At 41.8% G+C, this 288,358-nt stretch overlaps 2 protein-coding genes, 1 long non-coding RNA gene and 1 pseudogene across 14 annotated transcripts; 2 read left to right on the forward strand and 2 right to left on the reverse strand.

Annotated features, from left to right (window-relative positions):
- Nucleotides 1-92,908: 92,908 nt before the first annotated feature.
- On the reverse strand, nucleotides 92,909-97,186 carry LOC143840685 (uncharacterized). Its single transcript, XR_013232315.1, has 3 exons — nucleotides 97,039-97,186; nucleotides 96,365-96,421; nucleotides 92,909-93,465 (listed from the first exon to the last, which is right to left on the reverse strand). It is a non-coding gene; the product is annotated as an uncharacterized LOC143840685 (long non-coding RNA).
- A 5,830-nt stretch (nucleotides 97,187-103,016) lies between these two features.
- CHODL (chondrolectin) lies at nucleotides 103,017-139,179 on the forward strand. Of its 8 annotated transcripts, XM_077342431.1 has the most exons (8): nucleotides 103,020-103,568; nucleotides 127,702-128,014; nucleotides 129,438-129,595; nucleotides 131,260-131,307; nucleotides 131,697-131,780; nucleotides 135,031-135,133; nucleotides 137,343-137,421; nucleotides 138,614-139,179. In XM_077342431.1, the coding sequence occupies exons 1-8, from the start codon at nucleotides 103,469-103,471 to the stop codon at nucleotides 138,614-138,616; spliced, it is 888 nt and encodes a 295-aa protein (XP_077198546.1). In that variant the 5' UTR covers nucleotides 103,020-103,468; the 3' UTR covers nucleotides 138,617-139,179. The 8 variants fall into 8 exon arrangements, with proteins under 8 accessions (XP_077198552.1, XP_077198547.1, XP_077198550.1 ...); XM_077342437.1 differs by lacking the exon at nucleotides 135,031-135,133 and having other exon boundaries at nucleotides 103,017-103,568; nucleotides 131,700-131,780; XM_077342432.1 differs by lacking the exon at nucleotides 137,343-137,421 and having other exon boundaries at nucleotides 103,018-103,568; nucleotides 131,700-131,780.
- Nucleotides 108,242-124,267, forward strand: LOC143839841 (myosin light polypeptide 6 pseudogene; annotated as a pseudogene).
- TMPRSS15 (transmembrane serine protease 15) lies at nucleotides 132,777-225,904 on the reverse strand. Of its 5 annotated transcripts, XM_077342425.1 has the most exons (26): nucleotides 225,665-225,904; nucleotides 220,337-220,458; nucleotides 217,608-217,675; nucleotides 210,111-210,262; nucleotides 209,237-209,278; nucleotides 203,445-203,564; nucleotides 198,788-198,896; nucleotides 194,954-195,063; nucleotides 193,679-193,816; nucleotides 190,188-190,337; nucleotides 188,555-188,660; nucleotides 186,473-186,623; nucleotides 184,330-184,471; nucleotides 180,419-180,508; nucleotides 178,883-179,008; nucleotides 177,476-177,616; nucleotides 177,247-177,357; nucleotides 174,362-174,494; nucleotides 163,086-163,181; nucleotides 160,213-160,262; nucleotides 158,021-158,195; nucleotides 150,190-150,371; nucleotides 149,880-149,975; nucleotides 144,154-144,293; nucleotides 142,279-142,378; nucleotides 132,777-133,137 (listed from the first exon to the last, which is right to left on the reverse strand). In XM_077342425.1, the coding sequence occupies exons 1-26, from the start codon at nucleotides 225,801-225,803 to the stop codon at nucleotides 133,115-133,117; spliced, it is 3,012 nt and encodes a 1,003-aa protein (XP_077198540.1). In that variant the 5' UTR covers nucleotides 225,804-225,904; the 3' UTR covers nucleotides 132,777-133,114. The 5 variants fall into 5 exon arrangements, with proteins under 5 accessions (XP_077198540.1, XP_077198539.1, XP_077198541.1 ...); XM_077342424.1 differs by lacking the exon at nucleotides 132,777-133,137 and having other exon boundaries at nucleotides 141,124-142,378; nucleotides 225,665-225,903; XM_077342426.1 differs by lacking the exons at nucleotides 132,777-133,137; nucleotides 217,608-217,675; nucleotides 220,337-220,458; nucleotides 225,665-225,904 and adding an exon at nucleotides 211,056-211,141 and having other exon boundaries at nucleotides 141,124-142,378.
- Between the last annotated feature and the right edge of the window lie 62,454 nt (nucleotides 225,905-288,358).

Genomic DNA, 288,358 nt, shown 5'->3' on the forward strand with positions numbered 1-288,358 from the left:
CTTGATAATGTGGTTCCATCTTAATAATGTGGCACCAGCTTCTATTTGCTAGTCACATGAGGTCGTCAAATGACATAATTTCCAGTAATCAGTAACCCAGAAAACTGAGAGGGAGGGGAAAAAAGATAAAGAGGCCCACTAATATAAGCATACTTGTTGGGAAAGGCTAGACCCAAGGAGAAATTCCATTATCTTACATTATCAGGTAATCAGATTATTCATCAAGGCCTGTCAAATGACCCATCAGGAATTACTGATGGTCTGCTAAGACTGAAAACATTGAGACTGATTTTGACAAGATGGAGGTACTGCTGTCTGGGAAGGCAGAAATCTTGAAGGGCGTTATGCGTTTCACCTTTGATGGAGTATAATTGATCTTTCTTGCCTCAGTTAAGAGCCTATAGGTTTTATTGGATCTAAATTACTGCTGTAGAAGTAAGCTAACACAGTTGTAAACACCACTTTTCTCCAACTTATTTTAGCCTGGAAGATAGATCCCAATCTTAACTTAGCCCACCATTCCAAGTAGATACACATCATGAAAACATCAAGACTACACTACTTTAATATATTCATGTCATTGGCTGCCAATCAATTAACCAGTTCAATTAAAGGTATTAGCAATTACATACAGAGTCTTTGGATCCTCTCCTCTATGCTCTGCTGTACTTGATTTATTCATCTGAGCATAGCCTTCTGCAGGTGTCACCCTACAAATAGTCAAGGTCAATACCTACCTGTATAGCAGTTGATCTGTTGTGAGTCATACTTTATGGAATAGCTTACCTCATGGGGTCAGGAGGGCTTTCATGGCATTCTGAAAATTGTGCAAAACTGAATTGTCGAGGAGGGCTTTCCTAAAAGGTGATAAAAAGGTAAAGGTAAAGGTATCCCCTGTGCAAGCACCGAGTCATGTCTGACCCTTGGGGTGACGCCCTCTAGCGTTTTCATGGCAGACTCAGTACGGGGTGGTTTGCCAGTGCCTTCCCCAGTCATTACTGTTTACCCCCCAACAGCAAGCTGGGTACTCATTTTACCGACCTCGGAAGGATGGAAGGCTGAGTCAACCTTGAGCTGGCTGCTGGGATTGAACTCCCAGCCTCATGGGCAAAGCTTTCAGACAGCTGCCTTACCACTCTGTGCCACAAGAGGCTCATATAAGGTGATAGGGCTATATTATAACAGACCGATCAGTCCGCTTTAAGAAGGGAAAGCGACTGTGGTCTATACCGGTGCTCCCCAACCACCGGTCTGCGGCCTGGTACCAGGCCATGGAAGCCTCGGTACTGGGTTGTGGCAGGGGGGAGGGATGCACGGGTGCCGGCGCACCAGCAGGTGCACCTTCCTACCCCCCCATAGCATGCGTTCGTTGCACCGGGAGCAATCGGCTGACTACCGGTGCAGTGAGTGCTGCACTGTGGGGGAGGTGCAGGTGCGGGTGGGTTGGTGGGTGTTCGTGCCTCCCCCCCGCAGTGTGCTCCTTGTGCAGTGAGCACTGCACCACGGGGGGGGGGGAGGCACGCCTGCTGGTCAACCTGTTATTGTGGATGCTGGCATGCTGGTGCCCGTGCCTCCCTCTTCCCCCCTGGTCCCTGGGACTCCCTCTCCCCCCTGGTCCCCAGCCTGAAAAGGTTGGGGTCCACTGATCTATACTATACTATTGTGTATAGCACATATTATCTGTTGTTGTATATATTATCCTATTATGCAGAAAAATACATATTGTTATCTGAAATGCTCTTAAAGTTGAGGAATGGCTATGCCAGCCTTTCTTAAGATTTTTACCATTGAAAACTCCCTGAAACATTCTTCATGCTTCATGAAAACCCAGAAGTGATACAATCAGGCAGAATACGTTTGGGAAGCATAGCTGTGTACATTCCCACCCATTGCAAGGCTGTTGTGTGGATGGCACCCACCCAGCCAAACTGCTTGCCCTGCTGCAACCCCTGTGAAAGGTTCGTCCTACCCCCAAAGGGGTCCTGACCCCCAGGTTGAAGACCACTGCTATAAATAATGTAAATAAAACAGGTAAATGCAAGACAATGCATTGACTTAGTAGTCAGCCAGGGAAAGGATTATGTTCACATTGGCTTTTTCCACTGAAAGCTTGGTGGGAGTAGTGATGTTTGAATTTCCACCTGAACTTTGGCTCAAGGAAGGATAACTCAAGATGTACCGCTCCTACTCCTAGATATCTCCCCTGTTTTGTTTTGTTTTTTGAACTGTTTCTAGGAATGTGAACCTCTTTCATTCATACCTTAGCCAGTCTGGCAGCTCACCTGGTAGCTCATCTTTCTCCACTTTTCCAAGTTTTTGAAAAAAGCATCTCTGGTCCTATACCTATATCTTTCTAAAATCATATTGGTGACCTTATTTTGTTTTATTACTGTTTCTTTTGATACAAGTCTCTCCTTCTTGAGTGGAACACAGTGTATGCATGCACACACAGCATATGATACTTTACATGGATATGCCGGTGCTGGATATTTTGCTGCTTGATGGATATTATTTCGATTCACGCAGTAATGGGTTTAAACTTCAAGTACAACGATATATACAACGATATAGGCTAGATATCAGGAAAAAGTTTTTCTCAGTCAGAGTCGTTCAGCAGTGGAATAGGCTGCCTAAGGAGGTGGTGAGCGCCCCCTCACTGGAAGTCTTCAAGCAAAGGTTGGATACACACTTTTCTTGGATGCTTTAGGATGCTTAGGGCTAATCCTGCGTTGAGCAGGGGGTTGGACTAGATGGCCTGTATGGCCCCTTCCAACTCTATGATTCTATGATTCTATGATTCTATGATTCTATGATTCTATGATAGCCTGAGTATGCTATTTCTTCAGGAGAGCTCCTTGCAATGGAATTTCCCACAGTTAACTCTGTTTCTAATTTCTCTCTATCTGAATTTTTAGTATTCCTTTCAGTAAGAAAGGCATGATGTCACTTTGTCAACAGATCCTTTAGGGTTGTTTGTGTGTATCCATACAGGGACATTTTGTTAAGCTTGATGTAGAAGCTAAGCCTACAGTTCATTTAATACAGGAATGAAAGACAGTGGAAGGAAAGTTGCTTTCTTATGGCCAGACTATCCTTGTCTGAATTCTGGCTCAAATAAAAAAGTAGGCCACATTCACACTGACATGTATTCCCCAAATTATATATAACAAATAGTCAACCTATTTTTAGCAAAAATGACCATCAAGTGACAATACAAAACTATAAAAAATACAAAATATCTCAAGGCAAGGCAACATCGGAGTAGAAAGAGTTATGTAGTCAAGATCTTTTGCATAGAGTTATTTACTATCACTAGACTAGAAGGAATTATTGAATCCACATTAATCTATATTAACCTCAACCATAAATCTTGATTGTATTTCTGGAGAAGGATTCTGAATTGAATGCAATCCCTGTGATGCATTCCAAATCACATCAATGTATTTGATACTGGCAATCCATTAAAATGTCATCCTATAGCCTATACTGCAAAGTAAGAAATAAGACTGGGTAGCTACCTCTGAATGTAGCAGAATCGGGTAAACTAATAGCACAGAAATAAGCGGAGTTACTTCTATGTCCATTGTAGCCAATGTGTGTGCTTGGGACTCCATTGTAATTTTCACTAAACAAGTAATTAGTACTTGAGAAGATTCGATACAGTTGCAATAAGAAAAAAAAACAAATACTGTGCGCAGCAATGGAATACTCAACTCAATAAGATGCCCAAATGCTCATGTTGTGAGTTATATTAACAGGAAAGGTTAATACTCTAAAAATAATTGGAGAAAATTATTGGTACATGTTAGGAGGAAAGAACTCTCTCCTCCAAAATGTTGTCAAATGTTATGTCGTATTCTAGGGTTGAGTGTTTTCTTGGAGCTGTCCTACTTTTCAGGTTAACGCAACAACCCAAGGGGAACTAGCTGGCTACTGCCTCTATTGTGGTGAGGGAGCCACCAACAGGAGAAGGAAGAATTGTGCACTATTGAAAAGATTCAAGCACAGTAAACACAGAGGCCTTTTTTCAAATTGCCTTTGTATACTGTTTTAGTAACTGGTTGCTAATGAATTTTTTCTGCCTTTTCAGAATTTTTTTTTTACTGCCATTTTAGTAACTGGATGCTAATGGAATTTATTTATCTGTTCATAAAATCCAGTTTGTGTTGGGTTAGCAAAGCATGGTTGAGTCATTTTGGAGGGAAACTGCTTTATTCTGTTTTCTACCCCTTTGTTCAAGAGCCTCTTGTGGCGCAGAGTGGTAAGGCAGCGACATGCTGTCTGAAGCTGTCTGCCCATGAGGTTGGGAGTTCGATCCCAGCAGCCGGCTCAAGGTCGACTCAGCCTTGCATCCTTCCGAGGTCGGTAAAATGAGTACCCAGCTTGCTGCTGGGGGGTAAACGGTAATGACTGGGGAAGGCACTGGCAAACCACCCTGTATTGTCTGCCATGAAAACGCTGGAGGGCGTCACCCCAAGGGTCAGACATGACCCGGTGCTTGCACCGGGGATACCTTTACCTTTACCCCTTTGTTCTGCTTTTGAATCATAGTGGGGTGGTACTTAAAATGTCTGCAGTACCTTTTCCTTGTGAACCTTCTGCAGATTTTTTTAAATTGTTCTAAATTGAGTGCTATAATGCTAAGCCAAGATAGCACTTCAGTGCTATAGCAGCATCACTGAGATGCCTTGACTCCACTGAGTCAATGGAGTCAAGGCATTTTAATGGTGCCATTATAGTACTGAAATGCTATGTTGATTTAGTACTATAGCACTCAACTTAAAAAAAAAACGTAGAGGAAGACTGGGTGGCAAGAAAAGGTGGGAGGAAAGGTTAGCAGTGTTTGAAATGACCACAGTGCTTCAAAGGGTTCATTAATGGAATGAAATTTGCTGTATGAAACCCCTGTATATGTTTAATTTCATTCAAAATTCTTCCAACAGCGAATAACATCAGGTTTAGAATGGTAATGTAAAAATCTTTTAAAGACAAATCCATGTTTAAAGCAGTTTATTGAGCAGCATCAGGATACTCAGAGCACTGAACAAACCTCCCACCTTTGCAATCAACAAGAGACCAACTCCTTTCCCAAAGGCTAAGTTCCTTCCGCTCTTTGACGCAGGAAAATATCTGTCACAGAGAAAACACAGAAACAGACAGAGCTAAGTATACTTATCCTTATGGAGCACTCCTTGGTGCCCTGATTTCCCTGATGCTGGCAGTAGTTCTCCCTCAAGGTCAATGAAAGAATAACAGCAACCCTATGCTGCTCTAAAGCCCTGACTTTTATAAGGTGTCCAGACCAACCTACTCATGCCTAGGCTATAGCACTCTAGGCAGGCTGAGCATGTGCATACCTGCCTTTCTGCTGCATGTTTATTACATGTTGTGGGTGTTTTTGGAGGACAGAACAGACCTTCTGGGACTGCCCTGAGCCAGATTTGGGAGGGTGGTATATATAATTATTATGACTTTTGGCACTGCTTGCTCTTCCAGGGCAGGTTTCCAGAGGCTTCTATTCCATTGTAATGGATGACCTTCAGATCAATAAGCTAGTCTCCTAGCTATCTCTTGCTTGACATAAACAAATCTTTCCTGAGGGTCAGGCTTGTTGGATTGAATGACTCAGCATACCTGGACATTGGGTTGGGGGCACTGCATCACTCTAAGAATGTATAGATGTTATCTCCTTGAATGAGGTGCCTCTCTGTCTTAACTTGGGAGCTGCCCTCTGACTCCTCCTTTGTCCTCTCACGCCATGTGGCCTTTCATAGAAATTCTTGTCTCTGCAGGCTCTCTTGCTGTGGATACAGAGCCCTCTTATTTCCATACACTTGATGCCAGGCAAACTGGGCATTTGTGACAAGGAAAGTAGCCGTTAGGTTAGGCTTCTCTTTCTCCTTTCAACTGCAACCTAAATGTGACCTGGATCTACATGAATAAATGTAAGTTTGTCTTTTTTGCAATATACTTCCTGGGATATTTATTTACTGTGCTCAGTGTCATGCTTCTAGGACTGGGCAAAACTGCTGTATTAACCAACTATCCCAGTAGCTGACATTGTACTGACTTTGTGTTGGTTTTATACTTTAGGAAACTCTCCTACTCTTGCAGGTCCTCCTTTGCAAGGAAGGTCAGAGCAGATTGAGGGTTACATGGCACTGACCAGGAGGCCATGCAACTTCCTGACTGGTGTGAATGTAGGAATTTGAAAATGTAACTCTATAATGAAAAAGCTGCATGGTATATGTATTTTCCCCCTTGAAATGTACTGGTGGAAGGAAATACGGAGACTTGCTTCATGATATGTATTGGGTTCAAAATGCATATGAAAAAGGTGTTCTTAACTCAGCACTATATGTAATTTTTGTGCACTAATCTGTTCATGTCAGAGACCATAATGTAATTAATAACATTAATTCCTTTGTTGTGAAGACAGGCGTTCTGTAGTGAGAGGTTAGGTTTGCCTGAACATTATGCCTCTTCAATCCTTATACTGAATTTCCAGATTTCAAGGAAGTAAAAGATGGTTAATAAAAGACATCCCACACCTGCTCATATACTCAGGCTGGTAACTGTGTTGGTCTCAAACAACAGAACAAAGTTTGAGTCCAGTGGCATTTTTAAGACTAACAGAGTTGGAAATCTGGGTTAAAGCTTTCATGTGTATCTGAAGCGAGCTTACACACAAAAACATATGCCCAGAATTAAACTTCATTGGTCTTAAAAGTGCCTCTGGACTAAACTTTGTTCATGCTCAAGTACATTATTTTACAAGAAGTTACCAAATGATGGTGTGTAATTTGTGATTAAAATCAGGCTGAGCAAAACTGGGCATTTATTTTTCTGTTTCTGCCCCCTAGTCATTTGTCCTGACCTACTCCTGAGGGAAACCTCCACTGCAAATCGAGGAGGCAAACCCAAAATAATATAAATCATAATCCGATTTTCTCCCAATGGTCTCATTTGTACTTTCAATCACTGAAGTGTGGAGAAACAAACAGAAAAAGAAAATACAAAGCACCAAGGGAAGGTTATGGAACAGAGCAGATGGGAATGAATTTGGTTAGAAAGGCAATTAACTTTGGTAGTTGAAGGCATCTTGCAACTTTTCCTTCTCTATTACTTTTTAGGCAATCTGTACAAAAAAACTTGCATATTTTTCCACAACAAAAAGTGCTAGATACTTACATATTTGAAATGAATGTGGGAAGTTCAGGGAGGGGGCATGACATTTTTGAGAGCTCATTGTATCCATATGCCACTTGTCACTATGGTCCCGATTCCTTCAGAACCCAAGTCCAAAGAACTCAAAATTTTCCTTACATAGTACTCAATTAAACTTAAATCCACTACCTTTGTTTTATTCTTGCTCAGTTCTATTCAGGATGGTGTTGAGTCTGGCAGGCTACTGCTATCTTTTTTTCTGCCCTGGCCCCATCAGTTGATAGACTTATTCATAGAAAGGTTGGTTCTAATGTGATAGCCAGTGAACACTAACATGAGTTGATGCCTGGATCTCCTCACATCACTACCGTGTGACTCAATCAAATGGTGATCAGCTTCATGGCTGTAGCTGGGGTGATGAGTTTGATTTCCTTCTGCCTTGCAGCCATTTCTCACCTGCCAAGAACATGAAACTAATTAATCCCAGGGCCATGAGTTGTTGAATCAGGTAATTATCAATATTGTGTGTCTATATGGGGGGGAAGGGGGAGTAAGGGTCCCATCAGCTTGTGTGAGAAAGGACATGTGGAAATTCTTGCTGACTGCACTGCACTATTTGAGTATACAGACAGCAACCTAACAAACAGGCTTAAGCTGCTCATGAACAGCCAAACTACTAGATAAATAAAAGTTTTGACACCCTGCCTCTCACAGGTATGTGCCCTGCCCTGCAGTAGATGCATGGGTTGCGGGACAGACCCAGCTGGCATCAGGGGTGGTTTCCTCACTCCACAGTGGTCTCCCAGTGGCCTAAGCCAGCTTCAGGGATGGTGCCTCACCCTGCAACGGTTGTGTGGTGGCCACAGCTGGCTTCAGTGGTGGTGCCTTGCCACAGAGTAGTCCCACTTGTTGTGGGGTGGCCCCTGGCGCCTTCAGGGCCCTACCTCTGCCGGCTTCATGACTGGTGCCTCATCCACAGCCTCGGCCTCCTCTGCTGGTGGCCTCCCCACATCTTCTGGCATGCTCCCTGGTGCGGTACTACAGACATCATGTCCATGCCCATTTCCATCCCAGGAAGCATGCCAGTAGATGTGTTCCACATCAAAAACCCAGCTCACTGTTCACAACTTGTGAATAAAATGTGAGCCAAACTGGTGGGAATTAGAGCATCCCTACTCAAATCTGCCAGATTGCACATGGTGACTTCTTAAAATAAAGGTCCTCTCTCTTAAAATTGATGAAATTTCCATCCCTTCATAGCTATGTACTCCTCCACCCTTATATGACAAACCATTTTTATGCATGAGGTTTCGGTCCCTAATGGAGAAGCAATAATGCTCTTAGGTAGTATTTAGTTACATAATCACAGTATCTCTATATATTATCCTTCCGTGTGTTTGGAGCAGATGTACCTGCCATCTGACCTGAAACATAAAAACCATGTGTGGCTAAAAGTGCACTCCATGGTAACAGTTTGTGAGGGTAGCTTAACATTCACAGTCAAGTTACTATAATTGAGTGGCAAAGGAAGAAGTCTGAGCAACAGGAGCCACCATAATATGGAGTCAAAATATAATGTCATCAGGCCATGACAACTATTTTATTTATTTATTTGTTTGTTTTAGCTTTTATTAACCCCCAATCCCAGACCAAGCTGGTTCTTGGCAGTTTACATTCAGTCATAAAAACCCAACAAAATACAATAGAAATACAAATACTGGCAGCAAGATCCCATTTACATCCCCCCTCCCTCCATAATTAGTAAAGTATTCTGCACAAACATGATGTCTGCACTGGGATTTCTCCTACCCTTGTGATCTAAGCCATAGCTACCTGATAATGCATGGCAAGGAATAACCCGCACCACCTTTTGATGCAGCAGAGGGACGTCTGGAGGCGGGTGCAGGCTGGAGGCAGACGCAGCACACACAGCATATAGAATCATAGAATCATAGAGTTGGAAAGGACCTCCTGGGTCATCTAGTCCAAGGAGGCTGACGGGACCCACAACACCTATAAAGGCGTCACGTAAGTGGGTCCCAGCCTCTTTGCCCGGCACACCGTGGAGCAGCTTCCCTCCCACCCTATGTGTTATGTAAACAGCTTCTAGACTGCGTCTGTGGTAGATGTTCCATGGTTAATATTTTGTTACAGCTGCGGGTTTTGCATGGGATGGAGCCTGTTGGCAGGGAGTCTGGTGGGTGATTGGACTCCCTGGGGTTCAAGGCCTTTGTATAAGTGGCATGTAAATAAGTGTGGTTTACCCCGCTGGGAAGCCAGGGACTCATTGTCAGGCAGCCTGGGTGTAGCCAGAGCAGGTGGATGCCTCGTGGATCCCCCCACATAGGTCACCTCCTGTAGGGCAGACTTCAGTAGGCAAGGGGTTCTGCTCTCCCGGCTGGGAATAGTGCAGATGCCCAGGGCGCTTCTGGAAGCTGCGGGTTTTGGTGCAGCCTACTGACTGCTAGGTCAGGCTCCCTCTCCCATGGTGCACCAACCCTCCCATGGGGAGGTAATAAAGCTGTGGCCATGTTTATACCCAATAACTATGTGTCACATCTTATTCCAGCCCAAAATGCCCTCCTGCAAGTCAATGATGTCTACCTTATCATTAAGCTTTCTACAAATCTTTGCTGAGCAACTAGTATTCTAGGCACCTGTTATACAGGCTAAAATCCTGTGCCTTGCATGAGAGGGACTGGCTGAAATCCCTTTGTACTCATTTTTACTGCTTAACCCCCTGCCAAACCTTTATTCTAAGTCTCCAAAATCCTTTTTAGAGTTCAGTGCCATTAACAATGCTATTATGCCTTTTGGTCCCTTGCCTTATTTTTGCTGCAGTAACGCTGTGCTTCCAAAGATAGAACTTGTTAGTTTATAGAGTTTACAGCTTCTTGGCTTGGCCTATGAAGAACAGGAGACAGAAGGAAAAAGAGCACCCCCCTCCCCCATCAGTATATTCATTAATGAGGTTGTAAATGTATGGCTAATCTGGATTAATGGATATAGAGGTGTGTCTACTGAACTCTTTCCAAATATCGCTTTTAGATTTGTCCATAAAAACTCAATAAGCTGTATAGTGTGTGGGAGGGGAGACTGGTCCACGATGCCAGTTCTGAGCCACTGGCAGCAGTACCCCTCCCCCAGAGTACAATACTCTACCTACTGCATCTCATGGCTTTTCACTAAGAAGGCTGCACTGCAGAAGAACTAGAATGCTAAGTATCAGACAAGGGATTTTTTATTAGACAATGATGATATAGATTGTTGGAATGAAAAGGGGCTTGACCATCACATTTATTAAAAGGAAGTGGTCAGATCTGAGGAGAGGTTTGACAGTTCTCTCAACAACAGGACCCTCCTGCTTTTTTAAGAAAGTAAAAAACAACATTACTATTATTTCCATTAGGTAAAGTGCATATTTAATGTATGTGGCAAAATCCTTGATCCTCTAATTATGGTTTTTTCGATCCCTTTGCTTCCTCGGACGTTAGATTTTCTTGACTTGGCCTTGGTTACCAGTTAGCTTTTGGGCTCAGTTTAAGATGATACTTTAAGTCTTCATGGCTTGGGATACAAATGCATGAAGCACATTTATGCAGACATACACTTCTGTCACAAGATAGGGAGCCATGCTCTGACTGCTGTGTTATCACTGTGCCAGGCTATGACACGTGTGGCCAGAGAATACAGTGGCTGCCACACTGTGGAGCTTCCATTCCAAGAACAAAAGGAACTTCTTAGTTTCTGAAAAAGAAAGCATTACTTGTTTTAAAAAGGTGTTCATGTGATTGGGTTTCACACCGTGATACTGAAACAGTATTCATGAAAAGGCAGCCCTCCAGATTTTCAGAAAACACTATGAGGTGGAGTATTTGGGGAAGAGCATTTGGGGAAATATTCTGCACCATGGGATAAGTGTTCTGGTTGGCTGACATTCCCTCTTTGCTGTTTGTCACCTTAGCATATCACCTTTATGCTTTTGCCACATAGTCAGGATTTAAATTTTTGTAAGCTACTTAAAGTCTTTTGTAACAGGCGAAAAGCAGAATAAAAGAAATGGACACTTATACTAATGACTTTACTTTCTGCTGATGATATAAAACTGCTATATGTGTGGGTGGAATCAATACTGTGAGCTTCTCATGATCCACTGAGTGGTGAGGCAGAAGGAGAGTTGCAAGTTGAATCAGTAGGTAATAGCTTCTCCAGAGAAAGATATAAATCCTACAATGGTAGCAAGGCACCCATGTAGAAGACATTTAGAACAGTGGTCCCCAACCTTTTTATCACCGGGGACCACTCAACGCCAGGGACCACTCACTGGGGACCACTCACTGGGGACCACTCAATGCCTTTTACTGAGGCCCGGTGAGGGGGGTAGTTTACTCCTCTACTCTCAACCACTGCCCTCTCTGATCGCTATGGTAATGTTTAAACATCCCTTCAAAATAAGATACAGATACACCACAACAATGAACATAAGGAACATTTTATTTTCATGGAAATTTTAACTCATGACAATGACAAATCAATGGGAACCCTGAGCTTGTTTCTCTGCAATGAGATAGTCCCATCTGGGAGTGATGGGAGACAATGACACCCGAAGTGTGTTGTAAAGGGCCGGGGGGGATGAAGTAAAGGGCCAGGGGGGGGGAGAAGGCGTCCTTCGGGGCCCACCTCCAATTAGTTGAAGGACCACATGTGGTCCGCAGCCCACAGGTTGGGGATCGCTAATTTAGAAGACATGATTGCCCAATGGAACAGCTTGTGATCAGAATGTGATAGCTGGAATCATTGGGTTTTGCCTGTACAATCTTATGCAGAGTTACTCCAGTTTAAGCCCCATTGAAGCCAATGCCCTTTTAAACTGGACTAACTCTGGATAGGACTGCAGTGCAAGTTGATCCTAATGAACACTTATGTTCACAAACAAGTAGGATAATAAATGCATGTCAGAACTGTACAGATTCAGATGGTAATTGATGTATTACATAATTTTCCACAATGGGATAACAGAAACCTATATACCCAGGAAAGGGCAAAATAGCACCTTTTCACCAATCATTATACTTTGTATGCATAGGTTTGTTCGTTTGTTTTAAACTTTAGTTTTTGGTTCTCTATAAGCTTAGCTTGCTGAGGCCCATTCTGCCCAAGTTGGAGAATGCACTTTCAATGTACTTTTGCAGTTGGATTTTGTGAAGCGGGAAAATCTACTTCTAAAATGCAGTGGCAGTGTGTATCCAATGTGTGTGGAAGGGTTAAATTGATGAAATTCACAACATGAAGATTCAGAGAGAATGAAAAAATACATTATAGTGGCAAGAGAATAAACATGTATATGTCTTTACCATCTTTCCAGGGTAATACTTTAAGCTTCCTTCTTACATTCCTATATAAAATAATTCCCAGTACACATATTTAGGTAAAGAATTATTAGTTGAAATCCACCAGTTTCCTATGAAATAGATAGTCCCACTGATATAACTTCACTTTATTTACAGAATCACATTGATTTTTGCCAGTTCCTAAAAGGCCTCTGGAAGGCTCCGTAATGGAAAGGGTAGTTACTTTTCTTTGTAGATCAATCAGTGTGAATTTCATGGGTGGTATAAAGTGGACAACATTTACAGAGCTCAGCAGATTGTTCTGGCTGCATTTTCAGCAGCAGCCAGACACGTAGTACTAGTTACCTACTTTCTGGGAAAAGCTAGTCAGAGGTGAACAATCAAGCACAATTTTTGGCAGCCAGATATACAGTTTTTCAGTGGCTTTAATTTCTGCTGATTATGCAGTATGCTGCACTTTTCCAATGAAATATTCTTGGCTAGAACTGCCAAAAGAAACATTCCTTTCACCTTTAAACAGATGCACAGTCATCCTGGTAACTATGGCTTTGGATTTGCGGACATGGAAAATTGACTTATTTTCTTGTTCAATTTTGGTACATTTAGAAATGCCACTACCTTTTGTAAATCTCTTTTCTAGGTGTCTTTGAATAAATGTTCATTGCATGACTACTTGAGTATACTGAAGAGAGTAAGTACAGTAAGTACAGTTCAGGCAATAAGGTTTTGGAAGTCAGATTTCCCTTACTGAAGTCTGTCATAAAAAGAGATATATGCTCCATTACTCTGGGGAAGGCAAATTCCACTTCCATCCCCCTTTCCCAAAGACTGAACAAGACTGTGAATTAGGCTAAATTGAAATATAGTCCTTGAGTCTAAAGTAATCTTGTAAATTAATAGAAGGGGGATAAAACTCAGGTTTCTATAGCCAAAGGTCTGGGCACTATATCACACTTGCCTTCTAACTCACAAGCATGAAGTATTTGCACTTTACAAGTTAGCCTCATAACATCCAGAATCTTATAATCATATATTTAAAAATCAACATTTAGTTGTATAATTAATAAGATTAAACTAGTGAATTACTAGGAATCACAAGGTGCTCCTTACTCTTTAAGAATATTTCAACAAATCAAGCATTCAACAAATCAGGGCCATTCCACACCTGGAAAATAAAGTGACAGGCTTACCTTTTGCTGACCCCATATTTTTGGCATTTTACACGATGTTGTCAGCATCCAGTGTCCCAGCAGCAAACCAGCAGCTATATCCTCCATTTTAAAGCACCATGATTAGACGTGTAGACGTGGAAGTTTTACTTAAAGAAAACTAATTTGCATTGCGGTCCAGTTAAAACAGGGAGAAAGGTGATTGGCTGCCTGGCTTGATTGACAGCTGGAGGAGAGTCACGTGTGTAAAGTGAGTTCCTCTCCTCTGCCATTTCAAGCAGGTCTGCGGAGTGGCAAGAAGTGTGAGAAGGCAGCAGAGGAGAGCGAGAGAGCCAGGAGGTGAGGAATGACCAGAGGCGTGTTATTTTTTAGTGTTATACCATGGCGCTGGCATAGCACAATTTTTTTCGATGTGCAGAATGGTCTTCACTCTCTTTCAATGTTCAGAGTGCATTACATGCATTATTTTATGGTACCTGTGCCTATTGATCAAATTATTAGCAATCCCTCCATCATTTAATTACCTAGCCCAGCCATCTATGACTCTGACACAGAACTGATTTCACCTATTGTGCAGATGCAAGAGCCCCACAAGGAGAGGAAATGAAATTCCTCCACCACCATTACTACACATCTGCAGAAATATTCAACAGCTGCTCAAGGTGGACCACAGGCAGGGAAAACAGATCTGAGATTCAGCTTAGTAGCGATCGTGGCTGTTGAACACAGCATGTGGAACTATCAAACATGTTCCCCATAACGTTTGCTGCATCCCTCACTTGAAATGTGCTTGTAGCATGTTACTGAACTGATCAGTGGCCCTGCATGAAGGTTTCATTTCAACTGAGCTTTACATTACACTTGTTATTTGATTCTCATAGTAGATTTTTTTTGGGGGGGGGACTCAATGAAATTTTTTCTTCTACAAAGAAGAAGCCACAGGGGAGGGCAGTATTTAAATTAAATAAATAACAACAACAATAATGATATCTATATTTCATAAATTCCTGCCCTTGTTTCATAAGAAAAGCTACTGGATTAATTCTACAGTGTCATTTCAATTCAGATCCAGGGCTTTTGGAGGAAAAACAAGTATGATAGATGAAAGGGTGAAACCCTGCCCCCCACCCCTCTACTTCTTAACATGAAGAGAAGAAAAATATCTTTCATTAGGCTTTTAAGAACTTTCTTTTAAAAAAACGAACAAGTTTGTAAATTATGAAACAATTAGCTGTGAGCATGCCCTATTAGCATCAGAAAAAGCTATTTGTGGGAAGACAACATCTTAAAGTTTATTGGAAGTGGAGACATCTGAAACAATCCAATTGGTAACGGAATGTAGAAATATGTGACTCTTCTCCTTAATGGTGAAATCATGTTCTCGCCACTCACAAGTCATCACCTGGAGGAATAAACTAGCAAGAAATTGCAGAAGGGATGCATAGTACTCATTCAGGGGTTCCAGAAGTGGCACTTTAAGCAATGCATGCTTGAATATGTATGCATTTAAGTGGATTGATGAATATGCAAATATTCCTGTCTTTGCACCTGGGGGTTCTTTATTTTCTCTCATTTCATATGATGGGTGAAAGAGTTTTTGTTTAAAAGGAATAGGCTTTTCAAGAAATGGAAGGCAATAATTATTTTCCTGCTGAGATCAGACTGTAACCAATGATGTTGTTTAAGATGGCAGCATCTGCTTTTTTCAAAAAGACCCCACTTCCCCCTTAATTTTGTAGGTAGCTATTGTACATAGTGCTGAAAATGCCAGTTAGCAAAAGATCTTACTTTGAAAGAGTTTGAGGAGTTATTAATCACTATGGTTACTATTTCATGGAAATACTTTCTCTAAATGTTATCATGATCATTGAATAGAACTCTGTCCCTTTCTGTACTCAGGCTCTGCGAGGCTGGGGTATCAAATAAGATGATCTGTCACTGAAACTTGATAGATTTTCAGGGGGTATCAGGAGGTTTTCCCACTAATATGCAATGCATTCCTGACAATGTCCTAGTTAACCTTGGAAGGGGAAATGATTTATACAGCTGGCATTGCACCTTGGTGCCCTCTCTTGAGTCCAACAGCCCAGGAAGCCACTTGTTTTGCTGAGGAGACAACTAGAGTAATAGTGAAGAAATTCAGGATGAATTCAAGAAGGCATGGGCTTGAGCTCCTTTTAAAGTCTTCTCCATGGTGGTGGTGGAGGCAAAGAAACCATATTTCTCTATGACTATTGCATCTGCACAATACGGACCTGCAGAATTCTTCCAGATGGTCAGGGACTTACTGGGATCCAGCTGGCATGAGGAGATGGACTGCTCTACAGCCCCCTGCAGCCATTTTGTTACACGTTTTGCAAATTAAGGCCCGTTACATACATGTCATACTGTAGATTTTCAGAGCAGTAAGCCTTTAATCTTGACTTCAGTATCTGTGCTCGACTTATGCACCATTCTTTTTCCTCTGGGATATTTATTCTGCAACTACAATAATAATAAAAAACCCAGGGGCTTTCCGCACCGGGATCCTTGTAGCAAATTGTTTGCTGAACGAAAAATCGCCATTTAAAATAGTGCAATCCGTCATTATGCACACATGACTTTGTAGTGGAATCCAGTTGCGTTTCTATCGTTTCCCACAAGCTTCCGGTCTCAGCAAAAATCGCTAGAAAGGAAGCGCTATTGCCGAGCTCGTCCTGCCCCTGGCCGTCAAGCAGCCAATGGGCAGCCGTTAGCATGCTCCCAAACAGCCCCTTTCCCTTTAAGAAAGGTTTTTTTTTTTTTAAAAACACACCCATTGCAACGAATATGTGTTGATTCATTGCAACGGAGAGACCCATCCAGTTGGCAGGTGTGTTTGAGCTGTCGTTTCATCGTTGCCACGCTCCCCCCAAGTGAAAAAAAAAAATCCCCCCCCCCTCACGGGCCCGATTTTCGGCCGAAAACAGTGTAAAAAATAAAGGGAAAATAAATCAGCAAACGGGATTCTCTGTTGTTTGTGCTTAGTGACTAAACAGCTCTGGGGAGGGACTGAAGCCGGGGAAGCCTCTAAACAGGCTTGCTGGTGGGTTGAACTTCGCTCGCTCGGAGAAAAAAAAATGGCGATCGCTTCGCCGGAAGATCAGAGGAGAGAGCCAGGGGGAGGGACTTTGTAGAAACCACAACAATGGTAACGCACAGAACTTTCCCGCTAGTGTTGCAGATTGGTTGCAGGAGTGTAGCGCTTTCCGGAGGGTGAATCCACTTTTGGGGATTTCCCTGAAAGCGCTACAAGGAAGCACTTTTTGCGGATCGGTTTCAGGTGTGTGGCAGATTGTCAACGACGTTGTGCATAATGGCAAATCAGTAGCGTTTTCAATTGGCAACCATTGTGCGATTTTGAAGGCGTGCGAAAAGCCCCCCACTTTTGTAAAGCAGAGTGAAACACTTCTTATGACGTGTGTGGGGGTATCCTTTAAAAAAATACATTGTGGCTCTATTGGAGCTGTGCAGTAGCATCCAGCAAGCTGCTACCATTTAAATCCTTTAGGGTTGTGCACATGCATTCTAGCACTAATTTCTTGAAAGGAAAGGAACAGGAATGCAGGCAAAGGGGGGAAACCTGATGTTGAAATTGACCAGATGTATTTTGAAGCTAACAAACAGCTGCAGAGCCCCATCCTTAACCCTATTTTGCTCCCTTATATAGTTGGAAAACAGCCTCCTGGGAGGAGACTGACTAGGGCCCTGTCCATCCAGGTCCATCTTGATTGGCCCTCCCCCTCCAGCTACCACCCTCCCCCCTTGCCTCCCAGAATCCTTGTGGCTGCGGCTTCCATTGTCGCCCATAAGGACAGATGCAGCAACAGGTCTTTGCGGCCCGCAGGTACATTCCTGCTGGAAGGGAGCTGGGGAGGGGTGTTTTCAGCCTCCCTTATGAGCTTCAGAGCCCTGTCACTGCCAGTGGGGGGGGGCTTTCCACTCCCTTTAGTCTAGGAAGCACTCTCGCTGTGGCAAGAGCACTTGCTGGGACAAAGGGAGCCTCCTGTGGCAGTGCCACTGCTGGCAGGGGGGCCTTTGCACTCCCTTAAGCCCACTTAAACCTCCACAGCTCCTTTTAAACTCCCTATTTTTAAAAATTCAGCGATCTGAGACTAGCAATAGATTCCTATAACTAGACATAACATTTGGGAAAAAATTACATTAGGGGAAAATTGAGTTTGTACACCAATGAAGGGGGGGAGGATGGTGGAAGGTGCAGCATGGATGGAACATTTCTTTTGGCAAGGAGTGACCTTCAAGAAGTCACAAAAGGGTGAAGGGGAAATCTGAGGACATTTGTATGCTTTTGAATTACTTTTTGTTTGCATGCAAAACAAAGGGAAAATAAGCACAACCTGGGAAAGCATCAACCAGAAAGCAAACTGAGAGCGGAAGGGAGGAAAATCAATGCAGAATGGAAAAAAACAAACAAACCCTGATGGGCATGTATAGTAGGCCAAAATTTCTTGCCATCAATCATGCTATCCTACTGGAGTGCCTTAAAGTATTGTAATTGAGAGACACTGTTCTGCAGTGATTCTTGTATTACCATGAGGGTGAGTTCCAAAACGTAGTTCTAGGGGATTGCAGCTGTGTATTTAGCTTATGGCCTACATAATTTCCCAAGGTTTTATCTTGCCCGCCATGCTTTTCAACATCTGTTTATGCACTGGGAACTTCACTGCCCCAGCTCCCGTGCAGGAGCAAAAATCGGGGGTGGATGAGGCACACCGGGCCAAATGCTCCCCCGTGTGGGTGCAAGAAGAGGTGGAGCAACCTGCCATGACTAAAACTCCAGCCTGCAGCCCGGCATGAAACTTCCAGTGTGTAAACGGTCTAAGAGAGGTCATTCAGATATTTGGGTTCAGTTGCCACCAATATTCACATGACATTCAGCTTTATCTTGTGCTACCAGCAGATCCAAGGGAGGCTATGGAAACATATATCCAGAGGTAGTTTTAGAATGGATAAGGGCTAACATGTTGGGACTTATTCAGGACAAAATAATGGTGCTACTGGTAGGGGGAAGGTCTGACCTGGGAAATGGATTATCCCCTATTCTGAATAAGGTTTTACTCCCTTTACAGGAACATGTTTATATCTTGGGGTGCTCTTGTACCCGGGCTTTATGCTGTATAAGTAGGTGGCAGCAGTAGCCATGACTGCCTTTCTGCAGCTTTGGCTGCTAAACCAGGTACAGCCCTTTCTGGGCAGAAAGGTTTTTCCATTGTGGTGCTCTGATAACATCTAGATTAGATTATCATAGTACACTCTATATGGGGCTGCCTTGAAGATTGTCAAGAAGCTGTAGTTGGTAGAGACTGGAATGGTATTCAGAAACTCATTCCCATCTTGCTCCATTTACACAGGCTTCCAGTTTGCTTCCAGGCTCAATTCAAGGTGCTGGTATTGATATTCAAAGCCCTGTACCACCTGGGATCAATGTGCCTTAAGGATCACCTTCTCCCATATGAACCTATCCACTCATTCTGGTCATCTTTGGGGGCCCTCCTTCTGCTGCCCCCATGATCTTAGGCTAGATAGGTGGTGACCTAAGAACGGGCTTTCTCAGTCATGGCACAAAAACCTTGGAACTCCCTCCCCAGGAAAATTAATTGGTTTCCTGCTATCAAGTAAAGATTTTTGTGTGTGTTTCGTATGGCCTGCCCCCAATAACACTTTTTGGCCCTTATCCTGGATTCTGGTGTGCTTTTTTATGAATTATTTTATCCTTACAATGTTTTAATTGTTCTAATGTTTTGTGTGCACAACTTTGTGGATCCTGATCAGGTGGGCACTAAGCCTAAAAATGTTATCAATAAATCAATATGCAGTGAATAGGGTACAGAGGAATTTTTCATAATCATGATGAATATACTGTCTTCCATATGCCTTCACAGTCATGCTGAACATTTAGCAACAGTAACTGAGGCTCCCTGGGGCCTTCAGCAGCACACATGTGCATTTGCTTATTAAGTTAGGGGAGGAAATTAAATGAATACACATTATTCATTTTTGTCATCAGAATAGTAAAACATTAACAAAGAAACTAATATCTATTGTTTTCAAAATTCTGTCATAGTCAATTCAAATAGTGTTCAGATTCAGAGAGTGTGAAGATAATGAGACAACAAAACTAAAAGAGAACCTTGCTAGCCAATAAAATAAACCAATAGCCAGTATAATAAAACTGATCTTTCAATGGAAGAAAGTCCTATTCTTTCATTATGTTTCTCCACACACGAGCCAAACATATTATGTACCAGGGTCCTCAGTGTCGCATAATGCCAGCACCCACCTTCCAAAGCAGCCCTTTTCTCCAGTTGAACTGATCTTGGTCACTAGGAGATCACTTGTAATAGAGGGAGAGGTTGGCAACCTTAGCCATGCAAATCAGTTATAGTTCTTGGAGATCTCCAGTCTCTGCCTGGAAGTTGACAACTCACAAAATGCAGTTAGAATAATAGAATCATAGAATAATAGAGTTGGAAGGACCTCGTGGGCCATCTAGTTCAACCCCTTGCACTATGCAGGACACTCACATCCCAAACACTCATCTAATGTAACCTGCCACCCCTTTGTCTTCACAGAATCAGCCTCTCCGTCAGATGGTTATCTAGCCTCTGTTTAAACATTTCCAAAGATAGAGAACCCACCACCTCCCGAGGAAGCCTGTTCCACTGAGAAACCACTCTAACTGTCAGGAACTTCTTCCAGATGTTTAGATGGGATTTATTTTGAATTAATTTCATCCTATTCGTTCTGGTCTGTCCCTCTGGGGCAAGATAGAACAATTCTGTTCCATCCTCCATATGGCAGCCTTTTAAATATTTGAAAATGGTTATCAGATCCCCTCTCAGTCATCTCTTTGCTAGGTTAAACAGACCAAGCTCTCCCAACCTTTCTTCATATGTCTTGGTCTCCAAACCCCTCACCATCTTTGTTGCCCTCCTCTGGACACGTTCCAGTTTGTCAACATCCCTCTTCAAATGGGGTGCCCAAAACTGAACATAGTACTCCAAGTGAGGCTGTACCAGAGCAGAGTAAAGCGGTACCATCACCTTTCGTGATCTGGATACGATACTCCATTTGATACAGCCCCAAATCCCATTTGCCTCTTTAGCCACTGAGTCACATTGCTGACTCATGTTCAATGTATGGTCTACTAAGACTCCTAGATCCTTTTCGCACATGCTACTGCCAAGACAAGTCTCCCCCATCCTGTAGTGGTGTATTTGGTTTTTCCTACCTAAATGCCGAACTTTACATTTGTCCCTATTGAACTTCATTTTATTCAGTTTAGCCCACTTCTCGAGCCTATCAGGATCATGCTGTATTCTGTTGCTGTCTTCAGTTGTGTTTGCTACCCCTCCCAGTTTAGTATCATCTGCAAATTTAATAAATATCCCCTCTAATCCCTCATTCAAATCATTTATAAATATGTTGAACAGGCCCCAGGACAGATCCTTGGGTTACTCCACTTGTCACTCTTTTCCAAGAAGACGCTGAACCATTAACAAGTACCCTCTGGGTACAATTTGTCAACCAGTTATTGATCCACCTGACAGAATTAGGATCTATACCGCATTTTACCAACTTGTGAACAAGAATATCATGTGGAACCTTATCAAAAGCTTTATTGAAATCCAGATAAACTATGTCCATGGCATTCCCCTGATCCAGCAAGGTAGTCACTTTTTCAAAAAAAGAGATAAGGTTGGTCTGACACGATTTGTTCTTGTGAAACCCATACTGAGTCTTAGAAATCACAGCTCTCAGTTCCAGCTGCTCAAGGACCGAGTGGTTGTTTATTTGTTCCAAAATTTTGCCAGCTACAGATGTCAAGCTGATGGGTCGATAATTACCCGGATCCTCCTTTTTCCTTTTCTTGAAGATGGGGACAACATTTGCCCGCCTCCAATCACCTGGCACCTCACCTGTTCTCCAAGGAGTGTCAAAAATAATGGACAGAGGTTCAGAGATGACATCTGCAAGTTCTTTTAGTACTCTTGGATGCAGCTCATCTGGCCCAGAAGACTTTCATTTAAAGAAAGTAGGTGTTTGTGGATTGCTCCAACAGTGATCCTAGGCCACCATTCCATCCCCTATGTTGTGTTACGTTTTTGCCACATTGATCACTATTTCCCTCACAAGAGAAGACTGAGGAGAAATAGGAGTTAGGCATTAAGTTATTACATTAATACATGACAGATAGGTGGGGTTAGTCAATTCTAGTGAGACATGAGGAGAGATGAAGGCCGAGTGACATCACTTCCTATAAATTGGTTTTTAATAGTTAATAGTTTTTAATGTTATAGTAATTATGAAACCCAGCTTGCTGGGGGGTAAATGGTAATGACTGGGGAAGGCACTGGCAAACCACCCCGTATTGAGTCTGCCAAGAAAACGCTAGAGGGCGTCACCCCAAGGGTCAGACATGACTCGGTGCTTGCACAGGGGATACCTTTACCTTTAATTATGAAACATTGTTTTTATTATGCAATTATTGTTTTTATTGACTTATTGTACAGTGCCCCAGGCTGGCTATGCTGGGAGGAACAGTGATTGAATGAAGGAAGAAGGATAGAAGGAAAGAAGATGTGGATGTAGGTGTGGCCTGGACACTTCCAGTGAGAGTGTCTGGTTTACATCACTTAGGAATGCATGGCAGTGAGGCATAGCTATCTGGAAGCACTTCCAGGGTTTCTCGAAAGCTGAAAAATATTTCAGGCATTCCTCCATGGTCAAAAGGTTGGAAAAGACTGGTGTAATGGCTCTTCGAATGTGAATGCACCTGACACTGAAAAATCTTATCTATGCCTGGGATTTTTTATATCAACTGATAGTAGGCCTCATGTAGGGTTTGAACGGAGTACTTCATCCATGCTAGGTCTGTAACGTTCAACAGTGCTGCAATGTTATTGTCCTCATCTATATTGTTTGTTTTGACACCAATGCCAATGGAGAATTCCCAGTGCACCATGATGCATTTTTCCTCTGTGCCTGGCTGGAGTATAGTAGTGCTCTGTGGTGTGTGAAGCCTCCTCCTGTTTTGCTGCTGATTAGCTTGCAAGTGTGCCAAAGAAGTAAAGCTTGTAATTTTTTGCCAGCTGCACCCGTGATGGAATTCAGCCCCCCCACTCCCGTTTCCCGTGTGAGTGCTGTTCTACAGCAAGCTCTTGGGAAGCTGGCAGGAATGTCATCTTTGAGTATGCTATTGTTGTTTCTGTCTGTGATGGGTGTGGCAATGGACTCTAGTGCAGCTGCTAATATGTCATCAGCTCCCTTAGAATTCCTTTGTCTGCTGAGATAATGTAGAAGCGGACTGACTAGCTATGCTGGGAATGCCCCAGAACCTGGGGTTCAGAACTGCATGCCACTTTCTTGCATCTTGATGTGATTGTTTTCAGGAGGTTCAGAGTGCTCTATCCCTGTGTATTTTTTCAGAGTTCTGAAATTAATGGAGGAAACTGAAATAATTCATTGGCCGTCCGTGCTGAACCCGCAGAAGACAATCCTATTGATCTGAGGATGGCCAAGTCAGCATTTTTCTTCCCAGGCTAAGATGAAATAGACATGTCTTCATATCAAAGCACTTCCAGTGATTCATCTCTTTGGTTCCTGGCTTTAAAAAAAGTCATGTGATGGTATGCAAGTGTATTAACCTTTTGAAACCTCATTGTTCACCCCCCCCCCCCATCCCCATCATATACTCGGTAGTGGCCTGTAACAAAGCAATAGCTAAAAGCCTGCCAAAGAAGTGGTTGTTTTCGATGTATACCTGTAAGGGGGGGGGGGGGGAGAATTAAAGTTTAATTACTAAATGCATTAAAACTGGGATATTAATTAAGTGGTTGCTACTCGTAGCAATTGAGGCATCAGCACTTTTCCTGCTCTTGCGTTTTGCTGACTACAGACAGTAAAATGCTTTCAGGCTCAGCACCAGCACTGTGAACATTCCAAGCAGTAGGAAAGCCAGGAAAAGAAGCCAACAACTTTTGTCAATGTTAAAGACTAGGGCTCTGAACCAATTATGTTAAAAGTCAAGCCTGCAATTGCTTCTTGACTGTCCAGAAAGCTAAGTAAAGTGGTTTCTGTGGTAGAGTTTTAATTAAGCCTTTGGAGCATCATACATGAGACCTCAAAAGGTCTACAACTGTTTAGAGACTTCTTTTTCCCAGAGATAGCATGGGCAAAAGGCCCAGTGCCATCCTAAGGGGCATTTGGGCAAACGTCAATTGGTTGGTTGTTAGGTATTGTCAGATAACTTTGAGGCTGGTCAGGGAAGAAGACGTGAAAGGTGAGTTTTGCTGCCTGGCTGGTTTGGCTAGGGGGAGTTCTTTGCTAGGATTTTTTTCCCTCTTGAGAGACAATGGCCACATTAAGATGACAAGCCCTTGAATAGCTAAAGCAAGTTCAAGTGAAGAGCAGGAGGCTGTTTTGTATCCCCCAGAAAGGAATAGAGACCCTTCCACCAGAAGCCAGAATACGAGAAGTCTGATGAGAAGCTATTTGAGTTGACTATTCTACTTTTTACTAAATTCTGTTAAGGGAAGAAGAATTGGCACATAACCAGCCTGTCCTAGAAGTAGCAGTGCCTTGTCATTGCAAAACAACAGGAGGTCCCTTGCATTGTCCTAGCAGCATATGTTCAGATTAGTTCATCAGTTCAGTATTTGCATTCATTGATCAAGCATATTTCTGTCTATATCTGGCTATATTTCCCTCCTGAAACTAGACTATTCCATGGGACTGTATTCCTCATCAAAGAAATCATTTCTTACTTTCAGATTTAAGGCAGACAGGAGAAATGATCACCAACCTAGAAAGAATGGAGTAGATCCAACTACCCTCTAAGTAGCCATCCACTATCTTACATGGCTCTTGCTGCAACAGAAGAGTCATTTAAATTGGAGAAATACTCCTTACACAAGAGCAGTAGAAAAGAGCAAGAGTTCAGTGGTACCTTAAAAACTAACAAAATTTGCAGCATCGTATGAGCTTTTGTGAGTCACTGCTCACTTCTTCAGGTACTTAGCTTGGAGGAACCAGCTTGATGTAGTGGTTAAAAGCCATGGTTTCTAATCCAACAAGCTGGGTTTGATTTCCTGCTCCTCCACATGCAGCCAGGTGGGTGTGCAGCCCTGCTGGGCCACACACTGGTTGTTGGTTAATTACAACCTTGGCCAGGAAGCCGATACCAAATCGAAAGGCAAGTTCACAGTCAAAGTCCAGTCCAAAGAGTCTAAAGATGAGGAAGACAGTTCAGCAAGCAAGGCGGGGGGGGGGGCAGGGAGGGAAGCATTAGCCAGAGGGAGTGATGAAGCCATACCATGATCAAGTAACTGGGAGCAGAGTCAATAGCTAGACCAGAATCAAGAGTCAGGAGTGGAGTCAAGGAGCAAGCTGAGGTCAGAAGCCAGGGACAAAGTCAAGCCAAGCCAAAGTCAGGAACCAAATCAGAACTCAAAGCCAAAGTCAGGAACCAGGAACAGGCTGAAGTCAGGAACCAGGCAGGCAGAACTGTGCTGTAGCAAACCAGAACACTGAGCATTTAGGTAGATGGACAGGGAATTTATGCATTACACCCACAAAGAACCTCATCTCAAGCTTCTTCTTAAGTACACCGAGGTTGGGTGGAGTGGTCTTCAACCAAAGGATTTGCACTTGGGCCTAATCTTTATCTGGAAGGAGCTGCAACTGGCTCCCAGCTATACAGACAGCATGCTGACATTTGTGCTAATCTTCAGACTGCTGTCAAATTTGCATGCCACTGCCTTTGCTACCACTGCAGTGAGTCCCCTGAGCTCTATGAGATCTTGTTCTGTGGTTTCACATATGCTGGCACATATAGCTGGGTAGCAGCCTGCCTGAAACAAGGCTGCTCATCATCTGGAGGATTGGCCAGATTGCTGGGCAGAGCTCCATCATCTGGAGGGTCCTTGGCCCAGGCAATGCATCTGGATTGCTGTGACCTCTGGAGGGCCCTCTGGGGGCTCAGCTGGAGATGTAGTGTGGGCATGACATTGATGACCTTCGGTTCATCACAGTGCTGATACTGCTGTTCTCATAGAGCAGTACTGTCAGGGCTATCTCAGATCCACCTGTTGTAGGGAGAGGAAGGGAAGGCAATTGTAAGCCATTTTGAGACTCCTTCAAGTAGTGAAAAGCAAGGTATACAAACTAACTCTTCTTCCTCTTCAAACTGGAGCCAAAAGGTAAGGTGGGATGTTTATGTTTAAATGAAGAAATTAATGCATAATTTTTGTAGAGTGGAGTGGTAGGATAAGGCTGAGACCCACCTCACATCGGTCAAGGAGATCATACTGAAGTGGTCCAAAGTAGGAACGAGATGGTCAAGAAGCCTCTGGTTTACTAGCTGCACCCTGGGTGAGAAAGTACTGGCAGAGTGACAAGATTTTGCCCTCAGAGAAGCTTACAAATGCCCCACAGTTGATAGCCAATTGTGGAATTTTTGATTTCCCACTCACTAGTAATGTCAGGGACTGAATTGTTTTGAGTAATTGTGCAGGGTGAGTTAGCAGAAGTAATAGAAGCCACAAAGTACTCATTCTAAATGGCCATCACCACTATCTCAAGCATTCATAAGTGTCTTATAAGATGTTTATGCAGCAAAAGACATTTTCTGCCAGACTCACTCTAGCTGTCATCTCCCATTTCTATTTGCACAGCTCCTGGGTATACCAAAGAGCCAGTTTGAGTTGGGAGTGGAGAGGGCATCAGGGGGCAATTTCATCTTTGGCTTCATATAGCTGGCTTGTTGACTGAGTTGTTTTTTTGGGGGGGGGCATCAAATACTGTAGAGCATTCTGGAATTCTCTTGTATCCCGTAATCTCCTTGGGTCTGCAGTCCACCTAAACATGCAGTCCACCTAAACATGATAGAACCGGGGTGCTGATTTGAACCTTCAGGGCAAAGTGGTCTGACCACAGGACTCTTGCATGCTGCACAGGACCGATAGGTATCCCCGCTCCAAAGATTAAATCCAGGCTGTGGCCTGCTTGATGTGTGAGACCAGTTACAAACTGAGAGAGTTTTAGTGTCGCTATGGCTTACCCCAAGTCCAAGTTTTGTAAGGAGTTGGATTTCTCTGCATGGACATTGAAGTAACCCAGTATCATTAGCCGTGGGAACTGCAATGTCCAATAGAAGAAGAAGAGTTAGTTCTTATATGCTGCTTTTCTCTCCTTGAAGGATTCTCAAAGCGGCTTATAGTCCCCTTCCCTTTCCTCTCCCCACAACAGACACCCTGTGAGGTAGGTGAGGCTGAGAGAACCCTGATATTACTGCTCGGTCTGAACAGCTTTATCAGTGCTGTGGTGAGCCAAAGGTCACCCAGCTGGCTGCATGTGGGAGAGCTTGGAATCAAACCTGGATCACCAGATTAGAAGTCTGCACTCCTAACCACTACACCAAGCTGGCTCGGCATCTGTTGATGCATTAGCTTTGGTACACCAAAGAGATGGCCAAACTCTCTACTGCATCCCACATCAGGCCTACACATTCAATGCCTGGAATCGTTGGGATGAGGAGTGTCCTGAAGGAGAAAGCCTTTGGAAATCTCATTGCCATGCCCTCCCACAACCTTTTGCCTGGAATTGTTGGAGGACCGAGAAAGGTCCGTTATGGAGGACTGTTATGTTATGTTATGGTTTTTAGGGGATGGGGTTGTGTAAGCCGCCTCAAGCCTTCGGGGGGAGGTGGGGTATAAATACAACAACAACAACAACAACAACAACAACAACAACAACAACAATAATAATGTGCTCTGTTAGGTATAAGCTTGAAAGATGAGTCCTTATCTGGTGAGACCCAGCCACATGAAAGGTGTTCAATCAGAGCTCCAGGGCTGACCTGGAGACCTTGGAGGAGGATCAAGAGGATCCAGAGATGACTCTGAAGGAGTGGCACAATTGCATTGGTCCAGGTTTCTGAGTCAGCATTATGAGGTAGACATAATATAAAATTCTATGCAACCCTCTGTTCTTGGTACAGGTTTTTGTGATGAGTTCCCCATGACTACAGTTATATGCAAGCTTGTGCTTGGAAAATGAGGAGGGGAAACTAATTTCAGAGGGAGAAGGAATCCTGCTTGCTGCAGGAAAAGTAAGAGTTGTGTGGCTCTTTGAAGTATAAATATTTAGATTAGAGCCCACTTCTTCAGAGGCAATAAATAGTCCCCCATAATGCTGGGGGAGGGGTGGGGAAAACAGCAAGCTGAAATGCATTAAGGAGGGCAATATATAAATTGATAATATTCAAATCTAAGGGAAGATGCAGAGATAGAATAAGGGGAAGGAGCATTTAAAAATATATATTTTGGCCATACATAGATATGAGAAGGTTTGAAAGTTTACTCTGAAACTTAAGGGACTATTTTTTTGTGTTTTTTAGTCAGAGTAGTTCAGCAGTGAAGTGGAATAGGCTGCCTAAGGAGGTTGGATACACACTTTTCTTGGATGCTTTAGGATGCTTTGGGCTGATCCTGCGTAGAGCAGGGGGTTGGACTAGATGGCCTGTATGGCCCCTTCCAACTCTATGAATCTATCTATCTAAACCAGGCAGAGCAAGTTCTTTCTAGGCAGTTGTCTTCATGTGTCTTCATGTACCCAGGTCTTGGTCATGTATGCCAAGTCCACTTTTTGCTCTAAGAAAGATTTCTGCAGAGTAGATGTTTTATTATTTATGGACCTGGCAGTTCGCTGCAATAATGCCAGAGAAAGGTTAGTTTTCCTAACATCTGAGCTTACCGACCTTCATAACATGGAAAAGGGTGCAAGCATTTCTGTATCTCTCACCCCTTATAATATCTTCTCCTATCATCATATCTCCCTTGCCCCTCAGTTGCTGAGATCCCCAGCCCCTACCTGTCCTCCCTACCTGCAATTTCCCACATAGCACCATCCTATTGTCCAACTCCCCCTCCCTAGCAGCCTTCAAACCCACCAATTGATTGCTCTGTTCCAAAAAGTGGACAATCAATTGGTCAACATCTTGGTAATAGCTAAACAGTGAGAACATTTCTCTGCACCCTCTATGTTTGCAGCATTCCTCTCAGCTGTTTTGTTTCTCTCTCCTAGCCCTTTGTTTTCTTACTTGCACTTTCTTATTCCGTACCAGCCTGAGGCTGCTTTATTAATAGTTGATGGTGAATTATTTATTTTCAATCCATCTTTTTTGGTCCAACTTTCTGGGACAACAAAAAACAACTTTGCTTCATGACAGCTCTTTAAATTTTTGAACATCGCTATCATATCACCTCTCTGTCATATAAACTAAATTTTGTGGGGCAATGTTCAACATAGTGGAATATCTTCTATACCCCCACATTTCCCTTGATAAAACGTTGAGAAGGGGAGTTATATTTTGGAGTTATAATGTGTGTCCAAGGTCTCTGAATGCAATACAAGAAAGAAAGATACAGTTCTTTTGTGAATTAACCTTTGTTCAAGATCATAGTTTTTGATTTGAAACATAACTAAAATTGTGTTGAGATAAATAATAATTGTGTGCATTAATTGTTATCTGGCCTTGAAGAACAACAGTCTTTTATGTGTATTACCTTTGGTTTTTGTCTGTTGTTTTCACAAACTTTGTAATGTTTGCTTAAGGACCTGTTGGAAGGCAGTTATGTGACAGTTACAAAAAAAGTAGGTCCAGGCTTCATGTAGCACATCTAGGCATTAAATGTATGCATTTATTTATTAATTAGAATAATAGAAAAGCAGTAGTGTCCTTTTCCCTTTTCCTGCTGTACAAAAAGTGGGAAGGAGATTAGCCTGGAACATATGGATGAGAGAAATTAAAGTCTGTGGTTCCCTTGCTTTCATCTGTTACTTTCAGTCATTTTCTTCCAGTTTACTGTCCTGTGATATTACAGCAAGGCTGAGAGATAAATGTGAGTGTATCACAGTGCAGCAAAGTTAAGTGGTGTAGGAAAAGGTGTCATTCCCCTCTTCCACATGCTTTATTCAAATAAAGGGGGAAAATGCACTTTGCTCCACTGCTTGAGCATCTGGGAAAGGAAGAAAAGGGTACTAACTCATGTGCCAGTGTTGTCCACCTTCCAGAGCCTACACTGCAAGGGAGAATGCAAATTGTCTCTTACTTAAGGGTGCTTTCTTCTGTCTTCTGATAATACAACAGAAAGGATTCTTTGGGTTGCAGATAGAAACCCTGCAAATTCCATCCCAGTTTGAGGGTGGGAACAGCTATTCCCAGAAATTTCTTTCCCAGTGAATTCAATTGAAACAACAGATGGCTAACAATGAATGTCTAATGCTATTATTAAAGAGACCAACTCAAGTGCTCAAATTACAAAAGAACTGATTTGGAATCAGAATTCTTTTTTATGGCCCTGCATATGAAATAGAGAGATAAAACTGCAAAAATGAGAGCAGTCAACAGACTTTTACTCTTGGATTTGTCTCTGCTGGAGGCATATTTCCATGCTATGAATTTCTCTGTTTTGCTTTATCTAGCCAAGTCATTTCCCCCATCCCCTTACATTTGCTGCAAGGCAATTAAGTAGAAGTGTCTACTGATGGGTAAAACTGACAGAAACAGATTATTTCTGTTGGAAGATGCATTTGCAAAAATCAATATGAATCTATCGAGAAAAGGGAACAATTTAGAGAAACATCCACTCCCTCATTTTGTCTCCATCCATTTATTGAGATGACCATGCAACATAATAATGGAAAACAAAAAGTTCATCTAGAACTTCTGCCCTGAATAGCTTGTCAGACAAAAAAAATGAGTGTGTGTTTCTAACAAAACATTTTTTTGTATTTACATGCAATAATTTTGTCTGTTTATATCAAACTGATTAATGAAGTTTTTAAAAATGAAACCATCTTAAATAAAACCCTGTTTTGGTGATAGTACAGGTTAATGTTTACTCTTTAGCTTCAGTTTGAGAGCCAGTTTGGTGTAGTGGTTAGGAGTGCGGACTTCTAATCTGGCATGCCGGGTTCGATTCTGCGCTCCCCCACATGCAATCAGCTGGGTGACCTTGGGCTCGCCACGGCACTGATAAAACTGTTCTGACCGGGCAGTGATATCAGCGCTCTCTCAGCCTCACCCACCCCACGGGGTGTCTGTTGTGGGGAGAGGAATGGGAAGGCGACTGTAAGCCGCTTTGAGCCTCCTTCAGGAAGAGAAAAACTGCATATAAGAATCAACTCTTCTTCAGAAATCTTAAAGCGGCATATAAGAACCAACTCTTCTTCTTCAGTGAAATGCCTTCCACTTTTTGTGCTGTGCTAGAAACAGTCTGGCTTTTGGGATTTAACAGAACAGTAATTTAAGCAGATTGGCTACATCCTTTATATACTGCAATAAAGCTTATAAATAAATAAATAAATAAATAAATAAATAAATGTACCCTTGAGGCTTTTAGAACTGCAAGTTTAATACAAGCTTTTTATCAAATCTTTATAGTAGAGTCCCACTTTGAAGCTGAGCATGTAAACTAATTTCTAGAACTCAGATTCATCAATAAGTTAAAAGTTGTAACAACTCCCATGTCAATTGTCTCCCTAACCTTCAGTTTTCCAAGACCTTCCAGCCAAACCAGACTTACTTCCACACTGAATAAAACTAATTAGATGTCCACCTACCAGTATGATCAACAGTTGTTTTAAAAAGTGCTGAGGGAGCTGTCCAAGTTCCACAGTGCTGTAAAACAGAGCTCTTCTGCCAGATCTTGCGTTGAGGCTGGGGTTAGGAACAACTGGGGCCTCTCCTCCGGCCCATGCGGTACCATAAAGCAATCCTCCCATCCTATGACAATTGGCTGACAATAGGGGTGAAAAGGGGATTATGCTGTCGTCTTGTGGTTTATGTTTTTAAGGGGATTGGTTTTATTGGGGTTTTATCTCTTTTATGTAACCCACTATGAGTCTGTGGAGAGTGGTGGGAAAGAAATCAAATAAATGAATTAATGAATGAATGCATAAATAAATTCCTAGCTTAATCTGCAGTATGGCGACAAGAGTTTTCTGTGTCTGACACAAAGTCAGCCAATTTTGCATTAAGAAATGATTACCTCACAGCCCATGCAGATGCTATTGCTTCCCAGGGGAGTCTACTTTAAAATAGCTATGGTACTGTAGTATGTCACATGGGTCAGGTGACTTCTTTAAAAAATCTGTACATTATTGAATGAGTATATCTTAAAGGCACCACAATATGATGTACAAACCAATATAGCAACAAAGAAGTGACCTACACAAGCTGTTTCTTACCACAGCCCAGTGATGATCAATCTAAGGCAGGTCCTCTTCAGCTACAATGGGAAAAGAGCCAATACTGTTGTTTTGTGCTGTTTGGTTGTAACTTAAACCTTGCAAATAAAGAGCTGAAAAGAAAAACGGCCTTCATACTCCCTGAATTGTGACCAATGAAATGGAATCATGTTTCCTTTTTATTTTAAACACACTTTATGCTCAGAATTTTAAACACAGAATTATGCAAGCTGTACAAGTAAGCAAGCAAAAAGTTACAGTAAATAAATTATATAGTATACTGCAGTTTCATTTATAGCAGCATACTCATTAAAACATTTCAAAGGAATGGATCAGATTCAGCCAGTGTTTTTATATTCCTTCGATATTCAGATAATCCTTTGCAATACTCTTTATAGCACCTCTGTTTTCATAAATCAATATGTGCATGTTTATCTCTGCTTAAAGGATCCAGGAAATTTTCCTTTAGGCTGTCTAGAAATCAAGTCCAATAAAAATATGAAAGATATACCATGTCAATGTGTGGAAATAGGTAGTTTTCTTTAGAAGAAAATAATGTTGGGATTTCATTAAATCTGTAATAAAAAAGCTACATATCTATGTTGAACAATTCCCCCCTGTATTTTACTGGAGTGCCAAAAGTAGATATAAGATGTTGGATGGGATATGCAATTTGTACTTTGTCCCAATAAAAAATTGAGCCAGATTATAGTTGATTAGTGAATGTCATGAGACCAAAAATGTGTTTCTCCAGGGCAATTGGCTGCCTTTAGCATATGATTACCAGCAACTGGCTTTCCATCCAAATGACTATAGCCACTATGCTCTGTATTTTAAGAACTGACAATGTGTGCAGAAATGATTTTCCATTTCCACCATCTGGTCAGAAAAGCAAAACAGTGGAAAAGGTACAGAGATTATCCTGCATCCAAGATAACTTGATTGCGGGAGTGGGGGTTGCAATTCCCAGGGACATTTTATATATAAACTTGTTGTAACAGCTATGTTGATGGGTAGGAGTAGAAGGAAATGTGGAGGAGACCAAAGCAAGATGATCTTGTTAGTTGCAATGTGACACAATTCCATTGGAATCCAGATGTTTGTCAGAGAAAAGGATGAAGTTAAAATTAGAGTGCACTCCATATACCCTCTCACTGACCCTGAAAAAAATGGTCAGTTGGGATCTCCCCAATAAGTGGCAGCTGAAAACACTTGCCCACTCCAGTTGCCATAATTCTTATATTTAAAAGCCTCTACTATGAGATTCTTAGGTGGAAGACCAGAATGATGAAGTCTGCTTCCTTTCCTTCTATTTATTAAAGGAGATCATATGGAGCAGAGGTTCATCATTGGCTATTAGATACAATTTATAGATGTCATAGAGCGTTCACTGGCAGGGGCACATGGGGATTGTAGTCCATGGACATCTGGAGGGCCGCAGTTTGACTACCCCTGTTATAGAGTATGAGAAGGAGAGAAACATACTTATCTACCTTCCTAACATAGGCCTGGTTCTGTAAATCTCTATCATGTTATTCCTCCGTCATCATTACTACAAGCTAATAAAAATAGTGACAGCCAGAATTTCACAGGTATACATAACACATACCTGCTCTAGGGCAACTTGGTCCCTCCTCTCCTCCTCCCCCCTCTCTTTCTCACACATACTCAAAAATGCAGACTTCTTCCCCTCTCCCATTTACCTCTCACTCCATCGCTCTTCCTTCCCTGACCTTGTCCCTGATCCTCTCTCAGACACACACACATAAACACACACTGACTCCTTCTCCCTCACCCTCCCTCCTTACCCCTTGTGGCAGGAGGACTCTGGCCTCCTCTGGCCTCACAGGTACCACCTCAACAGGCAACAGCTTCACAGGTGGCAGCCCAATCCCTGGAGGGCTCATGGGCATTATGTCAGCCTGTGCCAGCTTCATGGGTGACAGCATGGCCCCCAGAGGCCTCATGGGTAGTGGCCCAGCCCCACTGCAGCCCTAGAGGCCTTGTGGGCAGTGGCATCATATGTCCCTGGAGGCATTGTAGAACCACTGTCAGAGCTAGGAGCCACTTCTGCCTCTGTCAGAACTGCCCCACCACCACCACTGATAAAGCAAGAAGGAGACGGGTGGAGCAACAAGCTTCAGGGGCATGATTGAAGCTCCAAACAAGAGGAGCAACTGAGTCCCAGCCATGTTGACATTCTGCCTTCTTCACTGGCCGTACCCTGAACTGCACCAGCAACCCAGCAACCTAACCCATCCTGGACAGCTCACCAGAGCAATATAGGCGATGATGGCAAGCAGACTGTAAATAACGCAGCAGGAACACCTGGCTCATGGCACACTGTTAAAGCCAATGGGGCTCGGGTGAGTGTACTTTGACAGACAACACCTGACACCCCAGGTGGGGTCAGTCAACACATTAAAGCAAGGCTGCAATGGCAATTCCTTGTGGGTGCAACCTGTGCATTGAACCGACCTGTCTGCCCGCCTGCTGATCCGCTCACTCCTTTAGAAAGAGCAGCTTTGTGCTCAAGTGCATGTGATTGGGGAAGCTCAGAACGGGGAGGGAAGGCAAGCACAGCAGGAGGCTCCTTCCTTCTTTCCTTGAATGGGGGGGGGGAGGATTGGAGACAGCAGAGGAGGGAAATAAATCTAAGAGGAAAATCTCTGCTGAAAGAACATCTACAGGGGTCAACAACATCTACAGGGGTCCCCACTGTCCCCACCATCCCATCCAGCCCCACATCTTCCAAAGGACAGGCCAGGAAGGCCACATGGAGGGTGGACTGCCACCTTCCTGCTGACTCCACATTTTTCAAAGGCTGGGCCTCCTCCATAACCACCCCCATCTCCCAAAGGGCAGTTGTGGCAGGGAAGGCTGTGTGGATGCTGGGTTGCTTCATTTCCACCCACATCACTTCTCCCAAAGGCTAGGCCAGGTGGGGAAGGCTGTGGGAGAGTTAACTCCTTCCTGCCTCCTCCTCCACATCTTCCAAAGGTCAAGCTGGGTGATGAAGGCCATGGGACAGTTGGGCTGACTCTTTCCCACAACTCCTAAAGGAGTCTGCTTGGGGAAGACCATGGGGAATGGGCTGCCTCCTTCCCACCCATCCCCATCTCCCAAAGGGTAGATCAGAAAGGGAAGGCCATGAAGAATGAGTTACCTCCTTCCCTCTATATCTCCCAAAGGCCAGGCCAGGCACAGAGGGTTCCTAACCCCCATCTTTCAAAGGACAGGTTGGACAAGCAAGTCTGTGGGGGAGGAGATGCCTCCTACTCATCCCACCACATCTTCCAAGGGCCAGTTGGTTTAGACAGGCTGCTAGACCCACCCACATCTCTGAGGCCAGGGAGGGTGGGGAAAAGTAAAGAGCACACTGATGGCCAGCTGCAAGTCCATGGGAGGTATTGTGAGCCTAGGTACTGTTAGGGAGAACTCCTCAGAGGAAAAGCTTTTTAAGGATCTCCCAGCTTCACCCAAGCCTCAGCTGGATGAGAGCTTAGCCATGCCATATGTTCAACAGGCCAAGACCTCTGATCAGCAGGACAGACTGGAGCTGCAAGAGCTCCTCATTCCTCTGCCCACCTTCCAGCTGCAGCTCCCTGCCTTGACAGCTCACCTGAGCCAGTTAAGCAATACCAGTTAAGTGTTGGAAAAGAGCTCCAGTCTAAAACACACTACACCAGGTTTGCAAGACCGTCGCTTAATGCAGAACACTGTGCACAGAGTGAGAACTGAGAGGCCGCCGACAGCCTTTATTAACTTGACCTTGGAAGGCCTAAAGACTGGCTCCTCCTGTTGTGGACTGGCTCCTCCTGTTGATGCCTTTGGACTGCCTGAATTAACCCTTGACTCACTGAAATGAGTTATTGCATTCTGTCTGTCCCTTGGCATTCTGTTTTTGAAATACTGATTCTATCTGCCTTTCTGTCAGCTTGTCTATTCTTCCTTCCATCACAGAGCTGAAACCTGAAACCAACAATGGAAACAAAGGCTTTCCTCTCTTGATTGGGGGAGATGGAGGTTGGGAAGATGCTGAGAATGGGGGAACTTATGAGCAGCAGGGCCTTTCAGAAAGGCCAACATCTCTTCCACTGGGCAAGCAGCAGAAAGAATGACAGATAAATCTCATGATTGACCCTCATGGGGAGAGCACTGTCTCCCTATTTGTGGCATACCCCAGGAAGGGCCAATCAAGTAGGGGCTGTCTGCACAAAACTTGAACTTTATTATGTTTAGTGATTAGTGGCTAGAAGTATTCTGATTTCCCCTATTTATTCTATCCCTTGGGAAAGGGCAATAGATTTGGATTTGTGTCTAGGGCCATAAAGGGGTCTTTCAAGATAAATGAGAAAGTCTTTTCAAGTGTCAGGCCCAATAATGGGGACCAATTTGGGCAACAGAGATTGCTAAGGGGTACTGTAACTCTGTTATCAGATCTGGGGTGACTAGCAGTCCAAAGCAGCCTGGGAAGTGCCTATTAATACAATTTCACTGCACTGTCTTAAGTTCACACCCTAAACAGCATTCAAAGAAATAACCAGCTTTTTTCTGTTTACTTTAGCCTCCACAATTTTATCCAGAGAAGTAGCAATACGCATCTACCATTCAGAGAGAACAATGCTGCTTTAGATATAACAAATAAAAGATTCAGAAGGATGTTAAGTCTCTCCCAGAATAATCCACTATTTTGTTGTGGTGTGGGTAAAATTTAATTGCATCAGTGAATCTTATAGCATAAAAGATGCTGGCAGTTCTGTTTTAAGTTTTTGTTTGTTTGTTTTATGTCAGTCATCCTGACTGCTATTAGTTAGCTTCTGTATAATTGAAAGAATACAAATGCCAATATAGTTTGCAAGTGATTTAAACATAGTTTATTGATCTCATATAATAGGTAGCAGTAGAGATTGAGGAGATCAGGAGATTGGTAAGGATAGAGAAATTATATTTCTGTATCTGTTGAAGTGGATGGTTAATTGAGCTATGCATGGTCATTTAAATAATCCTCATCAAATTATGGATGTGTGAAACTCCTGTAAAGTTATAGACCTTCCCCTCCCATCTTTTCAGGATCACTTAGTGGTAAATCTGCCCTGATATGAATGAAATAACTGGTATTATGAGAGATTAGTCAATCCAAACTTCCATTAAAATAGCACATTAATGATTTAATAATATTAGTTAGTGGCTTACAAGCACTGCAAAGTATTATCTTGGTGCAAGATCAATTAAAATCATTGTGGGAAATGTCAGACAGATCATGCCTTAATAATGCTGGAATTGTAAAAACTTAATTATCCATTATTCCATTAGAGGAGGGCGAGAATCCATTGTCCATAAAGGAAAAAAAATCTTCTGCATGAAATCTCAACTGTGGTCCTTGCTAGAAAATCTGAATTTCAATGCATCGGAAGCTGAGATATAAGTATTTTTGAAATGCCCTATTTTGTATTGATTAAGTTGAAAAAATAATGCTGCTGATTTAAAATATAGAAACTGAAATGGATGATGATTATATAAAGTTATACCATAGCTTACCATTGTTGAAGGAGAAAGCAAACCAGTTTTAGCATAATAGTGTAATCCTGTCTTTGAATTATACCAGGTGGATAAGAATAAGATCATTACTAAAAACTCCAAACAGAACATTAAGCTCATAAAATGGCCTTCTGTTGACATGGCCATGATGTTATCCTAGTGGCATACTATACTGGCCTAATTTCTACACTGATGGAACATGACCAGACCAGGAAAAAGAATGGATAAAGCTGGAGGAGCATGGTAGAGCACTTACTCAGTGGGGGGCAGTTTCTTGTTGTTGTTGTTATGTGCGAAGTCGTGTCCGACCCATCGCGACCCCATGGACAATGATCCTCCAGGCCTTCCTGTCCTCTACCATTCCCCGGAGTCCATTTAAGTTTGCACCTACTGCTTCAGTGACTCCATCCAGCCACCTCATTCTCTGTCGTCCCCTACTTCTTTTGCCCTCGATCGCTCCCAGCATTAGGCTCTTCTCCAGGGAGTCCTTCCTTCTCATGAGGTGGCCAAAATATTTGAGTTTCATCTTCAAGATCTGGTCTTCTAAGGAGCAGTCAGGGCTGATCTCCTCTAGGACTGACCGGTTTGTTCGCCTTGCAGTCCAAGGGCAGTTTCTAGGCTAAAAAAATGACAAGATTTTGGTGCATTCCAGTTATGCATTCTGAAATGGGAACATGGCCACTTTTACTGGTGAACAACAAACACTCTGTTGCCTTGACTACTAGTGTTAAGCGAAATGCTCTGTTATCCCAGAAGCTCTGATCAAAAATTGGGGGAATCAGCTATGCAAAAAAAGGAATAACTAGCAATATCTGTTTTGCACAGTTTACAAGGTGAGGAATCCAAGGCAGACAACAAATACTGTTTAAAATAATATTGTAGCTTTATTTACAGAATCAGACTAAGCAATTGCCCACAGCAGAAAGAAATAAGATAGGAAATGGCAAAGTTTGGGGAAGAGGGCAGCAAGGTTCATATGATTACTTATCTTGCTCAGATGGAGAAGTTGGGAGCATTGAGGGAGGGGTTCAGCAACACGAGTTTTGGCATCGCCAGAGGGGAGCGAGCACCCTGGGGGCTCCAAGGAAGGGTTTTTATACCCTTTCCTTAGCCAGATATGTGGCAAAAGTCACATAGGCAAAGAGTGGGCTTTGGACAAAAGGGTGCAGATGCCCCTTTTGATATGGGCCCAAAAGGTTGATTTATTCAGGATGTCCAGGATCAAAAGTGATCAAAGAAAATGATCTGGGGAACTTGGGACCTGGTTTGATCTGGGTGACTATAGAGCAATAAGTCTCTTGGAAAACTGGCGTTAGGTTGGGTGGATAGGAAGCGGATGGGAGACAGGGAGATATAAAAGGAGAGGCTTGGGGTCGGTGAGAAAGGGGAGAGGAAAGTGGATGACCAAGGGGATGGTAGAGAGAGAAGATGGAGTAAAGAATGGAGGAAGGGATACAGAGGGAGAAATCATACAAATCATACAGAGGGAGAAATGGAGGATGGAAGGAGAGAGCATACAGAGGGAAGAACGGACAAAGGAAGAAGGAAGCGGAGGGGAGAGCATAGTGGCACGGCTGGGAGGAGGTGGAGAAGGAAGACTCTGATGGGGATAATCCCCCCACCCATTGGGCACCTTCCACAAGGGGGAGTCAGCCCACAATTGCTGGGACAGGGACTAGGGGTAGCCCCAGTCACCAGGCCAGGGCAGGGTTCCTCAGTCTCCTAATGCGGAGACAATCATAGAGGGCACCTATCAGGATCATTTACATACAGTCTGTAGGTCCTGGCTTGAATGCTATTGTTTGCCCCTCCCTCTCTTCTCCCCCATAGCATTATTTTGCTTTCATCCATCTCCTTTTTCCCTATTGTTTCAAATCCTGCTTTGTTATATTTGGATGAATATGCAGCAAAACATATGCAGCTGCATGTGGATGAGAAATTCCAAATTCTAAACTTTTAATTTGTTTTTGAACCAACAAATAAATAGCTATATTCATACACACGTTTTCCCTTACAGACTTATTTTTATTCAACAAGAAAGAAAAAGAAAGAGTTGGTTCTTATATGCTGCTTTTCTCTACCCAAAGGAGTCTCAAAGAGGCTTACACCCGTCTTCCCCTTTCCTCTGCCCACAACAGACACCCTGTGAGGTAGATGAGGCTAAGAGAGCCCTGATATTACTGCTCGGTCAGAACAGCCCGATCAGTGCTGTGGTGAGTCCAAGGCCACCCAGCTGGCTGCATGTCAGGGAGCAGGGAATTAAACCTGGCTTATCAGATTAGAAGTCGGCACTCCTAATTGCTACACCAAGTGGGCTCTGAAGAAAGAAAGAAAGAAAGAAAGAAAGAAAGAAAGAAAGAAAGAAAGAAAGAAAGAAAGAAAGAAAGAAAGAAAGAAAGAAAGAAAGAAAGAAAGAAAGAAAGAAAGAAAGAAAGAAAGAAATGTCTGAGAACTTGATAGACACACTGTAAAAAGTGGTATGGGAGGCAATGGCCACTGCTGGGTAATGGACAGAGGGGGAAAAAATCAAGGAAACCTACAGTATGGAAGTCCTATTGTTATTGTATTTATGTTGGCAACAGTAGCAGCAATGGGAAAACCGCAGAAGCCTGTCCCCAGCTGCCTTTTTAAAAAAGGGGGTGATCGTATTACAACACTTTCTAAGTTTTTAAAAATGCAGTCTTGCAGTCTTGCACAGCAGCATTATAATGTTACTAGTAATTAAGCCCGCTGCAGGCTGAATGCAGCGGGCCCTAGAGGGGCGAGGGAGTTGCAGGGGTCGTGTCGGGACAGGGCCGGGAGGCGAGGTGCGGCTCGTCCAGTGGTCCCCCCCGCGGTGTGGTGTACCATGGCGTTGGCGGAGGAGATGGAGCAGGCTGTTGAGGCGTTGGGGCTGTCGGCAATGCGGCAAGGCTCCGTGGAGGTGATAGGCTGAAGGCGGGCGAGCGGAGTGGCTGTGGGGGTGGCTGCGTGGGCGCAGGCTGCAGGAGCATGTAGAGCGACAGGGGGTGGGGGGCGGGCCGGGCCCAGGCGTGTGGGCGAGGCATTCATCATGTGGGCGGCTAGAGGCGGTGCGAGGAGGACGACAGGCGGCCATCCCTGGCCACGTGTGAATGTGGAGGCAGCTGTAGGGCCGGGCGAGGACGACGGCGGGTGGCCCTGAGTGGGCAGGCGGGTACAGCTCGACCTTGTGGCTGGAAGGGCAAGCTGTTAATGGCAGTGGCGGGGTACAATCCGGCTAGGAGGAAGGGGGGCAGATTAGTCAGTCCTGTGCCAAGGGGCCAATTGCGAACTGCGCTTTGTGCGGTTCGCAATTGGTCCCTTGGCGCAGGACTGACAATCGGAGGGCCGATTGGGCCCTCCGATTGTCAGTCCGGAGGAAGGGGCCTATGGGCACCCTTCCTCATCACGGACAGGGCCCGCCTTGGGTGCCCTTACCTTACCGGAGCGGAGCGGGTTGGGTGCTCTTACCTTCCCGGAGTGGAGCGGGTTAGGAGAGGTCCCCGACATTTATTTATTTTCAGGCTTTTTGCTTGCCCTGAAAAATTAACAGTATAATCCAAACATTTAAAAACTCAACTTTAATTATAAAATCAAATAGTAAAACATATTATAAAATCCAATTAAGCAACTGATTATAATGAAAATAAATGATTTTGTCTCTTATTGTTCTAACTTATACACTGTTTTTCTAGCCCATGCCCACTGAATGGACTAAGTTTGTACAAGATAGCCATGCAGCTCTACTAATATCAGCAGAAATCCTCTTTGAGGAAATCTTTGTTTTCTTAGAGCAATTCTACCCTTAAGGAAAGGCAGATAGTTGGAATGGCTAAATTTCAGGCATGTGCCAGAGAATGGAGATAGCTGATATAAGATTTTACTTCGGAGAAATGGCCTTTGTTAATTATTAGATTAGAATAGGAAATGTACAACAAATGTGGGGAACACCTTCTCACTGTTATAAATTTTCCTTAATGATCTTCCGTCCGTGGTTTAGAACTATTTGGTATTCAGAAGCACAAATGTCTTGTTATGATGAGCCTGTTTCTGGGAAATACTTTATTTTTAATTGTATTTATTTTAGAGGTTGCATTTTTCATTTTTTTAAGTGGTGTATGACATATAAAGCCTTTTATACATCTACCACTGTAAGAATATCTTAGCTCTGCAAGTTTAATATGTTATTATAATTATCACTTTTAACTCAAAAACATCACTAGTGCTGCTCATATTGCTAGTAAGAATGACTATATATTTTAAAAAATGTAAAACTATATTGATGTACTACTAGTAATATAGTACTAAGTATATCCTAGTAACAGCACATTTACAATGAAATCTTAATTCCAATATAAAAGTGCCTAGGAAATAAATGTTATGCGTATCACAGAGTTATGTTGGTCTAGGCTGAAGAACACTAGTGTATCCACAGCTATGCTTGGAGAAACATTGGCATAGATACCAGAATTTCATTGAAAATATAAAATTCAAATGGGTGTAGCCGTGTTGGTATGAAGTAGCACAATAAAATCAGAGTCCATTAGCACCTTTAAGACCAATGAAAATTTATTCAAGGTGTGAGCTTTCAAGCGCAAGCTCTCTTCCCTCTCTCAGGGTAATAGTCTGAGCAAGAGTGCTTGCACGCAAAAGCTCGCATCTTGAATAAATCTTTGTTGGTCTTAAAGGTGCTACTGGACTCTGATTTTATTGAAAATGTAAGTTATCATTGAGGAACACTTGTAATAATTTCATTCATAAAATGGTGAGATTTTATAAAATAAAACTAAAGTAGACAGAAAGAAACAAAAGAGATTTCATATAATTTCCCTGTATTTAATTTCATACTAGCAAGTTGGTCAAATTCTGATGGTAAATCATTTTAAAGTAACACAAAATCTGTCCAAATAATTAACTTCCTTCAAATCAATTTTTGGAGAAACCTTCATATCAAGCATTCTTTCTCATAATATATCACATAAATTAAAAGTAAGTGATCTGTATGTGAAGAAGAATAGAAAGCATGTGACCACCACAGTCAAATCTTAATTGAATGTCCTCTGCTTCCTAGTAATTTGATAATAAATCTCTTGGCTTTTAGTGGTACAAGCTAATATCAATGGAAAAATCATTACGTTTTCAATCAAGAGAAGTTAGCTCTACTTATTCTCTAGGTAATATCCTGACCAATGCAAAACATCTAGTAAATATTCTTCCTTTGTCTACATAATCCTAGGTGACCATGATTCATTGGCAAATGCCAATGTATAAACTTGGAAAAAATAAATCAATCTTGAGAAACCATTAGGCATTAGTAATTCATTACAAGCCAACTTTTAACATTAGAGAATGACTGATGAGATAATCAAATGCTTAAAAAGTTGCCATATTATATTTTATATAATAAATACAAAATAATTGGCATCAAGATATCAGATGTGAGAGGAAATGTATATATTTTCACATACAGTGAAGAGTTCTTGATCATTGCAAAGAACTACTAATATCTTCATGGGGCCAGCCAAGTATCCAGGATTCAACAGGAGTGCACTGATCAATCCCATTCTTGAACCTACTGAATTCCTCACACCTTCATGACCATAAAACTGTGTCCCAAAGTTGCCATATAAATAATCAAACTAATGAAATGTCCTCTACCAGAGTAATTCCTGGATAATATAATGATCAACCCAGGAAGTACTATTTGGTCAACTCTCAGATATTACAGGCATTTCCATAACAACCTTAACCATAAGGGAATAGAAGGGTATATATGGAAAATGAACCTAGAATGGGTATTCTGAGTTTATTTATATACCCTACTGCTCCTTTCCTTAAAAGTGACTTACATTATCCTAGAAATGCCTGAATCCCAAAGTTGCACCAAATTTGAACACAGTCCAAGTCACCAATGAAATGTAGGTTCCAAATACTGTTCCAATAGTAGATAGGATCCCAATTGTATGCTAGATTAGGCCAACAGCAACTTTTATGCACAGGCATCAAATTAAATTCAGGTCTACAAGAAGCGCTCACTGAACCATCCATTCTTTGAAGATGACCTCCATCCTAAAACATCTTCCAATCACCACAAATATGACAACACTTGTCCCTTCTTCAAGACTATGATTTCTTTTCTCCCTTCTGTTTTATTTCCCAAGCCTAACCTTTTATAGCCCTTTCCCTGGTCTTCCTCTCCAAGGTCTTATATTTCCCATTACATACCAGCTTGTTCTACTACTTTTGGCTCTTTTCAATATCATCCTGGTTAACTATTCTTCCTACCCCAAGTTCCATTCAATTTTTTTCCACCACACCATTTGGTCCAGATTGGAGCAGCCCTTCTCCTGTCTGTTGTTTCAGTTTCAGTTTGGTCTGCACTTCTGGACTAACCCATAAGAAGAATATGATTTAGATGAAAAGTAACTTTAAAATTAATGTAACTAATGGGGCAAAGTGACTAGATTTGGTTTCTTGTAATAACAGTTGTTTACTATCACAATTTCCCATAATGATTTTTCATTTCTGGTCTGTATCTTATTAAGGAAACAAAGTTAGTTGCTGGTTAAGTGCTTTGCCTCCTTTCCATATTTTGTTTATATGAAGTTCATTATGCCCATTGTGTATATACCATACTAGCCAATTTCAGTTTTATCCTGGTCCTTAGTCTTGGCTGCCTCAAATGGTAATTCCCAACACAGAGACTCATTTAGAAATTTCAAAAAGTTTTTAAAAGCTTCTAGATAGTAATGAGGAACCCCCAGGAACTGGTCCATGGCTTAAGATATTTGGCACCCATATTTTCATGAAACAACACATGGCATACAATGTGTTTTTAATTTTTTTAAAGAAAGGTAAGTTTGAAGGAGATATATGAAAGTAACAAGGAATAGGTTGTTTAATCATTTCCCAACCCTTGTCTGCCATTTTATACAAAGGTTCTGAAGATACATTGTGATTAAGATGAAGCTTAAGAGAATGTGAGAATACAGAAATTCAGGTTGTTCTGACATATGGAGTATCAGCCCTGTAATCTTTTTGTATGGATCTTATCTGATTTCAAAGCACTGGAGCAGCTTACTGCCTAATACTTGTAGTTGCAGTGGAATGAAAGCTTGAAATCGTTAGATAATTACAGTAATGTAGGAATGACCAAGTCATGACTCATAAGAACTATTTTTCTCAAAATGGAAGAAGCACACTATTAATCAAGAATGTGTTTGGGTGAGCTTAAACATTACAAAACCATCAGCTAGAAAATTACTGCAAATATGTAGAACATCAGGATTAATGAATTAGTATATTTTCTTCAAATACACTGACAGTATTTCTTGCTAGAGTTTCAAGGAAGCAAAACCATTAGTCTCCCATATGCTGAATTATATGTCTGGCTTACTTATTACAGTGGTTCCCAAATGTTTCAAGTTTGTAACATACTTTTAGCTCCTGAATTATTGCATGGAATGTTCATGAGCCACTTGGTTCCTAAGCAATTATTCTTGATGTCTGCTCAGAGCCTTGCAGCCATGGTTGGAATAGGAAATATTCTTTTTGAGATAAAGGATGCAGATCTCTTTCCTCTCATCTCTCTTTTGATTGAGATGGAGGAAACAAGGGAAGAAGTATTTGTTTTGAAGGGAAAAAAGATATACTTACAGAGACATCCAGCTTCTGGTTTTGATTTAACACCAGAGGATCACTGGCATATGTATGTTTTGTATGCACAAGGTCATTGATTCAAATCACTGATGTGTCCTGTTGAAAGATCTTAAGTAACAGATGTTGGGGAAATTTTTTATGTCCCTGACATCTGGGGCAAGTGCTGCATGTCAGGATAAGCAATTCTAAACTCAGTAAACCAATGATGTGATTTTGTGTGGACACCTTTAAAAATTCAGGATCACAACATGTACAATACTGCCTACTGCCAGTCATATTTCTTTGCATGCTCATTTTTAGCCATTCTTCCAAACTCAGACTATGAATTCCAGACACTTTGCAGAATACATGTGTAAGAGTTGAACATACAATACTTGAGAACCACAATCACTCATGAAAGGAGCCTCTGATCAATTTGCAGCTGTGCAGTAGCCAGGAAGATGTTCTGTATCCTTGTGGTGATGGAACATTTCCTCACCTGGTGGGGGTTTTTGTATCCACATAGTGATGGTGGAAATTGCCATCAAGGCACAGGTAACATATGGCAATCCCATAGATTTTCAAGGGAAAATATAAACACAGATTGTTTGCCATTACCTGCTTCTAGGTAGCAACACTACACTTTCTTGGTGGTCTACCATCCAAGTATCAACCAGGTCTGACCCTGCTAAGTTCCCAAGAGCTGGTAAAGTTGGACTAGACTCAACCATACAAATAATGGCAATGAATGCAGTGTATGAAATCAATTTTACCCTAGGTTTATTGTTGGCCAAGTTAAGTAAATGATTCAGGAAGAGAACTATGCATCACATAAAGCAGCAAAAATGTGCACACATGAAATAACCCTGATAGTACAGATGTGAATACCAAATGATATGACTGGTTGATTTGCTATTTATTTATACAATCGGCTGCTGAATAATATGCAGCAACAACAGGTCTGTGGTAGAGGAGGGGAAAAAGACTCCTACTGGGTTGTACGCACTTCTGCTTGAAACACCACTGATTATCCTGTACTGTGTGGTATTATTTGAACAGTGAAAAGAATAACCCAGTGAATAGGCTTGAATGGTTCATAGTGAACTGATCAAGCAGAGAACAAAATCAATCACAACTGAATAGTCTTATCCACACAGAAAAATACAGTTTCAAGTCACTGCATAATAGGGCAAAGTAGCTTTATCTGTCAATTTTCTGTTCTTTCTTGTCCACTGCTGGTAGCATTTGCTGTTAACATCACCAATTAACATTTTATGAAAAAAATATGTTATCAGTTTCCTTCCAAACAGGCAGAAGATTAAAAACATCACAAACTATAGTCCTCTGTATCCATGCATCAAATGGACATGTATATGGATGACATGGCAGATAATATCATGACCACTGCCCATAGCTTGGTCTCTGTGCACAGTCAGCATAATGTCTGCACAGAATTTTACAAATGTAAATTTTGCCAATATAACTGGGAACTTGACAACTTCCTGAAATAACATGGTTTTCAGTTCATCCATACCATTTCAATATTCACAGTGTCATAGATATGGCAAGTAAAGTAAGTGAAACAATGGCTAGTCTTGACTAGAAAGCTCATGGAGGATGCTGGTGCAGGCTAGAAATAGGATGGCTGGATCTCTCAGCTAAACGTGTCAAATAGGATGTTCAGAAGTGTAGAATACAACAGCCACAGAGAGGGATATGGAGCAAAAAAGAAACAGATAAATTTGGCTTCTAGTAGATTAGAAACAGACTAGCCCATGTCAGTTGATAACATGTGCTTTGTTTCAGGTGTGAGAAGTATCTGAGAATGGCAATAACATCAAGCTAAATAAATACACATCAATATAGTCCGCAGTTTGTGTTTTTTAATTAGAGTTCAGTACACATATATTTTATAGTCTTTGATATGATAAAAAGTAGAGAGAATGAATTAACAGAACTTTTATACATTTGAAAACAGTATTTGAGTACAGATGGTTTTGTTTGGTGTTTGAAGTTGAAATATAATGAAATGACCCACAAAGATTTGTAGAAGTACATCTCATTTTCCCCTTCCCACTATGGTTTCTTTCCCTTCCAAGAAAGCCCTCGTTGCAACCAGTAAGTAAGCCTTTGGATCAGTGCACGTATATAAATTAGGAAACCTTCCACCTTGTTGTTATCAGTGCTGCTTTCTTTCCCTCCAGTGAACCTAACTGGACCTCACTCACCAGAACAGACACATATGTCTTACTTCCTACTTCTTTCCCACTATATCTCTTTTTCAGTTAGTAAAATCTGATTAAGTTTGGATTTATTTGAAATTTGGATTTATAGAACTTTTATGAGTATAAAAAAATGTTGTTCAAGTGTACCTCGTGCCTGGAGATTGATAATCTGATACAGGAAAGCCAACCTGATGTCTAGGACTTCTTTAGGGTATACCTATGTCTTAATTAGGTCTGACCAGAGTAATTTGAAACAGCAGGTATGTGGCAAGCACATATAAGAGTGGGCTACTGAGTGTTATCCTCATAACCCTGTGATGGTGATGATGTTAGCTATTCAGTTGAATCCAACTCATGGCAATCCTCTGGCTCAACTGTCGTCATGATTTTCAGTCTTGCACCACTCCTTTTAGTTGTGTAAGGTTCTGGTTGGTACCATTTTGATTATATCTAACCACCCACGTTCTTTATTGGCCTAGTTTCCTTTTTCTACCAATCCTAGCATAATTGCTTTCTCCATTGAGTTGGATCACATGATATGGCCAAAGTAACTGAGCTGGAGTTTCGTGATTTTGCCTACCAGTGATATATCAGGCTTTATGCCCTGTAGTATTTCTTTGCTTGTGAATTTTGCTGTCCATGGAACCTGTGGAAGCCTTCTCCAACAACAAGGTTCAAACAAATTGATTCTCCTCTTGTCCAAGTTTTTCATCATCCAACGTTCAAGTGGCTATTGGAAATATGATAGATCACACTGATCTACATTTGGAATTTAGGCATATGTCTTTGCTTTTCCACATAAACCCATACCTATTTTCAATTCAATGTACAGGAACTGGCAGTAAATAAAAGATTCTTTATGATTGTGTTATATATTTTTGGCATCGAGTAACTTAATATAAGATAATAACTTATCTTATATTAATGTAACATTCATATTTTCATCCTGAAGACAAAAGTTATAGAAATTGCTATCCAAATAAAAGTCTAAAGAAATAACAGATAGAAATCATGACTATAGATTATAATAACGATGGTTATGTAGATCTGTTCCCAAGATGACTTGTGATGTGCAGTTGTCAAAATAAAATGCTGAACAAACACCTGTGTCTAGCATAGTTATATTTATTGTTGAAAATGGATGGTCGATATTAGCCTGCACATTAACTAATAGCACTGGCTATGTCACTGTCCATACAATATTATACTTAATAGCAATCATAGTGCCTTGCTACCACAATAATTGGCTTCCACAAAAATCAATAGACTCCGTTTCAGACACAGTTGAAAATACAGCATGCAAGTAGAAAGGGTTGTTTATTCATACAACATGGAATTTTTTGGCATGGGGGAGACAGATTTTAAGGGCAGATTTAATGTGTGTGTAGAGAAATCACCACACTAGTGATATATAACAACCCTGTGCAATTTGTTGGATAATCTGCTTGAACTGAAATAATTCTATAGTCATGAAAGTCTTAGGCAGATAGATGGGATGAGAGAGTGAATAAAGAACTATGGATACTGTGACAGAATAGGCCCATTTTTGCTTTGCAAGTCCTGTCCCCACCCCCTTTTCTGGCTAGATCATGCCTCCTGGATGGGATATATAGGCAAAAGTGTTTCTCTAGGTAACTCACTACCACTGCTGGTTGTTAGATGGGATTTCTTCACTGAGAGGACCAGATTCCAGGTTCCCAGATTCCCTTCCCTTACCAAGGCCCAGTTTCTAGACACCCACTGCCCACTAGACAACCCTGGCTGCAACGGCATCAGTTAACTGCAAGGTACAATCCCAGGGGAATAGCTGTTTGCCAAGCAGAAGGACATGATAGGACCATTGTGGAGACAAGAAAGTGAAATTGTAGCAGTTGATGAAGACAGGGCTGAACTGCTCAATTCCTACTTCTCCTCTATCTTTTGCAAGAGAAATTGTTCTCATTGTGGCAAAATCATTATGAGGGGTGGGAATTGCAGTTTAGGATCACTTTAGGGCTAGTCTTTAAATGAAACTAATTCCTCTGGGCCAGATGAATTATATTTGAGAGTACTAAAAGAATTTGCAGATGTAATTTCTGATACTCTGTCCATTATTTGTGACAATTCTTAGAGAAGTGCCAGAAGACTGCAGGTGGGAAAATGTTGTCCCCATCTTCAAAACAGGGATAACCCATCAGCTTGACATCTATAGCTAGCAAAATTTTAGAACAAATAATCAAAGTCGGTCCCTGAGCAGCTAGGGCAGATGGCTGTGATTACTAAGAGTCAGCATGACTTTTTAAAGAACAAGTAATCTCTTTTTTTGACAAAGCTATTACCTTATTGGATCAGGGGAATGCTGTGGATATTGTTTATCTCAATCTCAGTAAAGATTTTGATAAGGTCCCACATGATATTCTTGTTAACAAGTTGGTAAAATGTGGTATGTATCCTATTACTGTTAGGTGGATAAATAACTGGTTGACAGATCGTAACCAAGGGGTACTTGTTATTGGTTCATCATTCCCTTGGAGAGGACTGACAAGCGGAGTGCCTCAGGGATCTGTCCTGGACCCTGTGTTGTTCAACATATTTATTAATGGTTTCAATGAAATAATAGAGGGAGTGCTTATTAAATTTGTAGATTACACTAAATTGGGAGGGATAGCAAACACAGCAGAAGACAGAATCAGGACACATGATGATCTTGACAGGCTGGAAAACTGAGCTAAAATAAATACAATGAATTTCGATGGTGAAAAATGTAAAGTTCTGCATTTAGGTAGGAAAAAATCAAATGCATCATTATAGGATGGGGAAGACCTGTCTTGGCAGTAGTATGTGAAAAAATGTATGTAGGGCTCTTAGTAAATCATACACTGAACATGAGTCAGCAGTGTGACTCAGGGGCTAAAAAAGCAAATGGGATTTTTGGCTATATCAAAAGAAGTATAGGGTTCAGATCATGCAGGATGAACATATTGCTTTGCTCTGCTCTGATTAGACCTCACTTAGAATATTGTGTTCAGCTTTGGGCACCACAATTGAAGAAGGATGTAGACAAACTGGAGTGAGTCCAGAAGAGGGTAATGAAAATGGTGAGGGGTTTGAAGACCAAGACATATGAGGAAATGTTGAGGGAGCTTAGTCTGTTTAGCCTAAAGGTAAAGGTATCCCCTGTGCAAGCACCGAGTCATGTCTGACCCTTGGGGTGATGCTCTCTAGCGTTTTCTTGGCAGACTCAATACAGGGTGGTTTGCCAGTGCCTTCCCCAGTCATTACCATTTTACCCCTCAGTAAACTGGGTACTCATTTTACCAACCTCGGAAGGATGGAAGGCTGAGTCAACCTTGAGCCAGCTGCTGGGATCGAACTCCCAGCCACATGGTCAGAGCTTCAGACAGCATGTTGTCTGCCTTACCACCCTGCACCACATGAGGCTCTCTGTTTAGTTTAGAGAGGACTAAGAGGTGATATGATATCCATCTTCAAGTATTTGAAGGGCTGTCACATAGGAGATGCAGCAGAGTTGTTTCCTGTTGCCTCAGAGGGAAGGACCAGGTCCAATGGGATGAAATTAATCCAAAAGAATTTTCAGTTTAACATCCGGAAGAAGTTCTGACCATTACAGCTTTTTCTCACTAGAACAGGCTTCCTTGGGAGTTGGTGGGTACTCCTTCTTTTGATTTTTTTTAAAGCAGAGGCTAGATAGCCACCTGACAGAAATGCTGATTCTGTAAACTTAGGCCCATTTTAAGTGGGTGGGCAGAAGGCATTGTGTCTGAACTTGGGTCTTGTGGCCCTTTCTTTCATGCCCAGGGAAATGCTGATTGCCACTTTGGGGTCAGAAGGCAAATTTCCTCCAGACCAGACTGACCAGGGATTATGTTTTTTTGGGGGCGGCATCATCTGGACATGGAAATGGGGTCATGGTGAGTGGACAGGTAGTTGTAAATTTCCTGCATTCTGTGGAGTATTGGACTAGATGACCCCAGAGGTCCTTTCCAACCGTATTTCGATAAGTGTAAGCTACCTACATTGCTCTGGACTAGCATTTCCAAAATGGGGGAACATGAGTGGATCAGTGAACCACTGCCAGCTTCAAATTTATAATTGATTTATGAAAATAACAAGGTTTATAAGCATATCTTTATCACAGCACAGAGGTAAGCAAAATAGTCAAAAGAATTTGGGTGCAATGTAGTCCTCCTGTCTCTCTGCTAAACATACCTTATTTGATGTTAAATATAGAGTAGGCAACTTTCTGAAGAGGCCACAAGTTCCTATTGCATATTCCGTGTCCATCTGGCAGCCAGGTGGACCAAGATGGCTGCTCTCTCTCCTCTCACTTCCCTAAAGATGAACCAGCATGACCTATGATTACAACAGTGTATCCATATATCAATATTTTACTGTCTTTTTAAAATGGAGAGTACTGAATGCCACTAATGATAACTGTCTCATTTCATGCAACATATACATCCTTGTTCTTTGTCCATGGTAAGTAGAGGATGTTGGGAGATTTTAGACCAGACTTTTTCAACAGGGGTTTTGCAAAACCCTGTGATTTCTTGAGGGCCCTGGAAGGTTTACGCTGATTGGATGGGAATTAATTATTTTTAAATATATTTTTAATTTAAAAATATATTGGTTGATATCACCGTATATGGTTATAGCAACCCAATCCTCCCCCTTCCCAATGGCCAATGATGGATTTGTAGGGAGTGGAAAGGGGAGAGGGTCATAAGAATCCTTGCTGGCCAAGGCTTGACACACACATTAGTGACTGGAGTCCAGAGAGGTAAGTACTCTCATTTTAATTTATCTGCATGGGTTGGGGGCAGCAAGGGGTGACAGAACAGTGGATACCTGCCCAGCCCTGTTCCTGGTCCAATGGTGGGCCTTTTCTGGTGTTGGAGGTGTGGGCTATATAGCATGATTTCACATGTGGTAGAAGTGATGTCACTTTTGGTGACATTTGACTTCTGCGGGTGTGGCAGGGAGGGGTGGCCTGCTGACATCACTTCCAGGGTTTCTCAAAGCCTGAAGAATGTTTCAGGGGGTTCCCAATGATAAAAAAGATTGAGAGAGGCTGATCTAGTCTATGATATGGGAAAGGGTGTTAGGAAAAGCTAACAATCCTAAGCAGAATTAAATTTTCTAAAAACACTGATGTCAGTGTAACTAGAATAATGTAGCATGGTTTAGAATCACAATGTGAGTCTGTCAGAATTGGCAACAGCATGGATGAAGGAATTATCAGGTTATATTTCTTATAGTATTTAGAACATTCACTCTCATTGTACATGAGTGCAAGAGCCATGAAAAGAACACAGACTAACATCTCTAAATGGCTTGTACACCCCAAATTAAACTAAAATGCTTGAAAGTATTTTAAGGATTTTAGGACTGTGATACAACAGTATCATTTCTTTTCAAACCATAATGGACAATATCCCACATTACAGCTCAGAAAGAGAAGAAACATTTTTGCTACTATATCTCAGCATCTTTTAACAAACATTTGTTAAAATAAATTATAATTTAATTATGCACATTTTAAAGTCCCCATCCTTTTAAAATCTGTGTTTCTGCAGTATTTATTGAAATGGTAATGAATTAAATGCCAAGTGGTAAAGAAAATTAACATTGATTTTTAAGCTGAAATAATGAAATAGAGAAAATCTTATTTATGAAAAAACCCACAGATGGACCTACTTTTAATCACTTTCTGGCATCAATGCATTTAAATGTTGCTAACCAAAACTAGCTTAATAGTATTGAGAAAATATGTCTTCCTGCTCAACTCATACTATGTAAATGAAACTCTTCTAGTTGAATGGATGGCCTATAAAAAGTAATAGTTCTTGCTCATAGCATTTTATGCAAAATTACTACTCAGCTTCTTATCATTGATGTGCAATCCTCCAAATATGTATCACCGACAGCAGACCCCTCTTAGGAGGATGTACTCAAGCAGATGTTAGTTTGATCTCATCCCACCCATGTCTGCCCTAAAGGAGTTATTACAGCATCAATGTAGACTCAAAGGAGATTACAGGCGTCTTCAGGAGTTCCATTTGTTTCTCTATATACACTGGAAAATCAAGGGTTTACACATCAAGGGTGATGCTGAGTAATATTGGGGACACCATTAGTGTTTCAGTGCTGAACAGAATCCCTATCTGAGCTGACTACGGTGTTTTGTACCTGGTATGGAGGATGTTATTGTTAGGTTCTATCTAGTCATTTCCTGATTCATGGTGACTTTGAATTCCCACTCTTGTCATGGAAGCTTGCTGGGTGACATTGGGTCAGTCACATTACTCTGAGTCTATCTCTGACCTGGATAATCCCAGGATAGTATGGATGACCCTAAGACAGCTAAGCAAGGCCTAAGTGGAGGTTGGCAATGTCAAACAACCTCTGAGTGTCTTTTGTCTTCAAAGCCCAATAAGGTCAACATAAGTCAGCTGTGACGTGATGGCAAAAAAAAAAAATCCATCACACCACTAAACAGTTTCTTGAGATGGCTTCTGTTCTCCATATTGAAACCTAACTAGCTCAAAAATATGAGAGACAGTATTGAGAGTCAGGAGTCTGCCTTTGTACTGACTTTTACTAACTAGCCAAAGCATCAAAACATAGTGATTGTAAGCTTCACCAGACTGGATGTTAAAGACAACAACCACACTACAACCCAGAGATGGCGCTCCTATCCTCCATTGTTTCCAAATGACTAAATTCAAACCAGAGAAACTCTGAAGTAGAAACTGGAGGGAAGGGCTTTTTCTTTTTTGCCAAAGACGATATTAGCAAATCGGATGAAAGGTCTTGGAGCCCAAAAGTTAAAATAAAGGGGGGAGGGGGAAATCGATGAAGGGAGACAGAAATGATTGAGAAAAGTGTGCAAAAGAGGGAGAGAAATTAGGAGAGGGAAATGTTTTTTTAAATCTTGCAGTAGCACCCTAATGACTGCTTTGCAAGATCTACTTGAGGAAGTTTGCTTGAATCTTGGGGGAAAGGGAAGCTTAGCCAGCCTTAGAGCTTTCTGCTACGCTCAGATTTCCCTGTACCCCTAGTGGCTGCTGCCATTTATTTTAAGGAAATAAAAGGACAGACATTCAGTTGGAGGCATCAAGACAATGCTGGCATCATTCTGGACTGCTTGTCACCAATGCAAGTGCCCCAGTGAAGAACTGGCATTAGCAGGAGGGGAGTAAGGTAGGAGCAAACATTGAAGCCTGAGGCTTCTTAGGTGCCTACCTACTGTGGGCTCTCTTATAAAATACAAATCCAGTGACACTTTAAAAACAAACAACTGCTGTTTGCCATTGCAATCTACAGTAAAGAGCAGTGATTCAAGCTTTAGATTGCTTCAGACCAGGGGCCCTGAAAGAAAGAGGTAATAAAGCAACCAGCATCGCAACAATACACATCAAGGCTTGACTCCCCTCTCCCTTCCTCGTAGGACTCCCCTGTATGATTTTCGTTCATGCAATAAACTAATATACCACAGAGTCGAAAGACACTGCTGCTGTTCCATAGCTCAGAGTATAAAAGGTTTAAGGTGTAGAATGTTCATAGAAGGTTGAGTAGAATGATAGAAGTGGTTATAATGAATCTATTGGGGGAAATACCAGGGTGATTTGAAGGCAACTGAAGTCAGTATACTACAGATACCCTCTCTAGTTTTCCCTTATATCTAATTAATATTTGAAGTGCTGAACAGGTTCTGGGATCACTAGTAGACTTGATGGTAACAAATAAACTCAAATGCAATGCAAACAATGCTGGAAGAAATTCAGTAATACTGATAAGTGGTATTTAATATAGACTAGATTTGGATGTCATTCCCTTCAATAGGTCAAGTTCACAATTTCAGAGCACTTTTACATTTAACCCTACCTTTTGATACTCAAGGAAGATCCATATAATTAAGTATTTCCGGGACAGAGATAGCCATGTTATCCATGTCAAAATCTATATTACTGGGCTACTATATATGAGACTGCCTTTAAAAATTGTGTAGGGACATCAGGTGGCTCTGAATGGGATAAATAGAACAGCAGTTCACCAACTTTACTTAACCCAAGAACCTCCATTTTGATGTTAACTTTTTCTTAGACCTTCAAACCACTCCAGGCCCATTGGTGATGTTTACTTTTGGAGAATTAAAAAGGTGGGTGTACATGTTAAATGGAGTGCTATAGGCAGAAAACAAAGAAGGGTATACTTTTGCCCTGTTCCCCCTTTACTTCAACATCCCATAATGTTCATCCACACAAGTCCTATGGCCCTAGAATGATCTTTGCAAATGTCAAATGGAACTCTCAAAAATGCTATTTCTCCAATAAACATTAGTGTCCCAGTGTGGATTGGTTGGTTACAAGCTGTAGTAATTAACTCTAACATTTTCTTTTCTACGGTATCTTTGAACACAAGCATCTTTTACCCTACAAAATTGGGTCAATATCCACTCGCAAAATGTCATGCTGGTCTCTGATTGCATTATTTATTTATTCATTTCATAATAAAATTGCATTATTTATTTATTCATTTCATAATAAAATGTTAAGGACTGTAGCTGTATGTGTTAGGTCTGAACATACTCAAAACCAATTGCTGTAATTTTGCTTTGTGTTCAATTTTGCTTTGTCTCTGTGTTCAAGGTGTTTGTTTGTTTGTTTGTTTGTTTGTTTGGTATGGTATGGTATGGGACAGAGCTGAACTGTAAAACATAACAGATCTACTGACAAAGGAGGGCAAGAATGCAATTACATTCTTTCAGGAAGAAATGGTATAGATTTTGTTTCCCATTCTTTAGTCCTCTGAAAATACTTTTGAAGACCTCTAGACAGCTGTGGATGAGGTCATACTAGGGAAATTAAGATGCAATCTTTGCATGTCCATTGTTGGTATCTCCCTAATACAAGAAAATCACAATTGGTTGCTGTGATTTTGTGTATACAGGTCAAGGTGCTGGTTTTGACATTAAATAGTTTAGATTCAGGGTATTTGAACAACTGCCCCTTTCCATGTGATCTACCTGGTTCTTGACACTAAAACACTAAATATATTTTTCTGGATTTGCTTACACTATTGCAAGAGGGAGAGATTTCAGCTGTCCTGAAGGAGATGGCTATGCATTAGAAGGCCTTTCTGAGACCCAGAGATTACAGAAACATAGAATCAGAGCTGGTACATCAAGGGTCATCTAGTCCACCCCCTGCAGAATACAGGATATTCACAACCTCCTGCCCACTACAGTGACCCTAGTTCCATGCCCTGATGTTCCCCGTCCCCCATGCATTCATGGCCAGTCTGGCCTGGAGAATATTTGCCCTCCGATCCCCAAGTGGTGATCAGCATTTCCCTGGGCATGCAAGAAAGGGCCACAACAGCCAAGCATGGACACAATCCCTTTTGCCCACTCACTTACAATAAATTGTATTCATTTTAGCCCATTTTTCCAGCTTGCCAAGCTCATCCTGTATTTTGATTCTGTCTTCTGTTATGTTGGCTACCTTTCCCAATTTAGTATCATCAGCACATTTAATAAGCACCCCCTTTATACCTTCATCCAAATCATTTATGAATATGTTGAACAACACAGGCCCCAGGACAGATCCCTGAGGCACTCCACTTGTCACTCATCTCCAAGAGGATAACAAACCATTAACAAGCACCCTTTAGCTGTGATCTGTCGAACAGTTATTGATCCACCTAACAGTAATAGGATTTATACTGCATTTTAACAACTTTTCAACAAGAATATCATGTGAGACCTTATCAAAAGCTTTGCTGAAATCAAGATATTAGAGATCAGACAGTCAGTGGAAAGAAGAAGGCTTTTCAACATTCCAACAGTCTGTAGATATTTTATTAGGCAAAAAAGATAACTGTAAGATCAAATATATGAGGTAACCATGTGAGTTTGCTCTACACAATGGTGAAGATCTATTCTGATTGGTTGACTTCATGTGTTCATGAACCTGTGGCATATAAAGCAAATTATACAAGAAAGGAAAGGATATGTTGTAGGCATGAATCTAAATGTGACATTTGATTTAAATTACAATGAAAAGCATTAAGAGGATCCAAAAAGGAGTTGGATGTGTGAAACTGAATAGTGATCACGGTAAATATACATGTCAATAATCTTCATCAAATCATAGCATTCCTGGTGTGTGTTTACTTGGCAATACACCTAAATTTATTTCTGATCAAACATGCATGGGACCAGAATAAACTTTTAGTCAGCTGGCAATCAAGGCATCTTTTAAATTCTCCGTGTAGCAAGTCTATTCAGATTGCTACACCAAGGGAGTCACGTTGAGCGAGATGGAAGGAAAGAAATCATTCAAGCAGCAAATGTGCATTATGTTTGCTGTCATAGAAAACATATTTTGGTTGCAAGAAGATTGCCTCCAGCTAAAGAACTTGGCTCACTGCTGTTACAACTGAAGCAAAATATGGCAAAATAAACACTGGAACAAGGAAGAGAAGACACAATTTATCCTGAAAGATCCCTGTAATCATGAACATGAGAAGTGCTTCTCAAGCCTTCTTCTCTTTATGGTAATTATTTTCTCAACAAATGAAAAAGGGTGAAGTGCAAAAAGGCAATAAAAGGCAATAAATATATATCTTTCATGCTGGGGGTAATAAGCTATTCATATTTAGATGCCCTTCTTTCATTAATCCACAGGTGCTTCAACCTTTGTTATGGCAGACATATAAGGAACTTGTCTTTGAGATCCTCCTCCTTAGCAAAGAAAAGTTAACCAGATTCGATTGCTTAATCATAATCTGACTCTTTGGACCAAAAGGGAGAGAGTGACTGGAGAAATGTGAGTTTTTGTGAAAAGCATGGAGGGAAGTAGATCTGACATTCTAAACCATGATATACTGGAACTCTAGGCAGGTTTGCTTTTGCAGCAGTGTTCACTTAAGACTGTATTCAGCAGAAATTCAGTGTCTGTGGCAGCTGGCCAGTTTCTGCTGGCTTCTAGTGTCTGGCACTTATGCAGCTTCATCTTGGTTCCATAAACATAATTTTCTGTCTTCTCCATTGATGATTTATTCTTGTCTGTGGATAAGGAAAAGCACACTATCCTTCCAGATGCCTGATTCAGGGAACTGGGTCGCATGGAAACTGGACCTGTAAAGGCCTGCATAGGGGTAGAGAACAGGAAACCAGGTCTCACCATTGAGGGGCATATGTGCATATTATTAATAAAAACCATGTAAAGAGAGGGATGAATCATCAAAGAATGGAAGGAAGACTCTGCTGATATCTCAGAGCTGACTGTCAAGAGTTCTGTCCATCAGCACCATTATTTGTCCACAAAATAAAATCAACAATCAAGACAGTGTTTTCTGTTTTTTTTTCAAGTGTTAAAGCCCAAAGTGCACATGATGCTGGATATATGTTTAACTCCTCAGCCATGTAAATGATTAGTATAAATTATTTTGAATAGTTCAGGACCACAGTGCTGGGGAATGGGAATTACTTTTCCTCTCCTTGTGACTACTCCAATTGAAAATGTCTCCTGTAGGTGGCTTCAACCCTTGGACTGAGAATGAGAGAGGTGTCCTCATAGTGCTTGATGTTCTTCTCTTTAAAGGCATATCTGATTAAGAAAATGATAGGAGTTGATACTGTCTTCCATAACATATCAGCCCTAGTCCACACCATCTTGCCTTGGCTATTTTTGAAGATCGTTTCACAAGTGGAGATCCATACATAGATGTCCAATGAAGACTTCAGCAACTCATTTTAATAAAGTCTTCTACTTTTTTGATTCTGTTGTCCTTTCCTCTCATTAGAATCATAGAATCATAGAGTTGGAAGGGGCCATACAGGCCATCTAGTCCAACCCCCTGCTCAACGCAGGATCAGCCCATACATACAGACAAGGGAATGATTATTTCTTCTGTTAAAATAAAACAGGCTGTGACAGGCTGTATAAATTTCAAAACATTTTAAAATATTATTCATAAAACATTTAAAACATTATTTATTTTTCTTCTTAATCCAATTTGATTATTTATTCATTTTGTGTTGTACCATATTTTCTTGGTTGTGATTTGATATACTGGATGGGTTGGGGCTAGGAATTTAGTGGAGAACTGCTTTTCAAATATATATTCCATACCTTTATTTTTATTTTTTTATTTCTTTATTATTCAGTATGTTGCCCGCTGCTCCCCAAAGGGTCATGGTGGGTTACAATTGTCTGAATAAAACACCCAATAAAATCCCCTTAAAACAGACATAAAATCAGATTACTTACATAAAAAACCCATAAGACACTGCAGCAAACTCGCCCCAAGTCTAACAATACCCCAGTATCATCTTAGAGGGGGAGGGAGGAAGCGGGCACATAAGTTACAAGCAGCTAGCAAATATAATTTAGAATACATAACAAAATAGCATAAGTAAACAAGTTTGAGTCCAGTAAACCTTTAAGACCAACAAAGATTAATTTAGGTTAAACTTTGTTGGTCTTAAAGATGCTACTAGACTCAAACTTTGATTGCTTCAGACCAACATGGTTACCAACCTGAATCTATGAAACAAGTGGGAAATCCATGGCACTTCATTATCCCCTTCCCCCATTCCATGCCCTCTTTTTCTCATCCTGGCAGCCCCAACACCCTTTCCCTCTTCCCTGCTTCCTACTTACTAACCCAACTTGATTTTATCTGCTAAAATTGACTATATATTTACTTCATTTATGCTTCACCTTTTTCCCCAATGGGTACCCAAAGCAGTTCTTCCATTTTACTGTAAAAAGAACCCCATGAGGTAGATTAGACTGAGAAAATGTCTAGCACAAAGTCATCCAGTGATCTTCCATGACAGAGTAGGGAGATCTCAGAAGGCATGTTTTTCTAATTATAATCCCCCCAATGTAATTAAAAAAAAATATTTCATTTTTATGCAAACCTGGGGCTTTTCTCAGGTTTGCAGAAAGTTTGTCTAATCTGCTCATAGTACCAGTATCTGAATTATGTATCCACAGATGAGGCTCTGTTCAGAATTAGTTATAATGGTAACACAACAACAGCAAAAAACAAAAAATTCACATTTAAAAAATCCCTTGAAAGAAAAATATTTTGTGAATGAGAATGCTGTGAATTTTCAGAAGTATTATTCCATAAGAGAGGCTTATGGAGAGGCTTATTCCATAAGAGAAACTGGAAAAAAACTATGCTTTTGATGTCAAAGTATGGAGCAGTCTGTGTGAAGGAATACACAATGATAAAAAATGGACTACAAGTTTGTTGTTTGTTTCTAAATTTTGCTGGGTTCCCCCTCCTGGCCTTCGTCTTCTCCATCATAGACAGCCAGTTAGTAGGGTTATATTTGAGAAGGGGTTGAATTTGTGCAGACAGCAAGGCCAGCCTTCTTGCTAGACAATCAATAATGATTTTGCGTTGTTGTAATTTGAGTGGAAACATCATGATACGAGTATATCTGCTACTGCAGCAGCCCATGGAGCCACCTAATCAATGAAATAGATTTGTTAGATATGAAATTTCCCCTGGGGATTGGATTTCACTTCACCACAAAACTTGGGACTTGGTGAATATATTTTCTTCTGTCAAACAAAGCTCAAGTGATCTGGACAGAAATTAATTGATGCCTGTCAGCATAATGCTATGGAATCATTTAGCCATATCTCTGCAACTAATACATTCCTGAACATGAATATGGGCTCCTCTGCCTAGGAAGCAGAATAGAACTTGCTGTATCTGTCCAGTGCTAACAGGATCTCCAGATGCATGATTACTGTCAGCAAAAGGAGGTGCAGACTTCCGTCCCTATCCAATTATTCTAGTGCTCTTGCACACAATAGCTACTCCAGAGCCATAGTCAGGTCTGACTCATATAGTAGACTAGAGGCAAAGTCCATTGTACCCAGGAATACAATGGGCACTAGGATCAAACCTGCATGTGGCCTTCCTGGGAGGCTGGCTACATGGCAAAGCTCCTGCCCACGCTTGGACTCCTGAAGCTCCACCTCCAAACCTCAAGAAACATTCCTGACACAGGGGTAACCAACCTGTGGCCTGGAAATATCCTGTAATGGGACTATACAGAACAACTCCCCAGGGGAAAATGGCTGTTTCAGAGGGGGGACTCTACAATGACAACTCATCTCCAGGCTCCTGGAGAGGAAAGGCCTTGCTGAGGAGGGGGGTACTCTGTGGCAGAGAGGTTACAGGATGAGAGAGATTGGGACCTGAGGATTTGCTGGGATTTCAGATCATTTCCAGACAACAGAGATCAGTCCCCCTGGAGAAAAGCCCAGGCTTTGTATCTCATGAAGGTGCAGGGATGCCAGGCTCCAGGTGAGAAAGAAAGAGGAAATACCTGAGGTTCTCCCTCCTTTGATTACTCTGAGAAGCCATTGGCCAGAAGGTACAAATTTAAAGAAAAAGAATCCCATAATGAGCAAGTCAAAAAAGTCTTGCACAATTCTCCTGCAACAACTTCTTCTGCCTGTGCTCTAGCTACATCGCTTTAAGGCAATACCAATTTGAACAGCTTAGTGTAGTGGTTAAGAGCAGTGTCTTCTAATGCAGTGAGCTGGATTTGATTGCCTGCTGCTCCATGCACTTGGTGACCATGGGCTAGTCACAGTCCTGTTAGAAACTGTTCTCACAGAGCAGTTTCTCTCAGAACTCTAATACTGGGAAGATATTACTGGGAAACTGTGTCTCCCCCTTCCATGTGTCCCCATGGGCTTATGATCCTTCTGTGCCCCCTCTACAGTTTCCCAATTTTCTATGTCAATGGTTTCAAATTTCCTTTGTTGGGATAGTCTTGGAAAGATTGAAGCAAGACCAAGGTGGTATCCATATGGAAAGAGGATGTCTACAACTTCCCATTCCCATCCACATCAGTGTTATTTTCCCTGCTGCAATTTCCTGTGATGGCTTTCTCCCTTTCTCAGATTGCAAATTGCAAATCTCACATGGCTTACTCATGAGTAAATATTCCTAGGGTAGAGGCTTTTTCTGGGTACCCTGGATCCCAGGGGGCCAATAGAGAGATTGTTTCTGGACCTCCTACAGTCCCCCACATCCAGAAGGAGTGCAGAAGCTGCCCCAGCTCCCCCCAATGTCCTCCAAGTTCCAAGAGGCCATGAGGCTAGATTAACTGACTGGCAGCAGGGCATGCTCTAAGACTGGCTCCTTTTTCACCCAGCACATTTCTGAAACTGGCAGGAAGTTGAAGGTGGAGAGTTGATCCCTTATTAAGTCCTTCCTGGCTAAACTACCTGGGCAGACCATTCCTGAATGAGGGCCAATCAGGTAGTGGGTGGGTTTTATAAGGTTTACTGACTGACTGACGATACTGACCTTGAGAGACCAATGGACTGACTCGGTATCCTTGTACACGTGAACCAATCACACATTTGATCAACATACGTGGAAGGGTAGAATGGGTGTGAATGTGTTGGTCCTGATTCTTGCCTTCACCTGGCCATGAGTGCAGTGCTTACACATGGAATAAGCCTCCCTCCCCATGATCAGGAACATTAAAAAGCAGTGTTCCTAATCATAGCAATGGCACATACCAATAAAGACTCTAAACATAGATACCATGCTAACAATTGGGGAACAGAACCAGCACATTTGTACTTACTTTCCTGCTATGCACGCAATCAGACATGAGTACAGTGCTAACATTAGTCAAACTTCATGCATTTATGTGGCTGTGCAATAAGGTTAATTTACTAGGCAAAGTGTCAATATTCAGTCTCCCTCAAGAGACTAACTCTAAAATAGTCACATTTAAACCAGCCATAGAGCAACATTTTAACTTTTAATGTTTCCCTGTGATGAGAGGACTCAATTAGACATTTAGTTTAGGCATGTAGCAAGAGTTATGGGAAATTGGAAACATTTCTTTGCAAGTGGTTTATTAGATCCAAATGCAGGAGAGGCCAGTTACCTAACAGTAAAGCTTTAAGCAACTTTCATTCATTTTACTGGCACTGAAGCAAACTGGGCTGTCAGTTTCAGACTCTCAGCTGTTGACATATTCTTCAACTATAAAAACAGTTGCAGCTACTTCAAAGCTAGAATTGTGCAAGCTAACTTTTCTTTGCTTGTAAGTGCTTGATGCTTTGTCAAGTGCCTTATAAGCTTTCATTTCCTCATTGACAACCTGGCATAGCAAAATTGGCTGCTGCTAAAATGTTGTAGCATGACAATGAAATGGGAATACATATACTGTATTGATTCTGCTGAAATGGGCGTGGTGCAGCCTTAATAACCCATCATTAGATGTTGACATTCAGATAATGACTGTTGTTATCAGGGTTCTGTCATCTCACATGCAACAAAAAGGTTTCACTGATGGCTCATATCCATCACCTGAAGACATTAAACATTCCAAGTGCAAAAACTGACATGGTAACTATTATGATTTTCCTAGAAAAGATAAAGTCTTTTTGTCAGCCTTTCCCTTCCTGGCATGCAGAACTGAATGTGTATGTGGTGATAAAAGTGAGGTAGATTATTGACTTCTAGCACAGGGCTGAGAGGCTTGGGCCTTAATTACAGTAAGAAGAAGTGATAATAGTGAGATCTGCTAGGGATGTCGGCATCTATGGGGTTTATTTTCAGTAATGTGCATGTGTTATCTATGGATTTCTTTGATACTTTCTTTTGGAAATCTGGGGGGAAAATAGTGTGATATTCACCTTAATATCAAGTAGAATAAATACTTTGGCATTAATATATACCGGACCATTACAACCTGAAATGAACAGACTTTAGTAAATATAGCTTTAGTATATATAGCTGTGGCTAGACTTTTTTTATTTTGGGGAAAACAAGGAGATAATCAACAGAAAATACAGAATAATACACATATTTTAATTATATATACACATGCACGTATGTATTTGTGTGTGTGTGTGATTATATATAACAAAACGCATGAAATAGAAAATATTTGTCCCTGACACCCCCATCATTACATTGAAAGGTTTGGGGGACACTGCTTATAAAATATAATAAGACATACTTCTGCTGGAATTCATTTATAGACAACATTTTACATTTTGAAGTTTGTAATGAATCTGTTTTTCAGCTGCATTATTTTCATAATTGCTGCATACTCAATACAATATACTTTTGCTATTTCTGCATATTTGCTATTATTTTGGCAAATAAATAATGTAACAAAAATACAGAAGGGAGATTATTACGCATGTTATTACATCTTTATCATTGTTCCCTCTGATATTTTGGAAAAGCCCCTGTGGGCGGAGCACTGTCCAGGACATGTCCGGTGTCTGGCCAGTGCTTCTGCTTGCATGCACCAATCCAAAATTGGGCATGGCTGGATTGGGCTGGCCCCTGGAGCATCCGCCTCCAGAAGCCAGCTGCAAGGTGCACAGCCAACCTCATGGCCAGATGCTGTTTGGACACCAAGGATGGCACTTCACCATTGTCCTGCCTTGGCTGCCAGCCTGCCGCGCCTGCCAGTGGCCACGGCAGCCCAGCTGCCTCCAGAGACATCACTCCAGTTTCCACCAGGGTGACAGGCTTGCCCACCATGCACCACAATGCCTGGCTGCCTTGCCCTTGCCCCAGCCAGCAGCACGACACACATCTCCAGTGCCATGCACCAGCCTACCCACCTCCGGATTCCTCGACCCAGACACAAGCTGCCACACACTTCCCACCAGTTGCTGATGCCTGCCCAGCTCTGATGCTGAGCTGCCACTAGCAGCCGTGGCAGTGGGGAGGCAGCAGATGAGATGGTGGAGAGGCAGCACCAGTGGCGCCAAGGAAGTGGCGGGGAGGTAGGAGGCGCCGCACCAATGGCCAGGAGGCTGTGGAGAGGCAGCAGATGCAGCGGCAAGGAAGCAACACCAGCAGCGGTAAGGGGTCAGGAAGGGGAGGCTGTTCCACACCTCATGGAGGCAGACTCCCTGAACACCCACCACATCCCCTCCCAAACACCTCTCCACTAGTGCACACTGCATTTACATCTGCAGCGGCCTTTTTACCTAGTATGTTATAAAATAGAAAATGTTTCTCTCAAAATCTTCCTTAAACACATTTATATTTAACATGTTACATTTAGCACTGATTCTTGTTCTGCTTCTTTTTTGGAATACATTTATATGCCGTTTTTGGACTTCTTATTCTAAATTTGGCTCCTATTTGCATAATATACACTCCCTCTCTCAGATTTCATAACTGATTCTCAAGGAAGTTGTTCATTTTACTACCACTGCATATTCTTAAACAAAATTTATAACTGATTAAAGATTTATTCTTAATATTTATTTGATGTATAGACCACCTTCTCCATCTGTAATTTATTTGTAATTGAATTTTTCAAACTCTGATGTTACCTGCCCTGAGCTGGCTAGGGAAGGTTAGGTTATACAAAATTTATTATTATTCAGCAGGTTTATTTTCTCATTCTTCTAAATGAGGACAAACATCTGCTTTCCATTTTGCAGCACAGATAATTCTAACTGCTGTCACTGTGTAGTTGAATATCTCTTCCAAACGTTTCTGCAAATTGTTAGGCAATATACCTAGTACTAGCAAGAAAGCCCATTGCAACCAGGAATGCAATGGGCGCTAGGACCCAGGGGACACCAGGAGGTGCTTTTTTTTTCCTGCTGCGTGGAGCTGTGAAAGGCTCCTACAGGGTTTTTTTTTTCTGCTGCTTGGAGCTGGGAAAGGCTCCTACAGGGTTTTTTTTTCTGCTGCTTGGATCTGCGAAAGGCTCCTACAGGGTTTTTTTTTCTGCTGCTTGGAGCTGTGAAAGGCTCCTACAGGGTTTTTTTTTCCTGCTGCTTGGAGCTGTGAAAGGCTCCTGCAGGGTTTTTTTTTTCTGCTAGCTCTCGTGGGCGTGCCAGCTTGGAGCTCCTACAGGGGTTTTTTTTCCTGCTGCTTGGAGCTGGGAAAGGCTCCTTCAGGGTTTTGTTTTCTGCTGCTTGGATCTGCGAAAGGCTCCTGCAGGGTTTTTTTTTTCTGCTGCTTGGATCTGCAAAAGGCTCCTACAGGGTTTTTTTTCCTGCTGCTTGCAGCTGTGAAAGGCTCCTACAGGGTTTTTTTTTCTGCTGCTTGGAGCTGTGAAAGGCTCCTGCAGGGTTTTTTTTTTCTGCTAGCTCTCGTGGGCTTGGAGCTCCTACAGGGTTTTTTTTTTCTGCTGCTTGGAGCTGCGAAAGGCTCCTACAGGGTTAATTTTTTTCTGCTGCCTCTCGTCGGCGCGCCGGCTTGGAGCTCCTACAGGGGTTTTTTTTTCTGCTGCCTCTTGTCGCGCTAGCGGCGAAAGGCTCCTCCGGGGGTGTTTCTTTTTTTTCTGCAGCTTCTCGGCGGCTGGAGTCTTGTGTTGTGTTTGCGGCGGGGGCTTCCTTGGGGCCGGCCTGACGCGGTGAGAGACGCTTCGCGCCTCTCACCGCGTCAGGCCGGGAGCAACTGCGAGCCGCGCTGAGCGCGGCTCGCAGTTGCTGGGGCTGGGAATCGGAGGGACCAATCGGCAGGCGCTTCGCGCCTGCCGTTTGGTCCCTCCGGTTGTCTGTCATGAGGAAGGGTCCAATCCGGACCCTTCCTCATCCCGGACACATCCCGCCCCAGAACCCCTTACTGTTTTATTTAGTCCGTGGCGCCCGCGGCGCCACGGGCGGTGTACAGATATTTATGGCTTCCATGAAGAATTTTAATTTTAATATATTCTGCATTTCTCCATGTATTTTCTTCCAATTTCTTTTTGCTTTTTTACAAGTCAGTTACATATAGAAGAAAGTTATGTCTGTTTTATTTATTGGATTTATCCATCGCCACTCCCGAAGACAGTCCGGCTCGTGGCGGTTTACAATAACAGAATAAAACCCCATAAGACAGAAACAACAAAAGTGCTCGATGGTGGGTAAAATCATCTATAACCCACCCCCTTTCCCAACCACTAACACCAGGGCACACCAGTCCCCAATATCCACCATCATCCTCGGGAGAGGCACCTCTACCCAACTGACCAAAGGCTGTGCCTCTAAAGGGCTCTGCAGGGGCCTATATAGGGAGGAACCCAATCTTCCTGGCCCAGCCTCAAACAAATGCTGGAGGAAAAGCTCCGTCAGGGCCATCAGCTCAATCATCAGAAAGGCCAAAGCTGAGAGTGAGCTAAGATTGGCCAGGGAAGCCCATTGTAACAAGAAAAGATTTTTCAGTTATGTGAGGAGCAAACGTAAAGTAAAGGAGGCAATAGGCCCACTGTTGGGTACGGATGGACAAACTCTAACGGAAGATGCAGAGAAAGCAGAAAGGCTTAGTGCCTATTTTACATCTGTTTTTTCCCACAGGTCAAAGGGTTTAGGCACATCTAGAGATGGTAGTAGCCAAAGGATAGTTTCTGGGTGGCAGGTTAACATGGATAGAGAGGTTGTCGAGAGGCATTTAGCTGCACTGGATGAGTTCAAATCCCCTGGGCTGGATGAAATGCACCCGAGAGTACTCAAAGAACTTTCCAGAGAACTTGCACAGCCCTTGTCCATCATCTTCGGGAGCTCTTTAAGGAAGAGAGCAAATGTTATTCCGATCTTCAAAAAAGGGAGGAAGGATGACCCGGGAAACTACAGACCAGTGAGTCTGACCTCTGTTGTGGGGAAGATAATGGAGCAGATATTAAAGGGAGCGATCTGCAAACATCTGGAGGACAATTTGGTGATCCAAGGAAGTCAGCATGGATTTGTCTCCAACAGGTCCTGCCAGACCAACCTGGTTTCCTTTTTTGACCAAGTATCAGGTTTGCTGGAACGTGGAAATTCGGTTGATGTCATTTACTTGGATTTTAGTAAAGCTTTTGACAGGGTTCCCCATGATGTTCTGATGGATAAGTTGAAGGACTGCAATCTGGATTTTCAGATAGTTACGTGGATAGGGAATTGGTTAGAGAACCGTAGTCAAAGAGTTGTTGTCAATGGTGTTTCATCAGACTGGAGAGAGGTGAGTAGCGGGGTACCTCAGGGCTCGGTGCTCGGCCTGGTACTTTTTAACATATTTATTAATGATCTAGATGAGGGGGTGGAGGGACTACTCATCAAGTTTGCAGATGACACCAAATTGGGAGGACTGACAAATACTCTGGAAGATAGAGACAGAGTTCAACGAGATCTGAACACAAGACCAGCTGTGCCAGAGCTGTGTTGACATTTCCAACATTTGGAGTTTTAATTTGCTTTCTCAATATCATTTGGAGTTACATACAATCTAAAAACTTGTTGTACCATTTTTCTTAATGTCTGTAAACTTGATATCTTTTCCCCATAGCTGTTGCCATTGATGCATAAATGTCTGTCCTTTAAGGTTTTGCATCCATTTAACCATATTTTTTTCACTTTTTTCTTTTTCTGTTTCCAGCCGTAGTAACATATATGTCCATCATATAGTAAAAATAAATTGGTTTTCTAAACAGCTGTGCAAACTCAAGGTTCCAGTTTCAATGTTAATGATCTTTAGTCTTGAAGTTATTTGATGGCACAACAATTGAATGTTTATTCCTTTATCTGCAACAGCTTGCCATGACTTGATTTTCATCTGAGGATTTATCTTAATACTATGTTAGAAAATCATTTTTATTTTGTGATTTCTTATCATAGTAGGCCACTAATGCAGACATGAATGGAGAATTTAGAGGACTCATGCACACAAAAGCTCATACATTGAATAAAACTTTGTTTATCTTAAATATGCCACTGGACTCAAACTTTGCTCATATTCTGAACAGTCTATCTCTGATTATATGAATTCTATCTTATGTTATGATTATTTGGTTGATTTCTTGATCCATAGATAATTATGTAAGCCTTGGAATTATTATTTCATATTTGGAGTTGCTAATCCTTCCCTCTTTTTCTCATCTTGTGGTACTTTTAAACTTATTCTTTGTTTCTTTCCATTCCAAGACAATTTGTTTCTGTGTTATTCTTTCAGGGTTCTTCTTTTATATGTATGGGTAACATCTGAAACAGAAAATTTTGTTCTAGCAGGATAAGCATTTTAACTGCAGAGTTTCTTCTCAGCCAAATTTGATCTCCTTTTTTACATCTCATTACTCTTTTTTATTTCTTCTTTCTGAAACAATATGTCAAGCGTCTGCTAAGTTTATTTTCATGCTTTAGTTATAAAATAAAATAAAATAAAATAAATTTTACCTTTCTGCCAGTCTGTGTATTGGTTCCTTTTTACAGCATCATGCCAGATCCAAAGCCCTAAGCCTTTTAAGTAAGTAGTTTCCATCAAACTGAAAAATTAAAAAGTAGCTGATTGTATAGTCCACAGTTGCATAAAATGAAATTAATCAAAAAGGAAATAGGACAATTTGATTTGGCTTGGCTTAATTCAGTTAGTTATAATTTGTACTTCCTCTCTGCTTTTAAATTGAAGCTTCTTTAAAAGGAACAATTAGATGCAGTTCAGTAATTTACCTTTGCATTGTTCACATAAACCTCTTGGTAACTGTAAATTAGGGACCATAAATTTTCAGGATATCTCCTCTTACTGAGAGCAGACGGTGAGGTCCAACGTTGCTATGGCCTTCCAGTCTTCCAGAGTTTGCTGTAATAGTAATTCTACTGAGTTCTTTTCTGTTTCTGCTGGGATTCAGTGCCCCTATTAAAGATGAAAACATGATGGCATTGAGGTTACCAGGTCAGCAAGAAGTTCAGTGAGCTGCAAAGCATCAAAAACTGAATTATTCAAGAAAGCTTTTCTAGGCAGGCAATAAAGTAGCACTGTACAAAATGATTCACAAAGTTACTTGGACAAAGTACTAGGGACAGTGGTGCATACTGCTGTGTATAGTTTGATGTAGATTGGATTTCATTATATAACTTGGCATTATTTTATCTGTCATGTTAACACATGCTTTGTTTCATTTCTGTTTTTTAGACATCTGGTTGGTTCTACAGCCCAGATCTTTTTTCATTGTTTATTGAAACTCCCATCCTGTTGATTGTATTGACTCACTCTGTACAATCCCATTTTGAGTCCAAGTGAGAAAGCCAGACTATAAATGATGTAAATAAAGAAATAAAAATAAAATTCTATTTGATTATTGTCTGTTTGCCTGCCTGGCCAGTACATGCTGACTGCCAGTCATAATAATTAGATGACCTAAATCCATTATAATTAATGGTCCTAAGTGTGCTTATGGTGGACACAATAGTCCATAAATGTCTTCTTCAGGATTATGTTAGTGCTTCTATAAGTCATGAGCAGCAGTGAATGACCACTTTAATATCAGCATTAGCTAAAGTTGTACTTATTACCAATCATTATAATCAGAGCCATGCCCAGTCACTCCACTGGTTATATTTATGGTAATTGAAATACTGAACAAGCAGTTCTGCTTCCTGACAAAAGAGCTGCACCAATACTGAAGGATCAAGGACACAAAATAATAGGATTATACAATCCAGAAATAAACAGAATACTGTGAAATGTTAACAATAAATGGAGACTCTTGTATATAACATATTTAATATAGGACACACTGAGCGCACAGGTAAATCACAATAACAATTGTAGAAATAACCCAAAATCTATTGATTCCCACATAGGTCTACTCACTGCAGCAAAAGCCTTCACTAGATTCACTCAAACTTTCCACCTGGTGGAAAGCTTCCATGCAGTCATAATGCCAATTATGCTGAAATAAACATGTCACAAGATAAGAGTATTAATATAGACTAAATAAAAGACCAACAAAAGGCCCAGGTATCTTTTTCTGTTATGTATTTCTTCACCCAGGTTTCATTAGAACTCTCAAAAAATGTCTTTTCATCTGCATGTTACCGATAAACAATAACAACCTCATAAAAGATTGTTACAGAAAGACACTGTGGGAATATAGGGAATATAGTACTCACATTTGGTGGACCATGGCTGGGCAAAATAATATTTTAAAGTAAGCTGTTCAGTCTCAGCATTCATCCACCAGAGTGTTGTGCAAATACTTTGGCTAATCTAATTGTTAGCAACTGTCAGAATTCTCTTAGTCAAAAGCAAAGTACTTAAAGAGACACAACATGACAAGAGTTCCATTAACCAGTATTCTAAGCGGTGCATCATTATATATAAAAATAACCACTTCACAACATACCTCCCATCAATTGTCTCACATATAGATACTAAATATTCCTGCATTTAAAAATCATTTTTACACTTACATTTAAGCCATCTCTACTAATATAAAAACATAACTAAATTAATTCTATCTAATTACAAGTAACACAGAGTATTATAGCAGCTTTTAAATTGATTTATTTATCTATTTATTACATTTGTATACCACCCTCCCCTGAGGCTCAGGGCGGTTCACATGAAATGTAAAGGAACAAAACATCAAACTCAGATTTTTTGTATCAAATATTGGAATCTCTAGCATCTACATGCACCTAGTTTTATTGTCAGAGGAGTTATTCCTGCCACAGGGCAGACAGACTAATGGATTGATGGACTCCTCCTATTACTATATTGTTCTTATTGTTATCATCATTTATAGTCCCCTTTTCTCACTGACGATCATGACAGACTTTTAACTTTAGACACCAAAGACAATAAACTATGCAGTAGGACTAGTCTTTACATAACTGGAAAAAATACACACAAAAAGCAGTCTAAGACATGACAAACCGTAATTCCAGTTCCACCATAACTGACTAATACAATGAACACATTGGTTTAAATGATAGGAAGTTGTTGGGCCCTTATGCCATTTCCAAGATCATATTGGGTTGAATTCAAAGCACTACAAATCAAGTTTAGATGATCCAATGGATTTTCTCCAATTTACCTTCTTCCCCATGGCACTGTGCCTCCCAACCAGTTTCTATGGGTCAAGCGATGCTTGAAATATGATATGAGGATCTTTAGCAGAATGCAGGAATCAGGACATTAGACCCCTCTTGTAAAAGAAGTGCCCTTGTGTCCACAGAAAAGAGGCTGGATACCATAATCCAAAACTCACAGTCATCTGTTTTAAGCCCTCCTGTTTTTGATTTCTTTCCCTTGCACCTATTATTGTCATTCTACTACACAGAATTTTGTGAGGATGAAATGGGTAGAGGAGAACTCTGTAAGCTAAGCTATACTTTTTGGAGTAAGGAATAAATAGCAATACACATAGAGAAATCAACTGATTGGAAATATTTTCATTTTGAGATAAAAAGATAAATTGGTTTTCTGAAAGATCAAAGCACTGCACAAAGTTGGGCTAAACTAAAAACGAAATTAAATAGTTTTACTATTGCTTGAACTCTGGTTCAAGCTTTGTCACATGTAAAGGTCTTATAGTTTTGGAGAAGGAAGTTTTCAGGAGAGCATTGAGAACCTTGGGCAGAAAAGAAATTGTCTCACTGCTACTGGCTTTCTTGGGTGGGATGGCAATTTTTGCCACCAGTTTTGTCATAATTTGCCACAGTTTTGTCATAATTTTAACAGGGATATTACAGTGTGTTCCTATGTGGGAGTTTTTACTGTGTAACCTGCCGCGAGACGGCTTGCCGAGAGCAGCAGGGAATAAGTCCAATAATAATAATAATAAACTGATAATAATTTAAACTTCAGAAAGTAGAAATTTTGCTACTTAGCCTCATCCATTAAGTATCAGAGGAGATATTATAGGTATCCTTTGCTTCCAGCTTGTATTCACAATTTCATGAAGGAAAATTTGATGTCTGAGGCTTAATACAGAGAAGAAAGTTCTAAGATAAAGTCCTGGTCATTCTTTATTTTAGTTCTGTCTTATATTTCCACCTTGAAATTAGATACATTTTATTTAGTCATCTCACATTCTTATTGCTTTTCAAAAGACAGATATTGCCCTATTTAGTAGTGCCCTTCTTCTTTCTCTGGAATAAATCCATTACCGAAGAACATAAACAAATAGGACAGATGTTCATTTGTATATATTTTCTTCCAAGCCAGTTCAGATCATCACCATAAGAGGACAGGACATACTGCTGGAAATCCACTATCACAACTGAGATGAATTTATACTGATGGAGGAATAAATGCACCCCACAATGAAAATATGCAGTGAAATGCCTTCCAGTGTAGTCCACTAAAAGGACTTTGTCTTGAAGTATATGCATTTTAGATTCATTGTAATAGCATAAAATCATTCAATGAGTAATTAAATTGTAGAACTTTCTACCAGTGGATATAACCAATGGTTGGCTCCCAGCATAGTTGACTTTAAAATTGAATTAGATGGATTTATGGATAGGGATGCACATGAACTGAGAAAATGTGGTTCAGTTTATGGCTCCGTGGCATGCTCAGGTCATTGATCAGAAACTGTCACAAACTTTTAGCCACCAGATAAACAGGTCCAGTTAAATAGATTCATGATGTGGTAGAATGTTCCTTGGCATGCTAGAGACACCAAACATGCAGGGGTCTCTGGCTGACTCTCCTCTACCTGCCCTCTATGTCTTATTTGTTATCCCTTCAGGGTTACTGGTTGTATGAAAAAGGGTGCTGGACTAGATAGACCATTGGGACTGATTCACAAGGACATTTTTAATGTTATTTTGTATTGTTGTCATGAGTGGCTTATCACTTGCTAGGGGATCTGTTGCTTAGATTGAGAGAGGGGGGGGGTCAGCGATAAGCATTGCTATATAAAATACACGATTTAATCTTTTGCTGTGAGACTGAAATGGAGTTTGGCAAGAAGTCAATCATATTCTCAACCGAGATTCAATTTTTTCCTCAGTTTCCAGTGTTCTTAGATTCCCTGGCATTTTTCCAAATAGTTCAAAGCCAAGGAAATGCAGGTTAATCACAGCTGGAGGATGCTTTATGCAAACAATAAATATACTTCCAAGGCATCTTAAAACAATCATTAAAAAAATAAAAAAACTAATAAGCTATAGGTGAAAACCTGCAGCAAAACCCCAACATAAATAACAACAAACTACAAATAAATTTAACATATTTGTAAGCAAAGAATAATCTAAATTACTAAACATGTAAAAAAAGATAAAACTTTTGTGTTTCTTTTTTTTAAATCCATACAAGATGGAGACAATGTTCTAAGAATGTTGTTTTAGAAGAGATTGTACTACCTGTTCTGGAGAGTGTTACGTTTCTGACAGCTGATGTAAAGAGACCAGGGTTTATCTTGGGTGATGGAAAAAACAGGCTGGCATCAGCTACTTTCTTTTCGTTATCTCTTTAAAATTATCTACCACTTCAGACACAGTTGATCTGGGCATGCAAATTTAATCTCAAAGCTGTATTACAGTAACATGTTTTATGTGAGACTGCTCTCTGCCTCTTCCTCTCCTGCTGGGACAAGGTTATTAATAGGCAATGAAGGCAGAACTATTTTAGCTGTTTAAGATTGTAATTATTTGATTATCTACTATCTGTACACCGACTAAATAAAACAGTAAGGCGTTCTGGGGTGGGATGTGTCCGGGATGAGGAAGGGTCCGGATTGGACCCTTCCTCATGACAGACAATTGGAGGGACCAATCGGCAGGCGCAAAGCGCCTGCCGATTGGTCCCTCTGATTCCCAGCCCCAGCAACTGCGAGCCGCGCAGTTGCTCCCGGCCTGACGCCGGGTTGCTCCTGGCCTGACACGGCCGCCGCCCGAGGGAGCCACTGGCAGTCACATGGAGTGCGGCTGCCGGGGGCTCCCTGCCCGGCGAGCTGATGCAGCGAGAGGCGCAAAGCGCCTCTCGCCGCGTCAGCCTGCCGCCGCCGCAAGACCAGGACTCGAACAAGGACTGCAGCCGCTCGCCAGCCTCCCACCGCCTCCTGCAACATCAACGCACAGCCCTGCAGCCCGCCGCGGAGCCGCTGGCCGCACTCGCCTCCCGCCGCCTTCTCCAACATCACCGCGGAGCCCCGCAGCCCGCCGCCGAAATTTGGGATTTAGAGCTGGGTCCTCTTTGTGCTCCCTCTTCCGGGAGTGAGAGTGCACACATGCGCACAAGCAAACCACCATCCAACATGGCCGCGCCCAACAACAACGCCCCAATGAGCTGCCGCCCACTCGCAGTTCGCCGCCGACATCACGAGCGCCGTTGACCAGCCGCGCCAACTTCGTCGCCGGAATACTTAGGCCCAACGACCAGCTGCCACGGGAGCCCACATCCTGCTCGCCAACGCGAACAGGATGGCGCCGCGGAGCCGCACACCGGCCTCAAAAATGGCCCCTCTGCACGGTAAGCTCCGTTGCCTCTTCCTTTCTGCCTAATTGTGCCCCACGCCACTAACTCGACCTGCATGTCCGCTTCCACGGGCCCCTGCCCGCAACCCCCGACAACCACGAGACCCTGCTAGCGCCCATTGTATTTATTCTACAATGGGCTTTGTTCCTAGTTGTTGTTGTTGTTGTTATGTGCGAAGTCGTGTCCGACCCATTGCGACCCCATGGACAATGATCCTCCAGGCCTTCCTGTCCTCTACCATTCCCTGGAGTCCATTTAAGTTTGCACCTACTGCTTCAGTGACTCCATCCAGCCACCTCATTCTCTGTCGTCCCCTTCTTCTTTTGCCCTCGATCGCTCCCAGCATTAGGCTCTTCTCCAGGGAGTCCTTCCTTCTCATGAGGTGGCCAAAGTATTTGAGTTTCATCTTCAGGATCTGGCCTTCTAAAGAGCAGTCAGGGTTGATCTCCTCTAAGACTGACCGGTTTGTTCGCCTTGCAGTCCAAGGGACTCGCTTGGAGTCTTCTCCAGCACCAGAGTTCAAAAGCCTCAATTCTTTGACACTCTGCCTTCCTTATGGTCCAACTCTCGCAGCCATACATTGCAACTGGGAATACCATAGCCTTGACTAAATGCACTTTTGTTGGCAGGGTGATGTCTCTGCTTTTTAGGATGCTGTCTAGATTTGCCATAGCTTTCCTCCTCAGGAGCAAGCGTCTTTTAATTTCTTTGCTGCAGTCCCCATCTGCAGTGATCTTGGAGCCCAGGAAAAAAAAATCTGTCACTATCTCCATTTCTTCCCCATCTATTTGCAAGGAATTGAGAGGGCCGGATGCCATGATCTTTGTTTTCTTGATGTTGAGTTTCAAGCCAACTTTTGCACTCTCCTCCTTCACCCGCATCAACAGACTCTTTAGTTCCTCTTCACTTTCTGCCATTAGAGTGGTATCATCTGCATATCTGAGGTTGTTGATATTTCTCCCTGCAATCTTAATCCCAATTTGTGACTCCTCTAATCCCACATTTCTCATGATGTGCTCTGCATACAAGTTAAATAGGCAAGGCGACAGTATACAGCCTTGCCGAACTCCTTTCTCAATTTTGAACCAGTCAGTGATTCCATGTTCAGTTCTCACTGTTGCTTCTTGACCTGCATATAAATTTCTCAAGAGACAAATAAGATGCTCTGGTATTCCCATCTCTTTAAGAACTTGCCACAATTTGTTGTGCTCCACACAATCAAAGGCTTTAGCATAGTCAATGAAGCAGAAGTAGACGTTCTTCTGGTACTCCCTAGCTTTCTCCATGATCCAGCGTATGTTGGCAATTTGATCGCTAGTTCCTCTGTCTCTTCGAAATCCTGCCTGTACTTCTGGAAGTTCTCGGTCCACATATTGCTGGAGCCTAGCTTGTAGGATTTTGAGCATAACTTTGCTAGCATGAGAAATTAGTGCAATGGTGAACAGTTTGAACATTCTTTGGCATTGCCCTTCTTTGGGATTGGAATGTAAACTGACCTTTTCCAATCCTGTGGCCATTGTTGAGATTTCCAAATTTGCTGGCATATTGAGTGTAGCAGATTATATTTTATATATCTAGTAGATTATATTTTATATATTTTACCATATCTTAGCTGTTATTTGACATACTTTGCCCTGCTTCTGTGGGAAAAGGTAACAAATACAATAAATAATAATAACAAAATAAAGAAAACTTGTAAATTTCAGTCAATATAAAATACAACAGTTTATCTATTTATTAGAGTACTAGATTCAAAGCCCATCCCTAAAGATGGGCTTTGAAGGGCTGTCCCCTGGGCGCAGCGAGCACAACCAGTGTCCCAGAGTGGGCATGGGTGTGCTGGGGGGAATGGGAAAGTGTTCCCTGGCCCCCCGGCCCCCCCGCGGCCCCCTCTTGACAGCCTGTGGGCAGCGGCTGTGCTCCACAGGGGAGCGTTCCCCAGGGCTTCCCCCATGGGTTCCCCCCTTCCCCAGGCCCCATGGAGCGCACCTGCCATGTGCTTGAGGTGGCGGGTGCGCTCCGGGGGTCCTGGGTAGCATTCTGCAGCACCTCCCCCTGCGGAGTTCCCCTGATCCCTAGGCCCCATGGAGCACACTCGCCACCTTCTTGAGGTGGCATGCACACTCCATGGGACATGGGGAGTGTTCCATGGGTCCCCCCCACGTGGAGCCCCCCTGGTTCCCAGGCCCCACCAAATCCTCAAGGCGGCGTGCACACTCTGCGGGGCATGGGGAATATTACCTGGTGCTTCTTCCCCATGCAGGCCCCCCCATCCCCAGGCCCCATGGAGCACACCCACCACATCCTGGACGCGGTGGTCCATGGGGACTGGGGAGCATCCCCCAGCACCCTCCCCACCCCATCCCCTCGTATTTAGGCAGCTGTGGCAGTGAGGGAAGGCTGACCTGTGTTAGTGGCCGCAGTCTGCACTGCTCGAGCCAGCGAAGTGAGCGGCCATCGGCAGATGTGCTGGCTGAGTGTCTGGTTATTGGGGGGGGGGGGTCAGGAGGCACGAAGCCAGTCAAGTGAGGGGTCAATTGGCAGGTGCTGTGCAATTGGCCCCTCACTTGACTGGCTGAAATTGCTGTCAGTCTGGGTGAGGGGCCAATCGGTGTTGGCCCCGATCCCGGACAGGTTCAGCCTACAGTGGGCTTAGCAAATTATTTAAAAGGAACAGATGTCATCTTGGACAAATGTTTAGAGAGATGTCGTTAGTCCTGTCTATTCCCAGCCTCAGTCTTTAATTCTTACCTTCACAATCTAGGACTATGCATCTGATGAACCATTTTCCTTATACATACTGATGCACCATGCTCTGACAGTTCCTGTTAACAAATTTAAATTGTTTAATAAAATTAGTTAAAAGGACATGTTGATGGTGGCTGTGTTTATCTTTCTGGCAGGCTTGCATCATGTGAGTGCAGAATTTCGCTATCTGGAATGAAACTTGAAACTTTTCATCCTTGAGTAATTCTTAGGCACAATCTGGTTCTGTTTAGTATGGCTTCCTGTCCAGAAGTGGCTGGATAAGCTTGCTGTGGGCTGTGAAATGCGAAGGGCAGTGGAAGAAGATATGTTCCATTGTTTCCACCTCCCTCTCTGTGATTGGAGTTCTTTTATATCTGCCCTCCAAAAATGCTGTAGGCATGGCCAAGCAGCTTGCTAGTGTAAAGGCTCTTCCATATCTCTCTCCATGATGAGAGATAGGCAGCTGGTTTTAATATATATATCATAGCTAGCAATGAGAGAAAAGCTGGAGCATTTGCTATATCCATTTGCCATTCAGTGTCTTCTATTGTTTTTGCCTCAGGACTTGCTTAGCCTGATTTTCACCAAGTCTAAAAAAGTCTAAAAAAACAAATAGAAGAAAACAATAGAATGGGGAGGACCAGAGATCTTTTCAAGAAAATTGGAGATATGAAGAGAACGTTTCATGCAAAGATGGGTATGATAAGGGACCAAAATGGTAGGGACCTCACAGAAGCAGAAGAGATCAAACAAAGGTGGCAAAATTATACAGAAGAACTATACAAGAGCGAGCTTAACATCCCTGATGACCACAATGGGGTAGTTACTGACCTGGAGCCAGACATCCTGGAATGTGAAGTCAAATGGGCCTTAGGAAGTCTGAGCAACAATAAAGCTAGTGGTAGTGACAGCATTCCAGTTGAACTATTCAAAATCTTAAAGGACGATGCAGTAAAAGTGCTACACTCAATATGCCAGCAAATTTGGAAAACTCAACAATGGCCACAGGATTGGAAAAGGTCAGTTTACATTCCAATCCCAAAGAAGGGCAATGCCAAAGAATGTTCAAACTACCGCACCATCACACTAATTTCTCATGCTAGCAAAGTTATGCTCAAAATCCTACAAGCTAGGCTCCAGCAATATGTGGACCGAGAACTTCCAGAAGTACAGGCAGGATTTCGAAGAGGCAGAGGAACTAGAGATCAAATTGCCAACATACGCTGGATCATGGAGAAAGCTAGGGAGTACCAGAAGAACGTCTACTTCTGCTTCATTGACTATGCTAAAGCCTTTGATTGTGTGGAGCACAACAAATTGTGGCAAGTTCTTAAAGAGATGGGAATACCAGAGCAGCTTATTTGTCTCTTGAGAAATTTATATGCAGGTCAAGAAGCAACAGTGAGAACTGAACATGGAATCACTGACTGGTTCAAAATTGAGAAAGGAGTTCGGCAAGGCTGTATACTGTCGCCTTGCCTATTTAACTTGTATGCAGAGCACATCATGAGAAATGCGGGATTAGAGGAGTCACAAATTGGGATCAAGATTGCAGGGAGAAATATCAACAACCTCAGATATGCAGATGATACCACTCTAATGGCAGAAAGTGAAGAGGAACTAAAGAGCCTGTTGATGCGGGTGAAGGAGGAGAGTGCCAAAGTTGGCTTGAAACTCAACATCAAGAAAACAAAGATCATGGCATCCAGCCCTCTCAATTCCTGGCAAATAGAAGGGGAAGAAATGGAGATAGTGACAGATTTTATTTTCCTGGGCTCCAAGATCACTGCAGATGGGGACTGCAGCAAAGAAATTAAAAGACGCTTGCTCCTGGGGAGGAAAGCTATGGCAAATCTAGACAGCATCCTAAAAAGCAGAGACATCACCCTGCCAACAAAAGTGCGTTTAGTCAAGGCTATGGTCTTCCCAGTTGCAATGTATGGCTGCGAAAGTTGGACCATAAGGAAGGCCGAGCGTCAAAGAATTGAGGCTTTTGAACTCTGGTGCTGGAGAAGACTCTTGCGAGTCCCTTGGACTGCAAGGCGAACAAACCAGTCAGTCCTAGAGGAGATCAGCCCTGACTGCTCCTTAGAAGGCCAGATCCTGAAGATGAAACTCAAATATTTTGGCCACCTCATGAGAAGGAAGGACTCCCTGGAGAAGAGCCTAATGCTGGGAGAGATCGAGGGCAAAAGAAGAAGGGGACGACAGAGAATGAGGTGGATGGATGGAGTCACTGAAGCAGTAGGTGCAAACTTAAATGGACTCCAGGGAATGGTAGAGGACAGGAAGGCCTGGAGGATCATTGTCCATGGGGTCGCGATGGGTCGGACACGACTTCGCACCTAACAACAACAACAACTAAAAAAGTAACTTGGGGCGTAGCCCAGAATTGCGAGTTTAGTCTCGGTAGCATTAAGCCAACTAGATTTAAAAGGGTCTTGAAAAATCAAAGGAAGAATCCCTTGCACTCTGAGGTTTATTTTGAGCCAAAAACATAGGGATCTAAGACAGACCCTTGCCTCAACTCTTAACTTTTCAGTTTTGAGTTGTTTTATGTCATTTGAGACACATTTTGGTGTTTGAAGAATAGCTATCAGGTACTTTAACTGGACTCACACCAAAGGTATCAGGCAGCTTTTGGGAGATCCAAGATCGGTCTCATATCACAATTGTGCTAGGGATTAGCCTGGAGTAATTAAAGTGCTGTAGGGACAGAGTGGCTTCCTCTGCAGCCATTATGCCGTTTTCATTGTTGTCAGTTCACCAACCCTTTTAAACTGTCCTTTAAAAATGTTTTCAAAACATTCCCATTTATGCATTTCCATGGTTATGCATTTGAAAAAGTTCTGATGGTAATTCTGGGAGGAGAAACTTCCTCTGCTGTGCTGCAGTCTCACCTGACCGCCACTCTGGCCCATGCTACCAGCAGGGATCCATAAGAACTGTAGTTTGTGGGCATGAACCATCATAACATCCCCCTCTCAGTGAAGTTTTTAAAAAATCACTGGTTAGCCCAAAAGGGGAGCCTTTGCCCATAGCCTGAAGCAGCTCTATTTCCTCATTCTCCTGTAAAATGAAACTGGCATTTCAGAAAGCTGCTGAGCCAATGCAAAGCGGCACAGGGAAGACCCATCAGCTTTGCCAGCCTGATAAACTGCTAAACAACTGCCACCCCCTGCCATGGTCACTGATGAGAGGTAGACTGCTGCTGTAAGCAATTACTTGTGTGATATAGTTCTTCAAAGAAGCTAGTTTTGTAGTCCCAGGAGTATTTAATGAAGGCTATTGTAGCAGGAAGTGCCAAGCATATCAGCAGAGGTACTCCTTGGGCTATTATGCAATACAACAATAAAGTTCTCTGAGTTGCCAGGGAGATTGATTGCTGACACTGAGGAAGAAGAAAATCAGCAGCAGGAGTATTGCGCTCCCATTGGTGGATGAAGGACTGTTAACAGAAAAGAGGAGACCCAAACACGCTAACGTTTATGCATCAAAAAAGAGTATCCTCAGTACTATCATATGAAAAAAATCATTGCAAAGCTAGTTTTAGATACTGTGCTGAAAAAACATAATCAACAGTATGAGGAGGGGCTGCCATGAATAGTAAAAAATAACACGATGGGTTTCACATAGTGAAAATGACCCATGTGCAGAAATAAAAACAGCAATGTCTTTTTGGGTAGACTTTTTGCAAGGTTTCCTGACATACACAATACATCCTGGTGTGGAGGAACTTTATTATGTTGAAGGCTGACTGTCCTCCTTGCAGCATAGGCACAGTGGGACATCCTGGTGCCTGAGGATTGGAAGATTAGCCCTAGGTACTTGAACTTTGGAACCTGTTCAAGTCTCTGGCCATTAAACTTCCAGATCCTGAGTTTTGGATGTTTTCCAAAGGCTATTATTTTGGTCTGTTGATGGTTTATTATTTGTTGCTCTTTATCACAGTACTACGCTAAACATTTTGGGACTCTTCTCATTCCGTTGCCATTCTAGATAGAATTAACATACCCAATAGAATAGCTTGTCAGATCATGCTATGAAAACATATTTCCTATTGTGTCTTTGAATGTTCTGTGAGGTATTTCTGTTCCAACAAGCTTTCATTTGAGATTATGGGTCAGGTTAATTTGCTGGTTTGCTTTCAAGATGGTCTGTTTGTTTTATTGTTGATTATATAAAAGGGGTTGTGTAAGCAGCTTTCCTGCCATAAGACATAGTGATGACCTCTGGGTTGCATGGATTTTAATTAGAGTAGATTGGACAGATTTATGGAGGATAACTCTATAGGTGGCTAAATGTGGCCTCTGAATTCAGAAACAGAACAACTGTAACTATCAAATGCCTGTGAATAGATGAGGACTGTTTTTGTGGGTCTTTCTTGTTTTATGGGTCTTTCTTCTTAACAGTGGTCATTGTTGAAAATTTCTTGGGACACATGATGACAATATGAACTAATGATCTCTGAAATACCCTATATTTGACAGCCTTGCTCAGATCTTGCAAACTGAGACTGTCATTTCCTTTACAGAGTCAATCCATCTCATGTTGGGTCTTCTTCTTTTCCTGCTGCTTTAAATTTTTCCTGGCATTACTGTCTGTTCCAATAAATCTTGTCTTCTCATAATGTCACCAAAATATGATAGCCTCAGTTTACTCATTTTAGCTTTTAAGGAGAATTCTGACGATTTGATCTAAAATCCACCTTTTTGGCAGTCCAAGTTACCTGTAAAATTCTCCCACACCAGATTTCAAATGAACCAACTTTCTTCTTGTCAGCTTTCTTCATTGCAACTTTCACAAGCATACATAATAATGGGGAATACTATGGTGTGAATGGCCTTGGTCGCCAGTGACATATCCTCACATTTAGGAATCTTTTCTAGCTCCTTTGTGGCTGCCCTTCCCAGTCTCAATCCTTCTGATTACTTATTGTATGCAGGGTTAAAATAATTAAAGGACCCATACCATCGTGTTGTCATAAGGAAACTGACTAATTCATTCAGAAGCCACCTGAATGTCAGAAGGCCTACCACTTTTCTTTTCAGAGGAGACTGGCATCCTCCTGGGTACTGTCACACCAGCACCTCTAAAGCTTAGGCACCATTCATGCAGATAACTTGTACACTTGGACTTGTATGTTCTGCTACTTCTAAAAGTTTAGTTAATTATATGTAGTGTCAGCTACCCTTGGCATATTGATGCCAGTCTACGGCAAAACCTAAGATGTTCTTATTCAATGGTCTAGGAGTATGGTGACTCAGCTAATCATTATCACTGTGACATCACTTCTTGGTGCAGTAAACCACCAGAAATGGCAACTCTAATACATAGCTGATCTTTAGTTTTTGGGTTACAGTGTTATTAATATGCTGGGGGCAGGTGACTCTGTATTTCATTCATTATCCATTGGGTTTATGAATTATCACTGTTTTAAAAAGCTTAGATGCAATATACAATATAACATAGGCTACTCCACACATGGCTAGGATTTCTAAATGGGAGGAGTTAATAACCTAGAAATCAACTGTGCTTTTATATCCAATTTAAAAAGGACTCAGATAATTTTTTTTACATGAAGTAATGGGGAATACTTTGAGAAAATGAAAAAATGAGAAGCATGCATTCTGGATGGATGATACACTTTTGGGTATCAGTGTGTGTGAATGTGATCTTGGGGTACTCATGGACTGTAAATTAAATACAAGCAGACAGTGTGATGTGGTGGTAAAGAAGTCTTGGGCTGTATCAACAGAGGCATCACATCAAAATCATAAGATATCATAGTCCCAATGTATACCACATTGGTTAGATATCACCTGGAATACTGCATGCAGTTCTGGAGGCCTCATTCAAAAAAGGATGTGTACAAAATTGAGAGGGTTCAGAGGAAAGCACTAAGAATGATCTGGGGCCTGGGAACCAAGCTCTATGAGACAGAGGCTGGACAGATACTTATTCTGGATGCTGATCCTGCATTGAGCAAGGGGTTGGACTAGATGGCCTGTATGGACCTTTCAAACTCTGTGTTTCTATAAGTTTAGCATTTGACTTTGACTAGTTTCAAGCATTCTTTTGGAGTCTTATGAAACACAGAAGATTAGACAAGCATATATCAGAAAGTTCTCTGATGAAATCTTTTTAATGAGCAGTCATTCAAAATTCAGTAGATTTAATATCTTAAGGATATGTTGAATCCAATTTCATTGGTCATCTCTATTCCTTGGGTTCCTAATATGACAAGCTACATTTTTACCTCTCCTAAATCTGGGACACATTCAAAATCTTTATTGCTCTGAATACTTCAGGATCCTTTCTGTGATGGAAGAAATCGTAGCAAGCTGTTCTTTTTCATTAGATCATTTGCATCTAACTATCAAGGGAGGGAACAGCTTGACCATATTAGCCTTTTCTGTGCCTCTTTCCAGTCCTACAATATCCTCTTTGATATGGAGCACACTGTGTTGCATTTTCCACAGTACATTGAGCACTACAAACAGTACCCCAGTTGCCTATGTTTTAGATTGGTATGATGGCATTAGGGTGACTTGATATTTTAATTTGTCTCATTATGATCATGAAGAGTAATTCATTGATATCACTTTCCTGGGGAAAAACAGCTTACTCAGGCTTCTTCAGCAATTATGCTAAGGCAGTGTCTTTATATTTTCCACTCTGCAAAATTTCATAATTTATATTTGGTCTTATCATTCATTTGCTCATTCACCCAATTTTCATGAGTCCCATTGAGGTCAAAGGGGGATTATACTGCACAATGCCATACTGAAACTAAATCTGAATAACCATATCTGAAATTAAGATATTCTTTACCTCCATTCCTAATTCTTCCACCTTTTATCATTTCTCTTACACCACGTTTTAAATTTTAACCTTTTCAGGACAAGGACCAGTAATCTTGTAGTAGGTAAATGGCTAAGAACACCGATGGCAAAATAAATACTGTTTACTGGGAAGCTATGTCTTGAAATACCTCTCTGCCCAAGCATACATGAAGCTCTAATGAACTTCTTAGAATTATATATCTGCAGGATTAGTCTGATACTGAAAATTTAATTCTGGGCTGCCTGTAAGAGCAGTTAGTAAGGAAGGCTTTGAAAAAGGAATCAATTAATATTATGAGACAGAAAGAGTTGTGCTATGCATGCTATTACCCGAATGAAATGGTTAGCACAGACTGTAAAATACTAATAATTCTCACACTATCTGCAAAGTAAGGAAAAGTGCTTTCCATTTTCTATGGTTATGAAAGCTTTCCTTCTATTAAAGATGCTTTTATAGAACTTTGGATTAAAATATCTCTATTTTCTTGACATTTTTCTAGGAAGTCATTCATACAGCCTGCCAGAATTGAAAGGTTTAAGACTGGCAAGTGTTCTGTGGTAAAGCTCTAGCTGTGGTCTCTCTATAGCACATTTTTATCCCACCATTCCGCCAAGGAACTCATGGTTCTGCGTTTCTCATTTTATTCTCACAACAACCCTGTAAGGTGGATTATGATAAGAAGGGTAGCTGGCCAAATTTATCCAGTGAAATTCATAGCAAAATGTGGGACTTCAGATTCTATTCCAGTGTAACTCTTGGGTGTTCTCATTGGCATCTTTTGTTTTAGGAAAATTATTTCCATTATATTTTAAATATTCTTATGCAGTTAGAGCATTCTTGTAGAACAGCCATATGTATCTAATAACTTTATAATCATTTAACTCAAGAAATGTATCAGTGGCAGTAAAATGTTTAATCATAGCATTCAACTTCCATCTATCACTATCAGTTACAAACAGGAAAGGTAAGTTAGCTGTAGCTGAAGTGGTAAACTAGTTAATTTGACTGAAGTGGTAAACTAGTTAGCTATTGACTAGCAGGTGGCGACTATCCCAGAAACGACGCAGACCCGAACTTGGCAACAAAATTGGCCGCAGCCGTTTATTAACCAGAACCCCTCCCAGCCAGAGGGTTGGCCCGTATGCCAGGTAAGGGAGCCCACCTTGTCAACCGGCCGGCTGACCACCATGCCCGCGGCGTTCCAGCTCCTCGCCTCACTCCCAGCCGGGAGGATGGGATGCCTTCCGCCGCGGGATCCCTGGGAAGCGACCACAGGGGGCCCCACGGGCGTCCGCCTCCAAGGGGCCCCCTCCCCTCGCTTGGCCCCGGGCCCCTGGCCTCCCAGCCGGGTAGGCCGCGCCCGGTTGTGGCCGGTCTCCTTAAGAAGACCCCCTACTCCAGGGAGTCCCGTACGCAGACGGGCTCCCTGCCAACGGGCTCCCTGCCTTGCATAACCCGCCACTGGACAGGTACCTTAGGTCCCTGTTCCCGCCAACCCTCCACCAAAACTGTGCGCAAAACGTCCCGTACGTCGGAAAGCCAGAGGTCGCACCCTCGCTCAGAAAGGTGAACCCCGTCCGACCGAAACAGCATCGGGGAACGAAACGTTATGCCGGGGTGTGGAATCACCGCACCCCCCAAGGAAAGTACGGTCTTCGACGCGGCCTTATCTGCCTTCTGCTTGGCCAAGTTCACCCGGTCGGACCGCCTGGCGTCCCGCCAGACCAACCGATCCAGCATCGCTGACCATACCAACATGGTACGCGGCAGGCGTTGTCGCAGGATCGCCAAGTCCTCCGTCATGGCTGCGCTCAATTGACGGCCGGTCAAGGAAGGCAGGTCGTTCTCCCCCAAGTGTATCACCAACACGTCGGGAACTCCCCATCGATGTACGTCGTCGGCCACGACCCGCAGCAAGGACGACCATCGTAGTCCCCTCCGTCCGGACCAAGCAATCCTGCAGACATCCTCCATGCCAAGCTCAGTTCCCCATCCGGAAGAAGCTGCGTGCCTGCCGGCCCAGTACGGAATACTGTGCCCCACCACCAAGACCACCGCTGTGGCTGAAGGGACACCTGGGAAAAAACCAAAATCAGACAGCATGTTGAGGGCGAATGTATGACTTATATGCCTGCGAACGCCATCGCCCTTTCCGTTTGATAGCCCCGGTCGGCTCGCCAGCCAAGTATGCCTCAGTGGCGGCTCCGATGCGAAAAGAATGGGCCCCATACAAGGCTGGTTGAAGCCCAGCCCCCTGCAGGCACGACCGAAGGACAGCAACAAACTGATACCGGGACAGGCATGCCCCGTTCTGGTGCACGAACAGGGCCCCCGGCACTGGCGGCCTGATTTCAAGATAAGCAGCCATGGCGCGTCGCGGGCAGTCGACCTCCCCCCGGGAAGCCGGAAGGTACACGTGAGTCCCCTTGCCCCTTTGATCGCACTTGGATTGGCGCACCAAGCACTGAACTCCGGAGTCAACCAGCTCCACGTCTGATAACATCAGGCCCCCGGGAAACCGTGCAGCACGGGACTGGGCCACCAACTCGCCGCCCCGCAATGCTCCGTGAAAAGCCGCCGTGAAGGCCGCCTGGAACAGGACCCGCTCGAACTGAGAACGGGCCACGGCTGGCAAGTGCCCCAGCAGCTGACGCAGCACGGCTCTGGTGATGGGGCGTCGAGGATCCGGCCCACGTGCACACTGCCGTCCCCAGCCCTTCACGGCCTGCCGGGCAAGGAACGACGTCCCGGGATCCCAAGATCCCACGGCCTTGGAGCAGAATGAAAGGCCAGCCAGTATGACCCGTAAAGTCCGGTAGGCAAGTCCCCGCTCCCTGAGGTGAGCCAGGAAGCGGAGCAGAAGACCCTCCCTCATGGGCCAGACAGAAGAATGCCCAGCCAGCCGAGCGAAGTCCACGAACTGGCTGGCCGCCTGCCGATACGCCCTCCGCGTGGATTCAGCCAAGGACGACAGGACCCCGTCCATAATCAGCCGACGCCAAGCTGCCACAGGTCTGCCGGGCACGCTGCTGGGTCCGCTGCCGCTGCAGGGGCGAGGCGGCGAAACCTCTCGACCTGAAACCGAGAGAGAGCGTCGGCCAATTCATTGTTCACCCCCGGGACGTGCCGTGCTCGGAAGGAGACGTTGTGCGACAGACAGGCCAGCACGAAAACCCGGACCAGGCGCATCACCCTGGGGGATCTGGACGACTGTTTGTTCACAATCTGAACCACGGCCTGATTGTCGCACATAAACTCAACCTGGCGATTCGCGAAACGGGGACCCCAAATGCGAACGGCCACCACGATGGGGAAAAATTCCAGAAAGGTCAAGTCGCGGTGAACCTCCGCCGTCCAGGCGTCTGGCCACCGCGCAGCGCACCAGTCCCCGTTGAAATACACCCCGAACCCGCATCCCCCCGCGGCATCGGAATGGACCTGTAGTAGATCCCTGGGGGCATAAGGCGTCTGCCAAATGGCCACGCCATTGAACCCCTCCAGGAACCGCTCCCACACGCGGAGGTCCGCCTTCATATCCTCGGTGACTCGAAGGTGGTGAAAAGGCCGGGACAAACCTCGAGTGGCGAAGGACAACCGGAAGCAAAACGCCCTGCCTGGGGTGACCACCCTGCAGGCGAAGTTCAAGTGACCCAGCAGCACCTGAACGTCCCGCAGAGTGCACTTCCGCTTCCCCAGAATCTCCTGGATGAGCCCCCGAAGGGAGGTCACCTTGCTGACCGGCAACCGTGACGTGCCCGCCACGGTGTCGAGTTCGACCCCCAAGAAAGTAAGCCTGGTCGCGGGACCTTCCGTCTTGTCGGCGGCCAGGGGGACGCCGAGTGCGGCCATCACCCCTTGGAACGCCTTCAGACTGACCGAACAGACTTCCGTGCCCGCCGGGCCTGCCATCAAAAAATCGTCCAGGTAGTGCGCCAGCTCCCTGACCCCCCCCTGGACCCTGGCGGCCCACTCGAGGAAGGTGCTGAACGCTTCGAAGGCCGCACATGCAATGGAGCAACCCATTGGCATGGCCTTGTCTACGTACCATCCGTCGAGGAACCGGAAGCCCAGGAGGCAGAAATCGTCCGGGTGGACTGGCAGAAGCCGGAAGGCGGATTGCACGTCGCACTTCGCGAGCAGTGCCCCGGGGCCGCACCGGCGAACCATGCTGACCGCCTCGTCGAACGGGGTATACCGTACGGCGCACAGCTCCGGAGGGATGAAGTCGTTAACTGACCCGCCCCTCGGGTACGACAGATGGTGGATGAGGCGAAATTCCCCGGGCGCCTTCTTCGGCACGACGCCGAGCGGGGAAACCCTCAAGTTGGGAAGAGGCGGCCTACTGAACGGTCCGGCGATGCGGCCCGCGGCCCGTTCCTTCAACAGCTTAGCGGCCACCACGTCCGGTAGCTCGCGGGCGGACCGCAGGTTCCCGCTCGTGGATTCCACCCGCTCGCCGGTGAACGGGATCCAGAAACCCTCTGAAAAACCAGTCGCCAAGTAACTGGCCGCCGGCCTGTCCGGGTATTGACCCAACCACGCCAGCAGCACAGGCAGCTTGACCGGCGTGGGAGCGATCGATCGGAGCGGCCCCGCGGCCTTAGCCGGACTTTGGGGCTGTGGAAGGAGCTGCGGACCCCGATCCCCCGTCCTTTCTTCCGGAGGATCGGGTGCCTCGAAAGGGCTGCGAAGAGGAAGGCTGCGTGCAGGCCGCCATGGCATGGCTGCCCCCGCAAGTCTCGCATCGATGCTCGAAGCGACACCTGCGGCGCTTGCAACCGCCCCGATTATAGTCCCAGCATACAAGGCCCTGCAGCTTCCGAACCGGGCCCGAAGAACCGCTCTTCCCCCGGTGTTTCTTCTGGCGGGCGCTAGGCCCCACCTGCATGAACCAAGCGTCATGCAGCCGGAGATCCCAACGCGTTGAAGCGTTGTGGGAGGCAAGTTCCCTGAACTCGCAATCGTAATCGAAGGCGGCCTCCTCGCCGCCCACTTCCCAGGCCTCGAGCACCGTGTAAAGATAGCGGGCGAGGTGCCACCCCCTCTCCGGGTACCCCCCGCAAATCAGCGCCTGGAACTCGGCGAAACCCTTGAGCCAATTGAGCATTGTCCGCTCGCATGGCTGGGACTGAGCCTTGTCCTTGTCAGCCTTTTTTCCCGTATCGGCGCCCTTGCGGCGCCACTTCACCAACTCGAAGAAGTCGATGAAGTACCCGTCGAGGGCCCTCTCTCGTAATTTTACGGGGAGGTACACCCCGGGGGGCGCCTCGCCGTCCCTGAATCGGCCGGGGGGCTCCCTCTGCCGTAAACTGATACCGGCCTCATCCAGCATGCGAACCATATTCCGCCGCCTACTCTTCAACCAGGCCGGGATCCCCGGGACGTATGCCCCTTCGATCCAGTACCATCCATCATGGATGGTGCTGTCCCCCTCCTCCCAAGAGGAACTCTCACCTGAGGGCAAGCTGTGCCGTGACGTGCGCCTCCGCTTATGGGCCTTCCTCTGCGACTTCCGTCTCCGCTTCTCGCCATGCCTTGGGGAAGGAGTCCTGGATTCGGTGCTCCCCAACGTACTGCCAGAAAACGAAGGGTCGGCCCCGCCCCGGCTGCGCCGGTGTGACCGCCGGGCCCCGTAGAGCGCCTTAGCCTCAGCAAACCCCGCCCGGTATTCAGAGGACCGGCGCGGAATGGAGGGGCCGGAAGAGGTGGAGCGGGATGACCGGCGACTCCGCCCACTGCGGCGACTAGAACGCTGCCGCCTCCGTCGAGTGCCCCCCACACGCCCCCCGGAGGACCCCCGGGAAGGGCGCGGGGAGGACCCGCTGGACCCATCCGCGCCCCGCCGGAGGAGCCGACGCGGACGGCGCAAGGGGGACGGGGACCTGTAGCCGTCCTTGGCCCGGTCCCTGGGGCCCCCCAAGCGGCGTCGGGCGCCCCCGCTGGATGCGGACCCCGACGAGCCAGAGGCCCGCCTGGCCCCCGCCGACCCTGACCTGGAAGGCGGCGTACTCCCCGCCGTACGGGCCTCCCCTCGGGGGCTCCCCCCGGCCCCGCCCCTTGATGGACGGGCGCCGGACCCCCCGTGGCCCCGCACCGCGGAGTTCCTGGCGTCCCCGGCCTCGGAGCCCCGTCCGCGGGACCCCGGGATGGCCGAGGCCCAAGCCCGGCTGGCCCGCAACGCGCAGGCCCGTTTTCGGGCCCCGCCCCCGGACCTGGAAGCCCCAGGCAACGGGGACCGCGAACGCCGCGGGTTGCGCGGGGACCGGCCCCTAGACCCGGACCGCCCCCGCGCTGGCCCGCTCCTCCCGGCTCCCGGCCTGCGGCGCCGCTCGGACCCGGCTCCGGAGGCCCCAGACCCCGCCCCGCTGGCGCCAGGCGAGGCCCGGGCCGCGCGCGCCTCACCCCCGCCTCTCCGGGGCTCACCGCCCCCGCCGGGGGAAGAAGGCGTCCGGGCCGGGCTGCGGCAGCTCCTCCGTGGCCGCGCCGCCGCCGAAGACCGAGCAGGCCCTCCCCCCGCCTCCCGTCCCTCGGGGGCGGCAGGGCCAGGCCCGCCTACCAGCCCGTCCCCCGCGGCCGGAGCTCCGGATCCAGCTCCTCCGTCCGCGTGGCCGGACCCCCCCGCCGCCGCAGCGGCCGACTTCGGGCGGCGAGGCATCGCGCCGCCCCTCTTTTTCCCCGACCCGAAAGCCTCCCTCGCCGGGACGCAGCTGGTCTTTTTTTTTTTTTTTGCTGTAGTGCCGGCGAGTGAGGCCCCTGTCTACCCAGGCCCAGCTAAAGGCAAGCGCCCGAAGCGCCGTATGCCGCTGGGCCTCCCTACCTGAGCTCGCCCCGGACGGCAAGCTGTCCGTGCGCGAGGTAGTCGGGGAAGAGGGCGGGCTGCGTGCGCGAGGCCTTTTAAGGCCAGCAGCCCCGCCTCTCTCCAGGCGCGCCACGGCGCGGCTGCTGACGCAGCCGGGTCCGCGCCGATCCGGGGCGCCCACCGCCGCGTCAACGGCGGCCGCGCTAATTCGCGGCCGCTATTTATCAAAGGGGAAAGTTACATGCCTACTACTAGAGTCAGTGTGTATACATTTGTATTTGATATTTTGAAAATTAGAATGAGAAATGAAAGAATTCATTTTGATCAGTAATATTGTTTGGAAGTCCTTTCCATGGATTTCAATCGGAAACACATTCTAGATGCAACTCCACCAAAACTGGGAAGAAATTCTCAGAGACTGCATTGCTAATACTTCAAACTCCATGTAAAAAATTTCATAATGTTCCATGTAAACCGTCCAGAGCTGTAAAGAATGGGCAGTATAGAAAAATAAATAAATAAACAAACAAACAAATAAATTGAACACCACAGTTGAGGGAGAGCCTCTGACACTATTACTTCTCCCTTCCAGCTCTAGAGAAACAGTAAGCAAAGATTTTACTCCTGTTCAGCAGAAAGCAGGTAAAGTCCCAGGAAAATAACTAACTCATAGACGTATAGGACAAGACCATTCAATTATTGGCAATGTGTGGAAATACTCTACACATAAATGCCAATCCTGTTTGGTAGGAAGTCAAGATTGCTTTCAGGAAGTTGACTTTTTTTCTCCACCAAGAAAATGAACATGAGATACCAGAATTGTTATATCTGACAATTTCTTATTTCAACTATTGGCTATGTTTGCACACACACTATTTTTATAAGCTGCAATTACTTGGATCACATCTACAGTAATAAATTTCTTACCATATATCATTTTATTAATAGCATTCTTAACAAGTTTTAGCATTACAGTATTTTGCTGTTCAGAGGTTTTATAAATATATATAATTGACACATTTATGAAGACATTGCCTCTTTTCTAAATACTGTTACTTTATATCCCAGTTAGCCAGTTCTCTAGAAAGAACGGTGGTTTTTGTTGTTAGGTTAGCCAGTAAGGAACGGCGATATTCTAAACCTGCAACACTGTCCTTCATTTCTAGGATGCCAGAAACATCCATGTTGTAGCCGTAAGGAGAGCTGGGATAGATAGACACTGGAACACATGATGGTGCTGGTGGGATAGGAGCTAAAGGGACAAGCACATCTGTTAGTAACAGGATAAGTCACTCCTTAACTTCAATTTCTAAAGGAGGAGTGGTATCCTGACCAGCTAGTGAGCTATTGTCAAGTCTTTGCAATTCTTCTAGGTTTCCTCCGTTCAAAGGCTGGCCACCAAAATCATACTCCAGTGTATCATCCAGATTATCTTCCCCAAGACGAGAGTGCCTTTCTTTGTTTGTAGAAATCTGGAAACAAAAACAGAAAGTGAGAAGTTATATTTTCGCAGAATTCATGACCCTTGTTCACATGCACACCTGGGTTGGTGTTACACTTCACATGTTGGAAGAACAGTACAGACTGTTATCCTGCACCTGACAGAATTTATCAACAAAACTCTTTAAAAGATTTCTGATTGCACAGAGGCCTAACCTTGGTGCTCCATTCTACTAAAAAAAAGGGTGTGTGTGATTACAACACAAATGGGTCCATCACACAATCAGGTGTCCATGTATGAACCCATTCCCTAAGGATATGGGCTGCTAGTGGAATGATGGTCATGCTTCAGTCACATGAAGGCTAAATCAGGTATGCTGAAGTTTGTGCCAACTCAACCTGTAGTCAGATCAGAGGACCTTTATTGGCATACAAAGAAAAGAAACCGGAACAAGTAAACCATAAACTGTTAACTAATCTTCATTTAGGAGACTTCCTAACCAGCTGCAGAAACTTAGCAACCAAATAAATTACTAGAGAGTATGTTTGTTAGTAAAAAAAAATGATCTTGGCCTAATATCGCCCATGCCATTTAGAAAGGAGTAGGTTGATGAGCTGCCCATGAGGAATAGAGTGGACAGTAGAAAAACAGGGGATTCTATTGTTGTTGGTTTTATATTGTTACCCTCCATGAGCCAGGTCACTGGGAGTGGCAGGATATACATTTAATAAATAATAAATAATAATAAAAATGGCTTCAGCACAGCCTGAATTATAGGAGCATATTCTCAAATGGCAACATCATGCTAGTCAGATGAAAAATCCCTCCATGTACATTTAACTTAACAATGTCAGTTAGCTTTGATCTGGGGGAGGGATCAAGATAAAGAAATCATACAGTATTGTTTTCAGGTGAGTTGTAGCATTTATCTCAGAACTGACTGTACCATCCAACTTCCATATGACAGGTTGTTTCCACCCAACAAACAAACGTTACTGTTTTAACAGGAGGCATGATGCAACTGAGTCTACTGTCAATCATGATGCCTTCTACAGTTCCACATGAAATATTTCTAGACACAAGTGGAATACTCTCTTCATACTGTGGGATCAGGTCAGAAACAATGCTAAAATTATCAGTCAACCTATAAGCTTGGACAAAGGTTTCTCATGAATCGAATTGCCCAGTCCAAGGTTTCCTGCACCTTTAAGATTTGCACAAATTGAATATTTTGCCAGATGCAGTTTTTCAAGCCAGGGGCACAGGAAAACCTGCATCTGGTAAGTTTTCCCCTTGTGTACAATACTTGAAGGTAGAAGAGCATAAGGAGTCAGATGAGGACTGGACTCAGTCCTTGTCATACACAATCACTCCCTCAGATGCAGTCCAATGCATTTTGAAGCTGTTACTTTCCTCAAGGGGAAGGTCTGCTCTGTTATTGCTTTCCATCTCCCCAGGTAGCTCCAGCAGTTCTTATTTGAAAATAGTAAATGCAATTATATTTTGCAGCTTCTTTTTAAAGCTTAGAAAGCTTAGATTAAGCTTAGAAAATTAACCAAGAAAAAGGGAACCTTGGGTACTTCCTCTTTAACCCAAGGCAAAGCCCTGTTCCTTTGTCTTTGGAAAGATATGGAGTGGGTAAGGTTTTTCTGACCATAATTTCCAGACAGGGAAAATATTCACCTACTTCATGTCTTCTAATTGTAATATTACTGAAGATACAAAGTTGTACTGCTAATTGGCATTTCCAGGAAGCATGGTGTTACCTGCTCTTTAAGATGGCCAACCTATCCAGACTCAGACTTAGCCCAGAATCAGGGAGTGGATTGAGAGAGTGGGTTAGAATGATGCTGTCATGTACACTCCCCTATCATCCTTACCCCCTCCAAACAAAGGGAAAGTACAAGTTGCCAGCACCCTGAGCTAGTTGGCATATGAACAAAGAAGCAACAATATGGCAAAAAGTCCCTAGTGGTCGTTTCCTTCTCATATCTCACTCCCTGACAGGGTTGTGTGGTTTCTCCTGGCCATCAGTGGTGGTTAGGCAGATAGGGTTTCTAGATTCAGACTGGCTGGGAAATCCCTGAAAATTTGGAGTTGGAGCCAGGGAGGACAGGGTCTTCAGTGGGACACAATGTCATAACGTCCACCATCCAAAGCATCCATTTTCTCCAGGGGAGTTGTTCAGTGTAGTCTGGAGATATTCTGAGCTGTAATTCCAGGGGATCTCCAGGCCCCACCTAGAGGCTGACAACTCAACTTCCTAACAAGTAGCAAGCAGGCAAAATAGGAAGAACCAAGTGTAACCATCATTAGCTATGCTGTGTACACTTGAATATGAAGAGGGACCACCTCACCCACCACTGAAAAAGACAATGGGCATTCCTGTTCCTGCTATTAAGACTGATTATTTTTTTAAAATCCTTTATATTTAGGCAGTGGCATAGCAAATCTATACCTCACAAAAAAAATAGCAGACTCAAATATTTCTTATTAGTGCTTGGATAACTTGGAGTTGATGGTTATAAATCCTTTAAGAAACTTTATTGTTATGTATTTGAATATTACCATTGGAACCTGAAGAAAAATGTTGTAATTCAAAACATGGGCTACAATCCAGATAACTTGTCAGAATTTGAAGAATTGAAAATAAATGAGAACTGAACCTACTTTAGCCTTTGAGCTTTCACCAAAAGCAGGAGTTCTATTATACTGCCTAAATACAGAGTGGTTGTTTACTCTTTAGTTGGTGAGACTGTAACTCAAATATTTACCACCACCATGTTTACACATTTTACCTGCTGAGTTTTTGCTTTTGACTGACACTGAACTTGATATCTGTTATAAACCTGACTTTCCATTCCTATCAACTAAACTTTTCTTCTATCCTCAAAGACCTCAAGAGATCCATCAGGGCAAATTGCTCTTACCTCTTCATCTGAAATATACTCAGAAGCCATAATTTCAGTCCTGAAGTAAGACAAATTCTGGATGAGAGAATAACAAAAACTAGTTAGTGGAACTGAAAAGGAAGTTGTCAAGAAAATAGTTTATTACATTTAAAAAGTCTACTTTTTGCCAAAGCACTGATAGTGATTCACAGTTTATAACCATTATCATTCTTTGGACCCAGCTTTGGCAGCACAATGCCAACTGTGTCTATTCAGAAGCTGCAGACCCAGGCCCAATTTCGGAACTAGTTGGCCCTCCAGATAAATCCTCATCTGCCTCAAAAGATACATCCAGAGCATTTTGATGGATCCATTACTCATGTAGATACATATCTACTTCCACATCCTTCCACATACAGATTACCTTCAAGGGAATTGAGTAAATGAGAACACTAGAATAACAATTTGGTAAAGATAAATAGGACTGCATCCAAAATACAGATGTGTCCTTAATTTTTTTAATTTCATGATTCTCCAAATGTATTTTAATCTTTTAAAATACATATCTGTCACTAACATTCAGGGGGAAAAACTAGCAACATGGGCTACAATCTTAATAGCACTATCTTGGAAGTAAGTCCCACTGCATAAAATGGGACTTATTCTGAGTTAAACCTGATACAGGCTTGTTTACATTAATGAGCCATACAGACCTGGGTTAAATCTGAACAGAGGGGCAGTACATAGCAGAGCTAGTTCCCTCCTGAATAGTACCACACCCTTCCTTTTTCAGTCCTGTAACCACACATGTCCTTTCAACCCATTTGAGGGTGTGGACTTGAAACAGCACCTGTGAAAGCAGGAATCAGCCCCAGGTGAAACAAGGGAAACATTTACAAGGTTGGGATCTTTCTGACACTTAGCTCAGGCCAAGTTTTGAAACTTAGCTTTGCCACTATAAAATAACATTGAAATTCTATTCTTGTATGGCTGCACTAAGGTGTTAATTTGGGGTACAATGAGAATAAAGGAGATATTCTAGGCTGGCCAGACTACTTCAATTCTCTTCCAATGACTTGGCTGTAATCTTGAATGCCAGGACTTGTAAAAATTGGTATCCCTCCCAACCTGCAAATAAGACATAACAATTCAAAGTCTGAGAAACAGATAAATAAAATCATGTTAAAGAAGAGGAAGAACTGGGTGGTGGTGGTTGTACCCCACTTTTTACTACCCAACAAACTTCTCAATCACCTATGCTTCTTCTACCCACACCAGACACCCTCTGAGGTAGGTGAGGCTGAGAGAGCTCTGAGAGAACTGTATCTGGCCCAACATCTACTTCTGCTTCATTGAATATGCTAAAGCCTTTGATTGTGTGGAACACAACAAATTGTGGCAAGTTCTTAAAGAGATGGGAATACCAGAGCATCTTATTTGAATCTTGAGAAACCTGTATGCAGGTCAAGAAGCAACAGTGAGAACTGGGCATGGAATCACTGATTGGTTCAAAATTGAGAAAGGAGTTTGGCAAGGCTGTATACTGTCGCCTTGCCTATTTAACTTGTATGCAGAGTACATCATGAGAAAGGCAGGGTTAGAGGAGTCACAAATGGGGATCAAGATTGCAGGGAGAGATATCAACAACCTCAGATATGCAGATGATACCACTCTAATAGAGCCTCTTGTGGCGCAGAGTGGTAAGGCAGCCGCCTGACAGTTTTGCCCATGAGGTTGGGAGTTCGATCCCAGCAGCCGGCTCAAGGTTGACTCAGCCTTCCATCCTTCCGAGGTCGGTAAAACGAGTACCCAGCTTGATGGGGGGTAAGAGGTCGGTAAAACGAGTACCCAGCTTGATGGGGGGTAAACGGTAATGACTGGGGAAGGCACTGGCAAACCACCCTGTATTGAGTCTGCCATGAAAACGCTAGAGGGCGTCACCCCAAGGGTCAGACATGACTCGGTGCTTGCACAGGGGATACCTTTACCTTTACCTTTACCTTACCACTCTAATGGCAGAAAGTGAAGAGGAGGAGAGTGCAAAATTTGGCTTGAAACTCAACATCAAGAAAATGAAGATCATGGCATCCAGCCCTCTCAATTCCTGGCAAATAGATGGGGAAGAAATGGAGATAGTGACAGATTTTATTTTCCTGGGCTCCAAGATCACTGCAGATGGGGACTGCAGCAAAGAAATTAAAAGACGCTTGCTCCTGGGGAGGAGAGCTATGGCAAATCTAGAGGCATCACCCTTCCAACAAAAGTGCGTTTAGTCAAGGCTATGGTATTCCCAGTTGTAATGTATGGCTGTGAAAGTTGGACCATAAGGAAGGCCGAGCGTCAAAGAATTAAGGCTTTTGAATTCTGGTGCTGGAGAAGACTCTTGCGAGTCCCTTGGACTGCAACGTGAACAAACTGGTCAGTCCTAGAGGAGATCAGCCCTGACTGCACTTTACAAGGCCAGATCCTTTGGCCACCTCATGAGAAGGAAGGACTCCCTGGAGAAGAGCCTAATGCTGGGAGCGATTGAGGGCAAAAGAAGAAGGGGACGACAGAGAATGAGGTGGCTGGATGGATCACTGAAGCAGTAGGTGCAAACTTAAATGGACTCCAGGGAAAGGTAGAGGACAGGAAGGCCTGGAGGATCATTGTCCATGGGGTCGCGATGGGTCAAACACGACTTTGCACCTAACAACAACAACATATATATATGGACAAGAATGTTGGACTGGTATCTTGGCAACTCAAGTTCAAATCCACACTATTAGTGTGGAATCAAGCTGGGTGACCCTGGGCCCATCACAAACAAGATGTGGTTAAGTACATATGTACTAAAGCTGCTCCCCCCCCCCCAATTCTCTGACAATACAGTGGCTTTAAGACCCACCTTTCCTCTATGGAAATATACATAAAAACCAGTCCAGACACTTCATGGTTTTGGACCTTAGATCCCAAGCCCAAAATGTATGTTTGTGAGAGAGGAATCAAAGATTTTAGCAAATATTTTGACTTTTGGAATATGATTTCTAATTTGGGAATGATCTTTAGTTCAGAGATGTACTTTTTGAATGTTCAGGGTGAGCAAAGATTAATTGTGGTAATATTTAATTTTCAACACATGTATGTGAAAGACTGACATTTTGAGACTGCAGCAGGATATGGATTTTTGTCAAAGTGTACCAAGTGTTGGTTTCGATGCCTTGTAGGCAGACTATATAAAAATCACCCAGTCATGTTAATAGTCACAGAGGATGAGTAACATTTAGCAGTTTATTACTTGGAGCATAGCCTTCCATATATCTGCCCTACAGAGTCATTGCTGGAGGGCTACCACTACATATACTGGGGACTCTGAGCGGCATAAGCAACATTTGACGGATGCAATCCTATACACACTCACCTAGTAGTCACTTAGCCACACTGAACAGAATTACTTTTGTATAAGCATGCATAGCACTGAGCTGCCTATGCTGCTTTCCCCATGTGTATATTTGCCACAAGGAGAGACTTTTCTGCAGCCTGTAGATGGGCTAAGTAATGTCTATTACTAGTGCTTTCTTTCTGGATCATTAATCATACAAAGAGTGCCAGCCTGGGAACCCTAGCACTTTCTTTTTAATTACTTGGTTGTCTTCTTAGTTTATCTTGAAAGTACCATATTGTTTATCAGTGAGGAATTCAGACTTGGTGATGAGGTTCATAAAGTTTTCAGTCCCCAAACCTTTTGATTAGTTTTGTTGCTTTCCCTGTAGCTTTTCGTAAAAGGCAGCTGTTCTTATTGTCTCAGTTAACCCCTGGAAGTATAAAAAGCACACCAGCATTTAAACACTTCTTTCAGAATCTCCCAATAGGCAGACATGCTCTATACCATTGAGAAAGACAATGCATCCTCAATTAAAATGAGACGATGCTTCAGAATTCCTGCTTATTAGAAAATTCTGGTAACATTTTTTTCGGTTTTAATATAAATAAACCAGGACTTTACATTCTAGAACAGTTATTTAATAGTCAAGCCATATAGAACTATGAATTTCAAGAAAGAACCAACAGAAGGAACCATAATTAGGAATGAGCATGGTTTGCTTTGGATTGATTAAGGTGATCCCTGGACTGAGCCCCAAACTGAACTGGCTTCACGCAGACTGAACCAGTTCAGAACATTTGGGGTGTGGATGAATGCTAGCCCTCAAGGTGCGGGGGGGGGGGGGGTAGAGTCTACAAACTCACAGGGTATGTCCAACTGACTTTTCTCTATTTGCCCACTTCATTTGTAAAGATTGGATTTAGAGGGTCTGACACAGCCTCCCCCCAAAGAAGTTGGCTCCTGAAAATTGCCTTTTGGGGAGTCACCAGGCATGGGTTCTGGATAGTGTAGAACTGTGACCTCCTAGTGCCTGGCCTGACAGATTGGAGGTCTGCTGGTTGCTACCATTGAACAGTGAGGTGTGCCACCAGCTACTCCAGAGGTCTGCTAGTCAGGGGTCAGCTTGTCCAGCCCCATGCTATGGAGAGCTTGGCCTTGAACTGCACTTGGCAGACAAGACACATCAGCTCATGTCCCTCTTCAAGTAGACAGGGTACCAGTGGTGGATCAGCCAGAACAAGGCCACATTCTTCACAAAGGATAAGGATTAGCCATCCACGGCAATCATCTCACTGATGAGATGAGTATTTCCTCAGTCCTCTGCCTTGCGTTTTTTGCATAGCAGTACTGGCATCCTAAGGGGCAAGCTCACATTTTTTTTGCAAAACTGGGGTCCTTCTCAGGTAGAAAGATCTGTCTTGCCTGTCCACAGCTCTTGTTGCCTGATTTAAGTATCCAAAGATTTGGATTATTTGGCTGTCCAGATATAGACATGTGAGAACTTGCAAGGACTTGCAGGAGGAAGCTCACTCTCCCCTCTCCCGCTTTCTCCTCTTTCCATTTCTTGAAAGTCCCACAGCTTCTCACTTTTTCCTGCTTCCTTCTCTCCTAGGGTTGCCAACACCTGGGTGGGAGCTGTAGATCTCCAGGATTCACAACAGATCTCCCAGCTACAGAGATCAGTTTCCCTTAGGGTTGCCAGAGTGTGGTTGGGAAATCCCTGGAGACTTGGGGGTGCAGCTTTGGGAGGGTGAGTTTTGGGGAGAGCAACAAGCTCAGTAAGGTATCTTATATTCTCACAGTGAAGTCAGTAAATCTTTGGATTCTTAAATCTGGTGACTGAAATTGTACATGGGCAAGACAGAGCTGTCTACAAACCTGAAAAGGGCCCAAGGTTTGCAGAAAATGTGAAATAAAATATACACCAGGGCTGCCCGCTCCAGGTTGGAAAATTCCTGGAGATTTTGGGATAGAGGCCAAAGAGGGCAAGGTTTGGGGAGGGGAGAAGCCCCAGTTGAATACAGTGCTCATGAAAAGTTTGTATTTTCCCCATGGGGATAGCTCTCTGCTGTCTCTAGAGTTCTGTTTTTCAGATCCCAGTTGGAGGCTGGCAACCCTAGGTCTGACAGCAACTTCTGGGTGACTTGATACCACCCAGCTTGCACAACTGAACTAGGCCTAGCTGCTGTCTACTGTTTGACAACAGACACACTAGGAAAGCCATTTCCTCCAGTGGAACTAGGGTTGCCAACCTAGGAGGGAGATGGAGATCACTCTGAATTCTAACTGCTCTCCAGATGACAGAGATCTGTCCCCCTGGAGAAAATGCCTATTTTGGAAGGTAGATTTTCTGACATTATATTCATCTGAGGTCTCTGCCCTCCCTGAACCCAAAATCTCCAGGATTTTTCCAACCTGGATCTGGCAACCCTAGCCAGTCCTGGCCCCAAAGAGTTCTTCAATGGCCAAAATAGAGCTGGAAAGGGCCTTGTTGGTCTGAAACAGCAGATCAAAGTTAAGAATCCAGTGGCACCTTTAAGACCAACAGTTTTATCCAAGGCATAAGCTTCTGTGTGCATGCTCAGTGTTGTCCTACCATGGCAAGTACTTTGTGATTGGCCCCATACATCACAATAGCCACTTTGATGTGGCACCCACTATCTTTTCACAACATTCCCAGAGTGCTGCAGGTTCAGCAAGGTTGGCGACTCCTGCCTTACATGTTGCTTTCGAATGAATGATTGCCCGACAACAGTCTGTTACATATAACATTTTAGGATGTGGCCTATCAATTGAGAACTGATCACAGCTTCAAGGTACCTGGAGCTCCTCATTACTGAAACAAAAATGGCCAGGATTTAAAGACATCCAGGAGCTTCCTGGTGCTGTATGTGGTGGGTCCACTGAACGTCAGGAGAGAAAGGCATGATGGATATGCTGAGTGATTCTCCTCATAATCATGTCAAATGTTCCCAGCTCAAGCCAGATTTTTCAAAAGGGACCCTAGAGAAGTGGGCTTCAAGTTCAAGAGAGGAGAGTAAAATGAGTGAGCAGAAGAAAGTCATAAACCAGCCCTCCCACTTGACGGGAAAGTGAAGGGACTCAAAGGCGCAATATTAATCTGCACAGAGGGAGAAAGTGATGGAGGCCGGTTTCTGCCAGATGTGTTTTGGCAACCTCGCTCCCTGTTAACAGCCTCTGCAGCTCTGGAAGCCCCCTTGTGCTCGCCCCTCGATGAGGAGGGGGCTGCTGATTCGGCTGCTTTCGCCCTCCCCTCCCCTCTCTCCCGCCCCATCCCCTCCAAAGCCGCAGCGCTGCATTTCACACTAGAAATCAATAGCACGGGGCTGGCTCTTCCCGAGACCGGACTCCACGCTGGCCGCGGGCTATATAACCAAGAGCAACCCGCCTGATCGCTCTCTCTTTAGCAGCAGCAGCAGCAGCAGCAGGCGAGGCGAAGTGAAGTGAAGTGAGGCGAGGGGGGACCGGACCGTGCAGCAGCAGCAGCAGCAGCAGCATCAGGCGCGGGGCGGCGGCGGCGCCTCCTCCTCCTGCTCACTTCCCCGGAGCCCCCCACACAAGAGGCGGCCGTTCAACCGGAGCGTGGCGCAGGGCGATGCGTGCGGCACTCAAGGCGGAGGCCGGGCTCGGGGAACCCCAGGGCCGCTGCTCGCGGGTCTGAGCGCGCTCCCAGCCTATCCTCCGCCGCGGCTGCCTCGCGTCTCCTCGGGCCAAGGCTGGCCACGGGTGTGGGAGCCGCTTTCGCGACGGTCGCTGCGATGCTGCCTTTGCCTGGCGGCAGGTCCCCGCTGCTGCTGCTGCTGCTGAGCGCCTGGATGCTGTGGGCGCAAAGTGGCCTCTCTCTGCGGATCTTCAGCGGTGAGTAGAGGAAAGCGGAGGACGCCGGGGGGGGGGGGGAGAATAAGATGCTGCCCTTTGCTCCAAATCTCCGATGAGGTCTGGATCTTGCGGGGCTCCGCGACTGGCATCTCCCTCTCCCCCTCTCTCTTGGCACTGGAAGTTGCTTGCCGCGACTATCCTAATCTATCCAGATCTGCAGCTGCAACTATCCCGCGCCCTAGGATACTGAGTGGCCAGTAATTTCTAAGGAAACAAGTGTCGCCGCTCCAAAGGTTTTCAAAATCCCAAAGGGTCGCCTCAGTGACGACCCTATTCTGCCTCCAGGCAAAGAGATACCCTCTTGCTCGAGACTGGTGCGGGGGATCTGCTGGGGCATTTTCGGAGCCAGCCCAAACCGTCTGAGCTGAATAGCTCTGGGTTCCCAGGAAAGTACTACGGGACATTTAATCATCTTGAAATTCTGAACATGATGTTTTGCTCATCCCTCCCTTAATAATAGTTGTATTTAATTTGGGTCCCCCCCCCTTCTCCAGTAGATCTTTGATGTTTGTTGTTCCTCACGTAGAGAGCTGTTTTAGAGTTACCTAGGTCTAGAAGTGAGCATCTTGGCTTTTTTATTTGTAAACTATATTAATGTAATAAGGTTCACTGAATCTCATCAATCATGTGCACAGTTTTCATACTTCAAGGACCATGGATGAAGAGCTCAGCCTGCCTACTTTTTTCAGTGCATGCTTAAGTGTGATAAGTGTGTCACAGGAATATTGCAGCACAGAACCCCCCCCCCCCCCGCGCCACATCCCAGAAGGAGGTAGGGGAAAAGAAAAGAAACCCAAAGAACAGCTGTGCTGCCAACATCACACCAGATGCAGAATTTGCCCCCAGCCTTGCTCAATGCTGATGGTATGTGTGTCTCTGTATGGGGGGGGGGGGTTGATAATGCTAATAACAGGAGATGCTATTTTCACCCATTGAGAAGCTGATGGATTCTGCAAAGAATGTCCATCCCTTCCCCTTTCCCTGTTACCTGAGTGTAGGCTGGAAGGAGGAGTGCTCCTTTCTGTAAGGCAACAGGTGCCAGTGTGTGAATCTTCCTCTTCCAGCCTGCAAGCAAAGCCATAGCAGAGCAGCACAGTCTTATACCAGATCAATGAGGAAAGGCTTTCTTTTCTGGGATTTTTTTAATTGGGGGGGGGTGTAGTTGTGGTGTTGTGTATGTGTGTTTGGGGGCAGACTGCAACCAGCAAGGGGTAGACAAAATCCATAGTTATGGTCCAGTAGACAGGGTGGGGCAGTGATGGTGGAAGTAGTAGGGAATTTACCTTCATGTTTTTACTTAGCTTGACCATCCACCAAACTTCAAGCTTAATAAGCATGCAAATCATGATTTGTTTCTTACAATCAAGTTCCATAACAAAACAGCAAGTTTGTTTGTTTGCTCATTAATTCATTAATTTATTCTCTCTCTCTCTCACACACACACACGCACACACACACACACACACACACACACACACACAGAGGGAGAGAGAGAGAGAGTTATGTAAATAATAAGTTTTAGCTTTGAGGCAAAATGAAGCCCTTGCATGTGTGAAGGTCCAAATACGAGAAGCCAGAATAAACACAAATGACCATATTTGGATCACAAATGATTTATTTTGCTTCTAAGCTACTGCTCTTATTATGTACACCGAGGTGAGATAAAGAACAGGAAAGTGCTATTTGTCTCTTTCTTCGAAAGATTTTTATACAAAGACCCCATCTACCAAATCAGGTTTTCTAATGACTGTAGGATGAAGAAAGGGCTGGAATGTTGAAGCCCAGGATTTATACGTTGGAATAGAATAAACGGCGTAGTTGTCCAGCTTTGTAGACCAGCACTTCTTCTGCTATGATTGTGCAACTGTGAAATGTAATTAAAAAACTACAAAGAATTCTCTAGGGCCCTTCATTATATGCCATATGAGCCTGATCTCTATGTTACATAATGATTTCAGTGAAATGTGTCCTTAACTTCATGTTGATATTTATTGGACTGTGCCATCATGGAATCATGGAGTGGAAAGAATCCAGTGGACTTTCAAAATGTCCTATAGCTATAAGCTTTTTCCAGCTGATCCTGAATTTAGTCATGAACAAAGCACATCAAAGTAAAAAGATGTCAGTCCTTCAAAGACCATTTACGCACTGGAGGTTTCATGCCGGGCTGCAGGCTGGAGTTTTAGTCATGGCAGATTGCCCCACCTCTTCCTGCACCCACATGGGGGAGCATTTGGCCTGGTGCACCTTATCTGTCCCTGATTTGTGCTCCTGCACAGGAGCTGGGGCAGTGAAGTTCCCAGTGCATAAATGGTCTAACTGAAGCTTGTTTCACAACTTCCTTGCTATTTCCATTCATCTTTAACCTCAGTTGACCTAGTTGTAGGTCAATCCATTGTTCAAACATGTATATTCCAGTGCTCTAGCAATAACTTCTGAGTCAACAGATGGACTAACAACCATTCATGAAAAACAGCCATGAAACAGACAATGATAACAGCAAAGACAAATCAATTAATAAAATCAACAACTAGCAGAGTAACTGCATTATAAAACATTTTCAGTAAAAGAAGAACCACCCAAACAATATGACACAGACAAATCAAACCAATCAAAAGCCTAAATGAACTGAGGCGTTTTAGCCTAAAGATCAACTAGATACTCCCCATGCGAGCAGCTGTGTGGAAATAGTCCCACACTGAGGTGCCACCATAGAAACTTCCCCATAGCTCACCTTTAAAGGTGGATGCACAGAGAATGGAGTCTTGATAGAAGAAGTTTTGTAAGAGAGCTATTGTTTATGATGACATTTCATTTATTTCCCTAATTTCTCACTGAGACTTAATGTGCAATAAAGTTACAAGGTAACAGTTCAATGACACAACAAAGATTTTTACTAAATAAAACAACACAATGAGGTTAGGACTGAAAAACAGGCAACTGACCTAAGCAAACAGAAAACCATGTCTCAGCCAACCAAACAGAAGCTTTGACATACCCAAGACATGGTTTAAAAGTTAGAAGACATTGAAGTACAGACATTGAATTGAAGTAGAATACTCGTACAATAACCATTGCAATAAACCACAAAACTATCCCGTATAGAAACAACCTTTTGAGAAGTTTTGCTTTAGTTTTGAACCCTGTATAAGAATGCCCTCCTGAGCTGAGCCAGAGGGGTAGAGTGGTTAAGAGTGTAAGATTAATGTCTGAGAAATCCAGCTTTGAATCCTTACTCATCTCACTGAGGCTCGCTGAGTGACTTTGAGCTAGTCACACTCTTTTGGCCTAACCTACCTAACAGGGTTGTTGTGAGGATAAAATGGAGGAGAAAGAAATGGTTTAAGCCACCTAGATCCCCACTGGGGAGAAGGGCACAGTACAGGTGAAGTAAATAAATATGTTGTTATGGGCAATTGAGTGACTGGTGCACATATTAACTATTCATGTCATGTTACAATGTACAATCATAACAATAAGAAGCTGTACCTGAACTTTCATATGCATACACTAAGAATAAACATGCACTCCCATAGGATGTTTATAGGATTGTAGTTTTGTTAGTTATGTCAATAGCATATATCAATTTATCTACATCAAAAATCTATTTCTCTACACCAGTCATTCCCAAACAGGGATACTAGTAATCCCAGGGTTACTCTAGTTGGGGAGGAGGATTTTATATACATTTCTCTTTAAACATTATCTTTAACCATAATAAAATACATGTTGCATGACAGACAACTCACACCCTACCTGATTGGCCCTCAGGAGTGTCCACTCTTTCATGGAGGAACATGGAGGGTCTTCCCTGACCTCCTCCTCCTTCATCTTCCTACTGGAAGAAGAGTCAATTCCCTCTGCTGGCCTTCTTAAGGCAAGCTGGGCCAGAGAGTGAGATGGCTGGGAGGGACAAAGAGCCTTGGTCTCTGTTGTGTTATTAGCCACAGTGAAAAACATAAAAGAATCACAACCCACCCTCCTCTTTCATTCCTAGTCTTTCCTTCCATCTCATCTCCCTTTTAGAACTTGTGAAAACATTTCTTCAAGAGTTGCCAGAGAAACATGCTTTCCTCTTGTCATTTCTACCACCCTTCAAAGATCTGAGACTAGTGATAGTCCCATATCATCACTAGACTCATGCAGCTGGGGAAAATAATATAAAATAACTAGGGGAAAAGTACTGAATGAAGTTTGCACATTGATGAATGGCAGAAAAAATGAGAGTGGGAGAATGGTGGGAAAAATCTGAGTGAATCTGTATACTTTTGAATTACCTTTGGCTTGGAGGTGAAACAAAAAAAAAAAGGGCACAAAACCAGTCTCAGAAAACCTAGGGAAACAGTGACTACAAAGTGGAAGTGCTGAAGGGAAGAAAATCAATACAGAATGAAAAAGGAGGGACATACACGGTGAATGTGAGGGATAATACCCATGCATGATTGGCCTTGGTAATAGAGATCCTTTGTAGAGTAGTGTTGAATTAGGACTAGGAATAAATAGCTTCAAATTCTCACTTGCCCTGAAACTTACTTGGTGGTGTTGGGGCACTTAATCTGTCTCAGCCTAATCTACTATTCAGGGTTGTTACAAGGATAAATGGTGGAAAAAGAAATATGCTCTCAGCTCCTCAGAAGTGTTGATGAGAATGCAATAAATAAATGTTCACCTGTGCTTTGGGCTCTGGCATCACATCCTGAGACAGACAGCAGCAGTAATAGGCAGAAAGATATGGAAAATATCAGCACTGTTCACTTCTGAGAATTAACCATCATTAAGGATGCCAACCTCCAGGTGGTACCTAGAGATCTCCTATAATTACAACTGATTTCTAGATGACAGAGATCAGTTCCGCTGGAGGAAATGACTCTTTGAGAAGGTGGATTCTATGAATTATATCCCACTGAGGTCTCTCTTCTCACTAAACCTCACTCAATCTAGGATCCATCTCCAAATGGCCAGGAATTCCTCTACCCAGAGCTGGCAACGTTAGCAGACTTTTAAAGCTGCACAATTCGGCAAGATGATTACCAGGCCATTCATTTTAGTAGGCATGCCTGACTCTACTAGAAGTTACCTGATGTTTGCCCCCATTTCAACTAACTTGTTGTTAGTTGCAAAATTGTGTCTGACCTATCGCGACCCCATGGACAATGATCCTCCAGGCCTTCCTGTCCTCTACCATTCCCTGGAGTCCATTTAAGTTCTCACCGAATGTTTCAGTGATTCCATCCAGCCACCTCATTCTCTGTTGTCCCCTTCTTCTTTTGCCTGCAATCACTCCCAGAATTAGGCTCTTCTCCAGGGAGTCTTTCCTTATCATGAGATGGCCTAAGTATTTGAGTTTCATCTACAGGATCTGGCCTTATAAAGAGCAGTCAGGGCTGATCTCCTCTAGAACTGACCGGTTTGTCAGCCTTGCAGTCCAAGGGACTGGCAAGAGTCTTCTCCAGCACTAGAGTTCAAAAGCCTCAATTCTTTGACGCTCGGCCTTCCTTATGGTCCAACTTTCACATTGCAACTGGGAAGACCATAGCCTTGACTAGATGCACATTCGTTGGCAGGGTGATATCTCTGCTTTTTAGGATGCTATCTAGATTTGCCATAGTTTTCCTCTCCAGGAGCAAGCATCTTTTAATTTCTTTGCTGCAGTCCCCATCAGCAGTGATCTTGGAGCCCAGGAAAATAAAATCTGGGCTCCATTTCTTCCCCATCTAGTTGCCAAGAATTGAGAGGGCTGAATGCCATGATCTTAGTTTTCTTGATGTTGAGTTTCAAGCCAACTTTTGCACTCTCCTCCTTCACCTGCATCAAGAGGCTCTTTTGTTCTTCTTCGCTTTCTGCCACTAGAGTGGTATCATCTGCATATCTGAAGTTGTTGATATTTCTCTCTGCAATTTTAATCCCAATTTGTGACTCATCTAATCCCGCCTTTCTCACGATGTGTTCGGCATACAAGTTAAATAGGCAAGGCAACAATTTTGAACCAATCAGTGATTCTATGCCCAGTTCTCACTGTCACTTCTTGACCTATATATAGGCTTCTCAAGAGACAGATAAGATGCTCTGGTATGCCCATCTCTTTAAGAATTTGCCACAATTTGTTGTGCTCCACACAATCAAAGGCTTTAGCATAGTCAATGAAGCAGAAGTAAATGTTCTTCTGGAACTCCCTAGCTTTCTCCATGATCCAGTGTATGTTGGCAATCTGATCTCTAGTTCCTCTGCCTCTTCGAAACCTTTCCTGTACTTCTGGACTAAATTTCTCATTAAAGTCAAAGAAAAAGGAAATTGGACAAATTTCAGTTTAATTATTTTTGTTTCTGTAGCCATGTTGGATTTTCCAATCTAAATGAAAACTGTGGCTGAATCTAATGTGCTGCTGACTGACCTATGTTAGCCCAGTAACTCAAATTCAAAAAATTCAAATTTATTTTATACAGCACTAAGATAAAGGTAAAGGTATCCCCTGTGCAAGTACCAGGTCATGTCTGACCCTCCAGAGTTTTCATGGCAGACTCAATACAGGGTGGCCTTGCCAGTGCCTTCCCCAGTCATTACTGTTTTACCCCCCAGCAGCAAGCTGGGTACTCATTTTACCGACCTTGGAAGGATGGAAGGTTGAGTCAACCTTGAGCCAGCTGCTGGGGTCGAACTCCCAACCTCATGGACATAGCTTCAGATAGCATGTCTGCTGCTTACCACACTGCGCCACAATACAGCACTACAGCCAGATAAAACAGATAACAAAGAACACTTCACAGCAGAAATTACATAATCTGGAAACCGATACAAAATTTAAAAATATTAAAATTGCATGATTAATAGGTACATTAAAATTGCATAATAAAATTTCTCTAAAACACTTTTAATTGACCTTGTCTTTCCTGCATGCTAAGCATATGAGCACAAAATCTGGTAACCTGCTTAATAATATGGAATTTACTATTCCACAAGAAGAATTTAACTTTTCCTTTGTTTGAGCCATTGGAGGAATCCCTGAGTAACTGGAAGATGAATTTATTTTTCACAAAGTTGAAGGTAGGGCACTTTAAAAGGACATGCTCAATTGACTCTATCTGCCCGGAATTACAGGGGCAGAGTCTTTCAGCTACTGGGGTTTTGTTGAAGTGGCCCACCAGCATGGCTGAAGGTAACACAGAGCATCTTGCTAGTGTGAATGCTCTCCTATAGTATTTTGTTTCCAGAGACAGTCTGCAGAGGCTTGAATATATCTGGAACACAGTGGTGCGCCATACCTAGGGTAGTGAGAAAGATCAGTTTGGCGCTCTGTCGTCAATCCTTTGTTTTACTGCAATTTTTGCCTGATCATAACCTATCGCAATTTACGAAAGTAAGGAAAAGCCTAATTTTGTAATTTCCCTCTTAGTGTCCAAAAGCCACCGGGATTTAAAATCGTCATAGACGATTGAAGCAAGTAAGTCAGCTGTGGCCCAGTGCACCTTTAACCAGAGAGAAATAGATGAAGTAAATGCTTTAGCTTTGAATTTTGGTAGCTCTGTCTCTAAACATATCCATGAATTCGAAACACAGTATGGAGCCTGAAGTAACGCTCTGAGAAATTTTGTTTGCACCCAGTCAACTGGGTCAAAGCAAGAGGTTGGTGGGCCTAAAAAGGTCCCGTAAACCATTTGAGCAATTGTCTTAGATTGAAAGAGTTTGAGTGCTGCTGGAACAAAATAGGCTCCCTGGGAGCGATGGAATTTAAGTATATTGAGGGCACTTCTATCCCCTATGTTCGCAAGCTGTCTACAGTGTTCATGCCTTAATTCTGAAGCCTGAAAAGTAACTCCCAGGTGTTTGAAGGACTTCACCTGTTCTAACCTCTTTCCAGCTAAACATTAGTTCCTAACTCTGGGACGACTGCCGAAGGCCATTACCTTTTAAAGTCATTTATTACCAGGGCTTCTTTCTCACTGTATTTCTCTAGGCCTGCTAGGGCTCTGTTTAGACCAACAGGGGTTCTGGACAATAAGACCACATCATCGGCATAAAGGAGAGCAGGAATGTGCTGCCCTGCTAGTTTAGGCGGGTGACAATCTATAGTCTCAAGGTAGCTCTCTAGGTCATTGATGTAAAAAATGAAAAGTAAAGGGGCCAATAACATTTTTTACTTTTTCCACTTCGAAAAGTAGAAAAAGTGACCTTCCCCATACCATAAACTTAACTCAAATTTCATTTTATTTCCAGTTCAGGTGCTGCTCTTAAATGGTCTGAAGTCCCCTTGGGATCAGGGCACTAGCTTTACTGTTCCTTGTATCCTATCCTATAATTAATTGTTATAATGCCATAGTGAGCTTCACAATATTCACGATGGGCATAAATGAATATCCACCAACGTCACTACATGGACTTCTATTGAACTCAGGAAATGTTAGCAGCGGTAATAAGTGTCATTATGAGAATTGCATTCAAATGGCATCTGCACAAGGTTGACCACAATCATACATACATGCAGAAAAGACATAATGAAGCCAGTTATTCTGACAAGCATTAGCTAATAAATCTATCTCTCAATGGATTTTAAATATGTAATAGTGTGCTATTTTCTTCTCAAGTTAAATTTCCTGCTCTCCTTTATTTGATGGGACTGAACAGAATTTTGCTACTTGTTCAGAAATAAGGAATACACTGGGACTTTTTCTAATCATTCATTAAAAAAACCCAACTATCTCCATTACAATAAGGGCTAAAAACTCTAAAAGCATAGATTCAAATAGGTAGCTGTGTTGGTCTGAAGTAGCATAATAAAATCAGAGTCCAGTAGCACCTTTAAGACCAACAAAAATTTATTCAGGGTGAGTGCTTGCACTCGAAAGCTCACAACTGAATAAATCTTTGTTGGTCTTAAAGGTGCTACTGGACTCTGATTTTATTCTAAAAACATAGATAGCTTGTGTTTTCAGAATTCTGATAACCATTTTTTTTAGATCAGTACAGTCACAATTACAGTCACAATGGGGAAGGCACTGGCAAACCACCCCATATTGAGTCTGCCATGAAAACGCTAGAGGGCGTCACCCCAAGGGTCAGACATGACTCGGTGCTTGCACAGGGGATACCTTTACCTTTACCTTTACAGTCACAATGTAGCAAACCTATAGAGTACATAAATATCAAATACTTAATTCCTTAATAGGGAATTCTATTCTATTCTATTCTATTCTATTCTATTCTATTCTATTCTATTCTATTCTATTCTATTCTATTCTATTATCATCAAGGAAGTGTGTATTCTAACTTTCTTCAGATAAAGGGAGGTAACTGCTTTCAGTGCCTTTTAATATGTGGTGGTTAGGAGTGCAATGAAATGGAAATAGCTATTGTGGGGCAGAGTAGACTTAATTTTAGTTGATCATCTTGAATTATTTTCTGCAGTTGGTGTATATACTGCAGTTAGTCATAATGCCTGGTGTTGGCAGAAAACTGGGCTTTTAAACCACCGAGAAAGTTGGGCCAGGAAAAACTGCTGAGTGTTACATAACCCGCATTGCTGTCCCCATGACATCATAAAACACATAAAGTGATGATAATGCAGTTTGCAAAAATGCAATTACTTTAAGTACCTATTGGGCAGGAAAAAAGCGAGCTAATCTTATTACTAGCCACTTAACAATCCAAGTATTAATCAAAGCCATTATGCCTTAATGACTGCTGTTTGCTGTCAGTTTATTTTTTGCCTTTTTAAAACTAGTGACATTTTTCTTTGTTGTACGAATACACATCCCAATATTTACCCTGAGATCATATCAATATAACACTAAGTAAGAGTTGTCAAGGCAGAAAATAGTTTGCTGCATCTATACACCCTTTTCTAAAATGCAAATAACTGAGTAACTCTATAAGAGCAGGATGCCAAGTCAAGAACAGATGATATAACTAATCACGCTTAGGTAATAACTGTACAAAGACTCAACCAGTTGTATGGGTATACATATGGGCCAGTCTATAGAACAAGGGGCAGATGAAATAGCCCAGCCTCAGTCTTATTGTGCAGTGCTGATGGGGACTGCATACACACTGGATAATGGGGCATTCTATTACAACCCTTTATGTGAGGGAGTGGCTTTTATGTAAATTGCTGCTAGGTAACTGAACAAATATTAAGTAAGCCAACCAGCACCAATGCTTATATCAACCAATGCCAGTTTTGTGCACAGGCTAATGGTCTTATGGTTTACTGATTTTAATTGTTTTATAATTTTATCATGCTTCAGTTCGTAAGTCTCTTCACACAGATTGACTGGAGAGGTAGCATATAATCCTCATAAATAAAATATATAAATAACTCACGTTGTGGAGGTGTCCTGGCAGAATTAGCATATTGCAATTCCCCCGCACCATGGACAGGATCTGCACAACTGATTTACATAGCTAGGTCATTTAAATATTGTGATAATTACGTGGGAGCCTGCCAGGCAGCCATGTTAACATTTGAAGAGTCAGAATGCATCTGCACATGCTCCAACACCCCCGTGCATTATTCTGTCATCCACCATGAGATAGCTTGCCAGGAGCAGCGGAAAATAAATCAAATTAATAAATAATAAATAATAATAAATTAATGTTATCTCACATTAACAGGCACTGAACTCTGGATCAGATCAAACAGTGGCTGAAGGCTTTTCAACACTGGCACAAGAGAATATGGCTTGGATGCAGCACTGCATGAACAGAAATGGAAATGTACTTAGTGCAGTTTTGCTTGCACAAGCGATAGCGCAGGGAATGCAGCCACACGTAGCACTTCAATATCATTTTTAATGACATCACTATATGCAGTGAGCTCAATGTAAAGTACAAGAGATGGTTTGTGTGATTTAATGGAATGGGTTTGAAGCTGCTTGAGGAGAAATACCTGCACTATGTCTTGTGCATACAGGAAAGATAGTAAGGATAAAAATTGTTTTGAATGAGTAAAAGCAGACAATAAGGAGTTGTAAAGTTACACTGCTCTCCTACTGGGAAAATGACAGTGGATATATTTACCAAACCATTGCCAAGAGACAAAAGTCAAGGCAACCTGAGCATTGTGTGCTTTGATGGCATAGACCGTTTATGCACTGGGAACACTGCCCCGGCTCCCATGCAGGAACACAAATCAGGGGCAGATGAGGTGCACTGGGCCAAATGTTCCCCTGTGTGGGTGCAGGAAGAGGTGGGGCAACCTGCCACAAATAAAACTCCAGCCTGCAGCCCAGCATGAAACCTCCAGTGCATAAACGGTCATACAGAGTCCAGAGGGAGTCTCAGAGTGAGGGACTTGGTATGTCTGGACATCAGGGAATGCCACTATATCACTCTAATGCTATATAGGTTTTATCCTTGAATGGGTTGCCTCACTTTGTCTTAACCTAGGAGTTACCCTCTGAGGCCTCCTCTCTCACACACTTTGTTGTAGGTCAGCTGGGCATCACTCATACACTTTTGCCCAGTCATAGAAGTATGATACTGAGTGCAGTAAATAAATCTCCCAAGACGGAATGCCGTGGACATAGTTTATCTGGATTTCAGTAAAGCTTTTGATAAGGTTCCACATGTTGGTTCACAAATTGGTAAAATGTGGTATGGATCCTAATTCTATCAGGTGGATCAATAACTGGTTGACAAATTGTACCCAGAGGGTACTTGTTAATGGTTCAGCATCTTCTTGGAATAGAGAGACCCCAAGGATCTGTCCTGGGGCCTGCGTTGTTAAACATATTCATAAATGATTTGGATGAGGGATTAGAGGGGATACTTATTAAATTTGCAGATGATACTAAACTGGGAGGGGTAGCAAACACAACTGAAGACAGCAACAGAATACAGGATGATCTTGATAGACTTGAAAAGTGGGCTAAACTGAATAAAATGAAGTTCAATAGGGACAAATGTAAAGTTCTGCATTTTGATAGGAAAAACCAAATATACCAATATAAGATGGGGGAGACTTGTCTTGGAAGTAGCATGTGCAAAAAGGATCTAGGAGTCTTATTAGACCATACATTGAACATGAGTCAGCAGTGTGACTTAGTGGCTAAAAACGCAAATGGGATTTTGGGCTGTATCACACAGAGTCTCGTGTCCAGATCACGGGAGGTGATGGTACCACTTTACTCTGCTTTGGTTCGGCCTCATTTGGAGTACTGTGTTCAGTTTTGGGCACCCCAATTGAAGAGGGATGTTGACAAACTGGAACGTGTCCAGAGGAGGGCAACAAAGATGGTGAGGGGTTTGGAAACCAAGACATATGAAGAAAGGTTGGGGGAGCTTGGTCTGTTTAGCCTAGAGAGGAGACGACTGAGAGGGGATCTGATAACCATCTTCAAGTATTTAAAAGGGTGCCATATGGAGGATGGAGCAGAATTGTTCTGTCTTGCCCCAGAGGGACAGACCAGAATGAATGGGATGAAATTAATTCAAAAGAAATTCCATCTAAACATCTAGAAGAAGTTCCTGACGGTTAGAGCGGTTTCTCAGTGGAACAGGCTTCCTTGGGATTTGGTGGGTTCTCCATCTTTGGAAATTTTTAAACAGAGGCTACATAGCCATCTGACGGAGAGGCTGATTCTGTGAAGGCAAAGGGGTGGCAGGTTATAGTAGAGGAGCGATTGGGATGTGAGTGTCCTGCATAGTGCCGGGGGTTGGACTAGATGACCCATGAGGTCCCTTCCAAATCTATGATTCCATGAAGCTGTGAGAGATACTTATTTTGACTTTGAGAGTGGGCTTTCTGTAGTCAATTGGCTTAGTACCTGCCCCATTGGCCTGGCCTCTTGGACCATGTAACTTGAGTCATTCTTGCTTTTGTGCTGCTCATGATAGCCATTTAGTTTACACTATTCAGTTCTTATCAGCCACAGAACATATTTCATCTTAAAATCTTTTCCATTAAATGTTGACATGAATGCAGAATAAGATCCAAGTAGGGAACTTAGAAATAGTCTAACTTATAAATCCTCATATAGCACCTTACTGGCAATTGCAAACTTTTCAATTAAATTTAATAACATTTGTATATGGGTCTCTGCATTCACTTTCTTGTAGCTTAAGAAAAGTTCTCTTAACAACAAAACTTGCTAGCCTGATCTTGCTGTCCATAAATCTTTGATAAGACATCAACATTTCTTTGCAGTTTCTTGTCATTTTATATACATCAACTAGGGGCAAAGCCCATTGTATCCAAGAAAACAAGGGGTGCTAGAGCTTGGCAGTGGGAAGTGGAAGGTGAGGAGTTGTCCAGTCTGTAAGGGCATGGGGTTGAATGTGTTTGTTGTGTGGGAGGTTGTGGAGGCATGGTGGCAAATGTGGGCATGGGTGAGGAGATATGGGTGTCAATAACATGTGGTTTGGAATGCTTGTTGAGTGTGGGAGAGGACTGACCTTTGGGAATTGTAGCATAGTGGTTACCGATGAGCTTTCCAGAGCCATGTCTTCAGATATGTAAAGGGAAAATCAGACTGGAGACTCTTCTTAGGGGGACATTACATGGCAACCAATTCCTCCCAGTTCTGCATCATTTCCCTTCTTGTGTTAATTAGGCCACAGACAGCAAAATGTCCTCTTGCCCTAATATACATGGGGTAGTCACAGTACACAGGTGTCCACCCTGTTCCTTCTGTCTCCATTTTTTCATTGTTGATAAAATGTTATGTGCCCACATGCTTCTTTCATATTGCTCCTTAGAAGAACTGGATTTTTGTACCCTGTTGTTTACTACCCAAAGGAGTCTCAAAGCAGTTTACAAACACCTTTTCCATTTGTCTCCCCACAATAGACAACCTGTGAGGGATGTGAGGCTGTGAGAGGTCTGAGAGAACGAAATGGTCCGCAGTGACCCAGCAGACTTCAGATGTCTCAAAGCATTTTCCAATCCTTCCTCTCCCCATAACAGAATCGACACAAGGGAGGTCGGTTAGAGAGACTCACATGGAAGCTGGCAACCCTAAGAGGAAGTATCTCTGTGCAGAGCAGTCTTGACCTTAGTAAGGTTTTTTTATACTGGTTTTTTATTTGCCAGGCAGAGGTTAGAAAAAGTCACTGCGGTTTCCATGTTTCTCCAGCCATTTACTTGTTCACTATTTGGTCTGCAAATATTTATTTAGATCTTCCTGGACTTTGCAGACTCACAGGACTGATTCTGGTTTGTCTGCACCCCATAATACAAACAGTTGCTCGTAAGAGCTGGCCATAGCCTATAGCCCAGGAGGGACATACCTGCACCACTCCCTCCCAACTGCAGGCAAAAATGGCTCCTTTGAAGGCTGGACTCTGAGGCATTGTATGATTTTCAAGTCCCACCTCCAAACCTCCAGGAATATTTCCAACCCAGAGGTAGCCAACCTCCAGGTGGGGCCTGGAGAGCTCCTGGAATTACAACTCATCTGCAGCATATAAAGATCAGCTCCCCAAGCAGAAAGGGCTACTTTGGACAGGATTGTGGTAGAGAACAAACATTGAAGGCCTCACACACAGGTAGTTGTTGAATTGGAAGACTTGAGGCCTACAGTAGAGGGTTGTTGTCCAGATGAAACAGGATACAAAAGAACCTCCGCCATAGCATCCAGTTTTGTCTGCAAAATAATGCTGTGCAGTGGCCTCAAATCTGCAGAGAGTTGCAAAGAAGAAATACACATGACTTGGCTGTGTCCAATCCCTGGCCAGAGTATTTTAAGTGAGAAGCAGCTTTTCTGTGGCCTCCCCGTCAGCCAAATGTTCCTCAAAAGGAAGGCCCACAGCCATGCCCTCAGACTCCCCAGATTGGCAGTGATGTCTCCAGATTACCCCCGGGTGGGCGGGCCCTGTCAGAACTTTGACCATGTCAGAACTTTGGCTTCGCACCTTCCAACTCTAGTCTCTCCTGGTGAGGGCCCGTGGGCCTTCACTTGACTGGCTAGAACTCTTGTCTGTCCTGGTGAGGACCCAATCAGAAGGTGCTTTGCGCCTTCCGATCAGGCCCTCACCCGGCCCGGGACCGCCCAATCTCTGCCCACTTAGGCCTTAGCCTTTTATGTTTATACAGCAACAGCTATATAAAGATTGGGAATTATCCAGTGTACTAATAATTGCTTTGTTGATATTTTAATTGGTGGCTTAATTTGGCATTCCTTTTTCTCAACTATTGTGCAAATAGATAAGCTCTATGACTAAACAGGGACCTGAACCAAAGTTTATTGCTCCATATTCAATCTCTGCTATATCAACCTCCTGTGATGGTATCCCTGTCCTGTAAAAGTACTGTAAACTATTGCAGATTAAATGTGATCTATGCTAAGACAGACTCATGTGGAACTACAACAGGCGATTTCATAGTGGAAGAAAAAATATACGTCTGAATCTTCTCCCAGTTATTGTTGTTTCTGTGAAAATACTTTTAGAGATTGCTGGTTAAGCAATTTGATTTAATGGTTCTTTCAAGATCTGTGCAGTGTAGCACAGAGCATTATACAACTAATTCCAACCCAGTGGACAAGTGGGATATTTGTGGTGACTGATCTGATGAGAATGCTGAACAGTCATAGGTATCCTGTCACTATATAAAGGGAAGTGGGAGTGCAGGGTGAGGGCAGAAGGGGGAATGGTTGACTCACAGCAAAGGGGAATGTGTGGAGCAGCAGCAAGGATGTGCTAGTTCATGGAAGAATATACCTCTGAGTTCAAGGAAACTTACCAACTCTTTGACAGAACAGAAGCAAGATCCTATACAGCCAGTGTGGGGATGTGATGAGGGCCTTGGGCTAGAATCTTACCAATGCAGAGGTCATGAAAGTTCTGGGGAACCCCGAGAGTAATGAAATGAATATGAAAACTCTAAGCTTCGAACAGTTCCTGCCCATGATGTAAACCATTGTGAAGAACAAAGATCAAGGCTACTTTGAAGATTATGGGATGAGGGTCTTTGACAAAAGGGAAATGGCACAGTCATAGGAGTGGATATACGCCATGTTATTGTTAGTCTGGGGGAGGAGATGAATGAGGAAGATGCTGGTAGCTGGCAATGAAGACAGCAATGGGTGCATTAAATATGAAGAATTGGTGTGGATGGTTTTGAGGGGCTGAAGACCACCACTGGCGTCATCAATGGAAATCCTCCTCCAATTTATCCTTAACATTTTTTATGCCTTTTAAAGCTGTGTATTGAAAATACTTTTTGGATCTTTCTTCAACCTTGTGGTTTTGTACTTTTTTTTTTGGGGGGGGGGAGGCAGAAACATTATCTGAGAAAGGATGCTCCTCAATTTTTGTAGAAGTGCAGAGAAGTGATCCATCAGCCACCTAGCTTGCCTGGATTCTCTCTCTCCCATCTTGTGGCTCACAGATTCTCATGATGAGCCAATTAGCCCATTCTTTCCTTTGACCATGAAGATTTCTATACAAGTAAACTGTGTGTGCATAATAGGTCATGAAGGCCACTGTGTCATCAGGAAGGCTGCACTCCAAATGTTGCTGAGGTAGCATATGTATGGGTACTGCCTCTGTACATGAGTACTGTACTAAAAAGTTCACAGTGAAGTTGGAGCAGAGCCATCACGTCCACACTTTATGTCAATCTCTGCTAATTCAGTCAATGTGTGGAGGGGTTATCTGTAGCTATCTATTGATTTTTATTGCACTCTAATGAGCTAATTAGAGGAAAGTTTGTATTGATTTGCTTCCAGCAGCTACCAGCTTTTGAATAAGGTGGGAATACAGTGAAAGGGGGATTAATTGGGGGGATACATAGGACAATATTCACCATGCAGCATCTGTGGGCATTCACTATTGTCTCTGATGCCTCATCAAAGCTTCCTTCCACCCTCCAGGAATGGCACTGGATGTCTGTCCTCATTTAGGGTAGTCAGAGGTGGTAACTAGTAGTGTTGTACTGAACTACCTAAATTACTGAATTATCAACCCTAGGACTTTCTAAGGTTGAAAGTCTTTCAAAAGGCCAACTTCTATGTTTTCTGTAAAAATGGGGAATCTCCTTACTGCTATTCATGCATCTAGAGTGGTGCCATTAGTGCCTGAGACAATGGGGCTCCTCAAGAAGACAAAACTATGATACCATAAGTCCTCTTGCTCCAGAGATACCAGTCACTCTACAGAGATTTGAGCACCTTCTTAGATGAAGTTGTGGCTGTCTGCCAAGCAAAACTGATCCCTTAATATATGGCTGCAAAGTCAATGTGATCAAAAGATCAAGAGAGGGGAAAAGAAGGCATTTATTACAGAATCAACAAAACGGGTCACAACCTTTCATCTTATGGCATTGTAAATATATGGAATAGAAATATTGCCAAAAAAATTAAACCTTTTCCACTTTGAAGGAAAGTAATGCTGTCAGGTTTTAATAGTTTGGCAAAAATGCCATCAGGAAATGCTGTAATATATGGATTTATTCCTCCTCCCCCGAGAAAGACACACCACTTAATCCAACAAGTAAAACAGCATTTAATTTGTTCTTTCAACATGATATCCACTTTCTAGTTGAAAGCCATTTTACCTTGTGTTGATTCAGTAATTTGGCTTGTGCATTTCTTCTGAAAGCAAAAATGCTGATGAGTTTCATTTAATGCAGATGCACAAATGAGTCTCCCCCACCTCCATGTACATTTAGAGCTCCTTTCTGTGAGGAGTTTCTCTCTGTTTTGATTTATTTGGGTAATGGCAGGAAAATTAAACACCTCTTGCCCTGTACCATTTAGTAATTTTCATAAGGAGTTTTCACAATACACATGTGCACCAGCATTTGCCTTCGGTAAACTAAAAGGGAGCAAGAATCATAGTGCTAGCCTTCAGGAACAGTCAGTGAAATTGACAGGCAGTAGATTTAGGATGAACAAAATCAAATACTTCTTCACATCATTTATAAGTCATTTGGGGAACTCACAGCCATGGGTTTTGGTGACTGCCTCTTTTGTACATAGTTTTTGGATACTGCTATTAGTACCTATCATCCTAAACTGGAGCATCATGAACACCTGTACATTCAAGTTACTGGACACAGGAATGGAAGAAAGTTTGGGCATCTGTACCCTTACCATGGCCTTTCAGAGGCACCTGGTTGGCCACTAAGTGAAATATGAGTTGTCTAAACTAGATTGTTCATTGGTCATTTCTAGCTCTTTAAACCCGCTTTGGCTTTTGAAGGCAAATTGATTGATTTTTTTTTTTACACTTTCATGCACGTTAATGATAAAATGCTGCCTTGCTCCATGCTGTGCCAAGGCTTTTTCAGCTGTCGCCACTAAAGTTGTGGTCAGTTTTAATCCAACAAAACTTTTCTGTCTTATTTGCACTTGGATGGGTTCTGCCTCGCCTCTTCCTTTTGGGCCATGGAATACAATCAGTTTGTCTTCAAGACAGTCTAAATAAAAAGATGACCAACAAAGAATATCTACGGACACAGAATAGCCAAAGACAGTCAAAGCTCAAAGAAAACAGTCAGAGAAAGAACTTGCCAGACTCATTGAAAAATATCAGTGCAGGGATTGAAACAATTACTAAAGCAAATGTAACTGAAACCAACCATTTTTTGTGTAGTGCATTAGCTAAAGTAACAAGAGAACTGGGAACGGACATTAAGAAAAAGGCAGTTAAGGATTTTAAGGCAAAACCAAACTAGCAGATGAGATTAGGGGGAAGTCACCTAATGCCATTCAGGTTTAAGTACCTTAAAAGAATGAAAATAAAGGAAATTAAAAAATGTAAGTAAAATAAAACCTTAGGAAGAAATATGTTAGATATAAAAACAATAGTCCAAACTACAGAAGAAACCAGAGAAAGAATTATTGCAATATCCAAAAAGATCAAGAGGTATAACAGTAGGATCCAGCAATACAGATACAACTTCCAATTCCAGACTAACCAAAGACAGTCCTACAAATCATTAAAGGGAGATGAAAAAGTAGAAGCAAAACCAGACAAAGATGACAACCTTCTAAAAAGGATTCTGGAATTTTACAAAGAATGCAATAAAAAGTGATCTAGATCACAAATGTGTAAAACAAATTGAAAGGAAAACAAATGGAGGATCTTATAATAACCCTGGAGAGCCTGCAAAACAATTGAAGAAAGCAAATAACTGGACAGCACCTTGAAAAGATGGAATCTATGGCTGTTGGCTTAAAAAGTTGACAAGTCTCCATCCACAACTTGTGAAACAACTAAATGATGTGATCCATTCCAAAGCAGTAGAAGATTATATAGAAGATAATGGCATTTCTCATTCTGAACAACAAAGAGGAAGGAACAGGACTACACTTGCCTCCCAACCACTTTTAAACTACTGACAGGAACTATAGCCTATTCATTCACAAATACTTACAGCTCAATTCAATTCAAATGTGAAAGAGCTCTCACAAAATTGTATAAGACATTTTATTCACTTCCTCATACATGGATCCTAAAAACACTAGAAGTGGTAGGCACAAGCAAAACTATAATATATATTAAAAATATCATGAGTAAATGGAACACAAGTCTGATAGTAAATGGAGAAAAACTGGAAGAGGTAATTTCAAACAAGGAATTTTCTGGTTTAAAAGATATTCCAAACAAAACCAAATTGAGGCAACATGGTAAAAGAAATTAACAGGTGGACAATTTCAGTTCTAAGATATACAGCTGGCATAACTGGCTGGGAACAAACAGAGTTAAAAGAGATAGATTGCAAAACTCTCAAGATAATGATGCTACACCCTAGAAATGATGTTGATCGTCAAAAAATGAGCACTGAACAACTATATCAAGAAAAGCACAGAGAAGCTTTTAGCTGAAATGTACAATGTTGCATAGACCAAAGAAGATTACTAAAAGATTGCAATCAAAACTCACTTTGACAACTGAAAAGAAAAATACTTGCATGGGTAATATTTGAAAGGCATAGATAAAAAATTGGATAGTGAAAACACTTGGAAGTGGCTCCAGATTTGACACTTAAAGAAAGAAAAAAAACAGAAAAACTCATTCTAGATGGACTAGAGCAGACACTCAAATTAATAGTATGAAAGCCAAGATTCAGAAAAGCAGTGATGAAAGCAAAAGTTGACTTTTCAAGACAAGGGAATAAACAGTTGAGCTCATGGTCAGTGGCTGCAGTAAAATTGCTCAGACATACTAGGTATACATACATGGCATTAAGAACGCTGTTTCTCTCATCCTTCTAGGTGACTGAAATTAAAATTACAGTTTGTCTCTCAAACATGATAAAACAAAATACATTGGATTGATATAATTTAGTTGTTTCTTTATAACCAGGTACTCCATTTTGTTAAAGATTTTGATCATTTTTTGACGCAGGATCCTCTGAGCCTCAACAATGATTTACAGCTGTTGAACAGGGGAATTGAAATAGTAACGTTTTTAGTATTAGAACATATTTATGCTAATGTACTGGCTTTGAACCTGGTTCGTTTGTAGCCTTTAAGTATCAAACATACTTACCCTAGTTTTATTCTGCTATGGTCCAGCCTCACTTGTAGTAGTGTATTTCGTTTTGGGCAAGACAGTTGAAGAGGGATGTAGACAGACTGGAATGTGTCCAGAGGAGGGCAACAAAGATGGTGAGGGGTTTGGAGACCAAAACATATGAGGAAAGGTTGGAGGAGCTTGGTCTGTTTAGTCTGGAGAGGAGATAACTGAGAAGGGATTTGATAACCATCTTCAAGTATTTAAAAGGGTGCCATATAGAGCAGGGGTAGTCAAACTGCAGCCCTCCAGATGTCCATGGACTACAATTCCCAGAACCCCCTGCCAGCAGATGCTGGCAGGGGCTTCTGGGAATTGTAGTCCATGGACATCTGGAGGGCCGCAGTTTGACTACCCCTGATATAGAGGATGGAGCAGAGTTTTTCTATCTTGCTCCAGAGGGACAGACCAGAACCAATGGGATGAAATTAAAGCAAAAGAAATTCCATCTGAACATCCAGAAGAAGTTCCTGACAGTAAAGGCAGTTTCTTAGTGGAACAGGCTTCCACTGGTGGGTTCTCCATCTTTGGAGATTTTTTAACAGAGGCTGGATAGCCATCTGACGGAGAGGCTGATTCTGTGAAGATTCAAGGGGTTGGCAGGTTACAGTGGATGAGCATTAGGGTTATGATAGTCCTGCAGTTCGGGAGATTGGACTAGATGACCCAGGAGGTCTCTTCCAACTCTGTTATTCTATGTTTCTATCAGCAAATTCAAAATAATTCCTAAATAAACCCAAAAGACCCTTAGAGGATATCACTATGCAATGGACTTAAACTGATGTAAACAGATACCCAGCCAAGGACAGAACACCAGCCATCAGGGGCTTGACAACTTTCCTGTTTTAGTTGCCTGGATCCTCATTCACAGCGGTGTTCAGGTTCCCTGGGTCCACAGTTCTAAGACTAGTGATTTGATTTCAGCTTCTTGAGTCATGAACTGTACAAACTTGATGTAAGGTAGACAAACAATTATATTGAAAGACCAGTCTCAATGCCAGAGGAAATTGTTTTGGTGAAAAAGAGGCTAAATTTATTTCTTACTAATAATGATAGAATACAATTCTGAAATCATGCAGCAGTGGTTGGTTTTGAAAAGACAAAATGTAATGTGAACTATCCTAAAATAAAAATGAAATCATATTGATGTGACGGAAGAGGGCTATGCAACAGCAAGGTATCATAAGATTAGCTTTTGAAAGTTCAGGCAACCATTAATTTTTTCTTTGGTGGATCAAAATATGACTACAGCCTAAGGCTCTCTAATATCTTATAATGAATGCACAAAGGCTAGACACTCTCACAGAGAAGGTGGAGTCTCTTGGTGGAACCCCTAAGTAATCCTATAGTGTTTGAAATTAACCAGCAGCAAGGGGAACCAGGGCTCATGAGAAAACCATACTTATAAGAACTGATATTTTTCAAGAATACAGAATATGAATGGTCAGTTAAAATAGAAAAAATGAGGTTAAATTATCCTATTCAGATTAGTAGATTAAATGAGATTAAAATTAGCAACTCTGAGCTTTTGGGACATTTGGGGGCTTGGAGGGGCTGTTGTTTAGATGGGGTTTTTGAATTCCTTTATAAATCATGTAATTTTAAACTCTGTGATTTTACTATACTAAATAGTGTTTTAAATTGCTATATTTTAACATTATAATGTAAATGTTTGATTGTTGTATCATTATGGTTTGCTGGTCTTTGTATAATAAATTCTTTTCTGAATTGCTTTACTCAGAATTTATTATACGGTCAAAGATCAGCAAATTCTTCTGAACCATTTACTAAACCTTTTTCCTAAGGCAAGTTTGATGCAAATAGTCAACTGTTTCCTTCATTGACTTGCTGTAGCACAAGATCTAGTTAATTTTCCATTGTCTCTAGCACCACAAAGGAGGCGCAGAAGAATGTCCTTCACCCGTACTAAGGAGAGCTTACAAAGCAGGGAGGTATATGGTTGATTAGTCGAGCTCCCTTGGATTCAGCATGGGATCTAGGAGCATTTGTTGTATTTCTCTTGCTTCAGGAGAAGTTTGGATGAATTGCCTGTACCTATTTTCAGACTGATGGCACTTGCAAAGCAGAGCATCAGCTCCATGCTTGACAAGCTTCCCTGGGCTCCACACAAGGTCTGGGGGATATTGGTGTGCTTTCCCCAAAATGGCCTGTCGAAGACTGCGAAACCTCCTTCTAGAGTATATGGAATGTTCAAATCTTTTATTACCTTTGAAATTCTGATACAAGATTCTGGGCACAAATGCCAAAATGGTTGCCACAGGAAGCAGGGCCAACTAAAAAATTGCTGTTGGAGGAGGTAGAGCCAACTGCATAATAGGGAGTGTGGTTATGCATAACTTTAATAGTAACTCTTGAACATTTCCATCAAAAGCTCTGCTTTACAGGATTAGCATATTACCATAAATTAGCATATTGCCATATATTTGCATATTGCTGTAAACTATATACACACAGCTTTCCTTTAGATTCCAAGGCTGAACCTCAGCAATCAGCACCTTAGAGCCCTTGCACTATAGCACAAGCCTACTGGGATTCAGGATTAGGTTAGTAGAAACATATTTATCTAATGTAAGAAAATACCTGCCTTATACTAATAGACTACAGAAGAAGAGAAAAACTCCTAATTTGTAGATTGGTTTACTACGTTTTTAGTTTCTTGTTCCTTTTCAAACTTCATTTGCTATTTCTAATGTTATTCACAGACTTTTGAAATGTTGATCTAATTCCCAGATCTCACAATTCCATTTGGACAGAGGTCACAGGATTTTTCTTTTTTTTTTTGGGGGTAGTTATCTTCCAGAACCATGTTTTGGTAATAGGTACTAAATCACACCTGCTTCTGTAATGCTTCCATAACTAACCCCGAAGATGAAGAAAAAGATGGGACAAGGCAAAAAAATTGTGGTTTGCAACAGTCCTTTGAAGAGTTTTACTACTTGTTCATTAACTTAATATGGTGGCAGGACATTCCCCCCCCCCCCTCATTTCAGACTTGGAACAAAGCTTTGTCTTGTTAATAACCATGCCTACGTTCCAACTATTATTTCATGCCCCCGATATGGTACTTTCTGACATTTCACACACAATGAGGAGGATCTAAACCTCTCTGATCTAGCATATTTTCATGGGAAACAAGAAAAACAAATTCATGGGAAACAAGAAAAAATAAAGAATAATCTTGTTATTAAAAGAGTGGCTTGGGATTAACATTTGAATTAGCCACACATTTCTTGTTTTCCTTGAACAACTTGAGTGTTCTTGGATTTAGTCATATATTATATATTACATTTAAATAATATATACTCTTTAAGGCAGAGGCATTTATTTGTTGGTTGCCCCGTAGAATCACTGCTAAGAACACAAGGTTTTCATCATAGCATCATAGAGTTGGAAGGGACTTCCAGGGTCATCTAGTTCAACCCCACAATACAGGAAACTCACAAGTACCTGCCCACTCAGAATAACACCAATTTAATTCCCAGATGATTGCAGCAGTGGAAATAAAGTTGAAGGTCAGCCTGATACCATGTACATCTTGTTACCATGGATGTAAGTTTCTGAAGCAAACTATGTATCCAATATAAAACAGATACATATGTGATTATCTAATCTAACTATGAAATATGTTTGTTTGTAGGCCAGAAGGTGTGCTACGGCGATTCAACACATCCCTGTTACAAGATAGCCTATTTCCATGATGTGTCCAGACGTGTGGGTTTCCAAGAGGCCCGCCATGCCTGTGAAATTGATGGTGGTGTACTCCTAAGTCTACAAAGTGAAACAGAACAGACACTAATAGAAAATATGTTGCAGAACCTAACGAAGTCAGGCCACGGGATTTCTGATGGTGATTTCTGGATTGGCTTGTGGAGAAGTGGAGAAGGCCAAGCTACATCAAATGCCTGCCCTGATCTTTACAAATGGGCAGATGGAAGCACTTCACTCTTCAGGTATAATGTTTATGTGACTTTATTTAAAGAATTTGGATAAAATATAGGTAAAGAGCACTGGATTACAATAGTTAGATAAGGTAGCCTGACTGCAAGATGGTCCCTGTGTCTCACCATATGATGTATGTATATATACATCACCACATGGTGTGTGTATGTATGTACACACATACATTTAGCCAAAGGTTTAGTTGAATTAGTATTATCCTTCCATATGTTACTGTCCTGTTGGTTTTCCTTCATGTTTCCTTCCTTGGGCATGGTTTCCTCCTACTCACTGACCCTTGGGATCTTTTCATCCCTCCAAATCTTTCTTGTATCCTTAAGGTTCCTGCCTCTTTTCCCTTCATTCATATTCAACTTTAATCCAACTATAATGCAGTGATATTGAGATCAGGACTGCCTATTCAGGGGAATAAAGGTCATGTCATTGTGTGCATTACTGTGTCACTTCCAGGGAAGACATGAAAGTGATGATGGGCAATTTTAAGAAACAACAGACATTTTACAGTAATTCCTAGAGCTACCCTGTATCTCTTCTGGTTTAGTAGGCCTGCCAGATGTAATTGAGATTGACACAAAAATTATGGGAATATTTGGAGCATACTTCAAGAGTTTACATTTGTTAGATCCAAACCTTGGAAGAGTGTTCCATCACTTTGTCATTTTTCTAGACAGGAACTCTGGATAATAACTGTGAAGGCTGCAACACAGATTGCCCAGGCTAGAATGACCTCATCATATTTCAGAAAGTTAGAAGGACTCAGACTTTACTAATATTCAGATGGGAGACCTCTAAGAAATACCAGGGTTATGCAAAACCTTCACATTTATAAATAATAGAAATAAATGTGAAGGCAGTCTCTTTCATATATCCTTGAGCTTTTACTTTCCAGGTCCATTAAGCAAGGCATTCCTTGACAGGTCCCTTGTGGACAATTCTTATATGACTTTTTGGGTCTGTATGTGAATACAGGAATTGTGCAACAAGCAAGCACACAGCAAACAGTAACAAAAAATGATCAACCTTGAAATTCGCTTTCCAATAATAACTATGCTCAGAGTATCGAAAAGAGAATATGGAAGGGTAAGATTAGTATAGTTCTGGTTGAAAGCTAAAAGTGTTTCCATTTTTCTATAAGCTTTATTTGCCGTTCTTCTCTGATATGGCAGATGGAGCTGTTTACCCTTAGGAAGGTAACATTGTTCTTATTTGGGGAGAATTATATTGAAGTTCAGAGGGAAGAAGTAATCTATGACCAAATGTAACCCCAAACATTTATGCCACTTTATAGCTTATTATTATTAAGTATACAATTATTCTGGGTGCAGTAGTGCCTGAGTTCAAGAGAAGAGGAAAGATTGCTAGGAAACAACCCAGCTTCCCAGAGTAATTTTTGCTGTTTTTTGTGCATTATGCCAGAAATTGGTATACAGATGAACCTTCCTGTGGGAGTGAAGCATGTGTTGTGATGTATCATCAGCCAACTGCTAATCCTGGCTTGGGAGGGCCCTATCTATACCAATGGAATGATGACAGATGCAACATGAAGCACAATTTTATCTGCAAGTATGCTCCAGGTAAGCAGTGCCAAAGCCAGTCTGCCCATATCATTTTCACTTAACTTTCCAAGATAACGTTTGGTTGTAAATTGAAGCTTAAATTTAAACATTAAAAACAAAGAAGATTCAGGCAAATATGCATCAATATGTACGTATTTACTGTTACAATAGGATTCATTAGTTATATTATAGTTCTGCTTGAGCAAGTCCTAGTACAGCCGTTCTCAACATTTTTACCATGGAGAACCTCCTGAAATATTCTTTAGGCTTCCAGAAATCACTGAAATTATGTTAGCAGACCACACCTCCCTGACAGGTCCCTAGAAGTGACATATCAGCAAAAGTGACACCTCCCAGACAATCTCAGTGGATGTGACATCATGCTCCATTGTTCCCCACCCCCCAAATGCCAGAAACAACCCATTAGTCTATCCCACTGGACTGGGGCAGGCATATGCTGCTCTGTCACCCATCCCCCCCAATGCTGTTAAGTTAAAATGAGAGTACTTACTTATCTGGACTCCAGTTATTACAGCCAATCACTATCAGCCCAACATTGGCCATTTTGGGGGGCAGGTCACCAGCCATATATGGTCATATGACATACATACATACAAACATACACACACACACGCACGCACGCACGCACACACACATACACAATTAATTAACTCCCACCCAATCAGAGAAACCTTTCTGGGACTATCAAGAAATCCTAGGGTTCTACAAAACCCCGGCTGAGAAAGCCTGAATGGATCTTAAACTACAAGTACAACGATATAGGCTAGATATCAGGAAAAATATTTTCACAGTCAGAGTAGTTCAGCAGTGGAATAGGCTGCCTAAGGAGGTGGTGAACTCCCCCTCACTGGCAGTCTTCAAGCAAAGGTTGGATGCACACTTTTCTTGGATGCTTTAGAATGCTTAGGGCTGATCCTGCGTTGAGCATGGGGTTGGACTAGATGGCCTGTATGGCCCCTTCCAACTCTATGATTCTATGATTCTATGAATCTTAACATCTAAGACTTTTGTTCCTGTATATTATAGTTCCTGTATAGAGAGCCAGCTTGGTGTAGTGGTTAGGAGTGCAGACTTCTAATCTGGTGAGCCAGGTTTGATTCCGCACTCCTCCACACTGGTGGGTGACCTTGGGCTCACCATGGCTCTGATAAAGCTGTTCTGACTGAGCAGTGATGTCAGGGCTCTCTCAGCCTCACCCACCCCACAGGGTGTCTGTTGTGGGGAGAGGAATGGGAAGGCGACTGTAAGCTGCTTTGAGCCTACTTTGGATAGAGAAAAGCAGCATATAAGACTCAACTTCTCCTCCCCTGCCCCTCCCCCTCCCCCTCCCCCTCCCCCTCCTCCGCCTCCTCCTCCTCCTCCTCCTCTTCTTCTTATTCTTCATTATAGTTCCCAGAAACTGGTTGCACAAAATCTAGTGCAATAGTACAAGGTAACTAGCTTCATATGTCCCCCCCCCCCCCCCAAAGCACAACACAGTATCTCCGGGGCAGGACAGTTCACTTCCTTTTGGTCTGTTGAAAGAGGAGGTTTAGATTAAAATATATGTAACAGGGTTTTTAAAAAATGAACAGTGTGTATTGTTCAATGTATGGTAACATGTGTCAAACAATGTAAACAATCTGTTTTTGTTTTTCATTGTTGACCCACTGATTCAACAGATGACATCCTTGAAAAAGAATTAGGAGATAGAGCAGATCCAGATTACGGTAAGAAACATTTGGATTGAATTGCAGTGGTGAAGTAATATAATCTCATTTGTCGTTTACAAAATCTAAACTATCTTGTAAATTAAAAAAACAGAATGGCAGTCGAACAGAGGAACAATGAACCATATAGAGAGTAATATTTGCAACATATGTTTTATAAGCAGATAGATATCATTTGAAATATTGTTGGTTGTAACTCCTATTCCAGATGTGATCCCAATGGTATGATATAGCCCTGTAGACAACCGTATCACCCACCCTTGATTGGATTTTTGAAGCTGATGAGTTGTGATGTCGGCAGTGTCTTTTCAAAGTGCAATAATGTGACCAGATGCTGCAACACAAATACATTTCATTGCCATCGTTGTAATATTTAATTTCTTTTTCAGAAGCCCAGACAACAGTGCCAGCAGGGAAGTCTCATGATTCAAGCAACCCAGAAGATAATTTTCCTGTGGTTGTTACTGAAACTGGTAATTGATGCACATATGATTCTAATATTAGAGTAATGTTTTTGCATAAGACAGACCGTGCAGATGTGCAATTGCCATTCATTAAAGGTAGAGTAAACTGGCTATGCTCCCAGAGCTAAAAATGAAACTAAGCTCCAGGACAAAATATCAAGATGTTTCTGCAAATAGCTTTGGAAGGGAAGGAAAATAGATTTGTAAAGGGACATGTTAGAGGCACATATTTCTATCCATTCTGTAAAGCACGTATTTCTATCTATTACATCAGACTCCTCTCCCAAGTAAATATTTTCTCTTCCTCTATTATTCCCAGAAGCAAAGAATCTACAGTTAGATTTACATGTCCAGTCTTGATTCTCTACACCATCTTTTAAGTGAATGGATCTTGTCATAGTTAATGGACATGATGTTACTGAATGTTTTATTCAGAAAGAAATTTTAGAATCAATATTTTTCCAATCAAAGATTTTGGCAGGTAGTTCGTGGGCTGAAGAACAGTTTGCTGAAGTACTTTGGAGAAGCCCCAAATATTTGCCCCAAAGAATTGAGATGTACCAAAGATTTGTTAGTCTTCAGTTGGGATCATTCTCAATCCAGGAGGAAAAATTTCTTCCACAAAAATGAAACTATACTCTGCCCAAGATTCACAACTGAACACGCAGTTTTCATCATGCCACATTTTTAACACTCATATAATAATCTGTAGTATTTCTATGGTGCTTTTGATGTTAAAAGTATATTGTGATAGTAATCCTTACACAATTTCCACATTGCAAATGAAGGTATGAGGCTGAGAACAAGACACTGACTCACCACCCACAACACCTCCAGGGGATTTTTAGCTGAGCTGAAATTCGTACCAGTAGTCTGTCAGATCATGCCTCATTCTCTGGGGCATAATAAACAGGTGAAAATAGTAGCATGAGAAGGGAGAGCCACAGGGGAGGGTGGTATATAAACAAACAAACAACTAAACAAGAGTTTCATTTCACTTGAGTCCAGATTCAAATTTATTATCTGCTGTATAAAACTCTTTAATCAAATATTCACAGTTTGAACTCATCACAGTCAGTTCTCATCTATTGCCAACACAAAATACTATACATAAAGTCAAAAACATTAATAAGCATGATCTAGTATTGGGCATGACAGACTTTCAAATAAGTTTCCAATTAATTTTGTTGTATAAAGATGTGCAATCCCTGTAGAGCCTATTTCCATCACTCAGTTCTTTGTGGGACCACTGGAAAGGTCAGGCACCCGGGAATCACTTTAGTGGGGACTCAGTTTTTGGAAGAAGAAAAAGCTGTGCAGTTCCTGTGGTCCTGGATCCAGCTCTAGATAGAGTGATGTGTGATGTCTGTCAAAAAAGGACCAGGTGGTTTTAGTTCTGCCTAGAAAAGTGGCATGGCATCCTATCTGTTCCATTTTGAGGCCATAACGTAAGTATGGCCTCAATCCTAAGTACACTGTCCTGAAAGTAAACTCAAGTGAATAAAATCAGACTTTTGAATAGACTTGATGAAATTCCACTGAAACATGTAGTACTTAACCACAGAACATTCATGACAGAATAGTTAAAAACATGTTTCTCAGACTTTCAGAGAAGACTTTACAAATTAATATAGTTGCTGAAGATGTCCTTGACATCTGCCTTGATTATGGTTGCCAACTGGAGTATGGAAATAGATTTTATCTAATGATAATGATACCTTTATAAGACAAATGAGAGACAGATACACCCAACCAAAGTGAATAAAATTGATTTAAAATAGCTTGGAATATATTTTATCTCTTTAATAAAGGTTTAATAAGTAGAAATGAGTGGTTAAGACTTTTCATGGCATGGAGATAAATAACATCACCTAGGACATAACCTCCCTTTAAATATCTGTTAAAGGGACAGGGCAGTCTTTTCTCCAGGCCACATGAATTAGATGCAGGCAAGTTTTAAATTTAAGGTTTTTGTCTGCTGTTCTAAGAATATTTATGGATGCTTTAGGCTGATACTGCATTAAGCAAAGTGTTGGACTAGATGGCCTGTATGACCTCTTCCAATTCTATGATTATTTGAAAATTTTAAACACTACTAGTCAAAAAGCCCGCTGCAGCTGTCAATACATCGGGAGCTAGCGTGATAGTGGGTGGTTTGGGGGGGAGGCGGTGTGCGGGTGGAGAGGCCGGCTCCATGAGGTGCAGACCACCCCAGTGCACAGAAATCCTCTCAAGCCTCTCAAACTCTGGCTTCAGAAGGCGTTGTGGAAGGCAAGCCTCTCTAGCATGGCAGGCAGACACCTCACCTCCCCCACACCACTGAGCACAGAAGGCCAGGTGCAGCTTGGTGTAGTGTCTAGGAGCATGGACTTCTAATCTGGTAAACCAGGTTTGATTCCATGCTCCCCCACATGCAACCTTGAGCATGCCACAGCACCGATAAAGCTGTTCAGATTGAGCAGTAATATCAGGGTTCTCTCAGCCTCCACTCTCTCAAAGGGTGTCTGTTGTGGGGAGAGGAAAGGGAAGGCAACTGTAAGCCACTTTGAGACTCCAGGTAGTGAAAAGGGCCATTTAAGAACAAACTCTTCTTCCTTAGTAATATCAGGGCTCTCTCAGCCTCCCCTCCCTCACAGGGTGCCTGTTGTGGGGAGAGGAAAGCGAAGGTGATTGTAAGCTGCTTTAGGACTCCTTCAGGTACAGAAAACTCGCATATAAGAACCAACTTCTTCTTCTTCTTCTTCTTCTTCTTCTTCTTCTTCTTCTTCTTCTTCTTCTTCTTCTTCTTCTTCTAAGGCTGACCAGGTGGTGGCAGGCAGGCCCCTCAGCCACCCTCCCCTGAACCGGGGCCCCTGACAGTGACCTCCATCCCCGGCGATGTCCAGTAGCCAAATGGTGGCCATGGGCTTTGCTGGGTTTGTGGAGGGTGGGCCTGAGGGTGGCTGGTCAGAAGGTGCACAGGATGGACAGGGCCCTGGACAGTCTCCACCCAGGAGGCTGTTTCCAAAATATTAAATAGAACAAAAAGTGTTAAAGATAATATCCTCTGGCATCCTAAAGCCTAGCAAGCATGACACAAACATTCCTGGACTGGCGCACATAATTCGGAGTGTGAACTGGCTCTAGAGCTCTTTCTCTGACTGTGCTTGGTTGTAAATATCAAGTGCAACAAAATAGACATTCCATATAGTTTAGTCAGATAGAAATGCAATGCTATAACCTCAAATAAAAGGCATTAATAAGATTCTTTTTCTTGTAGGTTTAATTCCAAATCTAATTTATGTTGTTATACCAACTATACCACTGCTCTTGTTGATATTAGTGGCTTTTGGGACATGCTGTTTCCAGATGCTGCATAAAAGGTAAATATTATATATGGCCAAGGGTGGATCTTGGGCTCATGCACTGTGAAATTCATACTTCCATTTGCAAGCTATTTCATGTTCAAGGCCATTCTATATACAATACAAAGCCATTCACATTTTCATTGCAAAATTAACTTTGTCCCAGTGTTATATATTAGAAAAATGAAAGGCGCCTTTAATGATGCACCCCAGTAGTTAGAATGGATCTACATATCTCAGTATTTAATGATGTATGTATCCAACAAAAATCTTTCTCCTCCTGGAGATTTACTGCAAAAACAGCATCCTGATAGAATGGATTAAAAAATGTTACCTTCCCATACATACTGTCACATACATGTCCCATACAAATGTTACATTCCCATACTGCTGAGCAGTGATATCAGGGCTCTCTCAGCCTCACCCACCTCACAGGGTGTCTGTTGTGCGGAGAGGAAAGGGAAGGCGACTGTAAGCTGCTTTGAGACACCTTCGGGTAGGGAAAAGCGGCGTATAAGAACCAACTCTTCTTCTTCATGTGGAAAAAGCACTGTGCTAAATGTATGTCGGTTTAGTGGCTCCCAAATTTAAAGGTGAATTTATCATCTTTTCTATTCTACTTCCACACCTTTCCTTTGAAAAAAAGTACTGACTATGGAGCCATGATCTATGACTGTTTTCCAAGGTTGCATTAACACAATCTACTCCTCCATGTTATGCTCACTTGTCAGAATATTGTGGTTGTTGTATGAAGCATTTAGTCTCAGTCATGTACAAGTAGGAGCAGTCAAGATGGAGCAAGGTGTTTAGGGATGGGCACAAACTGAGAAAATGCAGATTGTTTTGATTTGCCATTCATGGTTTACCTTGTTTGTGAGCCTTGAATCACTATAAACATTTAGGTGCCAAATGAATCAGTTCAGTTTGTAAGATTTGTGATGCAGTAGAATCCCCCCAGCATGCTAGAGTCACTAAATCTTTGGCTTGTTTTCCCCTACCTGCTCCCCAAGTTTGATGGGGATTCGTATGGAGTCTGAGTTATGGATTCCAAAGATGGTGCCCACAGGAATGTCCTTTCTGGGGAAATGACAGGTGCAGGTTCAGGATTGTATGCAAATTAGAGACATCAAACTCCCCATGATGCTCCTATACAGTCCCTCCAGGATATGTGCAGGGCATATTTAGAGTGTCCAAGTTATGATTCCCCAATGAAGATGCTCCCAGGAAGGAGAGTTTTTTTGGGGAAAGTCAAGTGCAGGTTCAAAAGTGTATAAAATGGACCCCCTGCAAACTACACACACCAAGCATACTGGGAATCTGACCTTCTGTGCCTCTACAGTCTCTCCCCTTTTGCTTCAAAGTTTGGTAAACATTTTGATTGAACAAAGACTGTCTGGAAATGTATCCATTCATAAACAACCAAAATCCCCTTGAAAGTTGATGGAAAGTTCATACTAGTTGAATTGTGACAAACTTCAGTTCATGAGATAGTTTGTTCCCATCCCTATAAAGTCGGTGCAACTCACAACATAAAGCTCCTTCTAAAACTGGCAGCACTATACTTGACCAGACTAATTTATTTCCTCCTGCATCCTTGCCTCTGTCAATTGCACCCAATGATGTGGAGGTTGGATGTGGAGACAACATACTATCTGAGGAAATGAGCATGCACATGAAAGCTCACACCTTGAATAATCCTTTGTTGGTCTTAAAGGTGCCATTGGACTCAAATTTTGTTGCACTACTTCAGACCAACACATCCACTTGAAATTGGCTGTTGTCACAGGAAAGTCTGAATAAAACTGTGTGAAAGATAATGTTGACACAGTATCCTGGGATGGTTCCAAGGGATTTGTTCTCTTAATGGTAGTACACTGCTCTAGCATAAAGTGTCTTCCCCTGACACAGTTTAAATTCTTGTGTCAGAAGAAGACACCTTGTGCCAGAAGAAGGTGCTACTTAGCATTACAGATCTGTATCATCCAACCCTCTGTGTCAAGCAATGCATCCATCTTGAGGGAAGGGTTCACAGCCATGCTATTCTTGCTCCTATAGATACAATAACTTATGTTGATACCCTGTGTAATATTAAAAGTCAAAGTAAGACATGGAAAATTCTGTGTTGTCCTCCCATAAAGGTAGCAATAATGCCCAGCATTTTTCCCTGTGCTTCATGGCAACCAACACCTCATTCATGCTTAGCTACTTTCCCTTTCCTTTCTTCCAGGAAAGCAAGGAGAAACTGCCTCAATGACACATCTCCATTATCATCTGAATGCCTTGCAGAAAGTTTAGATTCTAACTTGGTATATTTCTCAGTTTGTATAATTGTATTTCAAAGTTGGAACTACAATTCCCTCAAACAATTCAATGCTTTCCCCAGAGAAGTTGCACAAACTCCTAATCTGATATTAGTCTCATTCAGCTTATAAAATATGATTAGCTATATTACATATGGATGCTCTTTATAGTATAGATTCCCACAGCATATACATTGTTACAGCCATGGTACAGTAGCCCCCACTCCTTGGCTTCATCCCACAGTGCTAACATAATGTTTAAAAAGCTGACACCAATCGGGTGGTATAACTTGTGTGGGTCCTTACACCCAATTGTCTTGTCTGATCTAGGATGGGTAACAATTGAATGAGAGGTCTTCCATGACTGGTGCAGCAGTGTCCTGGAGTGAAGTAATGGAAAAGCAGTTGCCATGGCAGTGCTGGAAAAGAATAAAGGAAACCTATGGTAACAGAGATTATGTGCAAAGTTGGTTTCCAAGCACTGCATATTAACAATGGACTGAGGGATCAACACCACTTTATTAATTATAATGTGCAGTGACTTTAAGTCTGATGCAAATGCAGTAGTAATTAGTAGATAATGGGGGGGGGGAATTGAAGCATTTACCATCAGCTTTGTATTAGGATATTAATGGGGAAAAAACCTCTTGCAATTTGACAGGTAAGTCTAAAATACTCTTGGTGTCAAAAAGTCAACGTGTGAAACATGGTTTTTGCATCAAAAAAAAGTGAGTGGCACTTTTGCGGAATGAATCTTTCTCTCTGTTCCTTCTTCCTCTGTCTCCTTTCAGTCAGTGGGGAGAAAGCTAATGTGAGTGTCAGAAAACTCCCAGAAATGATGGATGTACCTTGACATTCCATGATGGGAAAAGGGGAGGGTGTTTGGCAGAAAGCATTTTCCTCCCTTGTACCAACATAAATGCTCTCATACTCATGGAAAGAGAGTGTATCTAGCAAGTCCAGGAATGGGCATCTACCATCAGAAATCCATAGATAGACTCAGTTTGCAGCTGCATGCATAATGTTTTTTACAGGTGGCCAAGTAAGGCATATCCAGTAATAGAAGAAATTCTGCATCTGTTTAGAATGACTCATTCTACTATGTCATCGATCTTCTATTGAATCCTTAGCTAAATGGTAGAGAGGACTATACATCCTGTAGATCTATAAACATGCACATGTGTTTTTAATTTTTCAGTAAAGGAAGAACAAAAACTAGCCCGGACCAGTCTACACTGTGGATATCAAAGAACCCCAGGAAAGATAGTAGCATGGAGGTATAGAGATATGACTCAAAAATGAGGCGGAATAACATTTTTTTAACATGCAGGATCTCTTATATTGTCATGTCAGATATTAGCTTGGAATGGCTTGAAATTGCAAAGGATCAGCAACATGAACTGGAAGCTCCCTCTTGAGGCAACTGTTCAAATCTTTTTTTTATATATATATATGCAATGTTTTATTTTTAATTCAGCAGCAAGATGTGCCACTTTAAAAGGAAAAAAAATAATGCATTTATTTTGCTAAGGAAAATGACTCTGCTACAGATAGCAAGGAGACGGACTGAGCATTTGGAATATATATGGGGAAATGTCTACTGTATATGTCAGTTCTAAAACAAGTGTCTCTAGTTTAAATTTAACTTTTTCCCCTTGTTGGTTTCTCATACATTGTACTTTAATTGATGTACTGTAAATTCAGTTAGTATAAATTTACAGTGTAAGAAAGTAATTTATCTTTGCATAAAAGTTTGATAAAATATTGATTGTATGGTTATTTATATGGCGTCAAATCATCTCAGTGTTATAGCTTTCATCCACATCAGTAATGGTGCTTGAAAGTCATCTGCAGTTAAGGGTGTACAAACCTGTAAATGTTTCATTCTTTAGTCTTTGTTAAAGTTTGAAAAGCCTCCTCCTCCATTAGTCCCAAGTTCTCTTTCCCCCCAAAATCTAAAGCCAGGCAATTCTTTTTATGTCACTATGATGTTTATGGTTCTTATTGTCTATTAGGGCTAGTAATTGATTTCTAACACATTAAAATATGGTTCTTTAGTGAAAAAAACCACTCCCATTTACCAGAGTTGTAAATGGGCTGCCATTATGACCAAATAATTATGATAAAATAATAAGAAACATTAATATTCCCTATGTGTACTGCTGCAATAAAAAGGATTTAAAAATACTTCTTACAATACTTACAAGTGCAAGCAGATGTAATTGTAATCAGAATTGTTCCTCTACACCCTGAATTAACATTTAGGTTGAATTATTCAGCTTTTGTTTTTCAAGAAATCAGCTTTTTTGGGCACCTTAGTTTTTAATTATTTCACATTTAAATTGATTTAATTTGTTTTAATTAGCAGATGTTCCCTTTTCTTTGCACACATTGCCAAACACCTTAATCTTCTATTCAGCTGGATAGGGCCCTATGGATGCTTAGCCCCCTGATCATTCTGCTATCTCTAATAGTTGTTAACCAACCATACTGAGCCCTTAATCTAAAAAGGCATGGGGAACTCAGATACACTTTTCTGGATCTCTGAAGACACCAGACACCAGGTATGAGTCCCTGATGGAAAACTCTTCATAAGGGACCATGATAAAAATCCCAGTCAGGAAACGAAGAAACAAAGACAGTGAGGGAACACTAAGTATATAAACAAAATGAAAAAATATTTTTTTTAAAGAATGGAATAATATAAAATTAATAAAAATATACTTCAACTCAGATTTTAACAAGCAATAAAACAAGTTGTGCTTAGTGCTTAGTTGTGCTTTCTCTGTACCATGCTCCATATGTAAGTGTGTTTGTGTGTGGAGGAATCCAAGAATACACACACATACTACTATGGAGCCACCATTTCATTGGACAAAATACTCCTTGGGCAGTCTGACATATTAGCCCCTGAAAAATGACAATGTGTTTTCTGATAAATTTCCTTGAGGGGAACTATAAGTGTAAGTAGTGTTTCATGGCCTTGTAAGTACTGGATGGGAAACAATAACAGATTTGGTGACTAGCATTAAGTACTGCTTAATTAGGGTAAATTGGTGAGGGGAAGTAAGGCTTGAGTGTTCATGAAATTAATTCATGGAGAGACAAATGATTTTTGGAATGCCCATTCTTCTAAATTATTCATCTTCCTAGGGTGGGGAACAGATCATTAGCAGGTCAGCCACTCTTTCCCACATGTCTAAACTACATCTACAGCTTTATCTCTTGCTGACATCCATTTTAGTGTTATTTTTCAGCAGACAGTATGTTGCTTGTGATATTTGAAATGATATTAGAGGAAGGTTGTTTATGTTTTTTCTATCTTTAAACTTCCCCTCAATGAGAGGAGGGATCTGACTGATAACACAGGATGATCTATATGGTAATATACCTACTGAAGTCTCTCCTCCACCCCCACATCACCTGGATATATTCCAAAACTATCTACTTTTGAGAGGCGATGGATAGAGTGCAAAATAAATTATTATTGTTCGTGATAAATGATTACTGAATTTTTGAGAAGCTGGGTATTCCAGTGTGCAGTGCAGAAAATAACTATTTTAATGATTATTCTAATGATAATCTATAACTATTCTATTTCATGTTCCAGTGCTTGAACATGGACTTACAGCTATGCATTACCCATTACCAATCAATCAATCAATCTTTATTTTACGGTTATTCAAACCAGAATTCAAATACCCTTAATTAAAAACTGAAGCAACTCAAAAAGAGAGAAAACAATAATAATATATAAAAGATTAAAAAGTCTGACATCACAGGAACTTTAAGGTGTTAAAATCAATATTTAAAATATACTTTAAAATACCAATAACAATTGGCTCTTTATACTTTTTGACTTTAGATCAAACAGAAACATTCTGATCCACATACATAGTACACAATTTCATGGCAGCATTGCAAAATTTAGCTGTGCAAAGTTATTTGCCTGTTTTCCTTTTGAAGCAGCATCTTCAAAATTGGCTGGATAAAGTTGCATCTGATGACATCATAAATGGGGCAGAACAAAAGCATATGTTCATCTGTCTCTATCCATCTGCTGGCACAAGGACAACATCTCTGAGCAAGTAACACCTCTCCAGCACAGCTGTGGGTGGAGCTGAACATCTCTCTTGGGCAAAGTCCCTTCTATGGGTGTTAAGTTCTAAGTCTGACAGATATGGGGCTGGAGCAAGCTTATCTAGACACAGAAACTCTGGTGTATTGGCTAGATCCCTTTGTCGACTAATGTTCTTGGCCCTCTGTTTGATTATGGATTTAGCTTGATCTTGATGGAAGTTGGCTAACTGTTCTTCCATAAAGCCAAGCTGTGATAGCTTCACAGTTTTTAACCAAATTGACTGAAAGTTGTCTCTTAAGATCAAAGCAGACTAGTATATTTAATGACATGTAATGTAATCCAGAATTAAAACCAGTTTAAACATTTACAATAGTGTATAAAATACAATCCCTTACAATAGTTAATTTAAAATATTTTCTTAAAAATTCACCAAGCATAACCCCCCCCCCCCCGAAAAAAAGACCTCCTCAAAGTTGCATGAACAAAATAGTTTTTATCTGGCATCTCAAATGAAGAAGACCAGGTGCCAGTCAAACAGCTGCTAGAGATCTTAATTGGAAAACAACTATGTATGGGAGGAAACGGAGGTCCTTTGGACAAGTCAGAGGTGGCACTCCGATCAACAGGATTACCAACTAAGAAAACAGCTGACATATTGCTTGCCACGTCCTGTTTAAATGTGATAGCTTCATGTCTTGCTTTGATGTGATTTTACCATTGAAAATGCTAATGAATGATCTTTTTCATCCAGTCGACAAATTGTGAAACTTTCACATACACACCAGGGCGATGAGGCAGAGCACACTGGTAGCCAAAGGAAGTCACACCAGCCAGCAACCATTTTTCATTCTCTGGACACATCAAGGGCCCACCAGAATCTCCCTGGAAATAAAAACAGAAATAAAACCCATAAACCTTCTTCTATGCCATCTTTCTTTCTTGAATATGAAATATATTTGATGAGCTAAAATGAGATTTGTCAGTAGTCTTAAGCATCCACTGAGAGGCCTGTCAGCTATGTGCAATATTAATGCAACCCTCTGCATGAGTTCTTATTTTAGGCTAATTCTTTTGAGCTTGCATGAAGGTTGTGTCACAAGGGCTTTGTAAATGTCACTGGAAAACATAATGCTTTTCTTAGCCTGCAAAAACAGCATTAAAGGCACATTGGTTATGACAGAAGCCCATGCCCTGTAAACAGTATCTGTAGTAGCTTCCTATTTCCTCAGGGTGTAGGATCTAGATGTTTCCTAGAATATCTAAAAATCTCTACAACTAAAAAAAACAAGGATGTTAAGCTAATGAAGGACAACAGCAACAAATGGTAAAATGATGACACCACTGCCGGAAAAGATTATTTTAGGGTATAAAATTAGATTCAAGTGGGTAGCCGTACTGGTCTGAAGCAGCACAACAAAACAAAATCAGAGTCCAGTGGCACCTTTAAGAACAACCTTTAAGAACAAACTCTGAGGAAGAGTGCTTGCACTCTAAAGCTCACACCTTGAATAAATCTTTGTTGGTCTTATAGGTGCCACTGGACTCTGATAGAGTATAAAATATTTATGCCACAGTTAAAGATCAGAAAATATCACAATGTGCCATACTATCATTAACTATACTACAGAAAAGACATATAGTGCTTAGAATAATAGAATAATAGAGTTGGAAGAGACCTCCTGGGTCATCTAGTCCAACCCCCTGCACTATGCAGGACACTCACAACCCTTTAGCTCATCCACTGTAACCTGACACCCCTTGAACCTTCACAGAATCAGCCTCTCTATCAGATGGTTATTCAGCCTCTGTTTAAAAATCTCCGCTGGAGAACCCACCAGTGGAAGCCTGTTCCACAAAGAAACCACTCTTACTGTCAGGAACTTCTTCTGGATGTTTTGATGGACTGTCTTTTGCATTCATTTAATCCCATTGGTTCTGGTCTGTCCCTCTGGGGCAAGATAGAAAAATTCTGCTCCATCCTCTATATGGCAGCCTTTTAAAATACTTGAAGATGGTTATCAGATCCCCTCTCAGTCGTCTCCTCTCTAGGCTAAACAGACCAAGCTCCCCCAATCTTTCCTCATATGTCTTGATCTCCAAACCCCTCACCATCTTTGTTGCCCTCCTCTGGACACGCTCCAGTTGTCTAAATCTCTCTTCAACTGTGGAGCCCAAAACTGAACATAGTACTCCAAGTGAGGCCGAACCAGAGCAGAGTAAAACAGTATCATCATCTCCCATGAACTGGACCTGATAGAGCGCAAAATCCCATATGCCTTTTTAGCCACCAAGTCACACTATTGACTCATGTTCAATATCTGGTCTACTAAGACTCCTAGATCCTTTTCACACATACTACTGACAAGACAAGTCTTCCCCCTCCTATATTGGTATAAATGATATTTCCTACCTAAATGCAGAACTTTACATTTGTCCCTATTTAATTTAATTTTATTTAGTTTAGCCCAGTTCTCGAGCCTATCAAAATTATCCAGTATTCTGATTCGGTCTTCTGCTGAGTTTGCTGAGTTTGCTCCGAGTTTAGTATCATCTACAAATTTAATAAGAACATTTTCCTGGGATGAAGATCTAGTTAAAACGATCTGAGTAGCATTCTGAGGTAGCCTGTTTAGGATTGCTTTCCTGTTTCAATTTACCTGACAGGAATCAATTCCTCCTTTATCATACCCAGCACACATCATATTTTCAGTGATATTGTATTCTGGCATCTGTTGCTGGCATTTTTCACGTGTTATAAGAGGGACTTCAGCTTCCTGCAGAATACTTGCAACTGAACCTGTTAAAATATGAGAATATAAACCAGCCAGATTTCAAAAGATTGCATATCTCTAAAGAACGGTCTAACTCATTACAGCACTTGTTATTTTTCTCAGTGAGCAAAAGCAGGTGATTGGGGCTGTCAGTGCTACTTGTTCAACTTCACCTTATATTTGCTAAGGACTTTCTATTTCCTGGTTGTCAAGCATATATGGATTTTTCACATTTTTGTGTATGGATTGGGTATGTATGACATAATTTTTACAACTCCCCAAAAGAAGTAGTAGTAAAGACAAACAATGAAACATCTCAAAATCTGACAACCTACAGAATCAGAAAGACATTGAGGCTCAGTGTGGTATGGTGGTTAGAATGACCCCATTTTGCCACCTGGGTGACCTTGGGCCAGTCCCACACTTCAGAATAAGCTAGCTAATTGAGTTTTTGTAAGACTAGAATGGATAAAATGGGTTCTACTTGGAGAAAAAGGCAGAGTATAAATTAAATAAAGCAAAATAAATAAATGCTATCTTCATATTAAGATTCAAGCTATGTGTTACAGTTGCATCAAACATATTAGTATGACAGTACAGTTTCAGTGGAAGAGGGGTCAATGACAAACATATGGGTTCAATCCAGAGACTAACTTATACAAGAAGTATAGATTCACATCCAATGACTGCAGGTCTTTCCCTCCCTTTCCCCACCCCTTGCAGCAGTCATTTCCAGTCCTGGGAAAGTTGATTCTCAAACTCACAGGACTTGCATCTAATGAGAAGAGGCAAAGGGATAACACCATTATCTCTTCCCTTTCATCAGTGGAGGTCTTTAGAGAGAAGTGATAGTTCTGATAGCAGAAGAAATGTTGGCAGAGTTTCAATATTCAAAGGAACAAAATACCAGGCTGCTTAAAGAATAAAATAGTTTTTAATTCAGAAGAGAAACAACTTTGTATAGAAAGGAGCTCTAAGTGTTGTCTGCAGCCATTCTTTTTGTCAAATTGTTGTTCTGGAGGCCAGCAGGTAGGAAAGGTGCTCAAAATCAGGAAGTCCCCTGTTGAGACAATCAGGACATTGGAGGAGATATTTTTAAAATCATCCAGAAGTTCCTATCTATGCTAAATATACATCTCATCCAATGCTCCCAGCAGGACACCTTCGTATTCATAGAATCATGGACCATTTCTCCATGAGGAATTTGCCTCTGGTCAGCCTCTCATTACTCACAGGTTTTAGTGCTGCTTCCACATGATGTCGGCAGCAACCCAGAGTTCTCCAGTGGCTGGTGAGAGTTTTTGTCCAGTTTGCCCTACAATGAGGGAAAACGCAAAATCCCGATGTCCCTCTTATTGTCATGCTGCAAACCAGGGGACAAACAGAGGCAAGCCTGTCTGAAGGGTGAAATGTGTGACAATCTTGGTAGTGTTTTGCCCACCCTCGCACCCACCCTCCCTTCTCCATTTCCTGATCAAAAGATTTTTAAAATGCCATGGTCCATATTGCTATGGGACCGCAAAGTGACATTCCCTCAGTTCAAACAAATGTTCTCTTCAGTGTGTATGGTAATATTGGGATTGAGCAGCTAAAACACATTACTGTTTTTATTTTCTGGTGGTGGGGTATGAACAGGTAAAGAAGGAGGGCGTGGGATGAAGCAACCCTCTCCTGATCAGCTAGGCATTTGTGCTCTGTGTTTTAAATCATTATTATAAACACAATTATCGGGATCCAGATACCATAGCCAGCCTCTCAGAAACCTACCTGAACATAAAGAGAGACTATTCTACAAAGAATCCTGAAAAGTGATCTAAGGAAATGTTTTATTGTTGTGGAAGTGCAATTAACAAAATATATATTGTTGTGGCATTTTCCCATAGCAATGTAGAAGTGCATTTTAAAAAAAAATCTGGACTTAAGGGAGAAGGAAGCTTGAATCTCCAAAACAACCGCTGTGGCTTGCTTTGATTGACAACTTGAGGAGCGGGAGGAGAAGTGTGGGTTGTCCATGCTTTAGGCTTCTCTGTCACCTCGTTGAGAAGGGAAAAGTCATAATGACGCAGCGGGATAATGTGGGAGGGTCTCCTGTCAGGATTGTGCAAACGTGTGGTTTCCTACTGCATGTTTGATTGTGATTGGCTGCCACCATGTTATGATTTTTAATTTCTTTTAATGGGTTTTAATTGGGATTTTAAAGACAACTGTTACCAACCACGAGCCTACCCAGGGAGTGGCAGGAAATAAATCAAATGATGATGATGTTTGCAAGCAGGAGGTGGTGTGCGTTTTATACCTCCGTATGGAAATGGTCATGAAGTTGGAAAGGACAACCAGGGTTATCTTGTCAAACCCCCTGCAGAATGCAGGAAACAGTGACCCCAATTCCATGTCTAGATGATGCCCCCCCCCCCAATAAACCAGAATCCCTTGTCAGTCTGGCCTGGAGGATATTCACCTCCCAACCCCAAAGTGGTGATCACTATTCCCCTGGGCATGCAAAAAAGGACACAAGAGCAAAGTATTGACACAATCCCTTCTGCTCAGCCACTTACAATCTGCCTAATTCACAGAATCAGCCTTTCTGTCAGATGGCTATATAGCTTCTGTTTTAAAAACTTTCAAAGAAGGAGAACCCACCACCTCCCAAGGGAGCCTGTTCCACAGAGGAATCATTCTGTCAGGAACTTCTGGATATTTAGACAAAAATTATTTGAATTAGTTTCATATCATTGGTTCTGGTCAAACCCTCTGGGGCAACAGAAATCAACTCTGCTCAGTCCTGTATGTGACAGCCCTTCAAGAACTTGAAGATGGTTATCATTTCACCTCTTAGTCATCTTCTCCTTAGGCTAAACAGATGGAAATGTTCATTTGAAAAATTCTTTTACATCATTTCTGGCTGTATCATTTTGAGGATTACATTCAAATCTAATGAGACCTCAATGTGATAGGGTCTTGATAGCCATGTTTAATATATTATAGCTACGTGATGAGGACATTGGCTTTGAAGTTTGAGTAGGCATAGTCATGGTGGCATCCTCATTTGTTCACTTCTTTTTCTTTGTTCAAAATCAAAAAATTATTCAAATTTAACAAAGAAGATCTAAACAGTCACTGAACCATAGCTCATGGGTATGAAACATTAAATGTGGTCCAAGCCCAAGATAATCTGCAAGCCAGAAAAATGACATCTCAGTTTGCATGTCCCCATTACAAATAAAGATATCCTACAAGTTACACATTAATCTTGGTTGCACAAGCAAAACCATAATCTGTCAGAATCACTGCAGGCATTCCTGCATACAATTTCAGATGAAAAATAAATAATCCTTGAAGAGATACATTCCATAAAAAACATCTTCAATTTCCTGAAGGTTACAAACACAGGCAGCAAAAACAATGAACACTCTTTTGATGTCTTAAAAACAGCCACAGACTAGGTTTCCCCCACAACTTACATGTTTTTCTCTGTGTAGATATTTGTCACTAGACTGAAAACTTTGAATTCAACTTATTGAGAATGAGGAATGCAGTACAGAAGCAAGAGATCATAAATTTGATAGAATGAGGAAAATTCCAGAACATCAAAATGGATTTTCAATCCATTGGTAAATATGAGGGTGCTCCCTGCTGGCCCAGCTCCTTGAATTCCTTCATTGCTGTCACTGCTCCTCTCTAGCCTGGAAATGGTGAGGCAGGGAGCCATGGCAGGCCCAGTGGCAGTGAGGCAGGGAGCCTTGGTGGGCTTGATAGTGATAGGATCCATGGTGGGTTTGGTGGTACCTATGGCAGTTACTGTCCTGGCTGGCTGACTAGTGGTGCTGACTTTCCCAACTGCCTGCGTACTCACCCTGCAATTTTGTCACCCTGCTGTCCATGGTGGTAGTTACTCTATTGGTTACCCTAAATTTTTCCAGCATGGTGGCAACAATGACTTTCCCAGCTGTCTTACCATCTGCTCTATAATTTCACTTTCCTTTCAGCTTTAGATATATAATCTTGAGCATATATATAATCTTGAACAGCAGAAAAATTCTAGTTATTCTATTTGGAATAAAAAGTTAAAACAGTGCATATATATTTAGCCACACACAGTGTAATTTTCAGGTCATTATCTTTGAATGAGAAGAGGCACTGTTGGCCACTCTCCTAGGCTGGTTCTGCACTTACTTTGTTTTTTTCCATTGTCATTCTTCCAGAATTCAGATTAATTTGAACCCAGGTCTTCCTCCTTCCTATCCCCCGAATTCAAATGGAAAGTGTTCTGCACTTCATTGGGCAAGTTCAGAGAGGAGTAGTTGTCGTGAAGCTACTTGTTTGAGTGCCAGTTTGGTGTAGTGGTTAGGAGTGCGGACTTCTAATCTGGCATGCCAGGTTCGATTCTGTGCTCCCCACATGCAACCAGCTGGGTGACCTTGGGCTCACCACGGCACTGATAAAACTGTTCTGACCGAACAGTGATATCAGGGCTCTCTCAGCCTCACCCACCCCACAGGGTGTCTGTTGTGGGGAGAGTAATGGGAAGGCAACTGTAAGTTACTTTGAGCCTCCTTCGGGTAGGGAAAAGCAGCATATAAGATCCTCCTCCTCCTCTTCTTCTTCTTCTTCTTTTTTTTTCCCTGAACGATCGAGGGGAGGATCAGGTGAAATCCAGCTGGCATTAAAGGAGAGTGCTTTATTTCTGTCTTTTGACTGCCGAACCAGAGCAAGCCAGGAGAGGAGTCACCTGCAGAACGAGGCTGCTTGTTTCTCTCTCTTCCTGAGGGGGGAGGAAGCAGCAATTTCACAGAGAATGAGGCACATTTCTGCTGAGAGAAGTGTGGGCTTCTGGAGTGCAGTCACTTTAAAACAGGGCAAAAATAATTCTTGGGAGGGAAGTCTTGCAACAGGGAACTAGGGAGTCTTTGAACTGATGCCCTGGCCAGTCGGGGAAGACTGCTTTGTGATGTCAGTGTTGGAAGCATGGGGCAGGAAGTTAATCCAGCAAAATGCAGAAGATCTACACCTATACTGGGGGATTTGAAAGCCCACTTTTCAAATATAGCCACTTATATCCGCTCCTGGATATTGTGGGAGAAAGGTATGGTCACCGTGGATCAATCATGAATGTTTCAGAGGGAAAATGTAAAGTACCAAAATCAAAATGGAAATCAAATACAGTGCAGAGGGGAGGGGTTTATTTGGGCTGGGGGAGGATAAAAAGTTAAGTGCAGACTCAACCCTAGTCACCAATCCTGCAGCTTTGCTACCTCAGCAGTATCTCCCTCCTCATCCAGTTTCTCCTCTCAAACTTCTCCTCCTTCTCTTGTGTCTGATGAGAAGAGTTCTCTGTGCTTGCACAGTCAACAGTTCTCTGGTTTTGTTTTTAATTTTCAAATTTTCCTGCAAACTTGGGAGGTTACCCAAGTTTGATTAATCATCAGTTTTGTTTCACTGTAGTCTTGATCTGTGGATGTATCCACAGAAGGACCCACAATTGGTCATAAGTTACTATAAAAACATACAGACATACAAACACAACACAGCAAGTCTTAATACTAGCATTTAAAGTATAGGCAGTTCTAGTAATGATTTTGAAAATTAGTGTTTTTTTTTAAGGAGTGACATACCTTGATTGGTGGTTCTTCCCCAGCCAGCAATAGAACAATTAGTTCCTGGCAAAAATTGTTTATCTTTTTCTGGAAAGCAAATGGGCTGAATATAATCTGTGAAAAGAGATGACCAATCAATTAAAGCTCTAGCTTCCACGGTTCAGTCTTTTATGATGTCATTAAGCAGCTTCTCCAAAGTTGGTATAGTGAGCCCAGAATATGTCGATTTCAGAGGACTCCAAACACTGTGTAATTTATTATTCTTTTTATCATAAAAAGTAGTCTTGATTTACTGAAGCAGTCCCAACTGTAGGAAAAATGTTCTTACCTGTGTAATTGATGTGGAACTTCAGATGCATCAAAGCAATGTCACTATCTTTTGTTCGCTTGTTGTAATGGGGATTTATGATGATTTGATCAATCTCTTGGATGACTGTTTGAGGATATGACAGATTCAGACTGGAATGCAAGCCAAGTACTGCTTTCCATGGAGATAGCTCTAAATTCCTCCTGGGAATTACAAGGCATATTTTGAACCAGCTCTGAGTAATTTGTGATATGCATATTTTGACTCTTATTCTACATTTTGAGCATGTTGTTACAAAGTTCTCTTCCACAATTCGAATTAATCATGGATCGTGTAAGGAAGTTTCTGAACATCTATGTTGTGTATTCTGAACATATTACTTTCTCAAGCTGGTAGGAGTAGGTAGCAATGCTGATAGTGTTTTCATCAATCTATTCTTGTTCCAAATAGCTTTAAAAGTATGTGTATTAAAAAAAATTAAACTGCCATGTTAGGGTTATATCTACCATATTCTGACACAAGAAATCATCATAAAGCACCAATCCCTCTTTTCCACTATATGAGCAGCAAGATCATTTCAAGTAAGGGAGTAAAGATGCTCAGTAATTCATTACAGTTACAGCCACCAAGCACATGAAAATTCCAAATCTTGTTCCATCTACAACTGACTAGAGAGGCAAGGTGATAATAGCTGGGCTTTCTTATAGTGCAAAGGAATGTATGCCAATTGTTTTGTAAACTGATCAAGAAAACACACAGGCATATTTTTGAATGCAAAGGTAAGGTTTATGTAGAATTTTATTTCAGAAAAGAACCCCTCTGCCTTAAAGATCAAAAACTGGGGTAACTTAACTACTGAAGGTACACTTTCAGTGTCTTTTATAGTACACAGGTGTATCCCAGCGTACATTTAGGATACCACTAATAGTGCAATCCTCTAAGTAGAATTAAACCCTCTTAGTCTATCGAATTCAGCATAACTTCAACAAAAGGCTAACGTTCATCACGAATTTTGACCAGAGCATGAACTGATTTTTTTTTTGTGAACCACATAACCACCATGAACTTTCACAACTTTTGAGGCAGTTCATGGTGGCCAGAAAAAGAGGCAACACTGCCCAAGAAAGCTCTTTTAAATAGCTGAGCTATGGAGAGCAAACTGCTCCATGTGGCTCAATTGTTTAAAGGGGCTTTATTTGGCAGACAGTTCCAGGGCTAGCTGCCCAAGAAAAACCCTTTAAACAGATGAGCTGTTCCAGCTCATCTACTGCCCCTGTAGTTCAGTTGTTTAGTAAGGAAACAACTGAGCCACACTAAGCAGGCTGTCCCCAAAGTTCAGTGGTTTAGATTGGAAATAACTGTATCAGAGGGGCAGCCCTCACCCATGGTTTAATTGTTTAAAAGAGCTTTCTTGGGCAGCCAACAATATCCAAGAAATCCCCTTTAAACATCTGAACCATGTGGATCAAACTGCTCTGCTAGAAAGGGACTTTCTTTGGCAGCCTGCTGTGGGACTAGCTGCCAAAGAAAACCCTTTTAAACACCTGAGCTTTGGGAACAGTTTGCTCTACAGCAGGGGCAGCAAACACTTTTGCTGGCAGGGGCTCATGTGAATTGTAGTCCATGGACATCTGGAGGACCACAGGTTGACTATCCCTGCTCTATAGGACTCAGTTTCTTAAAAGGGCTTTCTTGAGCAGCCAGCTCCTCTTACTAGCTTCCCAAGAAAGCCCCTTTAACCAATTGAGCAATGCTGAGCAAGCTGCAGTTGTTTTTGTCATAAACCTCACCAACCCAGTTCAGTTGGTATGTGAGCAGGTTTATGGTTAGGATGGTGCATTTTTCTGGTTCATACTAATCTTTACTTGCTTTATTTGTAATCAATATAGTTTTATTATTTATTTATTTATTTATTATTTTGATTTAAATACCGCCGCATTTCCTAGGAACCTGCGGTGGTTCACAGAATAAAACATTAAAATACAATAAAACCCCAGTTTACAATAAAACAAGCAAGTGGTCAAAATACCAATAATCTATCCCATCCCACCTCATTCAGACAGTTCAGACAGAGGCCAAGTCTTCTTCCAATAGAAGTGAGTTGGTGCAGGTCTAATAGACTCAAGTAGACTTTAACAGACTTTGGGAAAGGGTCCTTGATGGAAACACCGGGGGTCTACCCTGGTCACAACCAAATGCCTGGTGGAAGAGCTCCATCTTACAGGCCCTGCAGAAAGCTGACAATTCTTACAGGGCCCTCAGCTCTTCTGGGAGCTCATTCCACCAGGTTGGGGCCAGGAACAAAAAGGCCCTGGCCAGGGTTGAAGCTAGGTGAACATTCCGGGGGCCTGGGATGACCAGTAAATTCATACCCACAGAGCGGAGAGCCCTGCGGGGGGCATAAGCAACCAACCAGTCCCACAGGTAAGTAGCTTGGGTCCCAGTTTGTGAGAGGATGGTATGTGTATACATTTTAATTAACTAATTAATTAATTATTAGGAACAATAAGTATATTTATTGTTAAAAACTGAATTAAAATACGTTTATGGGCACTTAAGGTCATTTTGAACAGTGGATATAGTTATAAAAAGACACATGTATGTCTTAGAGACCTATTAACAATGCATTTTAGTTAAAGTACTTTAAGATGATTTATGTTCCCATCATATGAAATGCTGCCTGAGCATCGTGGATTGTGCTATTGGGTGGTAAGTTATCATTAGTGGACCGAAGCCATTCATCACATTACAAGGTAATGGACTTTTCTGAGTACAGTCTTACTGAGTAGCAGTTCTGAATAGAAAGGGGGCAAGGTTTCTTCCAAACAATCAAGTGACCAGATCAATTCAGGATGAGGTGTCAGTCCAAGCCTACATTTGGGGTTGTTTTTTATATGTCTTTACAGGTAAAAAACAAAACAGGTAGAAAACAATTAAGGTCTGTCCAAGAGAGATGGGGTGGAACTGAGTGATTTACTCTATTCCCCAACAGTGTGCTCTAACCGCAGAAGATGAAACTGCTGCTGACCTTTAATGACGATATTATTCCAAGAACACTTCTCTGGGAGTATATCTCACTGAACAGACTTGAGTAGGATTCCCAATAGAGAGGATCTTATGTAAATCTACTTGGGCTCCTTCTTGGTTTTATTCAATGGGGAATCATACCAGGAAAGAGTTTTTAGGATTGTACTGTTAGGCTTAAGTTGGCTGAAAGCAAAGCTTTTATTCTAAATGTACCTCTGTGAGATATGAGGTCATTTTTTAATCACACCTTTGGCAACACATTGTATGAGTAATGCAGATGCTCAATTGATTCTAGATAAAATAGCAACACTTAGCTTGGCAAAACATATTTAAGGGTTATGATCACTCTTGATTTGCTTACATTCCTTACTGTAACTGGTAAAATATGAGACTACAAATGAATTGAACACCTACCAAATTAAATTTAATTTTCATGGGAGAACAGCTTTAACTATACTTGATACTACCTGAAAAAAGAATTTCAGATTTTCACAAATTTATGTAGGCTGCAGCATAATTTGATCAAGAATGTCACAAACACACTTTAATTAAAATATTTAAAATATTTAAACTATTTATTAGATCTCTTCAGTGGAATTTTTTGCCACTATAGATTTAAACCATTTGAAAATGTATGGTGTGTTTCTGCACACACTTTTGTGCATCTTGAACATGTACATCTGTAGAACACACTGCATTAATAAACAGTCTACTTGGATTCCTTTGATGTACATCAGATAGGTAAAAGGTAAAGGTATCCCTTGTGCAAGCACTGGGTCATGTCTGACTCTTGGGGGACGCCCTCCAGTGTTTTCATGGCAGACTCAATACGGGGTGGTTCGTCAGTGCTTTCCCCAGTCATTACCGTTTACCCCCCCCCCCCCCAAGCTGGGTACTCATCAGATAGTTGTAGAGAATTTTGGGCTATAAATGAACAGCAGCTCACGTGGCAGAAACTAAAATATGCATACATTGTATTCTTTCTTCCAATATGCTTCTTCTTGTGGTCAAATTATCCAAATTACAGATGTTTGTCTTTCAACTTGAAAAGGCTAGTATTGATGCACACTATGTATGTGAAGCAGAGGAGTTAAACTCCTCTAACCCTACTCATCTGGGCCAAATCTGAAGCAAGGCATAGCAAAAGTAGAATTTAGTATTTAAATAGTAACAGAGGACTTAAATCTTTACCTTGTTTAATTTGACCATCACCTGTTTATGAATTGTAATAGGAAAACCACCACCACAGTGAAAAATGGGAGGGGGTAATCTCACAGCATTCAAATATAAATCTTTTTGTTTGCAGGTCATGAGAAAGGACTGAGTAGAACAAACTTTAGCTGTAAATTATATGGACTACTCTCAAGAAAAGTTTGTGTGTGTCCTATGAGGCAGCAGCTGTAAATATTTACACAGAACAATGAGTTCTCTAAGGCAGTAGTCCCCAACCCATGGGCCGCGACCCGGTGCCGGGCCGCGAAGGCCTTGGCGCCGGACCGCAGCTCCCTCTTCTCCCCCCCCCAAAGCGAGAAGCTCGCCAGGCCACGAGCAAATCGGCCGCCGAAGCGGCCGATTAGCTCGTGGCCCAGAAAGCTTCTTGTTTCGGGAGGGGGGGAAGAGAAGCTTGCCGAGCTGCAAGCTAATCGGCCGCTTTGGCATGGCGGCGGCGCAAACGCGCATGCGCGGAATGCCGCACATGCGCATTTGCGCCCTTGCCGGGCGCAAACGCACGTGCACGGCATTCACGCATGCACGTTTGCGCTGGGGCTGCCGCGCGTTGCTCGGGGCCCCAGGCCACCCCTTCCCACCACTCCGGAGCAGCAGTCTGCGGCAACCGGAAGGTTGCGGACCACTGCTCTAAGGAATCTGCTTAGTGTAGTCTAATCTCGAGAACTGGATTTGATTCCTCACACCTCCTCATGCAGCCATCTGGGTGACCTTGGGTTAGTCACAGTCCTGTTAGGACTTTTTTCACAGGGCAATTATGCCAGAGCTTTCTCAGCTCCACCTACCAGACAGGGTATATGTTGTGGGGAGAGGAAGGGAAAGTGATTGCTTTGAGACTCCGTTGGGTAGTGAAAAGCAGGGTATAAAAACCAACTCCTCCTCTTCTTCTACCATAGATTACCACAACATCTGCTTTTATAGCTAAAATTTAGACTTTTGATCCCATATCTACTGCCCAGGAAAGATTATATTCAAACAAACTATATCTACTGCAGCATCTATATCATTCATTTTATCATCATTGAATTGTCCTATGTACCTCTTACTAGGTTTCTTCTGAAAGTGTAAACCTACCCCTGTTGTTGAGTTGTTAGGTAATATTGAAGTTTGGTAATATCTGCATCACATGTTCCAATTCTTAGATCATTCCACTCCCACCCTCACCTCCACTTAGATTTGAACAAAGATCTGTTTTATAACAGATATAACTATGATGAGTATTAGATATATTAATGATACAGTATACTAATAATTAAATATTAATTAATCTAAATATTAAATGATTTTGAAAAAAGAGCTATTTATTGTTCATGGAAACCCTTTTATAAAATTAATTTTGAAAGCAGATGGAATTACACACTGATATCTGAATCTTTCAAATTTCCTATATTCTGATAGGTTAAAAAAATACCATCCAGTTATCAATGTGAAATTGTTGGAAGATCTGTCCTGCCTGACGACCCCTCCTGTCTGGGAATTTTAGTTGGGGTGGCATTAGGAAAACATTAAATGTTTTTAACTTTTAGGTTTTGTATGTTGTTACCCTCTGAGTGATATGGAAGGGTGGGATAGAAGCAAAAATATATATTTAGTGTGAATATTTTACAGTACTATCAGTGTTTTAACTTACAGCATCTGACAGCAACAGAATCAAGGAAAGAGGTTGAATTATTAAACTGCATGTTCATTAGTGCTGATAAAAGCTTATTTCCCAGAACCTCATTATGCAGATAGTATGCAAATCATAATGATCCTGCTGTTCTTTCATAGTTAAAATTCCCATTAAATGCAATTTTATTGCACCAATTTACATTGAATTCCTAAGAATGCATACTGCTGAATTTGAGTTATTAGAATCTAGTTGGGGGATAGTAATTATATTTAACTATATTCAGTCGGATTTTATCTGTTTAACATATTCCTATGCTGCATTTCCACTCAACTCAGGGTTTCTAGGGTGGACTTAACCCAAGGGAAAACAATGTGGGCTTTTGAGAGCTACTTGATTTTTTTAAGAGCCTGGGAGCTACCAATCATAAATTAGTGGCTCTGTGGGTGGAGTGAATCACAAAATGGAGAGCAGAGCTAGTTACAAAATTATAACTGGCATGCAAATTACAAACTGTTTCATATTAGGTCTACAGTGCTTGGGTGGGAAATCTGTCAAAGCAATTAATCCCTACAACTCCAAATTGCAGTTTACCCTGCAGGGGCAAAAATAAAGGTTATCTCTACATTTTTCCTGCAAGAGGCACATAACCACTTGCAAAAATAGGGGCTTTCCACACAAGGACCAATTTTGCTGAATGTTTACAGTATGCAGAAACGCTATATTTAATAGTGACATTTTGTCATTCCGCATACATTTAATTCTAGTGGAATATTGAAGTCCCAGTAGTGTTGTATTCATTCCCCACATGTTTCCGGTCTTGCTGGAATCGCAACAAAGGAAGCAATATTTTTCCATGCTTCTTTCCACCCCTGGCCGTCAATCAAACAGAACAGCCAATGAACTGTTGTGTTCGTGCTCCTGAAAAGCCCCTTTCCGTTTAAAAACTGTTTTTTTTAAAAGCCAAAAACACCAGTAGCAACGAATATGTGTTCATTCGTAGCAACAAATATGTGTTCATTCATTGTCTCAGAAAGACCTTTTTTGCTGGCATAGGAGCTGGCACTTAATTGTTTACATGCTCTTCAAGTAACCCCCCCCTATGGGCGAGATTTGTGGCCGAAATTATGGCTAGTGTCGAATAGGGGGCTGTATTGTGCTTGGGAACTTTAAAGACACTTGCAGTAAGGAGCTTTGTTTTACTCTTAAGCACTTCTGTGGATGGACTTTAGCTGGAGAAGCCTCGCTCGCTCGTTGCTTTCCCTGGTCTAAGGGGGGGGGGAAATGGTGATCACTTCTCCAGAAGTTTGGGGGCGAGAGTGTGGGGGGGGGAACATTCTTGCTACCACTACATTGAGAACGCACATGTCTTTCGCTGATGTGTTGCAGCTTGTGCTCAGAAGTGTAGCGTTTTTTTCAGGGGAAATCCACTTTTCCCGATTTCCCCAAAAGCGCTACTACGAAGCGATTTTTGTGGGAGTGTTGCAGATTGTGTAAGATGTCATGCAGGATGTTGAATTAGTAGCTTTTACAAAAGAATTTGGCTACATTTAAGTCATGCGGAATGGCCCATAGAATTAACAGCACTCTCCCATCCAAAGTGTGTGTGTGTGAGCGAGTTAATGAATGAAGGAAGAAGAGGAGAGGCAGATGGGAATGGGTGCTGGTGTTGTTGTTTATATACCCAGTGAAAAGGTATATTCCTCCTTCTCCACTTCATTAATAAGAAACAGGAATGATGCTATAAAGGGAGGAATAAAAAGTGATTACAGTAGTTCTGGAGGAGCAGCAAGAGAGCTACATATTGCTTGGAGAGTGATTGATCACTCCCGAGTAACCTTATGGCCAGTTATAAACTACATACCATGATGATTATAGCCACCTATAAACTACATACCATGAAGGCAAGTGAAGATCAGCCTTACAAGTTAGCTAAGTGTGAAGAAAGAGAACAGTTTGCAAGCAAATTAAGGGAATAATAAAAATTACCCATATACACAGTGTGCTGCTGAGACCAGCCATTCATTGCTGACAAGTGATGCTCCACATATTGGTCTGGAATTAAAATGTAAAGACACCACCCAAGGCCAAGTACCTTCATGAGCATTGGTACCACCAACAATCTTTGTACCACTTTGCTGAATAGCAAGTCTTTTCCCACACGCTAAGAGTGAAAAGGAAAAAATACTGAATACAATGCACATCATTTTTTAAGATGGATTCAGAATCTAGAACTAAAATGGCTCTTCAGAGTAGTTTAGGTACTAGAGTTTTATTTGAATAGTTGTTCTTTCAAAATCTATAATCAGATAATGCTAACAAATAGTCTTCCCCTTTTTTTGTAATGAAGAACCCCCTCAAGTCGGCCAGCTGGGGATGGCAGTATATAAGAAAAGAAAAATGGGTATCATGTTCCTGAAATCCTTCAATTCAGTCAAATATCTATAATGATCTTCTACAGGTAATTTAATATCCATTCATATAATTTGTAAATTATTATTATTTATTAAATTTCTATACTGCCCTCCCATAAAGGCTGAGGGAGGTTTACTTACAATTAAATTTAACAGTGATTAAAAATAAACATAGCAATAACAACATTTATAATATAAAAATCAGTTCACCAGCATTAAGTCATACAGCCTCCAGATTATTCACTGCATGCAAATCTCCTGATTGGATGGAGGCGTTTTTGTAGAGGAGAGCCATAGATGTTATTGAGTCATTGGCCCTAAACAAAAGCTTGATGGAACAGCTCCCATTTAACCAGTTTGGACAGGGCCCAGATCTCCGCTGGGAGCTCATTCCACCAAGTAGGTGCTAGTACTGAATATGTCCTGGCTCTGGTTGAGGCCAGACATATTTCCATGGGACCAGGGATCACCAACCAGTTGGAATTTGCAGAAAAGAGTACGCTTCAGAGGACATAGTCAAATAGGTACATGAGGCCCAGACTGCGAATGTCCTCAAAGGTAAGTACCAGAATCTTAAACCTAATCCGGAACTCAGTTTGGAAGCCAGTACTGCTGCCAAAGCACCAGACAGATGTGGGTCCTCTATGTCATCTATGATGACCTGGGCAGATGCACTTTGGACCAACTGCAACTTCGCAATCAGCGATAAGGGAACACCTACATAGAATGAGTTACAGAATTCCAGTCTAAAGGTGCCTGGCTCATGGATCACCATGGCTAGAAGTTCTGGGTCCAAATAGGGTGCTAGTAATTGGGCTTGACAAAGATGGGAAAATACCAGCTATGCCACTCTCATGATCTGCACCTCCATGGCAAGGGAGTCATCGAAGATCATGTCCAGATTCTTGACCGAATGTCCAGGTATAAGTTGCACCCCATCCAGACTGGGTAATTGTGCTTCCTCATATGAATCTTTCCTACCCAGCTACAGGACCTCTGTCTTTGAAGGACTGAGTTGCAGGTGACTCTGCTTAGTCCATCCTGTTATTGCTTCCAGACATCTGGTGAATGACTCTGGAGGTGAATCTGGGCAGCCATCCATCAGGAGATAGAATTGGGTATCATCACCATATCAATGTCACTCCAGTCCAAAACTTCTGACAAGCTGGACAAGAGGGCATGCCCTGCAGAACTCCACAAGAGAGTTGGCAGTGGCACAATACATTCTCCCCCAAACCCTCTGTCCATGACCTTGGAGAAAGGAGATCAGCTATAGTAGAGCTGTCCCCTATAACCCCATGTCAGCAAGGCAGCGAGCTAAAGTTCAAACTGTGTCAAACACTGCTATGAGGTCAAGAATCATGAGTAGCACTGAGCCACCCCAATCCAGCTATATTATCTTTATAATAGTTTGGGTTTACTATGACTAAGATTGCCTCTGTGATCATTTATAACCTCTAGGATTATCAAGAGTATTATTTTTCAGTTAATCATACATACAGATAAAAAAGAGACCTTCAAAACAGTTGAGCTTTTTGCCAGTTTCCATAATTCATGAGACTGAGCATCTTTCAGAATTACTGAAAGAATATTTCATCTGGGTGCCTTCTCCTAGTCTGAACTTAGACCTAGAAATAAGATTTCTAGCATTTGTTTTAACTATTTTATTTACATTTAATAATATAAGAAACATATTGCAATATGTTGTTTGATCAGACAAGAGCATGTGAATAGACTTTGAGCATTTCACCTTTTGTATAAACTTACGTTTATCATGACATTGCAGGTGGATCACTAAATTATTGAAACACAGTTTCCTAGAATGAGAAAAAGAGTACTTTCATTTGAAGTGTTTGCAGGTCATTTGAGATTGCAAAACAGATTATTCAAAGCAGGACTTTCCTAAACTATCTTTTAGCACAGTTGTGAATGATGAACTGTCTATCACATTGGCTGTAAACTAGCAAGCATATCAAGGTCTCTATGTGCTGGTACTTAGAAAAATAGCTAGACCACTGACTTCTTTGTTTTTCTTTCAGTGCTAGATTTCCTGATGTTTGGGAAGTCTGCTAAACATGCTGAACCATGCAATGAAAGTATGACAGGGAGATTGACTTCAAAATATGAGATAGAGACAGTTATAGGAAACTAGCACAAAAGCCTGCTGTAGTAAAAATACAATGGGCTCTAGTGGCCCCCGGCAGGGGGGCAGGGGGAGAGGGTGCAGGCAGCTATGGGTCTCGGGGGGAGATGCTGATGGCTTCCATGGGTAAGCTACCCCCCTCCTGCCAGTGGCTCCTGTTGCCCAAGGGAAGCCAACCAGCCAGGCAAGGGAAGCAAGGGGAGTCAGCCAGCCAGGCAGCCTCCCCCCCTTCCCTAACTAACTAAAATGTCAGAGCAGCTTGGAGCTAGTTTGGCTGTGCACCTCCCAATTGGGCCAAAGTCCCGGGTGGGCAGAGCCTGTTTGAGGCATGGACCAATAGGGTGAAACACAGCTGAGCTGGCTCCAGGCTGCTCTGCCAATTGGGCCATGCCTTGAACAGGCCCCACCCACTCTCCAGCCATCTCCCCCTTAGCTTTTTATTTTAATAGCGCAAGCTGTAACAGATATCAACCTGACTTTTGCCCCATGCTGGCATTTTGGAAGCAGCCTCTGCTTTTTAAATGTATTTAATAAGAAGTATATTGGCTGAAATGTTATGGCTTGGAGCAGCTTCCACTGCAGAACATGTTCTTCTGGCATAGGGTCCTTTTTTGCTCATTGGAAGACAGCATTGAGAACAAGTGCTTAGAGATCACTTTGAAAAATGTGTATACACACACATGCATACATACATGCATAAAAAGAAATAAGTGCTTATGAGAACTTAATTTTTTGTAATTATCATCAACTCAGAAAATTGAGAGAGTTTAGTACTACTGTCCTAAATAGAGTTACACCCTTATAAAGTACAATGAAGGAAATGGTTGTAAAAGCATGTAACTCTTCTTAGGACTGAAGGAAGGGAGAATGAAGAAAAGATGGTCTACAGTATTTATTTATTTATTTATTATTATATTACTTTTCAGAAAGCAGGCAGTAAGTTAAAGATCAACTGTAGTGCTGATGGTAACAGATTCATACTGAAGAAGCTGGAATTTGTCACCCACACTGGAAACAGAGGCTAATAGAAAGTTCTGAGTTTCAGCACTGCCCTTTTTTTTTCTCCAAGGGAGCTTTGCCATAGCCCGGCTAGAAAATGTTAGTTTCATTTCCATTTAAAATATGAAGGATTGGACAGCTCAACATTCGATGTGCTCAACTAGAGACAAGTTTGTGTTGGCAATGAAAGTATTGTTAGGCATTAATATCTTACATTGCATGTTTCTCTAACCTTTTATGACTTTGGATTTTTGATACACTTAAGTTCTTTTCAGACCCAAAACAAAATGGAGATTTTCATCTTCAATAGTAGGAAGAGTAATTAGAGTATTTTCTTACTTGATGGCATTTGTAGCCTATTAAAATTCTAAAAGCATCTATAACAATTAACTAAATTTTACCCCTCAAAAGGAAAAAAATCTGCATTTCTTCAGACAAATTTCTGTTGGAAAAGATAACAATTTGTATTCCAGAATGTGCAAAAGACAATTGCATTACTTTCTTATTATGTGTTTACACATGTAGTTGCCACTAGAGATCAGTATGACCAAAGTTTTTTTTTTAATTGGCACGATAGTTGAGAAAAATATTCAGAAATATCACTCTTCCTTTTCAAGTTTATTTTAGCCAGACTCAGAAGCTTTACAAATATTTGACCAAGTAAAAATAAAATAGCAGAATAGAACAACAGAAGACAAAGATCTGAATGACTCAAGCTTTTCTATGATTCATCAGCTTGAATAATATTTCCTCAGCCTCTAATTCATCTGAAATTCAGAGACAGTTCCTATGCCAGTAGTTAAAAACACCATGGATCAACTAAATATCACTATGCATTATGGATAAAAGTTGAAAGACTAAATGTTGAAACACACAAATTGAAATTATTTCTTTACAACTTATTCCTTATCCACTTATATAATAATCAATACAATGTTAATAATCCATGATAAAAGACATTGATCCTAAAATGGATTGTGAAAATTACAGGAATATTTTTAAAATTTGTACTGCAGTATTATTGTAAGAAACTGCTGGGCATACATATGATACATATATACACGTGTCTTCTACATAATTGGAATGATGAACATACCTATGAATGACCTAAGACTTCTCAGAGACAGAATAAAAGTCAAGTTCATCAATATATACACCCAGTCACTGATGCTTTAAGTATTGTCTTTCACTACTAAATGTTCAATATTTAATAAGTGTAGCTCTGGATTAGATATAGTTATGAAGCTGCTTAAAGTCGCTAACAAAATCAATGTTTCATAAAGGATTACTAAATGGACAGAAATAGAAAATGGAGGCCCCTGGCTTCTTTTTGTTCCTGGCAATTGATTATGTGGAATGGAAGCAGTAACAAGGGTAGTAAATGGATCATAGTGATTGACTCATCCCTCCCTATTGACAGACAATGTTAGAGAGAAAAAGGAAAGTGCCTTTGCCCATAGGTATTATCATAATTTTTAAATATGCTGTGATTACTTACGTTGGTGTTAATATCAAGCTGTTATTGGTTGTTTTTGTAACATTTACAAAGGGCCCATTTCCATCAAACTGTAAAGATGATGTTGTGTTCACAGTTCTACAAGAAAAAAACAGTTTGTAATAATTATTTTCAAATAAAATATACTAGAAAAAACAACTGACTTTTAGAAATTGTCTTTATTTAGATCTACCACTGGGTTTCACAATGTTTGCTCAAAGAGTGGTATTGAGCCCCATGGTGCCACAAAGTATAGCAGAGCCGAGTGGGGCATTTTTTGCCCCCTGCAGGTTTCCTTTCCACCACATAAGCTTCTGCAAGGCTAGACATCATTGGCCCCCAGAGCTCTTAAGGGAACACAGAAAACATCTGCAGTCCCTTAAAGCAATGCAACTGTGGACTAATTTGTGCCAGGCCATGGAAGGAGGGAGCCAGATCAGGGATGATGTCATGTGGGAGTGGGAACTAGCCCTACTTCCATATGGGCACCCTTCCGGCCTTTTTTGCCTGTGTGGAATCAGCCAATGAGTCACTGGAAAAGAGGAAAACCCACATAATGTAGAATGATTCAATCAAGAAAGCCATGGTCTTTGGGGTGCAAGACCTGGGAAAGGCTGTTAACTATATAACAATCTGGAGCACATTACTTATTTAATTAATTTTTAAACCACCCTCCCTGCAAGCTGGCTCAGGGCAGTCATAAATTGGAAGTGATTTAATGGCAGTTAACAAAGCACATAAGCTGTCAGAACATTTGGATTATCCCCCTTCCAAAGAAAAACTAACACCCTATAAAGTCAGTTTTCATTGGCACCATGATGCAAGATGACAATGGGAGCTGAAGTGGAGGACACTTAAGAATATCCCATTTGAAGTTTGTTTGGTCCATCTGCATAATTACTAATATAAATAACTCTATTTTATAATTAACCACAAATTAACTATAATTGTTCCATTTCTGTAGCAATTATCATATTGGCACTTTGTTTGATGGTTCTGTCTTTCTCTAGCAAAATTTTGTTCTGCTTTCTTTACTGCTGCTGCAGACATTCTAAGCAAAGAGATAGTCAGTGTAATTAGAATGAAAGACAAAGGGAATAATTTTAGTCTCCTTATTCCTATATTTTTCTATTGTTCTGTTCTGTCCAGCCAGGCAGCTTTTGGCTACAGTTCTGAGACATAGGAGAGCCAAGGTGGGAAAACGCCCCTTCCTCTTTCTTTCCAAACTCTTTGTTAGTCTTCAGTTATCTACATCAGACGGACTCCTCATTCTTTTTCACCAACTCAAACGTGTAAAGAACCACTTTTTCCTTAGAAGAACTCCTGCAATCATGCAACTATTCAGTTCTCAAATGTTTATATCCAGCTGATCTGAAGACTACAGCACTTAGTTCCTGTGGAGACAATGGCTGCCTTGGAAGGTGGACCATATAACATCATACTCCACTGATCTTTTTCCCTATTTTTAAACCCCGCCCTCTTCAGGATGCACACCTTAATATCCAGGACTTTCTCCACCTGGAGTTGGCAACCATAGTATGACAATACAAATATAATTTGATTTTGTGTATTATGGCAACAAAAGTACTCAGGAAAAGACAATGTAAGCCAGTTATCAGCACACTTTCCAAGTGAAAGTGGACTGGCTTCGGTGCAATGAAAAGAACAGGCCCAGCTCCTGTTGTGGCAGCAAAGCCTTTCCCCACCCCCCTCTCCCCTGAGGTCCCAGCTTTGGCATGGCGAAGCCTTTCCCGCACACCCCTCCTCCCCTGAGGTCCTGACTTCGGAGCCAGGAAAGGAGCAGGCCCACCGCATCTTCAACGTGGTGGCCCTGTTCCTTTCCTGGTGGCAAAGCTTCTTCCTCCACCCCACTTACCTCCGAGTTCAGGACGGGCCTGGGGCCAATGGGGAGCCGCTCACTGTGTTGCTCCCGATTGGTCCCTTGGCCCTGGATTGAAATTTGGAGGAACCAATCGGCCTCTTCGAGTTTTTATCACAGACTCGCCTCGCCCCTCTCTTCTCCCACAATGCCCTTACTGAATTAATCTTACCGTTCCCGCGGCGCAGTTTACAGATAGATTGAGTGGACATATAAAAAGTCAAAGTTTCAATACATGTGATCAAGATCAGGCTACAAAAGAGATTAATATTCCAGAAAGAAATTTTCACTTCTTTTTATTAAAACATACAAACTGCAAAAAACTGTTTCTATATTATAAAATGCATATAGTAAATATTGGATTGGTAAAAGCACTAGAACTATCAAATTGTGTATTGGAGAACACAAATCAAGAATTTGGAATAAGAACCTTGATGCCTCTTTAGTGGATCGCTTTTTATCAGAGAACTACAGCCCAGAAGATTTTAAATTTGCTGTGCTGTTTACTGTGAAACAGGCAAGGTTCAAAATGAAAGACATTAACAGATTGCTTCTAAGAAAATAAATTGTAATGATTTTTAGATTAAGAATTTATTCTACTGTGAGTCTTAATACTGAGCTAGACTAGTCATGCCCCCATATTATAGGTTCTTATTTTTCTTCCATGCCTTAGAAGTTAAATGCTCTTTACATAAAGGATTTAGACTTAGAAAAACAGAAAGCCCTCACAGTTGACTGTAGAAAGATGTGGCCTGCTGTTCCTGCACATCTGCCTTCAATTTATTTCAGTAGAGCTTAATTGGTTTCCATGAAACTGTTAATGAAATGTGGCCCTATGGCCACAGCCTTAAAATTCCTAGTATGTAAATCTACCCATTTAAATGAGATTAACTTTCAAACATGTGTGCATAAAACTGTAGCCTTAAGCTTCTTGAATATCTCCCAATGACATACACTCTCTGTACACAAACAGTTTTAAAAAATTCAAAAGAAGTCCAATCAATCTCCTTGTAATCAGGATAATCTGGTGCTGCACCCCTACCACACATTTGCAAAGCCAAAATATTCCTTGGCATATCCAATTGAAGTGTGGGCCAAAGACCATCATGTCATAGTAATAGTTTAAGAGTACTATTATTTCATTTATAGCCCAAAAGATTAAAAACATTCCACAAGGACCTCCAACAAGTTGTACTGGGATAATAGAATCAGGAAACTTTGCAAAAAATGTCAAAAACCATAATTAAATTATCTAGGCCTGACGTGATCATGGGCTATGGGCTATGGAGGTAGAATTCAATGCAACAAATGATAGAACAATTAGATTATCATACTGCATAAGGCACATAGCACAGTGCTGAGGAAACTGTTACATACAGAGCCTTTTATCTTTGCAAGTGAATATGAGTTCTTTACTGTGAGAAACTTCATTCTAGAATAGAAAGAGGATTCTAATAGATTCCACTCAACCAGAATGAATGGAAATGCAGGAGGCATATCGTGGTCTTATGGTGGTGAGATGGAGAAGAAAGTACAAGAGAAGTTGTCATCTGAAAGGAAGAAAGAGATAGCCAAGAGAGGCATATACTGGTTGTTAATCTCTATAATTTAGTCTTTCTAGGCACTGGGATGCTTAGGGGAAAACTCCAATAAAATGTAACTAAGATTTGGGAAACCCGAGGACAATGTATTAACTCTGCTCTCAAGCAGTAGTTCCTGGCTATTTTTCTCTTTCTCAAATAATATATCGTGTCATGAAGATGTTTTTCCAGTTTCATATACAGTTTCAACTATATGTACTTTAATGCTTAAGATCAAAATCATTCATTCCATTTTCAGGAAAATAATTCTTGTTTTTATTAACTCTGGTCTCCTTTTAACTTCTTATTAGCAGGAAAGATTATTTCATTTTAATTGCCAAGGCAGAGGAACGTAGTGTTTGAGAAAGATGAAAGGGTACCATAAACATTATTATAATTTACCATTAATTTAGTTCCTGAAAAAAAATGCTAGCCACTTGGTTATTTGGGTTTTCTTTGTCATGGTGGGAGTTAGTCCTTAAATTCCCAGGAATGAATAACATGCTACTACAAAAAAATGCTTTTTTAAATTAATGCCATGTATTCTCACAAAATAGAAGCCCCCAGGATTGATCCTAGAAATACATTCCACTGTCAATTCTAGTGCAGCTCCATCTCACCTCCTTGTGCATCCTGAATAATACTAAAGAGCTAGAGCTTCTGGACAATTGTAGGCTCTTCAAGCCACACTACACACATGGAAATAATCAACCAAACATCTTTTCAGGACTACTTGACAAGGGGTATGGGAGACTTCATTCAAGTTTGTCATATTAATTCTGGGAATATAAACAAGTCTATGTGCCAATATTTGTCACAAATCTTACTGGCCAATAAAATAGATTTAGCTCTCGTTCAAGAAGCTCATCTTGATAATGAAAATCAATCATGCCACAGAGCAAAAATTTTGGGATATGATGTTATTGGTGTTACATAGCATCATACCTATATGATCATGGAGGTCCCTTCCTACTCTCTGATTCTATGTTTCTACCTAAGACATAGTGATTCATGCCCAAGCAACTTTGAAAATGTGAAGCTTATATTGACTCATATCTACAACATTATCCATACAACCATAGTAAAAGTTGGCGAAGTGTTGTTGTTATTGTTGTTATGTGCGAAGTCGTGTCCGACCCATCGCGACCCCATGGACAGTGATCCTCCAGGCCTTCCTGTCCTCTACCATTCCCCGGAGTCCATTTAAGTTTGCACCTACTGCTTCAGTGACTCCATCCATCCACCTCATTCTCTGTCGTCCCCTTCTTCTTTTGCCCTCGATCTCTCCCAGCATTAGGCTCTTCTCCAGGGAGTCCTTCCTTCTCATGAGGTGGCCAAAATATTTGAGTTTCATCTTCAGGATCTGGCCTTCTAAAGAGCAGTCAGGGTTGATCTCCTCTAGGACTGACCGGTTTGTTCACCTTGCAGTCCAAGGGACTCGCAAGAGTCTTCTCCAGCACCAGAGTTCAAAAGCCTTAATTCTTTGACGCTCGGCCTTCCTTGTGGTCCAACAAATAAGATGCTCTGGTATTCCCATCTCTTTAAGAACTTGCCACAATTTGTTGTGCTCCATACAATCAAAGGCTTTAACACAGTTAAAGCAGAAGTAGACGTTCTTCTGGTACTCCCTAGCTTTCTCCATGATCCAGCGTATGTTGGCAATTTGATCTCTAGTTCCTCTGCCTCTTCGAAATCTTGCATGTACTTCTGGAAGTTCTCGGTCCACATATTGCTGGAGCCTAGCTTGTAGGATTTTGAGCATAACTTTGCTAGCATGAGAAATTAGTGCAATGGTGCGGTAGTTTGAACATTCTTTGGCATTGCCCTTCTTTGGGATTGGAATATAAACTGACCTTTTCCAATCCTGTGGCCATTGTTGAGTTTTCCAAATTTGCTGGCATATTGAGTGTAGCACTATTACTGCATCGTCCTTTAAGATTTTGAATAGTTCAACTGGAATGCTGTCACCACCACTAGCTTTATTGTTGCTCAGACTTCCTAAGGCCCATTTGACTTCACATTCCAGGATGTCTGGCTCCAGGTCAGTAACTACCCCACTGTGGTCATCAGGGATGTTAAACTCGCTCTTGTATAGTTGTTCTGTATAATTTTGCCACCTTTGTTTAATCTCTTCTGCTTCTGTGAGGTCCCTCCATTTTGGTCCCTTATCATACCCAACTTTGCATGAAACGTTCTCTTCATATCTCCAATTTTCTTGAAAGGATCTCTGGTCCTCCCCATTCTATTGTTTTCTTCTATTTGTTTGCACTGTTCATTTAAGAAGGCATTCTTATCTCTTCTAGCTTTTCTCTGGAATTCTGCATTCAATTGGGTGTATCTTTCTCTTTCTCCCTTGCCTTTCACTTCCCTTCTCTCCTTAGCTATTTGTAAAGCTTCCTCAGACAGCCATTTTGATTTCTTGCATTTCTTTTTCTTTGGGATGGTTTTAGTTGCTACCTCTTGTACAATGTCGCGAACCTCCGTCCATAGTTCTTCAGGCACTCTGTCTATCAGATCTAATTCCTTAAATCTATTTGTCACCTCTACTGTATATTCGTTGGGGATATGATTTAGTTCGTACCTGAGTGGCCTAGTGCTTTTCCCTTCTTTCTTCAATTTAAGCCTAAATTTTGCAACAAGAAGCTCATGATCTGAACCACAATCAGCTCCTGGTCTTGTTTTTATTGACTGGATAGAACTTTTCCATCTTTGGCTGCAGAGCACATAGTCAATCTGATTTCTGTGTTGACCGTCTGGTGATGTCCATGTGTAGAGTTGTCTCTTGGGTTGTTGGAAAAGAGTGTTTGCTATGACCATTGTATTCTCTTGACAAAATTCTACCAGCCTGTGCCCTGCTTCATTTTGTACTCCAAGGCCAAACTTGCCTGTTATCCCGGTTATCTTTTGGCTTCCTACTTTAGCATTCCAATCCCCCATGATGATAAGCACATCATTTTTTGGCGTTGCTTCTATAAGGTGTTGTAGGGCTTCATAGAAGTGATCAACTTCATCCTCTTCAGCAGCAGTGGTTGGGGCATAGACCTGGATCACTGTGATGTTGAATGGTTTGCCTTGGATTCGAACTGAGATTATTCTGTCATTTTGGGGATTGTATCCCAAGACTGCTTTTCCTACTCTCTTATTGATTATGAAGGCTACTCCATTTCTTCTGCGAGATTTTTGTCCACAGTAGTATACCTGATGGTCATCTGAATTAAATTCACCCATACATATTGTTAATCTTTACAAACCTCTCGCACTTTCATGGCCAGCACCCTAATCCTTCTGTATATGCTAGTGACAGCCACCATTGAATTTGGAGATACACAGTTAATTATAAGAATGCACGGCAAGGAATAACCCGTGCCACTGGTTGATGTGGCGGAGGGCGGACTGGAGCCGGACGCAACTGCCCTCTGGTCTGTGCAGCATGCACACTGTGCTTACACATCACGCACAGTGTAAAGAGGCGGGTGGGACCCATGATACCTATAAAGGCGCCTCACATGTGGGTCTCAGCCTCTTCGCCTGGCACACCATGGAGCAGCTTCCCTTCCTCCCACCCTATGTGATATGTCAACAGCCATGTGAGTATGTCTGAGGTGGATATTTCATGGTTAATATTTCATCACAGCTGGGGGCTTCACATAGGATGGAGCCTGTTGGCAGGGAGTCTGGTGGCTGATGGGATGCCCTGGGCTTCAGGGCCTCCATTGGAGGCAGCATGTAAACAAGCATGGTTTACTCTGCTGGGAGGCCAGGGGCTTGTTGCCAGGCGGACTGAGGGGTAGCCAAAGCAGGGGGGCATCTGGTGTTCCTTCTCCCATGCTGTGCCAACCCTCCCATTGGGAAGTAATAAAGCTGTGGCCATGTTTATAGCCAATAACTGTGTGCCGTGTTTTATTGCAGCCAAAAATGCCCTCCTGCAAGTCAATGGTGAAGTACTTGTTGACTAGGCTGAAGAATATGGCTTGCATCTTGTCTTAAACTCCAAATAAATAAATACATACATACATACATACATACATACATACATACATACATACATACATACATACATACATACATAAAAATAAACAAAGACAGAATGAACTTCAGATCAGCAGCATGGAATAGAAAAAACAACCTTGATTTAACTTTAGGGTCATCTGATCAAAGAAGTCTATATAGAGATGTGCTTTTGAGGCTTTCCCACACATTAAGCATCAACTTTTAACCCTCAAGCTAGTAATCCAAATCACTTTTATCAAGTTGTTTAAATGCGGCAAAATACCAGAACCCAAATGTGATTGTGGTGCAGCCCACCATACCATTTCCCATTTGTCACAGGAATGTAAGCATTGTGCTTTCCACAGAAATGTGGTGGAGCACCCCAGCTGCAATTGAGTGGACTGGAAATTTAATTATTAGCTTTAGAGGATTTCCAGATCAGTCTGTACATCCACTGTATCAACTTGGCTATATATTTTATATTATTATATGTTTCCTGTGTTTACCTCTGCCATACAATAAATAAATAAATACTCCACTGTCACAAATTGGTAATGAGGTGGGATCCAAGAATGAAAACAGAAACACTTTTTGTGGTAACTAGTAATACATTCCAAAATGATTTTAAAGAAAAGTGTGTGGTAAAATTTCATCAAAATACCTCTCTGAAAGACTAGGCACTGAACCAACTGAAGATAATTATACTGCTAAAACCCTGTGTAGGCACAGGTCAGGGAAACATCTGGAAAATAAGATGAGAAATAGAGCTTGCCAAATAGTTTTAGACAAAAAAGAGATAAATGGTTTAGATATGGCAAGAAAGAATAAAAATTTAAAATTAAAAGAGAGAGCCAAAGAGTTGGAATTTGAAAATGCAGGAGCTGCAACTGGCAGATGAATTGGGACATGACAAATTTAATGGGAAAACATTTCCCATAGAAATAAAGCCCCTTGTTATCTAAAATAGCAGTTCTGATTACGTTAACCACAAATCTAAGGGCCGTTCCGCATTTGTCCAAAATAGCACAATGGTTACTAATTGAAATCACTACAGTTTTGCCGTTATGCACAACGTCGTTGACAATCTGCAACACTCCTGAAACCGATCCGCAAAAAGCGCTTCGTTGTAGCGCTTTCAGGGAAATCCCAAAAAGTGGATTCACCCTCTGGAAAGCGCTACACTCCTGCAACCAATCTGCAACACTAGCAAGAAAGTTCTGTGCGTTACCATTGTTGCGGTTTCTGCAAAGTCCCTCCCCCCTGGCTCTCTCCTCTGATCTTCCGGCGAAGCGATCACCATTTTTTTTTCTCTGAGCGAGCGGAGATCAACGCATCGGCAAGCCTTCGTTTACCCAGTGAGGCTTCCCCGGCTGCAGTCCCTCTGTTTAAAGTTACTAAGCACAAGCAACACAGAAGCCCGTTTGCTGGTTTATTTTCCCTTTATTTTTCACACTGTTTTTGGCCGAATATTGCGCCCGTGAGGGGGGGGGATTTTTTTTTTCACTCAGGGGGAAAGTGGCAACGATGAAACGGCAGCTCAAACACCACCTGCTAGCTGGATGGGTCTCTCAGTTGCAACGAATCAACGCAGATTCGTTGCAACGGGTGTGTGTGTTTTTTTTTAAACCTTCCTTAAAGGGAAAGGGGCTGTTTGGGAGCATGATAACGGCCGCCCATTGGCTGCTTGACGGCCAGGGGCGGGACGAGCTCGGCAATAGCGCCTCCTGGCGCTATTTTTGCCAAGCAATTTTTGCCAAGACCGGAACCCTGTGGGAAACGATAGAAATGCAACTGGATTCCACTACAAAGGCAGGTATGCATAACGACAAATTCCACTATTTAAAATGGCGATTCTTCGTCCCGCAAACAATTTGCAACATGGATCCCGGTGCGGAATGACCCTCAGTTTATTTGGTATGGTGATGAAGGCTGGCCCAAGGTTTTCATCTATCTATCTATCTATCTATCTATCTATCTATCTATCTATCTATCTATCTATCTATCTATCTATCTATCTATCTATCTATCTATCTATCTATCTATCTATCTATCTATCTATCTATCTATCTATCTATCTATCTATCTATCTATCTATCTATCTATCTATCTATCTATCTATCTATCTATCTATCTATCTATCTATCTATCTATCTATTTTTGAATTCTAGATGAACTATAACCTTCATACCCATTTAGTTCATCATTCCATTTTCTATCATGGCAAGCCTGATAATTTTGATAAACCAAGAAACATCACACAAAGGGTACAGCAGAGAAGCGGGAAAGAGGCAGAAGCCTCTCAGCCGCTTCCTAATAAGGCGTGGGCAGAGGAGGAGGCTGGGAAGAGCTGAAACAGCCCCCTCCTCCTCCAGCCGTCCTCTGCTGTGCTGCCAGCAACCTCCCCAGGGCTCGCTGGGACTTGCAGTCCCTGCCCTGCCTTGATCTTCGGCGAGGGCTTACCCGCGATGGGAAACATGCCTGGGGTAAGTCCCATTCGCCCTTACGTATGGAGGTTACATTCTAGCTTTTGTCCACCATCTTTTTCTCCATTATTCCCTACTCATTTAGAACATATTTTACTTGAACAACACATATATGCAGTGAAGACAAAATACCACCTAATGTATAACATAAAAGATACTGTTTCCAAGGTTAGATCTTGGTTTCCAAAATACAAAAAGAGAACAATGTGAAGGGAAGGGCCAGCCATTAGGGAGGGCTGGCCTGTAACCCACATTCAGAGTATGTAACCCACATACTTTTTGTTCCTTATCCCCAGGTTGGGTAACACTGACATGACATGGAGGCCTTTTTAAAGAGCTGTAAAAGGGTTTCTCATGATTTTAAAGTTGATAATAATAAAATAATGATTTACATTTAGTCTCAGATCAGGGGCAATCAGAAATGAGAACTGAGAAAGCAAAGGAATACAACTTATTTAAAGAAAGGGAAATGGTCTGACAACTAGGTAGTGCAAAAATTAACCCAGAGGTGAAAATTGCTGCTAATTGGCCTGCAGACTAGATGGGTCATAGACAAGTTGATTGGAGGAAAGAGGAGGTGGTAAACTTAAGAGGAATTAAATTCAGGTGGGTTGCCATGTCAGCCTGAAGCAGCAGGACAAAGTTTGAGTCCAGTTGCATCTTTAAGATGAACTTTTCATGTGCATGCAATTAAACTTTATTTGTCTTAAAGGTGCCACTAGACTCAAACTTTATTCTTAATAGAATGGGTACATTTCTATGGAGATATTCCCAAATACTATAAGTGAATAGTTCATTACAAGAAGCCTCAGTGTGGCTAAGGCTCCAGAAATACCAAATGTTATGATGGATGGTATGGAGGGAATGAATTTAACATACTGCACTAAGACAGAATATGGAGAATCAGAATCGTTTCTAGTTGGCAAAGGTATCATACACGGCTGTCATTAATCCATTTGGAAATTAAGTCACTGTCCCCAACCTATTAGTATGTTTTGAAGGGACTTTCTGCTACTTGGTCAAATACTAATGGGAAATGCAAATTGAAGGATGCTATTCAATTTACAAACTGTTTACAAAAGCAAGAATAATTAATCAAGGAAAAGAAATGGAAATGTAGCATCATGGGTTCAATTCTATTGAAACTGTATATTCTTATCATTTATATTGCAGCATCAAAAATATGCCAGAGAAGAACTTGCACAATCATTAATATGAGCACTCTGCATTTTGTAAAGATGGCCAAACACGTATGTGTTTGTCTATGTAGCTATATGTAGCTATATGTCTATGTAGCTATAAAACGTAATACACAAAGGAGCTCTGCAAAAGAGGAAACTCACTTACCCTAACCCCATCCAATGGCAGACACTGATTGATACCTGTTCAGTCCAAGAGCCTGCACAAGCTATATACCATTTATTCTCAGTCTTAAATTGAACCACTCCATTGAGGCTCAGAGAACCATTAAGAAAACGCACTGATGACAAAATAAATAGAAATATTAATATATTTAAAACATTTATATCCTGCTTTTCTTCTAATCAGTAGGACTCAAAGTAGCTGACTTTTTTTTTAATTCACCTCAACAGAAACAGGTCCTCTCAGATGTTTCCACTTTTTTAGTACCATGGTCATAATATTTTTAAAGGGACCATGTACAGAAAGATTGTAAAACTTGTATATATTCCCTAGGAATGGGCAAATCAATCATTTGTATCTCCCACATACCTACATATACTTAAAAATGTATATGTCCTTGAAACAGATTCATCACCCATACCACAATACAAATGGTTACCTCTGTTGCCATGGTTGCTACTCAACTGCTTGGGATATGTGTAAAATATTTCCCTTGAAAAACATATTTAGCATACAGCATAAGAGATATTTAACTCTCGTGGGGTACGCATTGCTATCCTAAGCACACTTTGATACTTATAAAACCATTAACTTCAATGTATTAGAGAGATGTTTGATTATTTTAATAGAATGCTATTATTCTTCTCACTGTCTTCTTCTTGCAAGGGAAAGGATTATTGAAACCAATTCTGGCCTGTGTTTAATGCTTCCCAAGGACCAAACTAGATGTAATGGCATTCTTGTGTCTGCCATGGGAATGTTACCACCATTTTAAGATGCCACCATTTTACAGAACATTTCTGATCAGGCCTATAGCATGCCTTTTCAAGTGTTTCAGTTTAACCTTAAGTTTAAAATTATGACAAGGTCTCCATGGTGGACATGAGGATGCCATAACATCTAGTCAGCATGAACGTCTCTCCAGAAAGAAGCAGACAAATAGCTTCAAGTCAAGATCCTGGGCTAAAATAAACAGTTTTTTCTTTCATCCATTTTTTAAAAATCCAGTCTGATGAGAAAACTCTAAGATCCACATGCTATTGTGTGTTAACAGAGGTTATTATATGGATATTTGCTTAGGGGTATTCCTTGTGACCAATGCATCTGCATGGAACTTCTCCTAATATATAGTGTTAAGACCCAACACAAAAGCTACACTGCGCATAGGCCATGACCAATGAGGAAATCAGGGGCAATCACACCTGCTCATTCTACAGGATGGGCTGAACTTCAACATTTACTGGTACTGATTATATTTCTGGATTCAAACAAGAACACATAAATAATTTCCCTTAATTAGATTTTAAAGCCTTTAGGAAATTATTGCAAAACATTTCCATGTGTTTCTTTAAAAACAATAATGTTAATTTCTTTTTTTGGAGTGAGGTGGGGAATAGCCCATGATTTTGTTTGTCTTTTCTTACAAAAATTAGCAGAACAGATTTGCTTTCTGCAACAAGATAAGATAAATGAGGAACTATATTTTGCCTCTGGACATCTATACTGCTAATTATGAATTCCAAAATACTTGCCAACAGATGTCTAAAGGTTTCAGTAGTAACAGTTTGGATTTACCTAGCATAAACCGATGAAATACATCTCCAAATCTAAACATCCACCCACAGAAAAAATTGTGTCATACAGTACTCAGTCTGTAATAGCAATTTCATTGTTTAAACAGTCTTCAACATCACTTTATCATCAGTTCTGCATATAAATTGTTGTACAGAGACCATTATATCTGTTTTATGTGAAACCAAGTTATGTATGGAACATTTAATTTTGGAAATAACTATCTCCACAGATGGTACTATGACAACAGCTGTCACTGTTGTTAAAGTAACCCACATATGTGTTGTGAAACAGTTGAAATTCTGCTCCCCACAGCTGTTTTATGCTCTGTCAAACACTTTTATCTGGATTATGTTTGATCCTAAATTCATTTTTAATGCATAATAATGTATTTTCTAAGCATACTTTGCAAACATTCTAGAGAAAGCAGTGTGCAGTTCTAAGAAGTCAGGATAACTACCCTAATGACTTACTGAAGTGAACAAATAAAGCCACCATGAACCAAAATAACTTTGCAAAGAATTGTGCCAACGTGTCACCTCTGCCTTCCTTTGTATAGCTTTTTTTGTCATTGGGCCACTGGTTCCTAAATGTTCATAATGGAATAAAACAGTGACATAGACCCTGGCCAACTAATTAGTGATCTATGTATGCGGGAATAGGGTAGATAAACAATTGCTCAGTTCATTATGTATTTGTTTCTGAGGTCGATTGTGCATGGGGCAGGAAATCCAGGAAGGCAGCAGCAGGAGCAGCTCTGAATGTACATGGTGCTGCTGCCATCCCATCCCAGCCCTGGCCTGGTACAGCTCCCTGGAAAAACTGTGGCAAGGGACCACAGAATTTTCCATGTTCCCTGGGATGCGTGGGTACCAGCGGGGGCTGGGTCGGGCCAGCGCTGTGCATAATCGGCAGAGCCGGGCCTTTTGACCTGGCCCTTCCCCTGACCTATAGAGCTGCAGAGCTGGCTGGGGAGTCCCAGCAGCAGCCTCACGTGGGTCTGAGAGATTCAAATGTTTAGTCACAATCATAGATAAGGGATATATTTTAAATATAGATTGGGATTGCTGATGCCATCATCAAGTAAGGGGGGAACACCCAAATATGGTTCCATGGTTAACTTCCTTTCACCTTCCATAATTAGGTGACAGAGATCTATGATCATGGTTCTAAGCTGATAAAGTATAGTGAAACTATTGCATTCCTTGAAGATGTATTATATAAGGGGTATCTTTATCTAACCAAATGTATCATACACAGCAGAAAAATATATTGTTCCTAGGTTAAGAAGGATTTACCACAGTCTGCTTCATCAGAATTATCTTTACAGTGCTGGGATTGGTCACAAAGGTAAGCCAATGATATGCATTCCCCACTTCCACACTGATAAAATTTGGATGCACATGAATCTGTAAAATAAAAATGATGGTTCATGAAGAAGAATTGTAAATATTAATCTGGAATCTCAACTATAAACATGAAACATTATTAATGTAAGATTTTTTTTTTAAAGTATGTTCAACTCACCTGCCATACCTAGCTCGTAGCCAGTGGTGAAATTGGCTAAAAACCCATTCTTAGTTCCAGCCTTGTCAGTCATGAAAAGCACAGTCATCTGATGAGTTGTGGAGAATATATCTGGTACTGGAGATTTCCCTGTATATACAGCTACTCATAGAGAAAGAGGGATATATTCCAGATCTATGTAATTTTTTCTTGAAAAATTTTGATATTTTGTTACAAAGTGAAGTTCACAACAGCATACTATCAATTTTTCCTTCATCATAATGAAATAGTTTTCCAAAATTAGCCTAGAAAAATATTGCTTTGCTATGTGTATGGGATATTAATTCTATACAATAAAAGTATTTCCTATATCTTATGTCCACCAATTGTCTCCACTACCATAAGCATTTGACCTGCACATTTGGCTGAATTCTTCCCTTACTAAAATATATGTATACCTTATAGATTTTGTCCTGGGTGTGATTATCCTGAAATAGATATAATCCAGGTTCTAGAAAGCTGCAGTTTTATTACTAGAGTTTTCCACATGTGTAGGAAGAGTATGAACCTGTGTTGCTTTGTAACATTGCACAGCAATGTGGCATGGTGATGTTACTACACACAATAACATGAAGTCATGTTATGATTATCCTAGTAATCTCATGATGTACAAATCATTTTGGAACCTGGAAGGACCACTCCCAAATCTATATGAATCTGAGGGGGAAAGTTAATTTTTACTGAATCATTTCTACATTAGTAGCTTGTGATTCTTCAGCCCAGTTCTAGTTCCACTTATGTAGTCAGTGCTATTGTTGTTGAATATATTTTTGGTTTGTGCTCATTGTAAAATCTAAGAATACAGTAACAATATGATGTCCTGATTCTAAAATTCTAAACATAAATTATTACCAAACTAGGGGCCAAGCCCTTTACATTCAGGAATACAACGGGCACTAGATTAGGGGAGGGGTTGGAAGAACTCTGTGGAAAGCCTTCCTCTCCCCTCAGGATTTGGAAAGGCTGCAGGCAGCTGTTAGGGAACTCACTGGTAGGGGCAGCTCTCACACGGGGGTCTGCAGCCTCTGAGCCTCAGAGGGGAGTGGAATGAGGAGGGGGTGGTCAGGGGTGGGGGATGGATGGTGATTGGTTGGTTGCTGAACAGACAGGCAAGCCGGTGGGAGGAGGAGGAGGCACTCAGGGGCAGTACAGCCACCCTAAGTGGATGTTAAGTGCTGAGTGGCACTTAAGCCTTGAGACATGCTCCTCCTTTAAGCCCTTACCAGAAATATATTATATGGAACAGATGCACCATGGGCGTATTGGATACTTTTGTAATTCAGCTGGCTTGTGTTTTTCAGCAAAAATGAAATACTGTACATTTTAATTTTCTTTGCTTTTTCTAATAGCATGGTAAATCATACTTGCCCAAAAGTAAAGAATCCACTCCTCCACTATCTCTGATTTCTACAACATCATCAATATTTTCCAAATCAAAATACTGGAAATGAAGCTGTATATTTCTCCCACTTTCAGCATTTAAATACCACACACCTGGAAAATAACATTTAAGAATGAAAGGACAAGACACACCCTTTGCTTTATAAGCAAACTAGATGGCTCATTTGTTAACATCTGCATATCATGAATTGAGAGTAGCAGTTTATTAAACGTGGCAGTCACATGTAGCAACATTCTCTTCGGGTCTGAGCATCTAAACAAAGCCATTTCCTTGCCTTTTGAAACCATCTGTAGAATTCCATCTTAATTGACTGCCCTTGGGATAGAAGGAGCTATCTCTACTGAGTTGACAGAGTATCAACAGCTACCCCTCTGGCAGCCAATAGACCACCCAAACATATCCCCTGCAGGTGCTTATGTGAGTCTCTTGAAAGGCTCTCAAAATGCATCAAATGGATCTGACAATAAAATCATGTAAAGAAGAAAGAACATGAGCAAAAAATAAACATATACAAAGTATGAGAAGGAAATTCTAAGATTTCAGAATGTTGCATTTAGGGTAGAAAGATTTTATGAACAGCATTATGTACTGCTCATTGTAACCTTATTGCAAGGATCTGAGATAAACAGCATAAAACACTCAAATTAAAGCAAAGTTTTAATGAAGTTAATCCCAGGATCAAAACAGATATGGCCCTAGAAGATCTGGAAGTGGTTCTCCCCAGTGTTTTGAAAAAGTAATTGCTGCAGTGCAGGGCCCTGATTCAGAAGGAAATTTTTCACATCTGCTATTAAGATAACCTTCCATAATTACATGTATTCCAGCACTCAAGAATATCAAAGCCACTTAACAAAAAATATGCCATGGGCTGTATTCTACCTTTCTGCTCAACCTAGCCTCATTTCACACACATTGTATAATACACTTTCAATGTGCTTTTGTGGCTGGCTTTTTTGGTGTGAAACAGGAAAATCTACTTCTAAATTGCATCAAAAAGTGCATTATCTAACATGTACAAAATGAGCCCTAAGTGTGGGGCTTAATTTTTGGAGGAAACTTCAGCCCTGGACCCATACCAGCCAGGCTTCAGACCTGGCCACGCGTTGAGATTGCACTGTTTGTTTTTATGTATAAGACTGTGGCAGCTGGATCAGGGCAGTTCATCTATCCACTTTGGATCTGTCAGCTGCATTTGATATGGTTGATCATGAGTTGTTAGTGTACCACCTCGCAAGGTCAGGGATTAGAGGGACAGCCTTTCAGTAGCTATTCTCCTTCCTCCAGAACCAGACACAGAGGCTAGCAGTGGGGGAAGAGTTATGCCTCTATGTGTTTCCCACAAGAGATGATACTCTCCTCCACACTTTTCAACATCTATATGTGCCCTCTGGCACAGCAGGTCCAGAGTTCTGGGTTTTCATCAGTATGTGGATGACACCCAGCAGTTTCTCCTGATGGACAGTTGGCCAGACTCCCCCCCCCCCAAAAAATGTAATACTTACAAGTAGCTAGGTTGGGATACTTGTTGGGGTAGTTCATTGAAGCAAATGTTGAGTTTGGCTCCCACAGATCAAAAGGCCCGCCACAGTCAGCTAAAAGGGGAGAGGAAAATGTTTATAAGTGACAATGCACTTACTTTGGACTATTATATTGTAGTATCGTAATAGTGTTAGACACTTGGAAATATGACACTATTATTAAAACTTTAATGGTTCAATTAGCCTTATTTTCCATTTGCCTAAACATGGTAACAAATTCTACAATGGCTTCTTTTTAAAATTTAGTTAGCTTAAAGTTTATTATTAGAATTAGCATTATAATTCACAGTATACAAAAAAGTAATTTAACAATGCTCTAACATACATTGACTTTAAAGAGCTCTAGAAGTAGTATATTTATCTTAAGGCTTATAAAGATGCCAGTCTATGTTAGCCAAAACCTTATCCAGCATTGTATCCACATCTGGGTGCTATGAAATCATCCTAAAACAGGTAGTCTACATACATGTCTCTGTATTTAAATATTTATATTTATAATATGGGGAACTGTTCCAGTTAACCCGTGTACTTTCATTCATATGTCATGACAAACCAAAGTATCTAACCAGCATTAGAAATATGCACTTCAAACCCCAATTCCAAATTTGGTTTGGTAATTAGCATTTTGGATACTATAGAGCCAACTTGCTCTGAAGACTGCCATGTTGTCATGGCGTTGTTAGAATTAACAACATGAAATAATGCCATCTGTTGTGTGAGGTTATAGAACATAAACATAAAATACAAGAAATTATGTGCAGCTGCTATAATTTTCATGCTGATAGCTTTGGCTAATTCCTCTTGCGAGTGATTTTCACATTAGTTTATATGCAGATCAGTGTCAATTTAAAAAAGTACTATATAATTGTTGTTATTGCTATTGGCTTCTATCCTGTGGACTATGAATCTTACAGAATTCATGGAAGCCTTAAGTCACTTTCCACTAGAACAATTTCAGCCACCTCTCAAGCTACACTTGAAGAGGAGGCCATCATGGAGAGTGACATATAAGCTCTCACTCCATTTTTAGAAGAGCTTGGGAAAAGTTGGATGTGGTTTTGGTCAATTTGCCCCATAGCCACAACCCAGTGCACCACAGATAAAACTATTATCTCCCTTCTACAGTTAGGACATGATGAAAACTGCTTTCCCTATAGAGCTATCAAAAATCTTGAATACCATCAAATTCAACCATTCAATTTCTCACAGTTTTATTATTTCGGGGGGATTATGCCATATTGTGATACTAGCCTTAGACATATTCAGGTGGGTAAGAGTGTTGGTCTGATGCAACATAATGAATTTGAATCCAGTGGTACCTTTAAGAGTAATTAAGTTTTGTTCAAGATATAACCTTTCATGCATAAGCACCATTCTTCAGATACAGTGAAACAGAATTTCTTCAACCCCACCCTCTTATGATGTGATGATTGATGAAATTCTGTTTCACTGTATCTGAAAAAGTGTTTTTGCACACAAAAGCTTATAACTTGAATGAAATGTTGGTCTTAAAGGTTTTTTTGTTCTTTTGCTTCAGACCAACAGTTACCCATCTGAATATGTCTAAGGCTAGAATCACAATATGACATCATCCCACTGTACCCCAAAACACTACATGCAAATATAAAATTGTGATGGATATTTGTGATATTGGGAAATTTGAAAAAAAAAACAACACGATAATGTAACTCCATTAAAAGTCATGGACATTTTACTTTTACTTCTGCTTGCTGGACTACTGCCTATCTGTTAACCATTCAGGGAGTGGTATAAATAAAACAGTAAAGCTAAGGGGGGTGGGCTGAGTCCAGGATAGGAAACAAGGGCAAACGATTGGCCCCTTGGCCCCGGAATGACAAGAATTCCAGCCAGTCGGGTGAGGGGCCAATTGGAAGGCTCTAAGCATCTTCCAATTGGGCCCTCACCAGGACAGACCAGAGTTCCATCCAGTCAGGAGGCATGAAGCACCTTCCGATCCGCCCACCCAGCCCAGCCAGGGGCAATCTGGAGACATCGCTGCCAGTCTGCTCCTGACCACCACAGGGAGAGCAGGTCAGCAGGGCAGCCAAGGGAGATGAGAACAGAGGCTTGGACAGGCTGCGCCAGCCCTTTTCACCCCAAGGCTGTCCTAACTATCAAGTCCAACTGTAAATTGCCTCAGAACCCTGACAGAACTGGCAGGAGGCTGGTGAGTGGCTCCCTCCCCCTCCCTTTAGGCCTGCTGCAAAGGAGCCTTTAACAGCCCCTGACTGAGGCGTTTCCGAGAGCAACTCAGGGGAGCCTCAGGGTATGGGGGTGAGCGTTCCTTTTGAGGGTGGGAATTTCTCCTTCTGCCAAATGGCTGTCAAGGAGGCCACAGAAAAGCCCCTTCTCACTTAAAATACTGCTCTGGCCAGGGGTTAGACACAGCCAAGCCATGTGTATTTTTTCTTTGCAACTCTCTGCAGATTTGAGGCCACTGTACAGCGTTATTCTGCAGATGAAACTGGATGCTATTGCAGATGATGCTGTTGCAGATGTTCTTTTATCTCCTGTTTCATCTGCACACCAACCCTGTGCAGTAGGCCTCAAGTCTTTCCATTCAACAACAACCTGTGTGGGAGGCCTTAAATTTTTCTTCTCTACCACAACACTGTCCAAAGTAGCCCTATCTGCCTCAGGGGCTGATCTTTATACTATGAAGATGAGCTGTAATTCCAGGAGCTCTCCAGGCCCCACCTGGAAGTTGGCTACCCCTGGGTTGGAAATATTCCTCGAGATTTGGAAGTGGGACTTCCAAATCATATGATACCTCAGAGTCAAGCCTTCGAGAAGCTTTCTCCCCGGCCCCAAAAGCACACCTAGCGCCTATTGTATTTGCAAGTACAATGGGCTTGGTCCCTAGTTACTATAATAATTCGACTAGTGTGAGTTCAGGTTTTCTGTTGTTTTTGGCAGGGCACTGTTAATAATATCAGTAGAATGATAAAACTGTGAAAAGTTGAGCAATTGAATTTGATGGTGCTCAAGATTTTGATAGCTCTATGGGAAAAATTGTTTTCAGCATGTTTTAGCTGTAGAAGGAAGGTAATAAAATGAGACATATTAGCCAGTTTTCCGACCTGAGTTAATACAGACTGCATCATTATTTCATTATATAGAGCAATCTAATCTCGCTTCTGAACGTTATTATCTACTCCATGAATACATATATTGCTGTCTTTGCTTCTCTTGTTGCTATTTGTAATTTATTGGACATTTATTACATACATTTCCCCCTAAAATTGATAAAATTGCCCTTGTGCATCATCAGCTGAATGAGTTTCAATATCTCTCACAGGAATAGCAAGCAATGCTGGAAATGAATGAATTTGATTAAAGAATTTTTAGTTTGTGCTAAAAGTCATAGCATATCAATGCTCTTACTCACATTTCAGTGAACATCATACTGTTAGGTAATATAATTAATGGAAGGGTTCTTTTGGAAGTTTACATCAATGACACTTTATAAAATGATGTCACAGGTCAATTTGCATCAGTGTATGATGCTAGTAGCCTACACAGAAGGCAAGAATGATAATATAATGCAGATAAAGTGATGAAGTTCCACCCAACACAGCTATATCCTCTCACTTCAAATGAAACATTCTGAAAAAATGTAGTATCTTCTGCTCTGACATGGCCCCTTGACAGGATCTGGGATGCAGCAAGCAGCAAAACAGATTGAAAATAATTTAGACAGAAAAATCTCAGAATGCCAGGGCAAAAAGTACGATTGTTTCATCTAATATTGTATTTTCTGCCATTCATTATCCTTTTGCTACCAATTAAAAGCTCTAAGAATCTTCAGATCTTCTCCAACAGATATATAAAAGACAACTAATAGCTACACTTACTGGGTAGAAGAGGGGTTGTAGGTACAGTGGGGATAAGAGTGGGTTCTGGATAAGGACTTTCTGTGCAGTGCCCATTTGTTAATCCTATGTCATCAATGGCAATACCATCCCACCCTGGTATTTTAAGGGCATCAAAAGCAACCTGGGAAAATAATCACAGCAACTGCATTAACCTTTACAGTTCTGATTTTATAAGCAAGCCCAGTAGAGGACTGAACTATGTAATAGTACATATTGGGGATGGCATCACCCAAAGAAGCAAAAAGTTTATTATAACATGCAGCTGGGAATACTTTGTGCAGTTGGACCACAGTTTTTGTACAGTTGATTACATAGTATTAAATAAGAAACTAGGTTGTATATATATATATAAGTTGTATAGCTAGCACACATAGATGAACAATATAATTCAATATTCTCCAGTATGGTGCCCATGGACTCAAGGGTGCCCATGAAGACTGGCTTTCTTCCCCTTGATTGGAGTAAGAGGCACTTATGAGAACCTAGTAGGTATCCCCTTTATATCTTCAGGGAAACAGCTGCCTCCATCGCAGCAGTATGCTAAGCTTGGAACCTCCTAACATTTGAGGGATTTTCCAGAGTTTGTGATTTCTTAAATTTATATTTATGGTTGTAGGCTGCCCGTCCCCACACTATCTCCGGGCAGCTTACAACGCTGACCGCTAAAAACATTGACAGTACAATAAATAGTTTAGTAATTATTACAAATTCAATAGTCTAAAATTTAAAAATTAAACAAATCAAAGCTTGCGCCATCAAATATCTTTCCTATCACACCCAGGAACCAAATAGATGGCATACCAGTATCAGCCAGGCATGACAGATGGCAGAAGTCAGGAACAACATGGTTTTGCAGGCCATTCAGAACTTTGGGAGTTCTGTAATGGCACATATCTCTGCCAGCAGTTCATTCCACCAGGCTGGAGCCATGGGTAGAAGGGTCCTGGCTCCTGTTGAGGCCAAGCACATCTCTTTGAGGCTGGGGACCACCAGCCAGTTGCATTGTACACAGCCCATGGCAGCCATGTTGTCGTTATTCTAGCAACCTCATGGTGGCCATTTTGTTATGACATCCTCTCCCTGCTCTCAGAAATCCAAAAATGTCTGCAAGTACAAGAAGGCAGATGCTTGCTATATTTCTTTGTTTTTCTCCATCTTATGATCCCACTGTTAGAGAGGCTAAGGATAAGAGTGCTGTACTGCCTGCTTTTGTGGTGGGAGACAAAAATTGTAGTAATCCATCACTGATTTCTTGTACAGAACCAGTATGCAGACAATTGAAGGTGCATATCCTCTCTGGAGATCTTAGACTGCATGAAAGGCCAAGTTAGAACCTGTGATATCAATTTTCACAGGAACAGGACTACAGATGTACTACATCAGGAGAAGTGGGGGATTTTTCACCAGCACCATGCTTGGTTCTGATTATTCTTCATTATCCACTTAACAGATTTGCAAGGAATTCTAGAAAATGTATGACAACAAATTCATATTCCTACAGCATCTTTGGAGTTCTTCCCTGGCAAATTTTTAAGTGGAAAGGTTTTTATCATAACTACTATAAAACCTGGGGTCACATCCTTTCTTCAGTACAGTACAGCTGAAAGAACATTTCAGTTTCTCTTGATTTATCAAATATGTCTGGCCAATAATTCATAAACTAGATCTAAGCACATTCCCATTGGGAAACAAGTTTCACAACATGTGTAGTCTAGAAATTCTGTTTTGGATTCAAAAGGTCCCCAGTGTGAATCCCAATAGGAAAAAAAAAGCCTCATGTTTCATCCATGCTGAAGACATTAATGTTACTTTCAGTTAGACATACATTCAGACATGTTCATAGATTTAGTGGGGGGTTGTGATAAAACTGGTGGGTCTAGGACTGATAGAAGTCTTGGTGTTCTAACATAATCATCATAAATTTAACTACCAGCTACATATAAGTTCCTTGCTTCCAGTGTTTTATTTTGTTTTTGACAAACTGTACTGGGATAAGACTAAATTATATTATTTCTTGCAGATGTGAATGTTGGAAACAAAGTCCATTAATGACAACAAGAAAAGTAAATTTTTAAAAAGACCTGGCTGAGAATGCTTTTGAATATTAACAGTTTTGACATACTTTAAAATTAGATGTTTCATTTAGAAGTATTTGTCCATAGTTCCAGTTGTTTCCATAATTTCCTTCTTTTTGGAAAACTCTCTTTTCAGTGTCACGGTCATATGTGATGTTAATGCTCAAACGATAAACATTAGCACCAAACATGTGATACCTGAATAGACAGCAATAGATTACTTCCTTTGATTAAGTCAACATTTACCCAACTGAACGTATATAAACCAGATGAATATATAGAACATATAGAACAATACTATCATATAAAAATGATGAAATAACAAAATCAGCAGCTTGGCATTTGTTTGGCATTCAGCTTTCTGATATACTACATGCTTTGTAAATTTTCCTAAGATTATCAGTCCTTAGCATAAAGTTCTTGCTAATACTCAACAAATAAATAAACTTAGGCTATAATGTTCTGCCCTGTGACCTTTTCATACTATTTACAAGGCTTCTATCCAGAGATTAAAATGAATCACTTTTGAAATCTGGCAAAGAAGGATATAATGCAAATAAATTCTGTAGCTGTTTCTATGTATTGCTTTGAGCTCCTTCATAAATTTCCCCCATTTTCTTTTCCAATGGCAATTCCTTATGTTGCAGCAAACAATTTTCCAAAGATCGTCTGAATTTCGGGAGTGTCTTATTAGGTACTGTTCAGATTTGTTTTTAAAACCTCAGGACAGGGAAATTGGGATTGCTTCAAAAGAATACATGTGTGTGTGTGTGTGTGTAAATGCTGACTGATTCTACTTATTGAATTTCAAAAATATTTGGAAGGGTGAACTTGAATGGAAGAGATACGTGCAGTTCAGGTTCCTCTGCACTGGGCACATTTCAATCATGATTTATCCCCTTAATGTTTTTGAAGTACATACTCGTAGGCAAAACATCTGGGGAGATGTTAAAAGGAAGAGTGAAGATTAATGAGTAGTTAAGCCTTACATTATTTCCCATGGTTTTAAATATTTCTCTGATGCAAATCCCACTCCTACAACTAACTGACAAGATGCTGTTTGGACACTGTTATAGGTCACTGCAGAATCACTCCACTATTAGCCTCAGGCAGCCAAAACCCTGAAACCTTCTTCAGGCTTCAAGAAACCCTGGAAGTTATGTCAGCAGACCTCACCTCCCTGCTAGACCCCTGGAAGCCACATGTTACCAGAAGTGACATCACTTAGACATCACTGGATGTTTCACCATGCAAAATCACCCCTCTGCCTCCCCTAAGTCCAGAAATGGTTCAGTACTCTTCTCTTCTGGGCTGAGAGCAGGACTGGGCCAGGCATCTGCCACTTCATCACCCCCATCCACCTTCCAACACTGTTAATTGAGAGTACTCTCTCCTCTGGACTTAATTGTTACCATGTGCAAAAAGCTTTGGCCACCAAGAATTTTTATGACCGGGGCCTTTCCCCTATCGACTCTCAGGCCCACCTTTGGCCATTTTGGAAGGGGAAGGATTTGACATACCCATATATGGTCATGTCACATGTTAAATATATTTAATACAATTAACCTCCCCAAGCCAACTTGCTGGGAGGGGAGGTCATATAAACCTAGCAAATAAATTCATATTAAAAAAAAACATTTAAAAATTATTAAAAATTAACTCTACCTAATTGGTGAAACCCTTCCAGAGCTGTCAAGAGAGCCAGTTTGGTGTAGTGGTTAGGAGTGTGGACTTCTAATCTGGTGAGCAAGGCTCGATTCTGCACTCCCCCACATGCAGCCAGCTGGGTGACCTTGGGCTCGCCACAGCACTGACCGAGCAGTGATATCAGGGCTCTCTCAGCCTCACCCACCTCAGAGGGTGTCTGTTGTGGGGAGAGGAAAGGGAAGGCGACTGTAAGCCACTTCGAGCTTCCTTCAGGTAGAGAAAAGCCGCATATAAGAACCAACTCTTCTTCTTCTTCTTCTTGATTACACTAATGAGGCAGTTCCTGCTCATGAAACTTTCCATGTGTATTTCCAAGCTCCCTTGAGCTTTGGCTCATGGTTACATGGAAATTAATTAGATTTTTGTTTATGTAATAGGGATGGAGTTACATATAGCATTTTACAGTAAATATTTCATCATACCAGAAAAATAAGCAGAACATATCTGAAGCAGGAAGTAAAGGTAAACTTAGAAGTCGAACTCGCACTGGTCTACCTCCAAGCAATGTTGGTGTTGAAATATAATAACCTATATAATAAAAATGAAGTCATGTTACATCAGTGAGGTATTAATTCTTATGACACCATGCTCCAGAAATCATGATTTTATATAACTGAATTTAGAATATTAATCAGATACTTATACCTAGCTTTCCCCCTGAATCTACATTTTTCTTCCGTACTCAGTTTTTCCTCTCAACAAACCTATGATGTAGTTGAGTGAGTGAGTGAGTGAGTGAGTGTGTGTGTGTGTGTGTGTGTGTGTGAGAGAGAGAGAGAGAGAGAGAGAGAGAGAGAATGGATGTCCCCTGGTTATCCAGCAAGTTTCTCTGGTTAAGTGGAAGTTTGGACATCTGTCTGAAAAGATACTTGTCTAGTATTCTGTGTGGGCTTTGCCTTGGCTTCAAGCAGATGCAAAATGTTAGATGGGAAGGATGCCCCATACAAAAAGCAGCAATTGAGCACTGTACTCTGAATATACTAACAAGACCTCTACTGGAGGAGTTAGGAACTGATAGAGAGAGGTGAACTGGGGAAGACAGAGTAACAGATTCCAGGTTCCAGCTATTAAAAACCAGGGCCCAATTTGGCTGAATTACCTTCTCTTGGCATTGGACAGAGAGCAGCAGAGAGCTGTTCCTCTTCCATGGATCTAGTTCTATTCCCTCCTGAGCTGGGAGCCTGAGCTCAGTGGCCTTCTTCCTTAAGTCTTTGAAGTTTTAGCCAGATGTGGAGCATGCCCAGTGGCCTCCCACTAACCAGAAGCCATATTTTGGCATAGCCAAGCCTGTGAGCAACCAATAATATTTTCTGGGCAATTTCTGCAATGGTGCTCCCCTTTCCAAACCTGAGATTAGAGCTTTCCAGCAGCTGTCAGACAGCAAGCAGTTAAAAGGCCAACTGACTGTGACTGCCTGACTCTTAAAGGACTAATTACTACTGATCACCTGGTTGGTGTGAGGATTTCTACAAGGACATGACCATATGGGATGGGGGGCTGAGAAAGAAGGTCTGGATATTGTCTCCCACACCACACAGTTTTCTATATTTCTTTGCAGCATAATTTTGTGCAATGTTACTCCAGTATAAATTATTTAACCAACAGGGTTAGAATGGAATAATTCTTCATAAGATTGCACTGTAAGTATATGTGCCTAGCTTTATATTTGCAGACATCAGAGAAACCTAAGTAAAATAATAGCTCCATGAACACTTTGCAGCTGTGAAATTTCATTATTGGATGGAATAGTATCTTACCTTCCAGTAAAAAAAACCCCAGAAAATAAATTTCAAAAGATAGATTAAATATTGGCAATCCATTTTTACACAGGAACTGGATGCTACAGAATGCAGTTGGCACCATGTGGCTGGTCCTAACCTGCTTAAGGGAAAGAACAGGTCCAGGGAGCTCTCATTGAATGCAATCAAACAAACTAAAACTTCATGTCTCTAGCAGAAAAATCATTTTCTATTTCTGAACATTTCTATTATATTTCCAGAGCATTGTTTTGGTAAATCAACTAAAATTAGCAGAAAATCTCCTTTTGGCTCTTACCTGAGAGATTGCCAGTTGTATGATCAAAATCAGGGCCAGAGTTGGTAGGAAAAGCAGGGCCATTTATTCGCTCCCATTCATCATCATCATTCAAATCTTGAATCCAATAACAAAAGCCATCTTCAAAACTGCAGTCAATTTTCTGATCATCTTGAAATGAATTCGGATAAAATAACTTCATAGAGCACGAACAATTAAATTCTACTATTTACCTACTGATTAAACTTGAGATATCACAAGACAAGTAAAAAATACAAAGGCTGCTTTTCCTTTTGAAAAATACTATCTTTTCAACTATTTCTGTTGTAAATTAGGACCATCAAAGATAACTATTAAGATGGCTGATGTTAGTAGTCCAAATTTCTCCATAAACATTGCTCATATAAGAAACATACATGTGGATTTAAATACCACTGGGCAATGTTTGATCTTGACCTGGCTTATGGAGGAGTCAACCACAAAGGGAGATATTTGGCCCTTGAAAAGATATTTACATCTGGACCTGGAACAAGCAAACAGGAAGAAAAAACAGGGAGTTTTGAGCGGGAGTAAAGCAGATGGTAACACTACAGGGTGGCTTGTGCTGTGGAAGTAAGCAGGTGGTAATACTAACAGCATGGCTTGTGCTTAGTTTATTTGATTTGGCTGTTTGATTTTGGTGTAACATTTGTGCTTGGCTGCTTGGTTTTTGTGATAGGTTCTACTTTTGAGTCCATTGAGGCTTGCTTTGTCTAGTGTGTTTCCCACCTTTCTTCCTGAAATTAGTTTTGTCCACTGATTCTTTATCCTCTTTTGCCTGTGTCTGCTGATTAAAGGGAGTCAGTTGACGAGCTGGTTGGAAATGGGGTCTGCAGTTACAAAGCTGTATAAATAGCAGCACAAAGCTAGTGAGCTTATGATCTGGAGCCAGCTATCCACAGCACCAGATGGCATGGTGTGCTAGGCTGCCTGTCTCGTGCAGATCCTGCCAAACTGGAGGACTACAGCCTGGATTTTTGGATGGTGAGGTGGATAGGGAACTGGTTTAGAAAACCTCACCCAAAGAGTAGTTGTTAATTGTATTTCATCAGACTGGAGGGAGGTGAACAGTGGGATGTCAAAGACTTCAGTAATTGGCCCAGTATTTTAAAACATTTTTATCAGTGATGTGGATGAGGAGGTGAGGAACTCTTAGGGCCTTTTCGCACAGGGATCTTTGTTGCAAATTGTTTGCGGAATGAAAAATCGCCATTTAAAATAGTGGAATTCGTCGTTATGCATACCTGCCTTTGTAGTGGAATCAGTTGCGTTTTTTAGCGTTTCCCACAGGCTTCCGGTCTCGGCAGAAATCGCTAGAAAGGAAGCGCTATTGCCAAGCTCGTCCCGCCCCTGGCCGTCAAGCAGCCAATGGGCAGCCGTTAGCATGCTCCCAAACAGCCCCTTTCCCTTTAAGAAAGGTTTAAAAAAAAAAAAACGACCCATAGCAACGAATCTAGGTAGATTCGTTGCTACGGAGAGACCCATCCAGCTGCCTAATGTGAGCTGTCGTTTGATTGTATGATCGTTTGCACGCTGCCTCGAGTGATAAAAAAAAAAATCCCCCCCCTCTCACGGGCCCGATTTTCGGCTGAATTTATTTGTAAAAAATAAAGGGACTTTATTTCAGCAAACGGGCTTTTCAGTGGTTTGTGCTTAGTGACTAAAGGTGAAGGACTGAAGCCAGGGAAGCCTCTAAACAGAAAGAGGCTCGCTGGTGCGTTTATCCCCGCTCGCTCGGAGAAAAAAAAATGGCGATCGCTTCGCCGGAAGTTTGGAGGAGAGAGCCAGGGGGAGGGACTTTGAAGAACCAGCAACAATGGTAACGCCAATGGTACCAATGGTAAGGTCTTTAGCGCTACTGTTGCAGATTGGTTGCAGGAGTGTATCGCTATCCGGAGGGTGAATCCACTTTTCTGGATTCCCCTGAAAGCGCCACAACGAAGCGCTTTTTGCTGATTGGTTTCAGGATTGTTGCAGATTGTCTACGATGTCGTGGGTTATGGCAAATTAGTAGCGTTTCCAAATAGCAACCATTGTGCTACTTTGAAGCCGTGCGAAATGGCCCTTAATTAAATTTGCAGTTGACACCAAATTGGGAGGAGTAGTGAACACCCCAGAAGATAGAAATAGAGTTAAATGAGATTTGAACATGCTGGAAAAGTGGGCAACTGAGAACAAGATGCAATTCAATAAGGAGAAGTGTAGAGTTCTACATCTGGGTCACAAAAATGAGAAGCATGCATACTGAATGGGAAATACGCTTCTGAGTAGCAACATATGTGAACATGATCTTGGGGTACTTATGTTTCTCCAGGCCAGATTACTCTGGGGTTCTGATGGTTTTTTGCCTTCCTCTGGGCATAGATAAGGTGTTTTCAGGGAAGTAAGGGGAGGCAGTTGTGAATTTCCCGGATTGGACTAGATTACCCTTGAGTTCCCTTCCAGCTCTGTGTTTCTGTTTAGTGGCTTGATCAGACTCATTGACATACATTATACATTGTTTTGAGGCAAAACATCCTAGTTCTCCTACTGATTAACAGTATTATTAGCGGGCTTGTTTAGCTCACAGGTGTCCATGGAGCCTTCCTGAAGATCCCATTCTTATCTGAATTCATGAATGTGGCAGCTGGTTCACTGTGGGAACCTATGCTCAGTTGTGTAACCAGATGAAGGGTGAATTAGGAGTGTATATTAACATCTTCTATAAAGTTCCATCAAATGAGTTTTCTGACTGGATCTGAGAAGCCACCTAATGTCAGAGGGAAGGAATGCTAACTTTATGTTTATTCCATGCTTAGTATGCTTTAATATGCTGTGCTTCATTATGATGGACTGCAACATATAGAATGGTTAAAGTTAAACTTGAAATTCTATGCTCTAAGAAGATGTGCCCTCTAATACCAGGTTCTAAATGTATTATCTTCACTAAACAAGATAATAGGTTTTGGGCCACTGCTTAGAAATTTTAACCTTTATTAAAGAAGTTGTCCCAGTGGGACAACTGCTCTAGAGTCAATGATGAAAACAGCCAAGTGAATGTCTTTATTACTATGATGAACGACTTGGATCCAAAATATGTTATATTTGAGGATATGGGGAAATCCCCTGAAATACAAGAACATGTGAAGCTGCCTTGTATGGAATAGACCATTGGTCCCTCAAGGTCAGTATTATCTATTCTAACTGGCAGCAGTTCTCCAGGCTGCGGTCTTTCACATCACCTACTACCTGAGCCTTTCAACCTGACATGCTGGGGATTGAACCTGGGTACTTCTGCTTGCTGAGCAGATGCTCTACCACTAAGTCACTATCTCACAATGAAATTGGGTGCATATTAACTTAAATCACAGAAGGTAACCACATTCAGGAGGCAGCAGTGGCTATAGATTCTTCTACCATAAGCCTCTGGACAAATGCAAAATCAAAATCAACATTCTTTATGGGCATATCACATTGGAACAATGAATACTTACTGTTTAGCTCACTTGTATTAAATGTAGTATATGTTGCATTAAAGCCGATGTAATTTTCAGAATAATCTGTTGCAAATTCCACAGTGGCTTTATTTGAAAAAATGTTAATTGTACCAGGATTAGAACCCCAAAGGATAGCTAAGAATAAAAACACAAAAAAATAAATGGTCAAAAATGATAATAATTCAGATTATTTTACCATCACATTTTATGTTTACAGGGCATATAAAATGAAGCAAACTCCTATGTTTATTCTAAAATGGTCATCCATTTTTTCTTTAAGTAGTTGCTTCTAGAAAATGTAACGTGTTTCCTGCAAGCAGATGGCTTAAATCGAAGTCACTGTTTTTTAGGCAGCATGTGAGCCAGAGAGCAGCCATATTAGTAGCCATTTGCCATTGAGACTGTTTCTGCTTCCTGTGGGTTTCAATTCGCTTGTTCCTCATAAATTCAAAATAAAAGAAAACAGAAACGTACTTTATATTCAGATGGCTGCTTAAAAGCACCACAGTGGGTGCCTCTAGCTGCTTCAGAAACAAACAGTCATTTGTAGGCCTTTGTCACACGAGAATACCCAGTATTACTGTTCCCCATGGCGAGGGACATATTTAACCCCTGCATGGATTAAAACTACAGATGGCTGGCTCTCCATGTGCTTAAAGTTGTCATATAAGATGCTTTTAAACAGACCCTACAGGGTAAATATCTCTTTTCACCCACAGGGAAGAGATGAGCTGCACATTTCTTGACGTGTGTTACAGTTTCTTCATGAACTCTTGGGAAATAGAAATGGGAAAAATGATAAAAGGGTGATAAAATAAAAGCACAAATGGTGAAATCTCAATTTCATATGATGGAATAAAATATTAAAAAGTGATTTTAAAGTCTGCATGTAAACTGTTATATACCTTTGTTGCCCCTGCACCCCAGATACCAGTGCAGGGGCAACGAGATACCAGTATGTGGGTTGAACTAGGATATCTATTCTGCAGAAGCTATTTAAATGCAACCTTCCTATTCTATTGTGGCTTGCCATCTAACCGGGCAGATTGCTGCCACTCAAGTCCTAGCACCCTAATGGGGGATGTTCTTTACTCCTAGTGAGAATTGGGTTTATTTGATTAGTACATGAAGGTGCAGTAGAGAATGGCAATTTCCCTGTAGAAGCCAGCTCTTACAGAAACTCCATGAAGACGGGAGCCCATGGAAAGTTTTAGATGATAGGTAACAGTGTGTTGCAAATGACAGATTATGGATTATCAAAAATCGTCCTACCTCGTAAAATCTTTCCTGGACCTAGACCTTCATAAATACTCAGTGTATCTGCATATGGCTGCGTTTCAAAAGCAGTGAAGTTTATTTTGATAGACAGACCTTGATTTACACTAAGGAAGAAGAATATATTTTGTTAATTAACAGAAATGCTAATTAATTCCAGCACTTCTGCTTGTACATTCAAAGGGGATAAGGGAAGCACTCTGCATCTGTTCCATTACTTTTACATAAAAGCATTTGCTGAACTGTACCCAAATAAACAAACCCAGAGATAGAGTTTACATAAAGGTAATTGAAGTACACAAATAAGAGGCAAACAACCAGTCCTAAACTTGCTTACTTGGAAGAAAATCCCAGTGAATGTATGGGTAAATAGTTTAGGTTTGCAATCTAAATTCTGTTTGGGTACACTGTTAATAAAAAGATGGCAATAAACCATCAATACTATGAAATATTACATTTTGTTTTAATCGTTAGAGATTTGGACTGAGTCTGGGTTCAAATTCTAACTCTGTCATGAAACTCCCTTGGGTGATCTTGGGCCAATTGTTCTCCCAGTTGTTGTAATATAAAGGACAACCACTTATGTGGTTGTGGCAGCTACAGCTAGGCTTCCCAACTTCTAGGTGGTGGCTGGATATTTCCGAGTAGTACAATAGATCTCCAGATGACCAAGATGAGTCAACTTGGATAAAAGGGCTGCTTTGGGTGGCTTGACTTGCAGGAGGGCATTATGTGACACCAGTGTTAGGATAAACAAGGCCACAGCTTTATTATCTCAACACAGGAGGATTGGTACAGCATGGGAAAAGGAGCCTGAACTAGCAGTCAGCAGACTGCACCAACAACTCATGGAGTCCAGAGGCGCCCTGGTGACCCGCAGTCTTCCCAGCCAGGAGAGTAGTTTCCCTTGTCTACTGAATTCCGTCATTATAGGAAGCAATGTATGTGGGGGAGACACCAGGCACCAACCTGATTTGACTGCCCCCAGGCTGCCTGGCAAATGAGCCCCTAGCCCCCCAGCTGGATAAGACGCATTCATATACATGCCACCTCATACGGAGGCCCCAAACCCCAGGGAGTCCGACTGCACACTGGACACCCTGCCAACAGGCTACATCCCATGCGAACCCACAGCTGTGACAATTATTGAACAAAACATCCACCTCAAAACCCTGAACATTGCAGTATACAACTACATAGGAAGAGTAGAAGGGAAGCAGCTCCCATGGCATCCCTGGTGAAGAGGGCGAGACTCACACATGTGGTGACTTAAATAGTCACCATGGGTCCTGCCCTGCCCTGCCCTTGGTGCTGTGCACACTGTGTTCTGGCAGCGCACACACTAGAGGACATCCAGGAGGTTGCTTCTTCCTTCTAGCAAGCCTTCTGCCATGTCAGTGTTTGGCTGAGGTGTCTCGGCTGGGTTTTTGTGGCAGTTCCTTTAAACATGGTTTGCAGAAAGCCTGAAAAATAGCTGAGTGGAGGGAAGAGGCTTAATTTAGAAAAGATGTTAAAAGAACTGCAGAAAACAGTCCTCAAAATGCTACCAGGAAGGAGGTTCTCCCAGGAAGGGAATTCCTTTCCCCCCTGTCTCCTGGCTAGGGAGTCATGGCCAATAGAAAGAGAAGGATCTCCCAGGATAGGTCTTTATCCTGGCCATGGTAAGCCATGGCTATCAGAGAAGAGAGAGAATCTCCTCAGAAGGAACTTCCCTCCCACCTGACTAGGGAGAGCCATGGCATGCAGAAAGAGGGACAGATTCCTCAGGAAGGATCTCCCAGAATGGACTTCCCTTCCTCCTCTTCTCCTGGTTGTGACTACCTTTCCACCTATCTCTTGGAGGGAGTGAGCTACGGCAAGCAAAAAGGGGGAGAATACCCAGGGATTGATCTTCCCTTCCAACTTTCTCTTATCTGTGGTGAGCCATGGTCAGCAGAAAGTGGGAGAATCCCCAGGGATGGATCTTCCCTTCCACATTTCTCCTGACTGTGCTTAGGAGAATGGGAGAGGATCTTCAGGAAGGGATCTCCCTTATACTTTCCCCTAGACCAGGGTGACCAAGAGGAAAGGCTCCCCAGAAAAGAGACTTCCCTTCCATCTCTCTGCTAGCTAGGTCAATCCATGGCCAGGAGAAAGGGTTGGGTCCTCTGAGAAGGGCCATGTGCCCAGCAGCACAGGTCTTCCTTTCTGTCTTATTCCTGTCAATGTGAGCTGCAGCCAACACAGATTTTCATAGGAAACAGGGTCATTACATGGCTCTGCTTTCTACTCCCCATGAAAAGCAACAGGGAGCTAAATAAAACTTTGCTGCTTTTAATGTTTTGTGGCTTACACATTTTTTTATTAGTTTTTATTAGTTCACTTTCCTGAAACTGCATTTTCATTTATTCTGTTGTAACCTTACTGCATGACACCCTCTGGAATTGGAACGTAGAGTTCCCATAAACATACATCCAATGTACACAAAGTTTTAAAGGGCATGGTTATGCCTAGGTAGCTAACATGTACTAGGTAGCTAACATGTAAAAAAGGTAAAGGTAAAGGTATCCCCTGTGCAAGCACCGAGTCATGTCTGACCCTTGGGGTGACGCCCTCTAGCATTTTCATGGCAGACTCAATATGGGGTGGTTTGCCAGTGCCTTCCCCAGTCATTACCGTTTACCCCCTAGCAAGCTGGGTACTCATTTTACCGACCTCGGAAGGATGGAAGGCTGAGTCAACCTTGAGCCGGCTGCTGGGATTGAACTCCCAGCCTCATGGGCAAAGCTTTCAGACGGCTGCCTTACCACTCTGCGCCACAAGAGGCTCTTAGCTAACATGTACTAATTGCATAATGAGAAGTGGGTTTAACTTTAGAACAACTTGCAAATTGATAATATTTTTTCTTTCTACAAACTAAAAATCATGCATTCTGAAATTTACAAATGACTTTTCTCAAGCAAACTAGCATGAATTTATTTTATTCCCTAAAACGATTAATATATATATTTCACCACAATCAACATCATTCTCAAAGCTAATTTGGAAAAAAAAGCAGAAAAGTGCATTTATGTGCAGCTTATAACCCTACCTATGTTTTTTTTTCTTAGCACTTGAAGAAGCATGGAAAATTATAGCAGACAATAAAAATACTCAATAGAATGCTGGAAAATAATGAGGAAAGCATATTGGGTTAATTTAATGTGAAGGGGTAATTTGACCACAACCAAATTATTTGTCTGCATTTATTAAATGAATAATGATATTATTTCTTTACACAGGAAAGAAATACAAAATTGAAAAAGGAAATTTAAAAACCTGTTTTAAAAACCAAAGTTATAATTAGTTGATATAGAAAGGAAATATGCAAAGAAAATTACAGATAATCTTGGTCTTGGTTCAGATTTTTTTTTAAAAAAAATCTTGCTTCTGTGCAGGTCTTTTTTGATGTCATCACACAATAGCAGCAAGTGTAAAACAGAAGATAATTTGTTGAGGAAATCAAAACATTCTCATTATGTTCCTTTCTACCCCCACAACTGACATTGTTTCCTGGAAGTAGCTGAATGGGAAGTAGACTTTCTTGACCTTTTCTACAAGGTCAAATAATTAATAATGGAACAGGGCATATTTCCAGATCCCTTAGCAAATGTCCTTATGGCTCTTGCATGTCTTTAAGCCCCAAGAGGTATGGACCTATTAGGAATGTGGGTGAGTTGCTTACAGAGCACATCATATATGACATTAACCGGAATGCTTAAGGAATATTGTTAAGATTTTCATAGAGAAAATGGGCTGCATTTTATCTACAAATAGATTCTGTTAACCATAAAATTCTATGAAGCCACTTACTGTATAATCCATCGGCAAACCAAATTTGAAATATAGGGCTTTGGATAATTCATAGTGTGGAAAGACCCAGTGGAGTCCATCAAAATAAATTTCCCATCACAGGATGTAGCTGTAAAAAAAAATAACCATTCTCTTCTCAATGAATACAGACTCAAAAAGAGACCATTTCCATCTCTGATTAAAAGAGAATAGAAGTTGCCAAGCTATTTTGTTTATCTGACATATTATGGGAAAATAACTGTTTCCATTTAAGAGACAAGCCTAGTAACATTTACAGACAGAAGTACAGATTTGTTGCTGTGTATATCATTTTTTTAGAGTGTATTTAGAAAGAAGTGAGTTTTTTTGTTTTAAAGAATTGCTCCTATGCTACTTAAATTTATTTTCTATAACATGAACAACAACACATAGTTAGATGAATTACTTCACAAACAACTATCATGCCAAGACAGCAGTGGTTGTTCCAATTGTTCATTCTAAATAGCATCTTCTTTCTGGATATGCTTTTCATATTATCATTAATGGCAGGGGGACTCTTGAAATGCTCTTTAAATACTTCAATAGAAATTTCAATAATATGGAGTTTACTAGCCTCAAAACCCATTCCTAAGAATGGGCCTTGAAAGGGTCCCCTCCCCTGGCCAGGCAGCTTAAGGTGGCTTTGGGCTGCAGCTCGCAGCCAGATCAAGTGGGGAGGGTGGGGGTTGGTCAGCAGGACAGAGCTCCTTAGAAGGCAGTCAGCAGGCAGGGAGGCCCTCGTTAGCAGGCCCAGCCTAGCAGGGCAAGAGGCCCTCATTAGCAAGCCCAGCCTAGCAGGCCCTCCACCATGTCCCTTTGCCCAGGGCTCTCTCCCCTTACTGGCTCCAGGCACTGAGGTGGCCTGAGAGCAAAGAGGCTAGAGTCCAGGGAAAGAGGGCAGGAGCTGCAGGGGCAGGGCCAATCAGGGTGCAGCCAGCAAAGCAAAAGCCCTATTCCAACTTGGACAGCCGGTCACATTCCACCCCCCCAGGCCGTTTCACAAATATATAGAGGAACCATGGATAAGGATGGTTGTTGTTTTCTTCTCTTTTTTTCAAAAGGAAGAAAATTCCCTGGCTGTGCTCGGTGGGCAAAGAGTGGGCATGGACTGTCCTAGGCAGGGCAGCGCATCCCAATTGGGCCCTGCCTCAGACACTCAACGCCCAATCTCTGCCCACCCAGCCCGGCCAGGGGCAATCTGGTGGCATTGTGTGTCTATTCGGGCTTCCTTATGACATCATGTCCCGTGGCTGGCATGACTCTGCCTGGCTGTTGCCCTGCAATATTGTGGGAGACAATGTGTGGAAACTCTCAGCAGAGGGATAAGAAAGTGAACACTTGGGTTGTCCCATTCCCTACACTCCCAACTATGCACCCACCCCCAAGAGTCACTTCTGTACACACACATACACACATGGAACTACATTGCAACACGGTTCCAGTGCAATGAAATTACATCCAGTCCACTTCATGCATGCATTGCTTGACTCATGCTAAGGTGGAGCCAAGGGGGAGAGACACATTCTTTCTTTCCTCCTTTTTTTTTTAAGGGTCTGTAGCTTGACCATGTGAGAGGGAGCCAAGGCAGAGAGTGGCTTTTTCCTTTGCCCTGCTGTGCTGCTGTCTTTGGAGCCATGCTGAGGAACCAAGGACAAGCAACTGCTTTCTCCTTCACCATTCTGTTCTGCTTGCAAATTGAGCTCTCCTGCAAAGGGAGGGGGAAGACATGAAAACACCGCCAACTTAAAATCATTATATGGTGTGGCAGATCCGTGTTGCTACATGGTTCTTGATTTTTTAATTAAATATTTTTCTATGATGGGCTCATTATGCACAGGGGGAATAGCACACATTCGGGGTGGAATGGCGGCGAGTAAAATCACTGATAAAGCACGGTGCCGGCTGCAACCGGTCGCAGATTCGGTGCATGCCGCCGAAAAAGCTGCGTTAGTGAAACGGGGAAGAAAGCGCAGCTTCCGGGTGACCGGGGCGCAACCAGAAGCGGCGCCGGGGTCGCCGCGTGCATAATCAGTTACTCTTGGTTTTGCCGCTGTTGCGTCCCATCCCGTGCATAAGCGGTTTGCTTCGCTTCTTCCCCCTCCGCGTTTTCCATGTGACCCAAAATTGCCGTTTTGGCGGCCGTGCATAATGGGCCTTGGGGGGGGCACTAGAGTGTGAGAGTATGGCAATGAAAGGTAATTGGTGGCTTACGCCACATCATAGTGATGGGGGTGGGGGAGTAGGTTGTCCTGACTTCCACTCAGCCACCTGACTTTTCAGGAAGCAAAAACCTGGGACAAGGCAGTCAACAAACACAGGAGAAGACTTCTGTCCAGAAACAATCAACCATGGATTTCAGAACAGAAAGATGCCTCTTTGCAGAAATTGTCTAAATTACACTCAGAACAATCAACAACAGCAGACCTGAAGGCAGCCCTTATATGGGCTTAGACCCTGCCCCAAACTAACCCCTGTATAAACTATTAACCTTTCCAACAGCTCATAATATATTGAAGATTCCCTGCTGTACAACTGTGCCTTGCCTGGTGGCTTGAACTAAACAACTTGGCCATAGTTTTTTTCCCCTCTGGTAGAAGTTGCCAGGAGGATGGAAGGAGGGCTGCTGGAGACAGGAGGGGGGCAGATAAAGGTAGGTTGATTGGTAAGTGGGAAGGAGAGAAGAAAGCATGATAAGAGGAGATGCAATGGGGGTTTCCAAGGAAAGCAAAGAGGAAATAGAGAAGAAAATATGAAATGCCCCCACAAGTCCTTAAGGTCCTTTCCTTGTAGAAGATATTTTCATTCAGAGCCACTCCTCCCTGCCTCCCAGATAATTGCCTGCCACAAGCTCTGTGATTAAAACTGGTAAAAGAGTGGGCATTCATTCATGGCCTATACATTGTTAATTTATTGCAACTAAATAAGGCTAGTGAGAGATAGCATCAGACTTAGAATTGCCACATAATTCTTGTAAGCTGGTTAGGAAGAAGAGTGCCAAGGGACACTACCCTTTTATCAAGCTTACATTTTTCATTAACACTGATATGCTTCATGACTTCTTTTCAACAGAACAGCAGATTAATGAAACCTGTTCTGATTTCCACATGTCTCAGGAAATGTGTTTTTTTAAACTGTTGCCACTAAATGTATTTCAGGCTGTGACGCTTAATTCCTGTAGCTCAATTCTGTGATGGTTGTAGTGTCACTTCATTTCAGGATCATTTTATCATTAAAACTGGGAAGTGATGTCATCTGTTGTCTACATTTCAAGCGAGTAGTTAATTGATTTCACTGAAGTTTAACTGAGCCAGGAAGAAACTATTTAAAGTTCACCATTCTTGTGCTATGCTTTTATACTTTTAGCATATGCTCCACTCTAAGGAATTGTAATGCAGGCTGGAAGGTGTCTTTTTAAAGGAATATGTTATTTGGTTGACATCAATAGCTGCAAAATCACTACTGATTCCATTGCCCTTCATGACTGACAGGTGGGCATCCCCAGCCCCAAGAAGGATGCATACATTTTAGCTAGGTTTAACGTGACCACAACTTTATTAACACACAGTTGTCATGGCATAGGAGGAGACCCACTGCCATGTTCAGCCCCCTTTTTAATCCTAGCTGCCCAATTGAGAAAATCCTCCCCTTTTACCAGCCAGGAACCCAGGTTCTCCTTGCTGCTGAGATCCTGCACAAAGGAAGTGCCACCTAAGGTACCCCAGGGAGCACACACCTCCATTGGTCCCCCTCAGGCCACCTGGCAGTGCAAGCACCTGTGCCTTTCCCCTGGGGTCAGCCCTACTCACACCTTGCCACCTCCTGCAGAGTCCCCTGACCTGGGCTCCTGCCAAATGGGCTCCTGCCAAATGGGCTCCTCTCTATGCCAGCTCACAAGCTGTGATGAAAGACATAGTAAGCATAACAGAAGCAATCAGAATGATAGCCATAACGCAGGGTGGGTGGCTACAGCCACAGGCAAAAGAAGCCAGGCTTTTAACGGGCCTTATGTAGGCCTGGCCTCCCTTGCCCTTTGTCTGTGTCACGCCATGGCCAACACGCCACTCCCTGGTGCATCATTTTCATGTGTGCCTTCTTGGTGCCTGTGCTGCTGCCCGTCAAGTTACAATCCCAATAATTTGGGGGCTTTTATTTGTGAATGAGAGGAGAATGTACCCTAATATTCTTCATATTTTAATGTCTGCTCACTCTCTCTCCATTTCCATGCTCTATGTTTCTTATGTTTCTTATGGCTGTTGCACTCTTTCCTAAATGATGTGCTAACATTAAAGTATGAGGAAGTCTGAAGGTTTCTCCCCCATACCCATTCCACATTTATTATTTTAGCAATATTCTGGGCTGGAGTTACAATACAAGATAAATGAATGCAGTGCTAAATAAATGTAGAAATAACTGCTAGGAATTTATGTTGTATGTTTTGAATATAATCCAAAGGGAAATTAGTGATTACGCATATAAAATACCTTTGCAGGCACAATAATAATTCACATACAATAAGCTATCCATTAGGGAGAGATATTGGGAAATAATATTGCTTTCAGGATATATTTTAAAAATAGATCACAAATATAAAGTGTTTCAAACAAGTTCAAAAGCCAATTGCAACTGCTTAAATGCTTACCACATGTTTTCTCGTGTTCATCAGAGGCATCTAAACAGTTTGGAATTCCGTCACAAAATTTGTCTTTTTTAATGCAGCTCACACCATCAGCACAAAGATCATCAGGAGGTAAACATTTCACTAAAATTAATTTTTAAAAGAGAAATTGCATTATTCTGGAATGCTTATGTGATATTAAAACTGCTCATGGTAACTTCTGAAAAGTGTCCTTCTGTTACAAAAGACAATTAAAATAATTTCCACCAAAGTGAACAACAGTACACACAGTGTACACAACAGTGCAGAACAGCAGCCAGGGACAGAATTCTAGGGAGTGTGTTGGGCTGTAAACTGTCAAAGAGGAAGAGATAAAATAATGCTCTGAAGGTGCAAGGATTTGTGCTCATGAAAAGATTAATGTAGATCTTTTTTCTTTCAAAAGCTTGTGTTCATAAAGGTGTTGGTGCAGAAACCCTTGATTCTAATGGTATCTAAAAGAACAATATAGGAAGCATGACCTAAATATCTTTTTTAAAAGAATGTGTGAGAAAACAATCCTAAGCAGGTCTACTCAGAAATAAATACCATCTTCTTTAATGGAGCTTAATTGTATTCAAGTGTTCCTTAGCAGTGGTCCCCAACCTTTTTATCACCGGGGACTGGTCAATGCTTGACAATTTTACTGAAGCCCGGGGGAGAGTTAGTCTTTTGCCGAGGGATGTTGTCACTGCCACCTGAGCCCCTGCTCTGCTTGCTTTCCCACCGGTGCCCCTGACTTCCCACTGCCCGCTGGGTGGCGCTACTAGCAGCAGCTGCGCAGTGCCACACCGAGGGGGAGCCCCAGCCATGGTGGCCACTGGAGAGCACCAAAGGTGAGTTGGCGGCAGAGTGGCAAGGCAGCCCCTGAGGCAGCAGCCGGGGAGGAGGACAAGGAGGAGCCGCGGCCTGGTACCGACTGATCCACGGACCGGCACCGGTCTCTGGATTGGGGGTTGGGAACCACTGTTCCTTAGGATTACCACACAAAAGTCTCCAGAAGTGACTCTAGAGCTTATATTTCCACACAATGGAAAATGTTGCATGACTCCGTGTGGGGTTTCATAGTCAGGATGTATGATCATTGAAGCTTATAGTTTAGTATTTAAACAATGCCACTGAAGCACATGACACTCAGCATTCTAACACAAGGGGCTGAAGGAATCAGTGGTTCACCCTCTTCTCAAAAACCCGTCACTGGACCTGCAGGACCCCACCAGGTACTCTGTGGTCTCGCATTTGACATTTCTGAGTGAGGTGGTTGAGAAAGTCACTGTGGACCAGCTCCTGCCGTTCTTGGAGGAAACTGGACCCATACTAGCTGGCCACAAGGTAAAGACTGAGCTGGTCACCTTGATCAGCAGTCTCCGTCACCAGCTGGATCGGGGCGGTTCGACTATCCTTGTGCTTTTAGATCTACCAGCTGCATTTGATGTGGTTGACCACAAGTTGTTAGCATACCACTTCACTGGGACAGGGATTATGGGAACAGCCTTACAGTGGCTAGTCTCCTTTCTTCAGAACCGAACATGGAAGGTGGCAGTAAGAGAAGAGTTGTCATGCCTCTTTGCACTCCCCTGTTGGGTGCTGCAGGGGGTGATAGTCTCCCCCATGCTTTTCAACATCTATATGCACTCTCTGGGCACAGCTGGTCCTGGGGTTTGGGCTGGGATGTCACCAGTATGCTTATGACACCTAGCTGTAACTCCTGATGGATGACCAGCCAGACCCCCCCCCCTGAAACATTTGCCAGTTGTTTGGAAGCAGTGGCTGGATGGCTCAGGCAGATTCACCTGAAACTCAGCCCCTCCAAGATGGAGGTCCTGTGGCTGGGTAGAAGAAGAGAGGATCAGAAAGTGAGCCTTCCCTTCCTGGATGGGGTACAGTTTATGGCTGTACCTACTACCAGGAATCTGGGGGTGATCTTTGATCTGGGGGTGATCTCTATGGAGGGTCAGATCATGAGGATAGCCCAATTGGCATTTTGCAACCTGTGCCAGAGGAGGCTACTAGAGCCCTACCAGTTTCCAGAGTACTTGCCCACAGTGATTCATGCTATGGTCACTTCCAGATTAGACTTCTTTAACTCAGGCATACCCATATCTCTGACCTGGAAATTGCAATTAGTTCAAAATGCAGCTGCTAGGGTCCTTACAAGGTCAAACTGGGGGGACCCACATCCAGCCAGTGCAGAAGCAGCTGCATTGATTGCCAGTTAGCTTCTGGATGAGGTTTAAAGTTCTGGTTCTTGGCTAGGAGACATCTACGTGCTTATGTTCTAATGGTGCTACTCTTTTTGACAAATGTTACCTGAATAAAAGATAGTTGAAATTCAGTTTTCTCCATCTGACTTCCCCTTCTGTGCCCTGCTTCTTGCATCTAGCTTCAAGGAACTCATAAAAACTCAGCAATTGTTGAATCATCCCCCCTCCCCGCCCAATTGAACTAGATTTTAAACACTATATCATCCAGGCAGACTAGCAGAACATCTACAAGTACAATTGAGTATTGAATTGTTTGAATTATTTTAATGGTATTTTGATTAATTGTGATTTTAATTTTGATTTTATATGCCCTTCAGTGGGTGACCTTCTTTCTCCATAATCAAAGGCAGAGAACCAATATGGGGGAGAATCAGGATGCACCACTATGAACTCCACTGCAGTGTTCTTCGGGGTGTGATTTTCGCCCCAACATTATTTAGCACCTTGCCTAGCTAGCCCAGAGCTTCAGGCTAGGGTGCCATCAATATTCTGATGACACCCGGCTCTATCTCCTAATGGATGACCAACCAGATGCTCCTCTGAGTTCAAAAAAGGTGGTTGTGGACTGGCTCAGGGCAAGTTGACTGAAGTTAAACCCTTTGAAGATCCTATGGCTGGGTAGGAAAGGACCTGACCAGGAAGTGTGTATACCAAAACTGGATGGAGTACAGCTTTCAACTGCACAGACGACCAGGGATTTGGGCATAATATTTGATGCCTCCTTATCAATGGAGATGAACTTATGAGCATAGCATAGCTGGCATTTTTCCATCTTTGCCAATCTAAGCTACAAGTGCCCTATCTGGCCCCAGAATACCTAACCACATTGATCCAGGTGATGGTCACAGCCTTACTTGATTACTGTAACTAGCTCTATGTGGACCTTCTGACCCTCCTTTGGAAACTGCAACTAGTCCAGAATGTGGCCATGTGATTCTTCAACTGAACACTCAGTTGAATTCCAGATACAGTTCAAGGTTCTGGTTTTAACCTTTAAGGCATTACATGAGCAGGGCGCTGCATATCTAAGGGACCACCTATCTGAATGCATCCCTTGGAGAGCCCTCTGATCAGCAAATACTAACCAGCTGATGGCCCATGGCCCTAAAAGAATATGCGTGATAGAATGAGCTCCGAAGGAAGATCAGGCGAGCCTGTATGACAGAGTTCTTGTACCAAGCTTATGGTTGAGGCCACCAGAATTTAAACTATGATAACATCTGATCAAGGCCTCCCTCAACTCTCCCCCCTACCCCTTTTATTTCCCATTAGTTCTAATTTTAACTTATTTTATACTAATTTAATTTTAGATTTTACTGGATTTCTACTACAGTTGTATGTATTTGGCTTTTATACTGTTTGTTTATTGGTGCCAAAGGCATCCTATTGCGAGGGAGCAGTATAGAAGTCACAAAAATAGATACAATTGTAAACCTCCCCAAGCCTGCTCTGCAGGGAGATGGTGGTATATGAAACCAATAATAAATACATAAATAAATAAAATAAGTAAACAAGTGGTTTAGTTCACATTTTAACATAACAATGCAAAAGCACAGAACAATATAATGTATTTCTATTAAAGTTATGTAGCAGATTTCTTTTTGGAAATTCAGAAAATATTTATACTCTAGTTCTTCACAGAGTTTGATCCTGGATGCTTTAGGCTGGTCCTGCATTGAGCAGGGGCTTGGAGTAAATGGCCTGTATGGCCCCTCACAACTGTATGATTCTATGACAGTTTCCACTTTCATGAGTAGTTGTGTACCAAAAACTCAAGAATCCTCTTAGAATTAAAAACACTGACTTGCTGGTCACATAACTTCAGAAACCTGCACTGTAGTGCCATCTACTGGAGACAGAGAAAATCAGTCTGTTCAAAAAGTTTTGTTCCACTGTCAGGGCCAAAACAAATGCAATGGAAACTACATATAATTATTAGTTTATAACAAGAAAACTATATGCAAAGCCAAATTTTAATCAGGTCTATGCAGGAGAAGAAGAGAGAATATATTCTTCACCCATCTTCATGTAAGCCAATTCATTTAAAGTTGGAGTCCCTGCACTAAAGAGAAAAGACACAGCTTTCTAAAATCTGTCTTCGCACGCATTCAAATGCTCTTCTGCATCCAATAAACCCCTTATAATAGTGGTGAACTCTGATTACTAAAACAGAAATGCTTTCTTAGAGCTACAATATTGTTATTGGCCTCCTCCCTGCTATTGTTGTGTGCATGATGGGTGTTTATATGTCTTCTTAAAATTTACGCTCTGCAGATACCAACGTGTTGGTCGTTCCACCTCCCAGAGGAGTGTTCCTGGCCTCAACCAGGGCAAGGCTTTTTCGGTCCTGGACCCTACCTGGTGGAATGAGCCGGAGGAGCTGTGGGTCCTGTGGGAGCTTTCTGCATTCTGCAGGGCCTGTAAAATGGAGCTCTTCCATCACGTCTATGGTTGAGGCTGACACGACGATGAAGATGTGATTGGGCGCCCTAGAGTTAAGCCATGTTAGGGGTGAATGGTTTAAATGATGGCCTTACATCAACTGTGACTCTGTTTCCCTGACCACTCGATTAATTATTTTTTTGAGGGGGGGGGATAGGAGTTGAGTCACACTGCCGTGGTTTGGGGGGGATTGTCTATTCTGTGTATGATATTTTTATGTCCTAAGGTATTTTAATAAGGTTTTTATGATGGACTTAATGTACCCCGAGCTGGTTCCAGGAGTGGCAGGAAATAAATCAAATACCGATACCAATAATAATAATATAAACATTTTTTATTTAAATTTCAATGTGTATATGTTTTAATTGAATTATATTTATATATTTTATTTTGATTTTTTAATGTTGAAATGATTTAATGTTGAAGAACTTATTTGGGTGAAAAAACAACAAAGAATGTTTTGAATAAATAAATAAATAAATAGTATTTGAAATTATGAAATAGATTGAAAATGTCAAAGGACAGTTTCAAAAGTGAAAATAACAGCTCATCATCTGTTGCCACCTAAGAAAACAATCCTAAACCAGTCATCTCAGAATCCTGTTCAAATCTATTAGATAAGAGGAACAGGAGTTGGTTATTTAACCCTACTTTTCACTGCCCAAAGGAGTCTCAAATGACTTACAATTGCCTTCCTTTCCTCTCTCCACAGCAGATACCCTGTGAGGTAGGTGAGGCTGAGAGATCTCTGACAGAACTGCTCTGTGAGAACAGCTCTAACAGGAGTGGAACTAGCCCAAACGTTTCAGGGCTGACTAAAGTCAAAAAGATCTGTCAGTCAAAGGGTGAGATAGTGAGCTTCATTTTATAATTAAGAAATGACTCTACAAGGCTAGTTCAGTCTCTTAAGGAACACCATTTGGGGGGGGGGATGAAAAAATTACCTCAGCGTGGGGAAGTGTAAAGACGTCAGTCCTAGGGACTTTCAGTTACAGGAAAGCTGAAATAGCAGAGAAGGGGGAAATGAGATGTTCCATTTGATCCCCTATTTGTCATGTTATATTCACTAACCTACAGTTGCCAGAGGAGTGCTGGTAGTGTATGTTCCCAAACCTAAGAAGAAGAAAAATGCATATCAGCAATTATTTTTTGAAGCAATATTGTGAAATCTGTAGATATTTACAACTGGAGATTAAAGCCATGTTTAAAGGGACTGAGATCCGTTTCAGTGATTTAGTTCACAAATGAACTTTCCAGTTCAATTTTGTTTGTGTTTCAGCCATGAACTATAAACTGACATGTGCCTATCCTACAACCAGTTTCAGCTTGCTACTAAAAAGAGCTTACATTGATGAGATATTTAAAAAGGTACATGATAATATGTGAGCTGAAGAATTTCTGAGGGTTATTCTCGGCTCATCTGAATGCAGCAAAAATTTGGCAAGTCAACCCATGCAAAAACAGTTTCATGCATGGACCTTGTGTTATTTCATACTACAGGCAAAGCCCATTTCACGCATGGAAACAACAGGGGCTAGGATGCACACCTGTACTGTGGCCTTCCTGGGGGCTGGCTGCATGACAAAAGCTCTTGCCCATCCTTGGACTCTTGAGCCCCCAACTCAAAACCTCAAGAAACATTCCTCATCCAGGCAGCACCAACCTCCAGGCATGGCCTGAAATTGCATGTCATCTGCAGACTTGCTGAGAGCAGCGGGATATAAATCCCAACATTAAAAAAAAATGTTTTGTGGAATAATAGAAGGCACCCAGATTTTGGATGCTTTATGAAGCAGAATGCTAGTGGCTTTGCCTGTCATGAAAGTGTTAATGACTGGAGTAGATACGTATATCTCTGTAGATACCACTGTAGACCAGAAGGAAATCAATAAGCGTAATTAAGCCAATGGGATGTTTCAAGGCTTTAAAAGGAAATAATGGTTACCTTTTACTTGTATACTGCTCACATCAATGATGAAAGTCTGCAAATGGATACTTTTATTTCTTTCAATGCCCAAAGCCAGTTCATTTTTGATCTTTACATCAGATAACCATTGTCCAAAGTAGAGGCTGAATACCACAATAACACTGCCATTTCTACCAAACAAGAAATACAAAAAAGAAAAGAAAAGAAAGAAATTAGCCATCAAAACAAGGCTGTTACAAATATTGCTGCCCTGACAGCCAAAAGTAGGCCTAACCTTAAATAAATACTATATAGTTGACTTAACAAAAGTACACAAATGTTCCTATAAGGCTATTAATCTCTCCCCTGCATTTGGAAGATAATGCCCTTTAGCTTACAGGATAGATGCGAATTTGGTAATAGAAAAATTAAAACACCTCCAGATTTTAGTTGGAGACAGGTAAAGTTACAAGTTTATTGATGCGCAGTTAGTTTTTAGTACAAGAGTAGCAGTTTCACTTCCTGTTTTCAGTGTATGCTTTCTTCCAATATGCCCTATTATTATTTTATGAGAGCCAGATTTGACATAAATGTCATGTTGTCAGGGTAGGCTAGGCATGCCATAAAATTTAATGCTAGGTACAGGAGATAAGGACACTGGCAAACCCAACTGACAATAACATTTTTACTCAAAATATAAACATGCTTAAAACAACATTCTCACAGTATTTCCTTAAACTATCTCCCTGATGTTCACCGTCCCACTTCTATCCTTCAAAGATGGAGGTCCTGTGGCTGGGGAAGAAGGGCCCTTGTGAGGAAGCACGCCTGCCCACCCTGGATGGTGTAGAGCTCTCTATGGCTCGCTCCACTAGGAACCTGGGAGTGATCCTGGATGCTTCCCTCACAATGGAAGCCCAGGTCACAAAGGTAGCTCATCTGGCATTTTACCATCTCGGCCAAGCCAAGCTACTAGCACCCTACCTGGCCCCGGAACACCTAGCCATAGTGATTCATGAGATGGTCACCTCCAGACTGGATCTCCGTAACTTGCTCTATGCAGGCCTGCCCTTATCCTTGACTCGGAAACAACAGCTGGTACAAAACGCAGGGCCAGGATCCTCACAGCAACACCTTGGAGATCTCACATCCTGACGATCCTACATAAACTGCAGTGGTTGACAGTTGAATTCCGGATCAGGCTAAAGGTTCTGGTAATTACCTTCAAGGCCATATGTGATCATTGCCCAGCGTACCTGAAGAACCGCCTATGCCCCCAAAAGAGCTTTACACTCCGCTGCCATCAACTGGCTAATGGTCCCTGGCCCTAAAGAAGTAATAGAATCATAGAATCATAGCATAATAGAGTTGGAAGGGACCTCATGGGTCATCTAATCCAACCCCCTGCACTATGCAGGACACTCACATCCCAATCGCTCATCTACTGTAACCTGCCACCCCTTTGCCTTCACAGAATCAGCTTCTCCATCAGCTGGCTATCTAGCCTCTGTTTTAAAATTTCCAAAGATGGAGAACCCACCACCTCCTGAGAAACCGCTTTAACTGTCAGGAACTTCTTCCAGATGTTTAGATGGAATTTCTTTTGAATTCATTTCATCCCATTCGTTCTGGTCTGTCCCTCTGCGGCAAGAGAGAACAATTCTGCTCCATCCTCCATATGGCTCCCTTTTAAATACTTGAAGATGGTTATCAGATCCCCTCTCAGTCGTCTCCTCTCTAGGCTAAACAGACCAAGCTCCCCCAGCCTTTCTTCATATGTCTTGGTCTCCAAACCCCTCACCATCTTTGTTGCCCTCCTCTGGACATGTTCCAGTTTGTCAACATCTCTCTTCAACTGGGTGCCCAAAACTGAACACAGTACTCCAGGTGAGGCTGAACCAGAGCAGAGTAAAGCGGTACCATCACCTCCTGTGATCTGGACACAATACTCCATTTGATACAGCCCAAAATCCCATTTGCGTTTTTAGCCACTGAGTCACACCGCTGACTCATGTTCAATGTATGGTCTACTAAGACTCCTAGATCCTTTTCGCACATGCTACTGTCAAGACAAGTCTCCCCCATCTTATATTGGTGTATTTGGTTTTTCCTACCTAAATGCATAACTTTACATTTGTCCCTATTGAACTTCATTTTATTCAGTTTAGCCCACTTTTCGAGCCTATCAAGTCCACCTTGACCAAGGCCAGAGCCTTCTCTGTCCTGGCCCCCACCTGCTGGAATGAGCTCCCAGAAGAGATTCTTCTAGGTAGCACTGTGTGTGAACGAGACCTTGGGGTACTTGTGGATTGTAAACTAAACATGAGCAGGCAGTGTGATGCAGCGGTAAAAAAGGCTAATGCCATTTTGGGCTGTATCAACAGGGGCATCACATCAAAATCACAAGATGTCATAGTCCCATTGTATACGGCACTGGTCAGACCACACCTGGAGTACTTTGTGCAGTTCTGGAGGCCTCACTTCAAGAAGGACGTCGATAAAATTAAAAGGACACAGAGGAGAGCGACGAAGATGATCTGGGGCCAAGGGACCAAGCCCTATGAAGATAGGTTGAGGGACTTGGGAATGTTCAGCCTGGAGAAAAGGAGGTTGAGAGGGGACATGATAGCCCTCTTTAAGTATTTGAAAGGTTGTCACTTGGAGGAGGGCAGGATGCTGTTTCTGCTGGCTGCAGAGGAGAGTACACGCAGTAATGGGTTTAAACTTCAAGTACAACGATATAGGCTAGATATCAGGAAAACGTTTTTCACAGTCAGAGTAGTTCAGCAGTGGAATAGGCTGCCTGAGGTGGAGAGCTCCCCCTCACTGGAAGTCTTCAAGCAAAGGTTGGATACACACTTTTCTTGGATGCTTTAGGATGTTTAGGGCTAATCCTGCTTTGAGCAGGGGGTTGGCCTAGATGGCCTGTATGGCCCCTTCCAACTCTATAATTCTATGATTCTATGATTCTATGATCAGGGCCCTGGTAGAACTAAAGCAGGCCTGCAAAAGGGAGCTCCTCCACCAGGCATTTGGCTGAGGCCAGGCACAATCAGTCAACAACATCTGCAGGGCCCCTGCCCCACTCTCCCTCCCTCCCAGAAATCTACCAAGACTCCTGGACCTGTTGTATTATTATTGTTTAATGTTATACGTTACTCTGTTACTATCAGTTAATAATATTAATGTTATATTAATGATATAGTTAGTTATATGTAATGTTTCCTGTAAAGTTTTTCAGTTCGATGTAAACCGCCCTGAGCCTTATGGTAGGGCAGTATATAAATGTGAATAAATGGATAAATAAATAAATACCACCGATTACTCCTTAGCACTGGGAAAGTGTACAGGAACATAATGCACAGCCTCTGTTTTCTGGCAATAAAGGTAATGACCAGTTTCTTGCAGGCAGGATAAGAACCCTGGACTGGCTGGTGCTGGTCTGTGGGTGTTATTTTTGATATCCCTGCTCTATTGTACACTTACAGATAAATTGCTTTTCCAAATACACCTCAGTATTCCCTTATATCCAAAGGGTATTAAGCCCCGTAACACTGCCCCTGGATTTCTCCTTTATTGGAAAGACTGTGTGTGCACACAACGGTAGTAATGGTAGGGAAGCTATGGTAATTATCCTAGCACTTTGCCCATTCTTTTGATACTGGTTAAATTTCAGTGAAATTTGACTGATGACGGATGAGGAATAAAGGTTGTTCAGTGGGTAGGAAAGCCCTGATAGATCAGCTTCTATTTTCAGATGTATCCTAAACATTTAGGCAAAAAAGAGAGCAGTCAAAACAGTTCTATTCATAATTCTAGTCAGAACAATGAGACTTGCTCCCAGTAAGCATTCTTAGGATTATAATGCTAGTTTTCCAGTGCATTATTAGTTACAATCATACCCACTGATTTGATTTTACATTTAATATAATGTATGGATCTTGCAAAATATTTAGAAAAATCATGACATATATAGGTGAAAATCATAATTTAAAAATAAGTGACTAAGTGAGTATAATCATAATACAGTCTCCATTACAATAAACGGTCAGTAAATTTGAGGATAGAGTCTGAATTTCTGCTTGAGATCCTGGACAACTGCTGTGAATCTGAGTGGACAATACTACCTTTCATGGAACAACTATCTGCTTCAGTGTAAGGTAGCTTCATACGTAATCCTGTACCTTGCCACTTTCTCAAGATTACTCGAGTGGAAATTGAGAGGAGCAGCAAGGGAAGAAAGCTGACTGTAGCATCCTCCAGCTGAAGAGTTAGCAGATGCCTCTGTTGTTCCCAAAAACAAAACAGAAAAGAGAAAAGAAACAAACCCAGCCTATAAAACAATCTAGGAACCTGTTGTTTTTAACTGACCTTTAGCACTGTGAAATAAATTGTGCATTTAATATATTTTTAAGATAATAATTTTTATGTTTCTCAACCTCTTATGTTATTTCATCTGATAATTTTAATTATTTATTTATTATATTTATATACCGTCCTCCCCGGAGGCTCAGGGTGGTTTACATAAAACATAGAAAACAGTACAAGAAACAATCCATAACATATAGATAACCATAACATTAATACTATTAACACTGATAATTGTAAAATGGAAACAGTGCAAACAGGTTCAGGAGCAGAATGCATTGATGGATTTGAAATTTATTTAATTTATTTATAATTGTTTATATTTTCTGCTACATCCCATAAGACTCAAGGTGGATTACATCATGATAAAATGCATACATAATATAATATAGAAACAAAAACTCTAAAACACAGTTCCGATATAAGCTGCCCAGATTTTATACTTGCTAGAGAAGGAAAAGAGAAGGGGTGGGAAGACCCAGATGACATATAAATTGAGGCTACGGTAGGGAGGCCAGCATAATTCTGATATTGTTTAGGCTTCAAAAATAGGCCATAAGTCCCTCAAAAAGTTGTAAAGAAAACTCTGTGAAGCCTTGATGATATTGTATGGGGTTGCCTAGCAACTCAAAATGATGTCCAAGTTGTAGCAATATAATATCATGAAATCTCCGTTGCCATTATGTTTTTTTAATTTTTAAAATGTGATGTTTCCATGTGCTAGGAGGTTGTTTGCCCTTCTGATTTTTCAGTGCAAGGGGGATAAACCTGGCTCTCCTCCCCCCTTGTATGCAGAGATCTACTCTAGATTATTTTTTTTTAGCTGCATGGTGGGGCAGTACTCAGAAATATATCAAAATCTGAGAGTGTGTAGCATCCAATGGTAACTTGTCTCTGCTTTGGGATATTTGATTACCTTTTGGGGACTGCTAGTTGGTTTCAGTAACTCTCAGTATTGATTTACCTTGTAGCAAGTTCTGGACTGAAGAACTGTGACTCTATAATCATGCTTATTCAACTGAATAAAGTTTCCGATGAAAAAAATCACTTGAGGCCTTTTTTAGTATTTCAAAGAATATGTGCCAGAAGACTGTCACTGATATTTCTGTACTCTCAGGGAAGCAGTGGTTAAACTTATCATAGCACAAAGCAGAAGCAGCAGTATTCTTCCTTTTAATTTTTTAAAAGAGGCTGATAACCCGGAGGGTATGCTGAGTAAACAAAGGCTTTTGTTGCTATCGTGATGACTCATCTATGTTCCAAGAATGGAACACAAAACTAGCTTGCTCCACATAACTTTTTCTTATAAAAAACCAGTCCAATTATATGCTCATGAACAGACATAAAAAAGGCAACAAAACAGGAAATGCATATGCAAATCTGCTGCTTTATATATTACACTAGTAGAAACAAGAACAAAGGAGGGAAAATCATTTGTGTTTTTTGTTACAGGCTGATTAGATGGAGAATTCATTTCATGTTCATGTTAATTATTATAATAATGAAACTACCATTTTCATAATTCTGATAATGAATAATGAAATTAATACACATTTAATGCCACAAAAACAAACAAAAGCCATATATGAGCAGACTCTCTAGTCCTTTAACCATACCAGTAGACTCCCTGGTGTAGTTAAAAGTACATAGGATCTACTTTCCAGGAATGACTTGTCACTCAGAAATGCAACCGTGATTTGTCTTCTCACCTACAACAATTATATCAATGCCATATGTAAATAATGCCTCAAGGATATCATGAGATATTTTGCCAAATGCTTTCCTGAAATCATGACACACTATGATCACAATATTCTGATGGTCTACCAAACAAGTTAATTTATCAAAAAGTAAGTAAGCTTAATCTGTCATGACTTGTTTTTGATGAAAACACTCTATTTCACATGAGCACATGAAGCTGCGGAGCATGCAGCGCCATAGCTACGTACTTCCAGTGGCCCAGCATGGCGGACGCCATATGGAATCGGCCAGAGAGGACTTTCACACTGCATACTACCTCATCCTTTAAAACTGGAGAAGTTAGGAATTGAAGTTTGGACCTTCTTTTTACCAAATAAATGCTCTACTACTGAGTTCCCCCTAGTAGAAATGCTTTCTCTTCCAGAAATTTATGGAATAACTATTTAATAATCTATTGCAGAATTTTCTTATATATCAAGATCCAGATTATCAATCTGTGGTTTTCAGGTCCACCTCTGTGACAACACCCAGACTCCAGACTCTGAAACATATTGTACAAACGTATTTTGTACTACCTCCATACCTTTTGAAAAGATTAATTGAGTACTTGGGGACCTCTTAGTCTTCTAGTTCTTAGTGAGGACATTACTTTGACTCAGGTTGCCACTCAGCATTCACTTAGCCTGTTCTGAGGTTCAATTTTTCGCTCCCCCACATGCAGCCATCTGAGTGACCTTGGGCTCGCCACAACATGGATAAAGCTGTTCTGACGGAGCAGTAATATTAGGGGTCTCTCAGCCTCACCTACCTCATAGGGTGTCTGTTGTGCGGAGAGGAAAGGGAAGGCGACTGTAAGCTACTTTGAGACTCCTTCAGGGAGAGAAAAGCACCATATAAGAACCAACTCTTCTTGGTGTTTATCCTGTTTTGTCACATGACAAACAAGGGCATTTAGCACCATTGAGCACCATTTCACAACATGCCTTCCACTTTGAAGGTACAAAATATTTTTTATTGTGACACAAACAGTAGTCAAGAAAAGAAAAACAGAAATCATGACTCTGCATAAGTATTTGTCCCCAACTTCAATGCTTTGTAGAGCAATCTTTTGCTGCAAATACAGCTTTGACTTTCTTGGGTTATGCCTATAAGCTAAACACATCTAGCTACTGTGTTTTTGCCCATTCCTCAAGGCAAAACTGCTTTAATTCCTTCAAGCTAGATGGGTAGCATTGGTGTACAGAAATCTTCAAGTCAGGCCACAGATTCTCAATTGGATTGAGGTTTGAGCTTTGACTAGGCCATTTCATTAACATTATTTCCTTTAAACCATTCCAGTGTAGCTTTAGCCATATGTTTAGAAATCTGCCCTGCCACTGGACCAGCAGTAAGGTAGGGAAAATTCCCAGTACAAAACGATTCAAGTGTAACAGTCAATATAGGCTTTCACTTAATCAGTTCACTCACCTGAACTGCAAAACCTCACATCTCTTATATTCATTTTGAACTTCACTTGATTGAAAGATGTCATCTACCTAGATAAAAACATATAAGGGAGACAAAGTATTTTAAAAAATGAGAATAACAACTGTCAGTGCTTATCTGCAAATCTATGTACTTCAAAGTTAGTTTTCAGAGAGCTTTCAGATTAATAGAAATGAGTCATATACCATTGGCTTTTCTCATCAAAACCTTAGCACTACTGTACATTGAAGTTTAATAAATTGATACTGTATAATTTAGTACTGCATATACTGTTTCTATTCCAGCCTTTGTCATAGTTTAGGAAGTAACTCTCCCCCTCATTATGCTATATATTCAGATACACAAATTATTCTTTAGATTGCTTCATATGTGAACTTTTAAACCCACAGATAATGTTAAAATACAAAATACAAAAAATTGTAAACATGTAAAACATTGTGATTGAAAATAGTACAAGAAGTCTGCAGGGTGAGTCACAGAGGAAAAAATCCCACCCTCACAACTGAGAACCATTGAAGTGGGACAAGAGCACAATCCCCCACCTTGGTTATTAGGAAGCAGCATGGATCTCCAGGCTCATGTGAGCAGCATCAGGCAAGCTCAAGACTACTGAGTAGTTAATGGCCAGCAACAAATGTTCTCTTGCTAAGTTCTACTACTACTGACATGCTACATGCCTTCATGATGTGGTTGTGGACACAACAGCTGTGTTGTTGCTTCTTGCAGCCTTCTGGTAAGGCTGCTGTGTTGTCTACTGCAGTGCACAATGGTAGGAACTAAACTTTTCCCTGTGACTTCTATTAACCATCGGTGATGCCTTCCAAAAACAATACAATTAGGGGATCAGTGAAATAAACATGACACCATGATGTGCCTGGAGGAACAGTTTTATTTCATTGGAAGACATTTCATATAGGAAAATGTGAAATAGTCTTTACATGATATAAGAGATCTAATACCATCTCTTGGCACTGTTGTAACTGTTCAAATTGGCCTGATAATCTACAAAGGATGCAAACAAGGTCAGTTTCTGTAGCATCTTCACCCACCTCTATTTTTGTTTTCAATACCCAACTGGATGAAGAACTCTGGATAACTCAAAATGTTTTGTGTTACTTTGGATGGTTCTCATGCAAATTATCATAACACTTTTGTTTTCAGTCCTCCAAAGTACAGTGACAATAATATGTTGTTTTCAGATATGCTAGATCAGACTAATGATCCATTGATGCTTCAATATTCCTGATTCCTCAGTAATGTCTCTAGGACAGCCTTTCTCAACATTCTTACCATTGAGAACCCGCTGAAATGTTCTTTAGGTATTGAGAAACTCTAGAAGTGGTGTGATCATGTAGAATATGTTTGGGATGTATAGCTGTGTAGATGCTCACCTGGGGCCCCACCCCTTCTCCCACTCCAAGTTCATCACTGAGATAGCATATGGTCATATCACCCAATAAATGTTTAACAAATATATAAATTAATTAAATCCCACCCATTCAGGAGACCCTTCTAGAGCCATCAAGAAAACCCAGGGATTCACAAAATCCTGGTTGAGAAAGCCTGCTCTAGAAATTTGGCAGCCTTGGCATGAATGTTTATGAACATATAATAACTTAAAAGACAAACACAGCACTATCTATGTATATGTAGCTGGATACATACATATTGGAATATTTTTTAATGTAACAACGAACAGTTTGCAATGTACTGCTTCTGCTTCACAAAATCTATCAGATAATTTTAAACACTAAAATCTCGGAATGAATTTGGAGGAAGAAAATTTTGTAAGCTTTCATGTATAGTCTAGATTTATTCTACATTTTCACCTGCTGGGCTAACATATAGGTCTAGGATAAGAGAAAGTAGGTTAGCTGGGGGAAATCATGTGGGAATCAAAGATGAAATCGATCACATGTTCCTGTACTTCCTCCATTCTCATTTGAGAACATACTTCTACAAAAATATTGTACTGCTATGATAATGTATGATAATGTGGACAGAAGCCTGTTCCTTATTCTACCTGATAATGGCATCTTCTGGCTATGAAGAAGTGGAGTGATTTTGGTGCCTTGGGCATGATGGCCAATGAGTGCTTCTGCATGGTAGCCAAGGAGAAACATCCCCATCTTTTACAGTGTCTGATTGCCCCCCAGCCTTTCAGAAAACTTTGGAGCAAACAGGAATTTTTGGAAGTTCTGTCAAGTTGGTATGAGTTATACCTTTTCTCATGTTAAATGACATGAAGGGGGAGGGATGTCACTTGGCACCTCTTGACACAAGTTAATATTCAGGCTCAAAATCATGAGGCCCAACAGAAATGCTAGGCCAGGATTCAAATCAGATGGGGATCTGTAAAATGCAGGCAACCTGTTGTCAGCCATATTCAAATGAAAGGTTACATTTAATTATAGCAGACTTTTTGGCAATTTATTTTATATGTTCATTCCAGGATGCAAGAGGAAAAAAATAAAAGATGAAGGACAACTATTACAACCCTCAGCCACAGTATAAAAAGAGGTAGTGTTCTAAAGGCAATTTATTTTGCACAGTGTTCCAAAATTCCTGTGGCTGATACACTTTTTTGTGTGTTTTTTTGTGAGAGAGTGAAAAACCTCCTGCTACTCCTTCTTTCTGCAGATTTCAGGATTTTTTTTTAAAAGAAAATGCCATTCATTACTAGTTTTACATAGCTGTCAGTTGATTCTTACCATTTGCTGGATGTCAAAGGCTAGACTTTTAAAGGTGGTTGATGACTGGTCTTGCAAAGCCAAACTGAAAGATGCTCCTGACAGCACTGTGAATGTACCTTGGGCTGTATGACTACTTCCATCTGAGAAACAAAACATACACATTACAGCAAGGACAGGTTTCTCTCATTTTGCATCGTGTCTAAAGCTCTTTTTCATGTTTTATTTCTGAGCACAGAGGATCAATGTAATGTTTAAGACCAAATTATTTATCACAGTCTCAAAATTTTAAAGCAGTGGTCCCCAAACCCTGGTCCGGTCCATGGATCAGTCAGTACTGGGCTGCGGCTCCTCCTCCCCCACCCTGTCTGCTGCCTCAGGGGCTACCCTGCCACTCTGCCGCCAGCTCACCTTTGGTGCTCTCCAGTGGCCGCCATGGCAGCACACCCCAGTGGGTGGTGGGAAGTCAGGGGTACCAGCAGGAAAGCAAGTGGAGTAGGGGTCAGGCGGCGGTGGCAGCGATGTCCCTCAGCAAAAGACTACCCCCCCCGGGCCTCAGTAAAATTGTCAAGCGTTGACCGGCCCCTGTGATAAAAAGTTTGGGGACCACTGTTTTAAAGTATAATATACAACAGTTCTGGTATTAGAGTTCCATTTTAACCTGGGTATAAATGGGCATACATGCTTCCTTTGGTTTGACTGAGCCAATATTTCCCTAGGAGTTTGTATGCTTAACAGAGAAGGGGCTGTTCACACCCCTTGCATGGTATCCAAAAGCATTTTTGTTTTACAGGGACCACAAAACTGGATGCAGCCAATTGAAAGCATTTCTATCATTTGAATGGGATATCATTGCCTCTCTGTTTCCACTGTAGAACAAATTGATTCATGAAATTCTGTTCTTGAAGTACAAAGGATCATAAGAAATGACATGCAAAGACATTTTATGTCACCAGAATCACAGGACTGGCTGATGCTAATGGAAGGCAGGATCAGCCATCTGCAGGAGGAGAATTGGCAAAACTGTCCCTTTCCATTAGCAGAAAGATACCACAGGTCCAAGTCTCCCCCACACCACTCTCTCTCACCTTCACTTTCTCTGTCTTCCCCCATTTATTTATTTCTCACTGACAGTCAAGCAAGATAACATAAAGCCAGCACAATCAACAGGAGAAGAAATTTAATAAGAATTATAATAACTGATCTGTGTCATTCTGCACTAACTGAAGTATCCAAGTTGATCTTGAGGGAAGACCTATATAGAATCCTTTACATGCGTCATGTTATTGTGGCATGGATCCAGTTTGGCAAAATAGTTGTTTCAAGGTAGGGGAACATCTTTGGTGCCATTTCTGTTATTGAGAACTGGTTCCCCAAGAAACAAGGCAAAGCTAATTTACCTAAGCAGGAATTACTCACTAGTTGTGAAACTATGTTCTGCTCAAGTAATGGAATGTTTGCTGGTTATGTTAACTTGCAGGTGAGAACTTTGTGGCTGGAAGGAGACACAACACAAGTGTTGGATTGAAAGATGGTCACAGCTTTATTTTTTTTCCCGTGCAAGACAGTTGGCCTGGCCTGATAGGGAGCCTGACCCGAACTGTCAGCTGACTGCCTAATCCTCAGAGGCACCCTGGGTACCCGCTCCCATTCCCAGCCAGAAACATGGATCCACTTGCCTACCGGAGTCCTATCTGAATAGGAAGCGACCTTAATAGGGGAGCCAAAGGGTGCCAACCTCAGTGGTCTATGCCTAGACCACCTGACACACGAGACTATTCTACGCCTTCCCAGACGGGTTGGCATTACTCACTATGTGCCACCTCTTAAGAGGCCCCAAATCCCCACGGAGTCTAACACACAGGCCAGACTCCCTGCCAAGAGGCTCCATCTCCGGGCCAAACTTAGAAGCTGTGCTGAACAAAAACTTACCAATTGCTAACTACAAACATCCAACAAAAACAGGGTAGGCGGGAGGGTGGGTGGGAAACTGTTCGGTGATTGCGGGGCAAGAAGCTGAAACGTGCATCACATGGTGCCTTTATAGGTGTCCCCAGTCCCACCTCCTCGACAACTCGCCTCCGGGGAGGGCAATAAATAAATAAATAAATAAATAAATAAATAAATAAATAAATAAATAAATGCATACATATATACATACATACATAAATTGGGCATGCTGTTCCTCCTATGTGCAGTGTGGTGGTAGCTGGGGCAATAGTGTCTGCCCTCAAGCCAGCCTTCTGCAGCTTCAACAGGCAGCCATGGGTGAGTCTTGGCCACACTTTGAAGCATTATCCAGTAAGCATACATTTATTTCCATGCTTTTAGTCCATTGTACTTTTTACATTGTATGATTTTCCCCGAGTTTTGCTATTTCATTTGTTCTTTGTCCATTGTATCCATTATCCATTCCCATTTGTTTCAATGAGGAACAGTTGCGGGGGTGATGTAAACTTTTCATTAGAGATTGTAACTTTCAGTCAGAGGATTTCCCTGATTACCGTATTTGCCGGCGTATAAGACGGCTTTTTTCCTCTGAAAAACATGCCTCCAAGTGGGGGGGCCGTCTTATACGCCGGGTGCTCTTCTGGCGAGCAGCAAGTGGCGGCGAGCGGCGGCGAGCGGCGAGCGGCGGCGAGCGGCTCCCCCCCACTGGGTGAGCTGCGCCGGCGGGCAGCGAGCGGCGGCGGGTGGCGGGGAGCGGCGAGCGGGGAGCGGCGGCGAGCGGCTCCCCCCCACTGGGTGAGCTGCGCCGGCGGGCGGCGAGCGGCGAGCGGCGGCGGGTGGCGGGGAGCGGCGAGCGGCGGCGAGCGGCTCCCCCCACTGGGTGAGCAGCGCCGCGGGCGGCGGGTGGCGAGCGGCGGCGGGCGGCGGTGAGCGGCGAGCGGCGAGCAGCGGGCGGCGAGCGGCAGGCGGCGATCGGCTCCCCCCCCACTGGGCTCACTCAATATTTTGAGTTGAAATGTTGGGGGGTCGTCTTATACGCCCAGTCGCCTTGTACGCCGGCAAATACGGTAATTTCAGTAACTAAGTTTTCTTTTCTTTTCTTTCTACTCTTACAATAATTACAGAACACCACTTGCGGTCATCTACAGATCTGACAGTTCAGTTCTATTGGAGTTCCTCCCATCTACCTGCCATGCAAGAGCAGCCACCCCACTCTTGGGAGGACACAGCTCCCCATTACATACCAGTCTCTTAAGGAGGCCCCCAATCATGGTGGAGCCAGGCACACAGGTGCAGGCTCCACCCCCAAAGGATCCATCCCAAACATAACCGCCAGCCATAAAGAGCATAAGTATAAACATTTAAAAACACAAAGTGAAAAGAAAGAGAGGGAGGGTGGGCAAGTCAAAACTTTGGACATAATGAAAAGCGAGAGGCTGCTTGCTTGGACCGGCTGTCCTCTTAAAGCTATTCCAAGCCCTGTAGCCATCCTCACTCATGCTCCTACCGTGTGGGGCATTTCCCATGGAAATGAGTCATTCTCCTTCACTCCTTCCTCTCCCACCAGGACAATGGTGGCCTGCCTGCTAATGAGTGGCAGCTGTGCTTATTGTCTAGTTACTTATACATCTTTAGTCTTATTAACCTTACCTATATGTAACATTTAAGGAAAACTTTTAAAGATGTAACTTAAAGAGGGTATTTGTAATATTAGTCTCTCAGTTCCTGTTTGTACCCACAGTTGAAATTGTTGACCTTAGGGCTACCACTGAACTCAACTTATGTTCCTAAACTCTTGTATTTGTATGCTGATTGACAATAATTCACAAGATTCTGATAACTGATAACTGCCTTAATCTCAGCTATAACTGCCCATTTAATTAGGCATAGAATCATAGAATAATAGAGTTGGAAGGGAACTCATGGGTCATCTAGTCCAACCCCCTGCACTATGCAAGACACTCACAACCCGCTCATCCACTGTAACCTGCCACCCCCTTGAACTTTCGGAGAATCAACCTCTCTGTCAGATGGCTATCCAGCCTCTGTTTAAAAATTTCCAAAGATGGAGAACCCACCACCCCCAAGGAAGCCTGTTCCACTGAGAAACCACTCTGTCAGGAACTTCTTCCAGATGTTTAGATGGAATTGCTTTTGAATTAATTTCATTCCATAAGTTCTGGTCTGTCCCTCTAGGGCATAAGAGAATAACTCTGCTCTATCCTCTATATGGAAGCCTTTTAAACTCTAGCTAAACCTGTACTCTAGCTATACCTTCCTGGCAATTACCACCCCCCCCCCCAATATATATGTATGGTAGAGAAAATTTTGTTGCATTATATCTGGAGAACTGTGCTTGAATATAAAACGCTTATCCTTATCCATGGTTCCTCTATATATTTGTGAAACAGCCTGGGGGGTGGAATGTGTCCGGCTGTCTGAGTTGGAATAGGACCAATCATAGAATCACAGAATCATAGAATCATAGAATCATAGAGTTGGACAGGGCCATACAGGCCATCTAATCCAACCCCCTGCTCAATGCAGGATCAGCCCAAAGCATCCTAAAGCATCCAAGAAAAGTGTGTATCCAGCCTTTGCTTGAAGACTGCCAGTGACTACCAGGATCCCACAGTTGTGAAATTGGCTGCTTTTGGGGGGGGGGGTCATATAATTATATTACACTGAGGTCCTCTCCAAATCCTGCCTACTCCCAGTACCACTGCCATAGTCTCCAGGTATTTTCTAACCCCAAACTGGCAACTCTCCCTCTGAAGCTTTCTGGCCATGGGGGAGAGGTGGAGGACTGAGGCAGATGCCACAGCCAGAAGGAGAAGGAACACCTCAGCCCACTCCATCCCACCCCACGACGAGGCCTGAAGGGAAAGCCTGGTGTGGAATGGATCAGGGTACAAACTGCATCCCAGGGCTGTACCTCTCCCCTCCCCTTTACCAGTAGCAGGACAGCTTGGCTCGGAAGCACCTCCAGCCCCTAGTGCCTTTCTGGATGTAGAGGAGAGGTGGAACCCTGATGCAGGAGCCACAGCCAGAAGGACAAAGAGGTGGAAGAGTGCAAATACCCCAGCCCAGTCCACCACATTCCCATGACCAGGCCTGAAGGAAAGGGCCAGGATGGGATTGACTGGGGCAAAATCTGCCCTCAGGTTCTTGAGATTCTCCTTCTCCCTCCTTCCAGGTGGCAGTGGCCTTGGTGGCAAAGCACCTCCAGCCCCTAGCAGCTTTCTGGCCATGGAGAAGGGAGCTGTGGCCAGAAGGAGGAGGTGGAGGATGACGACCCACCCCATACCCACAACCAGGCCTGAAATTAAGGCCCAGTGTGAGATGGATCAGACCTGAAACTACTTGGAGATTTACCACAGAACTCACAGAATTACTTACCTTTCTGAGTTGTCTCATTTAAGAGCCACAGAAGTGTCAATAATCCAGTGGAAACACATAGCAAGATTATGAAGAGAACAGCCAACAGAATTTCACAATTATTATGAGGAGTATTCTTCATTGACTTTTTCTGTTTCATTTCAGTCTAAAAACAGTAACTAAGAGTTGTCACCAGATGCATCAAAGAATGACGAGAACAATGATCAGCATGGACAGATATTTATATACCAGAGATTCTTAGAACTATAATCTTTATTTGCACAAAGTAATCTCAACTCATCCAGTGCAGGGTTGTCTGAAAGAATATTTTTATAGGAAGCAAATATTTTCAAGATAAAATATGTACGCAAGAAACACCCAAGGCTGTAAATGTTAATTGTCATTTCTGCATTATTATTCTTTCATTTATCTGTCACAAGTGACATTAAGTGACATTAAACACTGCTTCTTACAGTTGCTTGATTTATAGCTTCCTGAAAATTCTCAGTCACATATCACTTTACCTTTGCATCAACAAGAAGTAAAACCAAAGTTCTAAATTCGTAGGAAGAGTGGCAGTCTGTTTCTGAAGGCCATTAATGACTGGTCTGGAAAGCACATCTTCATCATGAAGCATTATAAATGCTGGTGTGTGTATATACATGCATGCACAGTTGTTCAACATGAAGTAAAATATATTGTTCCCTGATATACTACTCCTAAAAGGTAGCTCTTCCCAACACATATTGTGCATAAAATATTTAGGTCAGGGCTTCACATGAGCTGCTAAACTTGCAATGATATTTTTCAAATCCTTCTCTCATGGTTCTTTGCACCTCTTTCCAAAGCCCTCCTGCTGTGTTCTTCTGGGGCTTCACCAAACACTGTATGAAAGGCTGTCATCGGGAAACAGTATATGTGCATTATAGTGACACAAGAGAGAGATCCAGAGATGCCAACACATAAATGCACTCAATATACTTCTGCTTGTTCTTGTGCAAGCAGAAGCATAAACAGGGATACAGTAAGATTAATATAGTACAAATAACTATTCTGGTCTTCTTCATGGGCTTCCACTTGCACAAGAGCTCTAGTGTGAAGTCTCTGGACACTGACCATAATAATAATTTCTGAATGACAATTTGCCATCTTCTAGAAATGATTCTGGGACACACTAAAAGGCAACCAAGCAAACCATCAGGAGAGGGAAACACCTAATTTGGCCTTCTCAACTGCTAAAATGTCTTTTTGGGCAACTGTACTCTTTGACTCAGTCTCTCTCTCTCACATACACACACACAAACACACACAAAAAATTAACTCAAACACCAGCTCTGGCAAACTGATGCTTTAATTGAACGCCTGTTTTTGCTTTTTGTTTTCTTTAGTCTTGACCAGAAGTAGAAAACAAGACAGCTGGAAGTCCATAAAACTGCACTCCTTTGTGCACTCTCCTTGGAGATTCTCTAGGAGAGATGGAATGCTTTCTGCAAATTTTATTTCATTTGCTGTAAAGTGTCTGCTCCAGAATCCCAGAAAACCCTCTATTTCCCATAAGAAACAATTTGTCACATATAACTAGATATTCCTACCCTCCTCCCTTCCTCCAAATTAAAATACAGCTGAACAGTTATTGGAATGCCAATACAATTTGGGGTTACATTATTGGTGCCTTCCTCAATTCTAAATCTAAAGTTCTCCCTGCCCCCCCGCCCCCACTCAAAATGCTCACTCCTATCCTCAGGACAAAATAAATCATATGTGTTTTCATATAAAGCCATGTCTGCATGGAGAGCCAAATCGTGTTATGTCTCCTATCCACAACTGTGGAATAGTAAATTGCACTATTTCTCCTCTCCACACTCTGCGGCCGCATGTCACCTTTCCCCCTCTACATTAGTCATGAAAAAAACAGCAGAAGAAGAAGAGTTGGTTCTTATATGCTGCTTTTCTCTATCTGAAGGAGTCTCAAAGTGGCTTACAATCACCTTCCCTTTCCTTTCCCCACAACAGACACCCTGTGGGGTGGGTGAGGCTGAGAGAACTCTGATATCAGTGCTCGGTCAGAACAGCTTTATCAGTGCTGTGCCAAGCCCAAGTTCGCCCAGCTGGCTGCATGTGGGGGAGTGCATAATCGAACCTGGCATGCCAGATTAGAAGTCTGCACTCCTAACCACTACACCAAGCTGACAAAGTGTTCTTTTATTCACTGCTCCTCAGACTGTCAATCAATTGAGGAAACCAAGTGGAGGTTTGTGGGTCTAGCTCAATTTTTAAAAATTGAAACCTACACATGGGAATGCATACTAATTGCTATACATTGCCGTGGAAGATACAGTACAAAAAAAATCCAAACACAGCCAGCCTGCGGAGGGCACAGTGAAGGAGGCAGATTCCCACCCCTGCAGTAGTTCAACCCCCATTAAGGTTCTCTCTAGTGGTCCTAAGTAACCTCCACCACCCAAGCTGCCACTGCCACCTCACTGCCCAAGTGCCTCTTTCCCTTCCTCCTCTCATTTGTCATACCCCTGTCCCTTCTGCTTCTGCTGCTGCACCACCTAAGCCATACCACCTGAGCCACACCACCTGAGCTACTACTGCATTGCCTGAGCTGCCGCTATGCCACTCGGGCCATGCCGCTCAAGCCACACCATCCAAGCCATGGCACTACCAAAGCTGCTGACTTGGGTGGCTGCTCAGGCAGAGTGGCAGTGGCTTGGGCAGCACAGTGGCAGTGCCCCCACTTAAGAAGTGCTCCCAAATTCAGGGAGGGGGAGGGAGGGCAGTAGTCCAAGGCAAGTTGGGAAGGGAAGAGCTGAGCAGCAGTTGGATGGAACAGTGGGGTGGGGAGGGAAGATGAGCAGAAGGGATGGAAGCATAACACATGAGAGGAGGAAGGGAAAGAGGCACTTGGGCAGTGAGGACAATTGCTGAATCACTTCAGCATGACTGAGGGCAGTGGTATTTATGTAGCAGTATTTTTATGCACTATGAATGATAAAACTGAAGTGAATGATAAAACCGGACCTGTGTTGTAGATATGCTTCAGGAGGGTAGGAATGTTTGAACACTGAACACTCTGTGAGTTCTGTTATTCTGGTCAGGATTTGATGAAGGAATTAATCATCTAAGAAACTATATGCTTCCCTGCTTTGGCAACTAATTGGATAGTAATCCTAATTAGCATGCAAATCTTCAAGGCCATGTCAGTAATGGAACTGACGTAGGCTTTCACAAATTGAACGTACTACATTACAAGAAACATACTTAAAAAAAAACATAAGGCGGTTCACTGGACTCAAGTATGTGTAACAGTGGTGCAATGAAACATTCAAATTGACGGAACTGCCGAGAGGATTATATCCTAGGGATTTGATCTTAAGAAAATACATGATAAAATCTTCCTGCTTGATCAACTGGCCTGCCAAAACTATTTTCAGGCACAGAGCACATAAATTCTAAATGGAGAAATGCAGAGGGCCAAGCATATGGAATTGTTAATGCATTAATGAACAGGCTTCCTCGAGAGGTCGTGGGTTCTCCATCTTTGGAAATTTTTAAACAGAGGCTAGATAGCCATCTGATGGAGAAGCTGATTCTGTGAAGGCAAAGGGGTGGCAGGTCACAGTAGATGAGCAAAAGGGATGTGAGTGTCCTGCATAGTGCAGGGGGTTGGACTAGATGACCCATGAGGTCCCTTCCAACTATATTATTATATGATTCTATGATTGTGTGAGAAATTACAGCATTTCTTATACCAGACTCATGCAGAACAAAAAAAAGTAAAGGTAAAAAGTAAATGCTTTGAAACCTTAACTGTGCATAGTAACAAAATATTAATTAGAATGTATAATTCATTGTTTGGTCAATTTTATCAAGCCAATTTATTTTTGCTAACTATTCATTAGTAACATATCTAAGTACCCTTATTCCATATACCATTTAATTGGATCACAAAATTATCCACACTTTAATTAATAACTGCCTTCATATCAATCTACTTTAATTAACTAGAAGTCTAAAAATAGCCATGTGTTACCATCTGAACCATGTTCAAGAAGGAATGAAACAATACATACTATGGATGACAAAAGTGATTAAATAAACTCATTTATGGTTGCCACTGTTTTTCTTGATCATGCAAAACTGGACAAGAACAAGGTGTCTTTCCTTATTCTCTAAGGACTTGCTTTTAAATTGAATTTTGAGCTATATTGGAACACTTGCAGTCAAGTTTATAGGTCTGAAATCATAAAGAAAGTACTTCTGCACAAAATGCAATAAGATTGCCTGCTTACGTGCCTTTAAAGTAAGACATTAGACAAAATCATGGCCATTAAGTTTAGTTGGCTTCTCCATGTTCAGAGTAAGCATGCCTTTGAATGCCAGCTCTTTCCGGGAGGACAACAAGTCCCCTGCTGTGTCTTTCTCAGTTGATCACTGTGAGAAAGAGGATGCTGAAATAAATTGAATTATGGTCTGGCCCAGCAGGTTGTTGTTGTTATTATTATTATTTTATCAGTTCAGCCTATCAGAGAACAGTTACAGCGGAACTGTGGAATGTCATTGTCTTTTTGGCATGTTAGGTGTGTACAGGAATTAACTTTTGTGCTTGATTTGCCTCGACCAGTAATAGAATGGAGCTTTGGGATCAGCATTGATTTCTCCTTTTATGTTGTTGTTCTTTAAAAGAGGTATATATGTGTATTTATGTGTGTGAAACCATGAAAATGTCAAACCCAAATCTGAAACTGTGAAGTTGGTTTATTAACCACAGTAAGTCTTAACTATGGCTTGTTTCTTAGCACCACTACCACCATGTTAATGCAACCTAGGATACTAGCCAGACCGTTCTGGGATTCAGGGCAAGGAGTGAAGGTGATTGATCAAAGTCAATCTGGACTTTGAGCAGGGAGCTACTATGTTTTCACAAGCATACTTAACATAAAGCATGTTTACATATTCTAGTTGAACTGGTTGAATGTTTGAAGAAGAGCCAGCACAGTCAGAAAAATATATTAAGATCTTAAGCATTTAACAGGTTCATATTTTACCATCCGGAACACAAATTTGGGACATGGTATTTTTCTTCCAAATAATTTTTGAGTAGCTATTGCATAAGCTTTTTTTTCCTTGACAGATGCTGTTGAGCTCTTGCAATCAAATAAAGAGCTAACTTAGAAATCATGGAGAGCTTTGCCAATTGCATACATTAATCTTTTAAAGTGAAGCTAAGAGAGTAAGACTTTTTTGTTTTAGAAAACTGCCAAATAACAGTATTTTACATGAAAGAATGGCTTCCCTCTCATTACAGTAGCAAGATTTTCTAGTGTCCCCCACCCCTTAGCAGGGAAATGTAGCAATAAAGTTGAATTCAATCAAATCTCAAAAACAATACATAATGGGAGTATGAATAATAAGTGGGAAAGGAGGTTACATATGACAGAAGAGGCCATTGACTGGGAGAGCATGAACTGGGTCATGAACTAAATTTTGTCACAAATGTTGACAGATCTATGTTAATGGAAAGGTGACTGGAAGGAAAATATATTGAACTTTGGCAATGGGGACCCCAAATTCTCCAGCCTTAGAAAGAGCAATAGGAAAAGGAAGAAGAGCTGTTTTTTGTACTCCCCTTTTTATTACCCAAAGGAGTCTCAAATCAGCTTACAATCACCTATCCTTTCTATTCCCACAACAGACACCCTGTGAGGTAGGGGAGGCAGAGAGAGCTCTTAGAACTGTTACAGGCCCAAGGTCAGCCAGTTGGCTGCATGTGGAGGAGAAGTGGGGAATCAAACCTGGGTTAGAGCCCACCACTCTTAACCACTACAGCAAGCAGTCTCTCCAAAGCTTAACAAGCACTGCTGGTTGCCATTAACAGAGTAGCTATTATGCTCTGTGGATCAGAAAGCTCTCTCTCTCTCTCTCTCTCTCTCTCTCTCTCTCTCTCTCTCTCTCTCTCTCTCTCTCTGTGTATGTATGTGTGTGTGTGTGTATGTATGTATATATATATATACACACACACACACACACACATATCTTTAACCCGCCAATGGCGGAGTGGATTAAATAATCGGGTAAGGGCACCTAAGGACTGACAGTCGGAGGGCCCAATCGGCAGGCGCAAAGCAAATCTGCCGATTGGTCCCTAATCATGAGCCAATGACCCTTGCCCACCATGCATCAGTCCTCAGTGGCAATAACCAAAGGTGAGCTCTCCATAGTACAAGGCAAAACCACACACAGCAGACCTCTAGAACAGCCTCACAGCTACTTCTCACTCACCCTCACTGATGGCAACCAGAGGACCTATGTGTATGCTTTGTTGGAGTATTGCCCAAACCCTAAAAAGGGCCAAGTCCAGCCACCTTGCTATAAAGTGTTTCTGTTCCATGTGCAGGGGATGGATGCCACCGTGATACAGAGAGGAAGTGGGTGGGTGATGCCAGCATCATTTGTGGTTACATGGTCATGGACACTGGCAGTTCTGAAAGCTGCACACCTCAAGAGCCACATCTGCCTGGTGCGCATACTGCACCTAATGGTATAGGTTCTCAGTGGCTGGGAACCACTGTCAACGCTATCTGAGATGCTGCTGCCTTCAAGATGTGGGTCTTGCTGGAGACCTGCCAGCACCTAGATGTTCACTTCTTGCACAGCATCAAGTATGATTTTCTGCTGCATGATAGGCAGGGAGGGGGTGTCAGAAGCCAGGGTGTGCCCTGTGAATGAATCACACAGATTTGGCTCAAAGGACTGGGGGGTAGAAGGTATAGTTGTGGGTAAAATGTGTGCCCAGTGGGAGAGAATGGGTTTGGTACTTTATGGACAGAAGCCATGGAGCACATTTAAATTGAATGGAATGCAGAGAATAGGGAATGAAAATGGCTGGCCCACGTATGGGAATGATGAAGCAAGGGACACATTAATGATAGATAATTATAGTCAGCTCCCTGCTCCCAGTGAATAAATGAAGCAGTGAGAGTATTTTGTGGTGAAAGGCCTGCTTATAAGATTATTGGTAATGAAACAAGGTGCCATCATGTCACATCTACTTATGGTGACATCATAGGGTTTTAGGGCAAGAGACAGACATTGGTGGTTTGCTATTGCCTATTTCTGTGTTGAAATGCCAGACTTTTTATGTGGTCTTATCCTGCTTAGGTTCCTAGATGAGATCAGGCTTGCCTTGGCCATCCAGGTCAGGGGTATGAGTAGACTGGATGATTCTAAGTGGGATAGAATTCCCGCACAGTGTCAGTCTTTGGATGAGATATTGTCTCAGTTCCCCTCCCCCGACTCACCCCACAATACTCAAAGATAATATGCCAATTAAAATTGTTCCCAGTCTTCTCCTGCATGCTAGGACTTTCATGAATTATCTTGACCCAGGTCAATGCATATCAGGGTGGGGGAAGAATTTCTATTCAACGAATTCAGTATTTCATAGGAGTAAGCCAACCTTTGCACCAGTGCCAACAGATGACAAAGGGTTATATAACCTTAAATACTGTGCTGTTCATAACCTAGATGTCAGACTAAAACCAGGACTCTTGTTAACTCCTTTTTGAAGAAACATAGTATATATCTTAAGTGAAAGATTCTCGCAAATTCATGTTACGATGAAATTTATATTGGGTCAGCAACATCAGCAACTTATATGAGATTTACAGCCTCACTGTGCTGTCTTTATTCTGCCCTTTTACTCATTACTGCACAGGGCAAAGAGGTTGCTGACACAGAATGAGAAGCATTATGTTTAAAAAAAAAATCCCTTGAATTCCTAATCTATGATGAAGGCAGTCAATGCTTGACATTTTGTTAATCCATCTAAGGGGAAATTATTTGGTTACATGCAAAGAATTGCCCTCCATTAAGGAGATGAAGTCAGGCTCAGCTTTCTTGTAGCAGGTGTGTTAAATGATTTGGTCCATTTTGCAGTGTTGGCTGCTGTGATAGGGTGGATAAACTGCATCAATGGATCTGTGATGAAAACCTGGAAAAAGACCATTTGCTTATTCTTGCTGACACTTTACCTGCTGTGCTGCTTAAATGAATATTCTCACATCTTGGGAAATGTAAGTGTCCCTGGCATTTGACACAGTTCCAAAGGATCACAATGACTTGTTATAATTCCAAATGGATGAGTATTAAAAATGGCTAATTGGTGCTGGACTTCTGTTAATCAACTTGGCAGATTTGGTTTCGATATGTGCCTTCCAGAATAAATCTGTTATGAAAATTAAAGGTATTTTATTTACCATGCTACAAAATGTAGATGCCAGAGGAATCTTTGCCTGTTTTACTGTTACTTATGGAAATAAGCAAGTTTACAATTAACATAAAATTGTTATGTTATTAACATGAAAAGCAGTTACTTCCCATGTTGAGAAGAAAATCCAGGGTGTGAATGTTTAGGATAATGCATTATTCAGTCATGCCTACAACTGGGCTAGCTGGTTGGTGATCTCAGTTGTAGGCAGCCATCTCCTTGTCACTCTGCTGTGTTAAACTGTCATACATAATGGTCCAATTGTGGAAAGAAAGCAAAGAAAAGATAAAAAGCACAGAAAGTTCTCTCAAAAACATTGTCTGTCCTCTGGTCTTGCTTCCAAAACCCCTCCTCCTTACTCCAATGCTAAGAAATTATTCTAGAATGTATTACCGTTTATAAACGAACAAACAAAAATCTAGATTTTATCTGTTCCCAGGGAAACTTCAAACTGAATATCTCAACACACTTGCTGCAGATAGCAAAATGCACTTAAATTTGTTAAATCTACTTCCCTGGAATTGTGTCTATGGCTTGTTCATCAGAAAACACTATTATGAATGTATAGATATCCCATTAGATTTAGCTACTATGTCCAGTAGAGAGAGATACCTACTGTGGTGCCAAATACTAAAAGCCAATCTGATCCAGAAGATTTGAGACTGCCTCTCCTCCCTCAAACTACACATTTCTGGCAACATGTTACATCTAGGATTAATCTACATTATCTTCCAAATTGGGTTTCAGAGCTATTAATCTAATACTATGCTATATATCAGGTATAGGAACTTTCCAAACACTGAATGTCTTGGATTCAAAGGACAGTCTTGAGTACCAAGTAAATTATCTTGCGACACTGGAAAATTCATATTTATCCCTTTGTTGATGACTGGATAAGTGATCTTTGTTTCAGGAAGAAAATTGCATACAACCAATGTTTACACACTGGGAACTTCGTTGCCCCAGCTCCCATGCAGGAGCACAAATTGGAGGCGGATGAGGCACACCGGACCAAATGCTCCCCCGTGTGGGTGCAGGAAGAAGTGGGGCAACCTGCCACAACTAAAATGCCAGCCTGCAGCCCGACATGAAACCTCCAGTGCGTAAATGGTCAATGAGAAGCTCCTGAGATATTCACATCCAACTGAAAAGATTTGTTGCATCATTTTGAACACCAATGCTTTACCTGTCGCACTTCTTGTTGATCTAGGTCCATATTGCTGCCTCTTACCTTCCCTCCTTACACATAGCATCCTTTTATTTTATTTTACTCTCAGCTGCCTATGTGTGCAGCTCTTTCATTCTCTTTCAGTTTCTTTTTCTTCTCTTGCTGATGGGAGATATTGGGAAAGAGGGTGGGTGGTTACATGGGGTTTGTTTGCTATTATGTTTACTATCCAGACAGCCAGCTAGAGTGTTGGACTCTAGAGTCTTGGATACCGAGATTTAAATCTTGATTCTGCCACAGGAACTTGCTGAATGTCTTTGGGCCAGTAACACATTCTCTGTTCAAGTTACCTCATTGGGCTGTCATGAGGCAGGGTGCAAAGGAAATAAATTGATACATGCCATGCAGAAAATAATAAAAATCCTAATGGGAAAAAAACATAGTTTTGCTTGTTTTTCATTTTCTGACTGAAGAAGAAGAAGAGTTGGTTCTTATATGCTGCTTTTCCCTACCCGAAGGAGGCTCAAAGCGGCTTACAGTCGCCTTCCCTTTCCTCTCCCCACAACAGACACCCTGTGGGGTGGGTGAGGCTGAGAGAGCCCTGATATCACTGCTCGGTCAGAACAGTTTTATCAGTGCCGTGGCGAGCCCAAGGTGAAGTGAAGAAGCACTTTCAAAAGAACTTTAAAAAAAAAGAAGGCTTGTGACTGCAAAGGGAAAACTGCATCTCAAACTGACCAATTAATTAAAAGATCAAGAGAGAAGAGCAAGGGCCATGCAATATGCTGCTAGAGAGGCAGAAGAAAATGGCACAATTCACTCCCGTTGGCTGCTGTAAACTCTGGGCCCTGTCATGCCAAGCTTGAGAGAAACAGAAGCCAGGACACTGGGCACATCTGTGTACCTCAGGTGGGTGGAAGAAAGCCAAGAAAAATTCAATTAAGAAGACTAATTGTCTTAAAAAGAGGGAGGACCATGAACTTGCAATTTTGTTGCATTACAGTTGCTAAAGTGAAATTGCTCTACCAGCAGGCAATTTTTAAAGTTGGTGGAAATATAACATAAGAAGGACATGATGGGTGAGAGCTGGACACAAATCAAGATAGAATGCAGGACTGCAAGTTAGAGAAGAATAAGCTGCTGAGAGACACACAACAGAGTTCAGAGAAACAGATAGGTACTCTGAAGCTTGCTCCCCACCTATCATTATTCATGCAAGAGCTGGCACAATTTACCATCAGGAAATATTACCCTTAACTGAAAATATGCTGAATACTAATCATGACACTGACATTAAGTGTAAATACTGACCATGGAAGTTTTGCAGAGGAAGATCTAAGTGAAGGAATGGGGGGGGGGTCCTTGATAGGGATGCCAGGCTCCTGGTAAGACTTGGGATCCCTGTAATTAAAGCTCATCTCTAGACTACAGGGATCAATTATTGTGGAGAAAATTGCTAGTTTGGAAGGTAGACTCTATGGTGGTGTACCTCACTGAGGTCCCTGTTCTCCCCAGGCTCCATCCCCAAATCTCTAGTTCCTCAGCCTGGTTGTGGCCACTCTATCCCCTGCTGGTGATGAGGCAACCCTAATTCTTGAATGTGAAATAATCTCAAAAATTGGCTCGTATATCCCTAAAAAGAAGACTACTAAAGCAATTAGAAGATGGCTGATACGATATACCATTTAAAAATACGGTACCAAGTTAACTTCTGCTTTAAAGTAGAGATGCTTGAACAACCTACAGTTGGGCTCATGTTCTACTAACGAGTCATGAACAGGGATCCAGTTCTTCTTGTTTCTACTGAACAGTTTGGCTATTGGTGAGAGCTTGAAAGTGATCAGTAGATTACTTAGTGCATATTTAAACAGTATAGTGCTGTTGCAATGTTGTTCTTTTGTCTTACTGAATCTGACTTATTAACATTATTTCATGCATATATAACATGTATTTGCACAGTCCCCACAACATAATTTAATTACCTGACCCACTAATACATGACACTAGGGCAAAATAGGTTTATGCCGAAGGAACTGAAATTCCATCAGCACAAACCTATTCAAGTTAGACAACTCTGAGGTGAGGAAAATTGAAGGTCAATTCATGAATGATCATGGCTGTGAAAAATGAGATATTCTTCTGATAAACTTTTTTGTGTGTGTGAAGTTCACAGCAGGTCTCATTTTTACAGCTCAGGGGCATTCAACTATTGCCCATATTTCATGAGGTGTCACACTACACTGTTATTGCCAGGCTTCCACCAACTGTGCTTACAACGGCAAAGACTAAAAAATAACAGCTGCATTTTCTGAAGCATATCATTGCATGTCATAATAAAAAACATGCAAATTAATTTCTCCTTTTCTTCACTGGGAAAGAGCAATCTGGGACAATTTATTGACTGCATTGAAATTATATTTTCATGAACAATGGCCCATTCAGCCTTAGCAGGTATTTCCAAGTTTAACCTGAGTGGCAAACACATGAGATGTGACCAAATCAGAACATAACAATAACAGTGAAGGCCAAACTAGATGACATATATAGCTTAAGACTGTCAACGAGATCACCTGCCTTTTTAACGGAAGAAAAGACCTGTGAGACTGCCAATTTTCTTTGATAAAGAGATGTTTTAAACTTTCTCTATGTCATGTATTTTCTTCTTGTTATTCAAATATCAGTGTGGGCAGGCCATTTGGATCAGCAACGAATTCTGGCTTCATACCTTGTCACCTTCATATGCACTGGAGGCGTTAACAAACCCACTATAGCCAGAAGATGTACTTGTTAATGATATTCTAACTAACCAGTAGTTTGGAGGTCATTAGAGACAGCACTCAACTACAAACTCACACAATCAGCATGAGTGTGGCCAGTCACACTCTTACTGTCTGATCAACCCCACAGGTTGCTTGTGGGGCTTAAAATGGCATGTGTGGTCCAGAACACTTTGGAAGAATGGTGGACTGGAATGTGTAAGAAGATTGTGCATATGTGTGTAATATAGGCATGATACAATTGAACTACTTTGCAACTTGGTCAAGAAAGTGCAAATAGAACAGTGTAGTAAAAGGGGCTAGAGATGAACACTGAGTGACCTATTGATGTGGACATACTGTATGCATGGATTCTTCTTTTAAGTACTGAAAAGATATCTAGGAAAGACTCAACATGTGATAGTAATGTGACTGTGAGATGAACAACATCTCTGTTGCGGCTATATTATCTATAGCATAAAGTCAGGGAGGTAGATGCATTAATATGTTTTTCTTTATAATTACTATATTTCTAAGCAGCACTTTCAACCTCCCACCAACAAAGCTAAAGTTAGTATCAAAATTTTATAAAATCCAACATTAAAATAAAAGTAGCTAACAATAATAGTGACAGTATAACATAAATGCCATAATAACATTTCAGGTAAAGATTTGTTTTTTCTTGGTAAGGCATGGGAATCTTTCTTTAGAGTAATGACAAGTTAAATAGTTACCATATAATTTTTGTTACTGTTTAAAATTGAAAATCTGTATTGCAATCACAAACAAATAGTCCTGTACATATAGAATATGTAAACATTTGGAAATGGGAACTAATCCATCACTGTGAATTGATCTATATCATGAAAGTACCCTATATACTCATATATAAGCCGAATTTTCCAGCACAGTTTTAAGCACTAAAAAACCCTCCTCAGCTTATATGTGGGTAATTGAAATAACAGCCTGTTCCCAGCCAGCCAGGCGTAGCATTGCTTTTTGCAGCTGAGCTTGTTGCAAACTGAGCTTATTACTCCCAGCCAGCCAATTGCAGCATTGCTTATTGCAGCTGAGCTTTATGCAAGTGAGCTAGTTGCTCCCAGCCAACCATTGCCTTCTACAAAGGTCTTGAAAGCAGGCAGCTTGTAGGACATCAATGGTTTGACTAAGGTTTGACTCCCCCCCCCCCTTCTTTCCCTAATGACTAGTGTTTCTTTCTTCTTTTATCTAAGGGGCAGCATTGTTTGCCTTTTCTTCTTGGGATTGTGTTTCTTTTAAAAGTTGATTTTTACAATTCTTTCTTTCAGTTTTACAGTTGTTTATTTCAGTGTTTTGTTCTGGGGGGGGCACTGTACCCCCCCAGTTTGGTAGCTGTTGTACATCTTGTAGTAGGTTGCCAACTTTGGGTTCTATTGTTCTGTTCTGGTTTGCTGGCTTGGGGGAGGCACTGTTTGATTCTCCTGCAAGAGCTATTCTCACAGAGCAGTTATGTCAGTGCTCTCTCAGGGTGTCTGGCATCAACAGAGGAAGGGAAGGCAGTTGTAAGCTGCTTTGAGACTCCTTTCATTAGTGAAAAGTGGGGTACAAAAACCGGCAGCTATTCATCCTCTTGACTTTTCTGTATTTGCTGGGGGGGGAGGCTGGATGGGAGAGCGTGTGATGATGGAGCACGGATTAAGCGCTTAGGCCAGTCTGTAAATTTACCAGTAGCCTGCTGCATTTCCCATCCTCAGCTTATATGGAAGTCAATAGGTTTTTCTAGATTTTGTGGTAAAATTGGATGCCTCATCTTATATGTGTCATGAACCTCGATTCATGCCAGCTAAGTTTCTCTCACCAACCAGGCCCAAGCCAAGGCCGTAAAACAATAAATCTGTCGGCTAGCCTCTAGCCTCCCTTCCATTTCCCAGCGGGAAAGGCTCCGTTGCTGATGTATCAATCTTATTATAAGTGTCCTTGCGGAGACAACTCAAGTCTCAACAAAGTGCCAACTGCTCTGATAAGATTCCGGGCCATCTGGTCGCCTGGGAATCTACCTACCTTTGCTGTCATCTCGCTCTCCCACAAAAATGCCTATGTGCCCTCTCCCTTATGTGATGGGCTCTATATCTGCCCTGGGTTTCCTATTATACTTTGTTATTATCAAGATCTTTGCTTAGGAAGATCTTGGTTTGCTTTAGCGTTATGTGGACTCTGTCAAATAAAGCTCTCTTTGGATTTTCAACTGACTGTTGGATCTCAGATGTGCCTTTATCATGGACTCTGCAGCCTGGGTTCAGCCTAATTCCTGACAATATGCGGGTCGGCTTATATGCGAGTTTATACGGCTGGATTACCATGAAGAAGCACGATTCAAGATCAGGGAAGAAGTAACCTTGAAATTCATCATCTTACAAAATTGTGTGAGAAGGACAGTAAAAAAGGAAACTAAGTCAACAAGGACAAAGGCTCCTGTGACAATTAAGCCCCTCCTGGTAATTCTCCTTGGAGCCTGTGCAGAACTTCCAGCAGTTTTTCATGGGTAACAAATCTCTTATGTTGACCCAGCAACGGCCCCTGTTATGAGTATTGATTCAAGTGGGCCCCAAGTTCTACCATAGCCCAACCCTCCAGGACAGCCAGGGCAGTCTTTGGCAGGGGCCAATAGGGGGAAAGGGCTGAAGGTGCCTGGGGTCAAGGGTTGTCAGGTCCAGCTCGCTCTGTGCTAGCACAGCCAGTTGCTATGCCTTATTTGCATTCTTATTCCCAGTATTTGGCATAGCCATACTCCTGAGGGCATGAGGTACCTCAGTGGCCCAGCCAGAGTCATGATTTGGGGAGGGAGGGTCCATTCAATGCAAGCTTATACACCTTTTGTGGACCCTCAGGAAGACCAGTTTTGAGCCCCAGTGCAGCTTCAGACATCTTCCCGTAGGAGATAGCTAGTTCTCAATGCAGTAACGGGATCACTGGCATACTTGTGATGGGGCCGTGTGATGATAACATGCAGTTCTCTTGCTTCTGAGGATGTCACACACCTCTTCTGCCCTCTGAAGAGATGGTACTGCACTAATTGGATCACTTGCACTCAGAAACTAAGGATGCCCCTGGTTAGTATTTGGGTGGGATACCACCAAGGCATTCTGGGATTGCTACACATAGACCGTTTATGCACTGGAAGTGTTATGCTGGACTGCAGGCTGGAGTTTTAGTTGTGGCAGGTTGCCCCACTTCTTCCTGCACCCAGACAGGGGAGCATTTGGCCCAGTACACCCCATCCGCCCCCGATTTGTATTCCTGCATGAGAGGTGGGGCAGTGAAGTTCCCAGTGCATAAATGGTCATAGGCAGGAAACGTCAAATCACCTCTGAATGTCTTTTGCCCTGAAAATCCCATGATATTGCAATGTCAGCTCTTTCTTGACAAAAAATCAGGTATGCATGTATGCATGCTCACAGAACAGATACCTGCCTAGTCCAGCATACTCAGTGGTCAAAACTTTCAATTTAGAGGGTACAATCTTTAACCATTTGAATTCTTAGCACTTCCCTTTTAAGAAGGAAAAACAGAATATATTTGGAAAATAACTATACAAGAAATGTGTTAAAGGAACCAAATATTCTTTACCTCATTAATTGCATAACAAAACATTGAGATAAGTCTAAAGTCCTTTGTGTCAAAGGAAAGGGCAGTAGTAGATGTGATATAAATAGGAGAGAATCAGTTTCTTATCTTTGCTGATAATGCTAATAGCAGAAGAGACAGGCACAGCAAGAAGGTCAAAAAGGAGTTACGAGCAGTGATGCCAAAATGGTTTTATTATCAGTGGGAACAGTAAGTTAATAACAACTTGATGATGGGAAAGTTCTAGCTTTATTATCAGAAGGAGATAATCTGAACCGAAGCATATTTTAACATATATTACCACTTCTGCCAATAGCCAATGGAAACAAAGTCACGTTCTTATCTAGTACATATCCCATCTAAGTCTTATAGACAAGTGGCCGTTTGACCAGAAAAAGGCAGCAATTTAACAAAAAAGTTATTGCTGTTCAATATTAATTAAAAACAAACAAAGTTTGATTGCATCTAATGTTATATTAAAACTCAGGTCCATTAACAGAGTCATTAAATGATAGAAGAGTGAGTAGGCTTATTCAGGTGAGGATCAAGTAATTTTCTTCTCAGATCTGAATAAATTACACAGAAAATAAATGCTCAATATTTTCTACAGAAGATGTGTCACAGATACAAACTCTAGACCCCCCCCCTTTCTAAGTGTCATCCATGTAAAGACAACAAGTGGGATGAATTCAATCTTGTAAGGAAAAAGAAAACCTCTGATAGTATGGTACAGTAATACTAAAGAAAAACATGGTAACTGGTTTTGACTGAAGTATACTATGAATATCCAAAGTCAATAAGTGAATATGTTCACCACTTCCCTCCCAGAAGGCTGCACCATTCTTGCACTATAAGGTGGCTACTTACCAAACTGAAAGCACCAATCTTCCCTAAGGCCAGAAGAGAGTTGCAAGCCAATTTGGCATATTTATGAGTGGATGAATACATCCAGGTTTAAATTAATCTAATACCGATAGTGGAACTAGTGATTCCTTAGTCTCTAGATTTAATTGCAAGCCAATATTTCATAGTCATCAGACAAGCTATAAGAAAAATTGTCTTCGGCCCAGTTTCCATTAAAAAGGTATATGCCTAGGCTACCAATCCATACCACAATAGCATACAAAAACAGGAAGGTTATTTCCCCCCAAAATGCATCAAAAGCTACAAGGATAAATTGAGTACCAGTAGTGAAAAGAATTCTCAAAATTGCAGTGGTGCTCTTGGCTTTCATAGATATCTCTTTAGTATGCAGAGCACAAGAGAATGAACATTGGAATGTAACTCCCAGATATTTATTAAAATTGGACTTTTTCTATAATGTGACCTGAGATATTTCAGCATAATAATTTTGGCCTACGAGATCTAACAAAAAAATAAAACCATGAATTTTTCAGAATTAATTACCAAGACCTCATCAGTTTTTATCAATGTGTGTGTAAGTCCTCTTTTCAAAACTTGGAAATCAAAATACACATCAGTTTTTCTCCACTTATAGTTAACTTATATGCCAACATAGAACATGGAAAAGTTAATTTCCAATGGAATTTTGAAAAGATTCTAACAAAATACAATGCAAATATAATATAGAACTTGTCAAATAAATGCATATCAGAAAGTAATTATTCTTCAGGAGTTCAGTATGGCATATGCCTTTTATCGATTACCAATGTGAAAAACAGTTCCCATCCCACATTCTTGGATTACTAGGCCAGAATTCTATGAAAATCAACTCCACTCTTAATGCTAGAAAATTTTATACCATAAATAATCTTACTGATAAAACCATATTTGTGGCAGCCATATCCAAGAAAATTATTAAACAAGATGATAAACAAGTACCCTTTGGTTACAATCTGTCAACCAGTTATTGATCCACCTGACAGAATAAGGATCCATTCCGCATTTTACCAACTTGTCAACAAGAATATCATGTGGAACCTTATCAAACACTTTACTTTTCTCCCTTTCCTGTAACACTCGAATTCAGGGACAGTGAAGTTGATGGGCAATAAAGTTAGGATGGACAAAAGAATATACTCAATAAGCTATTAATTTGTGAAATCTACCGGCAGAGGATGTAGTGGTAACCATTAGCAAAGACAGTTGTAAAAGGATATATGAAAGGTTATGGAAGTCTGTCAGTGGCTATTATCTAAGATCACTAAAGGGTACCTCCATACTCAAAAGCAGTAAACCTCTGAATGTAAAAAATGTTCTGGTATCTTGTAAAGCACTTGTAATATGCTAAAATATTAGAAGTACTCTCATAAAAGGACCCATAGTTTCATGAAAATAAATATTTGGATTAGATCTAATAAGTTTTTCCCCTAGTGCAAGGAGGAGGAGGGATGCCTTTGAAATTTCAATTTCAAAGAACTGAAGATCGTGGGATCCCAACATAAATATCAGTAAGGTGGCAAATTAGGTAATGTGGCCCTTGCTCCCTCTTAAGTCTGAATTAAGCACCTCTGAATTTGTACATAGCAAACCTGGGAGGGAAATAATACAACAATTGGGGGGGGGGCCTTTTGATCACTCATCAATTATGTATAATCTTCATATATCTTTTTTTTATTTAGAAAATTATCCAACAAATGAACAAAATGTCTGAAGTTTCTGCAGGTTATGCCTTGCCAGCTGAGAGAACAGGACTGCAGTAGCATGTTTCTAGATCATCAGGTTGCTCAATCACATTTATTTTATTTCCTTGCAGGATTCACAGTCAACCAGGGAACTGGATGCTGAATGGGAGATAATTTATGCACTTTTAAGCACCTCATGAGAAAAGACATTCAGGTTAGACCTCTGTGGTAATCCAATTAACTTCTTGCTCCTAATTAGCACTTCACAGTGGACTCTTGACAAGATCATTGAGCAATAAAATGATGAAAGAACTGTTGTGGTGGGATATTTAATTTTATTTTATAAGACTGTACAGAAATGCACATGTATTTAAAAAATACAGTTGGTTTACTGTATAGTTGACAATCATAGTTTGCAGACTGTCTGAATTAGGCAAAGATAGGATTCTTAAAACAGAATTGTTTTAGGAATTGACCCAAGCATTGCAAACACACACAAAGAGAGAGGTTTACAGACACAGAATTAGAATTGAAAACAGAAGTCAGATACCTTGTACTCTGCCCTCTTCTAAGATGTTTCTTAGAGGCCTATTATGCACGGCCGCCGAAATGGTGATTTCAGGTCACATGGAAAACGCGGAGGGGGAAGACATGAAGCAAACTGCTTACGCACGGGATGGGACGGGACGCAACGACGGCAAAACCCAGAGTAACCGATTATGCACGCGCCGACCCTGGAGCTGCTTCTGGTTGCGCCCCAGTTGCCCGGAAGCATGCACCGAATCTACGGCCGCTTGCAGCCAGCGCCATGCGTTATCTGTGATTTTAGGCGACGCCATTCCACCCCGAATGCGGACCTTCCCCTCCGTGCATAATGGGCCAGAGCGAAGACTTCATTCAGCATCAAATTGAAAATGAGAGCCAGTATGGTACGATGACTTGTCTGGCTGATTTTGACGTAAAACTTAGGGCCATTTCGCACGGCTTCAAAGTAGCACAATGGTTGCTATTTGGAAACGCTACTAATTTGCCATAACCCACGACGTCGTAGACAATCTGCAACAATCCTGAAACCAATCAGCAAAAAGCGCTTCGTTGTGGCGCTTTCAGGGGAATCCAGAAAAGTGGATTCACCCTCCGGATAGCGATACACTCCTGCAACCAATCTGCAACAGTAGCGCTAAAGACCTGTGCGTTACCATTGTTGCTGGTTCTTCAAAGTCCCTCCCCCTGGCTCTCTCCTCCAAACTTCCGGCGAAGCGATCGCCATTTTTTTTTCACCGAGCGAGCGGGGATAAACGCACCGGCGAGCCTCTTTCTGTTTAGAGGCTTCCCTGGCTTCAGTCCTTCACCTTTAGTCACTAAGCACAAACCACTGAAAAGCCCGTTTGCTGAAATAAAGTCCCTTTATTTTTTACAAATAAATTCAGCCGAAAATCGGGCCCGTGAGAGGGGGGGGGATTTTTTTTTTATCACTCGAGGCAGCGTGCAAACGATCATACAATCAAACGACAGCTCACATTAGGCAGCTGGATGGGTCTCTCCGTAGCAACGAATCTACCTAGATTCGTTGCTATGGGTCGTTTTTTTTTTTTAAAAACCTTTCTTAAAGGGAAAGGGGCTGTTTGGGAGCATGCTAACGGCTGCCCATTGGCTGCTTGACGGCCAGGGGCGGGACGAGCTTGGCAATAGCGCTTCCTTTCTAGCGATTTCTGCCGAGACCGGAAGCCTGTGGGAAACGCTAAAAAACGCAACTGATTCCACTACAAAGGCAGGTATGCATAACGACGAATTCCACTATTTTAAATGGCGATTTTTCATTCCGCAAACAATTTGCAACAAAGATCCCTGTGCGAAAAGGCCCTTAGTCATGCAAACTTAACAACTGTTAAAATAAATGTGGTTTTATGTATTAAATCTGAACCTTAGCAATGTACAATTGTACAAAAGTAATACATTGCAAAGGAGAATATACTATATCCTCTTGGACTCATGCCTATAGGGACGTAGATAAAACTGAAAGGGTACAGAGGAGAGTGACGAGGATGATCTGGGGCCAAGGGACCAAGCCCTATGAAGATAGGTTGAGGGACTTGGGAATGTTCAGCCTGGAGAAAAGGAGGTTGAGAGGGGACATGATAGCCCTCTTTAAGTATTTGAAAGGTTGTCATTTGGAGGCGGGAAGAATGCTGTTCCCATTGGCCGCAGAGGAGAGGACATGCAGTAATGGGTTTAAACTACAAGTACAACGATATAGGCTAGATATCAGGAAAAAAATGTCCACAGTCAGAGTAGTTCAGCAGTGGAATAGGCTGCCTAAGGAGGTGGTGAGCTCCCCTCACTGGCAGTCTTCAAACAAAGGTTGGATACATACTTTTCTTGGATGCTTTAGGATGCTTTGGGCTGATCCTGCGTTGAGCAGGGGGTTGGACTAGATGGCCTGTATGGCCCCTTCCAACTCTATGATTCTATGATTCTATATGTGAGAACAATGAATTGCAAGAACTCTATAATCAAACAGTCTTGCTGACATGGATATGCCATCAAGTGCCAACAATGTCCCTCTGTTCTCTGCATAGGACTAAGAGGTCAAACCCTCCGCCAAAGAATTAATGGACACAAGTCTGACATCAAAGGCCACAAGACTGAAAAACCTGTAGGGGAATACTTCTACCTCCCAGGACATTCTATAAGGGACATGAAAGTAGCTGTTTTATTACAAAGAAACTTCAAGAACAGGCTAGAAAGGGAGATTGCAGAAATGCAAGTTATTACAACACTCAATACTTTGACATACCCTGGACTCAACAAGGACAAAGGTTTTTTTATCTCACTATGCATGCTAAACTTATGTAACTTGTGTGCCCACATTCCTCACAATTTTATTTTATGTGACTGTTAGTAATATGTAATGTAATTTTGAATTCTACTTTCTGGTCCCAGGACAAGATAGCTGCCAACTTAGCTTCTACTTGTAAGAAAGTTTCACACTGGTATGGAGACAGATGGGGCCGGCAGTAAATAGTAGGTTGTGAGCCATAGATTTGACAGTTTGACACTTTGACAGTTTTATTTCCGACATGTCTTTATGAACTACAAATGGGTTCGAGGGGTTTGGTTGGCTGGTTTGGCAGGGAGTTATCATGTGGCTGTGTTTGGATGCTGTGACAGTTTAATAATGTAACAGGATTAACTTTTGCTTATATATTCCTACTGTTATGATGGTCAGTTCTTAGTCTGACGAAGAGTGCTTGCACTCAATAACTCACACCTTGAATAAATCTTTGTTAGTCTTAAAGGTGCTACTGGACTCTGCTTTTATTGTGCTACTTCAGACCAAAACGGCTACTCAATTAGATAGGCATCTAAAGAAATTTGGAGAAATCCTCCCACTATATTATAGGGAATGATAGGAACTTTGGTGCAGTCTTGTTTGTTTTTTGTTTTTTCCTTACCTCTGATTTGTGAATATGTGAGCAAATCTTCCAGTTTTTGATTGTGAAATGCCAACAGTGTTGCAAGTATGACTGTGCAAGAGAAATAGCAGCAAGGCCAGAAATAGAAAGACCAAAGCTGAGAGTGAGCTAAGATTGGCCAGGGAAGCCAGGGAGGATTTTTCAGTTATGTGAGGAGCAAACGTAAAGTAAAGGAGGAAATAGGCCCACTGTTGGGTGCGGATGGACAAACTCTAACGGAAGATGCAGAGAAAGCAGAAAGGCTTAGTGCCTATTTTACATCTGGTTTTTTCCCACAGGTCAAAGTGTTTAGGCACATCTAGAGATGGCAGTAGCCAAGGGATAGTGTCTGGGTGGCAGGTTGACATGGACAGAGAGGTTGGATTTACTTGGATTTTAGTAAAGCTTTTGATAAGGTTCCCCATGATGTTTTGATGGATAAATTGAAGGACTGCAATCTGGATTTTCAGATAGGGAACTGGTTAGAGAACCGCAGTCAAAGAGTTGTCAATGGTGTTTCATCAGACTGGAGGGAGGTGAGTAGCGGGGTACCTCAGGGCTCGGTGCTCGGTCCGGTACTTTTTAGCATATTTATTAATGATCTCGATGAGGGGGTGGAGTGACTACTTATCAAGTTTGCAGATGACACCAAATTGGGAGGTCAGGCAAATATTCCAGGAGATAGAGACAGAGTTCAACGAAATCAGAACACAATAGAAAAATAGGCAAATGAGAACAAGGTGCAATTTAATAAAGATAAGTGTAAAGTTCTGCATCTGGGTGAGAAAAATGAAAAGCATGCCTACTGGATGGGGGATACGCTTCTAGGTAACACTGTGTGTGAACGAGACCTTGGGGTACTTGTGGATTGTAAGCTAAACATGAGCAGGCAGCGTGATGCAGCGGTAAAAAAGGCAAATGCCATTTTGGGCTGTATCAACAAAGGCATCACATCAAAATCACAAGATGTCATAGTCCCATTGTATATGGCACTGGTCAGACCACACCTGGAGTACTGTGTGCAGTTCTGGAGGCCTCACTTCAAGAAGGACGTAGATAAAATTGAAAGGGTACAGAGGAGAGCGACGAGGATGATCTGGGGCCAAGGGACCAAGCCCTATGAAGATAGGTTGAGGGACTTGGGAATGTTCAGCCTGGATCAAAGGAGGTTGAGAGGGGACATGATAGCCCTCTTTAAGTATTTGAAAGGTTGTCACTTGGAGGAGGGCAGGATGCTGTTCCCATTGGCTGCAGAGGAAAGGACACACAGTAATGGGTTTGAACTACAAGTACAATGATGTAGGCTAGATATCAGGAAACAAAATTTCAGTCTGAGTAGTTCAGCAGTTGAATAGGCTGCCTAAGGAGGTGGTGAGCTCCCCCTCACTGGCAGTCTTCAAGCAAAAGTTGGATACACACTTTTCTTGGATCCTTTAGGATGCTTAGGGCTGATCCTGCGTTGAGCAGAGGGTTGGACTAGATGGCCTATATGACCCCTTCCAACTCTATGATTCTATGATTCTATGATTCTAAACATTCACTATGAACAAACACATATAGGAAATGCTAGACCTATGGGAAAGTCCTAGTTTAATCTGATAAGCACATGCTTTATCCTGTGTTAACTCTTAATTATGCATAACATTACTGTAGAGTAATTATTGGAGAGCCAGTCTGGTGTAGTGGTTAGGAGTGCCGACTTCTAATCTGGCATGCCAGGTTCGATTCTGCGCTCCCCCACATGCAGCCAGCTGGGTGACCTTGGGCTCGCCATGGCACTGATAAAACTGCTCTGACCGGGCAGTGATATCAGGGCTCTCTCAGCCTCACCCACCCCACAGGGTGTCTGTTGTGGGGAGAGGAATGGGAAGGCGACTGTAAGCCGCTTTGAACCTTCTTCGGGTAGGGAAAAGCGGCATATAAGAACCAACTCTTCTTCTTCTTCTTCTAGTATATTTGAAGAAGATTTAATATCTGCAGAACAAGTATCATCATACTGTGACACAATGTGTAAGCTGAAGTCACCACACTGGCATCCCTTATCAGTTGTGGTGATGCATCAGACTGTCACTTATCGTTTACAGTGTCATGTCATATTTCACTAAACGTCACATATCCAAGGTGAAGGAAAACCAAAGCTCTAGCAGCTATTGGACTCCTCTTATTTTCCCATCCCCCCCCCCACTCCCCTCACTTGACTTTCAGCACATACTGCAGCCTGTTCCAGGAAGTGGAGAGTGTCTTCATGATGTTATCTCTTGTTCCGCATGTTCTGCATGTTATGATTCTAGGGGAAAGGTCTGGCTGCCTTTTGACCTGCAGGCGTAAAAATGTAGCTTTCACTGTTCTTTGAAGATAAAAGCCTTTTTGCTGTGGGAATAGCAAATGGTAGGGAAATGATGAATTGGTGGGGGCAGAGGGTGTCTATATGTATCCCAGGCTACGGGTTGTGGACAGCTCTGATAGGTGAGTTGAACTACAGTGGGAGTAGTTCACGTAGGCCCATCAAGCAACAATACCTTGGCTGAGTGTGAGACAAAGACCAGGGGTTTGTGTGATAAGTGGAGCAATATAGTTTCCTGCCAGATGATGATGAGTTATGGCAAGCAGACTGGGTAGATCAGATGGTTGCTGAATAGATTATTAAAAATGGCAATGCCCATGATGGCTCATGATTAATGTAAAGATAGAAAATGGAAATGGGATGATTGCTGAAAAGACTGCCCACTGCCTCAGGCAGAGACCTGGAACTGTAAGAATCTTGACAGGATTAAGGGAGTATCTGAGTTCCATTGCCTTGTTAATACTAGCAATGCCCATTTGTTTATGTATGGGGAAATACTAATATTTTGGGGGTTCAATATCCCAAACCTGAAAAATATTGGGAGAGTTTGCATAGCCCTAATACAGACACAGCATAACATGCTCTCCTCCATGCTAAACTGTCCCCTTAACAACAACAAAAATGCTTCAACATAAATTTCTGGTAATAAGGGCTGTATGACTTGAGTTGCATCTCACAGAAATTTATACTTGTGTGCAGATATTCAGGAAAGCTTCTTATCCATTAGAAGGCTCACAGGTAGTATAAAAATGGCATTTAGTTTACATAGGCTGTATACTTAAGGGTATTTTCTAGGGAGTGAGCCCCACTGAATAACAAGAGACTTACTTTCAAGTAGACCTGTTTAATTGTGCTCTCACATTCATGAAGGCAAAGCTTCCATTAATACAGTAAAAATCCTGTTCAATGAAGCATGAAATGATTAACTTCCCCCCCCCCCTGCAAAGTTGTTTAGATTGACTTTGCAATTTGTTTCTCTGAGAATTTGTTTAGCAGAAAATATAAGTCAACTGTTCCTCTTTCACTTTAGTAACAGAAAATTGCTGGTGCTGTACTGGGAAATATATGAGAAAAGAAAAAACCTACAGATCACAAAATTCTATAAATATTTTACTAGCCATTTCACTTCTACACCCTTGGGCATCTTCAGAGTTTCACTTCAAAAATTTCTTTGTAATCAGTAATTACTGCCTTTTGGGTAGCCGTGAAAGGTTTGGTTTTTTGCAGGTAAGCTATTTTGATCAAACCCAACATTTGCACTAAAGCAATACAGCTAAAAGAGGATAGTTTAGAGACATGATATTCTGATTAATTTCACAGAATTTTAATATACTAAATGACATGTTGCAAAAATGACAAAGACCACCTTAAAACTTAGGGTAGCAGAAAGATTTGAACCACAAAATAATATCTGTTACCATCTATAACAAGTCAGATCACAAGGCCATCACTATTGTTTATGCTGACTGGCAGCATGTCTCCAGGGTCTTTGCAGGAGACAGTCACTTCCCAGCTCCTGTTGACACAAATTTTGGACCTTTGACAGAACTAGCTTTATTCAAAGTACATGTTTTGACAATGACTGTGTGAGAGAGAAACATTCAGAAGCTACCATCAGTACTTCATTTACAATAGTCATTCTCCTCTGTTCACTTCCTTCAGGGAACTGGTTCCACATTGACTTCTACACCTGTTGCAGAACAGTTCTGATGTTAAAAATCTACTGCCATTGCTGCTGCTGTTACCATTGCTATGACTACTGTTCATAATCAGTGTTTGTTTATGTTGTACATGTTCCCATTCATAGTTCTGTTTCCGGTAGACCTGTACTTTGAGAGGGGAAAATGTTGTAACCATTATAATTTTGAAACCAGGTTTCACAGAGTACACATCCATTATTTATTGTTAATGCTCGGATAGAACAATACTAGTTTTGGGTTGCATTTTTCCTGGATTTCAAAATTTCAATGTGGGAACTAGTTTGAGGGTCTGAAACAGCTGTTGGTTTTTTAAAGACACCAAATGTGCTTAGAACAGAATTCTCCCTTAAATTTAAAAAAAATGCTGAAAGTTTCAAGAGGAATGGACAACAGATTTCAGTTTTACAGACCCCCACCCTCCCCCCAAAAATGAGATGCCTTTTGGCACAACCTTTCTAGTTTTTTTCCTGGGGGGGGGGAGAAAATTGTGACAGCCAAGTAAAACAGCACAAGCTGCTGAGGTAAGAACAAAAATGCCTGGCTGCATCCTGTTTCTGTACATAATCTTACAGTGGCATATTGACAAGGTTTTAAAAAAAAATACAATACCTTTCCACAGAAAATTTGCATTTCCCATCCTTTCTTGTATGGAATATTTGCTCTGCAGAGCCACTCTCCCACCATTACACGCCACTATTACATCTCCCACTCTGTCACTGCAATTTTAGTTTGAGTTAAAAACAAAATAGGACACTTGTTTGTGTGATGTGCATGTGAATCAATAATCCAATTGCTATGCTTTGAATCAATCATCCAAAAGCCAGCTTGGTGTAGTGGTTAGGAGTGAAGACTTCTAATCTGGCGAGCCGGGTTTGATTCCTTGCTCCCTCACATGCAACCAGCTAGGTGACCTTGGGCTTGCCTCAGCACTGATAAAGCTGTTCTGACTGAGCAGTAATATCAGGGCTCTCTCAGCCCCACCTCCCTCACAGAGTGTCTGTTGTGGGAGAGGAAAGGGAAGGTGAATGTAAGCCGCTTTGAGACGCCTTTGGATAGAGAAAAGCGGCATACAAGAACCAACTCTTCTTCTTCTTCTTCTTCTTCTTCTTCTTCTTCTTCTTCTTCTTCTTCTTCTTCTTCTTCTTCTCTGAGACACATGACTTAACACTGGGTGTCCACTGTAGGGGCATCTCAATTGCTACTACTATTTAAGGAGATCCCAATTTGTGCTGTCTCTCATTCTTTTTTTTTTAATCCAGTTCAGAGGAGTAGCTACAGGCCTTAAAAATTCCTTCTCTGGTAGTTGTCCCAAATGGTGATAGTCGGGATCACTGTCCTGATACCTTGCAAGGATCCAGTGCCTTTGTAAAGATGAAGTATATTGTTTTATTAGTGCTACTACATGCATAATCTCAGTAGAAACGAAGTTTCTGTTTTAAGTTTTTGATTTCCAGCATTGTTTCATTATGGCTGCCCTCATTTTACAGCTCAATTTCCAAAATAATAGGGGAAAATGTAGCATTATAAACTTTCAATTTAGGGTTATATTCTCCTTTGAATGCAAAATTCCCATTAGTGCTAATGAGAATTATGTTCATGTACCTAGGGAAGGAATGTGTCCCTAAGCTCATTTCATAAAAAGTAAAAGATAAAAGCAATTGCAGCTGTGTTGTTTGAAAGTCTTTGCTCTTGTGGCTTGCTCTTTTACTAGAACTCCTGGGTAGAAAATCTTTACTGCATATAAATGAATATACTTTATTCCAGTGAAGTGTCTTTTGGGTAAAGGGAGCAATGATTTAAATTTGTTTAATGGAAAAAGAAATGTTTAGAACTTTTGTGACCCAGAAATTCTTTGATTTTGTGTCAATTTCTCTTTATGTGGCTAAGTTAGGGTCAGTGTGTTGATCAGCCTTTATTTGCTTCTGGAAATAAAGAGGCTATGTTGTTACAATAAGACCAATTATGCATGGGAAGGAAAGGCCAGGCTGGCGCTTGCATGGCAGTATGGCTAATCCCCCCTTATGCATGATGTTGCTGCTGACCCAGACTTCTCCCTCCCAGTGCGGTGGCGAAGTGCAGTGGAACCTTCCCACCAAGGAGTTGTGCGTACACATGCACAACTCCATGGTGGACTGTATGCCCCGGGGAAAATCTTCTTCCATCAGCACACAAGGAACGGTGGAGCAAGCTACTCTACCACAAGAGACCAGTGGTGGCCCAGCACCACAACCACCATGCATAAAAGGTCTAAATGTTATATGCGCGTGTTAGTAATTTTTAAAACATCATTTATCGTCCTGTAATAAATGCAGTTTTTCACTTTTAGCTTCGTCACATATATTTATATCTTTCTAAATCTCTCTAATTCACTATACAAGCTCAACATGGCCAGATTTTGTAGGAATTTCTTACAGAATTATGTTCCACAAATCAAATGCAAAGCTTGGCATAGATTTTCTGAAATAAATGAAATGCCCATGATGGCCAAAAAGAAATCACTCAACCCTCCTCAGTACCATGCTGACAATCTTTTCAGTCTCCCTGCCCTCTTATTTATTTGCTCCCTTTTATGTCCATCATTGTCTTGACTCTCCAAATCACTGTTCCAATTGTTAATAAGATTCCCTGTCAAATTTCTGGCCCTGGCCTTTTGAACTAAATATATAATTTTAATCCAACCATTTGGATTTATTCTATAGTTGAACGGGGGGGGGATTTCAGAGTATAATTTGGAATGTTTTAGAATTTTGTTTTTAAATTTGTGTTTGAGGAGTAATTTTAGGAAATGTAAATCTTAACTCCTGCTCATGGATTTTAAGGAAATAACAATATACAGCAAGCCACCAAATTTAGTACTTTCATAACTGTCCCAGTGTTCCAACTGGGCAAAGCTAGATAATGTAAATAGTTTATGTAGAACAACAACTAAAAACATGTATGGTCTAATTTGAAAATAAAACATTCCACTGTCTTCTTTGCCCATACCCTGGAATGAAGACACAAAACAGAACTTTGTTTACTTGGTGGTGATAGAAAGCTTTGTCAAGTCACACTTGAATTATGGCAGCCTGCTAGGGTTTTCAAGGAAAGAGCTCTTCAAAAGTGGTTTGCATTCCCTATCTCTGTATAATGAACCTGGACTTCCTTGGCGGTCTCCCAGGGCTATGCCAGAGCTGACCCAGCATAGTCTCTGAGATCCGGTGAGACTGGGTTAGCCCAAGTCAGATAAATCCTAAATAGATATAAACAATTACTGTTGGGGGGAGGAAAGTAGATACAAAAATATAATTAATATTTTTGGTGCACACCCCAATGATAACTTGTCTCTCTAACAAAAACACAAGATCGAACAAGATCCCTAAGCTCTTAAGAATCTTACAATGATGAATCACCCCATCCATGAAATTTATTGACCTGCTTTTATCACTTTTATCTTTTCAGTATTAAATTTCAACTTGTTCTTCCTCAGGCTAATGTCTAGAACTGACAGACAAGGGGAGGAGCCCTGGTCATAAAATTGCTTGCTGGGTGAGACTCATCACACATGGTAGTGACTGGAGTAAGTACTCTCATTTTAACTGTGTTGGGGAAGTGGCAGGGGGCAATGCAGCAGCAGATGCCTGTCCCAATCTTGTTCCCAGTCCTGTTGTGTAGGCCACTGGGCCATTTCTAGTGTTGGGGGCAGGCGCAATGGAGCATGACCCAGCCCATAGCCCCAACTGGTCCGGGTCTATGGACTGGGTTGCCATCAATACACCCAATTCTACTTCCTAATGGACGGCTGGATGGACTCCCCCCCCCCCAGATACATTTGCCAGATGTTTAGAAGCAGTGGCTGGATGGCTCAGGCAAAGTCGCCTGAAACTCAACCCCTCCAAGATGGAGATCCTGTGGCTGGGCAGAAGGGGGCAGGATCAGGAAGCGCATCTCCCATGCCTGGATAGGGTGCAATTAACACTGGCACCAGAAGCCAGGAACTTGTGTGTGACCTTTGATGCCTCCCTTTCCATGGAGGCTCAGGTCACAAAAGTGAACGGCATATTTTCATCTCCACCAAGTGCAGTTACTAGCGCCCTACCTGCCCTCCAAACACTTGGCTACAGTGATCCATGCAATGGTCACTTCCAGACTAGACTTCTGTAACTCACTCCACACAGGCCTACCCTTGGCTTTGACCAAGAAATTGCAGCTGGTACAGAATGTGGCTGCAAGGGTCCTCACTGGAACATCCTGGAGGGCCCATATTCAGCCAGTGCTATGCTATCTGCACTGATTACCAGTCTGCTTCTAAATCAAGTTTAAGATTTGCGTTTTAACCTTTAAGGCTATACACGGCCTGAGGACGGCTTATTTGTGGGATCACTTATCTGTATATGCCCCCCGCAGGGCTCTTCGCTCTGCAGGTATGAATTTACTGGTGGTCCTGGGCCCCTGGGACATACTCCTGGCCTCAACCAGGGCCAGGGATTTTTCAGCCCTGGCCCCAATCTGGTGGAACGAGCTCCCAGAAGAGCTACGGGCACTGCAGGATTTGTCAGCTTTCCGCAGGGCCTGCAAGACGGAGCTCTTCTGCCAGGCATATGGTTGAGGCCAGGGCAACTCCCAGCACCGCCAGCTGTGGATCTCTAGCTGAAACCAACTAAGTATCTCGCTCTCAGATAGAGAGTGATAGATCTTTGCTGGACGGGGGGAAGGGAGTGAGTTATACATTTATTATCCGCCATTGTGATATTGTGTTTTAATTACGTTTTAATGGGTTTTATGGGATTTTATTGTTTTTATGAATTCTGTAAACTGCCGCAAGACATTTGAGAGTGGCGGTATATAAAAATAAAAATAAATAAATATCACATCTGGTGGAAGTGTCTGGGTGATGTCACTTCTGGTGATACATGACTTCTGGGAGCATGGCAGGGAGTTGTGGCTGGCTGTCATCAGTTCCAGAGTTTCTTGAAGCCTGAAAACTATCCACCAAATTTGGATGACTAACACTGACTTCAGTGGGGCCAACCACAAGTCCACTAGACCCCTGCCCTTCATGGCTACTTAAAAAGACTGATGAGATGTTAGAAACCCCCCTCCAGGAGATAATCAACCTTATCCTATGAACAGCATAATTCCCGGAGGGGTTGAAGGAGGCAGTGTCATGGCTGTTACTGAAGAAACCATCCTTGGATCCATGGGAGCCCACCAAATACTGCCCTGTCTCACATCTGGTGGTGGAAAAGGCTCTTGCAAACCAATTATCAACATTCCTCAATGAAGCTTTAGTCTTGGACCCAGCCCAGGTGGGTTGTCTAATGTCCCCCAAAATAGTGCATATGTATTCAAACGACCCATCACAATTAAATGTTGCATCTGTCTTCACTGTACTTTCATATTTGTTGCTACTTTATTTCCTTTTCTCAGATCCTGCCCTTCAAGTGACATGCACAGGAACAATAGTAACCATGCACAGCTCTGCACAAAAGAAAGAAAGAAAGAAAGAAAGAAAGAAAGAAAGAAAGAAAGAAAGAAAGAAAGAAAGAAAGAAAGAAAGAAAGAAATCTAATATGCTTCTTTTTAAAGAAAGGCTCTTTTTCCTGACTATTTGCCAGTAACGAATGGCAAATCTTAATGAGGCTAATGTCTCAGACTTTATATTCAGTGTTGTCATTTCCCAAGTGTAAAAACTGGGATTTTAATTTTATTCACTTCTTCCCTGCTGCCTGTTCCCACAATGCCCTATAAATGCTAGAGAGTGAGAAAAGATTTTTAAACTGCTGCTATTTTCAAGACATTGAACCTTAAAAGCAGATAATTGTTGATCTGGTTCCTAAAGCACACTGTGCTTTGGAGGAACAAGAACAGATACACATTGAAACTTTTTAAAAAGTGGCTTGCTTTGAAACAGACCTGCAAGCGACTACCTGCAGAGTCTAATCCATTGTAAAATATTTCCTAGACCAGCCTTTCTCAAACTTTTTACCATTGAGAATCCCCTGAAACACTCTTCAGATTTCATGAAACTCTAGTAGTGGTGCCATTGTTATTGTTATTGTTATTGTTATTGTTATTGTTATTGTTATTGTTATTGTTATTGTTATTGTTATTGTTATTGTTATTGTTATTGTTATTGTTATTGTTATTGTTATTGTTATTGTTATTGTTATTGTTATTGTTCGATTTATTCCCTGCCACTCCCTTGTGGCTCGTGGCGGGTTACAACATCTTAAAACCCCATTAAAATCCATTAAAACAACAACTACAGTTTCGGCATTCTTAATTGACTAACTAGCATGGCAAGATAGGCTATCACTTCCCCCTCCCACTACTGGCAGGTGGAGAGGGGATCCTGATGGTACCAGTCCCAATCCTAGTTCCAGATCCCGGATCCCGGGGGGGCATAGGTGTTAGCCTTGGCCTCAACCATAAACCTGGCGGAAGAGCTCCGTCTTGCAGGCCCTGCGGAACGATGGAAGATCCCGCAGGGCCCGCAGCTCTCCCGGGAGCTCATTCCACCAGGCAGGGGCCAGTACCGAAAAGGCCCTGGCCCTGGTTGAGGCCAGGCGTGCTTCCCTAGGGCCGGGAACTCTCTATTATGCAGAATATGGTTGGGAAGTATAGCTGCATACACACTCACCTGGGGCCCCTCCTCTTCCCACCCACTCCAGACCCATCATTGGCCATTTTGGGAGGGGGGCAGATCAACATAGCTATATATGGTTGTATCACCCAATAAATTTTTAACATATTTTAAAAATATATTAAAAATTAATTAACTCCCACCCACTCAGGAAACCCTTCCAGGGCATAGAATCATAGAATCATAGAGTTCGAAGGGGTCATACAGGCCATCTAGTCCAACCCCCTGCTCAACGCAGGATCAGCCCTAAGCATCCAAGAAAAGTGTGTATCCAACCTTTGCTTGAAGACTGACAGTGAGGGGGAGTTCACCACCTCCTTAGGCAGCCTATTCAACTGCTGAACTACTCTGTGAAAATTTTTTTCCTGATATCTAGCCTATATCGTTGTACTTATAGTTTAAACCCATTAATGCGTTTCCTCTCCTCTGCAGCCAATGGAAACAGCATCCTGCCCTCCTCCAAGTGACAACCTTTCAAATACTTAAAGAGGGCTATCATGTCCCCTCCCAACCTCCTTTTCTCCAGGCTGAACATTCCCAAGTCCTTCAACCTATCTTCATAGGGCTTGGTCCCTTGGCCCCAGATCATCTTCGTCGCTCTCCTCTGTACCCTTTCAATTTTATCTACGTCCTTCTTGATGTGAGGCCTCCAGAACTGCACACAGTACTCCAGGTGTGGTCTGACCAGTGTCGTATACAATGGGACTATGACATCTTGTGATTTTGATGTGATGCCCTGTTGATACAGCCCCAAATGGCATTCGCCTTTTTTACCACTGCATCACACTGCCTGCTCATGTTTAGTTTAAAATCCACAAATACTCCAAGGTCTCGTTCACACACAGTGTTACCTAGAAGCGTATCCCCCATCCAGTAGGCATGCTTTTCATTTTTCTGATCCAGGTGCAGAACTTTACACTTATCTTTATTAAATTGCATCTTGTTCTCATTTGCCCATTTTTCCATTGTGTTCAGATCTCGTTGAACTCTGTCCCTATCTTCCGGATTATTTGCCAGCCCTCCCAATTTGGTGTCATCTGCAAACTTGATGAGTAGTCCCTCCACCCCCTCATCGAGATCATTAATAAATATGTTAAAAAGTACCAGACCGAGCACCGAGCCTTGAGCTACCCCGCTACTCACCTCTCTCCAGTCTGATGAAACACTATTGACAACAATTCTTTGAGTGCGGTTCTCTAACCAATTCCCTATCCACTTAACTATCTGAAAATTCAGATTGCAGTCCTTCAATTTATCCATCAGAACATCACGGGGAACCTTGTTAAAGCTTTACTAAAATCCAAGTAAATGGCATCAACCGAATTTCCACGATCCAGCAAACCTGTTACTTGGCAATCAAGAAATGCCAGGGTTTCATAAAACCCTGGTTGAAAAAGCCTTTCCTAGATGATACAAGGCTTCTTGTAGTTTGGAGGGGTATCAGTTTTAAATGATTTTCCAATAATTTCTTATTTCTCTTTTCTGAACACTTGCAACAGCACCCCAAGCCTAAGCACGTTATGAGACAGTCTTGTTGAAATGAAATGGAACTGAAAAGGCTACCTGAAAATAAATTTAGTACTGGAATGTTGAACGACAACCAAAGATATGCCACAAGTATAAACTAGATTGATCACTGACTGATTAGTCAGAAATAGGGTGGATTGCTTACAAGGAAGAGAGAATTGACAAGCACAATGAGGGATTGTCTTCTGAATAGCCCATCATATGCCTTGTGACAGGCTGGGTTGAACTGGGATGCCCTTGGTGCTGAGCAGCAGCAACCCAAACCTGATAGAGACTTACGGTACTTATTATGGTGATAAAGGTTGATATTTCTTGGCTCACTGTATGTTCAGGTTAGGATAAACAAGCCTGAGATTAACACTAACGTGACTTTGAGAGCAACGGTTGTCTAAGGAAGTGTGCCTACACGAAAGCGCACACCTTGTATAAACCTTGTTGCTCATTAAAGGTGCCTTTGGACTCACATCTTGTTCTGCTACTTCAGACCAACATGGCTTCCCACACGAATTACTCAAATAATGGCAGTCACAATCTGTATTCATGCAGAACAGCCTGAAGGACGCTTGGATATTAACCCTGAATTGTCAACAGTGCTGAGTTTCATTACAATACTTAATAACTGGTGCTTCTCATTCAGTAGTTTTCTGTGACTGGCAGCATCTCTCTGGGGTCTTTTCCAATATCTTACTAATAGATCATCAGAGGAAGGGTAACTTTTTTTTTGCTGGTACATAAATATCTACTTGTATGTGTATAGATCTGTTGAAGATTATCTTACAGAACAAACAGTTAGCTGATAGGCTTTTGAAAAGAATGTTTTAGATTTTGTGGAGGTTTTAAGTCATAAAAAAAGAATGGAAATCATATTGTGAATAATATTTCTTGCTGCCACTGGGGGTCACTGCTGCTCTTTGTCAATACAGCTTATCCTGTTGTCTTGCTAAACAATGAGAAACTTAAAAATGCTGCGACTGTGGATTTCAGGTCTCAATTTCTTTATAAATAAAGACAATGTATAATGCTACTAATATTAATTCTCAGGCAATTCACATAAAAGCTTAGACCAGCACTTCCATTTAACAAGTAACATATGTTGTGCAGAATATAGAGGGATACTAGTTACATGTATAAAGGATGATATTGTCCAATTTTCAGATGAGTTCATTATTTTTTGAGAGTCCACTGTGAGACAAAGTGTGCCTGAGCTTCTGAATGGATGAAGATTAAGAGCTTTGATTAAAATCAATCTATCCTAAAGTAGTAGACATCTCTAAGTGTTAGCAACCGTGTTTCAGAGTAAGCTATTCTTACAAACTGTTCTTGCTTACAAATCTAAAACAACTTTGGAGTTGTATCAAAGATGTTATACACTTAAAATTTCATTTGTCTTATAGCCTTTCATTTAACCTCACTAAAAATAGCCATTTTTTGCAACTTGCCATGCAGTTCACATGGTTTTGTTATAGTGTCCTAATTTGAAACTAGGTGGTAGGTAATCTAATGATAGATAGATAGATAGATAGATAGATAGATAGATAGATAGATAGATAGATAGATAGATAGATAGATAGATAGATAGACAGACAGACAGACAGACAGACAGACAGACAGACAGACAGACAGACAGACAGACAGATAATCATCTCAGAACTACCAAGGAACTGATTTTCATGTATTTACAGTTGAACTTACTTTCCCATAGTGCCCATTTTCTCATCCCAAGCACCCAATATTCATATGTTACTAATTCAAAACAAACAAAAACATGCTGAATGATTTTTCATCTGCATGGATATGCTGGATAGCCAGCTTGGTATAGTGGTTAGGAGTGCAGACTTCTAATCTGGTGAGCTGGGATAGATTCCCCGCTCCCCCACATGCAGCCAGCTGGGTGACCTTGGGCTTGCCACAGCGCTGAAAAAGCTGTTTTGACCGAGCAGTAATATCAGGGTTCTCTCAGCCTCACCTACCTCACAGGGTGTCTGTTGTGGGGAGAGGAAAGGGAAGGCAACCGTAAGCCACTTGACTCCTTCGGGTAGAGAAAAGCAGCATACAAGAAGCAACTCTTCTTCTTCTTCTTCTTCTTCTTCTTCTTCTTCTTCTTCTTCTTCTTCTTCTTCTTCTTCTTCTTCTTCTTCTCTGAGACACATGACTTAACATTGGGTGTCCACTGTAGGGGCATCTCAATTGCTACTACTATTTAAGGAGATCCCAATTTGTGCAGTCTCTCATTCATTTTTTTATCCAGTTCAGAGGAGTAGCTACAGGCCAACTCTTCTTCTTCTTCTTCTTCTTCTTCTTCTTCTTCTTCTTCTTCTTCTTCTTCTTCTTCTTCTTCTTCTTCTTCTTCTCTGAGACACATGACTTAACATTGGGTGTCCACTGTAGGGGCATCTCAATTGCTACTACTATTTAAGGAGATCCCAATTTGTGCAGTCTCTCATTCATTTTTTTATCCAGTTCAGAGGAGTAGCTACAGGCCAACTCTTCTTCTTCTTCTTCTTCTTCTTCTTCTTCTTCTTCTTCTTCTTCTTCTTCTTCATGGGTATAAGTTGGTATGAGTTCATAAATGGCTCTTTGTCTGGATTACATATGGCCTGGGTTCATCATAGATAGGTCATGCATCCTATAAGATCAGCTATATTTCAAGCATGTATCCTCATTTTGTATCTGCAAAGGCACTAACATTCATCACTCGGTGGTATTCATCATCTTGGTACCTGCTCAAATACAACAACAACAGTTCTCTGTCTATTGAAATTCTGTTCCTGTTTACCTGCATGAACATGTTTTTAGTAGACCAATGACCTAATGAATGCTTAGCAAGTAATTATACATGAAATAGGGAAGGTGATACCCAAAATAGTTTGTCAGGAAGCTATAGAAGATCGCATTTTCAAGACTAATAGCGAACTCAGGGTATTCTATTTGCTGAGGGTTAGTCATGCAGTTCTTAACACAGCACATTACAAATAGTGCTGAACATAGATGGGTTTTTCCCCTACTGATGTGCAGTCTGCTAATGGGATTTCACAAAAGACCATGACCTCTCATCATATTAATATTTAATCGGGCAATAAACATGACTTGCTCAGATGCTCAAGGCTGACAGAATTCTCAATGGTTATGTTCTGTCTGTTAAATTGACAGTAATTATTGTGCCACATTCTAGTGGTTCAGCATGAATGACAACACACAACACCCCCCATATAGTATGCATACTTTAAAAAAAAACCCTAAAAACTAAATATGCCTTGCATAATTATATTAGATCCTCACAGCTTCTGTTAATTGTCCTTCCTTAAATTACCCAACTTCCCAAGTGAACTATAAGTTCTCTAGTTGTTCTCTAGTTAAGTTCTCTAGTTCTCCTGACAAAAAAGAAAGATGCACTAAGGACAAAATACATATCCATCTATCTGTGTCTGTCTGTCTTATGAGATACAAATTAAGATAAGTATATTTCTTATAATTGGGATATATTACAGGATTATGATACCTTTATATATAACTGGAGTAAGTCTTTAAGTAACTGGAACAATCTGTGAAGAGGAAGATAAAAATACAGGAGAATCTGACCTCCCCAACTTTTAGTCACAACATTTATGAGAGCTTTGTTTATATTACAGATACATGCAGCTATTCAGGTGAGTTGCTGTGCTGGTCTGAATTAGCAGAACAAAATTTGAGTCCAATGTCACTTTTAAGATCTACCCAGATTTATTCAAGGAGTGAGCTTTTGTGTGCATGCATACTTCCTCAGACATAGGAATCATCAGAGTACAGCTCAAAGGAGAGAGTAAATTAGAAGTATATTAGTAAACAATATTAAGAAGATATATCACAAATATGCAAATCAAACAATGATTTGTTAGAATAGCAAATGATATATGCAACAAAATAAAGAGGGGATTGTTATGCGGATTGCTAGGAAACTTCAAGATGAAACTCAAAACAATGGAATCCCCATGAAATATTGGTTTCTTATCTCACTACAGATATTAACCTCATTCAGCTCTTATTATATCATACTTATTTATATTTCAAATTATAGCCCACCACTCCTACACCGTGCCTCATGGCAGGTGACCATAACCCTCATCCTAAAACTCATACAACAAACAATAATAAAAAACCTATTTATAAAAACCCAGACAGCGATAAAACTCCCACCCCTACTCAACAGACTTCTTTAAAAAATTACCTCCAGAGGCCAGCCACAAAGGAAGCTTAATGACCCAGCTAGATAGGGTAGCTCATCTTATAGGATGAGCTGATCTTATAGGATGCATGACCTATCTATGATGAACCCAGGCCATATGTAATCCAGACAAAGAGTCATTTATGAACTCATACCAACTAATACCCATGAAGAATGCAAAGAACAAATGTACTTCGATACCAAGGAAATGTGGTTAGCTGGATGGGCTACTAGATTTTAGACAAAAGTGTTATGACTTCCCTTAATTTCAGGTGGGGTGTTAAAAATTTGTGTCTTAGTCCATATGGAACAATAAACCCATAAAAAGCTCTACAAGAGGCCAGAGGTACACCAAATATTGTGTAGCAAGTTGGCTCTATCCTGCCAGTCCTGGGATCATTTCCATCCCCTTGCTCCCATCAATATCCATTAATAGAGGCAAAGCCTATTGCACCCAGGGAAACAATGGGAGCTAGGATGCATACCTGCACTGTGGCCTTCCTGGGGGCTAGCTACATGGCAAAACCTCCTACCCACCCCTAGACTCTTGAGACACTGCTTCCAAATTTGCTTCCAAATTTCAAAGAACATTCCTGACCCTGGAAGGCCCAGCTCTTCCCTGTCCACATGGGCCTGCTGCAGCAGGCTAAGGGAACATGGATTCTCCCATGTTCCCTTAGCCAAGGGCAACTAAAGGCCCGATCCATGGCAGGCTCGGGAGGGGGGACTGCTCAGTGACTGTGTCATGTGGAAGCAGGGATTAGCCCCGCTTCCATATGACCATCTTCTCAGCCTCAGAATCAGTTGAGGAGATTTATTGTGTACATACGTGAGACAAAGGTCTCTAATTTATCCAAATACTCATGTTTCGATATCCTATTTTGGTTAACAATGAAATCATAATGTAATCAGAAGATTAAGTGTGTGTATATATGGGCACGTGACAAAGAACAAAGGGAAAAAAAATTCACAGTCAGAGTAATACAGCAGTGGAATAGGCTGCCTAAGGAGGTGGTGAGCTCCCCCTCACTGGCAGTCTTCAAGCAAAGGCTGGATACACACTTTTCTTGGATGCTTTAGGATACTTTGGGCTGATCCTGTGTTGAGCAGGGGGTTGGACTAGATGGCTTGTATGGCCCCTTCCAACTCTATGATTCTATGATTCTATGATTATGAATATGGAACTTTAATGTATTGATAAAATATTTAATAAGGCAACATAGAAGGAAACTAGCTTACTGATTTACCAATATTATTTTAAGCAGGAATACAATACTCTCTTGTTCTGATACCACTAAAATCTTTTCCAGTCTACTTTTTTTTGCAGGAAATTCAACTTCTATACCGGTTGTAGGCTATTTAGAGCTTTTATAAAAATAACAAAGGATAGGCAATTAAGATTAAAGCATCTCTGAATTGACTGAGATGTTCTCTGAGATTAAAGTAATGAAATAAAATAACATCACAAGGATTAAAAGTCAAAGACTGCCAAAGGTGACTGACTGGATGGTAGAGGCTGTTTTCGACAGTAGTTTCTCCTTGGGTGATTGTAACTAGGGCATATCTATTATTATCTATTTGTGTTCATTTATCTTGTACTGAGGGAAGAACAAAAATAAGAACAGCTATCAGAAGTAGGTAAGCCAGAGTTTTACATAAAACTGATGTTTTTACACCCTTCAAGGATTGCTGCCATGCCGTGGTGAAGGGGCTTGTGTAGCTCAGTGAAGCTATGAGCTATGCCATGCAGGGCCACCCAAGACAGACAGTTGATAGCTGAGAGCTCTGACAAAAAGTGATCCCCTGGAGAATGAAATGGCAAACTACTCCAGTATCTTTTCCATGAAAACTCTATGGACTGGTTCAAAAGGCAAAATGATATGACGCCGGAAGATGAGCCCCTCGGGTCGGAAGTTGTCCAATATGCAACAGGGGGTGAGTTGACAGCTAGTACGAGTACCACCAGAATGAATGAAGCGACTGGGCCAAAGCCGAAAGGTCACTCAGTTGTGGAGGTAACTAGAGACGACTCTACACATGGACAACACCAGACGGTCAACACAGAAATCAGATTGACTATGTGTTCTGCAAAGATGAAGAAGTTCTATACAGTCAGTAAAAACAAGACCAGGAGCCGATTGTGGTTCAGATCATCAGCTTCCTGTTGCAAAATTTTGGCTCAAATTGAAGAAAGTAGGGAAAAGCACTAGGCCACTCAGGTATGAACTAAATCATATGCCTAACAAATATACAGTAGAGGTGACAAATAGATTTAAGGAATTAGATCTGATAGACAGAGTACCTGAAGAACTATGGACGGAGTTTCGCAACATTGTACAAGAGTTAGCAACTAAAACCATCCCAAAGAAAAATAAATGCAAGAAAGCAAAATGGCTGTCTGAGGAAGCTTCTTAAATGCCTTCTTAAATGAACAGTGCAAAAAAATAAAAGAAAACTATAGAATAGGGAGGACCAGAAATCTCTTCAAAAAAATTGGAGATATGAAGAGAACATTTAATGCAAAGATGGGTATGATAAAGGACCAAAATGGTAGGGACCTAACAGAAGCAGAAGAGATTTTAAAACGGTGGCAAAATTATACAGAAGAACTATACAAGAGCGAGCTTAACATTCCTGATAACAACGAGGGGGTAGTCAGCCAAACCTTGAGCCAGAATCCTGGAATGTGAAGTCAAATGGGCTTTAGGAAGTCTGAGCAACAATAAAGCTAGTGGAGGTGACAGCATTCCGGTTGAACTATTTAAAGTCTTATAAGACGATGCAGTAAAAGTGCTACAGTCAATATGCCAGCAAATTTGGAAAACTCAACAGTGGTCACAGGATTGGGAAAGGTCAGTTTACATTCCTATCCCAAAGAAGGGCAATGCCAAAGAATGTTCAAACTACCGCACCATTGCACTCATTTCTCATGCTCGCAAAGTTATGCTCAAAATCCTACAAGCTAGGCTCCAGCAATATGTGGACCAAGAACTTCCAGAAGTACATGCAGGATTTCGAAGAGGCAGAGGAATTAGAGATCAAATTGCCAACATACGCTGACTCATGGAGAAAGCTAGGGAGTTCCAGAAGAACATCTACTTCTGCTTCATTGACTATGCTAAAGCCTTTGATTGTGTGGAGCACAACAAATTGTGGCAAGTTCTTAAAGGAATACCAAAGCATCTCATCTGTCTCTTGAGAAACCTATATGCAGGTCAAGAAGCGAGAACCAGGCGTGGAATCACTGATTGGTTCAAAATTGAGAAAGGAGTTCGGCAGAGAAAGAGAAGGAGAAAGGCTGTATACTGTCGCCTTGCCTATTTAACTTGTTTCCGGAGCACATCATGAGAATGTCGGGGTTAGATGAGTCACAAATTGGGATCAAAATTGCAGGGAGAAATATTAACAACCTCAATTATGCACATGATACCACTCTAATGGCAGAAAGCAAAGAGGAACTAAAGAGCCTTTTGATGTGGGTGAAGGAGGAGAGTGAAAAAGTTGGCTTGAAAATCAACATCAAGAAACGAAGATCATGGCATCCGGCCCTCTTAATTCCTGGCAAATAGATGGGGAAGAAATGGAGATAGTGACAGATTTTATTTTCCTGGGCTCCAAGATCACTGCAGATGGGGACTGTAGCAAAGAAATTAAAAGACACTTGCTCCTGGGGAGGAAGGCTATGGCAAATCTAGACAGCATCCTAAAAAGCAGAGACATCACCTTACCAACAAAAGTGTGCCTAGTCAAGGCTATGGTCTTCCCAGTTGCAATGTATGGCTGTGATAGTTGGACCATAAAGAAGGCTGAGCGTCAAAGAATTGAGGCTTTTGAACTCTGGTGCTGGAGAAGACTCTTGCGAGTCCCTTGGACTGCAAGGCGAACAAACCGGTCAGTCCTAGAGGAGATCAGCCCTGACTGCTCCTTAGAAGGCCAGATCCTGAAGATGAAACTCAGTTATTTTGGCCACCTTATGAGAAGGAAGGACTCCCTGGAGAAGAGCCTGGGAACGATTGAGGGCAAAAGAAAAATGAAACGACAGAGAATGAGGTGGCTGGATGTAGTCACTGAAGCAGTAAGTGCAAACTTAAATGGACTTTGAAGAATGGTAGCGGACAGGAAGGCCTGGAGGATCATTGTCCATGGGGTCGCGATGGGTCAGACACGACTTTGCACCTAACAACAATAACAACAATGTTTTTACAAAAGCTATAAATGTAACAAGGCTACTTAATTATTTAAACATATATTGTAGCTGATGTTGCCTTTGATAGTAATGACTGATTATTCATGAATGCATTCTGAAATAATATATCAGAATTGTCTATGGGCCATATATAGGGTTGATCGACTGAACTAAGACAGGATTATCTTTGTGTAACTATCCTCTGTAGATAATGCCAGTAGTACCGTATTTCCACTTTAAAAGCCATCCTTTGTGAGTCATTATAGTTTTTTAATGGCATTGTTCTTTTCAATATTGAATCTGTGAATCCATGTGCTCTTAGCTTCCTGAAAAAAGATGTTCCCAGGGTTAGGTTTGGAGAGTATGTCATAGCAAGCTTGTGTCAGATAGTGGCTGGACAGGAATCCTCCTAGGAATCCCAGTCCCAAATATTCCTGATGGGAGAAAATGAAGAATTAATATTTAATTTAAAATACATTATTATAAGTTTTCACTTTATAAGTATGGCAATTGCCTCATAAACACTGCCCCACCACAAAATTACAAGCTGATTCTTTCTGCTGAAACACCAATAACTATTTGGTCATTGATCAAGTTAGGATATTGTAGCGATAATACAAGGCTTTTGAAGGAGATGTTCAACAGAACTTTTATATTGCTGAGATTCATGTGAATGGTTTTCTTTTGTAACCAGGGGGGAGGGGGTTCAAAGAGAGCTGTGACTCGCTTACCCTCAGCTTTCTTCTCTCATTCTTAAAGTCTTAATAGAACATCACTAAAGCAAAAATTGAAGATGTCTATGATGATTTAACAAATGGAACTCATATTTTCTCTGGGTGGGGGCTGCTTTATACAGGGGAGAGAACAGGGAAAGAAAGATGCTGCTTGTTCCTGCACTTTCTGGTTCCAATAAGAAAAGGCCTAGCATGAGTTTAGGAGACATCATACACCCATAGAACATCTGTTTCAAGAGTTCAAAGAAGGTGAGGACTCTGTAACATGTAAGGCAGCCCTTCATGAAAGACAACCTTGCCCTCCAATCTTACACTGGAATAATGAAGCACATACAATAACATTCAAAGAAAAGGTTAAAAGAGAAAAATGGCAACAAATCTACTTAATTAAGATATCCTCAGGAGATATTAAAAGAAGCTGAGCAAATAGAACTACATCTACATGGCATGGTTTTAACAATCTGCTCTATTTTAAGTCCAGCCAGAGGGACAGTAGCTCCAGTGTTTTCTGGCAGGGGATCATGGGAATTGTGGTCCATGGACATCTGGAGGACTGCAGGTTGACTATCCCTGATTTAAAGCATCTAGATGTCTCTTTCCTGTGAGGAACAATTAATCTTTTAAACACTGAGATCTGCTTCATTCTAGATTCTCTTCTTTCTTGAGTCATATCAAACAGAGCTTTCCTTCTTCTTTCCTCAGATTTTATTGGTTTGTGGCACTTCAGACAGAGACATCCTAGCATACAAGAAGATGGAAGAAATAATGGATTTTTATAAACCCTGAAGTTGGCTTTGGCAGTCCAACTCAATTCTTCATGTCAAACAATCTGGACATTCCAGATATAGAACATCTAAGGGCCATTTCTAATGAAATTATGTTCTGAATGTGCAGGTTTAACAAAATGATTAATTCAAGAATGTGTACATGGAAAAGAAGTTTAAAAACTATGGAAAAGAAGGAGAATTTGACATTATAAATCTAGGTCTCTGCTCCTGAACTGCCAATCAATCCTCTTTTAAATTGCTAATTTGCATACAGCCCTGGCTGTGAGCTATAAATTGCACATGTGGCATTGGTTTACCACATGATTCCCTATCTAGTCCATGCATCACTAACTGGACTAAGTATCTGTTTATGTGCTTCGGTTCATTTTCCGCATATATGAATCCATTGGTATGATTTTAGAAGAAAATTGCTTTGAGAAAAATCCTGTGAATCACAATTATATGAGACTAGATGGGGGGGGGCAACTTGAAAAAGGTCACCCAAATTATAGAATTTCCTCTTAGCAAGACTGTTCTGTGTTCCTCTGCCATTATCTTCTATCGGTATGCGTGTTTTTAAAGCTTATGCTAATGTTTTGATTGCTGCCATTGGGAGCTTTGGTGGAAAGGTAACATAAAGTCCCTTACCCAAAGACTAATATGAGAATCATCTGCAAATCTATTCATGGTACAGTTCTTAATATTTCCTTGCATTAAGCAAAATAGATGTACTGCCCTGTTTTTACTTGTCAAATGATTATCAATCCCAATTTCTACCCTATAGTATCTTTAATTATCGTCATACTTCTATTTTTTTATATTAGCTACTGGGTTGGGATCCATAATAGAGATCACACGTAAATATTTGTCCATTTGTTCTTCCCACTGCAGCCCACATATTGTTTAAACTCATTTTTGAGGGTCTGACTCCTTGGTATAACATGTAGTACAGGGGGCTACAATGGGAGGATGAAATTGGTGAAAATTGTACTCTTCCCTTCAGCAAACTCTTGAAAGGAACAATATGTGCTGATTTTCAGTGCTGCCTATCAGGTCTCCTGGAAACAGCTTTCGGGAGAGTGCAAGGAAGTATAATAAAAGATTTGTTCTAAATGTTCCACTTGTAGTTCTCTGGATCTAGGCCACTGAACATGCATAATATCAAGTGGGACTTGGTAATATACTTGCTTGCTGCGGACTCTGTCTGTGGACTATGCATATGTCAATCTGGTTTTATTTATTTAATATGCTTCCCAATCCAAAGAGGGGTAAACAATGTAATTAAATAAAAACAGCAACACAAGAAATTATCAACAATAAATCAAGGTATAAAAACAAACTAGGCACATAGAACAGTAAAACAACATTCAGCAATCCAATATTATATTTTAAAAAGTTATCTGGGTAAGAATAAGATAATAAAAGAGCTTTCAAAAATGGAACCCCTCTGTTAAAACCCTGTAAATAAGAAATCTTTGGGCTTGGAAGCTAAGGAGCGATAAAGTAAGCACCAGTGAAGCCTCTGGAGAGATGACATCCAAGAGTCATGGTGATACTGCTACAAAAGCCCAGTGTCTCCTTCCATTGCAAAAATGTGGAGCTGAGAATTTATAGAAATTTAAAACTTGTTATTAAGTCTCGTAAATGGGAAAAAAACATAAGTTTTTATTTGGTGCATGCATTGAGGAATACAGTCTAAATGCTTAACTATATAAACATCATTATTTTATTCTACAGTGGGGGCTTTGCAATGACAACAGACAATGGAGACATAAGTCTCTGTCATTTCTGATGGATAAGTTGAAGGACTGCAATCTGGATTTTCAGATAGTTAGGTGGATAGGGAATTGGTTAGAGAACCGCACTCAAAGAGTTGTTGTCAATGGTGTTTCATCAGACTGGAGAGAGGTGAGTAGCGGGGTACCTCAGGGCTCGGTGCTCGGCCCGGTACTCTTTAACATATTTATTAATGATCTAGATGAGGGGGTGGAGGGACTACTCATCAAGTTTGCAGATGACACCAAATTGGGAGGGCTGGCAAATACTCCGGAAGATAGAGACAGAGTTCAACGAGATCTGAACACAATGGAAAAATGGGCAAATGAGAACAAGATGCAATTCAATAAAGATAAGTGTAAAGTTCTGCATCTGGGTCAGAAAAATAAAAAGCATGCCTACTGGATGGGGGATACGCTTCTAGGTAGCACTGTGTGTGAACGAGACCTTGGGGTACTTGTGGATTGTAAACTAAACATGAGCAGGCAGTGTGATGTAGCGGTAAAAAAGGCAAATGCCATTTTGGGCTGTATCAACAGAGGCATCACATCAAAATCACAAGATGTCATAGTCCCATTGTATACGGCACTGGTCAGACCACACCTGGAGTACTGTGTGCAGTTCTGGAGGCCTCACTTCAAGAAGGACGTAGATAAAATTGAAAGGGTACAGAGGAGAGCGACGAAGATGATCTGGGGCCAAGGGACCAAGCCCTATGAAGATAGGTTGAGGGCCTTGGGAATGTTCAGCCTGGAGAAAAGGAGGTTGAGAGGGGACATGATAGCCCTCTTTAAGTATTTGAAAGGTTGTCACTTGGAGGAGGGCAGGATGCTGTTTCTGCTGGCTGCAGAGGAGAGGACACGCAGTAATGGGTTTAAACTTCAAGTACAACGATATAGGCTAGATATCAGGAAAAAGTTTTTCACAATCAGAGTAGTTCAGCAGTGGAATAGGCTGCCTAAGGAGGTGGTGAGCTCCCCCTCACTGGAAGTCTTCAAGCAAAGGTTGGATACACACTTTTCTTGGATGCTTTAGGATGCTTAGGGCTAATCCTGCGTTGAGCAGGGGGTTGGACTAGATGGCCTGTATGGCCCCTTCCAACTCTATGATTCTATGATTCTAAGTAAAAGGAGCTGCTTTTTATGAGGGGACATTTTCAAAAAACAAGTATGCAAACTAAAAAAACGTCATTCCACAGCTAAACTGAAGTTTGCTTAGCTGGGTCATCTGTTAGACCAAATAAATCTCACAAAGACCATTTGTGCACTGGAGGTTTCATGCTGGGATGCAGGCTGGAGTTTTTGACGTGGCAGGTTGCCCCACCTCTTCCTGCACCCACATGGGTGAGCATTTGGCCCGGTGCACCTCATCCACCCCTGATTTGTACTCCTGCATGAGAGCTGGGGCTATGAAGTTCTCAGTGCATAAACGGTCAAACTGACTTCAGTAAGGAAGTAAGTTTATGTTTGTGCAAAAAGGAGCAAAGCTTAGTCTTCTTTGGTGAAAGCCAAGACTTTACTCAAAACTTGCTGGTCCAAAGCAATCTTTTATACAGTTCAACAGGAAAATTCCATCTCAAGTGTCCATCCCAGGGCAGTCCTGGGCCGGGCTCACACTCTTTTCCCTATACGGCCCAAAACATACAATTCCCATACATGTATGGGGCGGTGATTCTACAATGCTAATAAGCCTAACGATACTTCTGCGCAAGTGTCAATATTTATGACTCTTATCTTTTCTCCCAAAAACTGGTTTCTTTTACAACAGTGGTCTTATCTACAAGAGGGGCACCAGGATTCTAGTTAAACAGCTTCTTTAACCCATTTTATTACCATGAGACAATGATGGTACTAATCAAGAAATTTAACTCTGACCCTTTACGTCTATTGAAAAAAGAAACAGAACAAATTTTTTTAAAATTAGTTCAGATTCAAGAGCTGACTTGTAGACAAAACAAAATTACACCTGGCTCTCATTAACATATTAATTCCATTAAAAATTACCCCAGAATATGGATTAGAATAGCTAACAGGTACATTTTTATGGAGTGACATTTTCAAAGAAGGATTGTATGAATATTATATGACTTGCTTGGAGATCCAAATCAGTTTCAGGTTTGCTTATTCATTAGCCAGGAGCAGTTGAAATTCAGATAACATGTTCGAAAGGTTTTTAATTGTGTTTTTCACTTAATTAGTTAAGTTAATTCAAAATTATTGAGTAAAATTTATTCTCTCATTTCAGGCTTTACACATAAATTAAGCATTGTTGACCATGATTAGGAAATAGGTAAGCAGTTCTTTAAAAATATTGTGTACTGTGGGTGGCACTCCTGGACTGTCACAAAAGCCATGGCAATTTCTTAAAGGTGTTCCATGTGTCTCTAAAGGTGGATTCCAATTTGGCCACAGTGTATTCATGGGGGAAAACATAAAACAGTTGCAACTCTGTGTTTTTGTTATCAAGCTCAGGTATGCTCCCCCCCCCCCCTAAGTACATAATCCAAAATCTGGTCACGTAAAATACAAGGATGTATTGCAGAAACAATTGCTCATCTGACAGATGAAAGGCTAAATCTACAAGGGAAGCAGTGGTAGGGAAACATTAAATTAATAACTAGCTCACAATATACCGACTGAAACAAGAGACTAGAACTTTACTATCTTAGTTCATCAGAAAACCGACAGAGATAATTTCCTGGCAGAAAGTCAAATCCAGTCCAAAACACACACCTCTCAGTAGGCACATGTCGTTCTCCTATGACAACCCTGATAGCATGAGGACTTATGAAATTATTTTGACCAACAGGGTGGATTTAGGTTGCCTAAATATAAAAGTATTTCATCAAATAATAATCCGGAAAAATAGATCACCTATTCAGTTTTAAGAGGGCGTGTATACATAACATTCACAGAATGGTTTTCTCTGTCACTCTTCCCATAAAATGATGTCTGCTGTGATAGAGACTACAGAATAATGAAAGAATTCTGAAAAGCATACAGAAAAGTCATCTTTAACATTTGGAATATTGTTGCTATTAGATCTAGTATTTTATGCTGCCCTTTCTCCTAATAGCTCAAATCAGCATGCATTTTTTCCTTTCTATTTTTTTTATTATTGTATTTATATCCCACCTCCCCCTGAAGGCTCTGTATTTCAGCCTACCTACATTGTGAGGAACAAGAAGAAATTTAAGTTCTGGAAAAAAGAACTGTGAGTTGACAATAATGGGGGGAAAGAATGTGAGCAGCATACTGCCAAATTTTGTGCTGCCTAGAAGTTACAATGGACCTCCAGGACACGCATCCCATCATCTGCAGTGAGTGTGATATGATTGCCTTCCTCCCTGAAGACAAGATGGAATACACCTGCCCCAAGTGTAAGCTGGTAAAACTTTGGGAGGAAAGGATTAGGGGCTTAGAAGAGAGGATTATTACTCTGACAGAAGTAATTTTGAATAAAGAGGATACAACCAATCCTGAAGAGGATAAGGGGATTGACATCATTACAGAGCCTCTGCAGACAGTTAGGAACAGACTCAATGACATAGAGCAAGATGGTTCTCGGGACCTTTGGAGCCCCAAAATACATTTCAGGCCCTTGCAGAGGAGGTGCAAGTGTCAACGAGGGAAGAGGTCCCAAAACAAAGTCTAAGACAAAGTGAAGAGGCCATGGGAATAGAACGAAATGGAGTTGAGAAGGGGAAAAAAAGGAGAGTACTGGTAATTGGAGACTCCCTACTAAGAGGAATGGTTTGTCATACGGCTGGGCCTGACCCCCTAACCCGAGAGGTGTGTTGCTTGCCAGGGGCAAAAATTAAAGATGTTTCAGAATGGCTACCCAAACTCCTCAAATCTACGGATCGCTACCCATTTGTGATGGTCCATGTGGGAATGAATTACATGTCAGTGAATACCTTCGCTCATATTAAACAGACTATAAAGATCTAGGGAGGAAGCTCAAGCAAATGGGGGCACAAGTGGTATTCTCTTCAATTTTGCCTGTCAAGGGAAGAGGAATGCATCAGGAGAGGAAGATAATGGAGGTGAATCAGTGGCAGCATAGTTGGTGCCGGCAGGAGAGATTTGGTTTCTGGGACCATGGGATAGGCTTTCTTGAGGAAGGCCTACTAGCACCTGAAGGACTGCACTTATCGAAACTGGGGAAGAATGTGTTTGGCAGGAACCTGGGGAGATTCATCAGGAGAGCTTTAAACTAAAGCCACTAGCGGAAGGAGACGATCAACATAGGGAGTGTATGGAAGGAAAATGATCGGAGGCAGCCCAACCGGCAAGGCCAGCTAATAGGGAACCCAAAGTAAAAGGATTCAGATGCCTTTATACTAACGCCTGAAACATGGGCAATAAGAAGGAAGAGCTGGAACTTCTCATGCTGATGGAAAGGTATGATTTAGTAGGCATCACAGAAACTTGGTGGAATGACTCTCATGACTGGAATGTAATAGTGGATGGATATGAACTGTTCAGAAAAAACAGAATAAATCAAAGAGGTGGAGGAGTGGCACTGTACGTGAGGAAAGGGCTTACCTGTCAGGAAATTCTAGTGAAAGAGAGTATATCTACAGTGGAAAACATCTGGGTAAAAATAAGCGAGGGGAAAACAAACAGTGTGGTGGTTGGTGTTTTCAGGTGTCTACTACCGACCGCCTGACCAACGAGAGGATGTGGATGCTGCACTTTGTGAGCAGCTTGGGAAAATATCCAAGGGGCAGGACCTTGTAATCATGGGTGACTTCAATTTCCCAGATGTGTGTTTGGAAACAAACTCTGTGAAGCGTCCTCAGTCATGCAACTTTCTGACCTGCCTGGCTGACAATTTCATTTATCAAATGTTAGATGAACCCACAAGAGGTTCAGCCATACTGGACTTAATACTGACCAACAGGCAAGAGTTGGTGGATGAGGTGAAGGAGGTGGGGACCCTAGGGGGAAGTGACCATGTCCTCATAGAATTCCTTTTGAGATGGGGAGTCAACGAAGCTTGTAGCCAGATGCGGATGCTGGATTTTCATAGGGCAAACTTTAATAAAGTCAGAGACATAATGAGTGTCATACCATGGACGAGAATGCTGGAAGGGAAGGGAGCATGTGAAGGGTGGGCGCTATTCAAACAAGAGTTATTGCATGCTTAATCAATGACTATCCCAGAAAGTCGAAAACACTGCAGGAGCTCTAAGAAGCCTATTTGGATGAACAGAAAACTTCAAGAGGAACTAAGAAAGAAAAGGGGAATGTTCAGGAAATGGAGGGAAGGACAGAGCTCTAAAGAAGAGTACCTACAGGTTACTAGGCACTGTAAATCAGTCATCAGAAAGGCCAAAGCTGAGAGTGAGCTAAGAATGGCTAGGGAAGCCCATTGTAACAAGAAAACATTTTTCAGTTATGTGAGGAGCAAACGTAAAGTAAAGGAGGCAATAGGCCCCCTGTTGGGTGCAGATGGACAAACTCTAACGGAGGATGCAGATAAAGCAGAAAGGTTTAGCGCCTATTTTACATCTGTTTTTTCCCACAGGTCAAAGAGTTTAGGCACATCTAGAGATGGCAGCAGCAAAGGGATAGTGTCTGGGTGGCAGGTTGACATGGACAGAGAGGTTGTCAAGAGGCATTTAGCTGCACTGGATGAGTTCAAATCCCCTGGGCCGGATGAAATGCACCCGAGGTCTTCGGGACCTCTTTAAGGACTGGAGATGTCCCGGAGGACTGGAAGAGAGCAAATGTTATTCTGATCTTCAAAAAAGGGAGGAAGGATGACCCAGAAAACTACAGACCAGTGAGTCTGACCTCTGTTGTGGGGAAGATAATGGAGCAGATATTAAAGGGAGCTATCTGCAAATATCTGGAGGACAATTTGGTGATCCAAGGAAGTCAGCATGGATTTGTCTCCAACAGTTCCTGTCAGACCAATTTGGTTTCCTTTTTTGACCAAGTAACAGGTTTGCTGGATCGTGGAAATTCAGTTGATGTCATTTACTTGGATTTTAGTAAAGCTTTTGATAAGGTTCCCCATGATGTTCTGATGGATAAATTGAAGGACTGCAATCTGGATTTTCAGATAGTTAAGTGGATAGGGAATTGGTTAGAGAACCCACTGAAAGAGTTGTTGTCAATATTGTTTCATTAGACTGGAGGGAGGTGATTAGTGGGGTACCTCAGGGCTTGGGGCTCGGCCCAGTACTTTTTAACATATTTATTAATGATCTAGATGAGGGGGTGGAGGGACTACTCATCAAGTTTGCAGATGACACCAAATTGGGAGGACTGGCAAATTCTCTGGAAGATAGAGACAGAGTTCAACGAAATCTGAACACAATGGAAAAATTGGCAAATTAGAACAAGGTGTAATTTAATAAAGATAAGTGTAAAGTTCTGCATCTGGGTCAGAAAAATGAAAAGCATGCCTACTGGATGGGGGATACACTTCTAGGTAACACTGTGTGTGAACGAGACCTTGGGGTACTTGTAGATTGTAAACTAAACATGAGCAAGCAGTGTGATGCAGCGGTAAAAAAGGTGAATGCCATCACATCAAAATCCCAAGATGTCATATTCCCATTGTATACAGCACTGGTCAGACCACACCTGGAGTACTGTGTGCAGTTCTGGAGGCCACAGTTCAAGAAGGACATAGATAAAATTGAAAGGGTACAGAGGAGAGCGACGAAGATGATCTGGGGCCAAGGGACCAAGCCCTATGAAGATAGGTTGAGGGACTTGGGAATGTTCAGCCTGGAGAAAAGGAGGTTGAGAGGAGACTTGATAGCCCTCTTTAAGTATTTGAAAGGTTGTCACTTGGAGGAGGGCAGGATGCTGTTCCATTGGCTGCAGAGGAAAGGACACGCAATAGTGGGTTTAAACTACAAGTACAACGATATAGGCTAGATATCAGGAAAAAACGTTTCACAGTCCGAGTAGTTCAGCAGTGGAATAGGCTGCCTAAGGAGGTGGTGAGCTCCCCCTCACTGTCAGTCTTCATGCAAAGGTTGGATACATACTTTTCTTGGATGCTTTAGAATGCTTTGGGCTGATCCTGCGTTGAGCAGGGGGTTGGACTAGATGGCCTGTATTGCCCCTTCCAACTCTATGATTCTATGATTCTATGATTCTATGATTCTATGATTCTATGATTCTATGATTCTATGATTCTATGATTCTATGATTCTATGATTCTATGATTCAAATCCATCAATACAAAGTTCATTAAAAACATCACAAACAGAAAACAGCTCAGTAAAGTAATCTGTAAAAAAGATCTCGGCTAGGAAAATAATCTTAAAACCATGATGGATAGCTAAATGAAAATGTTGGTTGGTTTGATGAGTGGCAGCAGATTCAGAACTAAATAAAGTTCACTTCTTCATTCACTGAATCATTTTTATGGAATCTATGTCACAGTCTGTGATGAAGTCTATTAAAAAGTTTGAATAGGATCTAACAGATTAATGGGGATAGATTTATCAATGGGATTAAGGCCTCTATGATTGCAGCAATCCATTTCTAAATGCCAGATTCTGGAGAACAGCAGAAGGAGGGAGGCTTTGGCTGATGTGTACTGCTTGTAAGCCTTCTGAGGGCATCTAGCTGGTTACTTTATAAAACAGAATACTAGACCAGATGGGCCATACTTCTAATCTAGCATGACTGCTCCTATCCATTAATTCTTGAGGTGATATGTCTGGGGTTATCCTATTGTATCTCCACAAAAGGCTAAACCAGTTTCAACATGTAGGTACATGCCTGGCAAATGAGCAAGTATAGGATAGGGAAGGGACAGTGGCACTGAGCCCTTCCTCCATTTATGCACATTCATTAGAACATATCAGTAGGCCTACTCACTTACATGTGAACAAATGTAAGATTCTTACTTCACAACTGAAATCAGGGCTGGCCCAACCACTAGACTAACCTAAATGATAATCTCACCTTTCAGATTTTGAGAGGAGGCAGCCTGGTGTAGTGGTTAACAGTGGTAGTCTCAAATCTGGATTCCCCACTCCTTCACATGCAGTCAGCTGGGTGACCTTGGGCCAGTCACCATTCTCTCAAAGCTCTCTCATCCTCATGTATCTCACAGGGTATTTGTTGTTGGGAAAGGAAGGACGGGTAATTGTAAATTGCTTTGAGGCTACTTTGAGTAGTAAAAAGTAGGGTACAAAAAAAACACAGCTTTTCTTCTTGACTGGCTTGAAGGGAAACTTCTAGAATATTCATATCTGTTGAATGTAGTCTTCCAAAGCTGCCATAGTCTAAAGACCATATTTATTTATTTAATTTTACATTGTTTATTTGAATGCCTGGAGAGGAAATCTCAGTCTAAACTACCCATGTTTCTTTCTGTTGAGTGGAGGCAACTTAGACTAGGTCTCACTGGGATCTGGGGGTAGAGGGGTGGGGTATTATGCATGTATGTATCTAGACTGATTTTTAAATGAACTTGCATAGATCAAGTCGGAGTTTGCTGTTATAATCCCTGTGCAAACTGTTATAATCCCTAACCATCCTGGTATAGTGGTTAGGAACACTTTTAAACTGGCAAGCTGGGTTTGATTCCCCACTCCTCCTCCACATGCAGCCAATTGGGTAGCTTTGGGCTTGCCACAGCACTAATAAAGCTATTTTGACAAAGCAGAAGAAGGCTCTCTCAGGGACATTCTACACCCAAAAAATATAGTGAAAGGATTACCTTTTCCAGATGCCATATTTTTCATGATGTCCTCAACATCCAGCATCCCAGCAGCAAACCAGTAGCTACTTTCTCCACTTTAAAGTGCTAGTTGGGGAATCGCATAAAGTGGATTCCCCAAAATCTGTAGCGTGAACAGAGAAGAGAGTAACCAGCAAGCCACATGCCAATGAAATGAGTGGAGCTTAAGTAGTGCTATCTCTGCCTCCAGTGCCCACTCCCACCCCACCTCTTTCTCCCTTCTCCTGGGGAGGGTTTCTTTCTTTCTTTCTTTCTTTCTTTGTTTATTCTTGAAGCAAACTGCCTGGAACAATTAATAGGTGTCAAATCATGCTGGCAAAGCAACACCCCCCCCCCCAGTTAAAACAGAAAGCATGCCTCTCTAAAGTTCTTCCCCTCCCAAAAAAAAAATTGGGAATGAGATTACTTTTTTAAAGCTTCAAGGCTCATGATTCAAAAAGAGGTGACATTTTAAAGGCACTATATATCTATGATTAGATGCATAGGCATCTCAGAAGTTTTACTTTAAAAAAATATCTGGCATTGCGGGCCCTTTAAAACATGGAGAAAGATGATTGGCTGCCTGGCTTGATTGACAGGCAGAGGAGAGTCATAGGTAAAGCATGTTGCTCTCTTCCACCATTTCAAGCAGGCGTGTAGAATGCCAAAAAACGTGAGAAGGAGGCAGAGGAAAGCGAGAGAGTCAGGAGGTGAGGAATAGTGTAATTTTTTTTAATGTGCAGAATTGCCCTCAGCCTTACCTACTTCACAGGTTATTTGTTGTGGGGAGAAGAAAGGGAAAGCAATTGTAAGCCACTTTGAGACTTCTTCTGGTAGAGAAAAGTGGCATATAAAAACGAACTCCTCCTACTCCTCTTCATCTTCTGCTTCTACTACTTCATTCTCCAATCTCAAAGTTCCTAAAATGATTATAGTGAATAGCATAAAATTCTCCATTGAACTTAATTGCTGGTTAGAAATCAGAACTCAAAGTACTCCTATTAACAGTAACATCACAGTGACTGTCTTGATTTTACATATATCAGTTGTCTGGTTGGAGGCCATTTTTGGCAAACAAAATGTGACACACTTGATATGGCTTAAAATATGGCCATAGCTTTATTTCAGCAATAAACCTCCAAAATGGAGGGTTGGCATATCATGATCACAAGCCTGACCTAGGCAGCCTGTAGGCTGCCACCCACATCTAAGTGCCCTCAGAGTCCAATTCCAATCGCCGCTTGGAAAACACGCACCCCCATGTACTTGGGCATTTTTTAATCACAGAGATGGCTCCTCCTTTGCTGTCCTCCCTAGAGCCATCTGTCGGCATAGGCAAGCATGCCCACCCCACTGGGTGAGCTCCCTGCTCAAACAACCACCTCTTTAAGAAGGTCCCACACTCAGGGGAATCCGATCACACATCAGCTTCCCCCTAAAACAGGCTCAAATCATGTCCAAAACCCGCTGTGATGGTTATCATTCACAAAACATTATAATCACAGGGAGGTTGGGAGGATTCTGCTTCAGTGGCTGTAGGCAAAGAGGCCGGGACCAGCACAAGGTGCCAATCAAGGTGGCCCCACCCCTCACCTGCAGAGTGCACTGCCATGAAGCACAGCCGCAGCCATTTTGCCCACATCACATCTTCTTCGCCCACCGCCCAGCCCGCCAAATGGCAGCTCTGGTAAGGGGTTTGCCACCCATTCTATCAGGAGACAAAGAGTGGTACAACACCTTTTTCATGCTCAACCAGGCACAGGGTTCATATTTCTCAAGCAGCAACACTTACCTTCCAAGATGTCACAAACTGTCCTGGAACACTCTAGGCACAGTTCGGGCCAGCTGAGCTGCAGTGCAAGTGAGATGATGCACAGCATGGTCAGAGTCCAACTCCCAGGATAATCATAAACAGTTTGGCAGTGAGAACAAGTTCAAGGCCAAATCCAGAAGTCAGCATCCAAAGGGTCAGAATCAAGGGGTAGAGGCAGAGTCAGAGGCAGCAAGGTCAGAATTGCTTCTACAGTCATTCTCTGCCTTTCTCCACCCCTTATAATGAGACGTTCACTTTGAAGATGGATTGAATCATGTACGTGCATTCACATCCATCATTACTGTCTGGATTTAGGTGTCTCTGTGCTGCTAATTGCACACTCTGCCCTTTCTATGTACCTATTCTGAAGGATCCTCTGCTTTTCAGGATTAACTGTGCCGAATTGACCCATGATACGAATCCTGTTCACAAGTTACAGTACAGTGTATGAATGTACAATCCATATACAGGGTATGCATGATTTTTGTTTCTGTTTACATTTATTATTTCTCCTGTTACATTTAATGTATGTACTGCTGAACATGTGATTTAACCCACATTTATCCAGATACTGGTCCCCAAGTACTCTAAATAGAATATTCATTGGTTGTTTCTTGCAGTTTATACATGTACATGCATCCATTGTAATTGTTGTTCAGGGATAAAGATAAAACATATGAAACTGACGGGACTTTAAGAAGAATCCATGTTTCCAAAGGGAAAAAAGTCAAACAACCATCTGAGCTAGTACAACCCCCCAGGTACATAAAATAGTTCTTTGAATATCATATGATAATATTTGTGTGCATTCATTGACTCTCACATTCATACAGATGTGTTATATTAAAGAAAGAAAGAATCTTCAGTGCCTACAGATTCATATCTCAATAGGAAATTAGCATAATTTATTTTCAGTTCACACAAAAAAATTGTCATCGTTTGGTTTCAGCACCTCATTTTGCAGACAAGCATGCAATGCTCAGGGATTTTCTCCTCCTAGTGAAGTCTAAGTGGGGTGACAAATAGAACCACTTAGAGTAAAATAAATGACCACATGCTTATAGCCATTTGCTACATCTGAATGATGAATTTTAATACTCTGAACAAAGACAGTGCATAATCTATATAAGCAGCCATGTACACCAGGGGAACTGCAGGCAAGCACAATTGCTATTCATTTACTGAAAAATGCCTTGGGAAAAGGTGATCTAATGAGACTGATGAATCAGTATCATCTGTGCCAAATGGTATAAAACTATTTAATAATTAGGACTTCAAGGTCAGGCCAACAATAATTGATCAAGGTATTTGTGTTTGTGCTATCCACTTGTCTATTAAACACCCTTATTTCCCAGTGCAGTAATTTCAGAGAAGTCTCAAATTCAAAATGAAATAGGTCCAAATTGGACTAGATGACCCTGGAGGTTCCTTCCAACTCTATGAATCTATTATTCTATATATCACCTACAGTCACAGTTTACTTTCCTCCAATATATATATTCTAACAAAAAGCTGTTTGTAAGCTACAAGACAATAACATTAGAACTGGAATCTTTGTTTCAAATTATTGAAGTTATACTCTGAGGGAAGGGGAAGAGTGACCATGTTCTACATGGGTTTGCTATCTCCGGCCTGGAAAATTACTGGAAATTTGGCAGTAGTGCCTAGAGAAGATAAGGTTAGGGGAGGGGATGGACTACAGTGGGATATTATGCTATAGAGTCCACCATCCAGAACAACCATTTTATTCAGGGAAAACTGTTGTGTTTGTGGTTCTAAGAAACCAATTTATATAATATGCAGATCAGTTGTAATTCCAGTAGATCTTCAGGTCTCACAAAGAGCTTGGCAACCCTGGTGCTGCAACTTTGCATTACACAGGACAAGGTTTGCCTATAGATAATCTGCTATGAGGAAGGGGAGGAGTTGGCAATTGGATGTGGACAGTGACACTTGTAAAAAAATCCCAATTAGAACAATAATAATTTAACAGTATTGTATGTATTAGTCCAGCAGTATGACAATATATTTTTCGAGTCACTGCAAGCCTTGCTTTTTCATGAGAGGGAAACCATTTTAATGGCCTAAGTATGTGATATATAGCTGGAATGTGATAAGATGGCAACCAAACCACTTGATTCCTTCTTTTGTTGTTAGCTTTTGTAATGATGGAACACCACAATTCCTTGCACCATTTATAAGATCCACAGATTTAGGGGTCAGACTTTGACTGTCTAGTTTCAATCCTGGCCTTTGTGGTCTTTATTTGCAACATTTTGGAGCTGCACAATCAGTTCTATATATGTGCACTTCCAAACCAGGACTTTTTCTTTCTTCCTCAAGGAAACATAAGGCATGGGACATCAACTTCTTTCTCCTGGATTCTGTCATGTCAGCCAAAGAAGGCTGTTCAATCAGCACACATTGGTTCTCTTGATATTTGTGATGCACACTGCTCCCCATGTTAATATGTTCCTCAACAAGATGTATGCCAAGAATGCAAGTAGCTTAACATCTGCCTACTTTGGCATGGTTAGCCTGACACCTGTGTCTTCTGGCAGGAAATAAATATGCTGATTCAAAGAAACATACTTTTTTCTAGGACAACAACATAAGGCTATTCTTTCCATATGGGAGAGATGAGTAACCCTGTGGCTGTCAACAAACATAATCCTATTACATAGTTGTGATTCTTCATTGCGAAGCACAACGCTACTTGGTTCCCTTTTATCCACCTCTAATTCATGTGTTCCATGTCACAAGGCTTCACCCCCCCTCCCCAGGACTGATACTATTATGTTATTTATTAATGAATTCTCTATATTTGCACTTTGGAAATAAAAATGGTGGAAGAGATATCAATGATGGCTAGAGAAATTCCTCTAATCTAGATATCAAGGGAAGGGGAAGGACCAAGAACCCATCCCAGCATTGTACTTTTCTCTCTCCATAAGCCTGAACAATCCTCATAAGAATTCCAAGAATGTTGCAGACAAAATGAGAAGTGTGAACCACAAGGAGGAGAAGCATGGGCCTCTCAAAGACTTGCTTCCTGGCCATCAAATCAGGTACTAGCCTGGCCAGGCTGGGAATGGTGCTTTGGCAGGTAGACTAGTAAAGGTATTCTTCCCACTGATCCACCTGGTCAAAGGGGAAAGTGTCTTGTCATGCGGCTACCCACAGTTGACATCTGGCCTTTTGGTGCTAGAGCAGCAGCAACAGTAGCAGCAACATTGTGAGAAGGAGAGTAGCTGGCAGTTTCAGCAGTGTGTGGCATCAGCAGTTTCAGCAGTGTGTGGCAGAACACATGGCTGATTGGAGAGCAGCCTGATTGTTTAGCGACCCTTCACAAGAAGTATTGTGGGTTAATGAGCTGATGGTGGGGTGGCTGGAACCACTTGCTCCTCGCCAAGATAGAATTGTCCACCTCCCCCACATCATTGGTGCTCTGAACTCTTGCCTTCCTCCATTGCCAGCTTTCTGCTCAACCTCTGCCCACTAACCTCCCCCCCCCACACACACACAATTACATGAGGAAGCAGGAAGAAACCTCAAAGGTAGGATAGGCTAAGTTGTGGGTGGTTCTCTGGGAGGGTACAGATTCTCTGTTTGTCCTATCTGCAGCATCACTGCACCTGCATTTTCAGTGTTTGTTGGGGGAGAGCTGTGTCAGGCACAGGGATGTTACTGGCTTGGGCAGCTTTGGCAGTGCTGGAAGGTAGGGGCAGAATTTGGGAGCTTCTATGCCAGTCAGTTAGCCTGGTTGCTGCAGTTCTCTCTGGCCTGGAAGTCTGTCCTCCCATTCTCTGCATTTCCTTCAGCAGGCAGGCACTCACCTCCCACCAGCATCCACTCCAGCACTGGGCACAGGTAATCATGTGGGATTATCATGTGGGACACCTGCTTCTGCCCAGAAGGATATTGGCCACTGATGGCTTTGTTTTTGCCAGGATTTGTTCTTCAGGGGGCAGAAATCTTTCAGAAATCCATTGTTCTGATGGGCTGATGTTGCAACAGGGAATGTTGGCTGGCACTGCAGGGGGAATGCTGGGAAGAACAGTGAGCTGTCATCACCACACCTTGCATTTTATATATATGGAATGATGATTGTTAGCGTACTTGATAGAAAAGAGAAGAAACAGAGGCAGGTTCCTAACTGTAGCTGAGAGAGAGGGTAAGACAGAGTGTGACACTTGCAAGAAAAAGCCTGGAGACAGACCAGGAATTATACTTAACAGGAGAGAAGCTGCTGACCTAATTATCCTATCTAATTGTCTTCTCTTCTTCTTTGTACAGCAAATGTTGTCTTTTCCAGTACTGCGGAGGTTGCATTGGGGTGGCAGTTTGAATTTGATTATAAGGCATTCTTGATATGCAGTGTGGCAAAATAATAGGATTGTACGAGGGCTATCTCAAACTTTTAAGCATATCCATCCGAGGAATGCAAGTTCAATAGTTCTTTCTGACCATGGCTATCATAACTCACAGGTCGTGCATATATGTATCAGCTTTTAACTGACAGCCACACAGAATGCCAGGAATGCCTTATAATCAACCTGCTTTGCCACTTACACATGTTATATATTACTAGTGGCAAAATCCATTGCACCCTAAAAGGCAACAGGCACTAGCTCACAGGCCTTTGTGAGTTTTGTGGATCAAGGTCATCTCCAGCATAAAGAGATCAGCTCCCCTGAAGAAAATGACTGCTTTGGAGACCCTATGGCATTACACCTGGAGACATTCCATGGCATCCTTCTCCCCCTTCAAAGCTACCATCTTCTCCAGGGGTGATTAGTCTCTGTAACCTGGAGATCAGTTGTAAGGGGTGGATTGGGGATCCCCCAGTTGTGAAATTGGCTGCTTCGGAGCAGGGAAAGAAGAGCTACTACTTGCCCTTAGTAAGGTTGTGTCCCACTAATAGGACAGTCTGTGAACTGCCTTTCTCCTTTTGGTGGGACACCCACACACACACACACTCAGGGCAAATCACCTCAAGTTTTAAGCAGTGCATCATCTGGACCACAAACCAGGTGTTATTAGAGAGGAGATTGTGTGCATGCATATACTAAAATTTGACTACAGAAAGGCCTTGGAGACCCAAATGCATTTGATTCTATTTAAATTTTGCTCAAGGTTATCAACCTAGATATATTGAATTCTTGGTCCTGTGATAGTGGTTCAAAGTTATTAACCTAGAAATATGGGGATATATTAGGCTATATAGATTCAGGAATTTATAGCTCGAATATTCACAATTTCAAGGTGAATGTACCAATGTTTTTATTGTATAGTTTTAATGCACTTTGAAATAAACACATATATTTTGGTTTAATTTTTTCTTTAAAATAATTCTTCTCATCCAACCTTTCTGTATCCATCTTTTAAGATTCAAGATCTTCATTAGTAATTAATAGAATGTGCCATAAGTTTACTCATACTCTGCTTCTAGAATATTCCGGTTATATATATATCATAGTAAAGTGTTACTATGATATTAAGGTGATATATGGGGAACACAATGGAACCTGAAACTTCTTTGGTGATCCAACAAACTGGAATTACATTATCAGGGATTGTATCTATTGCCCAAAGGATACCCATGCCAAAAGTCAAGAAGATGGGACATTGTTCCAAAGTCAATTGAAAATCTCATTTGCAGGGTAGCAAAGAGGTATTATGGGGGTGAGGTCAACACCAGATCACCTATTTCTTGGGGATTCAAGTCCCATATCCACTAGGCCCAACAGAACCAGAGATGCACCCTGTAAAAATCCATACATCAGCCAGTTGATCAATGGCAGCTGACCCTTTAAGATTCAGCCAGTCAATGACAGCTGGCTTCTTGACAGCAGCCCTCTGACTATCAGGTGTCTAGAATCACCACTCTGGGGTTGAGGGAAGGGAGCAGCTAAGAAGACACTGTGCAGAAGGTATATAGGTCCATAATGGTTTTGACCATGAGTATTGGAGAGGAGGTAGATTGGACGGCACTTAACCATGACCCCCTCCTGACATAAGGGGGGAAAGCTAGAACCATTTAAGAAGATCAAAAAATACAATATTTGCCTCTCATCACCTGTGCAGTCCACTTCCTGCTTTAGACATGAAGTTCAGAACACAAAAATAATGTGTTTCCCCGGGGCTACTTAGGAGAAAAATCTTCTCACATAAAATCTCCTCTTCATTCTCCTCCTCCTTCTTCAATGAGAAACTTCCATTTGCTTTCTGGTACATTGCTTATCTGTCAAGAACTTAAATGTAGGAATCATTGTCAATATGGTAGCAGTTAAGAGACAATATTGTGTGGCTTAGACATAAGCTAAATGTTCTGGCTGGATAGCAAGACCGTCAGGAAACTGACAGTCAGACTGTCAGGAAACTGATGGCCAGAATGTCCCTTCATTGACTCTCCTCAATCAGCTATTGTCCTAGCATCAAAAACTCAAAGTCATTATATAAAAGTAAAACTGAAAATGGAGTTCAGCTGCTTCCACAAT

Source organism: Paroedura picta, chromosome 6 (assembly GCF_049243985.1).
Source record: "Paroedura picta isolate Pp20150507F chromosome 6, Ppicta_v3.0, whole genome shotgun sequence".
Classification (NCBI taxonomy): domain Eukaryota; kingdom Metazoa; phylum Chordata; class Lepidosauria; order Squamata; family Gekkonidae; genus Paroedura; species Paroedura picta.

Coding starts and splice junctions, on each gene's coding strand:
- TMPRSS15 (XM_077342424.1), bottom strand. CDS start 225,803: ATGAAACAGAAAAAGTCAATGAAGAATACTCCTCATAATAATTGTGAA. Junction 203,565..209,236: donor CACTCCTCTGGCAACTGTAG/GTTAGTGAATAT, acceptor AATTAATTTTAG/TGAAATGTTTACCTCCTGAT. Junction 174,495..177,246: donor TTCTGATGAAGCAGACTGTG/GTAAATCCTTCT, acceptor TTTTGTCATCAG/TGCGTTTTCTTAATGGTTCT.
- CHODL (XM_077342430.1), top strand. CDS start 103,469: ATGCTGCCTTTGCCTGGCGGCAGGTCCCCGCTGCTGCTGCTGCTGCTG. Junction 103,569..127,701: donor CTCTCTGCGGATCTTCAGCG/GTGAGTAGAGGA, acceptor GTTTGTTTGTAG/GCCAGAAGGTGTGCTACGGC. Junction 131,308..131,696: donor TAGAGCAGATCCAGATTACG/GTAAGAAACATT, acceptor TTTCTTTTTCAG/AAGCCCAGACAACAGTGCCA.